A 288,358-nucleotide genomic window follows, 5' to 3' on the forward strand; every position below is an offset into this window, starting at 1 on the left:
GTTTTGAAGATGTGAGCTATCAACAAACAGATAATTTGATAGCAAAAATGAGTATTCATTGATCCCCAGTATATCTCAGTCTAATTCATATGCTTCACCTGACATGATTAGAGTCCAGTAGATCTTGGTCAAGATCCTCCTTTTACTGAGACTTAAGTCTGAGTTCCTATCTTCTTCTTATTTTTTTTTTTTTCTTACAGTGCTGGGGATTGAACCCAGGGACTTGTTCATGCGAGGCAAGCACTCTGCCAACTAAGCTATACCCCCAGCCTCCCAGTTCCCATCTTCTGCAGTTGTGTAATAAAGAGCTGGGCACTTATTCTCTATGAACCTCTGTTTCCTCATTTGAAAAGTGAGGATTATAATGCCAGCCTATCTCTCAGAGGTTAGTTTAGGTCTAATTAGAAACAATAAACAAAAGTACTTGTATGTTACAGGAAGTTATGGAGATGTTGATTTTTTTTTTTTTTTTTTTTTTTTTTTTGCGATTTCTTTGAAGGTAGTGCCTTTCCTGGATATTATTAGGAGAATCAACAATAGTTGTGTGTAATGTTAGCTGAAACTACAGACGGAAGAAATTGGAAATCTGACTTATAATTTTGTCACACAGCTGCCTTTGATAACTGATATTTGAAGGTTACTCAAAGATTCTCTAACTTTTATTTCAAGTTAAATTCTTTAAAAACTGCATACGTGAACCATGAATACTTAACTCCCAGTAAAATGTCTTCTTTGAATTATTTAATAATGCGAGGCTATTATTGTTAAGGATTAATTTAAGAATGGCCATGTGAAAAGCATGTTCTGCTTCATTTATAAAGTTCCCATTGAAAACATTTATCCTTTCTTCTGCTCAGCATTTCTCAGAATCTATATAACAAATACCAAATAACAAAACAAAAGGAAACAAAAAACTTCTTAATATTGGAACTAAATTCATTTCCTCCTCACATACCATTATGATTTTACCTATGATGCAATGTGCATTATGTAACATATTTCTCACTTTCTTAATTTCTACCTGGGTTTATTAAAAGGATTACCTGTGGTCTGGAACTGGCCAGCTTATAGGATATAGTTCAGCTGGGAACCAGCTACTCATTTTCCATTCTTATAACATGGGAGTATCTTGGCTCTGCACACCTCTCTGGCCCTCCGCTTGCTCATGATTTCTACTTACAACTTACATGGCCCAGGTGCTGCTTCATGACCTTGTTTCAGCCTCAACTCCCATCAAATTATGTCTTTCCTGCACTTCAAATTCCTGAGGGAAGCGATGTGATTGCCAGAGCTGAGCACTTGCACATCTGTTTGTGCAGAGCCGTCATGTCAGGCCCGTTGTGTCTGCTGGAAAAGTCCAGATGGACCATCTGGGATTTGGGGGCCAGTCTCAGATCAGCCAGGACAGGATGGAGCTGTTGATCTAGAACATGCTGTCAGGGCACTTTCCCCTTTCTCCAGTTTGCTCTTTTACTTTCCCTTGAATTTTCATTTTGCTTTCTTTGTTTGCCTTTTTATGATACATAGGTGTTGGGGTAAATGCTAGTCAGTGCCTAGGAAAGTTTTTTGTGCCTGGTGGTTAGATAAGAAGGACTCTAAAGAATGTGATAAGGAAGGAAATGGAGAGGGGAAATTGGCTACTTCCATTGTCTCCACTCTTTAGTGGGAATCAAAGCAGAGTAACCTTGGCTATAAAATAAAAGAATGTACTCATAAAACATCTGAAGAAATCATCTGCCCAGTGGGCATGCAACCTGGTCTATATGTGCCCTCTGCTTGTAGGCAAGGTGTAGCCCCCCATTGCATCCCAACCTGGCACCACTGAAGAGCCGGTGATTAATGTCCAAACCTCTCCATTGAATCTTGCAAGTTCTTTCTATGGAATCAGAAAACAGTACACTAAGGCTTTTTTAGTCCTGGGGTTGAACAGTAGGAAATTCATAATGTTTATCTTTAAACATTTTTTTAGTATAAAGATTTTTTTAAAAAATGAATATATCAACTTAAAAATCTCTGTGTATAAACAAAATCAACTTTAGAAACAAGTCACTCCTTCTATTAAAAAAAAAAAAAAAAAACCTCTAGGTAGCTGAGTTTTTGTTTCAATAATTCTAATTAAGGTTTTACTATATAACAAAAGGCCACTCCAACATAATCCACAAGTGGTGGAGTTTCTGGATTTGTTAGTATTAGAGCCACAAAGGTGCATGATATATGATGCATGTCTAACTTTGTTTCCAAAGTGGAATCTTACCTGTCCTGAGATTGAGCATTATTCAGTGCTGTGCTAGAGTCAGCTCAAACCAGCTCTGAAAGTTGTTAAACTTGCAGGAACTTCGTAGGTTGCTTGTTAAACATGGTCATTATTAAAGCTAAATTATATCAGCTCATAATTGAACAAACTATATTAGCAACAAAGGTAATAAATAAGACCCATCACTTTATTATTAGTCTACAACATTTTACTCTTATCTCTGCTTTCAAGATTACTTAATCTACTGTAGTTGTATGGTTTAAATACTATATAATAGTTTGCTACTGTGCATTTAGTCCCAATTCCATTGTGCAATGACAGCAAGCTTCATGTGTTAATAACTTCAAATTCCAGATGATAGGAGTATTTACACCATGGAAATGGGCAAATGCTACACTTCAGATCTTCTCTCTTCCCCCTCTTCCCAGTTGCTAATCAGTTACAACACACCCCTAGGTACATGTTATACAACTTGAAAGTTTTAAATTTACTCATTTTAAATTTGATCATATTGGAACCAACATAGATGCCCTTCAACAGATGAATGGATAAAGAAACTGAGGTATTTGTACACAATGGAATATTATTCAGTCATAAAGAAGAATAAAATTATGGCATTTGAAGGTAAATGGATGGAATTGAAGAACACCATGCTAAGTGAAATAAGCCAATCCCAAAAAATCAAAGACTGAATGTTTTTTCTGATAAGTGGATGATGATACATAATGGGGTTGGGGGTGGGGGAAAGAGAAGAATGGAGGAACTTTGGATTACATAGAGGAAAATGAGAGGGGGTAGAAGGGAGAGGTATGAAAGATGGTGGAATGAGACATGTATGTACATGTATGATAACACAAATGGTGTGAATCTACATCATGTACAACCATAGAAATGAAAAGTTGTACCCATTTGTGTACAATGAATCAAAATGAAGACTGTGAAAATAAAAAAATAAAAATAAATTGATCAAATTTGTAACAATTTAGGGTTTGGATAAAGGAAGCTTTTTTAATTTTATTTTTTTTTAGTTGTAGGTGGACATAATACCTTTATTTTATTTTTATGTGGTGCTGAGGATCGAACCCAAGGCCTCACACATGCTAGATGAGTGCTCTACCACTGAACTCCAGCCCCAGCTCAAGGATGCTTTTTAAAACAAGTTGGGAATCATTGCTTTAGCACTGAGATACCTTCATCAAGCCACTAAATTTGCTCACCAACAGGACCAGCATTGAAATCTTTGTATCTCACCTTCTTTCTTTAAAGTCTTACCAACAACTTCTAGAAAATCTCAGAATGCATATTTGGAAGCAGAGTTTACACACATAAAATCCCATATATGCACCTGTATGGAGTGCCCAACCAAGAACAGTGGCACATTCTCCTAATGATGGAGTTTAAGATTCTTGAATCCATTTAAATTCATGTGTTTTACTCTCTCATCAACTATACATATTCTTGAATACAAATGAGGATGTGTACTAACTTTTCCCTCCACATTTTTGATTCATGATGACCTCATTAACCACCAAACAAATTAATCCAAGTCATAACCTTTTGAAACATTACTGCATTAATAGGGTGTAGAAGAGAATTACTGACTGAATCTCTCATTAATGCGTTTTGTCACTTAAGACATTGCCGAAGCAGTTGAATATTTCAAATTCTTTTATACAACAACTGGACAGAGTGATAGCAAGTAGAAAAAAGTGATGACCTAATCACTCTTGCAAAGTTCGTATAGGGGATGGGGGAGGTGAAACTTCATGAATCTGGCCAACTGGCAAGATGGGTCTGCAGTAGGTCTATTTGTATCATGAGCTAAGGAGTTTCCTGGGCAGATATCATCCTAATGGAAAGGAGAACCAAGCACAAGCTCAGTCAGGAACAGAGCCAGGGAGAGGGGTGATTATTAATACATCAGAGCATCTGTCACTTGGATTAGCTCCTAGCCTAGTCCCTGACCCGACATCTGAGTCCTGAGGAGAGTTGGGTTCTGCAAGTAAAAATTGATATGCCTGCTCAGGAGGTCCATTCTCTGATTTCAGAGCACATGCAATATTACTTTAGGAACCCTCTAGTATAATAAAAGGTTGAAGAGAAGAAAAGCCTGTTCACCGTTTCACAATGGGAGTATGAACCACCATGGCATCTCACGGGTGCTTGGGCATTGGTGGCACAGGAGCTCTGAGGGTAGAAGCCTGCCAAAGCAGCAGCTGAGTCCATCAGAGGTTGTGGCCTCCCTGGGAAGGCAATTGGGCTGATGTGTCATTATCTAGTAGGAGAGGGAGAAGTGGGTATCAGACATGGTTCCAGACACCAAACCCAGGGACCCATATAAGAACAAAGGCAAAGACCATGCATGGTTATGGATCTGAATTATTTCTGAATTCACTGGCTTTTCTACCTAACTCTGAGAAATTTGGGGAAAATGGAATAACTTAAAGAGGACTAGAATGTTTTATTAGTACAAGGTGAAAAGAGCATATTAAAAAGGGTTGATTTTTTTTTTCTCCTATTGGAAAATTCCTAATGCAGATACCAGAAAAAAAGCAAAGAGCATGTTTTCACCCCAACTGCCAAACTCCTTGTCAACTGAAGGCATGGAAGCCCCATTGATGCTCAAGAGTTGTGCTGGACTTGGGTTACTTCTGCAAAGAGGCAAGCCATTTTACAACTTCAGTGGGATCTCAGGAATCCTGTTAAGATGGTCACCACTCTGACTGTGGTGCCAAGACCGAGCCTAGTTTGGGGGTTGAGGTACCAGTATGAAGATCCCTTTCATTGGAGGATTTTTAGCAACACCTGGGTAGTTTTATTAGCCACTATGGCCAACAAGCTTAATTAAGAGAACTAAGTGGGGGGAAAAAAAGAGAGAGACATGAATATGGTCTGTCCTCTCCCTTTGAATTAGTGAGACTGTTGGGAAGACAAAGAAAATGAAGACTCTAGGCGAGATCCTAGAGGATAATCAGAATGGAGAAATAAACCATTCCGACTAACACCTGTCAGGGCAGCACAAACTGTCATTATGCAAATTACAAAACACGTACCCCCCTCTGGATGACCAAGTTGCAAGGAAAACTTATCTTTCTCAGGCTGATGACCCCTTACTAAGGATACAGTTTGGCAAGCGAGGAAAGACCCTCAATCCCTTAGTGCTTTCGTGCAATGCACAAAATGCAAAGCTCTGTGGGTTGGTTACCATGCTTTAGCATGCTACAAAAGTGGTAGTTCATCAAATGTATGCATGTTATGAATCGGTGATAAACCAGGGAGAATGTGCTCTTGGAGGTATGAACCAGAGGCTTGGCTTCAACTGCAATATTAAGAATGTGAGGCTGGATCAGCAGCCTGGGGAATTAACCCTTCCATCTGTCCAGACAGTGTATGCAGAGCATTGCTTTGCAAATCCTAACAACTGCCAGTCGTCAAGGAGCAAAAATCTCAGGGAAAAAAAGAAAAACAACTTTTAGAAACAGAGCATGTCATATTCTGAAAAAAAAAAAAAAAAAAATCATTTGAGGCCTGAACAAGATCCTGGCATTGGTGAAGGTCAACTTCTCATGGGGGAGACTAAGAAATCCTCTGGTGTTTAGCTGCCAAAACTGCTCAGGGACAAAAGCCAGGGCAGCCTCATTCATTGCTGGGCTCCACATGTCAACAACAGTGACCCTGGCAGGTGAACATAGAAGGAGATGGAGAGTTTCAGAGGTGGACGTAAGATCCCCATGGAGTTGTAAATCAAGAGTAAGCTATGTCCACTCCTGGAGATCGGCCATGTATGGGCATAGGGAGGAACTGTAAAGAATACTCTTGCCAAATTTATATTTGCATGATTCCCAAGACAGAGATCTGTTTAGAACAAAGAGCTGGACACTGAGCACTATACATGTTAGAGAAAATGAATGGGTCTGAGAGCAGGGTCGCCATAGCATTTTGGATCCTGGCTAGAATTTCACACACTCTTGTGCATCCTAACGACTGGATGGCAGGAGGCCAGGAAGGCCTCAGTCAATTAGGACTGTCACTGGATGCTAGAAGAGTGGTCACAAGTAGCCACATGTTTGAGCCCTTCCATAAGACAGTGTCACAAAAGGGTTATCCTCTACTTTAGAGAAATCCCTGCAGTTTAGGCACTTCAGGGACTTTTGGAAGTACAAGTCTTTGGTGGAGTTTTAAGGCTTTAGTGCTATTCTGGGAGACAATATAAGGAGCTATACCCAGAAGAGGTGGCCCCAGTTTCCATGGTGGGGACTCAGTGGGATCAAGAGATGGGGCAGTTCCCATAGAACAACCTGGGTTTGAAGGAGAAGAGGGATGACAAAACCACAGGGCAAGGGATGTATTTTTGTGAACATATGGGAACTACCCCTGGGGCCTCCAGAGATGACTGGGGTAGAGCAGGGACTCTGAGGAGGACTAGGGTCCAACATTTGCATGCCATGACAAGAACAAGCAAAAAATGAGTAATGATAGTCTTACTTTTGATAAAACATGTTTTCTCTGATAGCTGGAACAATAGGTAAAAACTAAAATTATATCCATATCAGATACGGTTTGCAATATAATCAAAGTGCTTACATTTTTTTTTCTTTTTTTTTTTCTTTTTTATTTTTTTTTTATTGTAAACAAATGGGATACATGTTGTTTCTCCGTTTGTACATGGCATAAAGGCATACCATTTGTGTAATCATAAATTTACATACAGTAATGTTGTTTGATTCATTCTGTTATTTTTTCCCTTCCCCCACCCCTCCCACCCCTCTTTACCCTCTATACAGTACTTCATTCCTCCATACTTGCCCCCCTCCCTAACCCTAACTCTAACCCTAACACTAACCCTTCCCTCCCCCCCATTATGTGTCATCCTCCACTTATTAGCGATATCATTCGTCCTTTGGCTTTTTGAGATTGGCTTATCTCACTTAGCATGATATTCTCCAATTTCATCCATTTGCCTGCAAATGCCATAATTTTATCATTCTTTATGGCTGAGTAATATTCCATTGTATATATATACCACAGTTTCTTTATCCACTCATCAATTGAAGGGCATCTAGGTTGGTTCCACAGTCTGGCTATTGTGAATTGAGCAGCTATGAACATTGATGGGGCTGTATCTCTGTAGTATGCTGATTTTAAGTCCTTTGGGTATAGGCCAAGGAGTGGGATAGCTGGGTCAAACAGAGGATCCATTCCAAGTTTTCTAAGGAATCTCCACACTGCTTTCCAGAGTGGCTGCACTAATTTGCAGCCCCACCAGCAATGTATGAGTGTACCTTTCTCCCCACATCCTCGCCAACACCTGTTGTTGCTCGTATTCTTGATAATCGCCATTCTAATTGGGGTGAGATGGAATCTTAGGGTGGTTTTGATTTGCATTTCTCTTATTACTAGAGATGTTGAACATTTTTCCATATGTTTGTTGATTGCTTGTAGATCTTCTTCTGTGAAGTGTCTATTCATTTCCTTAGCCCATTTGTTGACTGGATTATTTGAATTCTTGGAGTAGAGTTTTTTGAGTTCTTTATAGATTCTGGAGATTAGTGCTCTATCTGAAGTATGATTGGCAAAGATATTCTCCCATTCTGTAGGCTCTTTCTTCGCATTGCTGATAGTTTCCTTTGCTGAGAGAAAGCTTTTTAGTTTGAATCTATCCCAGTGGTTGATTCTAGCTTTTATTTCTTGTGCTATGGGAGTCCTGTTAAGGAAGTCTGATCCTAGACCAACAAGGTGAAGATTTGGACCTACTTTTTCTTCTATAATCTGCAGGGTCTCGGGTCTGATTCCGAGGTCCTTAATCCATTTTGAGTTTAGTTTCGTGCATGGTGAAAGATATGGGTTTAGTTTCATTCTGTTGCATATGGATTTCCAATTCTCCCAGCACCATTTGTTGAAGAGGCTATCTTTTTTTCATTGCATATTTTTGGCACCTTTGTCTAGTATGAGAAAATTGTATTTATTTGGGTTTGTGTCCGTGTCTTCTATTCTGTACCATTGATCTACCTTTCTATTTTGGTACCAATACCATGCCGTTTTTGTTACTATTGCTTTGTAGTAGAGTTGAAGATCTGGTATTGCAATACCCCCTGTTTCACTCTTCCTGCTAAGGATTGCTTTAGCTATTCTGGGTTTCTTATTCTTCCAGATGAATTTCATGATTGCTTGCTCTATTTCAGTAAGGTACGTCATTGGGATTTTAATTGGAATTGCATTGAATTTGTATAGCACTTTAGGTAGTATGGCCATTTTGACAATATTAATTCTGCCTATCCAAGAACATGGAAGATCTTTCCATCTTCTAAGGTTTTCTTTAATTTCTTTCTTTAGTGTTGTATAGTTCTCATTGTAGAGGTCTTTCACCTCTTTTGTGAGATTGATTCCCAAGTATTTTATTTTTTTCGAGGCTATTGTGAATGGGGTAGTTTTCCTAATTTCTCTTTCTGAAGATTCATCACTTATGTATAAAAATGCGTTGGATTTGTGGGCATTGATCTTGTAACCTGCTACTTTACTGAATTCACTTATGAGTTCTAAGAGTTTTCTGGTATTTCCAGGTTCCTCTAAATATATAATCATGCCATCAGCGAACAGGGATAGTTTGAGTTCTTCTTTTCCAATTCGTATCCCTTTAATTTCTTTGGTTTGTCTAATTGCTCTGGCCAGAGTCTCAAGAACGATGTTGAATAGAAGTGGTGAAAGAGGGCATCCCTGCCTTGTTCCAGTTTTTAGGGGGAATGCTTTCAGTTTTTCACCATTTAGATTGATATTAGCCATGGGCTTAGCATAAATGACCTTTACAATGTTAAGGAATGTTCCCACTATCCCTATTTTTTCTAGTGTTTTGAGCATGAAGGGGTGCTGTATTTTATCAAATGCTTTTTCTGCGTCTATTGAAATAATCATGTGATTCTTGACTTTAAGTCTATTAATATGGTGAATTACGTTTATTGATTTCCTGATGTTGAACCAACCTTGCATCCCTGGGATAAAACCCACTTGATCATGGTGCACTATCTTTTTAATATGTTTTTGTATGCGATTTGCTAAAATTTTGTTGAGAATTTTTGCATCGATGTTCATTAAGGATATTGGTCTGAAATTTTCTTTCCTTGATGAGTCTCTGTCTGGTTTAGGTATCAGTGTGATATTGGCTTCAGAGAATGAGTTTGGGAGGGTTCCCTCCTCTTCTATTTTATGGAATACTTTGAGAAGTATTGGAATGAGCTCTTCTTTAAAGGTTTTGTAGAACTCGGCTGAGAACCCATCTGGTCCCGGACTTTTCTTTGTTGGTAGGCTTTTGATGACTTCTTCTATTTCAGTACTTGAAATTGGTCTATTTAAATTATTTATGTCCTCCTCATTCAGTTTAGGCAATTCATATGTCTCTAGAAACCTGTTGATGTCTTCGAAATTTTCTATTTTGTTGGAGTATAGATTTTCAAAATAGCTTCTAATTATGTTTTGTATTTCAGTCCTGTCTGTTGTGATATTTCCTTGTTCATTCCGAATTTTAGTGATTTGGGTTTTCTCTCGTCTTCTCTTTGTTAGTGTGGCTAAAGGTTTATCAATTTTGTTTATTTTTTCGAAGAACCAACTATTTATTTTGTCAATTTTTTGTATTGTTTCTTTTGTTTCAATTTCATTGATTTCAGCTCTGAGTTTAACTATTTCCTGTCTTCTACTACTTTTGGTGCTGTTCTGTTCTTCTTTTTCTAGGGCTTTGAGCTGTAGTGTTAGGTCGTTTATTTGTTGAGTTTTACTTCTTTTATTAAATGCGCTCCACGAAATAAATTTCCCTCTAAGTACTGCTTTCATAGTGTCCCAGAGATTTTGATATGATGTTTCTTTGTTCTCATTTACCTCTAAGAATTTTTTAATTTCCTTCCTAATATCTTCTGTTATCCATTCATCATATAATAGCATATTGTTTAATCTCCAGATGTTGGAATAGTTTCTGTGTTTTACGCTTTCATTTATTTCTTACTTCAATCCATTATGATCTGATAGAATACATGGTAGTGTCTCTATCTTCTTGTATTTGCTAACATTAGCTTTGTGGCATAATATATGGTCTATTTTAGAGAAGGATCCATGTGCTGCTGAGAAGAAAGTGTATTCACTCTTGGTTGGATGGTATATTCTATAAATGTCCGTTAAGTCTAAATTATTGATTGTGTTATTGAGATCTATGGTTTCTTTGTTCAATTTTTGTCTGGAAGATCTGTCCAGTGGTGAGAGAGGCGTGTTAAAATCACCTAGTATTATTGTGTTATGGTCTATTTGGTTTCTGAAATTGAGAAGGATTTGTTTGACATACATGGATGAGCCACTGTTTGGGGCATAGATGTTTATGATTGTTATATCTTGCTGATTTATGCTTCCCTTAAGCAGTATGAAATGTCCTTCTTTATCCCTTCTGACTAACTTTGGCTTGAAGTCCACATTATCGGAAATGAGGATGGATACTCCAGCTTTTTTGCTGAGTCCATGTTCATGGTATGTTTTTCCCCATCCTTTCACCTTTAGTCTATGGGTATCTTTTTCTATGAGGTGAGTCTCTCGCAGGCAACATATTGTTGGATCTTTCTTTTTAATCCAGTCTGCCAGTCTATGTCTTTTGATGGATGAATTCAGGCCATTAACATTCAGGGTTATTATAGAGAAATGATTTGGTTTCCCGGTCATTTGGTTCATTTTTTAAGTTTTGTTTATTTATTTGTTTGACACAACTTGTTTCCTCCTTTATTTGACAATTCCTTTAGGATAATTCCTCCCTTTGCTGATTTGCGTCTTTGTTTTTCATCTCTTCCTCATGGAATATTTTGCTGAGAATGTTCTGTAGTGCTGGCTTTCTTTTTGTAAATTCTTTTAGCTTTTGTTTATCATGGAAGGATTTTATTTCATCGTCAAATTTGAAGGTAAGTTTTGCTGGGTATAAGATTCTTGGTTGGCATCCATTTTCTTTCAGGGCTTGAAAAATGTTGTTCCAGGCCCTTCTAGCTTTTAGGGTCTGGATTGAAAAATCTGCTGATATCCGTATTGGTTTCCCCCTGAATGTAATTTGGTTCTTTTCTCTCACAGCCTTTAAAATTCTGTCTTTATTTTGTATGTTAGGTATTTTCATTATAATGTGCCTTGGTGTGGGTCTGTTGCAATTTTGTGTATTTGGCGTCCTATAAGCCTCTTGAACTTGATTTTCCATTTCATTCTTCAGATTTGGGAAATTTTCTGATATTATTTCATTGAATAAATTGTTCATTCCTTTGGCTTGTTTCTCTAGGCCTTCCTCAATCCCAATAATTCTTAAATTTGGCCTTTTTATGATATCCCATAGTTCTTGTAGATTCTGTTCATGATTTCTTACCATCTTCTCTGTTTGTTCAACTTTGTTTTCAAGGTTAAATATTTTGTCTTCAATGTCTGAGGTTCTGTCTTCCAGGTGTTCTATCCTATTGGATATGCTTTCTATGGAGTTCTTAATTTGGTTTATTGTTTCCTTCATGTCAAGGATTTCTGTTTGGTTTTTTTTCAATATCTCTAACTCTTTATTGAAATGATCTTTTGCTTCCTGTATTTGCTCTTTTAACTGTCGATTGGTGCGATCATTCAATGCTTGCATTTGCTCTTTCATCTCATCGTTTGCTTCTCTGATCATTTTAATTATGTACATTCTGAACTCCTTTTCTGTCATTTCTTCTGCCATGCTGTCATTGGGTTTTATTGATGTAACACCTAGATTTGTTTGCAGCATTTTCTTTCCTTGTTTTCTCATATTGTTCAGGTATTAGTGGACCGCTGAGATATTGCAGATTTCCTCTTTTGACTTACAATGTCCCTGAAGATTTCTATATATATCCCCCCTTAGCCTTCAGTAGGCTGAAGTCTTGGAGGAAGTTGATAGTGCGGTGCTCCACAAGGAAGATGCCTCTCTAGGAGTGGTGTCCTTCAGGTGGGGTATAATCCCTGCTAGTGGGCAGAGGTGCCTCCACTTCTTGACCAATGGCCATCCAAAGGGGACCTAGGCTACGGGCTGAGGCAAGGCCTGTTTGGGCCTGAGTCTCTGGTTTTACCGTCCTTGTGGGAAACCTCACCCGGCAGGGAAGACTCACCCGGTGGGGAGGTCTCGCTGGTCAGTTCCCTCCTAGAGGTTCCCCTCAATTTACAGCTACCGCCTGGGCTGGGCTGCCTTCCTCTGCAAAGTTCCCAGGGGCCCGGCCCTACCTCCTGGGCCTGGGAGCCTCACCCTTCGCAGATGAATCTCCTTAGGCTGCCCCTTCTCAGAGAATCTGCCCGCAGGCCTGGAACCTTCGCTCCGCCCTAAGCCTGTCTCTGTGCGGCTCTTCCACCCAGAAGCCTCCTAGATCCTGGGACCCTGCTCTGCACCTAATTGCCTGGCTATGCGGCCCCTCCTCTGAGCAGCCACCTGGGGCCCCGAACAATCGCTCTGAGTCCCAGAGACCCGCCACACGCCTCTTCCTCCAGACAGCCGCCCAGTATTCTGGTGCGGTCACTAGGAGTCCAAGAAACTCACTTCGTGCCTCCTCCTCCCACCAACCACCCATAGCCCTGGGCAATCAATCACTCCGAGTCGAAGTGACCCTCCCCATTCCTCCTCCTTCTCCAGATAACCCCCCGGGTGTTCCGGAACGGTCGCTCTGAGTGGCTCTGAATCCACGTGACCCGCTGCACAGGTCCTCTGGGCAACTGCCCGGAGCTCTGGTGCGGCCACTCAAGACCAAGCAACCCACCACGCTCCTCCTCCTGGCAGCCCCCCTGTGTTCAGGCGCTGTCACTTTAAGTCCAAACAACTCACCACTCGCCTTCTCCTCTGAGCAGCCGCCTGGAGCGCTAATGCAGTCACTGTGAGTCCAAAGGACCCACCGCGCTCCTCCTCCTCCTCCTCCTACTCCTCCGGGCAGGTCTCGGTGTTCCGAAGTGGTCTGAGTCCAAACAGCTCGCCACACAGCCCCTCCTCTGGCAACCGCCTGTAGCTCTGGTGTAGTCACCCCGAATCCAAGCGGCCGCGCTCCTCTTCCTCCTCCTCATCCTCAGGGCAGGCCTCGGTGTTCAGAAGCAGTCGTTCTGAGTCCAAACAGCTCGCCGCGCAGCTTCTCCTCTGGCAACCGCCTGCAGCTCTGGTGCAGTCACTCCGAATCCAAGTGACCACGCTCCTCCTCCTCCTCCTCAGGGCAGGCCCCGGTGTCCTGAGTCCACACAGCTCTCCTCGCCACTCCTCCCCTGGGCAGCCGCCGGAGCCCCAGTGGTTGCTCCGAGTCCCAGCGCTATGCCGAGCGGCCTCCTTTACGGCGCTCCCAGCTGTCCGAGTTCACTGCTCCAGCGGGGGGAGGGGCGTCTCACCGGCAGCTCTACTTCACAAGTTCCCTGCGTTCCAGGACCACCGTCCCATCCGGGACGCCTCCCCAATGGGTGAGAGTCACCCGGCTGCTTTGAGTTGGTCCCAAGTGTCTCAATATCTCCTCTTTTGAATCCTGAGTCCTGGAGCAACATGAAATGCAGCCTCCCTCTAGGCCGCCATCTTGAAACCTCCGCTTACATTTTTTTAACCCAAAGTCTAGATTCTAAAAATATGCAAAATTGCTTAAATAAAAAATGCAGCGGGCCTTTCTTTTTATGCTCAGGTCTGATTGACCTGTTTGGTCCCTGAACATGCCAAGTCACTCTTACCTAGGAATGTTCTCCCTCAAAACTTTGCAAAGGTGCTTCCTTCCTGTCATTTGGCCCTCAACTTAAAGGCTTCTTTGGCTGATGGTGCAGATTTTTTCTCCCATCACTTCGCCCACAGTTGCTCTCTCACATAGGCAGTTGCATGTTCTCAATGACACTTATCATTAGTTCTAATAATCTTGGATTCTTTTTAGTTGCTTGTCTGTGGCCTATGTACATCCAGCAATATAAGAGCACCAAAGAAACCAGGGCATTTTGCTGTCTTATCCCCAGCCATGTTCCCTAGCATATTACTGTCTGGCACATAGGGAGTGCACCTAAGAATTGGTGAATCGAATAGTTTAAGCATTCCTGGTCAATTTCTCTGCAAGTGGGAGAATTACTTACCATAGGTCAACATAAAAAAATTTTTAAAAAAAAGTCTTTTACCATTTTTCCTATTCATTTTCCAGGTAAACAAGAACCAAGAGAACTTGTGCCTTAAAGTTAGTAACCTTGATTTGTTTACATGTGTTGACAGATCATTTTCAAATTCATGTCTCTATCACCTTTGTACACTAACACCTTTCACATATCAATACTTTACCATACATTTTGTTGGAATATCATATGTCTTGACAGTTCTGAATTGGCCTTTTCTAACCCAGTACTGTTAAAACAGCACATCACTAATGAGAATTTGTGACCTATCAGCAATACAGATGATCAGTTTTCACTGCATTAGCAACACTAAAATCATCTCTGTACTGCATGGAAACTCTGGTCCTCAAAATTGTGCCGGCTTAAGAAATGTGTGTAACAAGAGACTGTTTCAGACAGAGTTCAAATACCTCTTGTGTATTTCAGAGACTTGGCATACCCACTGGGATTGGGGCTGATGTTTTCCAAATCCTTTTAGGTGGCTAGTTTGACACCAATTGAGCTTCTAGGACGCACTGCTGAATCATCTTCATTGGAAAGTTTTAAGAATAGAACAGGTACTGTCTGTGCCAGATGAGGTGTCACTGCCCTTAAAAGCTGGGACGTAAACCAACTCGCCCCTTGAGATTCGCACTAGGTAGGTGATTTCGCTCTTTGGATTGTAATTAGTCCTCCGAAACTGTCAAGTTCTGCTCTTAGCAAACAAAATTATCTTGAGGGGAAAAAAGAAAACCATGTTAATCAATATTGAAGGGTTTCTTTTTTTCTTTTTCTTTTTTTTTTTTTTCCTTCAGAATACAGCAGAGTAACGTTAATATCAAAGGGACATTTAAGGCCCCAAAAGGTCAGTGACTTTTGGAGGTATTTACTGATATGTTTGGCACTCTTAGAATTTCTGCTGGTTTTCCTTTTTTATGTAAATCCTCTCCTAGTAACCAGCATGGGGTATTTCTGAAGTTCATTTACTGCCATTTTGCTGTATTGTCCAACAGATTGTTTCTAGTACCTTCTGATGTGTGGCAGCTGTGTTTTAACAATTCCAAGTGTACCATATGAAAGTAATCAAAGACATTAACACACTAGTGTCTGCAGCTCTGGAGGTATTTCCTGCATGTGGTACTGCTAGACCATGAAAAGTTGTACGTAAATTACTTTGTTTTATTTTTTGGTTTGAGATTTGGGTTTGGTTTGGTTTGGTTTCAGCTTGCTGAAGGGTTCTCTACATGTATGTGAACTCATCACATGTTTGTGCTCAGGGATCTACGTTTGTATGGACATAGGTATCTTCAAAAGGCAGCACACTAAAATCTGCATCTGAGTGCCACTTTTACAGAGCATAGAATATATCACACATTAATCTGTGCAAAGTGATTTCTCAGATCCCAAAGGAGGAGGAAACAGTTAAAGTTTAGTGTTTTCTCTGATATAGTGTACCCTAGATAGAGTAGTAATGGCTAACTACATAACATCCTAATGTAAGCAGTTATTGGGAAATGTTTCGCATACAGTATTTTATTATAGTGAGATTGCACTGTACTTAAAGTAAATATCCCTGGATCCCCTCCAAAACTGAAAGAATGTAGTTGGGTTACTGAATCTGCTCATTCAGCACTTGTGTCTTACAATAAATTAGGGTTTTGAAAAGAGGGTTGGTTTGTTTATCACAAAATGTGGGAGAGGTAAAGAGTAACCTGAAGAAAATAGATTATCAAAGTACTTTCAAAGTTTGCCAAAAAGCAATGTGTTGTGCCATCTTGAAAGAAGGTATAATCATATGCACATTTTATTACCTCACTGATTGCAAAATCACATATATCATACAGGCAAGGTATCTGAGGATGCAGCTTAAAAGTCAAGATTTCCAATGTACAGATGCTGTCATATGTCATATTTTGAAATTTCAGTTCAGTTTGTGTATTCACACACTTTTGCAGTGTTTATAAAATGCAAATTCTTTAATTGTTTTACTCTGTATTCTAGAATTTCAGTGAACATAAGTGGTGTAAGTTTAGGTATAGGTAAAAATACAGATTTAAAGAAAAACAACTAATATTCCATTTTAGTATTTCAGCTTCTCTTTAATTCTAGTTGAGGTTTTTCCTTCAAAATATGCTTTAAATAAGGGGTCCCCATGGTAAGAAGCTAAGAGCCCACATTTATTTGACATTCCATTTCTCCCCAGTGACCACTACTGACAGAGTCTCAGCATGTCTGGCCCATGTAGAACTTTCACTCTTAATTAAAATAGTGACACCAAAAGCCTTTAATGACTCCCCAGATACTATTAAAAGGTACAGGGTAAACGTTAGAGCTTGGGCCCATCTTTGGGGAATAACTCCGAAATTTGGAAGCAACATTTTCCATTCTGCTTCATTCACTGCCTCCTCTTGGCCTCCCCTGAGACCTCCCTAGGCACCAGGCCACATCCAACCTTAACTCCTTGCTGAAGGACTTTCTTTGAAAGATCAAACATGAGAAAAGTAGATTTTTTACAATCTGGAAAAAAAATTGCTTTAAGTTTTAACTCTGCATCCCCAATATTTGTTTTTTTCTTGGATCCATGCATCCTTTTTTTTTTTTTTTTTTAAACTCAGATAAATAGAGGAGAAACTATGAAAGATAGTGTCTCTTCCAAAACACCCAAAAACTTTACACATTTTCAATCCTTGATGGAGTCTGGATTTATGTAGAACTTTTTTCCTGCAAATGGCAATACTGAATATTTCTTTTTAATCTAGATTGCATCCATATTCTTATAATCATGCTGAATGTGCTCTAATAGAGAGATAGATGGATTGATAGACAAACAGATGTTACTTTGAAATGAAAGAGTTAAGGATTAGGGTACTATGGAATCCTTGTGGTCTACCTCTCTTATTTCTGAGTCAACTTTGTCTCTTTTTTTCTCAAGCAAAGAAAATTAGAAACAGTTCCTGAAAAGTTGCCATTTGGATCAGCTACTTTAATTTACTTCACAAATTCTTTCGGGAATACTTAGAATATGCAAGGTACTGTTCTATGCTGGAGGGATACAAAAAAAGAAGAAAGGAAGTATCTTTTCCTCCAGGAGCTCGCCACCCAGTGGCAGGTAAAGGGAGGAATTATAGCTGGCAGGAAGGCTGTGCCAAGGCCCTGAGGTGGGAAATTGTACACATGGTTAGAAATCAAGAAACTGATTGATTCAGCTGAAGATTAAGCTGCATAGAGAAATAATGTAAAGGGAGTGAGCAAAGGGCTAGAAATAACAGTGAGGCTGAAAAATAAGACTTGATCTAAGATAAGGGATCTTGAATGGCAGCCTAAGGTCTGAACACCTCTTCCTAAGCGGCAGAAGGCCTGGAAGCACACAGTGCAATCCAACATTACTCTTTACTTCTGAGGATATCTTTGGTTTAAAAGCTCAGGAATTATTTAGAAGACATTTAAGAGCATTACCAACTTGATCCCAATTTTGTGAGACTCCAGTGGTTCTAAAACTAACAAAAATTCCTATAGACAAGGCAGAAATTACATTGAAAGTCTGTTGTTGTTGTTGTTGTTTCCCTTTCACTGCAAGAAGTGATGTGTACAGTCATGATTAGTCTTAGCACAATCTTGAAGTAAGAAAGGTTCATCTGTGGTGGGTCCTCTCCTCCCCTTGATCTTCCTCCTCCCTCCTGTGCCAATCCTACCAGAGGGAGGGCAACTAGCTCTCCACCCTCAACTCACCATTAACTGCATGACTGACACATTCATAAAGGTGCAGGGTATTATATTAAATTGATGTTAGGATAAGTGAACAACTCCCTTTGGGTGTGATTCATGAGGGACAGGTTTTCGTCTCCTTGACTTTTCCTCCCTGACCAATGCAAACTATACCTGATTATTTATCCATGAGATTCCTGGGGACCAAAATTTTTTTATTGCCACAGTTGAAGTCAAAATTTTAAAGAGCCCAGGAAGAAGAAAGCTTTGAGCTGAATTTATATTGAGATGTAAAGAACCACTCACGTAAATACTGTATCAGTCAGGTTCCCAGCAGGAAATAGTTGGCCTTTTTAAATTAGGATCCATCCTGAAGAATTTAATAAAGAGACTATTTACAGAGTTGTAGGGAAGCCACAGGGTTAATGCAGCATCCTGGGCTAATAAAAACACAGTGTTACCAGTCCTAGGACCAAGAGAGGAGGGATGGAAGCAGTTACTGGAACCCAAAATGTGAGTCATACGGAGAGTTGCCATGAGAGGAGCTGAACCCTCTGGATGCCACTGACCCAAGGTGACCCTGCAGGGACACAGCCAGGGGAGCACATAGCCTGCTCTCAATTTTGACCCTCCCTAAGTCTTTCTCCAGGGATCCCCACTGGCAAAACTCAACCAGAGTTGGAGGGCAAGGGAACCTGTGTTAGTTAGCTTTTTGTCACTATGAACAAAATACCTGACAAGAACAACTTAGAGGAGGAAAAGTTTCATTTGGCTGAGCTCATGGCTCAGAGGTTTAGTCCATGGTGAACCAACTCCATTGCTCTGGGCCTGAAGTGAGGTAGAACATCATGGCAGAAGGGCGTGGAAGAGGAATGCTAGTCCATTCATGGCAGCCAAGGAAGCAGATAGAAAGAGGAAAGAGCACCAAAGAAGATTCCTTCCAGAGCATGCCCCCAGTGACCCACCTCCTCCAGCCACACCCCACCTGCCTATAGTGACTAGCCAGTTAATCCATTCAAACTAGAAGGGATTGTTTATGTTATAATTCTCATAACATAAACACACACACACACACACACACACACACACACACACACACACACCTTTCAAAGCTGAAGCAACATAATGGTGAGACATCTATTCTCCCTCTAAAGTTGAAGGAAGATATTCAGGCATCCCTTATTGTACAAGACGGCCAACCTCTTTTCTGTGAAGAAAACCAGCCGGTTTTGAAATTCAGACATTAATGAGACCTTAAAGCCTGGTGAGATGCATAATCTTGTTCTGTTAGCCAGTTGAGTACACCTGAGGAACAGCAGATGGAGCAAAGCATTTCTTCCTTCTTCCCATCATACTGCCCTCAAGCCATGCAAAATTAGCCTCAAAGGGAAATCCATGAGTGTCTGGAGTCTCCCCAACACTTTTCTTCTCTTTTTTACTTTTATCCTTCCCCCAACCCAGGCTGCACATCTCTAGGTCAAAACCTTGGGAACCTTCTATTTGGATATAAGGTAGCTCATGAAAAGCTTACATGTTTAGCAATACAGGAATATTCAGAGGTGAAATGATTAGATAATGAGAATTGTAGCTCCATCAGTGGATTAATCCATTTGACTGATTCATAATTTAAATGGAATACCTGGTGGTAATTGTAGGCAGGTAGGCAATCTCTGGAGAAATAAGGTCACTGTGCACATGGCCTTGGTCTATATCTATCCTGGTACCTTACCCCACTCTCTGCTTCCTGGCTGCCATGAGCTCAGCAGCTTTCCCCTGCCATGCCATCCACCACAATTCTCTGCTTCACCTTGGGCCCAGAGCAATGAAATTGACCATGAACTGAAACTTTGAAAAGGTGAGCCTGAAATAAACTCTCTAAATTAGTCTTGTCAGGTGTTTTGGTCACAGTAAAAAAAACCTGACTAATACACCTTCATTCATGACTCTATTTTGAGGAATTGTTTCAAATTTTCCTTTCTATTCAATTTTTGTTTTCCCATGAGTAAGATAGATTTTTTTTTTTTTTTACAGACTGCATTTTGATTCATTGTACACAAATGGGGTACAACTTTTCATTGTACACAATGCAGATTCACACCATTCATGTCATCATACATGTACATAGGAAGGAAAGATAGTAGACTGAGACAGAAGATAGGATTCTTATGCCTAAAGCAACTGCATGAGGAAACTTCCTCTTACTAACAATGAACATAACTTTGAGACACTGTTATACTAAAAAACAAAAACAAACTTTCCTCCTCCTCTCTACATCCCACCCCTCATTCATACTTCAACCCACACCCATTCCTGGTGAAAGGAGTAGAGGAGGTAAAAGAGCATGAAATCTTATTTAGCCACACTAGCCTTAGGGAGATCTGTTTTGTGACTGGACAGTGGTTTCCTTAATTGGTCAAACTGGTTTCATAAAGTATGTTCATTCTTCTTATCTATAACTAAATTATTTTTAATTACTAGATTTTATTTGGTTGTCTTTAGATGAATACATTTCTGTCAAAATGTTGTGGCTTGAAACAAAGTCTTAACTTTCATAGTTTTATGGGTTATCTGGATGCTTCTTCCTGTGCTTTCTCCATCAACAGAGGCTCCATTGGACTGGCCATCCAAGATGGCACTCTTATGCATCTGGACTTGGATGCTGGCTGTTGGCTAGGTGATAAACTAAGACAGATGACTAGAGCAACTGCCTGTGGCCTCTCTCTCTGCAGCTTTTGTTTCCCGTAACATGGCAGGGAAGTTCTGAGAGGGAATGTCTCAGGGTAAGTCTTCCAAGGAACCCAGGTAGAAGCTGCCAGCTTTTTATTATTCGTCTCAGAAGTTTCAGATGACATTTACACCTATCTCTAACATCAGTTAGTTTCAAGGAGAAAGGAGATAGACTCTCCCAACCACTTGATACAAGGAGCAGCATGTACCTACAGAGAGGGGAGGAACTGAGGATGTGGAAGCCAACCCAATTTCCCCGCTCTTCTTTTGTCTTTTGCTAATGAAATCATAAGCATCGACTTGTGCTATCATTTTTCAAGAGTCTGCCTAATACAGTGGAAAGATCACTGAATTCAGAGTGAGAAGACCACAGTGACAGTCCCAACCAAGGGCAAAGTCAAGTCAAAGCAGCAGCGGGGCACTGAGGTGCCCACATATCTGTGCCTAGTTATTCCCATACCTTCCCATCCTGCCCCAGATGAGTACACCATTAAGAAGAACTAACCTACAGGTATTTCATCTCCATTTTAGCATCTCCTAGCTCTTGCAAGATTAGTGGCGGCAAAAATACCCTAAGAATTCAAGAGTGAACAGAATAGGCCCACCATTGTAGGACCAATCTGACAATGTAGGAAGAGCCAAAGAGTTGTGGGCAAAAATGACCCCTCCTAAAATACATGAGCGGGCAAGTTTACTTGTAGGTCTCTCCTCTTTCAAATGAAGGCCAGCTTTCCTCTCCTCTCAAAGGACATCATCTGAAACAGACATAAAACTTTACTAATCCTGACTCTGTCACTTATTGCCTTTGCAATCTTGGGCTAGTCACTTTCAAATGTTCTCATATGTAAAATGAAGAGAATGGATATTTCAAAGTGCTGAGGGATCAAGATAAGCCAGGTATGTGGAAATGTTGTGAACAAGCCCTATGCACAAGTATTTTCGAGAGGGTTCTGAAATCTGGGGTTGGTAAACTTAACTTTGTAAAGGATCAGATCATAAATATCTTCAGCTTTGTGAGCCATATGGTCTCTGTCAAAACTACTCAATCCCACAATTGAGTAGGGAGAGCGAAGGAGTCACAGACAAAATGTTGTCGAAAGGGTAGATTTGGCTCTCAGGCCATTCGCTCACCCTCATGTAAAGTTGATTTCATTGGGGAAAAGAAGAAGGAAGACAAGTAAACTCTTTTTTTCCTTTTTTTAAATTTATTATTTTAATTTTCTTTTCCTGTAGTGCTGGGGATCCAACCCAGGGCCTTGTGCATGCTAGGCAAGTGTGAAGTCACTGAGGTACACCCCCAATCCTCAAGTAAACCCTGAACAATACTTTTTATTTTTACTTTGCTGTGGTTCAAACACCAGACTGGGTGAATGACAGATGCAAAGAAGTGGAAATATACTGACTGATGCTAACAGTTGACACCAGATTGCTTCAAAGACGAGAGTATTGTTGAGAGAAGATGCACTGCATGGTGCCTGGGGGCAGAGAGCAAGTATGAGAGGCCTTGGGCTCAGGAGATGTGTTGTACTTGAGAGAGAAGGACTAATATTTATCCATTTAGTCCATTTCAATTCCATTTAGGAATTGAAAGACACAGGTAGCCTCCATGATTCTTAGTGTGCCCTGCCTATGAACCTCCCGATTCTCCTCAGTGTGGTTAATTAACTCATGAAATGTATGCAGGGAGTTTTGGGGGGTTCTTGTTTTGTTTTGTTTTGTTATTGTTTTTTGTTTGTTTGTTTTTGCTTTTGAGGGTTCTTTTTTTTTTTTTTTTTTTTTTTTTTGGTATGTTTTATAGAAACTAATGAAGAGACTGGGGCCTCATCCCTGACTTGGAGCAGACTTTATAAGTTTCATGTCAGGATTCTAAATACAGAGGCAAAGAAGATCAAGACATAAGCTCTAACAACCCATAGAAACTGCAGGGAGGCCCCTGGACTGTCACAAATGGAAATGGGGTGTAGAAACATTTAACCAGATGTCCCGAGGGCAGGGGCCCTGGCTGGAGCTTCTTGTAGAAACACTGAACTTATCATGATAAATAATGCTGATTGTAGCAATCTTATAAAACACACCAAATACTGTTTCTCAAACTGTTAACTAAAGTTTTTAAAAGGTCACTATTTTGTTGACTATGTAGATATTTTAACATGGTTTTCATGAAGATTTATCCAAATGTTACTTTTCTAGGATGAAACTGTTTTCTTAAGTGATCAGTTCTTTTTTGTGAACAAGTTTTTCATATAGCATATTTTCTGCAATTACATTTCCAAAAACCTATTGCCACCTTTGGCTAAGAACAAAAATTAGAAATTAGCAGTTGGGTACTTGAAGAGATAATGTTCACAATACTCAAAGTCTTCCAAATAACCCTTCCCTGAAACATTGACATGAAAATGCATGTGTTCCCTTCCCTGAGACTGACCAGAGCTAAGTGCCAGGGTCAGCTGAGTGTATACACTCAACATGCTGTATTTCAATCTTGGACATGGGATGAAGTTATCTGATGCTGATGATGACTGACTGAAGCAAACATTTCGGGATGCTTTTATTTTATGTGAAAGGCACTATGATGTGCATACACAACTTTTCTCCAGGAATTGGGTAATTTGGATCGGATTTTTAATTCAACCACTTTTTCCAGGGTTCTGAATAGATTCGAAAAGCCTCCATTTCATCATCTGCTCCATGATAACAATGTCTGTCCTTATATCACCAGCTTGCTGTGAGAATTGAGTGAGAAAAGGTAGGCAGAAAAAGTTTTGCAAGTTGACAGAGAAATGGAAAAGCTTTTAAAGCACCATTTGAAATGATGTTGTAACTAATTGTGAGGTATTTTAACTGTTTTCATGTTTCACTTAATAGAATCCAAGCAAGAATTGCTGAGGACAGGTACGTTATTGGCATGTCAATAGCACATGTGAAGCACAGTATTTTTTGTGTCAAGTTTCTTCTCAGCATTACTCTGCAAACTGATAATGAACCAAATGAAAGCAAATAGCAACTTGCACACTGTGTGACACTGTTGGTCACCTTCCCAAGACTGCCTGTTCTTCTCCCTCCCCTGTTAACAGTGCCCACTTTTATTCATATATCTATACACAGACCTACTTCTCTATACCCCATTTCAATGATGAAAGTTGGTTCTTCATAGCCAATCAGAGTGACTCCATTCTGTTTTTCAGTGACTAATTAAGAGGTGCATGTGTAACACAATTAGAACTATTAACATCGCAGTGGTAATGAAGACTTCCTGAGCACTCAATGTATGTGTCAGGCATGTTTCCAATGCTTGCATGTATTAATGCTAATTCTGACAACAATTCTCAGAGGCAGGTCCTACAACTAAGTTATAGCTGAGGAAATTGAGAACTAAGAGTTGAAAATACTCGCGGAACCAGGGTCTCACTCTTTTCCAGGCTGGCCTTGAACTTCTTTCCCCTACCTCCAGAGTAGCAGGAAAAGAAGTGGAGTCAGACTACAAACCCAGCCAGTAGAGCTTTAAGGCCCATGCTCATCACCAGAATTCAACACAGAGGAAATCTCCTGAGGGTTTCTGGAAAAAGGCTTTCCACTGACAAAAGGGGAAAAAAAGTCATATAGGATACATCCTGTTTCCTTTTGCTGGACATCTAGAATGTGTGTGATGACTGGAATAATGGCAGCCATCTAGTAACATGATGGAAGCTCAGCTCATACACTGGGGGTAGGTGAGTGAAAACATGGAAAATCCTGGGTCTTTGATATTGTGTTAAAGCACTGATTTTACAAATTTTGCCTACCTCTGCACTTCTTAGATGAGCTAATATATTGTAGATGAGATAATGTATTTTCATCTTTATTTAAACAGTTTTGAATTCAGGTCTTCTATTACATGTACCTAAACACAGCCCAGAGAGCTAACATAGACATGGTTTTAGGAATGATATGTCCCACAAATAATTGATCTCCCTCTGAAGTACAATTTACTATGGCTAAAATATGTCAGGAATGCCATAAAAAGGATTGGGGGGAGTAGGATAGACAAATTGATCCAAGGTGACTTTTAATTCTAGGTTGCTAACTTCAGTGAAATTCTGTTTGTTTCCTGTCAAGTACGATCATTAAGCTAAAAAGTATTAAAATACAATTTAACAACCTTCTGGAGGAAAATGTAAATATATAGAATATGAAGGAAGAATAATTTGCAGAATTTTAGACATATCCTATGGCTCAGTCAAGGCTAAAAATAACTTGAGACTTCAAGAAGAGCCAACTTAATTTGGGGGCTTGCTTTCTGGGTTCCATCCTTAAAGATCAAGCAAACAAAATTCCCAGCCTCTCTGTTAACCACCCACCTATTTCTGTTTTTCCTTTACCTCCAGCTTGTAGAAGAAAATAAAAATGACTGCTTCCTGATTCCTCTCAAAATCATTGTCCCTTAACTTCTATTCCCCAACCCTAGTGGGACTCCTTAAGCAGAAGCTTTCAGACTCCCTACATTGCAAATCTACAGCTTGTTATCCATCTTTGACTTATTCATTCTTCATGGCATTTGGTCTCAACATCCACTTTTTGTACTGTTTTTCACTTTCTCTCTTTTCTCTCCATCCCCCTAACTGATTAATCCCCCTCCCTCATGTATGCACATCAGTTTTATTTTGCCAGCCTGGAGTTCTCTCCTAACCTCCAGACTCCCATTTCCAACTCCCTTCTAGACAGCTTCCTGTGTATATTCCATAGTCACCCAATCTCTCAAACTGAATGTGCCCTAAAAATCTACTTCCCTGGCTGTTCCTTTTTCAGTTTCGCACACTGAAAGAATGATGCTCATCTTGGTTCCCCCCTCTCATTCCACCTCCAGATCTGCTACATCTCCTGTCAGTACAGCCTCAAAGTCTGTCTTCATTTGTTGCCACACCATGTCCACTGCCCAACTCCAGATCTTCATTCTTATCTAGGCTTCCAAAAGGATCACCCTCAGATTCCTTGGAGCACACCCACAGAAGTCTGACGGTCCTTTTGCATGTTCACTTGGATGGCTTCCCATTGGTTTGGGTGGTTATTGCCTTCAGAATGACATTGATGTTCCTTCAGTGTTCCTTCCTTATGATGTGGCATGGTCTGGTCCCATCCTACTGCCACCTCCATCTCCAGCTGTTCCCTCCAAAAGCACCCTGTGGTTCACCTTTGAAAAACTGCACGCTTTCCCTTCTCTTTGTTGTGTATCCATGCTGTTTCTTACAGTGAATGGTCCCATCTGTCATTCCTTGACCTGGCAACCTCTTCATGCCTCAAGGCACAGTTTAGACTGTACCGTCTCTTCCGCTGAACTTCCCCACCACCATGCAGACTTTCAGCTCCCTGTCTGTCTCTATCAGCATGTCTCCATCAACGCAGACATGGGAAAGGCAGAAGCTGCATGGGTAATGCAGTGCATCCCAGCCACAACTCTGCAGGGACGCCCTAGTCCCAAGGGCCTCCCCACAGCTGAGCTGATGTGTCCCTGTGGGACCAGAGAGAGCTGGTACTGAATCTCCTCAGTACTCGCTTCTGGCTGGGAACAGGTGTGGAAAAATCCAGCCCCATCTGAATTAGAAAGGGCAGAAGTCAATGGAGCAAATGTTTAAAGATTTTTTAAGGACAAGTTGTGACCTAGTAATTTCATACCTAAACCCTGTTTTCAAAAAAATGTGTAAGAACCTTAGAAAGGTGAAAACTAAAATTAAAATGCTATGTTAGTCCTGGAAAAAATCAAGACAGGAGAAAACCAGAAAAACATAAGATTTGTGAAGAACTAAAGGTAATCCAGAATTATCAGCCGGTATCAGAATTAAACACAAAAATCAATTTTTATACAGAAGATATATAAAATAGTGATTTAATAACATGGATCATGATGTAAAACCACAGAAAACAAAACAAGACAAAGATACTCATTTTCAATCTTGTTATTAAACTTTTTTAAAGTTTGTGCCAATTCAGTAAAATGAAAGAAGTAATGAGGTTCAAATGAGATGATTTCTGTTATTTTGAGGTGATCTGAATATTTGTGTGAAAAAAAGAATCCATCGAAACTTTGAAACTAATGAAGTTCAATAAGCTTATTATAAGTGAAATGAATGTATACATAAGTATGTAAACTTCAGGAGTTTCTCCTATGTATTAGCAATAACAACGCTTAAGTTTTAAGATTGATTTGAAAATATAAAGGGGAAATAGAGTTCAGTAGTTATGATACTTTGGGTATAAGGTAGGAAAAAGATAATTTCTCAAAAAGGGATATTTTTCCCAAAAGCAAAGATAAAAAGTAGGACCCACTGAAAAAGCACTAGTGAAAATGCACACACACACACACACACACACACACACACACACACACACATGCACATGTGTAATAGCAAGGATAGGAGAAAAACCACACCAAAGAGAAAATTTTTTCCAGAAAACTGTAAACTTTTACTGAGAAGCACAGTGACTCTGATAAATGAAGAGACACAGTGACAGGAAGACTTTACATTAGAGAAATCTCAATGTTTCTTCAAATGATCCTTACACTTAATGAAATCTAATCAGGTTCAACATATCTTTTCCCTTAAAACTTATTGTTCCCAATGGTGTGGGAGGCTGAGGCAGGAGGATGGAGAATTCAAAGCCAGCCTCAGCAACTTATAAAGACCCTGTCTCTAAATAAAATTTAAAAATAAAAAATACGGAGGCTGGCTCAGTGGTTGAGCACCCCTGGGTTCAATCTTCAGTCCTAAAATAAAATAAAATAAAACTTATTGTTGAACAAAGTTTCCATGAAATCAAAACGAAACCAAACAAAAAGCAAAGAATCACAAAAAGTGTGAGATACCAGAGTAATAAGAGGACCTTTGCAATAAGATTTCAAAATGTGTCACAAATCCGTAGCAATCAGAACAATGTGACACTGACACTGTCTCCTAAGCTTGAGTTATTTCCCTCCTCTACTTCTTCTATTCTAATCTGCTCACAATTAATTCTTTTTCATGGCACTTTCTGAGGTCACCAAGTCTGGAAGTCACATGCATATGTTGGTTCTTGGGCTGTTGACTCCATGTTTTTGTCATATAACAGAATGGTTACATGTCTTTCCTTCCATAGAGTTTAAGTTCCTAAGATTTAACATGTCTATGAATATGAGACAAAAATGGCTGTGTTTTCATACTAATCAGTGGCAGAAGGCCAGAGGAGATTTAATAACATAAGGATGTCAAAGCATCAAAGTTGGTCCAAGACCAGCAGCAGCCCCACCTGAGAGTTTAGAAATTCAGACTCGATATTGATTTACTCTATCCCAGATATATCAAATCAGAAGATATTCCGAATCAGAAGCTGCATTTCAACATGATTCTTGCATGATTTATATGCACATTCAATTCTGAGAAGCACTGCCCTACAGACTTTCATAAAATGGAAATATTTCATAACTCACCTGATGCAATCAGACATAGTTGGATATCTTCCTGTGAGACAAACAAATAGAATTATTCAAATGCTATGTTTCCTTGATAGACAAAAATTTAGCAACACCAAAATGGGTACTGAAATGTGCACACCAGAAATGTGTGCTCGGGCACTGGGATGAGTGGAATGGGCAAGGCCAGGGTGCACAGGCTGCCGTCCATAACTTGGAATCACTTGATACCTAGTTTACTTCTTCCATCAAGAGAAGAAACTGCTAATTTCTCTTCCCAACCCTGATCCCTACTAAGATATCATTCTTTGCCATCACCTACCTAACCTATGTTTGAACCTGAGCTACTCTAATCTCTCCTCCAATTTCTTATCTTCTGGGAAAATCCAGTTCTTCTCATGACATCCTCATTCCTGTCAATCTGAGCCCGGTTCCCAGATCACACACAGGAGTGAAAACTCCCTATCATCACAGAGTGAGCTGCCTGGGCTACTCACTCTTTCTTCAGGGAACACAGCAACTCCAGTTCTAAGCAGGTGTTAAATAATTGAACCTCCAATTAGTTAATCTAGGCATAAAAATTCGATCAGGTTTTGTTATATCAGGTCCTTCCACCAATTCACAAGCAAGTGCCACATCTTTTGAGAATAGTGCTTCTTTCCCTGGATGTTCCTAAAATCTATTTTCATTTTGTCACCAACACCACCATAACCACCTCTTGCCTGGACTATCATAGTAAAACCTGAGATACTCTCCCTGTCTCCTTTAGCTGCTTCTCTAATTCATTACTAAGTAATCTGTCACAGTCCACCACTGCCCAAAGTATTAATCTGGACCCTTTACTCTGGCATTCAGTTCTTAGAGTCCAAACCCAAGCTTCCTGTGGGAAGTGTTTCATGACTTCTTAAAAGGAATCTTTGTTTTTAGCCAGGATGATCTACTCATGCTTATTTACCATGCACCCCTGCCAGAATCTATTTCCCCAAAGTAAAATGTCCACTCCTACTTTATCTACCCACCACATCCTCAAGACTTGGTACATCCCACTTTTCCAATGAAATGTGGTACTTGACCATCCTAATCTGACATGATGTACCCTTGGCTCATTCCCTGAGACATTATATCCTTGGAACTCTCATGGCAGGCATTTTCTATAATGCCCAAACTTTACATTCCTTTGAACCTGCATCCTTCAGCATATCTGTTACACATACGGACAAATGAAGTGCTCAAGTCAGACAAACCTAGAATTAAAGTCTTTCTGTATGACAGAGTAATGATGTAATGTTGGGCAACGTCCCTGCCCTTTCTGGGTGTCAATTTCTTTATCTATAAAAATGTACTGTGTTAGTTACATTTTTGTCACTGTAACCAAAATACCCCACAAAGACAACTTAGAGAGAAAAAGGTTCTTTTGGCCCATGGTTTCATAGATTTAGTCCGTGGTGGAATCCATCGTGGATTCCATTGCTCTGGGCCCAAGTGAAGCAGAACATCATGGTGGAAAGGCACAGTAGAAGAGCTGTGCTCCATTCATGGCAGTCAGGAAGCAAAGAGAGAGAAAAGGAAAGGGGAAGGAACGTCAGGAAAGATGAACCCTTCCAGGGCACTCCCCCAGTGACCTACCTCCTCTAGCCACACCCCACCTGCCTTCAGTTACCACCCAGTCACAGTTAGTCCATTCGAAGTAGGATGAAGTGATGAATGGACACCTCTCACTCTCATTGTTTCACCTCTGAACGTTCCTGCATTAATGCAAAAGTTTTTGAGGGACACCTCATATCCAACCCATAACAAGTACCTACTTTATGGGATTGAGATAATTAAATCACATACTATTAAAATTTTCACAGCAGCCAAGCATGGCACACACCTGTAATGCCAGCGACTCAGGAGGCTGAGGCAGGAAGATTGCAAGTTCAAAATCAACCTCAGCAACTTAACAAGACACTGTCTCTAAATAAAATATAAAATAGGCTGGGGATGTGGCTCAGGTGTTAAGAGCCCCTGGGTTCTTCACAGCAGGGCTCTGGAACATAGAGAATGCTCAGTAACATAGACATCTTTTTCCTAGAGCCCCTTTATTATGATTGAAGCCAGCTTATAATCTTACATATTTCAGTGTATCAAAATATCCATTTATTCATTGGTGAATAGATGAAGGTTAATGTTGGATAGCAATATAGACTTTTTGTTGAAGAATTTTAGAGGAGAATTTCCTGCTGCTTTGGACCAGAGAGAAGACACTCTTCCCTAAAAGAGAGGTGTTGAGGGGAGTACATAAAAGAGAAAGTGCTATCTCAGGTACTATATCTTTAATAATGCATATTGTCAGGGAGTGCAATTTTATCATTAAAACTGTACTGAGAAATGGAATATTTTCTAAAGAAACCTCACAGTGTAATCTTGGACAAGTGGCTTGGCCTCTCTGAATCTGTCTCCCCATTAACTATGAGATAAGACCAGAAGATCTCTGTTATACCCTGGAAGACTACAGGGACATAGTAACTTTGTAGTGGAACTCCAAGATTGCATTAGTTCATTTGTCTTTCTCCTGTGTAGCAGCCCTAAGATATACCCTTCCTCTAATAAACAAATAAGTACCAGAGTTATTTCAGACTAATTCTACCAATTATAAGATATCAAGTTGTAATTCAGTTATTACTAAATCCAAAAAATTTCACATTAAGTCTGAAAAATGCATACTGTCCTATAGTATAATAGTAAGTGGAAACAATGCTTGTATTACTTTGAAAAAAAAATCAAATTACCATATACAGACTGAACAATTTACCCAAAATTAACTGTTGGCTTGCTGACCAAAATAAAGATAGCCCATGAGTTTCCTGATTTCTACTTCTCAATTTTACTCAACACAACACAAGCCTTTTGAAGCATTAAAATTAGAATTATTTTTTTAGTATGACAATTGTCAAGTATGACAAAGTTCAAATAGGATACTATCACTTTTTAGTCAGTAATACAAAAATTATTTGCTATTGGATCACATGCATGCCCTAACTTGACAGGTGATGTGGTGCTTAAAACACACACACACACACACACACACACACACACACAGAGCAAATCAATAGCCATGCTCGAGGTGATACAAGATGCAAAGACATGTCGGCACTTGTCTTTTGACATAGATTGTTGGTGTGTGTGTGTGTGTGTGTGTGTGTGTGTGTGTGTGTGTGTGTGTGACTAAAGTGACATTTTTTCCCATCGACCTTATTTCAGTGTTCTCTTTAGAAATTTGTGAAAGGCCAGCTTGAGGTCACTCTGTGATTGTGACTGTGTCTACCATTCAGAGTCCCATGGAGTGGGAGCTGCAGACCAACTTTGTTCACACCTGAATCCCAGGGCTTCAGTAAGAAACTTGCTGAACAATAGCACATGAGTCTGCAGTCCTAAGCTTGGTAGCAAGGAATTCAGGAACTGAATAGTCATTTCCCCAACACCCTGATCACTGTCTCCACAGAGGTTGAATCTTTCCTTCTCATGTCTTCTGTATTTCTGCAGAAGAGTTCAGGTATAGATTCCCACAGAAGTTCATGGGAAATAAACTCTGCTCATAGAGGACTGCCTGGGCTAGTCCTTCCCAACCTCAAATCCTCTGGTGGCCTCCTTACTGTTGCATAAGACTGAAGTGTTTTTGTTTTTTGTTTTGTTTTGTTTTGTTTTGTTTTGTTGGTACCAGGGATTGAATCCATTGGTGCTTAACCACTGAATTCATCCCCAGCCCAGTCCTTATTTACATTTTATTTAGAGAGAGAGTATTGCTGAGTTGCCAAATGCTTTGCTAATCTCCTGAGGCTGGCTTTGAACTTGTGACCCTCCTGCCTCAGCCTCCCAAGTTGCTGGGATTACAGGCATGTGTCACTGTGCCTGACTCTGTAGTGTACTTATAACACAGGAACAAAGAGGAATATCTATACCACTAGGCCACAGGTCCACCTAAAGTGCCCTGGTCAGCCCTGGGATTGATATCCACCCAAAATGATGTTCTCTGAGAGCTACTTGAACCTGGTGAGCAAGGTTGCAGGATTCAACTGCTCAGCCGTAGGTGAGACCCTCATGGTAAAAGCAACCCTCAAAACTGCACATTGGCTGACATTTCTGGAGAACAAATCAGGACATCAACTCTGTTTTCAGTGGCAGCAAAGGCCCAAGCTGCCCTCAGAAGCATCTCCCAGCTTCTTGGAGAAGTGTGAGGTTTCCTTTAATATGTATACTACTCCATCTAAAATACTACTCCATCTAAAACCAAACCCAGAGCCACCCAAGTGGGTACTGCAATCAAAGGTAGTTAGGGACACCCTTCTCCTGTATCCTGCACGAAGGCTCTGGACATTGGGAAGGTTTCCCTTTAGGTTCTTTCAGGAATCAAGGACCACACCACACAAACCCCTCTGGGCAGGGTAAAAAGGCTTTGATTTGTTTTTATTCACTTGACTCCCAGCATTTGAGTGATCAGCAGCTGTTACTCAAGTGGAGGACCAGACAAAGTGATTTGACCCTGGACCAGGAGCCCTCAGACTTAGTGGTAGAAACTGTTTGGTTTCTGGAGGCTAGAAGGACCCCTGCATTCCTGAACCCCTTAACAATTAGGATGCACAGCTATCTTATAATCAACCAGAATAATTTTTGAATAGGTAGACTACCTCATCTCTCCATAGAGATTCCTGGATCAGACTACAGAAAGGGAGGGGCTGTCCTCATTTGATTTTCCTCTGCAGAGGATCAGATCATCTATTTGCCTGGGGGAAACAGTGATTTGGCAAACTCCTCTCTCCACTCCCTCCCTGTGCTGGGCACTGGGGCAAGTAATGGAATAGGAGTGGGGCTGACTGCAGCTCCACGGCAGATGTTGGCCTACCGCAGGTCTGCCCTCTCTCCCTCGCTGCTCCTTCCTTCTGCCAAAGTTAGCATGTGGGATCAGTAGTGCACAAAGCTGTGCGTGACCCTTCCTTGGGCTGGACACTGTCATCTGGCCAGATAAACTAACAGGCTAGCAAATCCAGCTGGGGCTGGTTGTACTTTGCCCACGTCTGTTACAGCATATGGTGCCTTTGCTTGAAGTGACTGACAGGACTCTTTCACTTTGCAGTACGTTTGTCTGATGCCCCCACCCAAATACCAAACATACTGTCACGCATTGGTGAGCAGTCTCCACTTGGTTACAATTCATAGATTTCATAAGGGGGATTACTTTAAAATTGGATTTGAACTCCACCAGTCTCAGGATGGCAGAGCTGACTGGAAACATTTGGAGACATACCCCTTAATTGGTCCCATAATTTTATAGAGGAAGAAATTGAAACAGAAAAATTAAGCGACTCCCTTGAGGACTCACACAGCGAGTTAGGGTTTGGACTAGGTCTAGAACCCTTGACCCTGATTTCCAGCCCACTGCTTTTCCAGCTCAGCCTGTCTCCACATGTTCAGTGTCATTTCATCTTCAAAATTTGCCCCCTTGGAACCTTTCCTGGAATTGGACTTCTGAGCCTAAAGTAGCTTAATGCACACTTTTGGGAAGGGAGATCACGAGGTCTCTAAGTGGTTTTGATCAAGTTTGCCAATATTTACACCCTAGGATAATCTGCATAAACTTCATAAATAATGTAAATTCCTACAAAGTGAGTTAACTGTGAGCTACATGGTCTTTTGAAAAATCCATGTTATGCAATCACCCTGGCAAAGTTAACAACGCAATAGAGTACCGAAGGTAACCACTGATTGCAGTCACTGCTATTGACCATTTTAAGTGTGACTATTTTTAAAATACTGTATGCCTCATTAAGCTGTGCTCTGAAAATGAGAAATTTGCTTTAACTGCATTGTTTTGAATTGCTGAGAGAAGAATCTATCAACCACAAGGTGCCCTGCTGCTGAACTCAGCCAAAAAGCTGTTAATAACTCCAGCAGATGTTTCAGCTTTTTAGGCCAATAGACTCCCTCCCTCCCTGCCCTCCCTCTTCCAGAATCTGATGCCAATATGACTGAACTCCAGTTTTTGTGGTTGCCGCCACCAGGGCCGCCACTGCTGGGGACAGTGGTACTAATGCTGCTGAGAAATGATTCTTTAAACAACCACCGGCAACAGAACCTCTGGCCTTTAAGGTCAGAACATTATTGCTTTTACTGTCAGAAGTTTAAATCTTCAGGGGGGAAACGAAGGCAAGGGCTCAGAATCAGTATTTCCGTTTTGTTGTCTGCCTCTGTTGCTAGTCGTTTGGTTTGGCTTTTAGTGATTTCTCCCAATGCTGAAAGTTCATTTCTCAGACTCATCAGAGTGCTGTGCTTGCTGAGGTCAGGGGTCATTTATACACTAGGGGCCCTATGGGTCCAGGAGAAAGGTTGTTGGGTTAGCAGCTTTACCAAGGGGGCCTCTGCATGGTGCAGTTTTGTATGGTTGTTTTGCTTGATACCATGTGGCTCAGAATGCCTTGACCTTAACAGTTCTGCAATATTAGATGTGTGTTTTATAAATATAGCTACATCCCTGTGAGATAGGTAGAGTAGGAGGGCATACAGGTCCACTGTGGTCCCATATTGGAATTTTTCAACATCTTCGGACGGGATGAACCTGACATCTTCACCTGAAATTAAATCTATGTTCTGTGGCTTTCCAAATGAGGAGAAATTAAAGAAAAAAAATGAAGAGGGAAGGGAGTGGGGAGATCCTGCCCTTTCCTCCACAGCCCTACTCATTTATTTCAGAGAGAGTGTTTTTAAGGCACCCCAGTGACAGCAGGGTGACCAAGAAAACACAGGTGCACCACGTTTATGGAATACTGCCTTGGCTAGGAATGCGTCTGAACTGCTCATCTAGATGTATCAGCATGCAGAGAATTGCCATTTCAAAGGAGAAACAAATTGAGAGGCAGAATTAAGTTCATAAATATTTTGTTTCCTTATTTTGATGCAACACAAAGCCAGAATATCCAAGACTCTGTGGACCTCTGTTGTCAACTTAATTTGCCAACCACAGAATTTCAACCCCCAAACCTCCACTCTACTGCCACAGTGGCTATAAAAAGTGAGTTTTCTCCAGAACCACTACCACCATGCTGTCGACATGCTGTCTCAGCACTGTGTACTTTTAATTCTCAGGAGAAGCTCAAGCCCCACCTTTTTTTTTTTTTTAAACTGGATAGAGTAATAGATTCCATTGTGACTTGGTTCACATTCACCTCAACACATGGGCAGAACACTCATTAATGCTAATGGAATTTGCACATATGTATTGAAGGGAAAATATAGTTGCCCATGCCTGTGTATTCTTTATTTCTTACTAGACCAAGAACAATACTATACACTAGGGAGTTCAATGGCATCAATATCTCTTAATTCTGAAACATGAGAAACTTGAATTAAAAATTTTGCCATTCATTCTGAAATATAGTGTTCCCACTAGCCAGTGAGATGGGCATTTCTGCTTAGATTACTATAATCCCAAGCAGTGACTATCAAATGATGACTCTTTAGTAAAATAAGCCTCAATGTTGTAACAATAAAATAGACAGAAAAACAACAAAAACTCCCTACTGAATCAGTAGAGAATATATTCTCATTATTAAAAAATTCCATATTAAATTACCCACATGCATCTCCAGAGGGGTGAGTACATGAGATAAAGAAAGCAGAACTGAAAATAATCATGGGTAAGATGAGATTCCAGACCTGCCAGCACTGAATATTAGAACTAGACATTAATAAACTATGTGGAGATGGTTGAAGCCCATGTAAATCCAGACCATATCCTTCATTAGGTCTTGAACTTTACCTGGAATCTTATTCTGCAAGTGATGATTTCCAAGCTATTTTGTTCTTGATTATTTCCAGTCCAAGTAAAATGGACAATAAAGAAAAGATGCTTCCATACTATTTCCATGATGGATGTTCACGACCAAAATAACTTCACCATCTGATGTATTTCACAGTTTTAAGTTAAAACAGACATACTATAATATGCTTGTACATCTGGCTCAGGTGCTTCATTTGCCATATGTTTGTGAAATAATCCAAGGAGATGTTACAATTGTATATTCCCCTTGGGACCTGAACAAAACGTGCCCACAAAGAGTTACCTAATTATTCATTCCTGCCAACAACATCCTCACCTAATAATAAGGTGGTGCTTAAAATGAGACAATAGTGCTTTCAGTCTTGAGAGATGTCAGTGCCACTTATTATTTCAAAAACAGAAAGTCTTTTGCATTTTTAAAATGAGAAAAAGATCCTTGGCCTTTAAAGCAAATAAAATCTCTGCAGGTGGTATATTTGGTATACTTATGGGGGCAAATTCTGCAGTACAGATCAAGGCTTAATGCTTCCTGAAACTTATTGGATGATAGACCATGAAGCCACAATGGAAATTAGTGACCAAAAAGCCAATTGCCTGTAAGAAATGGTTGCTCTGGCGATGCTACATGTTTATGGAGAGCTTTATAATTGGCAAGTTGCCTTCCTATATGTTACCAATTTTAACTCTTCTAACAACCTTGTGAAGCAGAGACAAAAGGCATACCTTATTTAGTACTGCCACTTGTAGTACTGACTCTTTATAGCACTAATTAGCCAGAAGGATGAGCATTTAAAAAAAAAAAAAAAACTTTAAAAAAATTTTTTTGGACTTGACCAATGAGTACCACTTGCAAGAATGCACATTTCTCATTTCAAAAGTCAAAATATCTCTTTTCCCCTTCTTTTCTTGCTATTTGCATACATTTATTCTATGACTCTCATTTTTATATGATTCTCATTTGGTTCAAAAAGAATAATTTGGTTTTCTTTCAAGGGTTAAAAAGAGGAGAGTGAATTAGATTAGTTTAATGGGTGAATTCAGGTTGACCATTAAATTCAAATTCTGTCAAAAGTCCAACGAATGAAGCATGCTCCAGGTTTGGCTTTATTGACCATTACATCATTTAAAAGAATGTGGCAAAGATGAAGATGTCAGCCAGTAAAACTCTAACAGTGTTAGTTGTTGCATGTTGGCTAAAGAAACACATGGCATTGGGGCTTAAATGTTCGTAAAGACTAGACCAAAAGACCTCAAATAGCCAGGTTAAGTTAGAGGCTCATTTTGCCTGGAATACAAATCTCAGAGCCAAACAGAAAACAAAGGATGAGAGAGAAAGGGTAAGAGACTTACCTCTGGTCACCCAATGTGTAAATGACTGTTTATGGCAAGTCACCTGCTTCTGAGGTGTGGTAAACAATGGGGACTACTAGTTATCTCTTAGCTCTGATTTTCCAGTAAATCTTAACATTTTTATTAAGCAATGTATAATGTTTAAAATCTGTATCTAATACTTCCCTAGAGAGGGAGGGAGAGTTTCTATGAGCAAGCAATTGAACATTGGTCTCTTGTTTGGCCAACAGAAATTAAAGAAAAACAAGAAATACACAAAGTTACATTGAAAATAGAACTCCACAGGTCTCCCCGACCCTCTCTGCACACCAAGACTAGGTGGAGATACATGCAATAGTTTAGAGGACCCCTGTATCCTTGGCCTTGGCATGTGATGGTCTGATGAATGTCTGAAACTTACCCAATGGGAGCTGAGGGGCTGTTGTTAGAAATACTGAAATCTGCAAGCCTGATAAGGATGTTTCAACAGAGTATGTACATAGACCTCACTCATTCCTTCCCAACATCTTCTTCAGTCACTCAATGGTTAGTTAATGGTCAAGGACATTAAGCACTATTACCAGCATGATCTAGAACTCTTAAAAATGCCTGCATATTCCAGTAGTGTTTCAAAAAAAACACATTCTTAGACCAGTATAAATTATGATTGGAATATATCCCTAAGTGTGTCTGAAGGATTATGTATGTAATCAAGTAGGTGTCCTTGAGTTTAATTTTGGCAATGCAAGCATCTAGATTTCCCATGTAAATGTTTTCCCACTCATTGCATACTCATAAACATGCGGGCTTGCACACACACACATGCGCACACACACAAATACACACATTTAATTCATTCACTAAATGTTTATTGAGCATCTATTAGTATACTGCATGCTAACGGATACAAAGTTGAGGGGGCAAGGACCTGTTCTTAAAGCATCTAAACAAGTAAAGAATGAGACTTGGAAACATGTGAATACAATTACTAAATTGGATGATCCACAAAACTGAGTGGCAGATGAGGATAAAACATCTAAATCTGTCCTGGAAAAGTTCCCAGAAGAGATGAAATATGAATAGGTGTTTTCTGGTCAGACAAAGGATTTTAAAATATATGTTGTGAGTCATGAGATGCCAATGATCAATTGTAAGCAAGGGGGTAACAAATTTATATTTGAATTCTAGAACTACAGTGAGAGAGAGATTAGAGATAGGAATTCCTGGTGGCCAGGCAAATGTCAAGGATTACATCGTGGTAGTTAAGGGAGTGGATGGGCCTATTCAAGTGTGCTAATGGCTCTGTTTAATATGGGGACATGCAAGGAGAAGAAAGAGAGCAAAATATGTTGACTAGAATGTGAGGAAGTGTTTTAGTCAGCCGTGACTAAAGACCCAGACCAGAACAATTGTAAAGGAAAAAGGTTTTATTTAGGGGCTCACAGTTTCTGAGGTCTTAGGCCATAGACGGCCCATTCCATTCTTCAGGGCTCAGGGTGAGGCAAAACATCATGGCGGAAGGGTGGCAGAGGGAAACAGCAAGGTGATCAGGAAGCAGAGACAGAATCTCCACTCACCAGATGCAAATAAAAACCCCAAAGCCATGCCCAATTCCCACCTCCTCCAGTCACATCCTACCACTTCAGTTACCACTCAGTTAATCCCTATCAGGGGATTAATTCACTGATTAGTACCCAACCATTTCTCCTCTGAACTTTCTTGCACTCACACGTGAACTTTTGGGGGACACTTCACATCCAAACCATAACAGGAATTGAAAGATCCCAAACTGTGACTTGGGAAACTGGATGAAGGGTCTAAACATTCACTAACATAAAGACTATTAGAGGAAGAACAGGTTTTGCGGACTAGCCGAGGATGGGCTCCAAAGCAGAGATGAATGCACTAGATTCTGGACATGGTGAGTTGGCAGTGCCTGGAGGACATCAAGTGGCATTACTTAGAAAACATCCAGAGATATGGAACTAGAGCTCAGGATAGATAATTAGATGCAAAACATCAGCAGAGGCAAGTGGGGGGAAAAGACACTGACATTTAGGGGAGGGTAGAGGAACAGATGCCCATACATGTACTGGAGAAGGAGCAGTTATACAGAAGGAGGTAAGCCAGGGAGAGAGAAGAGAGATGTCATGGAAGTCAAGCCCAGAGCTCAGAGAATGAAAGAAAGGTCAGAATACAGACCACGCTTCTTCTGTTGAGTTAGGAGGTGAAACAAAGCAGTCAGTGCAGTGATATGGGTAGAGCCAGGTTAGAATGAATCAAAGAAGAATGGGGAATGTGAAATTATAGATGGTAAATGTGGGCTGCACTTTCTAAAAGAACAGCTATCAAAGAGAGAAACATGAAGGTCTTTTGTTTGCTTTTTTTTTTTTTTTTTAAGGAAAGTGATAAACAGATTCTCAAACTGAAAAAAAAAAAAAAAAAAAAAACACAACATGTTCTTTAAACTGAAGTTTAGGGCAATGCTAAAAGAAATTCCCTAAGGAAACAAGGTGGGGAAATGTTCATAGTCCCTGAGCTTGGGGTTGCCTTGACAGGAAAATTGTCTTTTGCTAGAGATGAGGATGAGGATGAAGCAGATGCCAATAGAGGTGGGCTTATGGGCGAAGGGGTGGCGAAATAAAAGAAGCCACTGCTGATTGCTGCTAGTCTGTAAATTAGAAGAAAGGTCATCCCAAAGAGAGAAGATTGAATGTTTTGAAGAGCAGTGAAGGTTTGGAATAGTAGCTGAGGGAGAAGGGAGAAGCACATGTAATAGGACTGCCGAGTAACATTAAAGGCACAACTGAGATTAGTTTCGCTCCAGATTTATGGTCTCCATTCTGTATGGTCGTGATTTTTCTTCTTCCTCCAGCACAGCAGTGCTCAAGGAATGTTTACAGCTAAGGAGGCTCCATAGAGGATTGCCTGAAGGACACGAAGTCCATCCATCTCTTCAGATAGTTTAGATTACATCTCAGAATCAAGGTAAACCATCCAAGCTAAATACTTGAGCCATATTGTTTTGGCCCTTTTTACTATTACTCACTTTTACTGAATTGCATTTTGGCATTGGGCCTTGGCTTGCACTGAGGGTCCCAAGAAGAAACAGCCATGGGCCTCTCGGCATTGCTTACATTGTAGAGGATGTTGAGCAAGAGAGGCACTAGCCTCTGTTTCCATTCCTGTTCCTCTCATGAGGGAACTAAGAGCCTTTTCCCTTAGACCCCAGTGCCAGGAGACAATGTGTTTATGTGTTTACCTGGTGCAGAGTCAGACAAGGTAAAAGTCATAGTCTGAAGCTAGAATGCTTGGGTTCAAATCCAGCATCCTTCACCTATTAGGTGGTTGACATTAGGCCCGTTAACTTCTCTGTGTCTCAATTCCTCACCTATAACAGAGCAAAAATAATAGCCATTATTTCATAGGGCCTCGGTGAGCATTCAATGAGACGATCGATGTAAACGTGTTTAGTAATGTTTCTGGCCAATCGTAAGCCCTCAGTATGGATCAGCTGTTGTTTTTATTGTTATCTTACAACTGATCTTTTTGGTTTTGTGTTTCACTCTCATCCCCGGCATGGCCTGCCTTTGCATGTGCTGATCTTCCTCTGCTCTCCACTTAATATTGTTCTGCCATTTGTTCTTTATCCACACTTCGTTTATTTTTTTCACCAATGTAATATCCACCTAGCTTCATTTTGGAATGAGGCAGAATATAAGAAAGTACACTAAAGGAAATCTTTTATCAGTTGATAACAATAAAGACTGCTCTATTTTTGTCCTGCTTTAGGAAAAGTTTCAAAGATGGTAGAAAGACGGTGGAACTTTCTTACCCCACATATGTATCTAGAAACACAAGTTTCCTTGAGATCCTTTCCACCTTCCACTGACTTTTCTTATAATCTTTCTTAATGGGCCCCTACTGGGACTTAGCCTTGAGTCAGTATTTGCTTATGTAGTTCTCTTCGTAAATAAATAATACGTTACTTTAATTGCAGAGAGAGAATTATTGCACCTTGAGAAGCAGCTGAAGCTTTGCAGTGGAACGAGGGCTGGTTTGTGTAGTCATAGGGTCTGGGTTTAGACACCAGCTCTGCCACTTTCTAGCTCTGCTACTGGAACTCTGGCCTCAGTTCTCTTATCTTCTATGCAGGGTTAACAATATTGACCTCACAGTGAGAAATAAAGTAGGACTTCAGTAAAAATTAAGTTGAACCTGCATCCAGTGAAGAAGGTAGCATTCAAGTAGTCACTCCAACTTGTACTAAGAAAAAAAGAAAAAAGAAAAAAACTGGGCCAAATAATTGAATCTTCTTAAATATGTTTAAAGGCAACCCTCCCAAATATACTTATCTTATCAAGCTTAGTTATTAGAGACATATATATAAGCCACTTAGGAATATTTAGTCAGAAGTTAAATCAAAAAGATTTAATTCCCTTTTAAGAATACCACACTTAAGAAATTTCATCTCCATTTCACAATATCAACTTGGATTTCAGTGTCACAGGAGGAACATGAAAAATATTCCTGATTGTATTCTCTGATTTTAACAAAATAAATGATCTGAAAAATCCCCCATATACAAATAAGCCTGCTTTATCTCCTGACAGACAATAGCTTTGTTTTTGTTTTGTTTTGTTTTTCTTCTTGTTTCTGCTGCTTTTGTTGCTAAGTTGGCCAGTAAAAGCACACATTGATGAAAGGCAGGTTTTGTTTTGTTTTAGCCGGAGCTGTGTGGGCATGGAATGGTGTATCTCAGGTGTTGATATCAAAAAACATAGCAAAGGGTTTCGGCCCACTTCTTTGAAGAAAAGGGAAGACTCACTTTCCTATGCCCCTCCCAACTCTGGAGACCAAAGTTGAAAACCAGAGGGTGTTGTGTTGGTGGGCCACTCCCATTCCACCGAATACCCCTGAGAAATCAGTGTCAAATCGCACAAAAAGAGCCCAGCTACAATGGTTGGTCTTCAAAGGGGCTCATTTATTATATTGCTCAGTGCCCCACAGAGTTGCTCCAAGCTCATAACTGCCACTGATTTCAAAGAGAGCTCTGAACTTGCATACGCTCCACAAGGCACAGCACAGGATGAGAAATAGGCTGAGTGGCTTTAAGCCATGTTCAGACATTTTTTAATGTTCATAAATGTCTTTGGCACCATCACTTTCACATAGAAACCCACTTACCTCCTGCCGCAAAGTGTGAAATAAAGCCATTTTCAAGCCTGGGTAGGGGATGGTCTGGAAATTGGGCTAAATCTTAAAACTGCATGAAGACTGAAAATAGGATTCACAAGCTGGAGCTCAGATCTCACCCAATCATTTCCAAGGTCAGGTCACTGTGACACTCTGCTTTATTAGGACAATACCACTCTTAAAGGGTTAAGACGATAAACCATGGTAATCCCAGGAGCTTCCAAATTACCCTGGAGTTAAACTGAAGGCCACGGAATCCAAAAATTTGTGATCTACTGAAGAAGAGAAGTACTGTTCCACCTGGGGCTTGACTGGACATCAATTGGTCCACTCTTGGGAAACCTCCAGTTAGGGCCTGGCATTTCTGACCACTGTGTCTACCTAAGGAGATGTTGTAGGCTCCCCCTAGATCAGGGATATTTGTGAGAGATATACTAGGACCCTTCAGAGGCTTTATCCTCAACAGCCTACAGAAATATTAGCCATTTTCCCCAATTCTGCTCCTGTGGTTCCTTTGTCACTAAGACAAAGAGGAAAAGATTCTTCAGCCCTCATGCATTACTTCTTATTCACCAGGACTTCTCAGAGAGTTGATTTTCCAAGGAACCCCCTCCATGGCTTCATTGGTACCTTGCTTTTGGAAGGGTACAGAAAAATAGGCATTCTGTTCATGTACTGCTCAACAAACACTCATGAATTCTTGGGCAATAGGTTATATTGGGTACTATCTTTAGTAGGAAACAGAAAGCTATCTATTGAAGAGAAAAGGAGTTGAATTATGAGAAATCAGATGTGATTTGTATAAATCCAGGAATATCTTCTGCAAGTATGAAACTACATAGCCCCTTCTCATCGTCCCTTCACTATTGATGAAAACATTGCTAAACATTTATCTGCTATAAATCTTATTATAGTTACTTATTCCTTCAACAAATACTTACTGAGCACCTGCTATGTGCAGATGCAATTCCAGTTGCTGGGATACGGCAGTGGACAAAGCAACCAAAATCCCTGTATCTGAGTTGGGGAGACAGATTATAACAAAAGAAGAAGGAAAAAGAAAAAAAAAAAAAAAAAACCTCTAGTATGCCTGATTATGTTGAGCAGGAGTGAGGACGAGGGAGTGACAGGGTAGAAGGGGATACAATCTGAGACTGGATGATAGTCCCAGGTGGCATTTGAATAAAGAATCCTGAGGGGCCTTTACCTTTAAGTCCTTGTCTTTTTGTTGTTAGTCTAAATGTTGGTAGAAAGCAACTAACTCAAAATTGTCTCTGAAGTCTTTTCAAAACTCTGAAGGAATGTCTGACTTGCGAAAAATGATGAGGAGGCAAAGTAGCCCTGGCCACGGGTGCTTGCATCAGTTTGGCTGTGCCATGGGGCCACCACAAAGCCCAGGAAGAGGGAATTGCATCTGGCATCATGTTGTGTACACAGCAAATGCTCAATAAGCGCTGTTCACTTATAGATAAAATCCGTGGTCTTGGATTGGATCTAAAAAATGTTTTTGACAAAAGTAACTTCTCTGTGTTTTTGTCTCACTTCCAGAAGGCCTGTGAGTAGATACAACCATACAGACAGATGAAACATGATAAAGAGTTTCTGGAAATTTATCAAGCATATCTTTTCACAGTAGCATCCCTAATTTGGCCATCCACATAGATACTTTTAACTAGTCCGTCTCCACTTACTATTAACCTCAGATACTCAGTAGAATATGCCAATGGACCACCTGCCTTCTTTCTATCACATCTTCTTATCTCTGAAAGGAGACACTTATTTCTCTCCCAAAACCTGAGTGTATTTCCCTCCTTTCTTCTTTCCATTTTTTATATCATATAAGTCAGGGCTCATTCCATAGACTTCATATTAACCACACTAAAAAAATATTATTGATATGGGTACTATTAAAAGCACTGAAAAGAACAATTTAAAATGAAAGGATGCAAAAATCAGTAGTGTTTTGTATTAGAGAGAATGTCCAGGTAGAATATACCCATACTGTTGAAACAGAGGGCAGAAACTGCTACCTGTTTATCCAGGAGTTTGCAAATTCTTTTCACATGAATATCATCACATGCAATCCTCCATATTATTACTTCTTAAAATGCAGTCCCCAAACCAGCAATTGGTATTTTCTGAATCTGGCAAGAAATGCAGATCTCAGGCCCCACCCCAAGTTCACTAATCTTCATTTTAACAAAATCTTCAGATACTTCATACACATGTTGAAGTTTGAGACTCTGCTTTAAGTGGTTCTGTATGGTAATTAGAAATTGTCATTTAATGGTCAGAAAATATATGAAAAAAATGTTCAACATCTCTAGAAATTAGAGAAATGCAAATTAAAAAAACAATGAGATTCCATCTCTTTCCAGTCAGAATGACAATTATCAATAATACAAGTAACAATAAATATTGGCATGGATGTGGGGGGAAAAGCTCACTTATAGATTGCTGGTGGGACTGCAAATTGGTGCAACCACTATGGAAAGCTGTATGGAGATTCCTCAGAAAACTTGGAATGGAACCACCATTTGACCCAGTTATCCTATTCCTTGGCTTATACCAAAGGACTTAAAATCAGTGTAGTACAGTGACACAGCCACAAAAATGTTTATAGCAACTCAATTCACAATAGCCAAGCTATGGAACCCCAAGATACCCTTCAACAGATGGATGGATAAAAGAAATATGGCATATATACACAATGGAATATTATTCAGCCATAAAGAAGAATGAAATTATGACATTTGTTGGTAAATGAATGGAACTGGAGAATATCATACTAAGTGAAATGAGCCAGTCCCAAAAAACCAAAAGGCAAATGTTCTCTCTGATATGTGAATGCTAACCCATAACAAGGTAGGGTAGGGAGAAGTACAGATGTATACTGGATCAGACTAAGGAGAATGAAGGGAAGGGAAGGAGATGGTAATAAGAAAGAATGAGACATGTCTTTCCTATGTTCATATTTGAATACATGACCAGTGTAACTCCACATAATGTTTAACCACAAGAATGAGATCGAAATTGTAATGGGTTGCACCCATATATGTATAATATAACGAAATACACCCCACTCTCACATATATCTAAAACCAACCAATAAAATATTAAAGTTAAAATTTAAAAAAAGAAATTGTCATTTACAAAAACCAAACTGAATTTCAGAAATGTTCAGTCTGCTAATAGGTAATGAGAATTGAACTCACAGACCAGTATTCTCTCTACTAAGAACAGGGTGCTCTTGGAAGAGACTGACACCTCTTTTTAAATCTAATGTAAGACAACTCATTATGCCTTTCCCTTCCTCTTTTGGTCTCTCTCTCTCTCTCTCTCTCTCTCTCTCTCTCTCTCTCTCTCTCTCTCTCTCTCTCTCTCTCTCTCTCTCTTCAGTGCTGGGAGTCAAACTGAGGACTTCATCCAGCTCAGAATCTCTTAAAGAGCATCTGCATAGTAATTGTAACCTAATATTGCCCCATGGTGTTAAATAAGCAAATGGTAATCACCTGCTTGATCATGTATTCCTCATGGAGATCATTGTTGCTGCCTCTTTCCTGAAAGGTCTAACGTCACATGAAACATGTTCATATTTAGAATTCTCTACAGTCTTTCTCAGTTGCTTACCAATGGAGGTGCTCAGTTATGTTAACAATTTTTAAAGTTTCTATTGCAAATTTTCTTTCCTTAGCAGGATCTTCAGTGATCTGTTTATTTTGAAAGGAAAGGGAAAGGCAACTAAGAGTAGCAACCACTTCCTGGCACCAAGCTCAGGGCTGTGTATGTATTACCTCAGGCTCTTTAGATTAAGGGGTTGGTTCTAACACCCCATTTTACAGGTGTGGAAGTTGAAACTCAAAGGTGGTACATGTGACAATGCTGGGCATCAAGCCAGTGCCCATTAGACTATGTTGGTGCCTTCCTAGAGGAGAATCTTGCCTGAATTTGTACAGAAGGTGACCCCAGGTAGAGGAGGAGATATTACCTTTTGGCTTATATCACCATTGACATTATGGTAGGTACTATTTATCATATTTCCCAAAGAAGAAAGTGGTTACCAAAATCCTCCTTGTTTTAAGAGTAAAGTTAAACTGGGCACAATGATGCACTCCTATAAACCCAGCAGCTCAAGAGACTGAGAGAGGAGAATCCCAAGTTCAAGAACAGCATTAGCAATTTAGTGAGGCCCTAAGTAACTTAATGAAAGCCTGTTGCAAAGTGTAAAAATAAAAAAGGCCTGGGGATATGATTCAGTGGTTAAGAACCCCTGGGTTCCATCCCTGGTACCAAAAAAATTTTTAAAAGAGTAAAGTTAAGTAATTGAAATGAAGTCAAAACAGAGAAGTACAAGTTGAATATGCAGAATCTCCCAAAAAGGATTCAAAAGTCAGCAGAGTAGTGTTGCTAGGTAATATATTTTGAAAAATCCACATCAACACCATATAAACTGGCTAAAATCCAGACACATGATCTAAGCAAGGCCCTCTAAACTGGTGAGTTTTAAATTCTTCAAGTTTAAAAAAAAAAAAAAAAAAAAAAACAGGAAAGGGATGAATGGATATCTCAAGTTGGCGGAGCTGAGAAAGACATCTCCTTAGGTGCTCCACATGATTTGTGTTGATATACAAGTTCTGGAAACCACAGCTTCCTAGGTTCAGCCACATCTCCTAATCCCTGGGCTGGAATGTCCTCCTATGTTACTCTCTGAGGACAGTTCATGTCAAAGTCTCTCTTTACTTGGCAAAGAAGTAAGTAAATACTATAATTACTCAAAGTTTAAAATATGCTACAACTGTTTTTCTGGCTTGACATTTGAGGGTACACACTTCCCAATCTCCTTCAGAAACTTTTATTGTAAGAGGGACTACAATAATTAGAATTAAAACTGTACAATCCTGCCAGACGCAGGGGCATACAACTGAAATCCCAGTGACACAAGAGGCCGAGAAAGAAGGATTGCAAGTTTGAGGCCAGCCTCAACAAGTCAGCAAGACTCTGTCTCAAAAGAAAAAACACAAGAGGCTGAGAAAGAAGGATTGCAAGTTTGAGGCCAGCCTCAACAAGTCAGCAAGACTCTGTCTCAAAAGAAAAAAAGGAGGTGGGTGGGCGTGAGTGGGATGTATCTCAGTGGTAAAGTGCCCCTGAATTCCCAGTACCAGAAAAACAAAACAAAACAAAAACCCTGTGTGGTCCTCATTAATGAGAAAAGCAGTTTCTAAACCCAGGAAGACTCTACTTTTATTCCAAGAAAAGTCAGGAAGATGGAACCACAAGAGCCCAATAAAGATATGGGTCAACCTGTGCTCACTGGAATTGACTGGGGTCACTGTGCAATGGCTTTAAAATCCAAGGAACAACAAATAGTTCTAATAGAAGAGATCTAAGTGAAGAAAAGGCTTAAGAATCATGTCAAGAAAATCTTGGTTAAAGTTTCACTATTATTTGCATCTTGATTGCCCAAATTCACCGAGGCTTACTGCAAGGTGGTAATGCCTGTCCTATCAGCAAGGACGTCATGGTAGCTGGTTGTGAGGCTTCTGAGTTCCTGCCTACAATGTGTGACCAGAAGAATGCTTTCTAAATTGAAGCCGAGAATGATTAAGTCCCCAGTGATTCAAAATAGCTGAGGAGTGTGTATAAAACCAGGCGCAAGCTAGTCTCAACAATGATGGCAGGCTTTACTTTGATTCTTTAATCTCCACATCCATTTCTGTCCTGCCAGAACCATCTATGCTGGGGCCTCATGTGGAATTAGTCGTGGCAAGAGCCAAACTTGTAAGTCTGTGCCTTTTTATACCTGTCCAAGGGGATTTGGTCACTCAAATCACAAATGAGCCATGTTACCAGGTGTTAAAATGTGAACAGGGTCACACGCAGGAGGAAGACAAGACAGCATCCTGGAGGCATTGGATTTGCTTATGCTTTCTGCTTAGGAACTGGTGATGTACCTCCTGGAAAAGCCATACTGACAGACTGCAGAGAGTGAATATCTAGTCCTTGTTCCCTCTGCAGCTGAAACTTCTTAGCTCCCAAGTTTCAAAACCTGATTAAGCTTTGCTTCATTTACAGCAAAATACACTGAACAGGAACTGGACCCCCTTCTCTTCTTTACCACTAGCCAACTTTGTGGCTCCAAGCAAACTAGCTCTCCTCTGGTGTTCCCTGGTGTCATAACAAGAGCTCTATTTGTTAAAATACACTCTACAGGAGGAGCTGTGCCAAGCATTTAATTAGTTTATCTCATCTAAACTACAAACTACAAATGGAAGCTCAATCATAACTTCCATTCAGATGGAGAAACTGAGGCATACAAAGGCTGAGAGCTTGTCCAAAGTGACACAACTTAGACATGAAAGAGCCAGGTCAAGTTTCCTGAGCCTGTGCTCCAAATCTAGGTTGCACAGTTCTCTACTTGTTCAGTTATCTCACCCAGGGAGGTCCTCCTGCTCTATTAATGTATGATTGTACTTGAAGATGATTTGACTGAACTCAGGTAGCATGTCTATGCTGTTGTGTGGGTTTCAATGTTTTAATTTTTTAATCTTATTTCCCCAACATGAGTAAAATGTTTGAATGAGTTAATAGAAATGTCACTTCCTACAGGGTAATAAGTGAAGCTTTTGCCCTTTATAAATTCCTCCCTTTCACCAGGCACAGGGGCACACATGTGTGATCCCAGCAGCTTGGGAGGCAGAGGCAGGAGGATTGTAAGTTCAAAACCAGCCTCAGCAATTTAGTGAGACTAAGCAACTCAGCAATACCCTGTCTCAAAATAAAATACAGAAACGGTCTTAGGATGTGGCTCAGTGGTTAAACACCCCTGGTTCAATCCCTGGTACCAGAACAAAAAAAAAAATTCTCTCTTTATAAATGGAGAGAATTTATAAATGATGCCTGGCTTAGAACATTTTGATGCTCCTGATGCAAAATGGCCATAAAGTAGATAACATCATATGAATAAGATTTGTGTACTAATATTTTAAAATATCAGTTCTCTCAAGGAAGACTCTTTCTTATATAATGTATTTATCATGCCATGTGAGATATGAGATACTAAAGTGAATGTATTGATCATTACTTCATATTTTTTTAATTTCAAAAAAAAATTCTTAGATGTGTTCTTGTTTGCTTTTGCACCATAAATGGATGTAGCAGGAAGAATAGCTTAGAGGTAAATGTGAAGCATGTATTGAGTACCTACATTTGTCCTGGATGTTTTACATTGAATTCCTGCCATTCCACTGTGAAAAAAAAAAAAAAGTGAGAAACCAAGACAAGCATATTGGGTCATTTCCCTGTAACACAGCTTTTCCATAAAAGCCAGGAACGAAGAGAGGTTTACCTGTCTCCGGAAACCAGTGTATCCACCATGTCATACTAAGGACGGTTTTCTTTAAGATTTTTATGCTTAAAAGTCTGGGTTTTAAACTGTTTGTGTATCATTTTATGAGAAGACCCAACCTAATAGCCATTATTTTTACAATAAATACCATGGTGATGGAACATGAAAGCAAAAAGCTTAGAATCCTTAAAGTAGACATTGCAAAAGACCTTAAAATCAACATACTCTGTGACCTATCCTTGCTTTTCCAGCTTGAATACCTCCTGTGATACAGAACTCACTGCCTTATGAGGCAAACAACTTCATCTTGGAACAGTTGGAACACATTATCCCTAGGTTAACCCTCAGGCACCTCAAATTTTACATGTTCAAAACTTAACTTATAAAGTAATTTCATAATTTTGTTTATAGTTAATTGGGGAGCTGGGTTACCAGAGCAAGAATGAGCACTAATGAAGGTAACATTACCCCATCAATAATTAAACACAGATTACAGTTTAAGCATCCAATTTTTCATTACAGTCGAAGAAAGAGGTCAGTAAAAGTCACTGTCCTGTCTCCTGGGGATTTTTCCCAGGTCACTTTGTCCAAGCTTAGTGCTCCATTTCTATTAGAAGACTGCGCTATCAGTCAGGGTTCTGAGAAAAAGCGGATGAGACGTTCAAAAGGGATGAGAGTCATGCTAATGCAGAGACTTTTACAAAGGTATGGGCCAGCCTCAGGGAAGTCACCTGAGTGTGGGGAAGCATCCCAAGGACAGCAAGAATAAAGAATTGTTGGTGCCTGTAGGGTGACAGGAAGTAGACGAATCTTGGCTCTTTCATGTCTATGTTGTGTCACTTTGGACAACTTGCTACTTTCCCAGGGGAAGTAGTCACAGAAGAGGAGCCCCCTCTCACTCCAGTAAAAGTATGGCCTGAGGCGAAGGTGTGCTTCCAACGGGAGGTTCAATCATGAGTACAATTTCCTCACTGTCCCACCAGAGTTCCTGAAGGCGGCTAAGTTCTCATTGGTACCAATGAGAAGAAAGAAGATAAAGTTGCTTACTAATGCAGCCCAAGAGGGTCAGGTTCCTTCAGACACAGAGCAAGGCACCAAAGACTAGAGAGTAGATCTGAAAATGTAGGAGGAGAATTCCAACTGCACAACATTCCATGCCACCATAACTTGACCTGAGCGTTGTTTCTTCCTTATTACACCCTTCTTGCTACTTATCCCTACCATACTCTCCCATTTCCACCAACTAAATCAGCAACTGGAAGACCAACTAGTTTCAAAGTAGCCTCTGGTCATAGAGAGAAATGATGATCCTATAGCTGCACCAGATTTTTTCATGAAAAAAAGTTAGTATTATCTCTTGAACTGTACAAATTAACTCTTTTTTTTTTTTAAGTGACCTTTCTTCCATATTTTTGCATCGCAATTAGCAGACCAAGCCTGCCAAGAAGTGTTTGCATAAATTTTACACACAGACATACATACAGGCACACTCATATTTAGAGTCTATTTAGAGTTCCAATATTAAATACGTTTCTTTTTCTCTGATTCCTTTCTGAGACTTTAACTATTCTTTGTTAAGCTCTAAACATATAAGTTCTCATTTTTTAATTTTGAAGCCTTGCCTCTTAGAAATTGTGTCCTTGACACTGTTTATGTTATTGAACATAAGATTTCTGATGAACAGAAATCATTTTAGACAAGCTACATACATTAGGAGAAAACAATGATTTTTTTTAAAGTATGGGAATTGAACCCACAAATGCTTTGAATGCTTTTCCATTGAATGACATCCCCAATCTTTTTCATATTTTTTTTTTTTGAGACAGAAATCTCACTAAGTTTCTGAGGATATTGCTAAATTGCTAAGGCTGACCTCAAACTCACAATCCTCCTGACTCTTCAGCCTCCCAAGTCTCTGGGGTTACTGAGGTGCACCACCATGTTTGGGCGAGAAAAGGAAATTATTAATTTTATTATGAAAGCCTTGAGATGGAGTTGACACACCTTGAAACACAAGTTCAAGGAAATGTTTGTACCCATTTTACTTGGATGTTGGTATGATAGTCTCTTCAATGGAATTTTTGAACCTGAGATAGTTTTTTTTTTTTAACTCATATAAATCACATATTAGTTTACCCACTGTACACATACAACAAGTCTGAGAGTAGAACACCAATCAAAACCAGAATACATTGGTGATAAAGATGACATATTCTTACACAGCATGAGCAGAGTAAGGGCAACATTCTGTCTTAAAAGGGAGCTCAGACATCAGCAAGTTTGGCAGTGAGGTCTTTGGAGTTCCATAATTCTCTAATGCATGTATATTTTTCTCCTTAATGTTGGTAGTGTGGCAGGTACATTGAAAAATAGGCCTTTTTAATATATGCATTCATTTATTCGAGTATTTATTAAGCCCCTTTTTTGAGGCATTAGGGTGGCACATGAAATAGTTTATATGGGTGACAACGTCAAATCAAAATGCGGGGAGGGAACTTCTGAAAGCAAAATGTTAAAGATTCTGTTCCAGTGGCATCTTTTCATTTGCTAAGTGTGAAGCCATTAAACCAAGACCCACTAGGCAGTAGGGGAGAAGATATCCAAGTTGTGCATGTGCCATAGAATCAACAAATGACTATTGTGACTCCCCATCTTCATGATGCAAGTGGCCCAAATCCTTACTAGCTCTCATGTTGAGCAGTTGTCTGCCTCCTTGCCATTTCCCTTGTTTATATTCAAGAATGTCTTCCCTTTATTGTCCCTAAATCAGTTCTCAGCTGCCCTTGGAATGGTTCTTGCACCACCTGAAAGGAATAGTCATATTTCCTTTCTTAAATCACTTGACAGTTTTCCATATCCACTTTGGTAAGATCCAAACTCACCAATGAGCTCCATGGTGATCTGATTCATGCAGACCTCTCCAGGACCATCCCACAGCCACAGTGACCCAACAGCACACCATACCAGCTTCCGCTTCGTGCTTTAATGCCTCCACACCATGTGCTCAGCATCAGTCTGCCTGAGCCAGTCTTCCCCTTTCCTTTCCCAACTCCACTCTTGTTAGCTAGGTCTTGTTCCATTCTTTCTCTCTCTCACCACCTCTCAAGCATCATTATCTATTCCCTGGATCTCTGCAATAGCTTCCAGGTTAATGTCCACTCTGCTCCACACCCACTCTTCCCCCCTCCAATCCATTCTTCACTACCAGATGAATATAACCATCAGCCATCCCTACTCTACCTGCTGCTTGTCTCCCATCAAATGAAGAACTGTATAAGAGGACAGATGTGCCCCACTTGTCTCTCCAGCCTTACCTCCTCTTTATTAAGCTTGTTCAAACCACAATTGCCTTCTTTCATGTCCTTGAAAGTCATATTTCCTCCTACCATAGATTTTACACATACTGGTCTCTCTTCTTGGACTGTTTGCCTACTTTTTCTACCCATTTTATAGATTTCAACTCCAGCATTTCTCTCAGAAGAAAGCTGATCTGGGTCAAGTTTCTTTATTTTGACTTCCATACAAGAGTGTTGCTTTTCCTCATGTCATTCTCCAAGTCTGTGGGTGGTTGATAATTAATGGGTTTACATCCCAGAAGCGAACTTAAAGAGTTAATGGCATCTATTTTTATCTGCCAATGAATCCCTGTACTTGCCCAGTACCTTTCACAAGAGGAACACTCAAAAAAATGTTGAATTAACCAACCAATCAGCCCATCTCCCAAGACTCTTGGGACCCTTGTACAGTTGCTTGTCTTACTTGGAAAGCCTAATGCCATAATCACCAGTGTCACCCCAGGTAGGGTTTGTCCCCTAGCAGCCTGTGTGTATGTTAGAGAACACACCTTCATTCTGTATTATTTCACTTGTCTGTCTCTTGAGGACCTCAAATTCCAGAGAGAAAAGCAATATCTTTTTTTTTTTTTTTTTGGTACCAGGTATTCAATCCAAGGGAGCTTAGCCACTGAGCCACATCCTCAGCCCCCTACCTTTTAAAAAAAAATTTTAAGACAGAGTCTCACTAAGCTGATTAGAGTGTCCTTGAACTTGTGATCCTCCTGCCTCAGTCTCTGAGTTTCTGGGATTACAGGCAGGCACCACCATGCCCAATGAGAAGCTATATCTCAATGGACTTCACATCCACTCTGTCTAACACATAGTGAGTAATATATTTATCCATAAGTTTTTAAAACCGGAGTAAAAGTCAAGTAACATAGACTTCACCATTTTAACTGTTTTGAGGTTTATAATTCAACAGCAGTTAGCACATTCACAATGTTGTACAACCATCGCTGCTGTCTAGTTTCAGACAACTTTCATCAACCCAAAAGGAACCTCATACTCAGTACTGTCACTCCCACTCTTCCATCTAGCAGCCACGAATTTGTTTTTGGTATTCATAGATTTCCCTATACTAGATATTTCACATAAATGGAATCATACAATATGTGACCTTTGGTGTCTGGCTTCTTTTGGTTTTTCCTAAGTTTGTTTGTTTTTTCAGTGCTAGAATTTGATCCCAAGGTTTCAACATGCTACCACTTCGACGCATCTCCAGCCCTCACCGTAACATTTTTAAAGACTCTCCATGTGGAAGCACATTTCTGTTCTTCATGATTACAGCTGAATGGTTTACCATTATATGGATATATCACATTCTGTTTACCAGTTCATCTGTTGGATATTAAAGTTGCATCTACTTTTTGGCTACTGTGAATATTGCATCCATGAACACTCATGTACAAATTTTTGTTTGAACCCCTGTTTTCAATTCTCTTAGATATATACCTAGAAATGGAATTGCTGAATCATATGGTAACTCTATTCTTAGCTGATTGAGAAACCACCACAAACTGTTTTCCACAGTGATTGCACCATTTTACATTCTCACCAGCAATGTGTGAGAGTTCTGATTGTTTCTTCACATCTTCACCAACATTTATTCTTCATTAAGAATATATATATATATATATTATATTCTATATTATTGGGCTGGGACTGTAGCTCAGTGCTAGAGTACTTACCTAGCAAGCACAAGACCCTGGGTTCTATCCCCCATACCACACACACACACACACGAAAATGACTAATGAGGTTAAACATCCTTTCATGAGCTTATTGGTCATTTATATATCTTTTTGGAGAAATGTCTATTCAGTTCCTTTGCTCATTTTAAATTGAGTTGTCTGTATTTTTGTTGTTGAGTTGGAAGAGTTTTATATGTTTATGTCATTGCCAGATATATGGTTTGCAAATATTTTCTCCCGTTCTATGAACTGTCTTTTCATATTCTTGAAAGTGTTCTTTGAAGCATAAGAGTTTTTAATTGTAATGAAGTTCAACTTTATTCTTTCTTTTATTGCATGCATGCTTTTTTGAGTTCTAAAATTCTAAAATTTTAAATATTATTGGGCAACTATTAGATGCAAAGAGCTATTGAGATTTCAGGGAATCTGGGTACTTACTAGAATGGACTTTACATAAGGCATCCTCTTAGTGTTAGAATCTATTTCCAACATTGAAGCTTCAGAATTCCCAAGATGGAATTAAGAAAGAGATAGGACAGAAGTCTTTAAACATATATTTCGAGGTACCTAAAAAGGATGTCTAATTAAAGCAGCTAAAGAAATATTAAAAAACAAATGAAGGCTAATAATATGCTCCCAGAAAAACTGGAAAAAAAAATCTGACAAATACCAAACAGTACTTGAACTGCAAAACACATTGGTATTGGTGTAGAGGCAAAATGTTAACAAATGCTACATATAGTTGTGGAATGGCCATAAAAAAAACCATCCTAGGTAGTGCAGGAAAAGAAAACACTTGGTTTCTAGTTGAATTCTAAACAAGGTAAAATGAAAACTTGCCCTATACCTAATAAATGTGCAGTATGGGTTAGTTGGATATGAAACAAAATTCCTGGAAGAACAATGAGTACCCTGGACAGAGTAAGTACTCAATAATATGTTTGTTAACTGTAAAACAGGACTTTCAGAAAATAAGTAAATTTACACAACCAATATAAATGTTATCTCTACTGAGAAAGGACATTTCGAAGTTGATGATTAATCAGGAAGAAATAAGTAACCTTATTTTAGAGAGTACCACCTTTAAGAAGAAACAGAAGAAAAGGAAAGGAAAGGAAGTTAACCCACTTGTAAATTTGTAGGCACAATAAGGCAGGGAAAAGGGTCCAATGAAAGATGGATTATTCAGATCACAGGAATATCACCATTCACTCTAGATGGAGGAAACCCCCCAAAACTTATGGTAATAGACCAGTATTACTTGTATTTAAATATGTTAATTTGGCATAAACATACTCTTTCCTCCTCTCTCCTCTCCCCTCCTCTCAGCTTTTCTCCATAGCTTTCCCATCTCTCCTTTGTAGTCAAAGGAATCTTCCAGCAAAAAAAAAAAAAAAAGAAAGACCGAGAAGGAATTGTCAGCAAGGCTATACATACAGGAGTGGTGTTGCTTATAACCTATGAACAAGTAGTTTATGCTACTGCTTTTTATATTTTCATTTGCCTGGTTTTTGTTTTGCTTTGTTTTTTGACATGGAGTTTTACTGTGTTATCCAGACTGGTCTCAAACTTGTGAATTCAAGTGATCTTTCCACTTCAGACTCCTGAGTAGTTGGAACTACAGGTGTGCACCATCACGCCCAGCTGTGCTCCTATTAACAGTAGCGTATGAATGCTGCAGTTTTGTTCTGTTGATTTAAGACTGAAGTCACATAGCAATCTCTTAAAATGTTCTACATCATGATTGTGTTGGTGATTTCAGTACCACACAGATTTGTCAAAAATGCATTAAATTTTATACTCAAGTATAAACTATGTTTAGTAAAGGTGACCAAGAGGAAGCAGACAGGCAAGTCACAAAGCAGGTTAATTGTAGTGCAGGGAGAAGTGGCTTACTGCCCTCCAGCTAGAAAGAGATGTTTACCAAATCTGGATGGTCCTGCAGGGTGGCTTTTGCCCTGGAAAAAGTGAAGAGAGAGACCTCATTAGCAAGTGTTTTAGTTAGCTTTTTTGCCACTGTGACCAAAAGACCTGACAAGAACAATTTTCAAATAGTTAAAGTTTATTTGGTGCTCACAGTTTCAGAGGTCTCAGTCTATATATTATCAGTTCCATGGCTCTGGGCCCAAGGTGAGGCAGAACATCATGGAGTAAGAATGTGGTAAAGGAAAGCAGTTCAGGACATGGGCATGAGGAAGCATGGTGAGCACCCTGTTCCTGGTACTCCGCCCACCAGGAACAAAATATAAACCCCAAAGGCATGTTTCCAGTGACGTGCCGCCTCCAGTCACACCTTACCTGCCCTTAGTCACCACCCAGTTAATCCATTCCAGTCAACTAATGCATTGATTATGTTAAGGTGTTTATAACCCAGTCATTTCACCTCTAAACTTTCTTGCATTGTCTCACACATGAACTTCTGGTGGATATCTCACATCTAAACCATAACAACAAGTATGTTGTAGAATTTAAATAGATTCTGCATTCTGTGGTCTGGTCTTAGAAACAAAGTACTGTACTTTGGCACAAAAATCGGAGCAGTGGTAATCCAGCATTCAAGGGATTTTAAAAATAAGAACGCGGAATTGTGTTGATGGATGATAGAAATATTTTTTGTTTAAAAGAACACGTTTAAACAAAAATCAGTAGTATACAAATGGTAATATCATCTCATTACTATTAGGATGGTTACAAAAAGAAAGAAATAAAAGGAAGAAAAGAAGGGATGGTAAGGATTAGAACCCTTGTGGACTGCTGCTGAGAATGTAAAATGGTGCAGCCATCAGGGAAAATATTAGGAGGGACTCCTTGAAAGATTAAAAGTAGAGTTTCCATGGAAGTCAGCGATTCCGCTTCTTGGTATGTACCCAAAAGAAAGCAGGGACTAGACCAAAGATTTGTATGTCCATGTCCATAGCAGCATTGTTCATAATAACCAAAAGGTGGAAGCAACCCTAGTGTCCATTGACAAATAAATGGATTAGCCTAACTGTGATATATGCATCTTGTGCAATATTATTCAGCCATAAAAGGGAAAGAAATACTGTCATGTGCTACAACGTGCAAGAAAACTTGAAAGAATATGCCAAACAAAATAAGCTAGTCATAAAAAGGACAAACATTCTATGATTCTACTTACATGACATATCTAGAGAAGTCAAATTCACAAACAGAAAATAGACAGGTGTTTGCCAGGAGCTGGGAACGATGGGAAGAAATGGTAGAAACAAGTTGGGAGGGACCACACTCTTCCATGCATAGGGCAATCTCAAGCATGCACTTGCATGGGATGCCTCAGCTTTTCACCGTCTCCTGCATTCCTCTCACAGCAATCTTTATAACCTGAAGATGCCCTAATATTTGAACATGACCATTAGGCATGGTATTCAGGAAAGAAGGAAGAAGGTACATAATAGCAAGAGGAGAAAAGGAGCAATCTGGAAATTGAGAAGTGAATGAAATTCACAAAACAAAATTAGAAACCATTTCATGAGTGGAAGAAACAAATGATAAATTCAGAAACTGTAAAAGAAAGGAAGGATAAAAAGCTACCCCAAAAAGAGCAAAATATTCTACAGAAAAATGACAGGATCAGGGGTTCCTACTGATGAATAGAACTGTCAGCTGGCTGTCTATTGGCTTAAATATTTTAAAATGCCATGTTTCCTATAGGCAGCAAATATTTATTGCATAAGTGTTAGTTCCAAGGAAGCTCTCTGCAAATTATAATATTCTTAAGCAGATATTTTACAAGTAGAAGTCATGAAAATATCCATAGAAATAAAAAAGTGGAAAGTCACACTGTTTACAGGGATATATTTTGAGATTCTTTTTAATAAAAATTCTTATTTATTTTGTGTCAGGAAGAATACTGGGGAATAAAATTATTTTGAAAGGAGGATAGGTGGAGCAAAACTCATATTCTCCCCCAAAGTGGGCAATAAGTAATCATCTCCAAACAAACTTTCATATCTAGTTGAGTTAGTACTTAAGCCTTTCTTAAAATGATTATTCAGGGAAAGTTATTCAATGGGGATTATCCTCACTTTTTATAACCCCTTTTCTTTCCTGGTATGTGGCTTTAAGTCAGTCCTCTGATTCTTAGAATGCTCCAAAAAAGATGAATCAAGGAAAAGTAAAGGAAATTCAAATAAGTCAATGGGGCTGCTTGACTGTAGCAAACATAAAACATGTGATTAAGAAGAGGTTGAAACGAACTAAAGTCAAGACAACTGCTTTCTTCAATATATTTCTAGTCTCCATTTCTACAGAAGAAGTCAAACTAAAATGATTTAATAAAAATAACTAATATCCACCAAACTAAGCTTATGAAGTGCCAGGGCCAATTCTAAGTGCTTTGCATGTATTAACTCATTTCATCTTCACAATAACCCTGTAAGAAAAGTACCCTGTGGGAAACGATTGCCCGATTTTCAGGTATTTTGTAGGCCTGTTGGTCGTTTAAAGTCAGTAACTGTGGGAATACTTGTGGAAATCAACACATGGTCCAAAGCAGGGGTCTTGTGGAGGAGAGCACATTGTTAAACATGTTCTAGAACACCAGCAGTAGCCTCTCTTTCCACAGGTCGGTAAACCGAGGCAGAGAGAAGTTGAGTCACTTGACCGCGTTTGAGGAAGCTGACAAGCAGAGTGCAGTTTCAGCCTCGGCAACACCACTTGGGAGCCCAAGGTTTTGGTCATCATGCTCTACTGCTTACGGTACAACTATAAGATATTGGTTGTACTTACAAAGCCTGGCATCCTCATTCAGACTCTTCCATTTCTGTTTAAGCTAGACTTCGAGACATTTTGTAATAGCGATGTTATAATCTAAGAATGCCTTTCATTTATCTGTTATGTCATAAGTGAAATAAATTATGTGAAAATGCAAAATGAGTCTGGTTCCTTTTCTTCTTTCTTTTTCTCCCTCTTCCCTCAGTTCAATGCTTCTTTTCTCCCCACCCTCCTCCCTTCATCCATCCTTCCAACACTGATTATGTTTATGCTATTGGAGGAGAATATATGGAAATCTCTTGGACTTTGGGGGCACATTTAAAGAGGACTCTAGTGAATTTTCTCCAAAATGTTCCCATACTGCTTTCATCATTATCACAGAAATCAGAACAGCTGTGCTGACTGTGGGCATCATCATCATCATTAATAAATATTTATTGAGCATGCCCTTTGTACTGAGCTCAGAGGACATAGTGACTTAGGAGATATGGTCCTAGAGTTTGTCAGGTAAGTGGCTCAGGTAACAACTGGATATTGTTAAAAAGAGCAGAGTAACCACAATATGTGGTATAGCCCAGGAAACTTCAGGGGGATTGAAAATGACCTAAAGGACATATCAGGGGAAGTGGGCATCACAGGCAGGCAGAATGGCTTGAAGAAGTCCCTGGGGTAATTATCATTTGGGATGTGAAATAATCAGAGGTACAATTTGGTTTAAGATAAGGTTCTGAAACTGGAGACAAGACTGGAAAGGATGGACTCGTTTGAGGAGGGTCTTCAGTGCTTGACAAGAAACCTGAACTTTATTTTCCGAGCAGTGATGAATCACTCAAGATGTAAGATGCATAGAACAGTGTTGTGAATGAGATTGAAGTTAGCCAACCATGGTGACTGAACTAGAGAACAGAGTTACTGGAAACAGAGAGAACAGGAAAACAATAATCTATTATGAAGGTTTTTCAATGTAGAAAATCCTTATGGAATACTTGGAATTATAAGTAAGATGCAATTAGAATTGTAAACTGTGATTACCATGGTACAAAACATGTAATGAGAATGAATGGAAAGAACTGCAAATAAATTATCGCAGTGTTTGAGTCAGGCTGGTAGTATGCTAGGTGACTCTTCTTTAATCAAGTCTTGATAATGTGGTTAGTAGAGCAGTACAAAAATTTGTGCAAATAAAAAAAAATTGACAGCAAATGGGATGCTTGGAAGGCTAATTTTAGGTAAAATGGTGAATTATGTTCACCTGGTAAAGTGAAGAAAAGCCATCCAAATATGGATGGCATTGGAGCAGATGGCGACAGAAGTAAAATTTTGGAGAGCAGTAAAGATTTGTGAGTCACAGAATTGGTCAAGAATTCTGAAAGCATATCATTACCTATGTACATGTATGATTACACAAATGGTATGAATCTACATCACATACAACCATAGAAACGAAAAGTTGTACCCCATTTGTGTACAACGAATCAAAATGCAATCTGTAAAAATAAAAAATAAAATAAAATAAAAAAGAGCTCAATAGGAAGGCCTGAAGAGGAGTTGTCCAAGAGGAGTAAACAGTAAAGTCCATGGAAGAGACAGAATATAATTTACCTTAGAAAAAAGAAGGTGTTAGAACCTGTTAGGACAAATAGACCAGTGCAAGTCAGTAGTTTGTAAAGTAGCTGACTTCTGAAAAGTAGGAAAAAAATTAAAACTGAGGAAAAAGTCATTCTTTCTAACTTCTTGGTCTGATGTAACTGAAAAACAAAAACAAAACCCCAAAACTAACACTAGCCTCATTTGTCAAGTGTTTCCTCTGTGTTAGCACCATGATATGTGCATTCCATCTACTTCCTTTTCTAATTCTCATAATGCCTTGTGTTGGGTACCATTATAATAATATTGTCACCAATCTACAGATAAGGAAACAGAGTTTAACATGATAGGAACCTTCAAGATTATCTGGCCTAAGTCCTCTTATTTGACAAGTGAAGATAAGAGGGCTCACAGGTGATTTGACTTGTCCAAGGTTACTTGTCCAGAGAAAAACTTCATTTGAATAAGAGTAGGTCCTATTGGAGTTATACATCCAAGTTCTCCCTTAGTGATGGCAATCACATCTCACTGTCTTGCTGAACCCTGCCTTCAGCAGGGCTGTTATAGATGGTTATGGATTTTCAAAATGGATATGGAATGGAGGTTAGTGTCATTTCCTCACAGTTACTTTCCACATTTTCTCAATAGGTAAATTGACTAAACGTGCAAATATTGATGCCCAAGTCATTCAGTATTATTTGGCTTTTCCAAGAAGTTTTCCCATTTCATTCTTGGCAGTATTACATCAGTTTTCATATACAGCAAAGCTTGTTATGCCTGGCAATGCATCTTTCACTAAAGTGGATTTTTTTTACTGGAGGAGGGGCATGGGGGATGTTGTCCAGGAAAGAAGAAAAATTGTGATGATCCAAAAGAACACTGATTAAAAGTTTAACCAAAGCCTAGATAATGCAATCAGAAAAAAAATATAACATGTATATGGATTGGGAAGGAAGAAAGAAAATTGTCTTTATTTGCAGATGTCATGATCATCTATCCATGTAGAATATCTGAAAGAATGAACAAAAACACTCCTGGAACTAACAAGCAATTAAAGCAAGGTTGTAGGATACAAGGTTAATATAAAAAAGTTGATCTGTTTCCTGTGCCAGCAAAGAATAAGTGGAATTTGAAATTAAAAACACAATATAATTTACATTAGGACTCCAAAAGATGGAATTAGATATAAATCCAACAAAATGTATACAAAGTTTACATGAGGAAAATTTGTAAGCTTTTATAGAGAAATTAAAGAATAATTAAATAAATGGAGAAGTAGTCTACGTTCATTAGGTAGGAAGTCTCAATGTTTTCAAGATGTCAGTTGTTCCCAACTTGATCTACAGATTCAGTGAAATTCCAGTCAAGTTCTTACAAAGTTATTTTATAGATAATGATAAGCTGATACTGAAGTTTATATAGAGAGGCAAATGACCCAGAATAACCAATACAATTTGGAAGAAGGAGAACAAAGTTGGAAGGTTGACATCATCTGACCTCAAGAGTTAGTATAAAGCAATAATAATCAACACAGTGTGGTATTGGCAAAATAATAGGCAAATAGATCAAAGAAAGAGGATAGAAAGCCCAGAAATGGACTTGCACAAATATAATTAACTGACCTTTGACAAAAGGAGCAAAGGCAACATAATGAATTAAAGATGGTCAACAAATGGTGCTGAGCAACTGGACAGTTGCATGAAAAAAAAAAAAAAGGAACTCTAGAGACAGACTGTATGACCTTTACAAAACTTAACTCAAAATGGAAAATACAAAACTGCATAGACTCAAATGTAAAATATAAAATTATAAAACTCCTGAAAGATAACAGAGGAGAAAATCTAGATGACCTTGGGTTTGATGATGACTTTTTAGATACAGCCACCAAAAGCACAATTCATGAAAGAAATAATTGATAGGCTGTATTTCATTAAAATTAAAAAAGTTTGGCCTGCAAAAGACATTGTCTGTCAGGAGAATAAGAGGACAAGTCACAAATGGGGAGAAAATATTTGCAAAGGACACATCTTATAAAGGACTGTTTTTCAAAATATACAAAGAACTCAAAATTCAATAATAAGCATGACAATCAACCTTCATTACTCCATATTTCACTGCTATAATTAAATACCTGAGGTAGACAAACTTATAAAGAAAAGAGGTTTATTTAGCTCACATTTTTGGAGGTTAAACAGCACAGTACAGGCATCAACTCAGTTCTAGTGAGTGTCCTCTTATCTGCATCACATCATAATGGATGTTAATGGTGTGAAGTAATCATGTTGACAGGAAGCAAGAGAGAGGCTCAGGGGTCAGGCATAGGCATTAATGACAACTTACTCTCCGAGAGAACTCTCAACTCTCAACACAGTCACTCAACTCACTCAAGGAGATCAGTATTCCCTTCCAAAGGCAGTGCCCCTCACTGACCCAAGGAACTCCAACTGGCCCCACCTCTTAAAGATCCCACCTCCTGACTTCACTACAATGAGGACCAACCCTCCAACACAGGGACTCTTGAGGGACAAACCACATCTAAACTAGAGCACAACTTAATTGAAAATAGGTAGACCTTAAGAGACATCTCCCCAAAGAAGATGTATTGGTGACAAACATATGAAAACATTCTCTACATCGTGTTATTAGTAAAATGAAAACGGAAAAAACAATGAAGTATTATTAAGTAACTATTAAAATGGCCAAAATCCAGAACACTGAAAATCGCAAATGCTGTTCAGAATGTGGAGTAACAGGAACTATTGTTCATTGCTGGTATACACTCAAAATGGTACCGTCACTTTGAAAGATAATTTGATGGTTTCTCACAAATCTAAACATATTTTTACACATGTGTTCTAGAATATTGTGATTATTTTGTGCATGGAAACAGTGGTCCTGAGATTGCTGTGTCCTTGTTTTAGTCAGCTTTTCCCTGATAAGAACCATTAGAGGAGGAAAATTCATTTTGGGGCTCATAGTTTTGGAGGTCTCAGTCCATAGATGGCTGACTCCATTCGTTGGTGATCAGATCCATATGAGGCAGAAAATCATGATAGAAGGGTGTGGTAGAGGAAAGCAGTTCAGGACGTGACACCAGGAAGCAGAGAGAAAGCTCTGCCCAACAAGGACAAAATATATACCCTGAAGGCACATCCCTAGGAACCTTCCTTCTCCAGCCACACCCTACCTGCCTATAGTTAATACCTACCCGGTTAAGTTTCTCATTACCCAATCATTTCACCTCTAACCTTTCTTGTATTACCTCACACATGAGTTTTGGGGGGACACCTAATATCTAAACTAGAACGGTACTTATTCAGAGGAGTTGAAAACATATGTCCATACAAAGGCCTGCACACAGATGTTTATAGTAGCTTTATTCATAACTGCCACAACTTGGAAGCAACCAAGTTGTCCTTCAATACATAAACTGTGGTTCATCCTGACAATGGAATATTATTTGGTGTGAAAAAGAAATGAGCTATCATGCTGTGAAAAGACATGGAGGAGACTTCCATACATACTACTAAGTATAAGAAGCCAATCTGAAAAGGTTGCATACTGTATGATTCCAATTATGTGACATTCTAGGGAAGATAAAACTATGGAGACAGTAAAAAGATCGGTGGTTGCCAGCAGATGGGGGCAGAGGGGGGGAAGAATAGGCAGAATACAGAGAATTATTAAAGCAGTGAAAATACTCTGTATGATAATGTAATGGTCACTACGTGTTATGATACATTTGTCCAAGTCCTTGGAATGTAAAACACCAAGAGTGTAAACACCCTAGCTTAAACCCAGGACTTTGAGTATTAGGATGTGTCTGTGTCAGTTCATCAGTTGTTACAAATATACCACTCTGGATGTGGAAGAATGCAGGAGGCCAGATGTGTGCCACCACAGGGAGTATATGAGAAATTTCTACAACTTATCTTCAATTCTGCTCTGAATCTAAAACTGCCCTAAAAAACATCTTTTAAAAAAGGCAAGTTAATGTTTTATGTGGACATCTCAATTCTGCGAAAGAAGGTATTTAGGATATAAGTTACCCAGTGCTTTAAGTTTCAATGTTTATGTTATGGATGGACTCCGATGGAGACTTTTGCTGAGTATTTTCATCCAGTTTTCAAAAGTGTCCTGAATATCACATATTAGTAGAGACCTGATGCTGTATTTTTGACAATGGCCAGCAATCAACAAAACCACCACGATCCTACTAAAACATTGGTGCTGGAAGTGTTACTAGCAAATTTAATAGTTTATCACCAAGGTGGGGGATATTATAGATTTTTCCATTAATATACTATGTGACATCATGCTTACACATGATTACATGCTTATAATCATGAGCTAACATTTTCTTGTTAAACAGTTTGAATAAAGATGTGTCCATTTTACTAGACTTCCAAAAGTATAAAACTTTGCATATGCTATTATAGGTATATTTATATGCTATTAGTTTTAAATTTTAGTTAAATTTTCTATTTAATACCTTTTCACAATTGTTGGGGTGTGCTCACATATTCTCATACTTGTTTGAGAATTACCAGTGTCTTTGTAAAACTGTCTTGCAAAGAATGATTCTTTTATAGTTATAACTACTATTGCTTGATTATGAAGTCTATGCAGAAAAATTGAAAATGTGATAAATATAATACCTGCCTATTGGCTGATTGTGAAAAAGAACTGAGATTGGTTTGTGTACTTCATCATCATCCATCACTATTTATCTGATATCCATTTATCTGAAAAGATAGTCTAATTATGGGAGCCGAGTAAAAATTTTTATTTAAGGTTCATATAATAGAATCCATAAACGCCTGATCATGAGACCTATGTTTTAATAACCTGTCCTAAAGAATATTTAGATGAGGGCAACGAATTCATGAAATGTATTCCCTGTTGATCCAAAGAAGGTCTTTTCTCTCACTACAAATTATGAGTCATGATAAAGGTGTGTCTATGTTAAATGAAAAAGAAATAGGAATAGAAAATATTAACTTAAGAGGCATTGTACTTTGGGTAAATCCTGTTTTAGGAAACTTCGTTTCAGATGCGGGGTCTGTTGGTTCTCAAATCCACTCTTCACCTTGTGCTCAGCTCTCTGAGGCAAGTGGAGAGTGACCCTGGCAGGCTGCCCGACCTGGGCTCTTGTGTCAGTTCTAGTCAGCCCATAGGAACCTGATGGGTAAGAGATTCAAGCAAGAGACTGGCCTGCAGGGGGAGAGGGGGAAGACAAGGTATCGATCCCCTGCACGATCTCATTCAAATGTGGAATCCAATCTCATATAAGCCGACAATAGAATAGTACCAGAGACTGGGGAGGGTAGAGGGAAGGAGTCGAGGAAAGTTTCTGGTTGACCATTACTGAGTTAGTTAGATGGGGGAATTCCGTTCTGGTGTGTTATGACACAATAGGGTGATCACAGATAATGATAGTGGACCATGGATTTCAACAAAGCCAGGAGAAAGGATTCTGAATGTTTTAACCCGAAGAAATGTTTTAACCAGATAAATGTTTGAGACAATAAATATGCTTACCCTGATATTAATACTATACAATGTGCACATGTTATCAAAACATCATGTGTTACCTCATAAATATGTACAATTTTATGTGTCAATTTTAAAAATTAAGTAAAGAAATGACAAAGTATTTCCCTTCTCTCTTTCTTCCACTCCAGCAACAATTGTACCTCCATCATCACTCTGAGAATCACATGGTTTTAAATTTAATAGGAGACCCTGGGCTCTGGACTTTGTTAGTTCTTCCTTGTCCCTTGATTTCCCCAGCCTAGGGGATATAATGACTTCTCACTGTTGCGACTCAGGTCCCAGTTTGATTTCTAAGCGCTTCTATTATCAGTGTAACCAATTCCCTGAATTAAATTCCTTCTGTTTTCCTGGTTGAACCCTAACTGATACAATTCACTATCTAAGTAAGTATGTGTATCCTGGATCATGATATACAGTACATTTCTTACTGTGAATAGTTGTTAAAATAGTTGGAAAACCACAGTCTATTAAACTACACTTGATAGCATGCAGTGGGTGGTCCTCGGCCCATTCATCAGTTAGTCAATGATGACTGTGACTGAGCTGCAGAACATGATCCCAGAGACTTGTTTTTTCTTCTTTTAAGAGAAATAGTGTGGGATAGTAGAGGGTATACCGACTGGAACTGAGAAGACAGAGATTCTAATCCTGGTGGGTGGCTGTGGGCATATTCAACCATGTGTTCTAATATATTGTGCTTATTTTGTGCACAGAACCAGAAGTCCTGAGATTGGTGTTTGGTTTTTAAAGCAGTGACTATTGTAAGAAGTTACAGCATTACTACTCAAAGTAAGAGATTGATAGATGGTCTGTGATAGCTCATATGTCAGCAATATTAGCACTTGAAGGCTGTTTGAAGGCATAATCTAGATCATTAGATTTATCTAAATCATTATTCTTTCACTGCTTAATTATTTCCCCAAATTTATCAGATGCTGCTGCTGCTAGCATTACCAAGTAAGTTCTTGGGAAAATAATAAATATTGCTATAAACCATGTGAATTGTGGAATATCAAGCAATGGTGCATACAGTTAGTAATATCAATTGATAAATCACACTACAAACTTGAGATATCGAAAGAGATAAATGCCTCTGGTAGGTGGATATATTTTTAACATATTTTAATAAAATGTAGATAAAGTGTGAAGTGTTAACTCCCTAAAGATTCAAACATACCCCTAAATCTTAAGTCCTGAGTATTAAACAACAATGACAAAGTGTATGTTATGATGTTCTTTTATCAGCAAGTCTTGTTTTTCCCTGTTTTTAAAGAAAGTCTATTACCAAAGACCCCAAATAGTCTTCAGAATAGCAAAATTCCAAAAGATATCACAATGTTTGTGGCAAGATAAACAATTGAATATGCAGAATTCCAGACCAAATCTGAACGTTTGCTTTATGCCCAACACTCATTGAAGTTGGTAACTGTTCAGTTGAGTTTATCTGAAAGGGAGATAAAAGCTTCCTGCCCAGCATTAAAACTTGCCCCATGCAGAATCCAGATGCTTTCAGTTCTTCCCCAAACTTCTTATACCGTTTTATATATTCATCTCTTTCTGACTGGTAACACCATTGAAAATTAAAATAAACCTTATTGTTGTGTAGTATTTTTTATCCCTACCTATGTAAAGGCTAACTTTATTTTTTCACCCAAAGCAGATTATTTATCTCAATTTCTTTAAAGAGTCATGTAAGGTATTTTCAACAGTTGCTTCTGTTTTTATATATTACTGGCGTATTTTCTATTTCTTTCTTGAACTTACAGAGAATTTCAAGTATAGAAAAAGGATTGAAATATGATAATGGTGGTACACTTTTGTGTACTGAACTTAAAGTAATAATCAGGTGAGTGACATAACACAAGCCAGGCTGGAAAAGGGTCACACACAAATAAATGTCAATAAATAGTAACTGAAAATATAAATCCAGTGATATCTATGATTACAAAATTAAACACTGCAAAATAATTTTACATAACAGCATGGGAGAAGTATATACATATTCGGTTGAGGTGCTCAGAGGTCAACCACAGTGTCACATTGGTACAGAAGCACATTACCATTCAGAGAAACACAAAGCAAGTCAAAGGGTAGTAGTTACAATGACCTGACAAACAAAAGTTAACATATTTGAACAATTTATGACAAAAATTAAAGTCAAGTTCTGATCCTTTTTAAAAAAAATTTTTTAAGTTGATGGACATTTATTTATTTATTTATTTATACGTGGTTCTGAGAATCAAACCCAGTGCCTTAAACATGCTAGGCAAGTGCTCTACCACTAAGCCACAACCTCAGCCCCAGTGTTCTGATTCTTAATGTAAAACTGCCCCAAGATATGTCAAAGCCTCCAAGACATGTTGATGATAGCATTTACCCAATCCTTTCTTGTTTAGTCAACAGTGTATAATGGAGTATACTGAGAAGTACTTCAGAATCAAATCATTCAAGGCCTCTCTGGAGGCAAATGAAGACTTCCTTTGTGCAGTTAGAATGCATTTGAACTTCAGACGTAGTGACACATGCCTGTAGTTCCAGTAACTTGGGAGGCTGAGGCAGGAGGATTGCAATTTCAAAATCAGACTCAGCACCTGAATGAGGCCTAAGCAATTTAGCAAGACCTTGTTTCAAGATAAAAGTAATAACAATAATAATAATAACAACAATTTTTAAAAAGGATTGGGGTTGTAACTCCATGGTAAAGTGTCTCTGTACTCAATCCTCTGAACCAAAAAAAAAAAAAAAAAAAAAAAAGTTAAAAAAATTTAAAAATGCATTGAACTATCTAGAGAAATATTGAGTTCTATAGGGTTTTTTTTGTTATAGTTTTTTAAATCATAGAGAGAGCTGATTTCTTATCAGAAAAGTATCCTAGGTCATTGACATTACTGATATCTCTTTGTTAGTATTTCTTGCCCTTTAGGGGAAGAACCTTTTGAGAGTCTGGTGAAATGTGTGGAATCACTGCAGCAAGTGCATTTTAACATGATCATGGAATTCTGAACAGTTTCAGGGAATTCTCAAATGCCCTGAAGATCTTTTATATTCCACCCCCACAGACTCTCTATCATGGATTAAAAACTTTGCACCCATGACAAATTATTGAGCCATTTTTACATGAGCAACACATACCACCCTGAGTTCTACTGGAATTAAAAATTCTGACTTCATCGTTTAGTCCCATCTCTGAGTTGTTTGATCATATTCCCCTTGCACATGAAAAGCAAAATAAAAACAAAAAATAATAAAACAAAAACAGCATGATTTATGTTATTTGTTCAGAATACACATATTCAGTATTAATATAGCAAGGCATTATAAAACATAAAATACAAGTAATGAAAAGTGAGATGAAGATGATAGAAAAATTTGTATTATCTTGTTAATCATGATGATATCATATTATCAATAGTGAATATCTCAAGGCAAATATATGCTTAGGTCAGAATTCATCATTCATGGAAATTAATATAAATCCATACATCAAGTAGGCTTGCATAATTGTGGGTATTTTCTTACTTATTTTTTAGCTCTAATTAGACTGTCGTTTTATTTCTTTATATGGCTGGCAAAGAATTCTTAGAGGTTAAAGAGGTAATTTTGATCTGATTTTCACCTGTATTTGCATTATCAGTATTATCTTAATCTTTGATTTCTTTTCAAAAGTCTTTTAAAACCACTTGCTTTACAAATAAGAGCATTGATTAGTTAAAACTAGATATGATAATATAATCTTTTGAATCTATTTAAGGTGGGACCTGTAAACCTGAGGCATCATCAATGCCTAAAGACATGTTAATGTCCATGAAAGAACAGAGAGGAATAAGAGTTTCCTTTATGGAACTCCTTCTTCTCTCTCATTCTTCAGATACAATACATAGCACATGACCAGTTTACTTAGGGATCGTATAAAGACACTAGGATGGATGAGTGTAATAAACATTATTATAAATGCTCATTGTTTTTGGTCATTGCATTATTACATTTTTAGACATTAAGGAAAAAATAAATAAAATTTCTAATCTTCTTCACACATCACAATGAATTGCTTGCTCACTTCACTTTGGAGACCCCTGCTTAGGTGAATTGCTTACTGACTCTAGGTTTCCTCGTCTGTAAAATAGGGATGATGTCACATATCTCATCAGGTTAAATAGATGAAATGACATGTATACAGGTCTTTGCACAACTTCTGGCATGTAATTTAAAATAGAAAAAAAAAGGACTTACAATTATAATGGCAACTACTCTATTACACATTTGCCATGTATACACTCTTCTTACTCCCAGCCTGATTTAAAAATACACAAACAAAACCTCTTGTCAATGCTTTTTATATGACCAGAAGAGCTATATAGCTTCTCCCCACCTTTTCCCCTCCAAAGTAAAATAAACCCCCAAAACATTTTCCCATCCTTTCAGTTTACAAAATAACAAAGATTCTGAACATTTAGGAATCTGTTCATTAACATGATAATTATCAATATTGAAGACCTGCTAAATTCTCCATGTCAGATATTTTTATTATCTATCTCATCTTTTCATTCAACAAAGTGGTTTTTTTTAAAACCACATACAATGTGCTAAGTATCAAGCTAATTGCTGAGGTTTCAAAGATGAATTGAACTTGTTCTACACCCTACAGGCACTAACCATCTAGTGGAGGACACCAAACAAATAATTGCATCAAAGTGATAAGTGCTCTAATGGAGGTACACATTGGTTGCTATGGGAGCAGAGTAGGACAAGCTTCCTCTGCTGGGGGAGGGCAAGGAGGACCAGTAGAAGGATGCTGATTCATAGGTGAGTCTTGGAAGATGTGCATTTTAGTCAGAGGAAAATGTGACCAATACAACTTCTCAGTAGCTACAAGGCTAACTGAGTTTTCCAGAGTGCAGGCGTTTTGGGATCATCAACAAGGCTGGTAGAGACCTGTCCATGCACAGCCTTAGGTGATGTGCTAAGAAGTTTGAAATTTCTCACAACATGGATTGGCAATTTAAAACTGGAGAGTGATATGATCACAATGAAAACTATGGTGCTATTTTGGAGGAATGATTGTGGAGAGACAAAGTCTATTGAGATTGCTCATTGGGGGAAAAAAAGAGATGAGTGCTTGTTTCTGTAATAAATTTACTTACTAATCTAAACTCTTCACTAAATTAAACATCAACTGATTCAATTTGTCAAAGTTTAGTTTGCATTACTAAAGATGAAGTACTGGTTCCCTAAAAGGTCTTACTTGCTCCTGTTTGAAGTCAGGCAAAATTTCATCACATTAACAGTTTGTCTATTAGGACTAGAAGCTTCCAAACTTTATGCATGGAATTTTTCTTCATGAGGGTGTTGTAACACATATAAATTTTCAAACCCAGTGTCTACTCTATACAGTATGCTAAACAATGAAGATGTATGTAAAAATTGAATGTGGCCATGCAGGCCTGAAAAAGCAGCTTCTATCCCTTGATACCATTATGACTCATTGAAGTCCAAAAAGGAAAGCTTCACATGAATATAACATCCTATGCAGTCTCCTGGAGTCCTTTTAGCCTCCAATCAAATTTGCTTTTGTGTGATTCTTTGTAAAACAAAAACCAAATGCGCCCCCCCCCCATAAAAAAACCCCATCATTTTCTCCTTAGCATCAATTGTTAAATTTTGCTTGACCTCAGAGATGAAGATCATACTGTATGTTTTACACTCTTCTTTTCAGATTGAGCAAATGGTTCTGCTTTTTCATTTCTCCTAAGTTTAGGCCTTATTTCTAAAAATTACTATTTGCAGCAGTGCAAGCTACAAAGATTAGTCTTCAGAAGGAAGACCTGAAGGGAGAAGGTGAAGCATTCTTAGACCAATGTGAGGGAAAAAGGAGTTGCAGTATATTTCATCTCTGCTCCCAATGGTAGGTGGTATTTTTCCATTCCCATAATTGTACATATATGTGGACACCAACCCCTCCAAGCACTGCATCAAAATTTTACAGGAGCTGAAGAATATATAATAAAGGGGGTATTTTATTCTTCACTTTTCCTCTGATGAAAAACCAAAAGGAATGCCTAGTCTCTTCCTCAGTGTCTTACAAAAATGGTTGCTCCTTCTGTAATTTGGCATGGCAGGTGAAGGTAGAATCATAAGGGGATAAAGGACACTTACAAGGAACTAGAGGTGAAGTCTTGACTTTCTAAAACTCACCCTGTGAGGTTGGCATGCTGGAGAAACAAATTAGACCCCCAAAAGTTAAAACCTAAGACGTCTTAATGAAATAAGGATTGTCATCAAGTTAAATCTCTTTACTGTAGATGACTAAGTTTCTAGCTATATTATTAATTGCAACTTATTAGGCAGTTAAAAGTTAGTATGTATGATATACATTTACAACACTACCTATCTTGTTTAAAATTTCTCACTATATGTTTTCCAGTTAAAGTTATACCAGTATACCCTCAGGCAGAAAAACAAGTTCTTACACGGATTCTTTAGGGCATACTATATTCTATTTCCTTAGATGTGTTATCTTTTGTAGTCTTGAGGTTCACTTTGGGATAGACAGAAAATGTAGAAGCTAAAGTTAACAAGCAAGTAGGAAGACCTGAGAAAACTATGGGGTGGGTGATCACTAACTTTCCCAGCCACACTGAAAATGGTGCCCTTGAAAGCCCTACTTCTTCTAGCTGTGGACCAGGGATGTAAACAATTCTTGCACTTAATGACCACATGCAGTATTTGGCAGTACTTTCCATTGCTTCTTGTGTTCAACATATCCAGCATCCTAGAACTGCATTTCAGACCAGGTTGCTCAAATAGAGTCAATTTTGCAACAGTATAAATGGTCTTAAAACAGGATTTTCCTGGGGGGGGTGGGGAATCCTCAACCAACTAGTCACAGCCGCACTTTGAATGACTAATTTAAGCCATTACATTACAAAATAAGGGATAAATCATACTTTTCATAATGCTACTGCATAGGAACAGTTTTAATTTTAAGAGTCAAGCACCTACATTAATCTGAGTCTAAAATAATAGGCCCCTGATTTAAAATCTCCTAACATTCTTTCACACTTCATAAAACTAAAAATAAAATTGTCTCACCAAACACTGACCTATAGGTCTGGCCAACGTACTGCATTTCAAGGAAAATTGAAGCAAGAAGTCTCAAAACCACGACGTGCCGGCAGATTACAGTTTGTAGCCTTAATTGGTCTTAAATGTAGGGTGGGAGAGAAGAGACTATGGTCTGTAGAGAATAAGAGATTTATTCCCCTTCTTAAATCAAAAACAGATCCCATGCTTCAATGGCCCCCTAATCTGCCCGCCCCGCCCCCATGGGGTTGTTTTCCCATATTTTTGTCTATGTTTCACACGAAGATGACAGGTGAGGGAAGGTTAAAGGGCTGCTTCTAGTTCACGAAGTAAACAGAGGGGTTAGGGCGGGTTTATTTATTTATAAGGCATTCGGCCTCTCAGCTGTTTCTCCTTCGTTGGCATTTGGAAGCTTGCAGTCCTTTAGAGAAGAGACAGATTTGGCAGGAATGTTCTTTGTGCCCGCCTCCCGTTTTACTGGGTAGGGGGAAGGAGGCAGATTTATAATGACAGCCTTGAGGGGAGGGAGACAGAAAAAGTTTCAGCTGGCATGATAATGCCCGTTTTTTCCACAGCCAACACTGTGCCACAAACAGCTTTGGTGTCACTCGGAGCCCTCCCCCGTCCCCTCCCTTTCTCTATGCAGGCTCGCACTGGCAGGCGGAGGCACGGTTAAATTCCAGCACCTTCTCCACATACCCCCAAACTACTACGCGCTATTACTACGATTACCCTCCCTTTCGCTTGGCGTTCTCCTCCTCCCCAGCCTCCCTACAGGAGCCCCGCAGCGCCACTGGAAGAGGACTGCCAGGAAAGAGATAAGGGGCGCCCAAGTCCAGCAGGTCTAGGGTCTCTGGCGTCCTGCGCAGTTTTCCTGCTCCAGGCACAAACACTGCCCGAGAGCCGGCGCCTTGCAGACACACACTGATCCACGCATACAGTAGAGCTGTCTCGATCCACATTCTTGCACACCCCCCTCCTCCCCCCGCGCTCCCGGAGTCGCTGAGCGGGGCGAGTGACAGGCTCGTCCCGCCAACCCGCGCCCGGGCGGGCAGGGAGGAGCGGCGCGCGGGGCCAACTGCGGCGCGTCTTCCGGCGCCCGTGGAGGCGGCGAGGGTGGGACGCGGGGCGGAGCCGGAGTTTAGGAAGAGGAGGGGATGGCTGTCATCAATGAAGTCATATTCATAATCTAGTCCTCTCTCCCTCTGTTTCTGTACTCTGGGTGACTCAGAGAGGGAAGAGATTCAGCCAGCACACTCCTCGCGAGCAAGGTAAATATAACTTACAACTCCTTTCTCCTCTTTTCCCTCCCTCCGGCCTCTCCACTGCAGCCACCGGGCAAACCCCTCCGGCACTGCGCCGCCTTCGCCTGGGATTATTCATTATTATCCTAATTATTATTTATTGTGCATGCACGGAGACCAAAACAAACAGGCGGGCCAACCGCCACAACAAAAAAAAGCCCGCCTCCTCCCCGCGGGCCTCAGGTGGAATGCTCTAACGACAGCTCCCGGGCGTCGGTGGAAGAAACGAGAAAGTTTCAACCGAACCTCGCTGTTCTAATAATAACAGTAATAATTACTACTTCAGGGGGGCAAGAGGGGAGAAATCCCAACAAACCACAGCCCGGACTCCGGGTAGGCAGTGATGCGATGCCAACTCAACGTTGCAATACACGCTCGGCCAGGTTGCAATCCCCCCATCCCCTGAAAAGCTGAGATGGAGAGGGCGGGCGGCAGGAGAAGGGCTGGGGGACCGAGGAGGAGAATGGAAACGCGACAGTTCATCCCAAGCAACCCTCCCCGGAAGAGTTGGAACGGGAAAGGAGGGCGAGGAGCCCGGGCTGGCGGCAGGTTGCCAATGAACGCGGCTGCCACCCGCTTCCCGGGGACTTGTTTAAAGGGCTCCGGCTGCGGATACGCGAGCAGATCGCCGCGGGAGAGCCGGAGCCGGTGCGCCGAGGAGGCGGCGGCCACTATCGCAGGGTCGGTGCATGCCGGATCGGAGGTGTCAGCCTCCACTCTCTGCGTTCCTTTGGGCGGGCATGGGGGCTCTGACTGATAGGCCTTTAGGAAAGAGGGCTGCCCCGGGATCTGTGCCCGGGGCGCTGCGGAGTCCCTGTTTCTGGTACTGGCGGCAGTGTGGGTTTGGGTATTGAAGTTCGGGTGTCCGGCCCCGGCCGCACTGCTCAGGGCCGGGGGTGTGTGTGGAGCGAGGAGGCCCCAAAGAAGGAGGTCGGAGGTGCCAGCCGGACTCCGTTACCCTGCCCTCCCCTTTCCCGGGTTTGTTTTCTTTTGCTTCGTGTCTTCCCCTGGCTATCGCTGCGGGCACACGGGGCGCCTGCGATCGTCTGGGTGCTGGGGGAGCTCTGGGACCCGGGAGAGCCACCGCGGCTGCGGGCGGGGAAGGCCATGATCCGGATAATCCTCTCTGCCTGACTGTCACAAACAGGACCCGCGCGCACCCGGGCAGCTGCGGTGGCGTTCTCCCGGGAAGGGGAAGGGCTGCGGTGGGGAGAGAATGAGCGGTGGCGAGGGCGAGAGGCGGGGAGTCTGGGTGGAAGCCTCCTCCCAACGATGACACGCACCCCTTCCTTCTCGCCCCCTGCTTGCTAGTTTGCTTTATTCCCATCCCAACCTGGATTACCCCTTCCTCTGCTCTCCCGGCTCATCCGGCCGTCTTGCCCCCTCCCGTTTGCGTTGCAAAACACGGCCATGCCATCTGCAAAGGTGTCGCGATGCACTTCCCCAAATAACCGGTCCAGCGCGCCACCCCCTAGGCGCCCTCCGGCCACAGGGCGCACTCGGAACACAGTGCCACAGGGTGCCCCGCACAAGGCCTCGCAGCCTGCAAGCAGTTGCACCGCGCGGGGCGGGGCGCAGCGGTGCGGACTCGAGCGGACACCCGCGCCCTGGCCAGGGCACTCGGGCCGGTTTCCGGTACACGCGGGGAAATCGCCTCCTGCCAGTGTCTGCGCGCTCGCCCCCGCCTCCGCCGCCTGGATTGCATTATTTTTATCCGGGTTGCAGTTTGCAGGGGATGGTGGTGAGCACGGGGCTGGTCGTGCTGCGTGGGGGGTGGGGTGGGGTGGAGGGAAGTTGGACGTGGATCAGGCAGGAAAAAAAAGTTTGGCAGGGCAGCTAAATAGGGTGGAGGGGTGGGAGGGGGCGGTAAGCTCCCGCGGCTCGGGTCTCCGCGCCCTCGGGGCAGGCGCGAGTGTGTCTGCGCGTGAGTGTGAGTGTGTGTTGTGCGCGCCGGGGCCAGTGCGTCGGGAGCAGCGCGCTGGTAGCGGCTCCCGCCCGCGCCCTCCCTGGGAGCCCCGGGGGGACAAGGCGAGGTTCGGTGGCAAGGGCTGGTGGGGGTGGCGTGTACGTGTGGCTGTGTGAGTGCGTGTGTGTGTGCGCGCGCGAGCGGCGGAGAATCAGGAAGTCACAGCAGCGAAGCGCACACAGACATGTTTGATCGCCGTGACATGACGCGCGCGAGGGAGGAAGCGGCGGCCGCGGGGGCCGGGCCGCGGGCGCCGGCCTAGGGCTGCGGCGTTGAGACCCGCCGCCTCCTGCTGCCTGCGCTGCCGCCCAGGCTCCGCGAGCCCCGCGCCCCTTTTTGTTCCGCGTCCCTCAGGTAAGGAGCCTGCGCCGCCGCCGCCCGCTGCGTGCGGAGCTTTCTAGCTCTTTCCCTACCGGCCCCCTCCGGTCTCTCGGCTCGCCTTTCCTGCAAAGTCAGGCAGGCGGGGGAAACGGGCTCCTTGTCCTTCGATCGATTGCGTGGAAAACTTTCCAGCGGGAGGCACCGTGAGGGAGAAGGAGGCCTTGCCGGCTGCTGTCGCTTGTCAGTTCTTTCTCCTCCAGGTCCGGAGAGTGTGAGTCGCGGCTCCCTGCGGCTGTTGCACATTCAAACTTCGGGCCTAAACGTGCCTCCAACTCTCGCAGGATTTACTCTAGCAATAAAATAAATATTCCAAGTTGTCCACTCGCTCTTGCCAGGCATTTGGATGTTTTAAGGCAAGGACGAGGGGTTGAAGTCGAGGGAGTGGGGGTGTTGTGCAGAATCCATTCCTTATTCAGTGTCTGCACTGAGTGTTATGTAATTTTAGTAGCACATGGGTGCAAAGCCCACACTGGGCTTCTCCCTCCTTTGTTTATATAACTTTTGGGAGAGTTTTGCTAGGCTGTCTCATTTTCTTCTTCCCTAACGTGATGGAGGTTGGTGCTTTTGATAAAGCAAAGCTTCCCGGGTTCGAGATTTTTTTTTTTGGAGAGGTGTCATCATTGTCTCCTTTTTGGTCATTATGTAGACATGTATTCCTTTGTATGTGTAACGTTGGAGGATAAGGAAGATGTTAAGAATACACGTTTGTTTACTGCATTGTGTGGTTATTTTTAAGGTCCCTTCGTTTCCACTAGCAGAGTTAAATTTCAAACTTAGATTTCAAAGGACTTTTTGAATTTACACCTGGTTGTGTGCCTTACTTGTATGAACAGAACGTTTGTATGAAGGGTGAGATTGCTTGGGATGTTGCTTGGGGGTTGAGTAGCAGAAAATCCCTGACCAGTCACCCAGGCAGGATTCAGAAACCCCTTACGACTCTTCAAAAAAACCATGCCCGATGCTATGTGTGTGTTTATGTATTTGTATATACACATGCAGATGTCTTCAGTAGTATTTTCTACCAGTTACTTGGGGGGTCACTACCTGAAGCCTGTTGGACTCACTAGAGTTATTAGGCTTCAGAACTACTGGTAACACACTGGTGAAGTGTTCAGAGGTGTGGTAGGTTTGAATCCTAGTTGGTGCATTGTTATGCAAATTGGGGCACACTTTTTCTTTTAGGACTCTTAATTGCCCTTTTATTCCGCCAGATTTTCTTTCTGTCTTTTGTAATGCCCCTTTTCAACTCAGATGTTTACTAGTGGCAAAAAGGGATTTAGAGACACCTGTTAGGCTCACAAGATATTTATTAAAGTAGACTGAGGAAAAAAAAATTCTCTGTAGATCAGAGGTCCATGTACCTTGTTGAGGGCATTAAAGAGAGATATCATATTGGTATAGAACATTTTAAAATAAATTAGGGATTTGGGGTATCAGAACCCTCCAGGGCAAGGTGAGGGAGGGCTTCCTTCAATGCCGCCTTTCTCTTATGAGTTATATCAGTTACATCCCAGCATTGGCACTAGCTGCACTGTGGTGTTTCACAGAAAATATTCACCGCAAGAGCATGTTCAAAGCAGCCTTAGATCTTTTCTTTTGTTCGTTTTTAAAGTGGTTTTTGAGCATTTCTCATCAAGTTTCTTGAAAAGTGCTTTGACCAACACCTGAGGCTTAGAATTGACCAAAAAAAAAAAAAAAAAGTGCCTCAGCTTGTATTATATTGGTAATGCTTGGATTCTGTTTCAAGTATTCCTAACAGCATACAAGTAGAAAGTAACCCTTTGTAGATAATTATTTAAGACTGCTTTTCTTTGATTAAGTTTAAGATAAGTCATTCTATAGGTCAATGTAAAAGCTCATGTCATTCTTTTCTAGAAGGTAATTGTGATACCGCTTATAATACTGTAATATTTTGACACTTTATTCAAAGGACTTATTATGTATTAGAGCAAGACCATAAACAGAAAACTTTCATAAATTATAAAAGTGGCACTGTCCTCCAGTGTTGTCTTTTTTTTTTTTTAATTCTTTAGAAGTCTTACTTCGTAAACAAGGCCTTTGTCAAATTCTCCTAGGTCAGCAGCTTTTTGATACCCCAGAGAAATAATAAATCACTATTTATGACATCTTGACATTCTTCCATGAGGACAACTGAATTATCACAAATAAAATGCTAAGGACTATTCCCCAGCTTTAGCAAGTTGAGGGACTGCTAGTAAGGCCTAATTTTAACTACTAGAAGTTTTGACTGTTTCTGGTTAAGATGATTTTAAGGGAAGAAAAGGACAGTTAGTTGCTTAACATGAGTGGCCTTAGAAAAATCTATACATGAGTCATATTTCCCTTCTACAGGATTTCTGGTGAACAGATAAGAAAATTTCTCTAATATGAAAAGCTACATTTGGGAGCTACTTTTGATTTCTTGTCACTTTTGTTTAATATTTTAAAAATTACCTTATAAATAATTCATTTTCCTTAAATGTTGTATTTCAGAGATTGTATTTGGCCTGTAGAGGGATGCTGAATTTTCTGTCACCTTTGAAAGAGGTCTTATTGTGAAACTTTAATATCTATCCAGTTAAAAAGTCATGGGTCGTTCCATAAGTAGTTAGGAATAGAAACTACAGATTGTGGTGATTTATTTGGTAGAGTAGTTAGGAAGGCCTAAGGTGTTTATGCTTTTCTTAAACAAAGTTTTGACTTTTAATACTTGGAAAGGAATATAGGATTCTAAAACTACATTCTGCCAGACTCATTATGCAAGACAGCATATTTATTTGCGTAAGATATTTATCAGCATAATCTGCAACCTGAGTTTGGAAAACTTTAAAGCTCTATTACTGTTTATTATGATTGTATTATTTCTCATGTTAATGTAGTGCTTTTCCTTGCAAGTATTCAGAATATAACTTAAGTAATAAAAGTTTTAAAGGTATAGTTAAAGATACTTGAATAATTATGCCTTAGCAAAACATACAGTAGAGCTGATGAAAGCCAGTAGCTAAATGGCTGGATCTTTTGAATGTTGAATATAAACATTTTTTTTTTAATTCACTCAGAATGATGCTTTTGATATGGAGTACAAGGTGTTTGATTTTTGACATAAGGGGTAACTTCTGGACTTCTGGGTTCAAAAAATATTATGAAATGGAAACCTAGTATGGAAGTGATATTTTACTAGATATATAAGATTTGCAGGACATTTAGACAGTTATAATCAGGCTATGTGCCCTTAAAGGACTTAAGAACATAAAATATTCAATTGTATTTTTAGATGGACAAGCATCAATATAAGCCTCAATCCTTCACCAATATGTGATTTACATCTGTGCGAGCATTGGTATCTTAGAAACTTTTTACAAACTGACTTAATTTAAATAGGGACTGGTCATTTTGTAAATTGATGCATAGAATCCACACAGGTTGAAATAAATTTAAAGTTTCAAACCATTAAATATAATTATAATCTCCCCCCTTTTAAAAACTGAACTCAGAATTTGAGTTAAAATTATTTAAAAATGAAAAACAATTTCTTATCAACAACAAAAAAAGGATTGTAATACAGATTCTCTAAGGGAGATCCTCTGTCAGTTTGAAACATGAATTGTGGTGGTTTTTTTTTTTTTTTTTTGGAATGGTTTTATATTTCTTTACCTACTTGATGTGGTGTATTCCAGTTTTTGCCAATCCACTGGGAGATGAGTCATTACCCTAGAAACTGAATGTCTGTGAGGAAAACCCTCTCCCATCTTCACCCAGTGCTTTGTAGAACAGGGCATGTAATAACTTTGCAAATATTGTGGGTTACTGTTGTGCTGTACTGAAATGCCATTAAACAAAATCCAAAATTCTGTTAAAAAAATCAATGGTCTGTAATTGAGAATTTATGTATTTTACAGAATGTACCTGAACATTTAAAAATAGGACTAGAAATGTAAACTGCTCAGGCTTTGTGGTACAGAGAGATCAGGGCAAGCTCTCTTGAGTTGATAGGGCAGATAAGGTCTTGGAGATGGTGTATGGTTGTGGAAGGAGGAGTGCAGGGGTAGGGTGGTAGGTGCTGATCATCCCAGATCAGAAGAAAACCCTGATATGACAGGCATCAAGCCCAAACAAGCTGTGGGAGGACCAATGTAACTGTTTTGACCTGGCTGCCTGGGGTAAGAGGTTCCAGTTGGGAAGAATTTTCAGAAGATAAAGTCAGAGATTGTAGAAAGACTTGACTTCTAGGCTATAGCATGAATATTTTATCCAATGTGTGTTGAAGGCTTGTCTTTAAGAAGTTTTGAGTCAAGGGGATTCATGAGTGAAGTAATACTTTAGATTAATCTGGCAAGTTGTGGATTCAAGTTCAGGATGGGAATTGGAGCCTTTAGAAGAATTCTGGCAATAATGCACATTTGTATACAATAGCTTACAAAACATCTTCATATTTAATATTGCATTTGGTTCATCTTGAAGCTGAGCTTATTAGCTGATTTCTATTATGTCTATTTTGTAGATAAAGAATTTGAAACCTGAAGAAGTTCATAAATGGCAATTGTCCATTTTAATTGCAGTGGACTTGAAGGGTTCTTTGTTGAAATTTTGTTGTTTCTGTGAAAGTCAGGGCAAGTTGGGCATATTAAAGATCATCCTTCGTATATATATATAACCTAGGTTTATTCAGCATACAATGGTTGAGTTTCACTGCTAAGTAAAAGTGTGCCATCTCAATTAGGAGTTTTAAATTCTGCATTTCACATTCTTCTTTTGTATGTTTGATGTATAAATAAAACTGTCTTAGCCAACAGAAAAGGAAGTGGCTATTGTTGATTCTTCTCAGCATCCAAAATGAGGTTGCTTTGCAAAGGGCCTAACATTACCTGGGAAGAGCAGGCATACATGTAAATGGATAGGAATGCTCATATTCAGGGTGTCATGCTTTGAAACTAGCTTTCAATGGTTTGGTTTGTTGGCTTTTGTTGTGATCAGTTGTCTAGCAGTTTGGGTTCACTTGAATTTTTGGAGTGATAAGTTACTTGTGATAACGCTGTAGCTACCAGTGCACACGAGTCCTAGATGAGAGGGATGTCTTGCTGCAGTGCTTCTTTGTTGAGGGGTCTCCAGCACTTTGGGTTGTCTGGTAATCACACTTTTTAAAACAATTTTTCCTTCATGGGAACATCATCAGTACTCACTAGGGAGGCCACTGAATTTCATCACAGGTAGACTCTTGTACAATGGTAACTCAGGGTATCTGTGGGGATGATAACGTGAAGAGCCAGAATCCTGTGCAGGCAATGCCTGAGGCTCATGGGGGACTAATTAGCGCTGCAGTTTGTTGTTATCTTCTGTTGTGCAGAGCTTCCTCCCGCCTTTGCCAGGTCTAACTCTGGGCAAGGGTGGTCCCAAGGCAGTTTATTTAAAGTGAAGGCAGCAGCTCACGCATGCCCGTCCTAATTTGTTTCCCTGATTGAAAGATGAAGGAGAGTTCACAGAAGCCCAACAAACAGAACAAAGTTTTAAGCCAACAACTTTTAAAAACATATTTGACTTTGAAACAAATGGCAAACTGACAAGAATAACCATGAGGATGTGTGTTCAGTGCTTTTCTATGGTTTCGATGAAGCGATTTATAACCTTAGCTTTAATAACTGTGTGATTTTTTTTTAATCTATGGCACAAATCATATTGTACACTGTTTAATGTTGTACGTTTCGGACCAAGAAGCAGCGTGGGCCTTGGTAATGTTTCACCATCTATGCAGACAACCTTGGCCTCTAAACAAGACTCCTGGTAGATTTATTTCTTTTATCTTCGTTGCCGTTCTCTTTACCCACTGCCCGCTCCCCCATCAGGAATAACAGTGCTGTGTCCCAGTTCTAGAGATGTTGCTACTTCTTGTGGAGAAATTAGCAATTCATTTATAGCGAAAGCTACATAGAAAACAAGAATCAGCGCATCAGGTCAGAGATGTTCTGAATCAGCAAACAGACATAAAAAGAACTCTTATCTTAACTATCTCCAGAGCCTTATCATTCTCCAGTAGCAACCAGAAAACTTTAGACTGAGTTATTGTTAGGGATGTGAACTGGGCTCAATTTTTTTTTTTTTTTTTTTCCCTGATATTTTACCTTTAGCCTGGCTTTCAAAGTCTGTCTGTAAAGCAAGCAGTGGAAAAAGATATTCTGGAGATGCAAACTTTCCTGTGCTTCCTTATGAGCTTTGGTAAAGAGCAATTTAAGAGGTGTTGTCAAGGTTGGTGACCTTCCCTCAACTGTTTCAGAAACTTACATTTTCTTTAACTGAAGATCTAACCTCTCCCTGATTCCCTTCCTTCCTCCACCTTCCAAGCTGAAAGCCGTCCCTCCCACCCTGTCACTGTGTGGACATTCTAACTGTACCCCTCCTTTTCTTGGAGGGTCTTCCATCTTGTTGCCATTTTTGCGTTAGTCTTGCTTCCCTAATAGACTTTCAGAGTCCTGGGGGAAGCACTCTGATTGTATTTGGGTGTACTACATGCCTTGTGCTTGGTGGACACTCAGTAGAGTGAGGGATAGATGCAGAAAACAGATCCTTTGGGTGTTTGATTCAACATCACCAACCTCTTCAGATTGTGACATGGCCTTCACCTCATTTTCTCTCTAGAGCTTTCCTTTACTTCTCTCTCCCTTAATAATTTAATGCATTATCACAGCCAAGTCCTGGTCTTTGCACAATACCTCCTTCATTGTTTCTTTGTCCTCCATTTCCCACCCCTGCGCATTGTTCTGGCCCTAGTGAAAACTGTCCGTCCTGGCAGATGGCTGGCCTGGTCTTTGCAACAGCTCAGCGTTGGGCTGGGAGTCAAACCATAAAAAAGTTTGACTTGGGATTTCACTCCTATTACAGATGTGACTGCTGTCTCTCCCTGCCTTCATCTTTTTAATGGGGCCATGACAATCTATCTCCTCAACTTGGGTCACTAAAATTATTATGAAGCACATGTAGGTTTGACTATTACGAGGTGTGTGAGGGTCTTAGATATTTCTGTGGGTTGCGGTTAGACGGTGAGGCCTAAGTTTGGTCAGGGTTGTCATAGTTGGAGTGGTGACCCTTAAAATTCTGTGAGGTTGAACTCCTTTTAATATGCAGATGGATGTGCGGAGCCTGAAGGAGGGGAAGGAGGGTTGGGCTGAGGACGACTGTGGTGTTTGGCGTGGTGTGAGGCACCAGGGCCTTTTATTTTCTCAAAACACACACTCCCCAGTTGTAAAGGCAGGAATGTCAGACCCAAAAGAAGACAGGGTGTACTGCTGGAAAATTCTTGCCTAGGAACACAGTGGCCTAGCCCTCAGGGAGTCCTGGTCTGGGAGAGAGGGAAGCATGATGGGGAAGGGGAGGGGACCCACAGTGCATGCCTATGGGAGGGAACTGTACCCTCCCTGAGGCACATTTTCTTCATTGTATTAGTCACATAATGTGGAACAGGTCCTTCTTTTTGTGACAATGTAAACCTTCTCTCTGAGCACACATGAAAATAGACTGTGTGGGTTTTATCAAGTGGACAGACCTGCCTCCACCCTATCTTGGTCATCTGAGCCCCTTCTTCTCCCCTTGCCCTCCTGTGCCCATTCCCACCATGACCACCCCATCTCCATATTCTCTTTAGAGCTTTGGGGGAGGAAAAAAAGGGGTTAGAATTCCTAGGGATCCCCGAGGGAGAAGTTGAGCTGGCCAATACTAGACTTCAAACCTCAACCATACTAACTTATAACCATGTGTGCCTCTGCTTGAGACTTAAGACTTGCACCTCTTTGCAATTTATACCCCCAGGTTTCTTTATTTTGCAGGAAAGTTGCCACCAGAAATGTAGAAATGTAGAGGAAGAATAAGAGGCCAGTACTACCAGCCTCATCTTTGTAAGGTCCTCCTCTTCTTGGGTACCCTTGGGTGACAGGAGCCAGGAATAGATCCTGGGATAGCCCTGATTTTGGCTTGGAGGATCATTAGTGAACTCAACCACACACAGGGTTGAATTAGTCTTTGAGATGCTTCTGGGACAGCAGACATAGAGTCATGGATACATGGGGTAGGGACCTTTGAGATAATCCTATGGGAGCCTACGGAAGCCAGAGGAAACACAAGCACCTTTCCCAAGGCTCTGGTATGGTGACCTTGAGACTCGAACCCGGGTCTCTCTACTTCTGGTTGGCTTGGAAGTCATTGAATACTACACTCAAGTTCTGTGGGAGTTCAGATTCCTACCATTCACTACCTGTTTGGCATAGGATTAAACTATACTCTTTCTTTGAACCATACCTGTTCATTACGTCCATGAGTCTGAGGGTTCTCTCCTTATTAAATGGTTTTCCTATGTAACACGTTCCTATATTAACATTCCATTTACCTGCCTGTAATTTTCCATTTCCCTTCCAGTATGCTTTTCCTTCTAAGAAGTTTTTAATAGTTTCCTGTAACAAAAAACAAGGAGCATTTTTATGAGACTGTGTGAACAATTATAACACACACTAAGATTCCTAGATGAAAGTGGTAATGGTATATATTAAAATATAAAACTTGAGAAGTTGGACTATCAGGCTATCTTTAGTATTTTGTATCTTCATTGTTTAAAACTCAGGGTATATTATCAGAATACCTCTTGAAGCTGATTTCAAGGTAAACCATAACAGGAACTAAGCAATTTCCTTTTATTCACTAAAAAATAAAAGGGTGTATTAGTTTGCTGATATACATGAAAGAACATTATAACTTGTAGTACCACTGGATTGACGTCAGCTTCCTAAATTTAAAGTGCTGACCAAACGTGTGTGTTTGTGTGAGAGTGGGGGTGGAAGGCAAAAAAAATAAAAAATAAAAATAAAATAATAATAATAATTGGCTCTCTGGTGAATTTAAGATTATAATTCACCCTTGACACTCCCCTGTTTTTAAAACCACTTGTGCTAAGTTCTCTTAGGTCCATCTTTTAGCCCCTGCTTTTATAGTCATTATGAAGTAGTCTTTTACTAACTTCCCATTTTAGCCCTAATTTACTTACTGGAAGGGCCTAAATTTTTGCCTACCCTTTAAAGATTTCTTATATTCAGGTACACCTCAAACACTGATAACTCTCTAGTTTACAATTATGAAATTAGTTGACTCCATTAAGTTTGCCCTTGATATTTCACCTGCAGTTTATTTATCAGCTGTCTTTTGAGTACTTGGTGTGTGCTGGTGGGAGGTGCTGGGAATATAGCAGTGGAGAAGAGCCAGACTCTGCCTTCATGGCCCTCACATTCTAGACACACAGAGAGAAATGACAGTGGGTATGGAGGAATGATCTAATGTTTTTGTTTTGTGCTTCCTCTCACCCCTGGTTTCACTATGGAAAGAGCCCTGCTGTGGGTGACTAGGCCGCTACAGTCTAATTCCATCTCTGCCACTAAGTGGTAGGTTAAGCAAATTACCTAAGGTTTCTCATTTTGTATTTTGTGGGGTTAACAGTAAAAAAAAAAAAAAAATTTCACGTGTACAAATGTGTGCCTCTAAGGTGACATTAGAATATAGAACAATTATTAGTATATTCAGCTCTTGCTGGGGTTGTTGATCTCTTAGAATTTGGAAGACATCTTGTTTCCTCATTTCAGCTCATATCCAGGGTGCAGTTGTTGAAGGTGCGTGAGGCAGGTCCCAATAAGGATGTCCAGAAGCCTTGGAGCATGAGTGATGGAATCTTGCTCTGCCAAAATTGGAGAACCAGAATATCTGCTCTTATGCCCTGGTCCAGTCATGGGCAATTTCTCCCAGGGATGCTTGACCAGAGCAAGGCGTGGGAGAAATCACTGGCCTTCACTGTCCAAGTGTCTCTGTTTCAATTAGTTCTACGGCAAGAGGACCACATCATACACTGTCTTTTCTGATTTAAGGTCCAGTGGAAATAGTGGAGAAAATAAGCCTGAAAAAGTGTGGCCATTTGTTGTGCCAGGCAGCTATGTTTTTTACACATACCATTGCATTTAAATCTCAGGAGAAAGGTTGCATAACTTAGCTAGTAATCACAGATGTGGGTATTTGAATATCTCTTTGATTTTCATAGCTTCTGATTTTTCCATGATTTTTGACTTCTCTTTCATTCTCAATATTAAATTCTATTTTTTCTCCTTTTAACTATCTGGAATTCTCCGAAGTTTTGACTGTGTGTTGACTTATGGAACTGGGTCTTGAGTGGATACTTTTAAAGGGGTTTCTATTCTAATGGCTTTGGAGGGCACGGTTAATGACTTAAAAGATGTCCAACCTGGTATTTAATGGAGAGCATTGGTTGACTTCAGTAATAAATTTCAAACTTGTTTAGATTCTGCTTATGTCGTGTTAAATTTCAGTTTCTCCAGTGAGTCTTTTTGTATTTTGGATGATTTATATCTTTCTGGGGAATCATTTAGAGTGTGTTTTTTTAAACAAGTGGTCTTCATAAAGACTGGGGTAGGGGTAGGCAGATATATGTCACACTCACTCAAACATCTGGACGAGACAGGGCAGTTCTGTTTGATGTTTGTTACAGAAATGGCACCATCAAATGCTAACGACTGTTTTATTCTGATCTTAACATCATGTTTAAAACATTCTTTTTTTCTGCTTTCCAACTTAGTGTCACTCTACTGCCTGACAGAGACAGGAGAAGTAAATGTCCACACCCACAGACCCTGCTGCGATGCCCCACCCGGGGCCCTCGCCAGGGCCGGGGCCCTCTCCTGGACCAATCCTCGGACCTAGTCCAGGCCCAGGACCATCCCCGGGTTCTGTCCACAGTATGATGGGGCCAAGTCCTGGACCCCCCAGCGTCTCACATCCTATGCCAACCATGGGCTCTTCTGATTTCCCACAGGAAGGCGTGCATCAGCTGCATAAGGTTAGAGTTTACTCTCCTCTTTGATCTGTCTTCTGAGTTGTGGATGGCTAATATCCCTGATAACCTGCATCTTTTTTTTCCTACTATGGTTAATGGGAGAATCAAGCCAGATCTTCGACTTATCTTGTGAATTATTAAAAACACACATTTTGAGGCACTTTTATTGCTACAGATGTACCAGTCATGAAGATCAGATGTTGGCTTTTCAAAATACTAAGTTAGACTGTGCAGTTCTGACAGATTCTGTGACTTGTGGGTTGAAGGTATTTTGGCTTGGCAATGAGTATATCAGTGAATAAGTCTTGTCTTTTCCTAAATATCTGTGTTAAGTAACTTATATCATGTACAAACGAATATACTGAAGATTAGTCTTCCCTAAAAATTCTGACACTTAACTTTTTAAAAGTTAGATCACTTAAAGTCTCTGGGCAGGGTGGTGTATGCCTGTAATCCCAGCAACTCAAAAGGCTGAGGCAAGAGGATTGAAAGTTCGAGACCAACCTCAGCAACTTAGCGAACCCCTCAGCAGTTTAGTGAGACCCTGTCTCAAAATAAAAAATAAAAGGACTTGGGTACAGAGCTCAGTGGTAAAGTGCCCTTGGGTTCAATTCCTAGTACCAAAAACAAAACAAAACAAAACAAACAAAAAAACCCAAAAAAACAAAACACAAAAATAAAAAAAAACAAAAACCAGAAAATAAAATAGATCTCTAAGAGTAAAAGGAAGGAGTCCTTTTCTCTTTTTCTACAGATTTTTAAAAAGATTTTCTTGAAATTAAATAGTTTTTAGAGAATCCTTAAAATGCACATTGCTGTCTCTCTATGAAGTAGTCTTATTCTGGCTTTGGAAGAAGACTGATTTTGCAGCTCTCAGGTCCAGCTGTTTGTTTCTGGACTAAGAATATAATGATCCTGTATGAGACTCAGATTTTTGATGTGAAGATTATTGTAATTAGTACAGATTAGCATTATGCTGTCATAGGAGATATGAAGAAGAGAGAAAAGATGTATATATATATATATATATATTTTTTTTTTTTTTTTTCTATAATGGGGACTGAACTCAGAGGTGCTCAACCACTGAGCTACATCTCCAGCCCTTGTTATTTTTTATTTTGAGATGAGGGTCTTGTTAAGTTGCTGTGTCTGACCTTGAATCACAAGGTCCTCCTAACTTGGCCTCTGTACATCACCATATCAGTAAGAGAACAGACTTTTGAGACTCAACAAGATCCCCTGCAACAATTGGCTTTGAGTTAGTAGTACCCAAAGAAAATCTGTGAGGACATTGTACATTACCTGAAGGTTTTGCCTTGTGAGACATGTAGAAGTTTTATATCCCCTTGCATGACATCACAAATGAGGCTGCTGCTTAATATTCAGCAGGTATATAGGGCTTTCCAGAGAAACAAAGCCAATGGAAGATTTAAAGAGATTTGTGAAAAGGCATTGACTCATGCAACTATGGAAACTGAGAAGTCCCACATCTGTACTGAGCAAACTGGAAATCCAGATGAGCTGGTGGCATACCTCCAGTAGAAGTCCATAGGCCTGAGAACCAGAAGAGTCAAAGGTGTAAGTCCTAGTCTGAGGGCAGGAAGGGTAGTGTCCCAGTTTTAGCAGTCAGAGAGAGAGCAAATTCTCCTCCTGTCTACCTTTTGTCCCTCCATGGGTTGATTGATGCCTGCCCATTGGGGAGGGCAGCCTGCTTTCTTCAGTTCAGTTCAGAGGCTAATCTCATCCACAAACACCTTCACAGACACATTTCAAAAGAATGTTTAACCAAATATCTAGGCGCCCCATGGCCCAGTCAGGCTGACACAGAAAGTTAACCATCATAGTGAACAAGCAGTGGATGTTGACTTAACACAAAAAGATCACCACAGAAAAAGATGACCTCTAACTGTGTAGGACTTTAGGTCTGTTTTAAGGGAGGATATGGAAGCCCCAAATGGAAGAACCTTTTTTTAAAAAAAATGTTATTTGATGATTTTCAAATCAGAAAAGTAATGCATGCTTATTTTGAAAAGAGAAACAATACTGAAATAAAGAAAATGGTTATCCTAGTTTTCATCCCAACTAACAGCTTATTATAGGACATTTCTGACCTTATCTTCCTCCATGTTCAGTAAAAACCTCATATTAGCACGGGTATGCATATATTAGTGTGAGGGTTTTTATTTGTTTGTTTGCTTTTCTTTTGCCATAATAGAATCATATAATCTCTAATCATATTGTCATTATTCATTACTTCCTCTTTTGATTGAATAATAAGTCATGGATATTTCTGCAGTGTCCCCAAGTTCCCTCTCTCCTTTTTTTTCCCCTTTAAATCCATTTTTATTTTGTCAGATATCCAGATAAATAACACTGCTTTTTTTCCATGTCATATTTTGTGGGAACATATTGATATACTACAGTCATTAAATTATCTTGTGTTTAGGTTAATTTGGGAGCTATAGTCTAGATCTGATCTGTCACTTGTAAACACTCTGAAGTGAGTTACAGAATTTTAGAAAGACTTGGGGATGGATATCTCACCTTCAAAATGAAAGAGAAAATGAGAAGGAAATATTTAGCTAACCTTTATTTATTATTTAGTCATTTAAAAATTAAGCATGTGAGTGAGGGTTGGGGCCATGTTCTGTTTTTGTACTCGGTTGTTTTATTGATTATTTTCTCTTCTGTTCCCTCTGTTTGAGTTACCTATCATCTTTCTCACACTCTCTCACATTCTCACTCTCTCATGCTCTTCTCTGTTTCATGTGACTCTGATGCTGTGATTCTCGTGGTCTTTGCTGTCCTGATCTAGCTCCCCACAACCTTGGATGGTTCCCAAGGAGGACTGGACAGAGGGGCAGCATGGGGCTCACACCTGCTGGCCAGATGCCTCACTTTCTTATGTGCTTTTTATAGGCTGCTTTCTTCCTTGTCTTACCCCTCCTTCTCCCTCTGAGCTTCAGCTTTTTGCTTTTCAACATAACTGGAAATAAATAAACAAGTGGCCTAAATACATCTGCTGTGTTGCTTTGATTTCCTCCCTATTATTACTATTTAACAGCCTTAGTGACACTCTTTATACCAGATTTTCCCCATTTTTCTTCTGAACATCCTCTTTATGGTAAATTTTTCCTCTTTTCAAGTGCATGCTTTTGACTCTGCAGAAATTAACTTTCTTTTTCTCCAAAACTGCAAACACTCATACTTTCTTGCTTGAAGTCATTTGGTTTCTATAAACTCCTGGAAATATTTCTTTCAGGCTGTTTTGAAAATTGCCATTACAGTTTGGGGAGGACTAGACTTTTCCTTTTTCAAACACAGGCTCCGTTGCCCAATTCTGGATTGGATTAATGTCAGTTCAATAGCTATTTATTGTGTGTCTGTCATGTACTAGGCCTCAAGTCCAGGGTTCGACCCCCATAGTCATATTTATTTCCAAACTGTGTCTTTAACTTCTTCCAGTCCTCCTTCCTCTGGAGCTTAGCTGTCTGTGTTTCACACTCCTGCCTTTTCAGTATTCACCCCCGTTCCCTTCTCTGCCTTGTCTGTTCCTCTCTTCCCAACTGCCATGGAACCTTCTGGTTTCCAGCTTTTTAACTTTCCATAGTTCCTTCCTCTCCAATTAAAAAAAAAATTACAACAACAACAAAAAATAGATCACCGAAGATCCTTCAGATAGTCTTCCTTCAGATTTCAGACTAACTTCATCTTAACAAAAGTCCTCAAGACGTCTTAAAAAGGGTATGGAAAAATAACTTGTTTGTGTACTTGTGAACAGGACTTCATTTTTATTGACATGACTGAATAAAAAAGTTCAATGTTATTTTTTAAAGCCTTAACTTTTGACTTACAGATGGTTTCGCTTGTCTTATTGGTATAAATTTTTTTACCTCTTACCTGTGAGGTGAAAAATATGTGACTATAGAGTGGGTAATAAATAACTGTGTCACGCTTTTGGAGGCTTTGGGGAGAGTTCTTAAAACTACAGTTAGAGATATTGTACCTTAAAGAATTGTCTAACTAATGCCTTTTAAATGTTTCAGCCCATCGATGGGATGCATGACAAGGGCATTGTAGAAGATATCCATTGTGGATCCATGAAAGGCACAGGGATGCGACCACCTCACCCAGGAATGGGCCCTCCCCAGAGTCCGATGGATCAACACAGCCAAGGTTTGTGTGTGCCGTACACCTGATGGTGGTTCTATGCCATATATGACTTCCAAAGAATGTGTCTAAGGAAGGTTGAATCCAAAGATTTCTTTTCCCTGTAGAAATCTACCCCTATCCTTGCCAACACAACTTTATGATTTATTTGGACAATTTTATTTCCAAAATCCTAGTCATTTTACTAGTCACCATGTGTCCAAGTGTGCTACAAAGCTCTTTATGTATTTTATTCTGGGTTTTTACCATGACGTGGTAAGGTAAATAATGTTATCACTGATTCATAGATAGGAAAGCTATAGCTCAGAGAATTTACTTTGTTTTCCTAAGTTTATACATCTAGTAAGTGACAGGACCAGAAAGAGAATCCAGATCTGCCTGCCAACAATAGTATAGATATGAAGGTCATGTGAGCCACCTGTGTCCATGGAGTGGTACCCTCAGATATTGTGTGTAAGGTGGTGTTTTCTGGGGGCAAAATTAATTGCTGTCCCTGGTGGGTAGCTGTATTAGTTTCCTACGGCTGCCATAACAGATGACCACAAACTGAGATACTTGAAACAACACAGTCTTATTCTCTCACAGTCTGGAGGCCCGAATTTCAGAATCAAGGTGGCACTAGGGTCATGCTATCTCTGAAGGCTTTAGGGAAGAAGGCGTCCTTGCTTCCTCCTAGCTTCTGGTGGCTGCTAATAATCCTTGTTATTCCTTGTCCTGTGAATGAATCACTCAGTTCTCTCCCTCTTTCTTCACTTGATATTTTCTCTATATCTGTGTCTGTATTCAGATTTCCCTCTTTTTATAAGGATGTTAGTCATTGGATTAGGGCCTCCCCTAATCCAGTACAACCTCATTTTAACTTGATTACATCTGTATAAACCTTACTTCCAGGTAAAGTCACAGTCACAGGTACAAGGGGTTGGGATATCCACATATGTTTTGGCATACAGAGGGATACAGCTAAACTCACAACAGTGACTAGATGGATATATGATAGATTTCTTTTCTCCTTTATGCCTTACATGCTTACATGATCCCCTTTCCTTCTGTCACTATGAAGACATATTAAAATACTTCAAAGCCTTTTTATTTTATTTATTTATTTTTTCCTTTTTGGTACTGGGGATTGAACCTAGGGGCACTTTACCACTGAGCTATATTCCCAATGGTTTTTATTTTTTATTTTGAGACAGGGTCTCACTGAATTGTGGAGGCGTATCTTGGACTTGAGATCCTCTTGCCTCAGCCTCCCAAGTCACTGGGATTATGGGCATGTACGATAGCTTTCAAAGGCTGATTTTAGAATGATAGTGTGGTCATTTCAGCATGCAAAGGTTATGCATTGTTGTAGCACTAATTAGCATTGATATATGTAGATATTTCTATTCAAGACTGTGGCCTACACATTGCTATATATACTCCTGTGCAGTTGAGTGTGCTTGAGTTTTTCCTTCATTCATGACCAAATATCCATCCACTGAAAGAAATATGTTTGGCTTTGAGGATTTACAGAAGTATATTTTTGGTTCTAATAGTAATTCTAAAATAGAACTACTAAATAGAATTACTATTTTTTTTTTTTAAATCAAAATAGGCAAGTTATGGTGACATCAGGGTGCTTCTCCACTAAACAGGCGTTTTGAACATCCCCAACTCTGATCTCCATCTTGGTGGCAGGCTGGTATAACTGTTGCACCTCACTCATAGAATCTTGACCATTGTCAGAATGGCAATCTGAAGCATTCTGGCTTTTTACAGTACAAGAAGAAAAAAAAAAAATGACCCATTTGGTGCTAAGAATGGATTAAAACAACGCTTCTAGGTTTTATAATTTAAATTCTAAAAGTCCAGGTGTGTTCATAGAGCTAATGTAGACCACATTTTTAATTCCTGAAAGGTATAGATAAGTTATATGCAGTGTTTCTTAAATCCAAGCACTGGCTTTCTCTGCTCCTGAAATTCCAGTATACTCTAGTAGTGAAGCCATAGGAAAGCCTCAAAACAAAAACCACTGGGAATGCACAACTCAGAATTAAGGTCAGTTTTGCTTTTATTTCTCTGAAAATTTCTCCAGTGGCTTGGCTCCCCTCTTCAACTTAAAAATTATCTTCTTATTTATCTTGGAGACTCCAACACTAGGCAAGATGTCCCGCCTGCAACCGGATAGGCATTTTCTAAGTTTTGTTCAGTTAAGGTATAGAAAGAAACTCATGCATTCAAAAGTCAACAATTATAAATAGATCTCAATTTTTATATAAGTTCCGTAAGTTAAAATCGCTTTGAAATGCAGAAGTCTGCAGTCAGTGGAATCAGAATTAACCTGTAATATTATTCTGTAAAATAGTAAAGTGCATTGTGGGCTGGGGAATAAGTTAGTTAAAGGTATATTTTTGAATAAAGCAGTGTTGGTATAATGTAGTCCTATTCATTATAAAGACCTAAAAAGAATTTAGACTTGCTAATAGCATGTATCTTTAAAAACCCCATTGTAGAAAACCATTTATAAACACACAGGTACAGAGAGGTGTGGTATTGATCAAAAGACTGCTAGCTTTAACTACCTAGCAACCTATTAGGTTATTTTAAGGTATTGGTTGGGAAGCAAAGCCATTTCCTTCAATAAATAGTGGATGGTGTACCTTATGGTCCCAATGATAACATTGTTTATTTTTAGTGCAGTGGACAGAAAAAGCCATCATAGGCAGTATACAATATTTAATGGGCATGTGTGTGTAGAGAAACTTCATATAAATTTGGGACTTAACAAATTCAGGATTATGAATAGTAGAGAGGTTAGTGCTTCTCTGTCAGGCAAGGTGAAACTGGGGAGATAATGGCCCTTGAAGACCAGGGAGGGGGAACTGCCACTTTCTAACTACTTTTGAATGAGAAAATCAAATGAGATTTCAGAATAAACAGAATCTGCATCAACATTGTCATCCTCAGACAAATGTATATTCACTCTTAGGCAATTTCTTCACTTTGTTTTCTCAACTAAGGATAATTACCAAAATATGTTATGTTGTTGCATCATTTATATTCTGTTTTTCCTCAAGTTTTATGGAATGCTACTCATGTAGGGGAAAAAAATCTCTCCGTAGCTGGGACACTGTCACATTGTTAATGTCACACTGTGGCAGAATGATTCTATTAACATCCTCTATGAATTCTGGGATATAATTCTTCCCACCCCCAGTTGCTTCTTATCAAATTGGAGGTAAAATTTCCTGTCATTAATTTTCTAGTGATCATGTTCTCAGAGTCTGCATTCTTGCGCTTAATGGAACCATCTCACTATTTCAATAGTGCTTTGCCACAATCTCACCCTCGTAATGTGGCAAAGATGATGTCTTGCTCGTAGTTTAAGGATAGACTTGATAAGCATTGCTAGGTAGTTGAGTAAAAATTTCATTACCTAGTATTTTGGCCATTGTATCAGTCATCCTATGACTTGTCAACCTTAGGAAATGGGAATGGCCAGAAAGCAGAACACACATGACCCATTTTACCCTAGTAGATTTAGGGTTGTCTAGAAAGATGTCATAATGAACAAACTATCATTTTATATCAGCATTACACTTAAGGGGCGAATGTAAGCCTCATTGTATTAGTTAGCATTTCATTGCTGTGACAGAATTCCTGAGAAAAATAACTTAATGAAGGAAAGACTTATTTTGGCTCAATGTTTCAGAGGTTTTTAGTTCAGGGTCAGCTGTCTCATTTTTTTTTTCTGGTCCTATGATAAGGCAGTACATTGTGGTGGAAGGGTATGGAAAAGCAAAGCTGCTCACCTTGTGGTGGCTAGGAAGCAAAAAGAGAGTGAAGAGGGGGTCTGGGACTAGATGTAGTTCTCAAGGGTACTTCCCCAAGGACTCACTCCCTTCAGCTAGGTCCCATCTCCTATGGTTTCTACCACCTACCAATAATGCCATCAAATTATGACTCCGTTAGTAGATTATTCCATTGATGAGATGAAAGCCTTCATCATCCAATCATTTCCTATAAGCCCCACCTCGGTTCATTACTTCATTGGAGCCCAACCCTTCAATTATTTGAGCCTTTGGGGCTCACTCCAGATTCAAACCATAATGCTCATCAAGAAGGAAGAATATTAATGACAGAGGTTAAGAATATGTTACTGATTGTCCTCTAAGTGTTTATTATAAATACCAACATATTAGGACTTGAATTTCTGCTAGTCTTTCAGGCGGATTGGAGGGAAATCTTGGCTTTGTTATATAACCCACTAACTAGAACCCTAGTTAGTGCTGATTGGTTTTTGTCCTCCCTCATTGAGTAGGGATTTGGGCAACGAGACTTAGCAGTTCTTCCTTTTCTCTTCAGAGTAGGAGTTCCCCTGAATCGACTTTCCCTTCTTACCAATCCATAGATCAGAACTCCTTTTTGCCCCAGGGGATTATACTAAATTTGCTTCCTTCTCCAAATGGCAGTTAGAAAGAAAAGAAACTGCATCCTTTATTTTCTCTGGTCTTGTGAGCGTAGTGGAGGATCCCCATTCAGGGGTGGTCACATCTTCATGGGCCTCTGTGATTGTGCATGGGCGCACAGAGCTTTTTCAGTTCAAACTTGACACAGATTTACATATACAGTCCTCACTTAATGAATACCCATGTGATGATCTGTATTATAATTGTGACACACTTAATAGGACAAAGACTTTTCCTCGATGTATATTATTGTGCTTTGTGACACTTTTGATCTAATTAGTACTTTGAATGTAAGAGAGCCTTTTGGATTACTGTAGGTCACTTTGTTTCCTCCTCCATATTGGATCTCCCTCCAGTAGCCCTCAGTCATAATGGAAATTTTTGACCTGGCTACGCAGGTTATCTCCTAAACTAAGTGCCTGGAAATTTTTGTCCATTTTTATTTTCCTTCCTCAAGTAAAATGTTCTTTAATTTCCCACTAAGATCTCTTATAACCCAAACAGGTTTTTCTCATTTTTATATTATATCCTAAATGGTACTAAGAGACTTTTGGAAACTTTTTAAATCGTTAGCTTATTTTCACATAACAAAACATATTAGACCATGAAATGAGAGCATATACATTAGAACCAGACAGACATTGGTTCAAATCTTGGGGCTGCTAGGATTTATTCTCTGAACCTACTTATTCTCAGCCTCAGTTTCCTTACTTTAAAAAAATGAGATAATAGCACACCTCTTCTGGGATTGTTGTGAGGACTGATGTAACAGTGCATACTCTCCCTTATACCCTTGGGTGGTCCTTATTTTTCCTGTATCCCCACCTGCATGATTGCCACTGACTAGAATCACCACTTTGGTTTACTTCCACCAACACCCACCTTACCCATAACAGAGCAGTCCAAGGATACTGGTGATTCCCTGAGCATGAGTAGAAACTAGTATTATAACCAATGACTAATGATTGTAAGTGTCTAAATGCCCCAGCTTCTTTACCCCTTCTCTGGGATAATTGGAAGCAATTTATGTATCTCCTATCCTAGAGCTTTGCACTGGATTAATCTTCAGGATCTACTGTAGCAGCTGCTTGATAATATACTTCTTATTGGCTGCCTTCCCTCCCTTGCTTGTATCACCTTCCTACATCCTGACCAGTGTGACCAGTGTCCCTGCATGTCCCAAATAAATCACCTGCACTTGGTCCTTGGATCACCCTCTGCTTCTGGGTGTAACTCAGCTGAGACAGTGTGTAGAATCCCTTGCATGGTGCTCCCAACACTGTAAGTCCTCCATAACTGGAAATCAGTGGTAACTGGCAGAATAATAAACCAGATGATATTTGCTCTCCCTGTAAGACGCTCTTCATTCCTCATTGAGATACGTTAGGTGCCTTGGGATTGCCTTTCCTTGGTTGGAGCTAATTTTAATGTATGGACTATCCCCTGGTGCCTTTGCTTTAGGTGTACAACAGCCATTAACAGTTCCTTGTAGGATACAAGTGGCTATTGATCACTTGAAATGTGGCTAGTTGAAACTGAGATATGCTATAAGTGTAAAATACTTAACTGAATTTCAAAGATTTAGCCTGAAAAAAAAGAATACAAAATACCTGACTGATAATTTTTGTATCATGAAATATGAATATTTTGGATTTGTTAATTTAAATAAACTATATCATTAAAATGAACTCTGGGGCTGGGGGGGGAAATAGCTCAGTTGGTAGAGTGCTTGCCTTACAAGCACAAGGCCCTGGGTTCGATCCCCAGCACGGCAAAAAAAAAAAAAAAAAGAATTCTGCTGGGAGGTAGGGATGGAGAAAGTGCTGGGGAGTGATATTGGTGAAATTATATTGTTATAGTGTATGCATGTACAAATATGTAGAAACAAATCCCATCATTTTGTACAACTAATGCACCACTAAAAAATGTGGAAAAAAATGAACTTTACCTGTTTTCTTTTTTTAATGTGGTTACTAGAAAAATTTTAATGGCGTACATAAAGTATATACTACATGTTAACATTTGAACTATATGTAATTGATAAATTAGAGTTAGTTTTCGTATTTGCCATATAGTGTTATTCTTGAGTATTATTAGTGTATTCAGGAATACCTCTCTTTCAGGATCATGATCTCCTTGTGTTTTATTTTAGGATACATGTCACCGCACCCATCTCCATTGGGAGCCCCAGAGCACGTCTCCAGCCCTATATCTGGAGGAGGCCCAACACCACCCCAGATGCCACCGAGCCAGCCAGGGCCCCTCATCCCAGGCGATCCACAGGCCATAAATCAGCCCAACAGAGGACCCTCACCTTTCAGTCCTGTCCAGCTGCATCAGCTTAGAGCTCAGATTTTGGCTTACAAAATGCTGGCCCGGGGCCAACCCCTCCCTGAAACACTGCAGCTTGCAGTCCAGGGGAAAAGGACCTTGCCTGGCATGCAGCAGCAACAGCAGCAGCAACAGCAGCAGCAGCAACAACAACAGCAGCAGCAGCAGCAGGCGCCACCGCAGCAGCAGCAGCAGCAGCAGCAGCAGCAGCAGCAGCAACAACCCACCCTTGTTAACTACAACAGACCATCTGGTAGGTTAATACGCAACCAAACGGATAATGCCGTGGTCCAGCTCGGATAAGAAAGACTGATCACACGCTCAGTGCTGGGTTGGAATAAGCCCAGGGCTGACTCAGTCCTTTGTTATACCTCACCGGCTCCCTTTTCTTGCTCCACTTAGATTGGCCAAAATTCTTGGTCTCCCACTGTTATGGAGTCCTAGAGCAGTGTTTCTTAACCTTTGGCGACTCATGTGAACTGCTGACCTAGAAAGAAAGCATAATCACCCATCATTTTTCATTCTATTCCGAAATGGTCATGTTCTTCTGGAAGCCTGTCCACATGCCTCAGGTTAGGAACGCTTGTACCCACTGTGGCACATCAACACAACTCCCTCCTCGAGTGGGGCCCACCTGATCCATTTTATGCTTGTCATTTTTTTTTTCTCTTTTTTGTTGGAAAAGCATTTGAGGAGGCCTACCAGAAGTATACCTGTAGTGAAATAATTATCAAATAGAAAATCAGAAACAAGGAAATATATTTAAAAGAAGTAAGAAATTGAGGTTAGGGATGTGGGGACTACAAGAGCCCTCATAGCTGCTGGGGTCAAGCTTCAAAGGCTGCTTGAGTTTCATGACAACTGGAAGAAGAAGAGAGAGGGTCACACACCTAGCAGTTCTCACCATTTGGAAGGAAGTAGCTTACCAATTTCTCAGAGCCTACAAAGCCACTTATTGATTGAAAATATAGATTTCTCTGTTGGGATTTTTTGTTGGGATTTAATTGTTTAAATTACAGTTGTTCCTTAGTATCTGAGGGTGATTGGCTGTAGGACTCCTAAGAGATACCAAAATCCATGGTGCTCCTGTCCCTTTATATAAAATGCTATAGTATTTGTATATAACCTGTGTATCTCCTCCCTTACACTTTAAATCATCTCCAGATCATTTGAAGTACCTAATATGATTGAATGTTATGGAATAGCTGTTATACCATATTGTTTAGGGAATAATGACAAGAAAAAGAACTCTGTACATGTTCAGCACATATGCAATTTTTTTCTGAATATTTTCTATCTCTGGTTGGTTAAATTCACAGATATACTGGTAGATATGGAGGTCTGACTGTACCTCATCTTTATTATTATTGAAAGAGGCTTTTGCATGATAAAAACATCAGTAATATTTATTCATAATAGAGTAACAGATTCCACATGCCCAGTGTTTTAATCTCCCTGGTATAAAATTAGAAGTTATGATATTATGTAATAGGTAGAGATGATGATGTCCTTTGCATGCCTTCTTGTGGTCTGACTTGATCCTGGTGATAGAATACAGAGGTACAAGGACTGGACAATGGTCTTTGAAGGTTGTTTCATCTGGGGTGGTGGTTGTTAAGAAATGGATAAGCAGAGTTTATAGTTCAGCTCTGATGAGAGCTTGGGATTGTGGGGAATGGATGGTCCCTGGACGCTGATAACATTTCTTGTGAATGATTGTTACTCATTTGAGCAAGTCCTGACATGCTGGTCATTAAGGAATAATTAGTTTGGGATGTTAGTGTTCCTCCTAAGTTTTGGGACTTATACAGTGGGAAAGAATTCAGATCAGAATTTTTTTTTTTTTTTTTAAGTATCCTACCTTTTGAGTTTGCAATACTTTTTTTTTTTTTTTTTCTGTGACAGGCAGCTCCAAGAGTTACCTTGCCTGAAAGATAAACTCGTCTTGTTGACCGTAGATGTGGCATTAAGAATGGATATCTCAGGGCTTGTGGGTGTGAAGCTCAGTGGCAGAGTACTTGCCTAGCATGCACGAGGTCTTGGGCTTGATCCCCAGCACTGCAGAAACAAAAAAGCGAATGTGTTAGCCTGTTTAGGCTGCTATAACGATATGTGGTAAGCTAGGTGGCTTACGAAGAACAGAAATGTATTTTTCACTGTTCTGAAGGCTGGGAAGTCCAGCATCAAGATGATGGCAGATTTGGCACCTACTTGTAGTGTCCTCATATGGTGGAAGAGGTGAGGGAACTCTGTTTAAGGATACTAATCCCATTCATGAGATCTCTGGCCCCATGGCTTAATTACCTCCCAGAGGCCCCACCTTCTAATACTTTCTCCTTGAGGATTAGGATTTCAACATAGAAATTGGGTGGGAGGATGACATACATTCAGATCATGGCAATTTGAAAAAAAAAAAATTTCTTCATTCTTTTAAATTTCTTAGTATGTTATAATTCTATATAATAGTGGGGTTCCTTTTGACTTGTTTATAAACTACTCTCCTCCCTCCCCTCATCTCATTCTTCTACTCTGCTGGTCTTCCTTCTGTTTCTTAATTTTTAAATTGATGCATTATAGTTACATATAAAATTGGAATGCACTGTCAACAAATGTATGAGAAAATGTTCAATGTCCTTAGCAATCAGAGAGATACAAATCAAAACTACACTGAGATTTTATATCACCCCAGTTAGAATGGCAATCATCCAGAATTCAAATAATGATAATTGCTGGTGAGAATATAGGGGGAAGAGGTACTCTTTTACATTGTTGGTAGGAATGCAAATTAGTACACACATTTCAGAAAGCAGTGTGGAGATTCTTCAAAGACTAGGAATGGAACCACCATATAACCCAGCTGTCCCTCTTCTTGGTATTTATTCAAATAAATAAATATCACTACAGTGATATATACTTACCAATGTTAATAGCAGCACAGTTCGTAATAGTCAAGTTATAGAATTAGTTTAGGCACCCATCAATAGATGAATGGTTAGAGAAATTGTTGAATATCTATGCAATGGAATTCCACTCAACCATGAAGAAGAATGAAATTATGGCATTTGCTGGTGAATGGATGGAAGTGGACAACATCATGCTAAGTGAAATAAGTCAGAAAGTCAAGGGTCAATTTTTTTTTTTTTTTAAGTACCAGAAACTAGAGAGAAAAAGGAATGAAAAAGGAGATCTTGCAAAAATTGAAGGGAGATCAGTACAGTAGAAGCAGAGGACCAAGCAGGAGGGGGAAGGGAAGGGAAAGGGAAAGAACTGAGGAATGAAGATGACCAAATGATGCTAGATGCGTGTATAAATATTCAAGGCAGCTGACTTTTAAAGAGCAAAGATGTATTGCTTTTTATCGAGATTTCTGTGTGGCTACCATGGAGCCATTTGGTAGGTAGAGGATTATATAAGACTTAACAGTAGGGACTAGATAGGTTGTGCAAGCAAATCATGCAGAAAAAAGCGGTTTAAACCCTCAACAGGTCTTAAAACTGTGAAACCTCAGCTCTCAAGCATGTGGCCAGATGTATAGGAGGAAAATAATATGTATGTGTGTGCGTAGCTTGTACCCACCATGTGCCTGCTAGCTTACCCGTGCCTCATTCTAGGTAAGGGACACTTTGCAGTGTTAACTCCCTGTGGAGGGAGAGTTGGGATCCAGATTCCAGCAGTCTGACTTGAGAACTCTTCTTGCCCCTTTCCTCTCCAGGCTCCTCCCTGGCAAACATTATCATCTCAAGGGAAAGAATCTCTAACTGAGTGTGAGTACCAGATTGCAAGCGTTTTGCTCCTGTGTGTAAAGAGCGGAGCATCTCAGTTTCTTTACAGAGCCTTTTTACTCTTGCTCCAGTGTCGACAAAATTGGTCATCTTTAACTTCCGCACCTTGGTATATGACAGTCTTAACTAACAGGTTTCAAGCAGAGGCCAGCTGGTCTCAACCAGATGGCTGATGACTTGAAGGAAAGAAGGGAGCAAAGCACGAATTTCCCCAAAGGTGGTGACCTGGGACTTTTTCTCATGGGCATAATGTGTGCAGCTTGTCCTGGGGTGTCACCTTGTCAGAGGCCTCCACAAGCACTGGTGGTTTAAAAATGACCTAGACTTAGTAAGAAGACATGCCAAAGTGTTAAGAATGTAGGAAGCTGAATTACTCACTTGAGAAACATTTTCATCCAAGGTTAAAATAATGGGACTGAATGAAGTAGTAAAATTTAAAGGATGAAGTTTTCAGTTATCTGGGCACATGTATTTAATCAATACTTCATGTTCTAATAAACCCAACTATGCTTGCATTTTCTGGATCATTTTCAGAAATGAGGGATTTTTTTTTTTTTTAAATACCCACTTCCAGTACCTGCGTCTTCCCTTATCAGATCTCTGTCATTACAGGAACTTCATTTTATTACTCACTGTACATATCTTTTGTATTTTCCGAAGTCAGGGTTCATTAGAAATGAACATATTTGGGAAGATAGGGTTTTATGGCAGAGGGGACAAGGAAGCCATGGGTGAAAGAAGAAAAGAAGATCCTGCCACTCTTAGGAGCTTCCATCCGACACCTTTGCAGAACTTGCCCACAAATCTGATTACACAAGGAGACCTTACTATCTTACTTTCATAGTAAAATAAACTTTCTTGACAAAGGCATTGTTTTAGATTGGGGATTAGGGTAAGTCAAAATAAGGCCCGATTTCTAAAAGTTAACATTATTCTATGTATTGTCTATCTCCCTTTTTAAAATAAAGTAAGTATAATTGCTTATAAATATCCCAGTTAATATTTCAGGAAAAAATAAAGTATAATATGTCCACTCATCAGGAGGCAGTTATGTTTCCATTTTCTTTCCTTCCATTTCCCAGCCTTACTTGTGGGTGAAGAGGATGCTTTGGGCTGGGATGTTCTGCCTCAAACCTGTTCCAAAGTTAGAATTTACCAAAAGTGGCATCACACTGGCCACCCCCAGGGAATTATGGCTCACCGGAAGGCACTGCACACCGAAGGCCTAACTCCCTGGTGGTTTCCCTGGGAGGCCTGGGCCACAGTTTCACTGGAATGCGTCCTTCCTGCTGTGGGCACCATGCAAGTCTGACCCAGCCTTTTCATTTTGATTCACTCTTCATTTTAGAGATTAAAGCAAATAAAAAAGGGAACTGAAAAAGTTCTGGTTTGGGGAAGATGAAGGGAGGGAACTTATGCTAGAAAATGAAAGTTTTTTGTTCAGTTTTTTTTTTCAGTGTTTGTCCCCACGTACTTTTTTTTTTTTTTTTTAATGTGAAATATTTCTTGGCATGATCCACTTAAATACTCTTCATTTCATTTGTTTTTCCAACCTGTGGAAACCACTCGAATGTCTATGTAAGGCAGAGAATGGTTATTCATATCAATATCCTATGTGCCAAGTGGGAGCTCAGAATGCACAGAAATTCTGTGCATTTGAGACATGGGTATTTTACCACATTTGTTGCCCTGTTAAAATCAGGTATGAGGAGATGGCATGTGTCTACTCAGGACCCCCCTTAGCAGTTCTGGGACCCCCTTTTGGACACTCAGGGCATGTCTCTACTTTGACTCCTAAGGCGAGGACTGAAGGAGAAGTAGATAGCATTTTGTACCTCTGACAATTAAGCTTAAATTGTTTATATTGAAGAGGCTAAGAGATAAGCTAAAGAATGTAATTTGTCTTCCATTGGAAGATGTCAGGGAAAGTTCCTATGTATGTATGGGGTAGCCCACCAGTGTGTGGTGAAGAGGTAATTTCTGTAGATAGAAAGCAGACCCTCCATCAGGCAAATGAACTCTAAGCCACCTGAGGGACAGTCACCAAACCTAATGAATAGAAGTTACATTCTGGGAAGCAAACAGCATCTGGGTCCCTAGCCACTGTAAATGGAAGTATTTATACAATCTGAGGGAGGAGAAAATAGACACACACAGTAAATGAACTTGAGGTGTTGAGTTAGGAAATGGAGTTTGCTTATAAGTGGCGCTGATGGTAGATTAGCAGGAAGCACATATAAAGCTGACTTGTCCAAGTTTTTGTACTAAGTTGTATTAAACTGTAGAAATATTCTGAAATGTGCTATGGAAAAGAGTTGTCCAAAAGTTCCCTAAAGTCTTTCTTTTGCCAGGGAGTTTTTTGCCTTCTGTTTTTTTTTTTTTTTTTTTTTTTGTAAAGCAGAGTACAGTAACTAAATTAGGCTCCTTTTTCTCCCTTTCCTGGGGGGTAATAAAGATGAGGGCTGAGTGTGTGGAAACATGGCTCACACCACTGCCCTGTAAGGGGCACATTATCATTTTCCCCATTCTGTAGATGAAGAAATTGAGGCACAGAGTGGTTAAGTAACTTGCTCAGGCTTACACAACCAGTTGGTGATGGAGCTCAGACAAAACTTAATCATTTCTTCTAGGGAGAAGAAAAGCATGTTTTAAATGTGCCCTGCTTAGTGCATAGCAAGTTGTAGCACTTTTAAATTAGAGATTTGAGTTTGTAAGTTTATGTTTGAATTTCTCTGTTTCTCAATGTTAAGGGAGAGCCGAACAGACTAGAATGTCTTTATATTTAGCAATTGAGGAAGGCTAACCATATATTTGTCAGATTTAGTTTGGAGACACAGACTAAAAATAACTGGATACCTTTCTTTGATTAAGTACAGTTTTAAAAATAGTGACTTGAAAATACCTCAAGAAGTCCTATGGGCTTCTGCATCAGTCTGTACAGACAGCAATGCAAGAGATGGGTGGCCAGAGTTAGTGAAGTGTGTAACCCTATTGTACTTTTAGGACTTCTTGAATTATTTGAACTTTAAAAGAAGAGGAAAAAAAAAAAAAACAACACTTTGAAAACTTAATTTAAAGTAATTATTGTGATATTATTAGTAAAACCCAAAGTTTCTTCATATTGAAGGCAATGATTTTTAAAGGATTTAAATATATTAAATTCACTGTTTAGTGTACTTAAACTATGGCTTCCAATATGTTTAAATGTATTAGCTTCTTGAGCTTATTAAAGAGATTCATAGGGTCACAGGGAATTAAAATAAATGTTAGAAATCTATTTCTCCTGTCATTTGACCAAATCCTACCTAAAGCAACCCAAATGAAAAATGTATCCCACTTTAAAGACCTCTAGGGGAAAAAATATTTTAAAATTCTTCTCTATAACTTATTCCAGTACTTTAACAACCCTGAGATTTAATGTTTAGAATTTGGTTTCTAATATATGGATGAAAGGAAATCTAAATAAGAAATTAGGAAGAGCTATGCATTATGTAAAAGACCTTCTTTTCAGAAAAAAGAAAATACTTAGCTGGGGGTGGGAGCCTTCATTATGATAGTATATAGTGGAAATTTAAAATACTTGAAATAAAAAAAATAAAATAAAAAATGTATCCTCCCACCCAAGAATTTTTTCTTCTGTCCCTAGAACCAGGGCTACAAATTACTTTGAAATGAAAGGTTATCTGGCTTTCTATCTTTTGACAAGTTTTGCCTGATTTCAGAAGGAGGGGAAAGAAAGACTAATAACACACACTCACATGCACAGGAGCACAGATGAACGCAGATGACACAGACTGTAGTTTCCTAAGCAGTTTGTTGTAATTCTTCACATTCCTCCTGTCAAAATGTTTGCTTATAGCTTTCTTTGCATTGTCATTGAAGCCCATTTCTAAATGGTGTTTGTTGGAAATTGAATAAATGTGTTCCATTTTTCATAATGTATGTCTTTGTATGGTTAATTATTAAGCCATTCTGAAGTCTATAGACTATTTTTTTGTTACCACTTAATAACTTCTTTTTTTCTTAGAAGGGATATAAGCTTGGAAGAATGCCTATTCGTAACTTTAACGTCTGCTTACTAAATTTTTTTTTGTATTTACTAACTTATCTGGTAGCATCACTAATCTTATTTATATATATTATCTTATAATTTTAAGTTCACTAAAATTTCTAGGAGGAGAGATGGAGCACTTCTTATTTAGATCTGTACCTAGCAGTTAATTTAAAGTTATGAAATTTAATGTGGAAAATTTAGCTTCTTAAATGCATTTTGATAAGCTTAAAGATTGTATGTCATTTTCTTGTGATAACATGAGAAAAATGCCCTCATGAATCTTAATTATTTGCAAATTTTTATCAGGTGAAATAAACAGATCCCCCCCAACTTGGAATGTTTTTAGAAATATTTTCTAATATACAGAAAAAAAATTAAGTTCCTGAGATTTACTGATGAAGCCTGAAATATGCTTTAAAGGCCACTAAGGAAAAATGTGAGACTCTTTTAGATCACATCAGAAGACCCACAAGCTCCTTGCTTGGCCCTTAGGTTGGGTCTGAGGCCTGTAATAAAAGGGGCTGCAGTGGATCACATCCAAATTGTATCTCCTTGTTGTGTACCTCTCTTACATCTCTGAAATTTGAATGCATCTGTAATTCCTTTTTAAAAGCCCATTGTAGGGGCTGAGGCTGTAGCTCAGTGGAAGAATGCTTGCCTAGCACATGTGAGGCACTGGGTCTGATCTTCAGCAGGACATTAAAATAAATAAAATAAAGGTATGCTGTCTATCTACAACTACAAACAAAAAATTTAAAGAAAAAGCCTAGTGTAGCACTGCATTAAAAGCTAGCCTGTTATATTCTTAATTTATTACCTAAGAATCATTTTTGGACCTTTTTCACCAGTGTTAGTGAATACCAATTTCTTACTGGGATAGATGCCAGATTCTTTTTTTTCTTCTCCCTTTTTCCCCTTCCCTTTCCTCCTGTCCCCTTCCTCTTTCCTACCCTCCTTTTGTCTTCTTGCCCTTTAAGTGTTTTAAGATACTTGATGGTCTCATCTCAGGTCCCCAGGGACAGGCGTGTGGCCGGTGGGCAGTGCCCTGCCCGCCCTGCCCATGTCCCTCTTGTCCCTGCAGGCCCGGGGCCCGAGCTGCTGAGTGGCCCCAGCACCCCACAGAAGCTGCCGGTGCCCGCGCCCAGCGGCCGGCCCTCGCCTGCACCCCCTGCAGCCGCACAGCAACCCGCGGCCGCAGTGCCCGGGCCCTCCGTGCCACAGCCCGCCCCAGGGCAGCCCTCGCCCATCCTGCAGCTACAGCAGAAGCAGAGCCGCATCAGCCCCATCCAGAAACCGCAAGGCCTGGACCCCGTGGAGATCCTGCAAGAACGGGAATACAGGTACTCCCCTGCCTGGGAGGGATCGAGCTATAGGACTGGCAAGCACACCACCATGCCCAAGGGTTGAGGTGCCTCCTAAGGCTGTGGTCATTCTCTTATGGGACAGGGGAAGAGCCAAAAGGAAACTTTGGAGGCAGAAACTCATGCCATGAAAATGGTTTCAGAACAAAGTTGTGGAGAAGAGTTCTTTGCCATTGCCCAGACTCTATGGTGGCTCTGGGTTGGCTGGACTGTGGTTTTGCTTATGCAGTCAGAAAACTTTTATCCACCCCTATGCATGACAGGTGCTGGGGTGTAAAGATCAAAAGCCCAAGGATATGGTCATCTCATCCTTGGGTTATTCAGTGCGTCCTCCTTGTTTGTCAGTTTGTGCCCTTGAATGTCTATGAGATGATCAGATGTTGAGTATGCTGTGTTGGGGTTACCTTCAGATTAGTGGCACCTTCTTGTGATACTAAAGTATACTTTGGTAGCTTGGTATAATATATTCTTTGTTTTAAATCACACATGTTTTGGTCTATTGCTTGGTAAACCCGATGTAAGTATCTTCAGGTGGGGTCCTTATTTAAAATGTTACTCCAGAAACTTGATTTTCACTTGATTTGGCACTTTTATCCAAAATTGGGTGTTGCCAAACTTTTTCTATAAAAGGACCAGACAGAAAATAATTTATGCTTTGCAGAGCCTTACCTCTAAGACACAAATTCTTAGCTCTGCCCTTTTTGCACAAAACACCCATGCAGTAATTGGCTTTGTCTCAATAAAACTTTATTTTAAGAACACACTGTGAACAGGATTTTACCTGCAGGGTATATTGCAGACCCCTCATGTAAATGGTTAATGTCAACCATTTAGTACTGATTCAAGATAAAACCAGGCTAAGACTGTGGATCCTGGAGTTTTACAGAAAGTACTCTATTGTCAACTAGCTATATAACCTCGGCTACATCCCTTTTCTATGACTCAGTGTCTTCATACGTTAAAAGAAGGTATTATGGTATTTCCCATAGAGTTGGGAAGATAGAATGGCATAGAAGCATATCTAATAATATGTAAATCATAGCTATTATTATTTCCCCAATATTATTTAATTTTAAAGAAAATAGGCATTTAAATTTTTAGATAATGTTACTATACAATTTTTAGATTCCCCTTTAAAACATTACCTTAACCTTTATTAACAAGCACATGACTTTACTTGTTATTAGACTAAAATATAGTAAGTATTGAGGGTTATTTTGAAATAATCACAGTAACTGGCATTAGATGTGTATAGCTTTTGGGCAGAGAAGTATAACTTTAGTCTCTCATTACTCTCATCAGCTAAGAGCCTTTAAGTTGCAGTTTTCAATATTGCACACATACCTAGAGTGCTAGATACTCACCATCAAACAATATTTCAAAGTTGCTATGTGGATTCAATTGGGTGAATAGTTGTTTTGTGGTACAGGTCATATACTAGCCCATCCAATGCAGGAGAACTGTCTTCATGTGTAGTACTTTCTTTATGTTAAGTACTAAAGTATTGAAAAGTTAGTATACGGTAAAGAGGCATTGTGAAGTTACTCTAAATTTTGGATTCCCTAAGAACTAACGTTCTTTTTTCTACCCTGAAGGTACAAAACTGCTGGTACCTTTGTTAAATCATGAGTTGCCCTCATAAGACACTTTCTACCTAGAAATTTTGTGTAATATCTGGCCTTCCCTCTTAGCCTATTCTCGTGTGTGTGTGTGTGCATGTGCGTGTGTGTTGTTACTATTTGTTTTGCTGATTCCTAAATTTTCTATATTATTTTCATTATTTAATTGCAGGGCTATCTTATAATGAACTCATTTCAGTGCCTTTCTTTTGAAATATGATCTTAATGAATGATCTTCCAATGTGCAGTATTAAGTAGTACTGTTTTAGTGTAATTCTAATATGAAGAGCTTTTAATCCTCCAACCCCATATTAATAAAAAAATTGTATCTATCAGTTCCTTTTAAATTATACACGTTGTAGAATGTTGGTAGAATGGCTATTTTTCATGTTATCATTATTATTTAATATCTCCTCTTTTGTAAAAAATGTGTGGCTTTAGAAATCATTCATCTCAACAACCCTTGGCTGTAAAAACCTGGTGGGCCTGAATTTTCCGTGGCCTTCTGGAGAAGCAGCATAGGTTTATAGTGGTGGTATTGCAGGCCTACATCTTATCTTTGTTTGTTATAGACAGTAGTTGCTTTTTGCCTATATGAAGATAAATTGTTCAGCTGCAGAGATAATCTATTAAAAAGGGTTATATTAAGACCACTTAGATACTTATTTAAGACAGTCAAAAAACCTCTTCTCTTTTGATCCTCTATAATAGAATGACTTACTAGCCTTCAGCCAGATTACGGGAAGGATCCAGTGCATCTTTATCATCTGACGAAAGATTTGAACAATGTCTTGAAAAATGTCTTTACACTTTGATAACTTTGATGCGTGAAAATAGTCGTCTGTCAGAGTTCTTTAACAGATGTTAAGTTCTTTGGCCCTTATAATATCACTTACCTTGTCTGTGAAAACTGCAAGGATATTACGAGAACTTACTCTTTTTTTTTTTTTTTTTAACTTTTAAGTCAGTTGACTGGCTTTTCCTTGTTCATCATAAAATCAGAATTTGACAAATTGACCCTTTTTTATTCAATCGTAGCATAAATAAGTTTCTGCATGTGAACCACTTGCCTCAGATCTGTACAAGCTCTCTAGTTAAGACATTTTCTCCCCATTTAAATTGGATCCTTTTCTTTTTTGATGGAACTTTATTGCTTCTCTCTGTAGTTAGTGTCAGGGAGAGATTTCTACCACGCGGCTCCCACCCCTCTTTGGCACACTTCCTTGCCATCCATTACACCCAGGTTCATTTCCTTCCTTTAGCATGAGATGTCTGAACAAAAGTACTTCAGGAGTTGTCGCGTTGGCATGTAACTAATTCCACAAATGTTTGCATGGGAAATGTATTTCACAGTTGAAGGGGGTTTATTTGGGAAGGTTCTTATCTTTGAATATATCAGCCCTGTGTGGAATGGAGTCAGAATTCAGTGTGGAAACAGCCTGCTTGTTCGGGAGCAGGCATGGACTTCCTACCTGTGGTATTTTTGGTCTTGCCCTTGTCTCCATTGCAACCTGAAAATTCCTTCTCAAACAAATTACCACAGCGCTTTACCGCAGAGTTACAAAAGTCCTAACACATGCTCTCTCTCTCTCTTTTTAAAGTGTCACTCAGCTCCTTGAAGGAACAAAATGTACCAGTGTCATTTTCTGTTCAAATAACTCTCCTACAGGAATCATAAACTTCTCCTCTGGACCTGAACAAATATCTGTTGCCTTTAATGGAACTCTTTTTCTTGCCAGAACAGTAACCCCTCTTGATTTACTGTTCATCTGTATGAAAAACCTGAGTGACCTAATTCTGCTTCAATTTTCTGTACTCGTGAGGACACTAAATGAGTCTCCCGCAGTCATGCAGTATTACATCTTGCTGTTGTTTCGGGAAGTTCAGAATCCTGAATCTCTTTATCAGACTACCTGCCGAATCCTACTGATGGGAAGATGAAATTGTCTGGAGAGGAGCATTATTTAAAATGAACATTTCTATTAAGCATAACAACAACAAGATAATAATTTTCTATGTTAAAGAAGCCCCTCCAGTACCTTTGCTACCTACCCCCCGACAGTGCTGAATCGCATGCATATCATTTCGCTGGGAAGGCTTCCTTGCCTTTTCCAGAGTTTGTACTTTGTACATCTTGCTTCTCTTTCATAAAAGAGAGGTGTTTCTGTGCTGGGGATTGAGATTCACTAACAAATCCCTAAACCCTTCAGAGAAGCAGTCATCACAGGGAGAAGGAAGTGTACCTCCAGGTCCCACCTGCTCCAGTGCCTCAGGCACCCACACCCATTGCTGCAAACTCCCACTCCCATCTCCTCCTTTCCCCTCCCCCTCCTCACTGCCAGCTGCAGGTCAGTGTGGTTTAAGCTCAGCACCGTCAGCCAGTTGTCCTGTGATGAGGTTATTTGTTTAGTCCTAGTTTCATAGTCTTTCGGAAGAGTAAGGAAAAGGCAGCTATTTCCTCCAATTTAGCACCTGCCTCACTTTGTACAAAAGAATGAAGCAGAATGTAAGGGGGTAGTTTGAGTTCTAGGTTATTCAAGTACAGAAGGCCTACCATGAATCTAGAACCAAGAAAGCAGGATAGCCAGATTGTTGGCAGTCATCTCACCCTACCACAATATCTGATTTTCTTTTCTTATGGGCATAATCATAAGACCATAAAGTTGTTTCAAAGGTAAAATTATATCTTACATTTTTCCCCTAATGGATTTTCCTCCTAATGATCTGAGTATGAAGATATATCATCTGCTGCTGTATTTGGAGAATTGGGGCTATGTGTATGGTTAATAAAATGAATTTGATAAATGAATTTGATGTTTGTTTCATATAGTAAAAATAAAAAAAAAAACATAATAATAACCCCATGACCATCACTGTTGGGATATGGGGAAAATTTGAGAGTTTGAATAATTTTTCCAAAAACGTAAAATGGTAAAATCTTCTTATTGTTGTTTGAACTAACAAATTTTTAGTCTGCTGGATGTTTAGACCATTTAAAAGTGCTATTATTTGCATTGGTGTTCTTAGGTAAATTAACAGCTAGTTAACAATGATAATATTAACATGATGGTGATAAATTCTTCAAATCAGAATCAGTGGTGAGTGTACCAAATAAAATAGAAATCTGTCATCTATGTTATTTGTAGTGAAGTCAGTGGAAAATGAATCATTTCTCTTTTAATCACTCTTAAATGTTTGAAAAGGATGGCATTTTAACAGAATCCTTAGTTTCCAACTTTTATAGTGGAGTTCCAGGAAAGTTCTCAGAAAGTGTATTTTAATGATTTATTTTATTTATTATCGCATGGTTTTTGTACCAGGTAAATGAGGGTTTCAATTTTGGTTCCTGCATTTACTAGCTCTATGATGTCTACATTGTCATCATCAGCAAAATGTGACCATTATAGTATTCACATTATGGGATGAGAGTGTGTGTGTGTGTGTGTGTGCTTTCGCTCGCTCGTGTGTGTGTGTGTGTGTGTGTGTGTGTGTGTGTGCATGTGCACATGTGCATACACATGTGCTTGTGGGTGTGTGTGTATGTATGTACATGTGCTTGTGTTGGTGCATGTGAGAGAGATAATTAAATAAAATCATCCATTAAATGCAGTTAGTAGAGTTAATATTTATTTGGTTAACTCACTTCCTCTTTTATTACTATTTTTGTAGAAATCTAATCCAACACAGTTTTGCCCCCAATTTAGGGGTCAAATACATTTAAATGGTACATAATTATGTATAAGAATAGAATTTAAAACCAGTATGTGTGTGTGTGTGTGTGTATGTGTGTGTAACAATAATGGTATTCCAAAGGAATGAAGAGAGATGTCTTATATTTCTCTTCTGCCTTTATTGTGAGCAAGTACCTGCAGTTATATTTTTGATGGTGTCTAAAATGAGACTCTCCAGCATCCTTTTCTAGAAACTCTTAGATTTTAACTGCTATTTACTGATGCCCCTGAGTTTTGAAAAATGCCTAATTTGTCTTCTTTTCTCAAGCAAGCACTGTGCACGGAGGAAGTGGTTGTGACTGGCAAGGCTCTCTGAATGTTTGGGGTTGGCTGGTTTCTGTGGCCTCAGTTCCTACTGCTCTTGCCCGCTCTGCTTTAGCTGCTGTTGTCTTCAGCGTCTTGGCAAGGAGTGCAAATGGCCTGGTTGCCTTAGGACCGAACTGGAGGTTAGAAAGAAAACTCTGGTCTCAGCTGTGTACTCTGTCTGGCTAGGAATTAGGGAACAAGTCAGATTTTTCTGCCTCTGATTTTCTGTCTGTTAAGAGTGAGCAAGAACATTTGATTTTTTTTCCCCCCTAGATGAAGCATGAGCCTTCTTTCTGTGTGTTAGAGAGAAGTTATGTAGAGAGTCAGAGTGTTAGGTAACATATTGCACCTGTCTGTATTAATTCAAAGGTAGCTCTTCTCAGCTTAACATCAAAAAATGTAGTTGGGTGTCAGAAATTGACTGTCGGTAACTGGAATGTTTTGCCATGAACTTGAACTGAGGTTATTGTCGATCATTGAAGACTAAATCGTAATGTATGTTTCCATCTCCCTCCTCCCCCCATTTTATTATTTCCTTTCAGACTTCAGGCTCGCATAGCTCATAGGATACAAGAACTGGAAAATCTGCCTGGCTCTTTGCCACCTGATTTACGAACCAAAGCAACCGTGGAACTGAAAGCACTTCGGTTGCTCAATTTTCAGCGTCAGGTAATACCTTTTCCCCAGTGAATCTGAAACATAGGAAATAAATGTAATTGTTCCTAAAGGGTGATCCGAGTGTTTCCTTTAGTCTCTTCAATGTTGTTATAAAGACATAAGCTTAGCAAATTAGCGTATCTTTTAGACCAACTGAGTATAGCTAAAAGTAATGAAGACGAACTGCTTATTACGCTTTTTCTCTTCTGCACATCAGAAACATTTTTCCCCTGGACTCTGGTTCACAAAATCAGAGTTTTGGAATTTTGTTACTGTGGATGAAAAACTTGGAGAACAATTAGGGTTAGCTGATGTTTGCCTTCTTGGTGTCAAGGAAAAATGAGGAGGTGGTAGATCAGAGCTTCTTGGTAAGCACAAAAGTAAAACACTACCATGACTGAGAAAATAATTTTTAAAAATATGATAGTCTTTCTACTACATAACTTATTACTCATAGAAGTACATGAAACAGTGTCCTGTAACTTGATTGCACATTCAAAATCTAACTTTGGGGCACTTGAACCCACATTGACTTATCAACAAGCTGTTATCTGGTCTTGTTATGATTCTTAGTAGTTGCTTATTAAAACCTAGCATAATGATCTGTTTTCTGATTTCCAGATGAGTAGAAAACTTGTGAAATGAGGTGGAACTAATTTTTACTTTGATGAGTTTTGCCATGTTGACCCAAAAGGTGCAGGTCTCCCTGTCTACAGATTTGCCTGATGTAGTCAAAGGGGATAAAAAGCTTTTCATTATCAGTCAGATGCATTTGTTTTATTGAAGTCCAGGACATGCAAAATGAAATATTAATAAATAAATGTAGTTTGGAAGTAGTGAATTGCATGATTTGGTCTGTTGGAGGATGTGACTAAAATCCTAAGGCAACTTCAGGGGCTATTGTCATGTGAACTTGGGTATACATTTGACTTATAGGTTGTCATATCACAGAAAGGCATCAGTGGCTAGGTGCTACTTGGCTATAGATTTGATTTCAGTTTAAATTAAAGAAGAAAAATTTCCAATATCCTTTTACTTCTTTATTATAGGTGACTTCATAATATGAATTAATAAAAGTGATAAAATTTTATTAAACAAATATTAGCTAAATATATTTTCAGGAACAAGCTTAGATTCAAATTAGCCTCACTTTGCTGGACTCTTACTGGTATCTGAGTTTTGTTTGATAAGTATTGAAAAATCTGTCATCTATAAAGTTTCCCAATTACTTTAACTGTAATTGATGCTAATTTCAGATTCAATTGAATGATTATTGTAACGTGTGCTCCCACGTCCCCTTTCCCTGCTGCCATATAACATGCAATATGATCACCTACAGTAAGTTCATAATATAACATAAAATTTAAATATTTTGCAAAGAATGTTATTTTTGAGTGGAGGAATGCAAGACCAATATTTTGCATCATTTATCTGAGGTTATGAATTCACATTGTGTGAATACCTACTGCTTCCTTATGACATGAATAGAAAGCACCTCTTTTATTCTTTTTTGCAAATCATGATTAAAGGTAATCTTTAAACACATGAGAGTGTTAGTATGACATTTAAAACAAAGTAGAAATTTTAAAGCTTATTAACTAATTAACATCCTTAGAATAATTAAAGAGAATGAATTAATTTACTTTAAAGTCAGGACAACATCCATATTTTTTTCTTTTTACTGTGATACTACTATAATTGCTTTTTATCTGAACTATTGGAGAGAAAATTTATACCATCTTTGAAAATACCATGTAAATCTGACATGCTTTTAGTTCCTTCATTTAGTTTAAGCCAACTGTGACTGAGAAACTAAGTAGTTGTGTTCCATTAAATAGAAATGAGAGAAGGTCAGGGCTCAGGAATCCAGCTTCTATTCAGGAGACTGTCTAACTGCTCTCCTCTTGACAGCTGAGACAGGAGGTGGTGGCCTGCATGCGCAGGGACACCACCCTGGAGACGGCTCTCAACTCCAAAGCATACAAAAGGAGCAAGCGCCAGACTCTGCGAGAAGCCCGTATGACTGAGAAGTTAGAGAAGCAGCAGAAGATCGAGCAGGAGAGGAAGCGCCGGCAGAAACACCAGGTCCTTAGAACTGGGCTTTGCTTGAATGGAGGTGTCTGATGGGGTCATTGGGCAGGGTCAGAGTGACTGCAACTATGTCCCTTTCAGGTGGTGGGGGAATTATAAAACAGAATGACCTCTTAGAATTTTACATAGTTCAACTGCATCATTTTTATAGACCAGAACACTTAGGCCCAGAGAGATATATGAGTGGCCTGCCTGAGATCACACAATAGGTTAGCAGCAGAATGAGGTTTAGGACCTAGCTTTTTTGAATTGCTGTCAAATATTGTCAGTTGAGGCTGCTGTAACAAAATACCAGAAACTGACTGGATTATTAACAACAGACATTCACTTCTCACAGTTCTGGATGCAAGGTCAGCATGCCAGCATGGTTAGGTTCTGGTGAGTACCCTCTTCTGATTTGCAAAGTACAGACTTCACATGGTAGGAAGAAAGCAAGAAAGCTCCCTGGGATTCCTTTGTAAGGGCATTAATTCCATTCACAAAGGCCCCACTTCCTAATACCATCACATTGCAGGATTTCCACATATGAGTTGGGGGATGGGGACACAAGCACAAACATTTAGTCCATAACAGGTGTCATAGTCATAGTCGTGGTCTCATGAAAGCTGCCTAACAGGTGGGCATAGGTGGGATTCCCAAAACAAAATCCTGGGAAAAAACAACTTGGAAAATAAAGAAGAGGGCAAAAAGTTATTTTTATTAGAAGTATAAATATAGGATCCTAGGCTCTTTGAGGGCCCAGTAGGAGGTTTCTCAGGGGCAGATATTCAAAAACATTCCTTTGTAGGGGTTTGGAAATAGTTTGATACAGGATTTAATTTTGTTTTATAATCTTTTAATTTTGTTTATTTTCTTGTGCTTAATTTAGTGCCTTAGTATCCTTTTGAGAAAAATATTGAATTTTAGTATAAATAGGGTATATCTTTTCCCTCCTTTATTTAAAAAAATGAATAGAAATTATATGTGGCATTTTCATTTCCTATAAACTTATTTTGCATCACAGTTCTAAGTTCTTAAGTTAGAGCAGAGGAAACATTACTTTTGTAACTTGATTTTTCACTGGAAGTACCAGGTCCCTCAGGTTTATTTTAGAGTGCTTGAGCAACATGCTTTAAATTTTGTCATCACCAGTCTCCTCTGTCCTGGGTCTTCCCATGTTGAAGCAGCCACACCCCAGAGATGGAGTTGGCTTCTCTTCCACAGGTATGCAAAACACAGTCCCGGAGAGGTGCTTTTTCCCACTGGCCCATAGACTGCCCCTCACCTGCAGAGGCTAGGGCACCTGCCCCAAAATAGATTCTAGTCTGAACTGTGTTATGTGTACACCAAGAGTCTTGGACTAAGTCGATACCTTGAGGTTGGGAAGTGGATCTCAGGCATCCTTTTCTCCCCCTTGTGAATCCTTTAGGAATACCTAAACAGTATTTTGCAACATGCAAAAGATTTTAAGGAATATCATCGTTCTGTGGCCGGGAAGATCCAGAAGCTTTCCAAAGCAGTGGCAACTTGGCATGCTAACACTGAAAGGGAGCAGAAGAAGGAGACAGAGCGGATCGAAAAGGAGAGGATGCGGAGACTGATGGTAAGGGGGCCCCTGCAGGAGCCCAGCAGGATGCTGGGCTCACACCCCTCGGCACTGAGAATATGAAATAAGGCAGGAGAAATGAAAGCTGCTTATCAAACATGTTAAAAAGTTTCTCTGGAGGATGGACTATGAGTGTCTTCTCTTTCCTATACATGCCATAGATCCAGGGCCATACCTGATGAGTGTGGTGTTGTAACATTGCTGTAGAGACTGTAGCTTCTCATTCACATAAAGGCAGGGACTGTGTTTTGCTGGAGTTTGATAACGACATCTGGAAGAATGGTAAATGCATTTCTTCCAAAAACATGACTTCTATGAGATGAATGGCTAAGTCCCTTTGTCCTTGTGTGTGTGTGTGTGTTTACCATTGGAGGATCAAACCCAGGACCTTGTACATGTTAAACAAGCTCTACCACTGAGTTACAACCCTAGCCTGTACAAATGACCAAATTTTTTTGAATGAATAGTTTATTAAGTCATATCTTTGAATCTTAGAAGGTCCTGTTTTTGAAGCCTCTTGGTGTTTATCAGAAATTATTCTTTAACAGTGTAAAATGTGATTTTTAAGTTAATTTTGAGATGTTGCATTTTTGTGGCAGCTGCGTTACTCTCAAGGGCTATTCATGGATCATTACATGTACACTGTTAGTTTTTAGTGGATCTATAAACACAGAAGGGATAGCTTTATATCGTTGGAGTATTTGGTTTTATTGGCTATTTATTTCTGAAATTGGACAAAGCACACTGTGGATTTTAGAAAAGTGTGAGCAGTCTGTGCTGATGATAGGAGACCTGCAGATCTCTCTAGGACATAATGCCTGAGTGGGTGAAGATAAACCCTCAACCCATGGTTATGTACCTGGGAAATTCTAAGTGACACTGTCTTCCTGGCTGGCGTTACAGTCTGCATTTTATTTTTGTTAATTGTTCTTGGATTCCGTAAAGTAAACACTATGTTTTAAAAGGGTTCCAGGTGTTCCTAAATCCTACAGTCATATCCTGCCTGCCTCTCCATTTTGGAGAGGGAGGGGACTGTCCAAGAGATTTCTCACTAGCTAGGGAGTCCATTTTATAGTAATTGGAGCAGTCAACAGTCAAATTTGTCTGATTCAACTGAAGTGAAACTATATTAGAACTTCAGTAACAGATTGGTTTGACACTAATGATTAGGCATTTGCAAATCATTAATTTTTGCAATTAAATGATGGAATATACAGATAATAGAGAAACTGAAGTTTTTTATCACTCTTTCTTCAAGTGAGATCAACCATAACCAAAAGCAATTAGAGTTATAATAGCATTTGAGGTTCACGCTCATTCATGGGGCAGACAGCCGCCAGACTGAGTGATGAAGCTGCTGTCACTCGGGCAAATGCTGGAGTGACATCCTCGCACTGAAGATTCTAGTTTTTCTGTGATGCGGTTACCTCTTAAAAATTTTGTAGCCTGCTTCTTTTGTCTAGGCATCACGTGAGAAAAATATTTTAGAGTGTCCTTTAATTGGGATGTATAAAAAAGATTTCTCTCTAAATGGCTCAGAGTACATCAGAGTTTTATTCTGTTTAACCTCATAATGTTGCTTAATGGGAGGTGGAAGTGGAAATGATTGTATCTGTTTTATCGCTCAGCAGTACCAGACTTCAGGTGCTAAATGACTTGTCTCCAGTCACCTAGGCCCATAATACAGTGCAGATCTCTGACAAAAAATTCTCAAAATTTGATCTTTCCTATTATCTGCAATGTTTCTAATGCCAGAAAAAAAGTTGTTTCTAAGTATAAGAAATTATTTGTTAAAAGCCTACTTGATTCCTTATCTTACTGAAAAATTTATGAATGAAAGGATCTTATATCTGAATTTGCTTCAAAACAATCCAGTTTGGGATAAAGGGAAGGAGTTGGGGAAGGGTAGCAGAGGAACAGGAGTCACCATGAATTAATTTTTGTTGCTCGGTGTTAATTATGTAAGAGATTGTACGATGCTATCCAGCTTTTATTATACTTAAAATTTTCTGAAATATGAAGTTAAAAATAGACTTCAGAGGGGAATTGTGAAATTTTAATTATTTTTGTATGGTTAAAGAAACAGAATAAAGAGCTGACTTCAACTGCGGATAGCACCACATACACAGTGGGGCTTTGTACCCTGACTCTGCCGTGGACCCCACAGTCCCTGGACACAGGTGTTGCATGTCTGTGCATTTGTCTGGCCCCAGACTCTGTGTGATGGCTTGTGCAACCTGGCTCATCTAGTTTGTTCCACTCACCACCAGAGTTCAGTGTCAGTAGGCGAGAAGGGCATAAAATGGAGTTTTCAGCAAACGTGTACCATGAGTCATCACTCTCTCCTTTGCGTGATAGGCTGAAGATGAAGAGGGCTATAGGAAACTGATTGATCAGAAGAAAGACCGGCGCTTAGCTTACCTTTTGCAGCAGACAGATGAATATGTGGCCAATCTGACCAACCTAGTTTGGGAGCATAAACAAGCACAAGCAGCCAAAGAGAAGAAGAAGAGGAGGAGGAAGAAGAAGGTGAGTGTCCTAGTGTTGATTGCTGAGCCCCTGCTCTGCAGGCAGGTACTAGGTTGAGTATTGCTCTTTATGAAGCACCACTTCCTATACTACTGGAAGGTTTGGATTATTGAATGTCAACAATTGCATAAATTGGCATGGCAGTAGACAAGGTATTGAAGATAAGGGTATGATGGACAGGAGGTACTCTGCCAAACTAATAGTCTCTATTTCCATTGTTTAATACAGTATAATATTTTAAATTAAGCACATACAACTGATAGGAGGAATAAAAATAGAGATAAGTGTTTGCTTAACTTTAATGCCTGTGTGGTAGGAGACTACTGAGTTAAGAAACTGGAATGAAAATTAAGAAGAAAATGAAATATACAGATTGAAATAAGCCAAAGGAAGATGTATGAGATAGCTTTTAGGATACTTTTGGAACAAATTTCAGCCTATTTGGACCGATGATGATGACAAAATTGCTCATTCAGTTCTGCTGCCCTGGTGCTGCAGTAAGGTAAGTGTGCAGATAAGGGTTTTAGGTAGTTAGAGGGGAAAAAAATAGTCCTATGTAAAATATAACCTAATTATGATGAAAAATGATGGGTAACATTTAGTATCTCTGTTCTTCAGCTATTACATCTCAATTCAGGAGTGACTTGCTGAGTATACACCTGTAAATTCAGCTTTCTTTAAAATTCAAATAGTCCAGTAACCTAGCTAGTTCTTGGTTGATGATCAACTCTCTATATCTGTGGATACAGCATCCACAAACTTAACCAACTTAGGATCAAAAATATTTTTAAAAATTCTTTTTCTTCTTGTTACTATTTTGTAAACAATACAGTATAACAACTACTTACATAACACATTGGACAGGCATCTATGTAATCTAGAGACGATTTAAAGTATGTAGGAGGATATGTGTTGGTTACATGCATAATGCTCTGTCATTTTATACAAGGAACTTGAGCATCCTCAGAGGTTGGTGTCCACGGGAGTTCTGGAACAGATCACCCATGGATGCTGAGGGATGACTGTATTTTGTTTTCATGATAAATTCTGATGAGGCCAGGGACAAACATCACCAGAAAGTCTTCGTCAGAATTGTGAAAATTGAGGGTTGGTAGCACTTAATCATTTATTCTCTACACTGAATAATTGAACAAAATGTTTTTCAAAAAATAATTAATTTCATGGCTCCTGAATTCGCATACCTGTTTCATAATTAAGGAGGAGGAATAAATGATTGAGAAGGTGCCTTCTCAACCCTGATTTCTTTAATGTAAAATAGCTTACCTTATTTTGAAGATGAACGAGGGATGACTCAGGGTTTGGATTTAGACATTTTGTTGGTGAGGAATACCTCATTTTCTTGTCAATGCAGCCTCAGAGACTTTGCAAAATTCCAGCTCCCAAATTTCTGACTTAAAAAGACAATGTCAGAGTTAGTGAAGGGAACACAGGCAAACAAGATACAAGTCTATAATATTTCATGAGTGGACCTTGTTTTAGTTTTTCCTAATGTAAGGGCATATTTCTCAGAGATTGTCACTGTCAGGAGTGTTTTTGGTATTCAAGTTCACTTCCTATATTTCTTTGTGAAGTAGTAAAAGCTAATGGTCCAGATTCGGGCTCCTAGTTTATAAATAATAGTTTCTTGCCCATGGTATTAGGTAGTCTTATCATCATGGGCAAAGAAAGATGGATAATTGAGTGTCATTGATTATGCCTATGTTTTTGTGTTGATCTATGCAGAGTGGGGACTTGTTACAATACTTCTCATAGCACAGCCTAGAGAATCTGTCTCTTGGCACTCTCTCCTTCCAAATTCTTGCCCTCAAGTTTATTAGTATCACTTGTTCTTTCCATTGTATGCTTTCACTCGACAGCTATTAACTGAATACTTGCTATGAGCTTAGGTAATGTGCTAAAGAGAAAAGCAGAGCAGATAGATAACTAATGAAGCTCTCACCCAAATATATGATTATAAACTGTGGTGAATGCTGTGAAGGGAAACTGGGAGTCCAATTAGAGGTGGGACCTGCTTTCTGGGCAGAGAGATACAGTCTACCTTGTGGAGATCTCTGCGTTCTCCTGTTAGTCACTTCACGTGGTCAACAGGGAGAAATTTTACTTTGTCATCATCCTCTTCCCCATCATGTTGCTCAGGACACCTACCACATCAGCCCTAGGCCCTTAGCAAGACTACAATGGAGGAGAGGCTGTATTTCCCTCCTGGACTATCTTACCAGAAATGGGATAAAGAAGGAAAAAAGAAGGAAGGAAGGAACCAAGATTATTCCTAGCCTTTCCCATTTCCTGTCTCTTTGATGGGGCTTTAAGACTTAGTTCAAAACGAGTTACCCGGTTCCAGATGCACCTTTATTCAAATGCAAAAACAGGAAAAGGATGCTTTCAAAATCAAATTATTTAACTTTGGATTACCTGTAGTTCTTCTCCCTTCCAATAGGGGGAGTGATTGAGAGCTGCTTGTTCCAGCTCCTCTGGTGGAGGAAACAAGCTTAGGAATTCCATGCTGTCCCCTTTGGCATTTTCCCACAACATTTAATATTATGCTCCGCTGATCCATGTTTTTAAAAATTAAACAAGGCATCAGTACACCTTTGTTTTGAGAAAATCTGCATTACTCAGTGAAGTAATAGCCCTGCACTGGCCACAACACTTGAAGGACAACTAAGATAGACAACTGTAAGAACTGTACCATTGAAGATGAATACGGTCAACCTTAACATTTCAGTGGTAAACTAGTATATGGTTTTTCTTAAAAAAAAAAATAAATAAATAAATAAAGCCCTACATAACAGAGGAAGCCTTTGTCTTTCTTGGGGAATATATTCTGTTTACTGTCACTCTTGAATAAAAGGATGGATTTCCTTTAACCTGTCATGACCTTGTTTAATTTTCTCTTCTCACCATTAGGAGCCTTTATGTATAGTATATATTTATAAATCATTTTTGAAACTTCTTATTCTCAGCCTGGTCTTTCATTATTGCTCTTGAAATGGAAGAAAAAGAAGTAAGCTAAATATATGTATCTACTTAAGGGTCAGAAGAGGAATAATTTTTAAAGTATTGAAATACAAAATTTTGTGGAACCAGTCTCTGCAGTGTTTTGGGATGAACATGCTGTTATGTGCCAGTAGCATGACCTCATCGAGGTCTCTGTTCTCTGCTGTGGTTGTTCTCTAACATCCAGAGAGTGATGACAGGATAAGAGAGGAGGAGCTAGGTAAAGCTACCAGGTCTGTGAAAATAGGATTGAACATGATCTTATGAGTAAATTGGATGAATGTTCCCATTATGTTAGCCAGAATCATTTAAATTCATAACTGCATAAGAAAAATATGCATATTAATTTTCTATTTTCCCTTATAAGATATTTTATTAAAAGATGCATTACACAGTACTTCAGACTCTTGATCTGTTAAGAGGGTGATAGGAACAGTTATCTACCCAACAGATTTGTTGTGAGAATTACATGGGAAAGTTTATCTAAAGCATTTAGAATACTTCCTGGTACACAATAAATGCTCAGTAAATATTAGACGTCGTACCAAGAATTCTGTGATATAAAGTAGGATCACGTAGTTAAAATGTGATTGTAGTTTTTGAAAATGAAATACTTTTTGGTTCAGCGACTGCATATTTTTTGTAATATGTAAATGATTTACATATTTTTGAATATACAAATGGTCATCATTTGTTCCTAAATGAGGAGCAATTGGAGATTAATGTAAAGATGTCTTTTAGGACAATGACAGAGTCTGTGACTCTTGGTACATGAGAAGAAAAATGAGGATTTGTTATTTGTGGTGGACTCTGCTTACAACCAGGCTCCCCAATTCCTACAAAGAGAATTTGCTAATTACATGGCCTCTAATTTAGAATCACTCTTGGTGGTAATGAGGTATTTCTCACAGTGCTTTAGGATATATTTTTGCCTAACCTGGTCAAAAGCTTATGCTAGAGGGCACCCCTGTCTACTGCTTAGAAGTCTAGCCATTTCAGGGGTTTTGCTTCCAGAGCTATTTAACATCAAGCCAAAAATAAATATGTAATTCTCCCTTCCGCAACTTTCATTTCATGTTTTTGTTATTTATTTGTAACATTTCTTGAAAATCCATGATACTAATGGGCATGTGCTCAGAGAACCCATGGGATTACAGTGTGCCAGAGATCTCTTACATTGTGATGTTTTCTCTAAGTTCTTTTGTTCTCTCTTTCTCTTTCATTGATTGCTATTTTAAGTAAAGCTCAGGACCATTGTCTTGGAGGGAGAACCCTCTTGACATGCTGTATTGGTCAATATAGTGATAGGAAATGTCTTTTTCAACCTTTGTAGATATGTAAAAAAATCAGAAAAGCCAATTGGCATACTTTATGGTGAAAAGAGCATCAAATACAAAATTAGTAATGTTGGTGAGACCTTTGTTTTCAATTAGTTATTTTCTGATTCTTCTGAATTCTGAAATTTCTTCCATCTTCCCCAAAGATTGTATGGTTTATTGCAGCTTTTACCTGTAAGATTTTCCTAAGTGAAAGAAAGGCTGTAAGCAGTTCTGCCCATTTGGGTATAAGGCATATTATAAGAGTAGGTGGACACAGTGCCACAATGATTAGATTTATATGATTAGTTTAATGTCAAATGGGTGAAACCAGAAGTTTGGATCAAAGTCCTATGTAACTGGATCGACCAGTTAGTGGAGTCAAAATGTCCCAATTGGTTTTTTTCTTTAAGATACAACCCAAGTGATGTGCAAATGCCTGTTAATTTGATATTCCTGGGCATTTTTTTATTGCCTGATCACCTATCTTAATGCTCACAGCTCCACTTAAATGACAGTAAAAATAACCCAAGTGGTTCCTGAAAGCTTAGGTTTCCAGCGAAGCAGAATGAGTCCTTAAGATGCCAGCACGTCTGAGTGTTGTTTCAGCATATTGTAACAATACCTGCTGGGGGATAAAATGCATTCGCTTTATAATGCATTGTAAAATATTCGACATAAAACTGTTTCTTTACAAAATGAGACTCTTTGTAGCCCCTGTGCTGTGGTAAAACTAAATAAAGTGCCCCACCAAAGTCCTCTTCTTGAGTTCAGCTTACACAGGATTTTCATAGTTAGGGATTTCTTTCTCTCTGCAGCCCTGTTGCTCATTATTTTATACACCTTCTGTGTGGAAGATGAGTAGCCTGACCATAGCTTTGTTCGTAAACATTCCTAAGTGGAGGATGGGAATTGACACCGACCTTGGAAATTGGGAACTCAAGTCTTTAGTTTGAGTGACTTTTAGTAACGAGTTATCTTTAGTTACGAGTATTTTGTATCATACTATCTCTTCACGTGACTAGGTTAATTAGACTCTTCCCTCCCTACAGAAGCATAATTAGTTCTAGACTTTCTGTAGACAGGAAGAAGCCAGTGCAGGCTTGATTAATGAATGAAGTGCAGTGTTTTATTTTGGTAGTTTTAGTCAATGAATGTAAGCCTAGGCATCAGCCAGCAATATTAAGAGCCTGTGTTTGTGATTTCATGCTGCAGATAACTTTGAAAATCCGTCAGGTGGCAGGGGATACAGTAGCTGCTGCCATCTCATGTTAGGCCACTTCACCAGGGGCTTGGAGAGTGTCCAAAGTTAGCTCATATCGTAGCACCCGTCACAATCTCTTGGATAGAAATTTAAATAGGGGAGGGTTTTGGCTTAGTTTTGCTTTGCTTTTCATTTTGGAATGAAGCATCCGTTTAATGTGAGAACATGGATTTATGAAAGTACACCAACCAGAGAGCCTCACCAAGCTGAAAAGAGCCCATCGAGGGAGAAGGGACATCGCGGAGTAGAGCACCACCTGGCTTCTGCCTCTTATAACAATGTGGCAAAAGTAGTCTAAGGACAGGGCATGCAGGAGAGAGGTCACACAGAGCCCCCATTCAGTGACAAATTGTGTGTATGTGTGTGTGTGTGTGTGTGTGTGTTAACTATTTTATGACTTAAAAATCTATTGGTGGCTGATTTAAATGATAGTAATCGAGGGAGTATGAGGTAAATGGAAGGTGCTGTTCTTGGTGCTTTTGTTAATTTCTGCATTCCCTCACTATTTATTTTGTGACTTTTAAGTGTTAAGCACAGCTCTTTAAGGTGTGAGAATGCCTCAGTAAGCAAAACAAATAGAAGTCCCAAACCTGTAGTCTTGTGAGGCACTTTTTAGACAACGCTAGAGACACTGTTAATTATGGACATGAAAGAATCGCCTTGCACTGCTCTTGGCTTGGTTATATTGTAGAGATGGACACTTTGAGCATATTTTAGGTAGAACTTTGAATTGTACATATTGAAACAGTGATCTGGCCCTGCAGCAGCCCTGGATCTCTTACCATCCCTATTTCACACAAGAGGGAACCAGACACAAAGAGAAGCAGATTTACTTAGGATCACACAACAAAGGTTTTTTGCACTTAGTCCAGGGCTGGGATTCACACTTAGGTTGCCTAATTCCAGAACCAGGAGGTTTGAATCTAATAGTGCTTTGCCTTTGCATCTGATATCTAATTGAAATTTTAAAAATAGTTTAGGGGACTCTATGTACTGAAAGGGTGTGATTATGAAGGAGTTTTTAGATAACACTGGCTAGTCCATAGTATAGTCATAGGAAAGTATCTTCAGAATAGTTTTGCTCCTATTCATTTACAGTTTCAAGCTTTTAAATGTACTATTCATTGAAATGGTGAGCCAATTCTACTTGCTAGATATTTGAAATTGACTTTTTCATTGTCTCATTAGATTTTCTTTGTTGGCCAAATTTGCAGCTTATTTCTGGTTTGTATGGAAAGAATGGTGGGATTAATTGACTTTCTCCCATTAATTAAAATCATCCCCTGAGTGCAGTGCCTGAGAATTCCAAAAAGCGGTCCTTCAGTGGCTGGAGGCAGGATGGTTTCTTTGCTAAGGGTGGGGGGGCTCTGCCATTGTTCGCTGCATCTCTAGCCTTAGACACAGGACCTGGTGCTCTTCAAAGCCCATCATTCCTTTTGAAACTGAAAAATATTTTTGCTTCAGGGCGGCATAGAGAGAAAACTAAGTTCTTGGACTGTCATAACCAAACACTTGGGTAGAAGCTACATTGTTGGATGCCTATGCCTTGGATATTTGGCAAGGGAACTATTTTATAAAAGAACTTCAGAAATTTTAAACATTTATGAAACTGTCCTTTTTCAGTATGGACAAAAGGCTAGATTTTAAACATTGAACAATTTCATAAAAGTTGTTTTGTCAGGATACTATTGAATTATTTTCATGGGAGGCAGAGATGTATTAATAGAATCAATGTCTTAAGTAAGTGAAGTTGAGTTAATATTGATTCCATATCATTGTATATATTTTTAATTAACTAAAGAGCCCAAGGGAGGAAAACTCATTTTCTTCAATATCTTGACAAAGGAAATGACTGAAGTTTTTTTTCCCCCTCTCATTGTATAACATAGAAATAATATCGCTTTTCAGTAATAACTATAAAGATTCTGTAAAGGTGACATAAAATATTTTCACTTGTCAGAGAGGTTATTATAATGGAAGAAGTTTCGGACTGTTTTGTATATATTTCAGATGAGCTTTCTTGGGTCTGTACAAAAGGTGACATAATCTTAGCTACTCATTTAGTTGTCTTTGAGGCACAAGAGGTTAATGGACTAAGATGTTGGAATATTCAAGAAATGGTAGATGACAGAATTTTTCATGAGTGCACAGTATCTGTATCCAGTTTCCTTATATATACACTGTGGAAATGCTATGTATTATGAAAGCCAATTAGGTAAAATGAAAAACACCCAGGAAACTCATGGAAATTTGTTTTATTTTATATTTTTATGACCCAGGAGTAGTCCATCAATGACTTGATGGACATTTTTAGAATGCTGTTCTTCTTGGCTGATGAAAACTTGCTTAGGGAGTAGGAAAGCGGGGCTAATGATGTTAGGATTTGTCTCCACAGTGCCAAACACAAGAAGGAAGTTTCTTGTCCTTACTGCTGTCTTAGTGCTGCCATGCCTTACACTCTTTGGGTCTCTAAAGATGCAATCCACAAATCTCTAGTGTGCTGGCCTTGAATCACATCTGGCTTTAAATGACTCTCTGCCAGTTGCTAGTACAATGCCTGCTTTGTGCTTTGTCTGTGATAGCAAAGAGAAATAAAAAGACATTCACACATAAGCTTTGTTGGATGATGATGGGCCATAATGAAATACTGATATGTACCAAAGAATTGTCTTGAAGTCCTGTCCTGTCCTCTTGATTTACACATAACATTTGACGTTGTTGTTTTGCAGAAGGCTGAAGAGAATGCAGAGGGTGGGGAGTCTGCCCTGGGACCAGATGGAGAGGTAAGGGAAATTGCCCCCATTGCAACCAAGCTCTGCTGAATGTAGTCCCTCTTATACAGTGCAGCACCATTCTGTGTGTATACGAATTTTATTTTTACTCAGCTAATTGTTTTTAAGTAAAAACAGTACTATGTAGTAGAAAATCAGAATGCTGTAAAAGGGATACAGTGAAAAGTAATCTGCTTCCATCTCAGACTGCCCATCAACTGATAACCAGGTTTCTTGTGGACCATTCCAAAATTTTCTGTATACAGATAGTCATATTTATGAATGTGCAGAATGATATGACCATACATGCTTCTGTAATTGCATTTGCTCAGTAGGTAATTCAGAAGCATAAAATAGGACCCAGTTTCCCTAGTTTATGACTAATTTGAAATTATAAATATATATAAATTGAACAGTTCATGTATTTGTTTAGCTTATTTTTTTTGACAATTCTGAAGGCTTAGAGTAGAGCTCATGTGTGTAAATACATGAACATGGTCTTCAATTTTATTTCCTAGTATTTCCAATATTCTCTTGGATCAGAAGGATATAGTTATTTATTTATTGTTTTTTTTTTGTTTGTTTGTTTGTTTGTTTTTCCTGAAAAACTCAAGGATCTGTTGCCAGTGTTTCACAACAAGGAAGCACATCCCCTGGGCAGAGCATGAAGGAAGTTTGTTTCAAACCACCTTCTTCCCTCTCACACCTTGATCAGCCTGTTTGGAGGGCTGGGCTTGGGAAACCCCTCCCCATTCTAGACTCACGGTGCACATGAGTCCTGTTGAGAGCTCACACAGCCTAGGTGCAGGAAAAAGGTTCTTCTTTGCAGAAATCTTGAAAATAAATGTTGCCTAACCACTATAATCCATCACAAGGGAAGAAAGGATCAGGATAAATGTCTAAGGTGTAAGAAACTCTCAGTGGGCTGCTAAGAGGGAAGAATACTATATATCAGAGCACTTAGGTTCGACTCCAGCTTGCCTTACCTGAGCATGCTGCATGTCTGTAATTAATAAGCACACGAGAAATTTCATATGTAGTGTCATTGTGCTCTTTCTTTTGTTATCTCTTGGAAATATTACCTACTGATCTTTGATCTGTGACATATACCTTTTCCCCCTGCTTTTATTTTTTAACACATGTGAGTTCTGTTTGCTGAAGTTTGCAAAGTGGACATCTCGCTCAGTTTGTTGCGAAGTAATGCTCTCATTACTCTTCTGCGCTCCTTCAGTGCTTTTTGCCAAAGTTCTAATTCCAGCCGCAGTGATTTCCAATTTTCTTTGAGGCATGACATTAGCAATAAAGCCAACTCTATTAAAATAGTTACAGATATGATTTTTTTTCCCAAGGGAAATGATAGCAAGTGGTAGATTTCCTTCTTTATCTTGTGAGGGTATGGATGACCTTATACATTAATGAGGAAAAAGCATCATGTTGCCATGCAAAGTAATGGTGCCCTAACCACCCTGTTAGCCCATGTGAAAGGGAAAATAACAATCTGCAATAAGCTTTTACTTCTTTTAAGGTTGTTTTTGTGGACAGTTGCTAATTTTTTTTATTCTGACAGTGCTTTGTTGAGGGAGTAGGGGGAAGAACTATTGTTTTTTTTTTTTTTTTCTTCTTCTTCTTTTTGGCCATAGCCTATAAGATGTAGTAGGTAACCTTCAGCATGCTATTTTTCCTATCATTTTTGCTTAATTGGAATAGTAAATTATACAGTAATCCTAATTACAGCTGATAGTGTTTCCTTTATTTCTTTGACCACAAAACCAATTAAAAATACCTTCAGAAAAATTCTTTGAAATAATGACTTGCCTAATTCATTTTATTGCTCTTGAGGAAGAAGGTAACTTGAAGCACTCACAAATCAAGTATTTCCAAGCATCTTACCTGGGAATCTGCTCCTGGAAGTTGGTCACCCATTAGTAGCATTAATTTGTATAGGATTGCTCCATTTTGGGGTCTTTTAAGACAGTTTGTTCTTGAGTAGGTTAAATACAACTTCTGCAGTTTAATTTATTCTTTTAATATTCTGAGTAAGCCATTTTTCAGAGCTTAATAATGAACTTCAGCTTAGCCTTCATCAGTTCACCAGGTTGTAAATAATCAGGCCTTTTTCTTTATCACACAGTGGTTGAGTTAGACACCTGTTGTTTTGGTTTTGGATAAAGAACACTGGTTCTGCAGAAGCCAGTCCAGCTACTAATGAGACAGTACGGATTATAGTACCTTCTTTCCTGAGTCTTTGAAACCAAGACTTTGCTATAGTTACATGGGTACTGTTGGTTGCAGTGGTGTTAGTTCCAGATCAATTCTGCCTACTTTAGGTTAAAAGGGAATGTAATATAGGTTGAGTATCCCTTATCCTAAATGCTTAAGACCAGAAATGTTTCAGATTTTGGATTTTTTTGGGGGCTTTGGAATAATTTGTATATACACAATGAGATTATCTTCGGGATAGGACCCAATGCTAAACATGCATTTCATTTATGTTCCATATAAAGCTTACACACATAGCCCAAAGGTAATTTTGCATGATATTTTTAGTCCATCTGTGTTTTGACTGTGACCCATTCCATGAGATGACTCGTGGAATTTTCTACTTGTGTGTGTCATGTCATGTCAGACTCAAAAAGCTTTGGATTTTGATTTTTGGATTAGGGATTCTCACCCTATAGGAGGATATTGGTAACTAATCAGATCTCCAGAAATACTGGAGAGTCAGACCCAGAACTCCACCCAGTACGGTACTGTACAACTAGTCTGCTGAAGACATGGATGCTGTTGGGAGCAGGAGCTTATCTCAGCCCATGCGACTTCACTGACATTGCTGCCACTACCACCTTCTTCTGGTGCACCTGTTGGTCCCCACTCCCTTGAACTGTTAGCTTCTAACTCAGAGCATCGCTAAGTGCCTATTTGCACCTTAGCCGGCATTTTCAGTTTCTTTAGTGGGCAGTGACCTCTCACTTCCCATCCAGGTAGCAAAATTTCAAAACACCAGAAAAGGTTTCATATGCTGGGCAGCCAAATGGCTGAGAAATGTCCAGCACAGAACTGAGAGGGTGTCTTAACATCCAGCGGTGACATGATTTTTTCCCCCCTTTCTAGCCCATAGATGAGAGCAGTCAGATGAGCGACCTGCCTGTCAAAGTGACTCACACAGAAACTGGCAAAGTTCTTTTTGGACCAGAAGCACCCAAAGCAAGTCAGCTAGATGCCTGGTTGGAAATGAATCCTGGGTACGGCATGAAAACAGCATGACTGGTGTTCTTTGGACTTCTGAGATTTTAATGTTCCTCGTAAAGTCCTAAAACTAAAACAATGTGGCCTTGCTGACACAGCGGAAGTCGTTTTCTGCATTTATCACCTGTACATAGAACATGCTCCTTAAGTCGTGTGTGTCTGTTGTTTCGCATTTTGAAGAACTAAGTCCCATCCTCTTCTCTACTCCTTTCCTTAGTTACGAAGTTGCCCCTAGATCGGACAGTGAAGAGAGCGATTCTGACTATGAAGAGGAGGTATGTGTGTATCTGTGTTTGGGGTTTACTGTCAATAAGGGAGGAAAGTTTTTCCTTAATGGAGGCCCAGACCCTAAGTGCTTCTGTCCCTTCTTCCTCTAGGGTTGACTTTCAGGTGAAGGTTGTAGCTACACACGTGCAAAGCTCTGATGGTACATGCCTAGAGGCACACTGATCTCCTGGAGCTCCTGGCTGATGGGGAAGCTCAGTTATTTCTAAACTCATTTGGGACCAAGAAAAGAGAAGTGGGCATTAAACTGGAGATGGTAGAAAGCTCTTTAGGGGAGAATTGACAATGGATTACACTGGGAAGGACAGTCCCATGCTTCTGAGTGGTTCACACTGAGAGTTAATTGCCTAAAAATTTCTAAGTTCATGAGCCTTAGAGTCCATTTGAAGGTGTAAATCTGAAAACTTAGATAAAAAGAGCAACACGGGCTTGGCTTAATGAGTTTATTGATCCTCTGTATTTCTCTCTAAATGTGATTTTTGTTTGAATCCTTGGATATACTTGTTAGCTAAAGAGAAGCACATTTCTCAGTCTATTGGAAGGAATTCTTAATATGTGTAGTATATAAAATGGGAATCTTGGGTACTTTGAATAGAAATTAAGAAATAATAAAGGTATTTGTTAGGTCAGTTATGAAATTTTAATAATTGCAAGTAGAAGGATTAAAAGAAGTTTGAATACTCAGAAATGTGTGATGTGAAGCAGCAACAGAAAGCAGTGTTTCTCTACACTGAGCACTTGGGGGACCTGCAGGCATTTTCAGAGGGAGCATTTGTAGGAGAAGGAAGATATTAAGATGTCTGAAGCCTGCCTTTGGAGAGAGGGGTGTAGCAGATATGGTGCACAGGGCTCTCTGATAACCAAATGACAGATATGCAAATTCCTGGCATGATTTTTACATGTTTAATCTTGGGAGCAAGGGTCTAGTGTCCCCAGGGGCTCCTCATTTTCTCATCCAGTGCTCTAAACAGCAATGGACTGGTGAGTTGCCTGGTAAGTAGCTGTTAAATTTACATCCTCTCTTCGCTGTCTTTACTGGGTTCATTTGTGAAGTTGGATGCTATATCTCTTCAGAAAATGCCAATCATAAAATGTAGTTTTCCCTCATATCTTCATTCCTTTCCCAGGATGAGGAAGAAGAGTCCAGTAGGCAGGAAACTGAAGAGAAAATCCTTCTAGATCCAAACAGTGAAGAAGTTTCGGAGAAGGATGCTAAGCAGATCATTGAGTATGTGTGTCTGTTTTCTCCCTTGGAGATGCATTGCAGGAGGATCGTGCTGTGTAATTTTTCTTGTAAAAACTATTCTTTAAGGGAGGGAGCCAACTTTATTCCCTGGAGTTCACTTGGCACTGTCCCCTCAGCCTCTCAGAGGTCCCCAAGCTCTGGGCCCCCAGGTCCACAGGCTTCATGTTGCTCTTCTCCTCTCTTTGTTCCTCTTTCCTTCCTTGCCTCCTTCTCCCCACCCTCCCTTCCTCTTCTCCTTCCTTATCCTCTCCTTTGTCTTGGACTCATGCCCCTCCATGCCTGTCATTTGCACTTCTGTCCCGGGTTGCACTAGCCAGATTTACCCCCTATCTGGTAAAGCCGCTTCCCTGCTTTTTGTGCCTCCCTTAATGGGACCCTTACCCAGAAGTCCGAGTTTGCCGTGCCCTTCCTCTTACCCTGGCTGCCACAGGTGAGTCAGCCCTGGGCTCCACCCTGCCCCTGAACCCCCATCCCACCTTTCTAAACATCAGGTCTCACCATCCTATCAGTGGTCTGTACATCTCTTTGCTTGAATAGCTCAATTACTATGAGGAAAGTTCTATTATTATAAGAAAACTGTCATGAAACAGTGTGCAAAAGAGAAAATTTTTAAAGTTGAATTTTTTTCTGAAAGAAACATCCTAACATCCTCCCTGTTTTTCTGTAGCTAGCTGCCCCATTTTCAGCAACTGTGTTTTTCCAATGCACTCCTGTTCCTTCACTGAAGGCTTTAAGAACACCTCAGTGGCTCTTCATTGCCCATAGAGTAAAATATGACCTCATTAACAAGGCATAGATGATCAGAGACTACCTTCCTTCTTAACCCTGGAATGTCCTCTTTGATCCTCTCCCATTTGTCCTCCAGTCTTTAGCCAGTGTTCAGTGAAAGGAACAAATTCATTGTCAGAATATTAATCTGCAGCTGTAGGGTTCAAGCCCCTCTCAGTCTTCGGAGATCAAGGGTACCTGTTGTGGCCTGGGCAAAGGAAGTAGCCTCTGTGAACCTCCAGTTCCTCACATGCCTAGAATGGGGATAATGCTTACCTTGTTTCATTTTTTGTGAAGATTACAGAAAATGTATTTTAGGTACAAGGCATGTAGTAGTTGCTAAACTCTGTATTGCAGCTGCTTTAGACTCTTGATTCATTCTGGGGGTGAAAGAGCACACACACTCAAGTGACCGTGTTTCCTCAGGACCGCGAAGCAAGATGTGGATGATGAATACAGCATGCAGTACAGTGCCAGGGGGTCCCAGTCCTACTACACTGTCGCTCATGCCATCTCAGAAAGGGTGGAGAAGCAGTCAGCCCTCCTCATCAATGGGACCCTGAAGCATTACCAGGTGATCATCCGTCCGTGTGTCCTTGGGGCAAGCTGTTGTCTATTACCTGAGGTCAATTGGAGCATGTCGTGCAGCTCTTGATTGTTCCAACACAGTGACACATTTTAGGTCATGTCACTTCTATTGAGAGTCTCTCCATCATGCCTGTGATTCTTCTTTCAGTGTACTTCCACATGCATTGTCTTCTTTTCCAGGACACACCATACTGGTTTTCTCTTTTACAGTTTTTGGGATGAATTTTGTTATAAGGAATACTGACTTAACATTTGGAAAGTTTCTCTGTCGAGCTCTTGAAAATGGAAAAGCCAGCCACATTCTGTTAGTGTAGAAAACCTCCATAACAGGTTTTCATTTGATCTGCCTGGATTGAGGTCTGTTCTTCCACCTCTTACTACCTTAAAGTGTTTCCCAAAGTGTGTTTGTTGAAGCATTTGTTCCGTGAGTTGTTAGTAAAAAATTAACAACAACAACAACAACAACAATAATAATAATAATAATAATAATGATAATAAAAGATTTGAAGTAAGTACTGTCAACTGTAACTAGGACCATCATATAATTTACTATTCTAAATTTGGATACTTGGGGTTTTGGAGGGGCTCTTAACTGTTGGTAATAGGTATAACTCCAGACTATTCCAAGCAACCAGACATGCTCGTCTTGGCAGTTGCCTCTCTTGGTAATCCGTGATGCACATCAGCATCCTGCAGTAAAGTATCTTTATTCATATTGCTTAAGTTTGTATTTATCAAGCTTCTTTGATTACCAAAGCCATATTCTTTTATATCAGTTTTACATGTCCTATAAAACTACTATCTTCTAGAATATACATGAGGAAGTACATGCTTTAGGTCAGTGGTTCTCAAACTTCTTGGCTGCCATCACATGAGAGGGAGGAGTACCTCGACTGGTGGTACTGTGCTGCCTGGATTCGTGCTAAAGGGCCAGCAGCTGCTGCCCACAATTTGTACTTGCCCACCATTAGTGCTGATGGCAATGCAGTAAAAATGACAAGTAATGCCTTGATATTATTATGGAAGTTGTTTTGACCTGAGGATGTTCTGAAAAGGTCTTGCAGTAGGGTCCCAGGAGTCCTTGGAGCACGCTTTGAGGACCACACTCTATCTCTAAGATATAGATATTAATTCATAGTCTATTCCTGTGAACTCTTGTATACCTGTGTAAGAGATCCATTTTTGGATTATTCATCAATAACTTTTGTAATGCCATCTTGATTTCCTCCTGCTCACCAGCACCTCTTTTTAAACCTAGCTCCTCTGCCTTCCATTTGTTTTGCTCCTTGTCAGGCTTTTGTACTTTTACTACTTATTTAACCTTGATCTAGCTGTGGCCTTTCTGATGCTTCCTGGAGGGAGAGCCATGTAAGTTTGGTTCAATAACCGACACCTCCCCCTACCCCAGTTCCACGGCCTAGGAAAGTGCAGATCACTTTGCATGGTTGTTGTGAATTTCCTAGTCCTTTCTACTGCTAGTTTCTGCTTTTGTTTTAACCAGAATTAACACAGATACAAAATTCAGTCCCTTTTCCAGTTTCATTAAAAAAAAATTGTTCTCACTAAGTATTCAATGCTCCTGGCATTTAGCTGACTTTCCTAAAAGTCTGGTGGCATCAGGGTTACGTTGCAGACAACCTCTCTTGCCCAGTGCCTTGTGGTTTCCATTTATTTCTTCTTTTCCCCTCTCTTTTTTTGCCCATTCTCTTTGAGGCTCTTCCTGTTTCTCTCCTTATCTTTTGGTATTGCTCTAGTTCTGCAGAAACCTTTAGGATGATTTGGATTTTTCACAAGGTACCCCAAGCACTCTATGAAAATATTTTTTCAAACCATTGTAGAACCTCCCTAAGAAAAATTCTGGCCAATACAAGTTTTAGCACTGTCACTTGCTTCTCAGTACATGGGTGTAGGTGGTTATTGTTTCCTCTTTGACTGCTGGTTTCTGAAGGGAGACTTGTATCTTATACACCTTGGTATCTATCTACGATGGTTCCTTGGTGATCCTTTGCAAAGAATGGTCACTTAATAAATATTTTAAATATATATATGGATTACTCACTTTGTTTAACATACAGTGAATTGATATTAACATTTCCCTCAGCATAACTTCATTGGTGAGCTGAATTGACTGTAGCATGTGTGTGTTATATGTTGTATGTGTGGGCATGTGTATGTAGTTGATTCTGCCATTTTTTAAAGTATTTTTTTAGTTGTCAATGGATCTTTTATTTAATTTATTTATATGTGGTGCTGAGTATTGAACCCAGGGTCTCAGACATGCCAGTCAAGCGCTTTACAACTGAGCCACAACCCCAGCCCGATTCTGCCGTTTTAAAACCAGCATCTTTGGTATCATGGTGCAAGGGAATTGGGTATTGGAGGAGGAGGTTTAACAACTTTGTATTCTTACCTTCCTTTTGTACTTAACATGAAGAATCCAAAGCACAGGGCTTCTGTGCTTTAAAAATATGCCGAACGTGCTTCCAGGCGATCAGCTCCCAGGATGCTGCCTTTGGGGAGAAACCACATGGCAGAGTTTCCATGTGCTGCCTGGGAACATTCTCTCTGCCAGGAAAAGAAATGCCCTCCCATGGGCCCTGTGGAGTGGCCCTGGCTCCCTTGTCAGAGCCTCCTCACTGAGGGGACGCTCCCTGAGGCAGGCTGTTCATCACCAAGAAGCCTCTTTCTAATGATTAATGGTCTGTGTGCCAAACCTGCCTTCTGGTTTGTTCCTCTTTAATCCTCTCGTTGGCTTTTTGTTCTTGGAGTGTTTGGAATAGATTTCGGTTTGGGTTTTCTTCATTTGTAATAATTCTAGAATGTCATATACTGTGAAATGCTAAGTAGAACTGCTTAAAATCCCACCAGTATGCTGCAGCCCATCATTTCTAAATCTGATTAACACTCAACACCTGCCAAGCAGCAGGGACGATTACAGGCTCATATTTTAAATTCTTTTTGCGTTGGTGCTTCCCGCACTTTGCTACTGTGGGAAACCCAGCATACAGCGTGGGGAAGGTAAGAAGTCACAGCCTCACTTGAGTTGTATTAGTATTAATTACCTGTGCAGATCTTGGATAATTGAAGCAATTACTCTTCATTTCAGCTCCAGGGCCTGGAATGGATGGTTTCCCTGTATAATAACAATTTGAACGGAATCTTAGCTGATGAAATGGGCCTAGGCAAGACCATACAGACCATTGCACTCATCACTTATCTGATGGAGCACAAAAGACTCAATGGCCCCTATCTCATCATTGTTCCCCTTTCGTAAGTAAAGTCATTTATTCCCCAGTCACCGTTCTGTACGTTGTAGATTGCCCTATTAGTAGCTTGTCCTTGTTTCTCACGGAAGACAGAATTGTATTATGTAGTAGGATTACCAAGTGCATGTAATCTGAATTTAGGTTTTAATTTCCCACCCCCAAGCCTTTTTGATTGGCTAATTAAGTATGGGACCAAGTGAGTTTATCAGCAATTAGCATTGCTGTCTATACAGCCTGCTACACTGTTTCGCTGTATTAGTGGGTCTTGTGGATCATCTCTCAAGTGGCTCACAAAGGGAAAGGTATGGGTGTTTCTTTTTTGAAGATTTAAAAAAATTTTCCTTGACACACACACAAAAGATTATCTATGTAAGTTTTCCCTTTTTTTTTTTTTAAAGCAGAGTGGAAATCAAAATTAAAACTATGAATTTTGCATTAAACTAACCTCAGTATGTGCACTTGGTGTTTCAGTGACTTTGCTGCTTCAGAAAGACTAATCTTTGCTATAACTGTCACATTCCCAAGTGCCCCATCCACTCGGTGGTTCCTCCTGGGTCTTCACTGGAGGCTCCTGGGGAAGGAATAATTGTTCACAGCCCCTCTCCCTGGGAGTGCAGTAGATCTGGCAAGGGCGTGAGGCAGCAGCTTTATTCACTGAGAAAGACCTTGTCATAGATCTCAGTGCTTATACAATCTTGGGCCTTGGATTATATTTTTGTTTTTTCTTCAGATTTTGTCTAAATGAGGATTGTTTGCAGATTCTTCTTTGTGAATTGTCTATTCCCATTGTATGTCAGCATCCTTTGCATTTTATCTGTTTTGCATGTTCTGACTTATTTATTATGGTGACATTTTCAAGGATTTTTAAAGAGTCCTATAGTATTTCTTCCCCTGATCTGTCATTTATTTATTTATTTTCTTCCCCATGAAAATATTGTCGTATGGTTTTATGATTTTTTTCCTGAATCAAGTTTTCTCTGAACTTATATGACTAGTTCTAAAGATTCCCCACATCACTCTGGCAGTTGCTGTTTCTCGATACCCGATTAAAATTTAGTCTTTCTGTGTTTATGTACTTTTACATTTTTTCTGAAGTTTTTTTTTTGTTTTTTTTTTTTAATGAAACACAAAGTTATCACCCTTTGTGGCAACTTATTTCCATCTTATCTCTTATTTCCACTTGTTTAAAAATCCATATATAGGGGCTGGGGTTGTAGCTCAGTGGTAGAGCACTTGCCTCGCACATGTGAGGCACTGGGTTTGATTCTCAGCACCACATAAAAATAAATAAAACAAAAGGTATTGTGTCCATCTACAACTAAAAAAAATTTTTAAAGTTAAAAAAAATCAATATGTAACTACTTCATATTCTCCAGCCCCTTTTAAGGCAAGGCCTGAAAATAAATAAGAATGTATTTTTAGACATTGACTTTTATACAAATGTCTTTTTTACTGTATTTTTTTTTTTTTTTTGTCTTTGTTGTTCTATAGGACTCTTTCTAACTGGACATATGAATTTGACAAATGGGCTCCTTCTGTGGTGAAAATTTCTTACAAGGTTTGGAATGCTGTATTTATATATAAATGTGGAAAAGCAAAAAATAGACCCTATTTTCTTCATTCCATATGCACATCTGTGAACTGTATTTGGTTGTAAAGTTTTGTCATGTACATCATGTACTAAACAGTGAGAGTTAATCATCCCAAGAAGATTACTGTAATAAACCATAATTACTTTCAGATAGTGAAATGCAGAAGAAAATTGTTAATTATCATATTGCGAGGTTTCTGATGAGAGTAATACAAATGACAAATATCGCACATTCTGCGTGCTGCTGACTGGCTCACTGTGGGCTGCTACAGTGCCGAATGTTCCTGCAAAGTCAGGCAATTACCGGGGCGCCGGGGCTGCCTGCTGCATGCTCCCACAGAAATGAAGCCTTTCAGCCGATCAGCGGGTTCCCTACTACTGCAAGCTTGCTGCAATTTCCTCTTCTCTTTCCCTCCCTCAGTCTTAAGTGGGAAAACCTTCCTATAAGGGTCTGGAAAGTGTCAAGATGTGTGTGATTTAGCCAAGACTTCCTTCATGGATAATGGATCAGGATATGATAATGCATATATGTGGGAATGTCACATCTAGGCTCCATTAGGCTATGAATAGTGAGAAATAGCACCCACGTCCTTTCCATCGAGTAATCTATATATTTTTCTTTCCATTCAGGGTACCCCTGCCATGCGCCGCTCCCTTGTCCCCCAGCTACGGAGTGGCAAATTCAATGTCCTCTTGACTACTTATGAGTACATTATAAAAGACAAGCACATTCTTGCAAAGGTATGTTTTTAAAGAAATTCTTTTATCTCTAATTATGGACCATCTCTGCAGAGTGTAAAGTGTTCCTCAAATTATACTCAATGGTATAATTTGATCATTGGATGACTGGTCTTTCTCTCTCGCTCTCTCTTTTAATGAGTATGATATATTTTGGCCATGGGTTTTTATCTTTCTTTCTTCCTTTCTTGTTTTTCTGGGGAGGGGGAGGTGAGTGTGATTGATGTTGGGATTTTCCCCATCCTCTCACAGATAATGAGTTGACATCTTTTAAGAAAATTCACCTGGGTTTCTTTGGTTCCTTTGGCAGCTTCTCTCTTCAATAGCCCTGAATGTGCTTGGGAAGAAATAATTGTTTTTGTCGCCCTGGGTTATTGTCAGCGTAACTTCATTCCTCTGGTGCCTCTCTCTCTCTCCAAAGATGACTAGGTACCTCTCCATATGGTCCCTTCATATGAGCACTTACTCAAGCTGAGTCTCATGTGCTGTACCTGTTTCTGGTTTCTCCTGGTAAAATGATGGGCGGTCATTGCTCAAATTACTCAGGGCTGTTCTGTGACTATTTATCTGAAGCTGAAAAAGAGTTGTTTCTGTGACCTGTGTGTTTCCTCATTTGTATGTCCTTTAGCACAACATAGAAGTGTTTTTCTTTTCTATTTATATCATCTTATCTCCTAATATGTTCATGTAGAAAGATGGAAGAACCGTCTTTCATGGAACAAATCATGAAAAGTTATTTTTTATTTTTTTCTATTTTTTGCCTTTGTTAATTTCTTTTACCCTGTGGTGTTTCAAAAACCACTATAATCTGAAATTAAGTTATGGCCAGAATTGAACAGAATTCCTGTTTCTGGGATTTGTTCTATCTCTGCATTAAACTTTGCTCTGGGAACTGAGAGTTCCCTTCCTGGCATCATAGGAAATAGCATAAAGGAAACGTGTTCCCAGGGGAGGTTGAATAATTGAGATGGCACTGACAACAGTGTGTGTTCCCATTCCTCACAGTCAGAGATGAATTTGACAATGTCAGAAATGACGTGTTTCCATTATTACTATGGGAATGTGGTTGTACGTTTGAGATCCTTTTAAAAAATTTCATATCATATCTTCTGCATATGTATTTCAAAATTCATTGGAGACGCCTGGTAATGAGATACATTGCTTTTATTTGTTGCTGGAGAGTTGGAGCTCCAGAAAAGGGTAGTAATTTTTTTCCAAGTGGAAGACCTAATTAGCAGTAGACCCAATAGCAAAATCAAAGACCTCTGCTTCCTTGTTTATTATTTCATAAGCTAAATTAGGCAGGAAACTAGATTTAAAATATTTATTTTAGTACATTTTTGTCTGCAGGCCTCTTTTCATGCTTTTGGTTAAGTCTGGGACAGTTGACCATACAACTTTAATCATTCTTAAACACTTTTCTTGGAGGCAGTAGAGGAAGTGAAAAAAATTGCGATGCTTTCTTTTACCTTTATTTCCCAACCAGACGGATCGTTTTATTCCTTTTTCTCAGTGTAGTGATGCTTCTAATGAGGAAGGTGAGGACTGTATAATACGTTGCTTGTCAGCTTCCTCTCTTTAAGAGCTTTGCAGCAGAGTCCAGGGACATGTGAGCAGCAGATGCTTTTCTTGGCCACTGCCACTGTTGTGCAGGGAATGGATGGGCTTAGTGGAACATCCCTCATCATCATTCTAGAAGAGGGCTGAGGTATGGTACAAGAGATGAAAGGAACTGTAGACAGAGGAAAGAGGATCGTGCCATGGCCGTTGTTGAGTTCGTAAGTGACAGTCATGTGGGGGAGTTTGTCCTGTTGAATTCTGCAGTTTTGGCATAAGCAGAGGAATGGGGGTTTTGCATTGCCTTTTCGTCAGTGAGTATATTTTTGTTTTCAATAAAACAGGTTCTGGATCTAGCTGGTAGGGAATATGCATGAACTGAGGGAACCCAGTAGCTTGATCTAATTTGTTTAGAAGAAGGTGAATGTTCAGCTTTTGATGTGAAATAGTCCAACTTTTCAATGTTTGCTGCCAACTCAAACAAAAGAAAATAAACAAAGCTGTACAACACAAAAACCAACGCTGCAAGTCCTAAGGGTAGTGTCTAGTCAATGCAAGAGAGAAGAAGGTGTAAGCCAGGTGTGGTGGCACACACCTGTAATCCCAGCTTCTTGGGAGACTGATGCAGGAGGATGACGAGTTCAAAGCCAGCCTTAGTAACTTAGCAAGGCCCTAAACAACTCAGTAAGACCATGTCTCGAAATGAAAACATAAAAAGAGCTGGGGATGTGGCTCTGTGGTTAAGTGCCCCTGAGTTTAATCCCTGATACCAAAAAAAAAAAAAAAAGAAGGTACAAAGCTAAGATTATCTGTCTCAGCCATAGATACCTGCTGGTACTATCGTGGGAAAATCAGACATGAATTTTGGCTTCCAGTGGGTACCTATATTCTGTGCTGTGTGAGCAGGGCAATGGCCATGAAGTCTGGAATAGCTGTCAACACCATGTGGGTGAAAGAAGCACTGGAGGGGGAGATGCAGGATCGACATGCAAGATGAGCTTTTTCATTTTGAGCCCAAGTTTCCTTCCTTACAAAGGGTGACTTGGAGTCATGTGTCCCCTGCCGAACAGTGTTGCTTTAACATGTCATGATCACATGATATTTTATATGCTCAATCAGACATGGGAAATTTTTTCTTCAGACTATTATGCCACATTACGTACCAAGTATGGATTCTTTGGTTTTCCACACCCCTTTGCCTGTTGGAAGTTGTATTTTCTCTTGCTCAGTGTACGTTGGCGCTTCCTCTTGTGTTGCAGATTCGGTGGAAATACATGATAGTGGATGAAGGCCACCGAATGAAGAATCACCACTGCAAGCTGACTCAGGTCCTGAACACTCACTACGTGGCCCCCAGGAGAATCCTCTTGACTGGGACCCCGCTGCAAAATAAGCTTCCTGAACTCTGGGCCCTCCTGAACTTCCTTCTCCCCACAATTTTCAAGAGCTGCAGCACATTCGAACAATGGTTTAATGCTCCATTTGCCATGACTGGTGAAAGGGTACTGGTTGAATTTTGTTTTTTTCCAGTGTATGATGATGATATGAAACCAAGGGACCTAAAATTGATAAGAGTAGAGCCACAGATCTCCCACAGGGGTGGCTTAACATATGACTTGCTGCATGAGTCCAATCAATGGGTAGATGTTGTCTCATTCTAGGATTATTTTCCCCTCCAAATCCAGAGGTGTAGGGGAATCCTGACCCCTTTGCCTTTTGCCAGCATGTTTCCCAGGCCACTAGAGAATGGCTTGACTGCTCTAGCCACGGGGATGGCGAACCTGGAGATATTTTCCAAATTAATTTAACCAGGTCAATTCAATCAACTACATACAAAACCTACAACAGATTGTCTCGTGTTATATAAACATAGGTTTCTCTTTGAAGTATTTCCATGTAGAGTTGTGTTTAAAACTAAACTAGTTTACATTAATTTCCTGCACCATGTTTTTTTTAGGTTTTAATGTGAGCCTCCATTTTGTATGTATCTAAATACTCATCAAACCTCAGAGTAGACTATTTCCAATTCATTCTTATTATTCCCTCAGCTATCTTCTCTTAGAACTCACTTATGAAAGGAAGAAATGAAATGGGTACATGCCATTTCGATTAGTGGTTCCTTAACTACAGGAATGAAAAGCCACTAAGAGTGTTTTAGGAAAATTTATGTTTGAACTCTGGCCCTTTAATCTTGAAGTTCCTTATAGGCACAGTTGCCATTTGTCAACTGGTTGGTAATTGGTCCATTTGTGTGAAGTACTTTTGATCTCCTCTGCCCCCTAGAGGTTAACAGAGGAAGGTGAATGAAATAATAGGGATTTTATAAAATAGAACTTGAATATCAGAGCAGAGAGAAGGACAGGTAGAGGGGCTTAGAGACCCACAGCATAAGCTGGATCTACTCGTGTTCTTCCTCTTTTTGTGTCCCTGTCCCCCAGTGTGTTTCTGCATCTGAGAAAGTTATTCAGGATAACTGAAGGCTGCAGCTTGAAGTAGGAACACACTTCCTATTTCTCTTTTTCTCCTGTTCTGTCTCAATCTGTAGTCAGTCTTTGTTCCCTGTCACATTCCAGAAAATGTTGGACTGTTAACACCCTGATCTAAAACGGGTATTCTGGGTCTTTTTCCACAGAACTAAGCATTTAGACAAAAACCATGTATCTAGAGGTCACTTTGTTCCCACCAGATGGGAAGGTGAAAGAATTTAGAGGCAAATGTGACCAGCATAACCTGGTTTTAGTGCATGTAAAATTTCAATCATGTATTGACACCTGTAATAAATGTAACATAAAGCTTAATTATATGAAACATCCTTTTTTTAAAAAATTCAAATTCATCTAAGATTCCCTTATAGGTGGATTTAAATGAAGAAGAAACTATATTGATCATCAGGCGTCTACATAAGGTGTTGAGGCCATTTTTACTGAGGAGACTGAAGAAAGAAGTTGAATCTCAACTTCCAGAAAAAGTATGTTGCAAAATTAAAAGTTGTGAGTTTTTTACCCCCTGAAAATATGTTTGAAATACCTGCCCCTGGAATTGTGTTTCTAAAATAACAGGTTTATGTTTTAGTTACAGGCCTCTTGAAAATATTCTGAAGTGCTGCTGCCATTTGATAGAATACGAGAAAGAAAGGAAATTATAGCATTCTTAGCCTGGTTTTTAAAAGCTTTGGGGCAGATTTTACAACATTATCAAATTCACTGAGTCTCAACACATCTTAACTTGAATTGTTTTGTTTGTTTATTTTAAGTAACTGACCTTGTCAAGTTCACTTTTGCAGACACTATCTAGTTGTTCTGCTTGTAAGCCAATAAGAATGTAAGAATCTGGGTTTGGGACTTATGTCCTTATTGAAGGGCATAGGAAGCATCTGACAAGTTTCCTGGAAATTGATTTCTTATTTTATATTTGTGATGTCACCATCCTGCAAATTACAGACATGTCATCTAATTATTCTGAGACCTGGTTTTTGTCCTGCACCATGAAATTTAAGATTGGAAAACTGAATTTTCAGTGTTTTAGAATGTGTTTTTAAGCTCTTGGCTCCACGGTTTTGGCTTGAATTTGAGTATTAGTTTAATATCTCTGTGATCTTATTTGGGAACCCTACACATTAGAAATCTAAGTTTTATCTCTTAAAGATAGATTATTTAGCATTGCATATTATATGTTGCTTGAGGTATTTTTATTTGCATTTCTTTAGATCAGCCAATTCTGAAATGTCTTATTTTTATGGTTGTGGTCTTTCTGGGTAACAACTATTTTTGGACAGATTGATTCATCCTCTTCATTTTAAAGTGGGAGTTGGCAAGATGCTGTACAAAAGTGATCATTTTGCCAAGAGACACATTTATTCCCTAAAATACCCCCTTTTCATTAATAGAAAACATTTTTAAACAATTATGTCATGCTTATCCTAGTAAAAGTCTTTGAGTATTGAAGTATCTTATTTTGCTGGTGCGTGCATCTTGGGGATTGAGTGCTATTGACACTCACTGTGACTTCCTGTGGTCTTGGCCTCTTTGGGTTTCTGATCAAGATGGAGCTGAGTTACTGAGCAGATAAGCTGGTGAGTGTGTGCTGTGGTCAAGTGGCTGCCTTGCTCTACTTCCTAGTGTGCTGTTACTGTGGTCCTGCAGGTTACAGATGGAATATTAATGATTTAAGTATGTCCTGGACTTCCTTTTTTTTTTTTTTTTCTTTAGAAGAGGTATATAATAAAAGGTAGTTAACCGAAGCTCTTTATTTATTCATTCCATAAAACTTCTTAATCTTGTTTATTTACTTCCAGGACTCACTAATATAGGGAGATCTTTAGACCACATTACAAATTAAAAGCATATGTCCTATTTTAAGAAAATCCAGTGCAGAAAAATTCAGACATTTGTAGCATAAAGATTACAAAGTAATCAGGTATATCACAAAGGAATTCTTTGCTTTACTAAAGTATTTACTTTGTAGTTCTTTATACAAGAGATTTTCCTGAGTACCCTTGAAGGATGATGAACTTAAAAAAAAAAAAAAAAAAAAAAAAAAGTATTTCAGATTGTCAAGAGTAAGTCTCCTGCATAAATATACTATACTATCCTGTAACTGGAGCATAGTATTGAAGGTGTGTTAAATATTCTGTGGGTGATTTTGTCTGTGGATGCCTTGATAGGTATACATAATTTAAAATTAACCATGTTACTTTTTCCCTGGAGGCAGTTAGGTGGAGTGGGAATCATGGACTCTGCCCCTCAGTAGGCACAAGTTCCCACTGCCTTCTCTGGCCCTTATTAACTGTGTGAACTTAGGCAAGTCATTTTACCCAAAGGGGTCTTAGTGTTCTCCTCAGTGAACTGGAACATATAAATATCTGCTTGCAGGATTGTCCTGAGGATTAAATGGACATAGTAGTACACACCCAACTAGTGACAGCGGCTGGTACTATGGTCCTTGTCTTCCATTAATGTTGCTGCCTCTGTCACTAGGGGAGTTCCATTTTCTTGCCCACTTCAAGTTCTTTCTCACTGTTATCTTGTCTTTGCTGGGCTTTCAATGGCCCTTCCACATCTCTGTCCCCATAACTATTCAAAGTGTGTGGAGACCAGTCACATTGTGTGTGACTGTGGTTGTCATGACCGACATTCAGTCTCTACACTTTGTGCCTTGTTAGGATTATTTTTTAACCAGGGAAAAATCAGAAATTTAAGTGTTGTTCTTGAAAGTGAGGGGCTTCTTCTGCTACCACCTGCTTATAATCACAAATGACATACGTCTCTTCCTTGGCCCATGTTAGAACCTATGGAGGAATCATGGCTGATGGCAGGAAAAAGCTAAATACTAGCAGTCATACTCAAAGGTTTTTATGAAAAAGAATGAGGAAAGTGTTTTTAATTTTGTTTTTTAATTTACATATAGTAAAAGTCACTCCTTTCGATGTATATAGTTCAGTGAGTTTTGACAGATGCGTAGTTACATTAAGCGTGTCCACACCCAAACTACAGAACAGTTCCATCACCCGCCTCTCCAGAAAAAGATCCCTGGTGCCATCCTTTTAATCAGCCCCTCCCTTTACTCTTAGCCTCAGGTGACCCCTAATCTGCTGTCTTTCCACAATGAGTAGAATTAACCTGTAAATAACCTTTTGTATCTGCTTTCTTGCAGTCAACCTAATGTGTTTTGAGTCATCCAAGCAGTTGCACATAACAACAGCTGGTTTATTTGTTTACCATTGATGACATTTTGTATCATTACACTATATGGACACACCAGTTTTTTTAACCATTTAGTGGAGGAGACATATGGGTTGTTCCTAGCTTTGGACAATTAAAGATAAAGCTGCTATACACATTCCTGTCTAGGGTTTTGTGTGAACATGGGTGTTCATTGCACTTGGGTCAACACCTCGGAGTGGGACTGCTCAATGGTAGGGTCATTGAACATGTGAGTCTGTCAGAAGCTTTTGCATTGTTTTCTACTCTTGTCTGAACCACATTGTAGTCCCACTCTCGAGGTGTGCACCTTCCAGTTCCTCCACATTCTCATCAGTACTTGGAATTGTCAGTTTTCAAAAACATATTTAGCTCATTTTAATAGGTTGTAGCGGTTACATCTTGACTTGCATTTCTCTAACGCTTAACCATGTTGAGAATGTTTACATGTACTTCCTTGGGTCAAACTAAAGCAGGTGTAGAAGGGTCACCATTTGATGACTGCAACTCTGCTGAGCACGAAAGTTAGTTTTACTCTAAGGCTAGTGAAACCCCCAATGAACAAGGGAATAAATGCACTGTGCCATACCACTAGCACCAATCTGCCCGCAGATCTCCTACTGTCAGGGAAGAGGCCAGTTCATAGAAAAAAGGACTACATAAAACAACTTAAGCTAAATAAAAATTGATTTTTTGATTTAGCTCTCATTGAGGTTGTCTGTGCTGACTCTCTCCTTTGTTAATTCATATCATCAAGAACCAGCTACACAGCTGGCTGTGTATATATTGATGTCTAAATATATTAAAATATGTATATGATGTCTGAGGTTCATCAGAGAGAGGTTGGCCTACCTGAAATCAATCCTGACTTTGATATAATTTGTGTCAAACACTTGAAAAAGCTTTGTTTAGATAGACAACTTGTACATTCATCATATGAAAGCTTAAAATGCTTAATGTAGTTAATCATTACTATCATTCCTCTCATGAAATGGATTCTAGAACCCTGAGCTTTCATAAATTGAATTGTATTGTTTAGAAATTTCAGTTCAGCCAAGCATGGTGACACATGCTTATAACTGAAAGGCTGAGGTAGGGGGATCACAAGTTCAAGGCTACCTCAGCAACTTAGAGAAACTCTGTCTCAAAATTAAAAAAAAAAAAAAAAAAAAAAAGTTTACAAAGGACCGTTGATATAGTTCATTGATGAAGCACCCCTGAGTTCAATGCCCACTACCAAAAAACAAACAAAAATCCCCTCAGTTCACAAAGTCCTAATATATCACACATGGTCATCTAGGTTCATTTTTCTAATAATCTATATTTTTGGAATGGAAATTGTAAATGAAGGACAGGATGCAGGCATAAATGAAGGACAGGATGAATAAAACTAAATTCTTCTACAGGGTTATTTGGAAAGAGATTCTTCATTCATATAATCAACAGATCTGCCTATTTGTAGGACCAATTTGATCATTTGTTAACATAGAATCCTTGGGATATAATTATCACATACATGAGATCAGCATCTTAATTTTACATACAGTTTGAACACAAATAGCCCCTGTGGCTCTCACAGGCTAACTGATGGGGGGAATTAGCCCCCAGAAATCACAAATTTCACTTCTCATAGCACAGTATGTTTAGAGGGACTTTCCCATTCATGCTCTGGTCAGGTGTCATTGCTTTTGTGGAGGGTAAACTCAGACCCCACCAAGTTGAAGTTGGCACCACTGTAATAGCAACCTGTTTTGCCTTTTCCCTGTCGGTCTGTGTGTCTACATTATGATCACTTTTTTCCCTTTTCCGAACCCATAGCTGTCAGATGCTTATTCTGTGCATTGTCCTGCACTCGGGCCGCATGGCAGGCATAGAGGTTACCCCAGAAATGGGACGCCTGGGATGAGGGGTCTACAAACTTGGCCTTGGAAGATGAGATCTACTTACACCAGATACTAGAGTGGCAAGGGAAGGCAACAGCATTCAACCCAGCAGGGTGAATGGCCCAGGCATTCAGATGCTTTAGGTCAGGAGTTTCCTGTAGGGGGGAGGTGTGAGGGAGGGTACACACTAGTGAGCCCTTCAGATGCAGAATGATATTACAAAATCCACACATTAATCTTTTTTCTTAAAAATAAAAACATTAAACTTTATTGGTATTTAATGTTCAGACTGACACCATACCATGTGTGAATATCAGAGGGTCCGTCATGCCTGAGATAGCCTACCTAGGTTATCCCAGAGGAAGCATGAGCAGGAACCTCCACCGGTATAGCACCTGACTACCCATTCATCCTTACTGCCTGGCTCAGTCCTTTTCTACCTATTGTGAGACCAGGTGGTGTTATTTTGTACCCAGATAAGCAGAGGTGATATAATCTGAATTTTTTTTTCTTGGAGTACTGGTCATTGAACCCAGGGCCTTGCCCAGTCTAGGCAAGTGTTGTACCACTGAGCTGTACATTAACCCCTTATCTGATTTTTTCACTAAACTGAAAATCTTAGTCCCCAGAGGATTTGAAAAGATTCTACAAAGGAGTAAAGGTTGAAATCAAATAATGTAAATAGAGGTGGACAATGGAAAGATCATCCCATCTCTTCTGCCATTCTTTTTATTTTTTTTTTATTTGTTGTTTTTAGGGACAGCAGGGTGTATTTTGATATATTATACATGCATAGGGTACAACCCATTACAATTTCGATCCCGTTATTATGGTTGAACATGATGTAGAGTTACACTGGTCATGTGTTCATATATGAATATAGGAAAGCTATAGGAAAGCTATGTCTGATTCTTTCTACTGTCTTTTCCTATTCCCATCCCCGCTCCCTACCTTTCATTCTCCTTTGTCTAATCCAATGTACTTCTGTACTTCCCTTCCTTACCCTCCCTTGTTATGCATTAGCATCTACATATCAGAGAAAATGTTCGACCTTTGGTTTGTTGGGGACAGGCTTATTTCACGTAGCCTGATATTCTTCAGTTCTGTTCATTTACTGGCAAATGCTATAATTTTAGTTTTCTTTATGGCTGAGTAATATTCCATTGTGTATATATACCACACTTTTTTTAATCCATTCATCTATTGAAGGGCATCTAAGTTGGTTCTGTAGCTTGGCTATTGTGATTTGAACTGCTTTAAACATTTATGTGGCTTCATCACTGTAGTATGCTGATTTTAAGTCCTTTGGGTATAAGCTGAGGAGTGGGATAACTGGGTCCAATGGTGGTTCCATTCCAGGTTTTCTAAGGAATCTCCACACTGCTTTCCAGAGTGGTTATACCAATTTGCAGTCACCCAGCAATGTGTGAGTGAACCTTTAACCCCATATCCTCACCAACATTTATTGTTAATGTATTATGGATAATTGCCGTTCTGACCAGAGTGAGATGAAATCTCAGTGTAGTTTTAATTTGCATTTCTCTAATTGCTAGAGATATTGAACATTTTTTCATATATGTTTTGACCATTCATTATTCTCTATGAAGGCCTATTCAGTTCCTTTGCCCATTTATTGATTGGATTATTTGGTTTTTTGGTTTTAAACTTTTTGGGCTCTTTGTATATCCTGGAGTGGATTTTTATCAACTGCATTGCAGGGTATGCAGGCAGGAATTGACCAAGAATATTATGTATTATCAAATTGGTGTCTTGAAATATGAATATAAATCCACTATCTCCAACATTGTCCCATGCCTGAAAACTAAATCTTCATATTAATATTAGTGCATGCATGTAATTTATAAATAAGTATATGAAACATATAGGGAAGATGGGCTTCATGATGAGAAAAGCCATCAGACAAATTTATGACTGTCTTCTTTGAGGGAAATGAAGAGGAAAATCAGTTTTGGCGATAGACTGATAGGGTGATTGGGGAGAATCTCAAAAAGAGCCCTCAAGGTGCAATAGAATTTAGAAAGAATCTTTAAGACCAAGGACGTTCTGCGGTTAGAGAAAAGTATAAAAGAAAAAAAAAAAAAAAAAGAAGTTAAGAGCTGTTTGGGACGATTCCAGAAGCAAATGTAAAATATAGTTGTGAAACTTATGAAAATGATTATGATCTTTTGATCACATGTATCAAAACCATTACCCTCTAATTATGTGGGGGAGGAGGCTTGGGTGCCTTCCCCTTTCAAGAGCAGCCGTCAGATCACAGACAGGACTACTCACAGGACACCTGGATCCTGTCTCCGTGGTGTGATCACACAAACCCGCTGCTTTCCAAACTCTTACACCTCCAGCCCTTCACAGTGGCTGACTGATGGGTAGGAGGTTCAGGGTTCTTCCCCTAGTTCTGGATATGCCACCCGCCCCATGCACCTTGAAACAAGATTTGGCCATCTCCCCACATTCAGGAGCATATGAACAAGCCAGCAGAATAGCCTAGGGGAAAGTGAACATCAGGCAGAGCTAGGAAGTCTGGAAATCTCCTTGGTCTTCCATAGTGTAGATATAAAGAATGGTTTCTATGTCAAATCCTCATTGTACATTGAATAGCTGAATCATTTGGGACCAGTAGCTTAACCTCTGTGATGCTGATATTTCCTGCCTATTAAAGAAGACATTAAAAAGTGACTATACCATAGAGCTCTTGTGTTTTTTTTTTTAATTGTAAATAAATGGGATGCATTTTGATTCTCTGTACATGGAGTAAAGGCATACCATTCGTGTAATCATAAATTTACACAGGGCAATGTTGTTTGATTCATTCTGCCATTTTTCCACCTTCCCCCCTACCCCACCCACCCCTCTTTTCCCTCTATACAGTCATTCCTTCCTCCATTCTTGTCCCCCTCCCTAACCCTAAACCTAACCCTAACCCTAACGCTAACCCCTCCCACCCCCCATTATATGTCATCATCCGCTTATCAGTGAGATCATTCGTCCTTTGGTTTTTTGAGATTGGCTTATCTCACTTAGCATGATATTCTCCAATTTCATCCATTTGCCTGCAAATGCCATAATTTTATCATTCTTTATGGTGGAGTAATATTCCATTGTATATATATATATACCACAGTTTCTTTATCCATTCATCAGTTGAAGAACATCTAGGTTGGTTCCACAATCTGGCTGTGGTGAATTGAGCAGCAATGAACATTGATGTGGCTGTATCTCTGTAGTATGCTGATTTTAAGTCCTTTGGGTATAGGCCAAGGAGTGTTTTTGTTTTTTGTTTTTTGGGGTACTGGGGATTGGACCCAGGGGTACTTAATCACTGAGCCACATCCCCAGCCCTTTTTATATTTTATTTTGAGACAAGGTCTCCCTAAGTTGCTTAGGGACTTGCTAAGTTGCTGAGGCTGCCTTTGAACTTGTGGTCCTCCTGCCTCAGCCTCTCAAGCCATGGGGATTACAGGTGTGCACCATTGCTCCCAGCTCTTGTTATGATTTCAGTGAGAAAAGGCACATGCAGCATTTTGTACAGGACCTGGTACTTGGAAAGAGCTCCATCATATCGGCCCTTCATATTACTTATATCTTTGTACTTGTTAAAGTCTGAAGTTGTTTAACGGTTTTTTTCACCATGATCAAATTTCATGGTGAGTCAAGAACTCTGGAAAAAGTAGGTTAATGGTAATCATTTCACAATGTATATGTATATCAAAACATCACATAGCACACCTTAAATATAGACAGTTTTTGTTAGTTATAACTCAACAAGGCTGCACAAAAATAAGAATTTTTTTAGAAAGGAGAAGGAGAAATAATGAGATACTTTAAGCATATAGAGTGATCAAGTACGTAAAACACAAAGCATGTATTAGGTTCATACTTGTTTATTAAACTTGGGGGTTTGTTTTTCTTTCCTGACCAAGAAGGTCATTGAAAACTAAAGCATGTTTAGGGGGTAAAACTAAATCTTAACTTGCTCTTCTTAACTGTTTTATGAAATAGCAAACCTTTCTCTAACCTGACTTGATGCATGAAAGTGAGAGACACAGGTTCCCCCAGTTGGACAGGTTCCTTCTGAAGCAATGATGGAATGAATATATCCCACTTTTCTTCATCTGTGACCTCTTCTTTCTGGCCCTCAAAGCTGAAAATAACCTGATTTTTTTTAATCAGTTTATTAAACATCAGGCAGCTTGCTGATTACTCTTAATCACATTCCGTAGATTTCTAGGCATTAATCTGACTTTCATTGTGAAAATTGCACATTTGTATTCTTGGGATTTTTTTTAATAAAGAAAAACAATAATAGGAAATAATCAAGGCAGATTTGATGCATTCGGAGCATGATAAAGTAATACAGGTGTTGATAAACCACGGGCACATGAATTTCCTTTAACTGTTTTAAGTTGGATTTCATCCTGTTTCAACAGGAAATGGCTTTTAGGTGACCAAGAGTTGTGTTCAGTTGTGGATCAATTCTCTTCCTCCACCTGTTGTCCTCACTCCATTGTGTCCTCTCATTTCTTGAGAGTAGTGGTTAGTGATAATCAGCCTGGGCCTGCTGTAAAATCCCAGCTTATTCAAGGCTAGCATTAGGCATAGTCATACATGATCAAATAAAAAATGTTTTAAAAAGAAAATCCTAGGCTGTTGGTCAGCCACTGTTTTCCTAAACTGTTTATATGAAAGGAGGTATCATTGGGAGGCAGAAGAAATGCCAGAAATACCATATATTGAACAATTTTGAGTATGAGCAACTGGCAAGCCATTCCCTCCCTCAGATATGAAACCAAGTCCAGACATGTTTGAAAACATGAGTCTAGCTTCAGCTACACACATCCTGTCGAAGTTCTGACTATCATAGTGGTAACTTTAACAGTGAGGACCATGGTCTCCTCCAGGATCCCATCCCAGTCCTACTCTGTGAATCCAAGAAGGGGAAAAAAGTGCCCTGGTACTTCCAGGAGTGGCACCAGACCTGGGTCTCAACCGTTGTCTTAGAATGTACCTTCTCTCTCCTACTCTTACCTGCTCGCTCTTCTTTCCCCAGGTTGAATATGTGATCAAGTGTGACATGTCAGCTCTGCAGAAGATTCTGTATCGCCACATGCAAGCCAAGGGAATCCTTCTCACAGATGGTTCTGAGAAAGATAAGAAGGTACATCGAGGAAGGAAGTTAGAGTAGCTTGAGGTGCTGAGGGGTGTCTTTCTCAACACTGTTGAGTATTTCTGAGAAGCATCCCTACTCCGGCTGATTTATTAAAAAGTCTCTGGGCCTTTTTTGTAGCTATTGTTGCTGCCCAGGGAAATCTCTTAACCTCTTAACTACATTGGGACAGGAAGAAAGGAATATGTTCCTGTTACCAAAAGAGTTATCTCTGCTCATGTTAATTTTGCAGAAATCACCTTCTGCCTAAGTGTCGGGTGGCATCTGAGAAGGTTTTGAAATCCAGTTTCACTCCCTGGGCATCTGTTCTGTGTCCTGACTTCCAAAATCCTACAGAGTACACAGTCATATCAGCCATTAACTTGATGTAATGCTTTAAGATTTACTTTGTCTGTAGGATAAGCTAATCATAAGGAAGATGTTATATCTAACTCAGAAGCAGTCATGTAACAACAGGAACTTTGGACCACAAGGTGTGTGTGTTATTGAGAAGACCTGTGGTCTTTTGTTCTTTCTATAAGAAGCCTAGCTTTTATTGTTTTGTGTTACCTCTGTGTGTGTGTGGGGGGGGGGGGGATCTAACTTGGGACTTTGCACATGCTAAGCAAGTGCTCTACCACTGAACTACACTCCCAACCCTAACTTCTAAATATTGGAAATATCTGATCAATGAATAGTTAGTTCTATTCTTCTCTTTGCATTTGTTCTCAGGGGAAAGGAGGTGCAAAGACACTTATGAACACTATCATGCAGTTGAGAAAAATCTGCAATCACCCATATATGTTTCAGCACATTGAGGTAAGTTTGTGTCCTGTGTTTTGATCCAGGTTGTGCTAATCCTACTAGTGCTAGTGGAAAAAAAAAATCAAGCCAGATATAGAGGTGCATGCCTGTAATCCCAGCTACTGAGGAGCCTGAGGCAGGAGGATGACTAGTTGGAGGCTAGCCTGGGTAACAGCAAGACCCTGTCTCAAAGTAAAATTTTAAAAAGAGCTGAGGATATTGGTCAGTGGTAGAGTGCTTGCCTAGCTTGTATTAGGGCCAGGGTTTAATCCCCAGTACCACAAAAAATAAGAAGAAAGAAAAAGAAAAGAAAGAAAAATAGATCTAAAGAATATATGTCTAGAATTCAAAAGGGCATGATCTAATAGTTCTTCAGGCAGAATTAATAACATGAATTTCCTGGTTATGGATTCTCATTGGCACCTGAGCATCTGGAATTTTATAACCAAAGGTTTAAAGTAGCGGGGAATGTTGTAAGCAATGGCTTATGTGGGTTTGGGTAGGCACTGTGAATCGCTATGTTACAGTGGGAGCTCTGAAATTAATGACAGACATGTCCAGTATCCTCCAAAGGATGCTGTCAAAGATATCAAAATGATGCATTTGTAAATACTGAAGAGAAAGGTGTTCTTTAAATATTTTCTTTGTGGAAGACACTGCCTGTAGTCTGTTACTTAGATGGGTATTTTTTCTGTCTTCTTTCTACTGTGATGACGATGTGAATTGGTGCTTTTATTCTGATGCTCAGGTCTCTGCACGGCTGTGTGTAGGGGAGAGGACACTGTCTGGCCTGTTCACTACATGTGAACATGCTTCCTACGTTGACAGTGTCTCGCTCTGGTAGGGACAATTGGCTCCAACAGAAGAGGAGCTGCCGTCGCCGTCTCCATTTTTCAGTGTTGCTGAGGGAGCACATGGTCCTGGGGGCATTGTTTGCCAGTCTAGGGTCTTCCCACTGCAAATTGAGCTAGAGACAGAGAGGAAAATCACTTCACGACTCCAGAGTCTACACCAGTTCATTTAAAAACAATAAATAGAAGCTTCTGGAAAATTAAAACATAATCATAGGATTTAAAAAAAAAAAAAGAGAGAGAGAGAGAGAGTTGAAATACTTGCAATTTTGAACATCCTTCTTCCCTCCTTTATTTTTGGCAATAACACTTGTTAGGTCAGAGTATTCATTCCATGCCCCTCCCTGTGCTAGAGTCCTTTCTCAACTGTGCAGGGAAACTAGAAGAACTTCTCACCCTGCTGTGGCCTTCAAGTCCTTAGGAGAGACTATCCAAGATGTACAAATGAGGATCCATGGACATGGGGAAGAGGACCCAGACATAGAGGAGAGCGTCCTTGGACAGGGAGGGCATCCATGGACACGGGGGAAGAAGGATTCTCCTGGAGTTCTCAGATTCATAGAGGGTTACCCAGCACAATTGAGACCAGACCCTGATACAGGGAGAGGGCATATTCATAGATCTAAGTGAAATGACAATGGCAACAACAGTTTTAAAAACAATCCTACTGCCCAGCCATGGTTATTTAGGTCTACAGATGAAGGAGAATTCAGTGGGCATTAATGAGTTCATATCCCAGGCCACTCTGTCTCTGTGACTTGATAGAGAAAGTCACTCAAGCCCGCTTGATTTGAAATGAGAGGGGAAGCAGGAGACTGTGGAACCAGCAGGTGGATGAACTTCTAAATGAGAACACCAGCAGCATCTTGGAAACTAACATGTTAATCAGGCATAAGATGTCAGTGAATCAGTGCTGGGTCGATACGGGGTTGGGGGTGTGGGGAAAGTCTTAATGATGAAAATGATGGGGGTCGTGTCAGGTTGCCCTGTCACCTACTGTCCCACTTTTCCTGAGAACAATTTTAAGGCATTTACTCTGATCTATAGAGGGCTTTGGGGACTTAGAAATTATGAAAATTAAGTGCCTTACTTCATTTCAGTTACCATAAAAAAAAAAATTAACTTTCAGAATGTGCTGGGCCATATGGGGAAGGAAAGCAGGTGATGTCTTCTCTCTTCAGCTTCTGTCTGGAGTGTTGGGAAGGACGAAGTGTCATATAGGAGACAGCTTGGAGCAATGAGCCCCGGTGCCTGCCTATTTATAAGTAGCCAGCAGTAAACAGACAGATTGATTTGCAGTGTTTTTTAAATTTTTATTTATTCTGATTGGTTATACATAACAGTAGAATGCATTTTGACACACTGTACACAAATGGAGCACAACTGCTCATTCCTCTGGCTGTACATGGTGCAGAGTCACACCAGTAGTGTAATCATACATGTATAGAGGGTAATGATGTCTCCTACCATCCTCCCCACCCCCCACCTGTCCCCTCACTCCCCTCTGCACATCCAGAGTTCCTTCATTCTTCCCTACCACCCCCCCCACTATGAATCAGCATCATCAGAGAAAACATTTGGCCTTTGGTTTTTTGAGATTGGCTAATTTCACTTTGCATGATATTCTCTTGTTCCATTGATTTGTAGTAACATGAAAAAAAAAATCTTTGAGGAGACTATTCCTAGAAATAAGAGACACACAGTCACTGGCTGATCTATTGGAGTTATGGGTTGAGGTGCTATATGCATTTGCCTTTGTTTTGTTTTTTTGCCACACAGTCCTTTGTTGATGCCAAATTATTTCAGAAGCCCAGTCTTGATATTGGTCTCAGTGCCTCCCTGGGAAACTTTGAAATGGAGATAATATGAAAGCAGTATTTTTAAAAATGATCCTGATACCTAATCTTATCAGGGTCCAGTGACACATACCATTGCTTTGGTTTTTCCAGCCTCTTAGGAGACAGGGTTGGAACCTACGAATCTAGAAAGGAGTGGCCAGAGGTAGAAGTGGAAGTGTAGATCTAGAAGGTGGGGAGGGATTTTGTCATTGTCATCTGCGTCGGCTTTGCCACAGGGCAGTGCTCTGAGTGGCTGGAGCCTGCCAGGAATGATGAGCATATTTGAGAATAGAGACCAAAGGGAAAGATTGGTCTCCTTGGAGGAAAAGCTGGTGGCTAATGTTGAGATGTGACTTGTTTACCCCTAGATGGTCTCTGTTTCCATAAAGCAGGAATGGGGAGAGTCCAGAGTAGTCAAATATTTCTTCCTCTGAATCAGGAGGGAGTTAAGTAACTAAGTTATGTCTTTTAAAAGTAGAAGCCAAACATTGAGTGTAGAGTACATGTAGGGCCTTGTATTTTTTTTTTTTTTAATAAAAGAAAGCACAATATGGGAGAGGTGTTAGGATTTCACTCAATTAAGAATTGCATTATGAAATAGTCATTATTTTTATTGGTAACTGTTTTCACCTTACATTTATGTTTCCGTATTAATTCTGACTTGTTTGTGTTGCATTCATCCTCCAACCTAGACTCTGAGCTCCTTGTGGGTAGGGCCCCAGAAACAACTGCCTGCTCAGTGCTGGGCCAGTCGATACTCAGTCCCTGTTGCCTTAGTGAGCTCACACTCTCATCTGGGAGTCCCAAGACAAACCCACATGACCCACTTCCAGCAGAACAAAAATCTGACCTCAAAGACATCGAGTTTCCTGTTCACTCTACATTGAATATTTGCTTGTTCATTTATTATTTTGTTGGTTTTAACTATAGGAATACATAGGGTATACTCACTAAAAGAGAAACCATTAGGCCAATAATAGTAGTTCCATGGTACAGCACTTGCCTAGCACATGTGAAGCCCTGGGTTTGATCCCTAGCACTGCAAAGTAATTAATAATAATAATAATAATAATAATAAGCCCTGGGTTTCATCCCTAGCACTGCAAAATAACAATAACAACAACAGTGTAATTAAATTTTAATGTCATTTTCTTCTTTTCTCTCTTTTAAAGGAATCCTTTGCTGAGCACCTGGGCTATTCAAATGGGGTCATCAATGGGTAAATCTTTTATTTTTTTTTCCTTTGAAAATATGGTGTTATTGGTCCTACCTTAACTACTGTTTTTCTATAGTGTTTTTTCCTGTTATGCAAATACATACCACCAGTGTCCTTGGCCCTCCTTGCTCCTCAGTGAAGGGGCAGAAGTTGTTAACCAAAATGATATCAGCATTCTCTTTTACTTTGTTGGCATAAATTACTACTTGCCTTGAGCAAGTGGCTATTCAAAGGACATAGATCTCATTTAATAGACTTAATAGTATCCTAGTGTTCTAAAATGTAGCTGAAGCCTCTGAGGGTTGTCACTTCAAACTGAGAGTGTGGCTTGGGCTTGAAGAAAATTTATCTTACTAAATTTTATGTTGGATAATTTAACATTCATGTGCATGAGAGGAAATGTCTCATCTGCTACAAGTGTGTACAGTTTTGCAGTCTTTCATTCCAGAATGATCTGCATAAGAGAGATTTTTTTCAATAGCAGCGGACATTGAAGAGAATTATCCTTGCAGCCACAGAAAGATGAAGACCGCACTAACAGAAAGTTTCATTGGCTTTGCTCCAGAGATGATGTATTAGGATAGAGGGGTCATTGCTGGATCCCAGGAGTAGACAGGGCCACTGGGAGAAATTGGTACTGGAACCCAGGCAGAGTGACACCACTGGGCTCTCCTCCCTCTCCTCACCACTTTTCCCTGGACCCGGGGGCCACTTCTGCTCCTGCAGCGTGGCCAGGGTTGCAGGGTGGAAACATGGCTCACGGTGGAAGCTCTGAGGGACAGTGCTCTGTGAGGGAAGGAAGATATAGGTTTGAAAATATGACTATTAAAAGTACCATAACCACAAGACTGGGGATCCTAATTAGAATAATATGTACTCCATGTTTGTTTAAATATGTCAGCTTATACTCTACTGTCCTATAGAACTGAAAAGAACAAAAAATAGATAAAATTAATTTAAAAAAAAAAAAAAGGTAGCATACCCAATGATAGTATTGTAGACTGTGCCCTGGTGAGCTTTCTAAGCAATATTAACCCTAAAATTGTTTTAATAGCATGTAATATAGCCCTGTTGATAAAAAGAAAATAGTTGTTTATTGTGGAGGAGAAAGACCCTCCTCTTTAGCCTTTCTCTGTTCATGTCATCATCTCTGTCACTGTCCCTTCATATTTTTGACTTGCTCTGCAGCAATGAGCCAGTGCTCTTGTCCCCTCCCTAGGCCACTCTTATACCATGTTCATGGTGGCCTTGCAAAAAGATAGACCAGCTTTCACCTCTCCCCAGTTTAAAGCACAGCAGTGCAGTGGACGGTTCCCAAGCCCATCTCCCTTCTTTGTCCTGCCACAGCGCTCTCCCTTCTCTTAGGTTTAAGCCATTATTTCTTTTACTCACCATTACTTTTTCCAATTTCTCAGGCTTCTTTACTCCTCGGGGCCTTTACATGTGTCTCACCTCTTCCTGGAATTTCCTCCTCCAAACCCCCTACCCCCATTTGTCACCTGCATGCCTTTTTACCTATTTACACAATGGGTAAAATGTCTCTCTTCAGGGAGGTCACTTTTCTGTAAAAGGATCAGATCAGAAATATTTTCAGCTGTGTGGGCCATGAAGTGTCTGTCCCCCTCACTCTACTCAGCCAGTACAGCATGAAAGCAGACGGACAAAGCAAATGAGTGAGTGTGGCTGTGTTCTGATAAAACTTTATAAAAAGAGGTGGCAGGCCAGGGCCCACCCAGGACTGCCAAACTCCTCTCCAATCTGAAGAAGGTAATGAGCCCTCTTACCACAACTTGCTACATTTCTTCAATGAACTAATCACAGTTGGTCATTACCCATTTTGTTTATCTCTGTACACATGCCCAGCATTGTGCATGGTACATACTAGGTGCTCAGTAATTATTTTGAATTGATCACTGAGTGACCTTAATTAACCTTTTTATGCTTGTAATACATAAGGACTTAGAACTGAGAAAGTGAGAAGGCTTAGGAACATCAAAGGGTTTCCTTTTCTTTCTAGAATCTGCTGTATTACCTAGCAGGTACAATACACCCTTTATGGGTTTTGTATGAATATACTTTATAAATACTTTGTTTTAGAGCTGGTATTCACTCATTCATTCCACGTTTATTTACTGAATGTTTATTGCATACAAGGCACTATGAGAACAGCAAAAAGCTACTGGATCCTTCAAGAAGACAGCAGTAATACTGTCTTCTTGTTTTGCATTTTTGGGTTCAGGGCTGAGCTGTATCGGGCCTCAGGAAAGTTTGAGCTACTTGATCGTATTCTGCCCAAATTGAGAGCGACTAATCACCGCGTGCTGCTTTTCTGCCAGATGACGTCCCTCATGACCATCATGGAGGATTACTTTGCTTTTCGGAACTTCCTTTACCTGCGTCTTGATGGTGAGTGCATGAGGCATTAGGCTCAGCAGCCCTGCTGCTGAAAACGAAGGCAGCAGGCACTTAGGTCTAGCCTCAGCCAAAACACAGGAGGAGAATCAGAGTTTGTCCTTTTTTGTTTTATTTTTGTGGTACTGGGATTGAACCCATGTCCTCATACATGGTAGGCAAGTGCTCTACCACAGAGTAGCCCAGGTACAGCTTTTTATATCCTCTGCCATTCAATAAGCTGACATCATTGGGCAGTTGTTCTACATTCAGGCCAACACAAATGAATTCAGAGTCACTTAAGAGTATTACAATTAAACAGAACCAAAATTTTTAAATCCTCCTTGCTCTTAGGATCAACTGTTGCTTATGCATCATGTTGAACATATAGAGGATCCTTTACCTTTTTCTGGGAAGACATATTTTAAGGAAATAAAGGCTATGTCTCCTTTTTGCAGTATAGCAGTGTAATCATTCACCTCCAGTTATATCTGTCATTAAAGCCTCTTTTTCTCAGTAGGACATGCCTATGTGTCACATTGTTAGGAGATGTGATTTCATTGTTCCCTGGATTTTGCAGACTAAAGTCTGATTTCAAAAGTTAAATTGAAATGCCACATCATAAACATTAGTAAGCAAATATGAATGGAAGAAAATGTGAAATTAGTGATGTTCCCTAAGTTACTTTTATGAAATTAATACTGGCTGTAATATTTCAGAGATTAAAGATATTACAGTTTTCATACTGTGGCAAGTGAGAATGTGTTCAAAGAGTGGTGAGGAGGAAACGGAGCTAATTTACAGCCAGGATGTGTTTAATCCCTGGGTACAAAGATCACAGAACTGCTAATACCTGTTTTTTTTAATCTAATGCAGTATTAATGTTATTGTTAAATGAACAGGAAATTTAAAGTTTCTATTCCATTAGAAGGTTTTGTTTTATTTTCAATCCAATATTCTGTCTCCCTTTTGCCATTAATTAAATATAATTGGAAATACACCAAACTGCGACTTCTCATACATTTTCTTATTTGAGTTTTTAGGTGGATTCTCTGTCTGGCCTACCTTTTAGGGTATTAATCTAATCATCTGGCAGACTTGATGATTTAAAAGCTCTTTTACCTCTCCCCTCCGAAGTCACTGAAAGCTGACGAATGGTTAAGTAAACATTAATTTTGAATTTATAGATACAGACATATTATCCACAGTCTGTCTCTTTTGGCAAGTCTCCTGATTGTTTTCTCTTGGGCTGGTAGTTCCCCACCAGCCTCTCTCCCTGTGTGGCAAAGTGTGGCACTCTTCATTCCACCTTTTGCTCTGCACTGGGGAGGGCTTGATTTCCCCCTGGATTTATAGCCCTCCTCAGGTGTCCTGTATAAATACATTTGCTACTTTGTGGCCCTTCATTCCAGTCTCACCTCTCTTAAGGACTGCAACCTGGGAATATTTGAATCAATCAAACTGGTAAGAAGTGATTTCCTTCAAACAAATAGTTCTAACATTCTCTCGACAGCCTGAAAAAATTGAATAGTCTGTTGGTTTGTAGTCCTTGCTGTTGTTAGTAATTAATAGTCCTGACCACAAATGTTTATGGAGCACCGATGACGCTCGGGTAATCGGCAGAGTGCTTGGTGTGCGTTATTGATTTTCTCAACAAATCAGGTAGTGGATCCCCATTTAACAGATGAGAAAACAAAGGTCAGTGGTGAAACCAGGGTCTAACCTGTATTTTTTCCAATTCCAAATGAGCTCAGTTTTGGTACTTCCAGTGAGGTAAACCCCATCTCGGAAATAAATTTCCTTATCGAAGTGACAGCATTTTAAGAATGATTATGAACTTGTTTAAAATTATTGATTTGACTAATTGAAAAGTACTAGAAATTGGAGACACAAGATGAATGAGCCACTTACTATTCGGCCATCAGAGCTCTTAACACTGAGTTGAAAGAGACAAGTAAGTTGTGTAGCGCTGCAGATGGATGGATGGAGACTGGTGCACAGGCTTCTTTCCACTAGAAACAGCAGCCATTCATTTGAGGAGCAGAGGGTTGTTGGAGAATCAATCAATACACACATTAATTATTATACACCCTTCCAACTGCACACACCCACACACACTCCCTCACCAATTAGTAAAATGTCTTCAGATTTTCTTTGCTGAATTTGGTATCTCAGATTGTGACTTCAGGAAAAAAAATTACTTGTTGACAGCTTAAGCAAGTACTTTCTGCAAAGATTATGGTTGCAAGAATAGGCTTAGCTACTATTTCATTACTGTTTTTGTTTTCATTGGAAGTGATTTTTGAGTGAGAGGTAGTGGTGAGGTTTTATCCCAGAAGATGAAATTTTCCAAGAGCAGCTGAAACTCAGTTAAAATTAGGAATTGTGAAAGACTGTTAGTGTGTTCCTTCTGGCAAATTCTGTAATTTTCTAAACAGTTGCCCTTACTATTAATCATATTCTTATAATTGGATATGTTCTACATCAGTCTAAAAGACAGTGAAACTGATGCTAGTGCTGACCAGGGTAAAGTCTATGCACCTGCAAGGAGCATTTGCTTTTGAATCTTCCTGAACAATATTGAAAAGATTGCTGATGATCAATAAAGATCTTGACTTGGGGATCTTTAATAGAAATGATAATCCAGCAGGGCACAGTGGTACACACCTGTGTTCCCAGCTACTTGAAAGGTTGAGGCAGGAGGATCACAAGTTTGAGGCCATCCTCAGCAATTTAGTGAGACCCTGTCTCAAAAAAAAAAAAAAAAAAAAAGAACAGGGAATGTGACTCAGTGATAAAGCACCCCTGATTCTGAGCCTTGTAATAAGAAATGCTATAGCATTGCTTGAAAAGTATTTGAATCTTTTTTTTTGTTTGTTTATATAACTTGTCAAGTTTCCAGCTATTTACACAGTTTAAATACACACCAGATATATAGGGAATCTGTTTGCCTGAGGTATCTGGCATAGAGCCTGAGAACTCTAGTGACTAAGTAATTTTGACATTCTTTTTGTTTTTCAGAGCTTTGTTTTGCATTTAAAAAGTTATTTCATCCCAAGTAGCCCTATTTCCCAATTAGATTTATTTATATCTTCTTAACCTTCCAGATCCCACGTTTAAAGTCTGTAAATATTTCAATGAGATTGACACAGCTGCATTAAAGTAGATTAGAAATCATAATCTAGAACTTGTTATAATTTTATAAATAATATATCATTAATATTAATGAACATTATCACTAGTCATTCACTTAATACTTTTCTCAAAAGACTAGCATTCTAAAAACAAATATTCAATTTCAAAATTAACACAAGTGATATTTGTTGCTCAATTTAAGTTTTTTAGGTGTTCCATAAATAGGAAAATGGAACATAATGGGTTAATACATGTGATCATTAATAGATTATTTTTCAGTCAATTAAAACTGTTGAACTTATTCCCTCAGAGTAGATAGATGCACAGTTTTTATACCTTGCTGTCAGAAAACAGATGTCATTACCTCTGGGAGCCCCATTCTTTCCTCATTTTTAATTTTTGGTTTCTTTGGCTTTTGCTTCAGTTTAAGGCAGAGAATAAATATGGGAACCATTAATCCATGTAATTAAAAAAATTCTTGTAACTGGAAAGGCTATAGAGAAAAGGTTTCATAGCAAAACAGAACATGTCTTCCTCTAGCATCGTGAGCAAATGGTTCCTGTGGTCTCAGAAAGCCAATTCTGAAAATAAAGGATTTCCACATGTTGGAAACCTCACTCAACAAAGCAGGTTAATGCTCCTCCCCCAAATCTAAATTCCTACCATTCATCCTGGCAGGATTTGACCAGCTCACCAAACAAAAGATCTAATTTAGGAAGTAAACCAAGTCTAAAGACCTTTGCTTCATTAAATGGGGAGTGACCCCAAACTCCTCCTTTCTAATCCCCATTTGCCATGTGTGGGGAATTGATTTTCTTCCCTTCTCAGGAGGATACTTGTTATTTTTATGGAATGTGAAAAACAGATCCCCCATGTTTGGGAACTTAACCTTCGTAAGTAACTTGATTCCTTTAGCTAGTCACTTAAATGTTTTAAACCTCTGAAATAAATTGCTGGTATGTTTTCACCCTTAAAAAAAGAACAACATGTAGAAATAATATTTGTCTAGCAGCCAGTCAGTGAGTATCATATAACATGCATATGTATTTCCCATCAGCCTAAAGCCCTTTTCAGAACGCAGCCTCTGCACTCCCTGGTGAAATACATACAGATGGAGTGCTGGTTGGTTGGTGTTTTTATTTTCATTTTCCTTTCCACTGTGCATTTCATGAAAGGTCTGGATAAATGATTACAAGTGGATAGTATGTGAATGACCAGTTTGGAACACAAGTGTGCCCTGAAGTGAGCTCCATACCCTGAGATTGGGGTTCTCTGCTGAATAACTAGTTTGACCTCTCCACACTCCATGGTGTGAACAACCCCAAGAGTCTACCATGTTTGACTGGTTTTAGTGTGGCATCCATTGAACCCAATAGAGCAGAATATTAACCTGAGATACAGACTAGGGATCATTTTTTCTTTCTAAATATAAATATTATTTTGGCTTCAGGTCTTGCCAACAAAGGATAAAAATATTTCATTCATATTTTATGTATTTACCATAGCATACTTAATAACAACCCAAACAGCAAAGTAGTTAAAATCAACTTTCCTTTTGTTTTCATTCTCTTGGCATAAGTCCTTGCTTTAATGCCTATGAGCAGAGTTGCTTTAAGCCATTGTAATAACCATTTTAGGCACATGTGTGTACGTGGGTGGTTTTTCTTTTAATTATTTGGTATTTTACAGCACAGAAATAAATCCAGGAAATGTTTCCATGAAGTCTTAGATTAGAGTAAGAATGTTGTAGAATTTGTTAAGTCGCAGAGGTGCCCAGTCAGAAATGTTTAAACAGTCTTTCTTTTTTTATTTTATTTTTTTAATTGCAAAATGTTCAGAGTTCCTTTCAAAAGTACGAAAGCCCTGGTGATTACCTCACCGACTTGAAGAAGTCTGGATGGATGTCTCAAGGAAGCAGGACTTTTTGTCTCATTCTCCGCCATTTTCAGACAGGAGTTAATTGGCAAATTTATTTTTCTTATCCCCTCAGGCACCACCAAGTCTGAAGATCGTGCTGCTTTGCTGAAGAAATTCAATGAACCTGGGTCCCAGTATTTCATTTTCTTGCTGAGCACACGAGCTGGAGGCCTGGGCTTAAATCTTCAGGCAGCTGATACAGTGGTCATCTTTGACAGCGACTGGAATCCTCATCAGGTGGGCAGATATGACTCAGGAGCCCAGGCCTCCCTCTGGAGAGAAGCTGAAAGATTATCAGTTTCATCATTCACATTTATGGGACAGAGCAAATTTCTAAACGACTAGGCCATTTCTCTAAGGGAGAAATAGCCCAGCCAATTATTATGGCTCTTTCCTTATCTCCCCGAGAGCATAGATATTGGGTTGTCATACACAGGCCTTTGAAGAGCTCAAGATTGGGTTGGAAAAGTGAGTTTCTTCTAAGTTTTAATCCCATCTCCTGGGATTGCCATTTGAGCAAATTACATCTGGTGAAGGATAAATCAAAAATGTTCCACTGTACTCAGTAGTAGAGTGTGAGCTTAGCATGCAAGGGGTCCTGATTTTGATTTCTAGCACCAAAAAAAAAAAAAAAAAAAAATCCAAAATAATAAAAATCATAGCAACTGGCACTGAACTTACTCTCTGCCAACCCCTTCATGTTCATTGCCTTGCTCGGTTTTCTAAACTACCCAACAAAATAGTTAATATTAGTATTTTCATTTTTACAGTCAAGGAAGCTGAGTCCTAGGCAAGTTAAGTAAATTCTTCAAGTCCAATTGGTATCTGATAGTTAATCTTCTATTTTGCGTGTTTTGTTTAAAATATTGTCATGAAAAAATATCCTATGAGCCAGGTGTGGTACGCCTGTAATGCCAGTGACTCAGGAGACTGAGGCAGAAAGATGACAAGTTCAAATCCAGCCGGGCAACTTATACCCTGTCTCAAAATAAAAGACAAAAAGGACTGGAGGATGTGGTTAAGCACCCCTGAGTTCAATACCTAGTACCAAATATCTATATATTTGATGTATAGTGTGTGTGTATGTATGTATACATATATACATGTATATATGTATAGTTTATATTTGTGTGTGTATGTATGTTCTGTGTGGAGCATCTTTTATTGTGAATTCCTTTTACCAGGTGAGTTTGGAGTTATCCTTCTAAAGAAGTACTTAGATCGATTTAAAAAAATACATGTTGAATGCATCCTTTATCACCCTGGATTCCTGCATTGCTGTGGGAGAGGATGCACCTGTCTATAAGATTATGGGTATAATGAGACTCGGGATATGATCATATTGGAATGTAAGAAGGAAAATACAGCTCTCACATAGGAATTCTACAAATTCTACATCAACCTCACCCAGATTCCTCACTGAACTGGGTCTCCTCTTCCGTAACACTAACCATCTCAAGGTTGAGCAAAAAGCCTTATAGCAGTTGTTTTTGGCAGGAAGTAGAATCCAGGGGTGCATTAGAAATTTTAAGAATATGCACACCTACTTCCTACTGCCCCACCCCCTAGTTTCCTATTCAGGGCTCTAGGTGCTTCCTTCTAAAGCTCCTGGAGATTCTGCGAGAGGTTCTCACACCTCTTTGACTTGAGCACTGCACATGTTCCCCAGTCATTTTCTGTAGATGAAAAAATTAAAGAAGAATTACTACTGAAAGGTTCTGACCTTGAAAAGCACAGGGAGCCACCAGCACAGTCTTGTTAGTTCCAAGTCTTCAGAAAACATATTGTGTATGTTTTGATATTCTACGTTGCATCACAAAGCTCGTGTAGAATTCATATTCATGGGAAAGATCTGCAGTTTCCCTCTTTACTATTTTGCATTCAGTATTTGTTCTGCAAGCACGTGTGCAGTGCCTGTCATGTGGCAGGCACAGAGCTGGCAGGGTCCCTGGGGAGAAGGAATATGTGGTCCCTCTGCTACAGGAGCTTCACTCTGCTTGGACATTTAGATTACCCCACCTGCTGGTGCCTATGCCTTTATTGCCGACCATCTGAAGATGAATGGAGAGTTTGCTGTTTTTTGTCTTTGATCAGATATTCTCAGAGGTTCATCTTCACTGGCACAGTGTCAAATATAAGGACTGAAGGAAATCTTTCTGGAAATGCTGATTTACCATGGAAAAGGTTGCTGAGACATTTGTGCCCTCTGCTCTCTCCCTCCCTGAATCTTTCCCTGTCTGTTGCACACTTTAAGGGCACAACTTTTTTGACCAGTAGCTAAAGGAAGACCTCCAGAATCAAAGTTAAATTGCAGGGGGATATGAATATTTCTCTCCTAAGTACATGTGAACTAAAATTTTGGCAGTAAAACAAAAGATCCCAAATTTCCTCTGCCCTAATTTACCATGATTTCCTCGCATTGAGTTATGTGCCTCTGCCAGCTTTTGCATGTGCTGTAGGTGGGTTCACTTCCATCTGATTCAGTAAACAAGGCCAACCTGATTTTGTCTGTTTATCATTCAAACATGACCATTAGATTGGGCAGACTTTCGCTTTGAGAAATGAGTGATCTGGATGAGTACTGAGTTTTCACTGAAAGTGTAAGGGAACTAACTTTTTCTTAAGCCACAACTCTTTCAGAAACTGCTAGGCACTCTGCACACCTTCCTCCAGGTAATATTTTGCACCTGAAGAGACAAGTTTGCTGAAGAGCACAAAGCCACCGAGCACCCCCACTGCATCTGTGCTGATACATGTTGCACAGCCCCCAAATGAACCCTGGGAGTCTTTTTTTTTTTTTTTTTAACCATCCTGGTTTCAGCATGCCTGACATTTCTGTAAGTATTCCTTCTCACACTGAATCAAAATTAAGGCAAAGAGAGGAAATGGGATTTGACAAATAGAAGATAGAAAGGCCTACCTAGAAGCAAAGGTAGAACTCATGAATGTGGCATTAGCAATAAAATCATTCAGAGTTACTAAGAGGCTCGTTTCTGAACTGTTGATTAGAAGCATAGGTTGATTTTTAACCCATGGAGCTAGAGTAATGTGGCTGCTGCAGAAGAGTCAGCCACTGAGCTTCCTTGAGGCCCTCTCCTAAACTGGGCTCTCATGTTCAAGTATCCTCATCCTGCATCAGGGTGCTGAAGTTTCAGATCACTGATTCAGACTCTGAAGTACTGAACAATCCATTCAATAATTACAGCACTTAATACTTTGTCACAATATCCCCACCCCCTGCTTTTGACCAAGGAACTCACAGCTCACATTTCCTTAAACTTCACCTACATGTGAGTCCTTTGGCAGGTTTCATCAACATCTTTTAGGTCAGGGATCAGCAAATTACCACTCAGGGTCCAAGTCTGGCCTGCCACCTGTTTTTGTACAACCTAAATGTGGAGAATGATTTTCACATTCTTAGGTATCAATATAAAATGGTTGGGCAAGGATATTAGCCTTTGGCAAGAACAGTTGCTCCATTTTTGCTCTTGGCTCAGAGAGCCTAGAATCTTTAGTCTGGGGCTCATTACAAAAACAGTTTGCTGACCGTTCTCGGCATGGGTGAAAGGGTTGATGACACAGAGCTTGTCATTTACCTGCTTCTTAACTGTTGAAGATGTGTTGAGAGGGGGTTGACTGGACCAAGGGCTTGGCAAGGGTGTCAGGGTCCCCCCCCCCACCTTTGGATTTTAATTATCTACCTGGTTCTCCTCTTCAGAAAATAATTTGAATAGGTCTCAGTTATGTTCATGGTTCAGCACTATGATAGTTACATTAACTTAAGGCAAAAGTTTGTCCTCAGAAGATATTTGTCTATTAGTTATTTCATTTCAAAGGTCCCTGCAGCAAAAATGAATCTCCTGGGCAGACTTTAGTCTGCTGTTTCCTTATGCTGCACAGATGACCAAGAAGTTCAGCTGGTCAAGTGGACAGGCTTACAGCTATTAGAGTCAGCTCTGTGCAAAGCACAGTCCTGGAAAGTGGAAAACTGGGAACAGCCTTTGCCCTAAACACACACACACACACACACACACACACACACACACACATATACACAATCTGATAGGGGACAAGCATCAGCCTAGATACCATCACCTGGACAACAGTGAATAAATAGGACATGTCAAGAAGTTTTTATTGAGTAGCTGTAAAATTAGATAACACTTCATAGACGTATAAGGGTTTTTATTTAAAGATTTCACTAATGCCTTTTTTACATGCTTCAAGTAAATAAAGGAACACTATGTGTAAGCAAAATGAACAAGATTAAATAACAGCTATGATTTTATTTCCTGGTGATAGGAACATTGTTGGCATGTTGGTTTTTGTCCTTCCTACCTTTTTCATGGTTTAGATAAATGGGTATCTATGAGACCATAATGTACATGCTCACTTATAACTTACAATTTTCTCTTATAGCTTTGTGTAGTTCAATTTTCTACAGGATGATTTTTTATGTTACTATATTGGTATATACACATAGTAGACTACCATAATTTCTTTAACCGATACGTTATTATAGGATGTTTACTTCTACTTTTTAAAAGCATAATAAATAAAAACTAATGCTGAGAAGGTACTACATTCTAATTATAAATATTTTTTTGGTGGGGGGGGTTACTGTGGGTTGAACTCAAGGGCACTCAGCCACTGAGCCTCATTCCCAGCCCTATTTTGCATTTTGTTTAGAGACAGGGTCTCACTGAGTTGCTTAACTCCTCACTGTTGCTGAGACTGGCTTTGAACTAGCGATCTGCCTGTCTCAGCCTCTTTAGCAGATGGGATTACAGGTGTGTACCACTGTGCCCATCTTCTTGTTTATAAATCTTTATGCATATTCATGATTATTTCCTCTAGGACACATTTCCAGGAATATGAATCTACGTCATGTACAACCATAGAAACGAAATGATGTACCCAATTTGTGAATCAAAATGCAGTCTGTATAAAATTAAAAGATAAATAAAAAAAAGAAACATTAAAAAAATTTATGAATCAGAGTCATACTCAATATTAACATCTTGGTACATTGTGTGAAATTTCTATCCCCAAAAGTTCATCAGTTTACTAAGCCCCCAGCAGTCCTTTTCATTGTCCAAACTAAAATCTGAGTCTTTACAGGGCTGGGGAGATAGTTCAGTAGGTAGAGTGCTTGCCTAGCAAGCACAGAACCCTGGGTTCAATCCCCAGCACCGCAAAAAAAAAAAAAAAAAAAAAAAACAACTGAGTCTTTAATAAAGTTAGGTCCCAGGAAGTTGGCTAGCTGAGCAATCACTATGTATAAAGTACATGTGCATGCATATAAATAATAAAGGGCAAATAAAAATATTCTGAGACCTGGATTTCAAAACCTGAGATGTTACTTCTGTTGGGTTGATTGGTTTAAACCAAGCTTCCTCAACTAGGAATGACCTCAAATTTTTCTGAAGAAAGTAGTTTGTGTATTTTAAAAATGTAAGCAAAACTTACCTCAGTAAAGGTGGATGAAATAGTGCTCACTTATTTCCCTCTTGGGAAGAGGCTTGTTGGCAAGGGTAATCCAGGCACCTCTGTCCTCACAATTTATTGTTCTTGCAAACAGGATCTGCAAGCTCAAGACCGAGCTCATCGCATCGGTCAACAAAATGAGGTCCGAGTGCTGAGACTCTGCACCGTGAACAGTGTGGAGGAGAAGATTCTTGCGGCTGCAAAATATAAACTGAATGTGGATCAGAAAGTTATCCAGGCGGGCATGTTTGATCAAAAGTCTTCCAGCCATGAGCGAAGGGCGTTCCTGCAGGCCATATTGGAGCATGAAGAGGAAAATGAGGTATTAGAAGAAGCCAAGTTTATGAAATCAAACGGTGACCTTTTGTCTCTGAAGGATTAAGAATAACCCCTTTGTTCTTTAAAGAATTTCTCAAGCTGGCCTTAATTAAAATGAATAAATTAGCTGCTATCTTATATCCCAAGCACAGAAAACCTATGAAAGTTATCCAAATGAGTGTCTTGAAAGCAATTGCCACAGGGCCCACACCACAAGGCCAGCACCAAGCATATTGTCTTGTGTTGTAAATGCTGCCTCCCGTAGGGCAAATGCCAAACTGCAGGGAGGACCTGGCAGGGACAAAATCAGCTAGATGAGCTTTGGAAGGGTCCCACCTTGCATTTTTTGTTTTGTTTTGTTTTTCTGTCCTACAGAGCCTTCTGTCTCTGTGGCCTTTTGGGCAAAGATGACACACTTCAACGTGTTTGTAGAATAAGCCTTCACAGACGTCTAGTCTAGCTCACTTAGCTCTACTTGCACTAGGAGAGAATGACCTTAACCTCCACTTAAAATTTTTCCTAAGAGCCAACCCAAGGCTGAGAAAAATACCAGTTTAAAAAAAAAAAAACTCTCTTTATTTGCTAAGATTGCACAAAGAATATGATGATTTTTAGGGGATCTTTTGGTTGTCATTTGTATTTTTTTTTTTTTTTTTAGGTTACCAATTTTAGTCATTTTATACTGAATATTCATTCTGGTGCTGGGGATATGGCTCAGCAGTACAGTGTTTGCCTACCATTTACAAGGCCTTGGGTTCAAGTCCCAGCACCACAAAAAGGAAAAAAAAAATTCTAAAATGAATTTGAAATAGATTTAGTCTAGAAAACTACAAAATACCACTACCATACCTAAAATTGGCTGGGGATGGACAATTCGGTTTTGTGTGCCCATACTTTATAAACAGAAGCATAAGTTTACCTTATATATTCACACAGAATACCATCTTCAATACATATATTTAGATAAAATCTCATTTTGCCTTAAGTAGGATATGTATTTTTGAAGTCTTCTATAAATTAAAAACCAAATTCTTTTAAAAGTCTCACATACTTTTTTGTTTTTGAAATGAATTCAAATGTGAAGTAGAGCTTTATATTCCAAGGAATCCTGAAATGAATCCTCTGCAAATTGAAGAGCACTTTAGTATTATGCCTCCTAATTTGTTGGCCTTATGTATTTGATTAGTTATCTATTGAGTTTCATAAAAATGATGTAAAATACATATATGCATGCTCTTACAGGTCCACACATGTTTCAGGACTTTTATCTCAAATAATTCACCATTTCTGATTCTTGAATTTGAATATTCGAGGCAGACTTGGAGTCAGTTTGTCAGGTGAATTTTTGTTGTTGTTTATACATTTGGCCTTTAAAAAATCCACAATGATGAGTGATATATCCTTTTAGAGAGCCCCTGTGGGCAGAGATAGTTCTCAGCCAGAGATCTCCACTGCATTTTTGCTCATTTCTTTTTTTGTAGGCCTTCGGAAAGTAGCCTCTGACCTGGGTGGAGTGGTGTGCAAGAAAACCTGGAGTTTTCCAGCCTTCCTGAGCCAGAGGGAGATGTAGATCTCTCCAAGGCAGTAGGATGGCTGGGTGGGGCCTGCAGTGGAATCCCTGACAGCTGCTTCTAGCTGTGAGCAGCCCTGCTGGGCTCCACATCCCTTCCAGGCCAGCAGTGTGTCAGACAAATGTTATCACATTCAGGGTAGCCTGTGTCCTGATGTTAAGTCAATTGGGGACACAAGATAGACCACCGTCAAAGTCTCTGATCCTGATTATCCAAGGCAGCATGGACTGGCACCACTTCAGTTGGTGCACCAGGAAGTACAAGGACACAGAGAGCCCAGGAAGATTCATTACCAATTTCCTAGCCCTTGAGTTCTCCAGGAACTCAGGTCACTGGGGGCAGGTTCCTTCCAGTTGACAAGAGAATCTTTTCATCTGTGGCCTGGGGACAACTAAGGCCTCATTGTGTAGCTTATGAGAGGGTAACATGTCGTTCTAGGAGACAGTTGGCAAAGGAGGACTTCTGCTTTTGGAGAAAGAATTCACCAGATACTTTGTACTGAGAGTTCTGAGCCCACTCTCCACCTAATCTGTGTCTTCATCAGATGAAATGTAATATTTAGACAGATTGACTTTAATCAATCTGGAGGTGAACTAGAATAGCAGAGTTTTTTTTTTTTTCAGCAGTAATTATTATTTCGAATCATAGGTTTTTCATTATTGAATTGCACTCATTTCTAACACTTATTAGGTTCCTACAGTGCATAAGATGTTATCTTGGGAACTGACGTCGTCATCTGATTTAAGCTGCTAGTTCACTCACATTCTTTTTGTGAAACAGTTGCCTCATTTTAAACATATGATTTGTGTAATTGGATGTTTGAAGTTCTGTGTTTTCCTCTTTCTTCCCTCTGCTGATATACTGAAATTCCCCATTTGATTTTTAACAAGCCCACTCAGCATATGATGGAAATAATTTTGGAAAATAAGTCCTATAGTATCTGCCCAGTTTTTAGAATCATTTGTTAAAAGTGTGGAAGTCATAGCATAACATTTCTGGAAAACTTGAGAACTGTTGGTTTCTGAGGAATTAGCAGAGAGATAATGGGCCCCTGTTTAACATAATATAAAGTGAAAATCTTTAGCCCGTATGTAATTGCTTTCTGTACTTCATGTAAATTATTTTAATTGTCTTATTTTGAGGGTTTTGTTAATGATAGCTTTTGAATTGTTCCAACCACAGCTGTAACCATGATCAATAATACTGCCTACTTAAATACATTGGTTGAACATATATTAAAAGTTTTATATTTGGCATATATCTGTTATTTCTTTGGCCTTACCATGTGCTCAGTCACAGAGTTTCATATACTCATGTTTTCTTGTAAGGCTTTGAAAAGAAGCATTAATATTTGAGATCTTTAAGACCCATGTAATTAAAAGAATTAATGTCTTAACATTTTACATGTGTGGATTTCCTTCTTTAAATCTTACAAGTCCCTGTGAAGTAGATGTCACGCCCATCTTATAGATGAGGTCATTGAGGCGGGGAGACATTAAGTAACTTGTTTTAAAAGTAACAGAATCAAGATACACACCCAGGAGAAGCAGTGTTCTTAGAGTGCAGCACACTTCCTCCCTAGACAGATTTTTCTCTGGGAAGATGATATGAATAGCTTACAAAATACGAATGGCAAGTACTACATGCAGGGGCCCTTCTCTTTTCTTTCTGGCTTCAGAAACAGGCCCCCCTGGTGTGGAAGAGAGATTCCCCTTACTTGTTTGTACCTCACCCCAGCTGTCCAGCTTTCTCCTAAAGCCTGTTCAATCATTCTGTTTTTAACCCCAGGAAGAAGATGAAGTACCGGACGATGAGACTCTGAACCAAATGATTGCTCGGCGAGAAGAAGAATTTGACCTTTTTATGGTAATGTTGCAGAAAATCATGACAACCAATGCCTTCCTCCTCTGCCCCTTTTTCTGTAAGCCAAGCTGCCTGGAGCCTGTGTGCCCTGGCAGAACTTCATCTGTGAAGCCTGTGCCTTTCCTTCAGTTCAGAGTCTGCAAACTGGCTGGATTTAGCCTGCAGACGTATTTTGTTTGGCCCACGCAGCCTTTTTTAAAAATTTCGCATTTGTTGCCAACATAAAAAGAATCCTGATTTCTGGCTTCTCTTGAAAAATGAGATTGGGCAGTTATCAGGCCCACAGCTCTGTGTGGAAATGGTTGGCCAGAGCTGAGTAGCAGCTGTACCCTCTGGACAGGCCATGTGGTCTACAGCTTACCGTAGACCCCCACACCTAGATTGCTTCTAATCTCAGGCCAGCGTCATTCAGGAAACCTGCCCGGCTCCTGTAGGCATTTGAGTTTACAACTGTGCCCTAGCTGTTTCCCTACTGGAACAAAGCAAAACAAGCTCCCTGTCAGAGCAGGAAACAGCCACTATAACGACACAGGTACGCATCTTCTCACTGTTGCAGAAAGCCTGCTTAAGCACATAGGAACCTTGCAGGTGTGTATGAAGGGAGGCCTAGCCTTCATTTAATGAACAAAACCACCTGGATGTCACTGGTACAAAGTAGGTATAAAAGAACCTTGGCATCTGAGAATTTAATGTCCGTGGTTTTAACTATTCCATTATATGTAGCCTCTGTCATTTTCCTGAGATCTGAATTTGGTTTTCATGTCAGGCCTAGTACAAGCTGTGTTTGTGGGGAGCAGGCCCCTTGGCTGATGGGGGAACCTGTGCAGTGTGACTCATAGGGTGGTGATTTCTTAAGACTTTTGCTGTAGCTGTTTTGTTTACCCTCTGTATTTAATGACCACAGTGGCCCTTGGTGCATAGTAGTTGCTTCAGATATTTATTGAATGAATGGTGATACTTGCAAAGTTTTAGGCTTTGTGAAGACAAGATGGACCTGGATATGTAAAGTTGAGAGGTTTCCTCCAGTACTTCATTTTTATTTTCATCAAAGACATTTAGCCTGATTGTGGAGGGAGTGAATAAATGTTAACCGTAGCTTTGATAGTCTATTGCTGCAGAATCTTGGAATCCAAGGTCCCAAACTGGAATACCCTCAGGACTTAGATAAGCTAGAACTGCTAGAGTATGAGGAAGCAACTGGAGGGAGTAGGTTTATTGGAGATGCTGTGTCTGAGGATAGAAGGACAAGGGAGAAATGTGAGACCCGTGTAGCCAGAAATTACAGATTTTCCAGAGAAGCTGGAAATTGACGTTTTTAATATGCAATGTCTAGATTTCAGAATGTTTGCTACTAAATTCAGAGCTTTTATTATTGTTATTGTGTAACAGTGCAGGCCAAACAAAACACAACTGCAGGCCAAATATGACCCAGAGGGTTTGTAATCTCTGCCATTTTAACCTGGACAGTCTTTGAGAATGGAGCTCCAACTGTGTAGATGCTTATGTTATTTTTGTGGGGAGTGGGTGTGTGATTTTTTTTGTCTAGGGAGCACTGATTGTGTCCACACATAATAATTTATAATAATCAACCATTAACTCTTTTCAGGAAAATTCAGGTATCTGTAGCAATAACTCCTAAACTGGGGTATGTGCTTCCTCTGCTCTCCCCCAAATGAGCCACCCTACACAGGTATAGCCATTATGGAGACAAAGAGCAGTAAGAATACTTAATGACCAAATGGGACATTGGTAAAAACTTCATAAAACCTGAAGTTCTTCATTCCTTTTGTTCACCACATGTATGGATTATTCTGTATTTTGGGAGATTAGGGATACATGTCAGAAAGAGATATCCCCTCTCTCTTTAAGGAACTTACTAAAATGTAGATGGCTGGGGAACCCTGAGATGGCTGGGGACCCTTGCGTGCCCAGCTGATCACTGATTGGCAATACTTTAGCACGACTGTGGGTCCAAGTTCTCTTGTGATATGGAGAGGATAAGCTGCCTGCCAGTATACAAGTTAGATTAGGCCCAGAAATGGAGAGTTCATCAGAGGCCCTGAAATAAGGGAAAAAGAAACCTCTCCTTTCTTACTTTTGGGCTGGTTATTTGTAGAAATTGAAGGCCTCAGAGCTGGGCACAGTGGCCTGTTATCCCAAGGACTTGGGAGGCTGCGGCAGGAGGATCACAAGTTTGAGGCAGGCCTCAATTTAGCAAGGCCCTACACAACTTAGCGATACCCTGTCTTAAAATAAAATGGGCTGGGGATGTGGCTCAGTGGTTAAGCACCTCTGGGTTCAATCCTCAGCACCAAAGGAAAAAAAGAAAAGAAAAGAAAAAGAAGAAAAAAAAAAAAAAAAAACCCTGAAAATCTCAGGAAAAAAATGTGTATATTTGCCCCAAGGCACGGTCTTCTTTTAACTTGGGAATATGGTACATGAAGAACAGTTTTATAACAGGTGAGACTGGTAGGAAACACACTTTTGTAGGCACATTAAATTTGTGAATTTTCATACCTGTTTCCTAAAGGTTGACTTCTATTTGGGGGATTGTGCAGATTTGGTTTTTTAAAATCTAATCTGCTGGCTACCTTTGTCCGATTCACTATTCATTAGCACCTCCACCAGGGGGCAGGAAATAAAATTTGAATCCTTACCAGCTACTCTTGATTAAAAAGTTCAGCAAGAAACAAGAGTGGAATGTGAGCTGGAACAAGTCTCCAAGTTTCAAATATTAAAACACTGTAGCCATTATTATAAAGAAGTAAGTTCTTTCTAAAATTAATATAAACTTATCATTTGGTTTTATATCATGGACAGTAAACAACATATGGTAAGCAGTTTCTTTAAAAGCTTTCTTTTGAACATTTGTATCACTTCTAAAAGTTGATTTCAGAAAGTTACCTGTTATTCTGTGATTTTACCTTTAAAAAAGTTACCTGTTATTCTGTGATTTTACCTTAAAAAGTTCTTTGACCCAGGCTCAGGGATACACATCTATAATCCCAGTTATTTTGTAGGATGAGGCAGGAGGATTTTTAAGTTCAAGGCCAGTCAGCCTCATCAATTTAGTGAAACCCAGTCTCAGATTTAGAAAAGAGCGGGGGTGGGGGAAAGCTAGGGATGTACCTGGTAGAATGCTCCTGGATTCAATCCCCAATCCCTCCCCCACAAAAAAAGTGATTGACAATCTAAGATACATACCTGAAACATTTTACATACAAACATTCTGCCTTCAGAAGCTATGTTCTCTACAATGGCAAGAAATATTTTTAAAAATAATCATACTGGTAAATATAAGGTTTACCATCAGGTCTAACTAAATAAAAAGTCTTTTTCTTAAATGTCAGCTTAAGATTTTGTATTGTGTTCTCCAAGTAGAATCTCTAATTGTGTATCTACCTTTCCTAAAAATAAAAGCAAGTGCATAATCTACTTGTGTGTGTGTGTGTGTGTGCATGTGTGTGAGTGTAGGTGCTGGGAATAGAGCCTAGGTCCTTATGCATGCTAGACAAGCACTTTACATAATTTGCTTTTAAAACAGAAAATATATACTCTCACTTGTAGAAAAACACATAGTATAAGCCATTTTACAGGTTTTGGTGTAGGTAATAGTAGCAGTATGACCAAAAACTGGAGTGGCCATATTTGGTCTCCTCAATGTAGGATATTAACAAAAGATTTATTACTATTATTATTATTATCTAATAATGGTTAGGAGATTGCCCCGTGCGACCCCTCTTTAGATCATTCTATAAATGAAGCATCCATGAGCTAATTTTGAAGGTTTGGTGGCTCCATCTCTGATACCAAAGTATTAGAAGGCAGGATTAAGCAGAGCATTGCAAGCTAAGTATAGCACATGACAGAACAGGATGGCCACTTTTATCTACCAATGGGACCTCACCATGTCCCAAGCCTACCCCATCCTGGAAATATAATGATTTCCAAAAATGATGAAGCATAGTTTAAGGAGCTTTGACCTTTAATTATAAATAGGTTCCACAGGTCACTTTTGGGTTTGAGTAGTAGATAATTCATTTACATTTTATTAGTTTTAGTTTTTAAGGAAAAATTGTATCGAATCCCCGTTTCAGTACGATAGAACCGAAGAAAGGGAAAGGTAAATAATTTAATGATTAATAGTCTCTTTGATTGTGGAAATGATATATGATATATCTAGCCAGTGATATATAAATATAACTAATGTAAGTAGAAACTTGGCAATGGTTTTATTTGCTCTTTTTTTTATCAGATTGTTTAGTTCAAAGCCAAGTATGTGACAGTTTATTTAAAAGTGAACTGAATTTTTTCAAAAGAGCAAGAGGTGGGGACACTGACATTTTGAAAACTATAAAGGAAGTCATTTCACATATAACATGGAGATGAGATTATCTCTGAGGTCTGTCTCTCTCTCTGCTATAATTTTATACAAGCTAAAGTGTTAAAAAGTAATAATTGAAGAGTATTCCTCTTATACTGCCCATGGTGTAATGAAAATCTAGTGCATTCATGACAACTGACTAATCAAACTTTTTATATCCCCTCCACACGTCCAATTATGAGTGGCTATTCTGCAGTGATACCGTGGGTCACTTTTTCTCTCCTGATTGTTTAATTAAAAGCATAAGCCCTCTTGAATAAAAGGAAATGTTCGTAATGAACTTACTCTTTCATGTGCTCTAAGAATTCTTTCAGGAAAGCAATTATAATTGTATAGCCAGGGCTCATATTTTTAAGATGCGTTCCCCCCACCTTGAATTTTCTCACAATTACTTAACGGGAAGCTCTGCACACGTGAAGACTAAGAAAAGGAGTTATTAAAGAGTTTTTTTTTAATGCATAAATCAATTCAAAAGATGGATACAGAGGAAGGGAAGGGATTTGACTTGGTGAAAATTCTCCCTAGACACTGTGCTCTAGGGATGAGCAGAGCAAGTCAATCAGGATAAGAGAGACTGAAAGGGACCCTGCAGCCATATACAACCCCTTATGAAAGTTGTAGGTCCTATGAAGTCTATACTACCATACAAAATCTCCCAGAAGTCTCTTCTCTTTGGTGACTCTTTTATTCTTATCTCCAGCGTATGGACATGGACCGGCGGAGGGAAGATGCCCGGAATCCAAAACGCAAGCCTCGATTAATGGAGGAAGATGAGTTGCCCTCCTGGATTATTAAGGACGATGCCGAAGTAGAAAGGCTGACATGTGAAGAAGAGGAGGAGAAAATATTTGGTAGGGGGTCTCGCCAGCGTCGTGACGTGGACTACAGTGACGCCCTCACAGAGAAGCAGTGGCTCAGGGTAGGTGTGGCTTTTTTAACCTGTCTTTGGTGCTCAGAGTGTCTGTGGTGACTTGGCGAGATCAGGAGCTCAGAACTGGCATTCTCTGAGCAGGCGAGTTGCTGGTAAAATGAGGAACTCTTGAACATAGACGATGAACTCGCTCTGTGGTGTAGTGGACTCATTCTACATTTTTGGGCAGTGCTTGGAAAAACATGTAAAGATGCATTTTTTGCTAGAGCAGAATTGATCATTGGATGTACAGAATTATTAGAGCTATGATACCCACTGATATTTTATGACCAATTGCCTGGTCACGCCCCTCTGCCTCAAACTGAGAATCAGAATGGGGCAGGGGGCCTTAGAGATCTTTTTAATTGTTCCCCTTCATTTCATGGTCTCGATTGCAGGTTTTACTTTGGCAAGGCCTACAGAGACAGTTTAGGGACAGCATTGTTTTCTGTATTATTTGGCAGGCCCAAAGCATGTTTATATCTGGAAGTTACCTTTATATACTCTTGGTTTGACAGCAAAGTTGAAGCCCAGAGAGGTCAGGACACAGAACTGGAAATAACAGAATCAGTGGGTACTGATGCATTGCATGCTCAATTTTGGCTTGATCTCATCTATCTATTGCGAGCACAGACTGGAGCCTGGGATTTGGCTCACTAATGGTCGAAAATGTTACTTAGTGTTTGTATTTTTCCCTTTTGAAAAAATGGTGCTTTCTTATTTTGACTGGGGAGTAAAAATCCCACAATATTCCTTGGGGAGCACAGAAATATCAAAATGCTCATAGGAGCCATGTGTGTGAATGTAATTTGAAGTGGTTGTCTCCTTTGAAAGTTTAGCTCTACTTTTCATGACTGAGAGCAGACTCAGTACCTTGACAGGGAGAGCAACCTCGGGCATGTATTCCAGACAGGGCCAATAAATGCATGCTGGAAATAGTAAGCACAGTTGGGTAAAAACCAAACCAAACAGAAGCAGCTATTGGGAGTTGATTCATTTTCTCAAAGGGGAATACAGTTCCCAAGCTTTGCAAGATGAGGATTTTAGGACCCAGGGCATGAGTTGGTAGGTAAATAAGTAGAAAGGCAAGGAGAAGAATCTTGAGACTGGATATCAGAGGCAGACAGGGCTTGGTAGCCTCTGAGAAGTGATTTGCTCAGGGTGTTGTATGATGAGAGGGATGTGACCTGGATTCTGAAAAGATTGGAGTCTGCGGGATTCTGAAGAGACTAACAAAGGCATCACTCATGTTTATGACCGAACAATTGCATATAAAATGTAACTCTTGTGTGATTATTTCACTGTCATAGACCTTTCAATAGTCCAGTGGCCTCGGAATATGGTTCTGTGAATTTCCTTTGTTTCACCGTTGGGGTTGTAGTTGTATGATTAAGATTCATTCTATAATGTGAGACTTTCTTTTAAAAAATAATACCCATTTCTGAGCTTAGGAAAATTCTATTTTCTTTCTATTATTTAAGCAATAACTGAAGTACCTGGAATGTTGTTACAGATGAAACAACTATAATCTAGGCCAATGTTTTAAAATCAAATTTTGATATGAATAATTTCCAGACATTACAAGCAAAATAGCCCTGTTTATTGGGCAAAAATGCAGCCCAACTTACTTCTTTTAAAAAAAACAAAAATTCTGGACAGTTGCTCTTAAGAAAGATAGCATTATGAATCTTAGGAAGTTTTCAGGTTTAAGACACCTTATTTTTTTTTCTTTTTCATACAGCTTACATTACCTATGGTTGTGTACCTAGCACTGTACCTAACTTGTCTTAGAGACTCAATGAGTACTTGTGAAAATGAAAGTATGATCTCAGAAAAATGGAAAGTCACTAACTTACCAGTAATGTTGGGGTAGCATTTCTCTTTTTAATGTCTAGTAAACTCCCTTTTTATCCATAGCAGGCACATCTAAAAATGAAAAACTAGTTTTTTTTTTTTTTCATAAAACTATGCTATGGAATTTGACATTTATAATTTTAACCTTAGGTGCCTTGCTACATACCAAGTCATCCAAGAACCCGAAGCTTTTCCCAGTAGAGCTTTATTGGAAGTATCTTTTTGTAAAGGAATCATTTGAAAACTCTGTCTATATTTTGTGTGAGCTGGCAACTTGCTGTTAAGCAGGATTATACAATTAATACAGCAATCAGCACAAATGCCTAGTATGATTGGTTTTCTTGTTCACCGGTAGCAATCCTGTTTATTATCAGCCTATTAAGTTTTTGTTCTAATGAATTGAAATTCCAGAGGTTCTCAAGGGCCTGGATGTAAAGAGATGTTCTCTACTGGCCGATGATTGAACACATTGTGCAAAGCCGGCCAACATTGCCTTGAAAGGGAGATTGGCAAGGACTGTCGTATAAGAAATGCTCTAACAGGGCTAAAATAATTCTTCTGTTTTCCTGGCAATGTTGCACAAAGGCTGCTTGGCTGAGGCATCAGAGCTACATAGAATCCCAGAGTTGGAAGACAGCTGAATGGTGCAGCTACCATCCCGTGCTTAAATTGCAGCCTGTGCAGTGCCCATGCCAAGAGGCTGGCCAGCCCTCAAAGGAAGGACACTACCTTTTTGTCTGCATAGCCCCTGTGGTTCAAGGTCAACCCAGATTATTAGTTCTTCCTCCCTTTGGATAGAAGCTTCTCTCCCTGTAGCTGCTTCTCACTGGCCTTGATTCTATTCCCCGGAATGAACAGAACAATATGTTGTCTGTCTTTAGCATCACAGCCCCATGGATAAAATGTTTCAGGACTTATGTTCATTCTGGAATGATCTTCCCTACCCTCCTCTTCCTTTTGATCTTTCCTTATCCTTCAAGGCCCAACTCAGTGGCTGCCTCTGATGTGGTGCCTTTGCAGGTAAATTCTAACTGCCCTTCCCACTCTGCATGCACACGTCCTTTGCTTATTCTTCTGTCATGGTTAAGTTCCAGTTTCCTTGTATTCCTGTCATTGCCAACCTGCCTGATTTCTTTACTACTTGGTAAGCTGGATCTAAATTTTGTTAGAATTTGGGGCTTCCCTGTGCAAATTACTATTTGCATCATTGATCACTAAGTAAGTGACCATTGATCACTACATTGAAATAGCACTAGATTGATGTATAAGAATGTAGATGAGGGTGATGTTCAGTACTTGGCTACAATAGATACACTTAAATATGCCCTATACATGGACATATCAAAAAAAAAAAAAAATCAAAGTTTATTTCTTACTCATATAAAAGTTCTTAGTAGGTATTCCTGATTGGTTAAGGCACTTTTTCTCCAGGGGGTCATTCAGGGATCCAGTCTGACAGAGCTTCTGCCAGCTTGGTCATTCCATCCTCAGGAACTGGAAATGGGGAAAACAATATGGAGCCCTAGATGTGGAGTTCTAATGGGTCGTGCCTGAATGGTTACACATCACTTCTGCTTTTATTCCGCTGTGAACTCAGTCATGTGGCCATTCCAGCTGCACAAGAGACTTGGAAATGTGGTCTCACTCTAAGTCCAGGAAAGCAAGACCTTGGTCTTGCCTCAGTCTTTGCCTTAGCACACATAGGTCAAATTTAAGTGATCCTTCAATTTACTTTTAAAATGTGTTATAATTTCATTATAAACAGGTTTTATTCTGTAATCGTGTATGCTAAAAATGCCTACAGTATCCTTGAAAAAATCTATTTAAGTGGAGGAATTTAAAGAATATTTTTTCTGCATTCATAATGTTTTAAACAGTTCAGTTTTTTAAAAGAATATTTTAAGTGCTTTGAAATCCATGTTTCCTTTGGAACTTTAATGTCTTTGGTGGTAGCCAGTCTCACTTCATCTTTTTTTGAGTGGACAGTTCAATACTCACTTACCCAGTGGGCTGTTTCTTGGGGGCTCCTATCCCATTTTCCTTCCTCAAATGGCATCTGGGTAGAGGTGGAACCTGGGTTGCGGCATGGCCTTGGGGATGGCGATCTGGTTCTCTTCCCATCCTGTGGGTTCCAGCAGGTCTCTGTACAGGGCTGCTAGTCTACTCCTGTCCCAGTGCAGTCCCAGGAGGGCTTGGCCACAGTCTCCACCCAGAAACTGTCCCACATTCTGACATCTCATTAAGACCCCTGGCCTCTTTGATCATGTAGTACTCTCAGCTCTTTTGCGTCCTATTTGGGAGTCTGCAAACTCTTGACTGTTTCCTCCACATTATCCTAGAACATGTAGGATGCAATTGAACTGGCCTTTTCCTTAACTGTGGCTAAGTCACTACCAGGGATTATCAAGCCCCAAGCTTTTAGAATCTGATGGTTGGGCTGCTCTGGGATCTTTTTAAAACAACATGTATTATGTTTATAGATTTTTGTAAAAGTTTGAGACCATATGAACATATTCGAGGGATCATTCTAGAGCCTTGGAAGGAGCTTGTGAGAGTCCTGAAACTCATTTAGCTTCCCGCCAAATCTACCTGTGAGCAATTGCAGTGCCTCATTCTTGAGCTCCTCACTCCAGCCTCCCCAACATCTCAGGTTGGACCCTAAGGTACAGTTTTCCATTCAACCTCAACTGTGATTCAATGCTAGCACTCACTACTCAGCACAGACCCCGTAAGATAAAGGGCACTGACCCCAAAAAGAGACACCAGCCACAGTTTGTGGATTCCTTGGCCCCCCATACATCTGACAGGCTTTAAGTGCAGGAGATTCCGTAATTTGCTGAAATGATTCATAAAACTTAGGAAAATGCTTCTCACATTCACAGTTTCACTATAAAGCATATAAATCGAGCAAATTAGTCAAATGGCAGAGTGTGAGGAAATCTCAGCTCCCCTGGCCTCTGTGCTTGGAATCTGGGCACATCACTCTCCTAGTGTGTTCTCTAACCAGAAGTCCACTGAGCTTCAGGGTCCAGAGTTTTTATTGGGGCTTCATTATGTAGGCAAACTTGATTGAATCATTGGTCACACGGGTGAACTTGATCTCCAGCTTCTTTGCCCTCCCTGGAGATCATGTTGGTGGAAAGTTCCAAACCTCTAATCACTGAGTTGATCTTTCTGGTGACCAGTCCCCATGGGAAACCATCTAGGGGCCCACCAGGAGTCACTTCATTCACTTAACAGAGATATCCCTGCCACTTAGGAATACCAAGGCTGTAGACATTCCATGCCGGCAACCCTGGAAAAGACCAGACAAATTCTTTATCATGCAGTAGGAGGAGTTTTCAGGATTGCCTTTGAACCTGTCTGCCTCTTTGCTCCTTTACCTTCCATGGAAGAAGACTGTCTCCCTTGCTTTCCTGTCACACAGCACTTTCCTGCACACTGTGTGTCCTGGTTATAGTGTTCTGCATTGTGGCTTCTAGTGCCTTTCTGAAGATCCCCATCCACCAGGCCTGGCTCTTGATTGCCAAGGGCCTGTGGAACTGAGGGGAACGCTTTGTGATAGAATATAATACCTACGCTTTTTGGTGTGTGCAAAGCTAAGAGGCCCAGCCAGGAGATGACCAAGTGTGAAGAGGCTTTTTACTTGCAGCAAGTAAGGCGAGCACTGGAGTTAATTTGCAAATTAATGTTCTCCTTGAACAAAGAAGGCAGGACTTTTATTGGAGAAACTTGGTCATATGGGAAAGACTCATCATCCCATGTAGAGGTGGGTGCATTCCTTAGCATGTTCGATTCTAGGTCATAACCACGTTTTTCTTCAAAAAGAAAGATGGCAGGCACATTCCTTAGCATACTCAGCTTTGGTCACAATCTCATGATTAAAAGAGAAGATGGTGGGCTCAGGTATCTCTGGGCAGAGAATTTAGCATTTTAACTAGCCAAGTTTTCTCCCCCTAAAAACAATGAGTCAGAGTGACTTGGTAATTTGGAGGTGGTTTGTTATAAGTTTCTTCAAAGAGCCTTAACTGAAATAAGAACAACTTTGAAGGTACCTTCCCAGTATCTTAAAGGGGCAGCAGTTTTTCTCCTTGTAAGTAAGCCTGACCCTGAAAGTGCCTGCCTTACAGCCTAGCACCTAACATCTTCTCTGGGCGAAGCCTGGTTGAGATTGCTGTGTGATTGTGGGCTCTGGATACTGTTTTGGAAATCAGAGGTGTTACATGTCTTTGCATCCCTACTTCGTCTAAATCCTTTTCAAAGCAGTAGGTCTCTTCCTGAGCAGGGCATGGCCCACCCATCTGGAAAGTGTGGAATATTCATGATTTTAAATTACTCTACTCATTTCTGTTTATAACTTTCCCATAGTGTGCCCACGGTGGTAACAGTGCTGTGCTACATACTACACCGCTGTGTGTGTATTTGAGGACACATGATAATTGGCTTGTCTTGATAATTTCTAGGAAGGGCTTCACTGTGTCTTTCTGTGTGAGAGCAGGCATCCAGCTACCAAAATGTCAGGCCTCTGATGAACCTTTTTGATTTAACTTCAGCCACATGTACACTGACTGTAATGTTTCTGGCATTTTAAGGTGGCCCTCATTCTTTGTAAAATTGGAGTGACTGAAAATCTAAAAGGTGGGCTAAATGGTAATTTCTGGAATACCTTGCTTTACAATCTTTCCTGCTCCTTTGGTCCTTCTGCCAACTTCAGAATCCTTCCCTTCCTTACAACACTCAGCAATAACCCTGAATTTATTTAATTGCTGAGTGAGTGATTTTTGCCCCACAGCACTTGAAGATAATTGGAATGCAATCTAGATTTTGTGCTCTGTATAATTTGCAATTGCCAGCCGGGTGGCAAGAACGGATTTTGGAGAGTATGCCTTTGTAAAACACAGTGAATCTGATGTCTTGAAACTGATTTTTTTTTTTTTTTTTTAAACAGTCCCTCTTATTTGCTGGTGTAACTTTTAAAAAAAGATTTTTTTTTTTTTGTAATTGTGAATGGACAGCATGTCTTCTTTATTTTGTTTATTTTTTTACGTGGTGCAAAGGATAGAACCCAGTGTCTCACACGTGCTAGGCAAATGCTCTGCCACTGAGATACCATTGCTGGTGTATCTTGCTACCTTTTTGAGGGCATCACGTGTCTTCTGTGGGTGTGAATGTATGGATGCTGCTTTTAGTATACTGCATAGATGCTTGTTTTGAAACGCCTTGTACATTTGGGCCCCAGTAACTATTTTATAAATCATGGTGCTAGGGCCCACTTCCCTAGATCTTTAAATCCGGCGATAGATATAGTTAGTTCTAGAAGTCATAGAGGAACCTTGAGGAAAGAGGAGACAGAACACCCTTTTCCTTGATTGATCTGTCACCAGATGTGAGCTTGAGTTTTCTGTGACTTATGTGCCTGAGTGAGCTCCCCATAATCATATCTGCTGCCAAATGAAAGGATTTTGGGGTTTTCCTCTTCCCAAAGCTTGAAGTAGAGAAAATAAAATAAAATAGTATTGAAATATATAGTACCAGGGCATAATCAATAATAAACTATGACTCCTTTCTGTTTACTTTGGTGTCTTAAAAAGTTAGATAGTACTTGGATGCACATATAGTGTAAGCCCCTTTAGTTGACCTGTCATAGGCAACCAAAGTGCTAAATTGACATAGGAAAAGGCAGACAAGTTCTTGGAGACTTCAGTCATAAAGAACAGGAAAAAGTATGAGGAGAGGTTAAAGAACTTGGGGTTTCAAACAAAATATTTGAAATTCTGTTGGAACACACCATGAGAAATAAAAAATTTCCCCACATGTATGAACAAGTAGGCTGTGGATTTTTCTCTGTCTAGGAATCTTCGAAGTCATATCTCTACTATTTGAGCTGGATTAAGTGTGATCCAGCCTGAAATCAGAGATGGGCTGAAGTCTCTCCTCTGGGCTTCAACTTGAAGCATTATTCTGGAGATAAGCTTTTCTCTAAAAATACTTTATTATACCCTTTCAAGGTTTTTTGGCTCCTTTATCTAAAACATAATGCATGTCATACTTTTAATATTTTCCTGCTTTTGTTTTGTTACTTTAAATAATATGTCCTTGAATTTCATTATAAGGCGTAAGACTTGCCGAAATAGACCTTTTTTTCTTTTTTCTTTCTTTTTTTTTTTTTTTTTTTAAATCAAGTGACATTTTAGCTTTTAAAATTGGGTCATCAGATTTACTGGGGCAAAATTTTCTTGAAAGCTGCATTTCCGTCTTTATACACAAGGGAGAGCTAAGGTCCTAGAAAATAGATTTGGGTTTTGCCAAATTCCAGGTTCTTCAGTACATCAGGATGGAATAGGGAACTAAATGATCGTGGTAAGAGTTGCAAATTATTTGGGGAAATATTTGACAGTAGTTTAAAAAAATTAATAACTTTCTACAGTTTTTATTTTATTCTCATATCATTGACTAGATTGCTATAACAGCAGTTGAACCTTAGCATGTTCCCTTTTGTCAGAGATCAGTAGGGTAAATTCAACAGAAGAAATAGTCTTCAGAGGGCCAACTAAAATAAATATTAAAGGTTGAGAAGTAAGACTTATTTTTATCGATTTTTTTTTTTTTAAAACCTAATGCCTGGAATTTCTGGTCTTGATTTTTGTCCTTTGAAATCAGGATTCACCTCAGAAATCAAACTCAGTCATTGAAATCACCATAGAAAATTGAATCTGGTTCACAGATACAAAGGAGGCTCAACAAGTTCACATTTTCTTTAGATTGAGCAAAGTTTCTTTATTTATGCAGAGAAAAAAATAATTTTAGGAATATGTCTGCTTTTCTAAATCAAGATTTGGTTTTCTGCACTTTTTCACCTTTTGGGGGGGGATAAGGTGAATCAATAAGGTGACATGAAGTCTTCATTCACGGGTGGGGTACACTATAGGAAGGTAGAGCAGGTGACTTCACTGTGCCTGTCTAGGTGAGTATCAGAAAAAGAACTGTCTCTTCTGATGGCTGTGTATCTCCAGAGCTGAGGGTATTAGATTGAGAGCATATAGCCTTGGAATCTGATGAACTAAGGAAGAATGGAAGTTCCAGCTGACCTCATTAGCTCTGGACTCCAAGTGCCCTGGGCCCTTCTCCTAGCTTTGTTGTCCTCTTCTGTAACATGGGGGAAATTTTAGCACCTGCTCGAGAGGTCGTTCTGAGGTTCAAATGTGAGTACCATAGAATCTGGCATATAAAAATATCCCAAAATACATATATTAGCTATTAAGAAAAATGTTCTTTCAAAGAAAAACCTAATGGGTAATAGGAGAAGAAGAAAAAAACTCTATTGTGTCTTGAAGGCAAGGTTTGGGGTGACAGGATACAGGTTAAAATGGGGGATAAAGAAACCCCTTTCCCTACTCACTACTGGAATTAAAAGTAGATGCTATGAACTGGGTGCTGTGGTACACACCGGTAATCCCCATAACTCAGGAGGCAGAGGCAGGAGAATGGTAAGTTCAAGGCCCACCTCACAACTTGGCGAGATCCTGTCTCAAAAATATGAAAGTAAAAATGCCTGGGGATGTAATTCAGTGGTAAAGTGATCCTGAGTTTAATCCCCAGTACCTCCTTACACACACACACACATACACATACACACACGCGCACGCACAAAGATGGTATGTCTGTTTGCTGAATATGTTGTGGGACTTGGCCACAGGCTTATCGACCTTAAATAAACTATATACACTTAGCTGTTAACCATCTTTACTCCAACTGCATGCCAACCTATACTCCCTCAGCCATTAATCATCTTTTCTCTGGTTTTCTACCTGAGCCTCCATGCCTGTAGAAAGAACATGGGGGCTAGCAGCCAGGCACCTGGAGTGTGGGTCTTAGACAGGTTTTTTGGTTATTGTAGACTGAATGTATGTATCGCTCCCTACCCCAAATTCATATGTTGAAATCCTAAGCCCAATGTGATGGTTTTAGAAGGTGGTGCCTTTGGGAGGTTTTTTATAGGTCACAGGAGGTAAGCCCAAATGAGTAGGACTAGTGCCATTACAAAAGGGACAGAGATCTCTTTAGCTATCTTTTGCCACGTAAGGATACAAGAAGTCAGCCACGTACAAGACAGAAGTGGGTCCTCACTAGAACTGGATCATCCTGCACCCTGTTCTCTGACTTCTAGCCTCCAGAACTGGGAAAATCAAATTTATATTTATAAGCTCTGTTTGAGTTCTCCAGAGAAACAGAATCAATAGGCTATGTAGAGATATAGAAGAGAAGATTGGGGCTAATGAGAGCGCACTCACCTAGAGTGTGTGAGACCCCAGGTTTGCTTCTGTTCTGGGTTAGGTATGAGATGTCCCCAAAAGCTCATATTTGAGACAATGTAAGAAGGGGCAGAACTAAAATAACTAGATTATGAGAGTTGTAACCCAGTCAGTGGATTAATCCACTGGGATTAACTGGGTGGTAACTGAAGGCAGGTAGAGTGTAGCTGGAGGACATCGGTCACTGGGGGTATGCATTTGTAGTTTATATTTTGTCCTTGGTGAACAAAGCTCTCTGTTTCCTTTGCACCCATGTCCTGAGCTGTTTTCCTCTGTCCTGCCCTCCTGCCATAATGTTCTATCTCACTTGGGCCCAGAGCCATGGGTTTGGCTGTTCATGGACGAGAGCTCATGAGCCCCAAATAAACTTTTATTTCACTAATTGTCCTCCCCACCCCGTACTAATTGTTCTTGTCAGGTCTTTTGCTTACAGCAATGAAAAAAACTGACTAAAACGGATCCCCAGTACTGGGGGGGAAAATTGATTACTGGAATCAGCCCATGCAATTATGGAGGTTTAGGAAGTTCCACAAGATGCCGTCTGAAAGCTGGAGACCCAGGAAATCCAGTGGTGTCAGTTAGTCCAAACCTGAAGTGCTGAGAACCAGGATAGGGGGCACTGGTTGTATAAGTGCCTGATTCCAAAAGCCTGAGAACCAGGAGCTGTGGTATCCAAGGACAGAAGAAGATGGATGTCATAGATCATGAAGAGAGAAAGAATGCACCCTTCCTCAGCCTTTTTGTTCTGTGCTGGCTCAATGGATTGGATGATGTCTGCCCACAGTGGTGAGGGCAGACCTTTTCTACTCAGTCCACTGATTTAAATACTCATCTCTTCTAGAAATGCCCTCACAGACACCCAAAAATAATGTTGTGAGCTATGTGGGCATCCCTTAGCCAAATCAAGTTGACACATAAAATAATCATCCTATCAATCCTTTTTTATAGCAGCCCAAACTATCTAAGACATGGGTAATTTGCATTATCTGATTTGTGGAGGACCTTCCATCTACCTAAAGAAACCTCTAAAATGTGTAAGCTGTTTTTTCTTTTACTTTTCACTGTGGATTTATTTTTTTAAATTTTTTTATTATTATAATTTTTTTTGTTATTGGGAATTGAACCCAGAGGTGCTTTACCACTGAGCCACATCCCCAGCCATTTTTATTTCTTATATTGAGACAGAGTCTCACTAAGTTTCTGAGGCTGCCCTTGAACTTGCAATCCTCTTGCCTCAACCTCCTGAGTTGCTGGGATTATAGGCATGCACTGCTGTGCCAGGCTTTCTGTGATTTTAATAAAGTGGTCATCTCCTGCTTTTTTACATATAAAGGCATACATGGAAACTGAGTCAAAGCAAATTCAATTCAGTATCTATGTACTGAATATTGATTATGTTGAGCCATACATTGTGCTTAGACAGGGGAAGGTGGTGGTATCAAGGCGTCATTCCTCATAGTTATGGCTGCTTGCCTTATTAATGCAATTAAGAGTCAGACTTGAGAGGTGCTATTAGAGATAATATTGCACAGTTAGCCACCTTGAAGAGCTTGTCAAGAGCAGGTCTCCGAGTATACACAGGTGGGAATTAAGAGATGGAAACAGATTGTGAAATGCTGTAACTCATAGGGATTTTCACTGTTCAAGAAATTAGAGTTTAAACAGCATGTATTCTACTTAGTGCTAGGCTTTCCATGACAAGTGTCCCTTCCCATCCTCAGGCTCCCAGAGGAGAAAGGGACTGCTGCCTCCTTGGCCAAATAGTATGGCCTGTGGGCACTGAAGGCAGGGGTTCATCATCTTGCTGCTGCCAGGACAGTTGAGCTGTCCACCAGCAACACCTGTGTTGGTGTGGTTTCTAATAACCCAGCAAGGCCCCCAGGGAAAGAGAAGTACAGCTTGGCACATTCATTCATTGACAAAGGAAAAAGAGATGCAAAGTTAGATGCCAAGATAATAGGGATCTGGAGCATGCAATGTTTGCAGATTCCTAGTGTTGTACAGGGGAGTTTTCCTCTTTGTTCCCAACAACTCAGGTAGCTTTCAGGGAGGTCAGAAGGAACTTTCTAGAACAAATATCAGTTCTGATCACCACCCCTGTATAAACCCTCCAGTGGCCTCTCATTGTAAGCTTAGTGAAATACAAACCCTTTAACAGAATTTTAAGACTATAGTCATCTCCTCCCCTTGCTCTCTGGGCAGCTGCGCCCTGGGACTGTGTCTCTGGTCCTTTGCACTCTGGAGGCCTGTCTCTCAGATCTTCATATCTCCTCCTTGTTCAGATGAGCTTTTTCCAAGAGATACTTCCTGACCACCTTGCTGAACTACCCAGCCCCTGCCAGTGACTGTCCATACCATGCATTACTTTTCCCTGCAATGATTGCCACTGTCCACAGGGTATCTCATTGTCCTTTTCCACTAGCATTAAGCTCCAGGAAGGCCAAGGTCTTCCCCATCCTCTCCACTGCTGTGTCCCAGTACCTGGAGCAGTAGTGTCCTCAAAGTAAGCACCCACCAAACACATGTGAATAAGCAATGTACTGGGCAGAAAGGAGGGCTGCAGAAGATTTGGTTGCAGTCCATATCTTTTTGGCAAAGTCAGTAAAATCACGTTTTCAGTAATATGGGTCAAGGAAGAAGTTGTTGGCATTCTCCCTATTAGATTCCAGTGATCCTTGTCTTCACGTAAAGATTTCTTAAGAGAATTCAGAAGGCAGGCTGTTTTGACATGAAAGTGCTTTTGAGCTTTTCAGGAATGTGAAGGTTCTGTTCTAATTTCAGAACACATTGATGAAGATTATTTAAATTTGAATAAAAAAGCACAACCATTGCTTCAACCCAGCTATTCCTCAGAAATCCTCATGGATTTTATAACAACTGTCTTCTAGTTGTTTTTTTTTTTTTTTTTTCTTTCAGCAAAAACTAGATTAATATAGCTCATCTAACTCAAAAGGCACAAAGTACTAAATTTATTGGGTTTTCGTTTTTTAGTTTTATATAGAATCCCCCATATAAGCATGCTGATTTAAAGTGTAATGTCATATGGCCTTTTAGATCTTTTCTTATTTTTTATTAAAGAATGAATTATCCGAATCATGAAAAATTGTGGATGGGACCATGACATTTTGCTTTAGGCAAAACTGGATTCTTGGGTGGCCACTCCTCCTGAAATATAGTATTGAAGGTCACTGCTCTTAGTCCATTAAAGAAAGCACATTTCTTACATGCATTATGCTGTTTTGTTTTTTTTCCTAAAGAATATCTTTGCCTTGGACCTTGTGGAATCTTTTCGCAGGAACTATTTTAAATTATATTGTCTTCAAAAATGGAGCCTTATGAAGACTGCGGGTGGTTCTGCTCTGCTTTTCCACCACTTCTTTGATAATTTAGTGGAAGGGAAGTGGATCAGGTGTCAAGATATAAGGGCTCTGGTTGCAGATCCGCCACAGCTTTGCTGTGACCTCTTGGATAAGTCATTATGCCTCCAGGGGCCTCAGTTTCTATGTCTGTAGATTAAAGTATAAAACGAGGAGTGCAAGCCCTTCTCTCCTGCCCTGTCATTCTTTAGCTTTGCTTTTGGTGATACTAGAAAGAATAGTGTAGGTTTGCCTTGGTCCAGCTCCACTTTTGAAAGACTTAGTTCTCAGAAAGTAGAGCTCAGACTCTCTGTTCTCAGACTTTCTCTTAATAACAGTCTTGGCAAAGGGTCTTCTAGCAGGTCGGTGGACTTGGTACCTGATCCAGTGTGCAGATTTCAGGGTCTTTCCTGGTTGTCTATAGCATTTGAAGAGTAAAGTTCAAGAGTCAAGACTGATGGGACATGATGGGCAGGTTGCCAACGTGCTGGAGAGATGGAGCTAGTAGATGGGTAGTTGCCTGCCACAGGGGGCTGCCTTCCTTACAAGGTGGTTGGGGGCTTCAGCTGTTCTGCACAGACCAAGACCAAGAACTGCCTAGTACCCTTTCATCAAGAAACATCCCAGTTGGTCCTTTTTTTTAATCCTTTGCACACTACCTAGCAGAGTACATAACAGCTGCAAAATGGATCCAGGTGGTTCATTGAAAGAATGAGGTTTTCCCAAAATTATCAAAACTAAATCTGTTTGCATTCACTTTAACGTAAAAAAAAAAAATCAGCACACTAATGTCAAGGTAAAGTCATCCCTTTGCATCTGTGGGTTCCACATCCACACTTTCAGTCAACTGCAGATGGAAAATACTGGGGAAAAAATTGTGCAGACAGTAGTAAACATGTTCACTAATATAGTATAATATTCATTTAAATAGCATATACATTGTATTAGGTATTATAAGTAATCCAAAGATGATTTAAAGAATATGGGAGGATTGTGTAGGTTACATGCATATACTATGCTGTTTTATATATGGGAGTGAGCTCCTCTGGGTTTTGGTATCTACAGGGGATCCTGGGCCCAATACCCCATAATGCCAAGTGTACATCCCACTATATGTGTTTGGAAGGCATGGAGAAGGATATTTTTGAAATTCAACAGACCATACTGTCAACATTCATAGGGAATCACTGACATAATAAATAAACCCAGTTTCAGGGTCCACTGATAAATATTTTGTCACCATCTTATCTGGTTACATGAATCTGTGACTACTATGTCGCTCTGCATTTTTAAAGTCATTATCCAAAACACTTAAGAGTTTCTATCTTTTTTAAAATACAAAGTTTAAAGGTTTTCTGAGGCATTTCCCTGTCATAAAAACCTAATGAAAAATGCAGGAGAGTGAAGGAAATGAAATATAATCACCTGTAATCTTATTTTTCTTCCTATGACCAGATTGGAGAAGGAGCCAAAAATCACTGACAGAGGTTATTTTGGTGCCATTACATTGCCAGGTATTTTTAACCTGTCGAGAAGCTCAGCTCGCTGGTAGTAGTTTCAGTAGATCCCACCCTCTGATGCCCATCAAGCCTCAGCCTGTCTGTGTCATCGCTGGTGGTATTTGCGTGTCCTTCGAAGGCCATGGAAGGATATGTGGGGGCATGCCCTGCCACACTGGCATAGCGATTTTCTTTTTCTCCCTTAAGAGAACTTAGGTGTTTCACAGACTGTTTGTGCTTCTCTTTTAAACATGACTTTTTGCCTCTCTTGTTTTATCGAGTTGCTGCTTTTTTACTTCCAGAAAATTGGCAAACAGCATCCCTCTCCCATCTCCGGGGTAAATTCCTAGCCAAAATTCCATACTTAGCAAGCACTCTACCACTGAGCTACATATGCCACTAGCCCCTTTTCTTGGGTCTAATCAGACCCTTCCTGTCAGTACAGTGTTTTCTCCTCCTTTCTCTGTATTAGACTGGACTAGGATGGATGCTATACATTAATGATTCTGTTAAGGACTCGGAATAGATATTATTTTTCCCATTTTACAGATGAGGGAATTAAGCCTGGCAGGCATGGAATATGGTTTTGGGATTTAGCATTTAGTTCACAACAGGTGCATTTGTGTAGCAAAAGTCAAATGTCCAGTTTATTGCCTTTTACATTTTGATAATGCATGTGCAAGTCTGTGGGACCATGGGAGTCTGGTAAAAGATAAGTAAATCCCATCCCAGTTTACAGCTCCTTTGCCCACCAAGCCAAGGGGCTCCTGGTTTGTCAATCCCATCTGCTTCTTGAACAGGTGGGGGAGCTGCAGCCAGATTGGGAACAGGTGGTCTTGATGACCTGGGCGGTCTATTGCTAGAGAGCTTCAAGACAGGCACCTGGAGGGGATATAAGACCTAACCCTGAGGTCCGTTCAGCCTGCCCCTCCTGCAGAGGGGCTCCTTTGTGAATTTTCTTCTGCTGAGCAGCATTTTGTGAGCTTTTACGGCTGCAGGTCAGTTTCTCCACCCTGGTTTGGAGGGAAGGTGGGCCCTTACCTGCCCTCCTTTTACCTGGCTCTGTCGCAGAGGCTGCTCTGCCTTTGAACTCAGGGGTGTTGATCTCCCTTCAGGGCTTAGGGGTGACATTAGATTCTCCTTTTTTGTCTGTAGGATTGAACATCTTTTTTAAGCCATTTAACTCTCAAAACTAAAGCAAGGCAGAAGATTGTGTAGTTACCAGTTAAAATAAAGGCGGTTTTAAAGAGGTAAGCTGGAGCAGGATAAGCTAAAAACAGGCCTTCATCTTGCTCCGTTTATCTGGCTTATTTTAATTCACAGTATAATTGTGGAGCCTGCCTTTGAATAGTAATCACTTAAGCCAGGTGTTAGGATGTGCTTCCTTGGTAAGCCCTGTCATTTTGATAAAGCAGAGGAGTAAACAATGAAGACTTGATTTTTACTTCAGCAAGATTTTTGGGTCCCACCAGTGAACAAGGTATCAATCTCAGTGCCATTGGAGGCTTTTTAAAAATGACTCCTCTGAAAATTTCCAAAAGAGATTTCAGGTTGACAGAGTCAGACACATTTTCAAACAAAACAAACTTACAACAAGCAGAATTAAACCAACTGAAAGTGTTCACATTGTGAAAGGACAGGGGAAGGACAGACTAGGTAGGATATTAAAATAAATGATATTTTAGCCCTTTCTTAAAAGATGAACGTGATTTGGATAAGCAGTAGGAATTAAGAGAATTCTGGGCTAAAGGAAGCACACAGAGGCTTGGAACTGTGTGACTGACTCCTCTGTGCTGTGACTCTGTGTGGGACACGTAGTTAGTGTATGAATAGAAATGGGGAGGAAATACTAGGGTGGGGCCAGACCCTGGAGGCTTCTTGGGACCGAGGAATTTCGACTTTGTTCAGGTCTGTAGAAAAAAATTCAGAGCCTGAACATATTTAAAATGGGAGAATGAATGGATGTGTCTATCCTTCTAAACAAAAGGTGACCTTTTGCATTGTAAAGGATGAATTGAAAACCCACAAGGGATGCCATAACATTTACGTGGTGGGAGAGACCTGTCCCAGAGCAAGGAGATCTGGAGGGAAAAGATTGTGAACTATTTTTGAGGTAAACCACAGGGTAGTTGATAGGACTGTGGGATGTAATAAGGGAAATTGATGATTTTTAAGGGTCTCCAGTCTGGAAAATTGGGAAGAAATGATGCTACTCTTAGATGAGACAAAAGGATCCATGATAAAAAATATTTTCTTGGGTGAAGGAAAAATGATAACCTTGATTTGGAGTATTCAGCAGGATAGGGAGAATCCCAGTTGTTGACTCCAGAGAAGTACAGGCTGGAAAAAGAGTGTTTGAAGCTGGGGATCTCCATGGGAGACTTCACCCTCAGATGAGGGATTGGGGTCATCCCGGGTACCTCCCATCAGTTGTTTGGGGCTGTTAAGAAGGTGCTCATCAGAGACCGTGGATCTGTGTCCAGATATAGAAATAGCCAAGTGTGCTCAGAGGAGTCCCACTCCAGGAGTGCCAAGATTGACAGCCTTCCCAGGATTGCCGTACAGACAGACCTTCTGGAAGGGCAGTTGTGAAGTGCTCTAGCAGTAAGTCCTCTGAGGGTACATCAGAGGCTCCTTGTTCCTGCTAAGAGCATCAGTCTCATCAGCATGTCTGCTAAGGACCCAGAAGGGGCCTTTGCCTGCTTGTTTGCCATGCATGAGAATGAAAAATGGGGAGGAGGAATGGAAAAGTTGGGGGATGTGCAGTTAAGGAGAGAAAAATATGGTTAGATGAGGCAGGAAAACACAATGGTAGCATTATAAGAAAGAGATTTTTAAGGGCAACAGGAGAAAGTAAATAAAACAGGGTTTAGACGGGACTACGATACAGGAATCTGGAGGCTTTTTGTAACTTGCAAAACTGAGTGCCCTCATCGGTGCTCAGGAATTGTACTGTGTGGTCAGAAAGTGGAATCATCGGTGGAGGTGATGGCTGGACAACAGAGGGAAGGCAAGAAAGGGTGATGCAGGGAAAAAACAGTTTGATTAATCGCATAGAAGTGTCTCGAACCAGTACATTTGAATCCATTATCAGTGTTCAGTCAATAGGTATACACCTAAGTTAAGGGCAGTTTTCCCAGGGAACCTTGTCTAAAAGTTGAATTTATTTTCACCTGTAGAGGACCTAACCTCCTGTCCCCTTGGCTCTGCTGTGTGCAAATAGGGGAGCTGAGAAAAAGGAAAGCATAGCCTCTGTCAGAAAAATGTCAAAATAATCTGGTCCCTCTGGGTGAGATTCCAAGGTGGGGGGCAGGAGCCTGTGTAGGATGTGCACAGGTACGGAGGTTGGGAAGGACCTTCCAGATGGGAAGGGAGGGTGAGCACAAAAGCGGCAATGAACTTGGCTTAGGGTGGGGCATTGCCCTTGCCTTCCTGTTCCTTGCAGGGTATTCACATAGCCAGTGTCTTAGCCGGGGCTGCTGTGACAATATACCTTTTGCTGGGTAACTTGTAAACAGTAGAAATGTATTTCCCGTAGTTCTGGGGATTGGAGTCCTGAATCAAACCTGGTAAGGCTGCCTCTGGTAGGGGCGAGGGAGCCCTCTGGATCTTATTTTATAAAGACACTGATCCCACTCACGAAATCTCTGCCCTCGGGACCTAATCACCTCCCACATGCCCCGTCTCCTAAAACGCGGCCATCTTAGAGTTAGGGTTTCAACATGGGATTCTGAGGTCTGACACTTCAACCGTAGCAGTGGGCTAATGGCAGATCACACTGAGTAAGACCAGGTCCTGGCACTTTCTAGTTTTCAGACAACAGACTTGGAATCAAAGTATGGGGAAAAACAGGAACCTGGGTAGGGCAATAACCTGGGAGAGGACGTAGTTAAGATCTGACCAATGGAACATTAGAAAAATACAGAATCAAGGTAATATAAAGGGGGAAAATGGACCAGGTGACAAAGAACAAAGCTGACCTTCCTTGTGATCCTCACCATTCCAAAAACAACTGAAGCCTTAACTGTCACTTAGGATCTCCAGTTTGGGTGTTTTTAGAGTCCATGAGAATCTGATACTAACAAAGCATGCCGAGTACAGACTCTTCCCAAATTATAACAGCTCAGCTCTTGCCAGACTCAACAGTGCTGTTGGAGTTTTTAAAGAAACGTACCTGTTTGGAAATTTTTTTTTTTTTTTTTTTTGTAGTAGATATTGAACCTAGGAACTCATACATGCTGGACAAGCACTCTATGCCCTGAGCTATAGCCCCAGTCCTTTTACTTTCCTATTTTAAGTCAGGATCTTGCTAAATTACTGAGGCTGTCCTCAAACTTGGAATCCTCGTGCCTCAGCCTCCTGAGTGGTTGGGATTAGAGGTGTGTGCCACCATGTCTGGCCCTTTTAGCCTTGGTACTCACTGTAAAATGAGAGCCCTCTTTCTTTTTCATAATTATATTTCATTGTGATTATCTGATTGAAATATGTAGTTCCAGCATCACCCACTTGGGAACAAAAGGACCAGTTGGTATTTGATCCAAGCAATAAGACCACAAAGGCCCAGACAAGGCAGGTATTTTTCAGGGGTAGGGTCCTCAGTGGAGATCAATGATGAAGCTCCTGACTTCCTTTGGATTTAGTAATAGTATGCACTCTATACAATTCTTTCTAGATATTCCTTTTCTGCAATGCATTTTAGGACCTGTTTTTGTTTTTTTGTTTTTTTTTTTTTTAATATATGTTTGCAACTGGCAGTTAGAGCCAGTCCCTATGCTTACCTATCTGTGCAAATCATTGGCTATGCTTCAGTTAACTCTGGTGTCAGTTCTCTGCCACTCCACTCTTCTCAGCTTAACTTTAGCTGTGGATTTCCAGCAAAATTACTAGTCCTGACTTAAGATACCAAAAAGCTATGGAAGCCATGCCAAGCCAGAATAGAACTGTGTGTTTATTAGTAAAACCAGGTCATGTTTATCTCTGCTGTTATTTCTTGGTTCTTTAAAGATTCACTTTAAAATTTATTGCATAGTAAGTTTTGTTTGTGATGTGCATATAGCTCTTAGCTAAGTAGGACTCGATTTTGTTTTGAATTTTTAGCTTTGTTAAGTAAAGTAGGACAGTCATATTTGACAACCTTAAATATATTTAGAACAGCATGCAGACTAGACATGAAATTTATTGTACATTTTCAAGTTTCATCTTCAACTAGAACTAGCACTTTTTTACTGACACCTTAGTGATATAGGAGTATGCGTGAATGGACGTACATGCATATATATGTATCTATGTGTGTATGCTTGTGTCTACACATAGGTGAGCCAAATGTGTATTTGGATGCAGAGTTTCAGCTTTCTTGGGACCAGGTACTCTCTTATTCCTTCATGTAGTGTATCTGTTGTCTGTTCCCTGTCACCCTGTTTATTCGTGCATTCTACCCATGACATCTTTGGCCTAGGTGCTCATGACCTTGATTGTGTGTGCTTCAACTCCCACACCAGTTGGGCATATTTTTTCACATCTGTAGTTCAGATTCCTAAACGAAGTGAACCGACTGGCTTAGCCATTCACTCTCTCTTTTTGCAGTGATCTCCTGCTAGGCCCCACACAAGCCTAGAGTTAGAGAGCAGGCGGACATTCTCACAGAACAGGGAGAAGTCTCCTGATTTAGAACATGGCTGCCCAGGTAGCAGGTGCTACGAGTAGGGCAGTTTCCCCTGCATTATAGGATGGCATGAAAAACAAAGACTATTCTCACTTATTCATACCTGCAGCTAGGCAGCTTGCTTTGCACCATTCCAGTACCACAGATGTCCATTACTGTGACATAAACACCAGTCCTCCAACAGGTTTTAATTACCACGTGTATTATTAGTTAGAGCTGCCATAACAGAATGCCACAGACGGGTGGCTTAGGCAACAGAAATTTATTTTCCAACAGATCTAGATGCTGGAAGTCTGGGATCATGGTGTCAGCAGAATTGGTTTCCTCTGGGGCTTATCTCCTTTGCTTTCAGTATAGCTTCTTTACATATGGTCAGTCTTCCATGTGCGCTTGAGTTATATTCTTCTTTTCTTAGAAGATCATCAGTTATGGAGACTCATTTTGTAGCTTAATTACCTTTGTAAATGCCCCTGTTGGAAATACAGTCACATTCTGAGGTGTTCAAGGGGTTGGGACCTCAACAGAGGAATTTTTGAGGGGGACATTGAGCCTATAACAATGTGGTATAGCAATTATGAGTCATTGTACATAAAGTCTAGACTTTACTGCTGGTTCTTCAGTCCACAGATCACTGTAAAACAGGTGCATGTTATGGGTAGTCATCAGTCAACTTATCTCTTTCAAAGTGTGATTAGTCTGAGCTTACAGATGTTAGTCCAGCCACAGACAGCAAAGCATGTAGTTGTGTTGCTTCCTTGTCTTCCAGTGACAAACCTAAGTGACATCTTAAAAAATAGCTCATCAGGAGAGGGAATTGGCCACCAAAGATAAAAGTGCATCAATGAAACAAGAAGCAATAATGCAGGACATGCAGTTGGTTGGATTATGAGATTTGAAAATGGCCACAGCAAGTGAAGATAGCACAAGACCTGGGCCTGAGTGGAGCTTCAATACGCGAAGCACCTGGAAAAAGTCTGCTGAATGTAAAATCAGCTCAGGGTATTTTAGTTTACATTTCACTAGGAACAGAAAGCCACTTATGGTTGAAATTGAGTATTTCTACTTTAGATTGAAGACCATAATAATAACCCCAGTGAATTTCGGTAGAATTCAGACCAAAGTGATGAAGTTAGTTGCCTTCTTGAAAGAAAATGATATTTATATGGAGAATGTAGAAGAAATTTTTACTACAAGTAAAGACCATTATTATTTCAGAGTCAACATGAATGGGTTAATATTAAACTGGCGACACCACTAGTTCAAGCAAGGATGCTTCTGTGAAATCTGTGTCCAAGGTCTGAGGATTAGTGCAGTATTTAATGCTGATGAGGTAGATCTTTTGAAAAGACAGCCTGTCTATAACTTATGTGAAGGAAGATGTAGGATCACAAAGTGCCCATAAAGGAGAGACGAGATATTTAGCCAGGGAATTTGGTGGAAAAAGTTTAAGATGTCCCAAAGGAAGTGGCACTGGCCAAAAGTCCCTTCACATTAGAGCTGTGAGATATTTCATAGCATGGAAAGGGCAAAGGATGAAATATTGGAAACTGATCCAAACTGGGAAGTATGGCAGTTCGCCAAGGCATAGAAAAGATGCTGCTCCACGTCATAAATTATTTGAAGAGGACCAGGCAAGCGCTATCCAAAATGCTCTTGATGATTTTTTTACAGAGATGTAAAACATTTTAATGTTCAGCGTTTGATACGTTAAATTAGCGTCCTAAGTAAATGTTCATTTTCCCTATGCAGGTGTAAACTGACAATAAGTCAGTTTTTAATGTTTTGACATAGGCCACAAACAAAGATTATGAAACAATCAATTTCCTCATTGATTATTAAAATGACTTTGGACAGTAACAACTTGCTTGGTTGTTTTTGTGGTGCTACACTCCATGCAAAGTAAGGATTGTGCGTGGGTGTGCACGTGTGTGATCTTTGCCAGGAGTCTTTCTGGGTTGGACCATGTTGTGTTTTTACTTGCAGTTGTCACCTGAACCTAGCAAAAATGTACCTTAGCCTTTGACTGATGGTTTGATCATCATGAAAAACAACACTGTTGTGTGCTGTAAAGTGCTTAACAGCCTCCTAGTTAAGGGTGTGGCTTGTGCAGCCCAACTTCCAGATTTCAAATGCTAAGTCTGCCACTTTGATCTGTAGCAAGATGGTGCATTGCTGTATGCCTCAGTTTCTTTAGGCTCAATGAGTAAACATGCTTAAAGCCCTGCGTACCTGGCAAGCTAGCAAACAATACGTTTTAACCACTGGTGCTGGTGGTGATGGTGGTTGCAGTCACAGCAGTAGTAGCAGAAGTATTAATGATAAGTATCTTCAGATTTATTGAGGGCCCTGGGGATGTAACTTGGTGGTAGAACACTTGACTGTCATGTGAAGGCCCTGGGTTCAATCCCAGTCTTATTGTGGTTGAAGTTGCGTCAGAGTCTCAAACTAGTCTGCTTTTGATTTCTCGTGTTTCTTCAATTATGTGTGTGTGTTGCCCACCCCCCTCATTTTGGGCCCTATCCATAGGCACTCTTTGCATCTGTCTCAAGCACAGAGGGCCCAGTTCTTTACCACCCTGACATCAATTTAATGCTCTTAATCGTAATGGGTACATAGACCAGAGAATTTGTGTTGTGATAGCATATTCCACAACAGGAATCAGTACCTCTTGTATGGCCTAAGAGAGGGAAGCCTAGAAGAGAACCATTTTTTGACTCAAGCTTCACTATGCCTTTGGACATGATCTCCAAATGAAGTCATTGTGTTTTATTTTACCTGCCTGTCTTAAGAAACATTAAGTTGTTAATAGTAAACATTAAAATTATGCCAGAATGTGTTAACCCTCTCTTGGTGTTTCTCCTTTGTTTTAATGTACTGAGAACCTAGAGGTACAGAACTGGCCCTGCTCAAGAGCCAAGTGGGCGGAGTCCTGGGTCTGTTGTGAATTGAGAGTAACTGGACAAGTGGTCTCGGGTAGAGAAAGCTGAAACGTGTTTCTTGCAATTCTCTGTTGTTTCTCTAAGCCTCCTGCAGGCTTGCAGATTCTCTCAGGTTCTTTTGTTCCACCCAAGGGAGCTGGATAGAACATGTGCCTAACTGGTAAGAACAGTGTCAATCCTTTATTTATGTTTGTATTTGGTAGGGTCTTCAAGGCCAGATGTTTTGGGGACTACCCTCTACTAAATCTAAAAGCAATTCCCTGAATAGAATATTGAGCTATGTACCAATCGAAAGGTACATAAAAATGGGTTCTTAATCACATTGCATATAATAATTTTTATGCTCCCTTAACTCATTGTCTTCTTCTGAACTCCAAATTGCTTTTCTTGAAATACTGTACTAATTTACCGTGTTTGAGATATATAAGCTATGAATCTTCTTGATCCCCTCAACCCCCCCACCCCAATTGCCAGTTTCTTTGTGTAACTTCCATAGGGACAAAAAGAGAAGCTTTCTTCATTTTCTTTTTTCTTTCTTCCTTCTTTCCTTCCTTCCTTCCTTTTTTTTAAATTAAAATGACCTGAGGTTATTGAACAAAAAAAAAAAAAAACCTGAAAAACTTACTGTACCAGAAATTCACTAAACCGAGGCTCAGTTTGCTTCTTGTCTATGTCCAGCATCGTACATTTCAGTCCAACTGAGAGTGAGCTAGCAGTACAGTTGGTGTTCGACTTGAGTGACAAAGGAGTGAAATAAGAAGTGAATAAGGGTCTGATTGAATGGTATCTCATCAGATTCTTTGCAGGGCAGTGTGGGGAAGTCATATGTTAAAACATGCTTAGCCTTCAGATCAACTCATCTGAATATTTGAGACATATTAGTTAAACGTATAAAATTTGTGAATAGGTATATTCTGTATTTTCTTACATCATTAAGTGGAGATTTTGTCCTGCTAGTCATTAACCAGGACAAGATTGAACGTGTCACCTGCTGAAATGCTGAAAGTTTTGAGTTCCTAAGGAAAGCTACCCAGATGTCACTAGTGTTATGTGTGAGCTTGTGAGGTTGAAGGAACATGTACAAGCCTGTGGTTGGGTTTTTTCCCCCTTAATATTTGGAAAATTTGATTGATTTAGGGATTTTTTTTTTCCTTTCTGGTAAGATATATATAAAATGTACTGTTTTAGCCATTTTTATGTGTACATTTCAGTAACGTTAAGCACATTCATATTGTTGTACAGTCCATTTCAAGGACTTTTTCATTGTCCCAAACTGAAGCTCTACTCATTAAAAGTTAACTCCTCATCCCTCACTCCCCCACAACCCCTGTCCTCCACATTTCTCTTATGAGTGGGATCATGCAGTATTTTTCCTTTTGGCTCTGCCTTATTTCATTTTAGGGAATTCGATTTTGTGCATACATTTTTGTTGTTGTTGTTGTTGTGGGGTGCTAGGTATCAACTCAGGGCTTCCTGCGTGTTAGGCAAGCATTGTACCACTGAACTATCTCTCTAGCCCTTTATTCATTCCTAACTGGCTACTTTCAAAGATGGTAATAACTAAAAAACAAACTTCAAAAACAAACAAACTTCTATCATTATCCAAAATCCTAAGTCTGAAATTCTGCATTCAAAAACTCTATAGTTAGGGCTGGGGTATAGCTCAGTTGGTAGAGTGCTTGCCTCGCAAGCACAAACCCCTGGGTTCCAATCCCCAGCACGGCAAAAAAACAACAACCAAAAACAAAAAACAAAAACAAAAACTACTTTACAGTTGTTTTTACCCTAAGACCCTAAGTGACTAAGATGGTAGGGCATCTTTGAGGAAGAGCTTCGTGTCCAGTGTTGTTCAATATTCCTATTATGAGAACATTCCTCATACATGAAAGTTTAAATTTTCTTTAAAGTTCCACCTTTTTTGTTATGCCTTCTCTTCAGGTTTGGAGGGTCATTACCTTTTTACTGTCTTCCAAGTTCTCGGCAGGGCTTGAGGGAGGTGGGAGGTTCAGCCCCTCTAAATATTGGAGTTGGTTTTGGTGATCAGTGCTTGTCCTCAGAAAGCTCTCCTAGAAAACCAGTTTCCTTGGTTTCCTGAATCTGCTCCCACCCCTGCAGCATCCTGGGATCCTCAGTAGAATTCCTAAGAGAGGAGGACCCCCCCTCCCCCCCCCCCCCCCCCCCGCCCTGGAGAGGGAGAAATGTCCCTGGGCAGTGACAATGTGATATTTAAATATCAGTATTAGTATTGGAACACTGATCTTCCCATTAAACACAGGAGGAATTTCCTGTGCATTGTCTAAACATCTTTAGAATGGCTCCTTTGGATGTTTTTTAAGGTGGTTTGTTCTGCTCCGAGAGCTGTGCCTCGCTGCTGCTGAGTGGACCTGGAGATGCAGAGGTGGAAACAATGCACCGGAGTTGGCTTGTGGCTTTTTGTATGCTTGTCCCTGTTTACCTATTCATAATCAGGATCCCTTCTGCCCTGATATTGTGAAGTCACATAGAATAGCACCCCATTACCCCAGCGTGCTGAGAACAAACACAATGCCCACTTTCTGGACCTTCCATCATTTAATAAAAGATGTAGTTGGTGTGTGTCATGCTGACAGAGGTCCACGACTGGAACCACGTGTGGCCGATTCCCGGGTCTGCCATGTGCTTTGCAAGCTGCAAAGCAGCTAATCCTGCCTGCCTGTCTCCTGCATGTCAGAACCCACATGCTGCTTTCTTAAGAAGGCATTGAAGAGGGAGCCCGTCCGTATCTTGCTCTTGCACATCCTGTGTCGTGAAAATGTATTTTTCTTTGAAGCAAAATTGAAAGAAAGAAAAGAGAAAGAGAGAGAGAGAGAGAGAGAGAGAGAGAGAGAGACAGAGAGAGAGAAGGGGGGGGGGGCGGAATAAAGGTTGCCATCCAGTGGAGGAAGGAGTAATTTCCAGCTTCATTCAGGAAAAACGCTGGCTGAAATATGCTTAACTCTTTTAACTTGGCTGGGGATTTTTATCACCATATGGGGCTTTTTTTCGTGACATCCGGAGCCAAATGGGTGCAGTGTGCCTTTAAGGAAAGAGGTGCCTCACCAAACTTCGCTATAGTTGTAGCTCACCGTTTAGGTAGGGAAGGAAAGTGTTAATTTCTTATTTGTACACTTTTTTTCCCCGACTTCCTTCCTATTCACTTCATTAAATCTAGAGGCAGTTCGGCATGGGAGCCTTCTGTATGTTGAATTAGGGCTCGTACTCTTGCGCAACACGTCACCAGTCGGAAACTGGGGGTTTGCTTCTGTGATTTATTTCATTATTGTGCTGGTAAAAGGTTTGGAAGGGAATTCTTTTATGGGGTAGTACTTTTAGCATTGTGTAGCAAGTTTTTTGTTTTGTTTTGCTTTTTTTTTTTTTTCCTTATGCCCCCCCCCCCAGCGCTGAGTTGAGTTTTAGTTTGAGCTAGTTTAATAAATAATCTCTTAAAACAAAAGAACAGTTTATCTCCATGAATAATTTTCCTGACATGCAGGAGAAATCTTACTCTACCCTTTAAGTGCGAAAAGCATTGGGAAATATGTAGTGAATTGATTTCCATTAGAAAGAGACCCTCAGCCATCAGAGCCTGACGCACTGCATATGGATGTGGTTGGGGTCTTTGGGGAGGGAGGAGGGAAGGTGTTTTGTAGCTCTCTGCATTCCTGCATAAAGCCTTAATTTAAGGGGAAGAATGGTCAGTACTTTGTGTGTTTCCTTGTCATTCCAGGACCTAGATTTAATAACAATCTGCACGTATTAGCAATTGTAATAAACATCTCTCACTAGTTCTGTTTGCAATTTAATTTGTTTTAGCTTCTTAGCTACTCACAGATTTAGAGATTTAAAAGTCCAAATATCACAAGCTTATGCTTTTGTTCCCTTTTTTCACAATTAAAGGGGGTGAGAGTAAAATAGTCTTTTCACAACTTCCCCCTCTTCATTTATCCCACTGAAAAGAAAAACAATGAAAAATTTTACAGCATGAAACTGAAAGTGAAGTATCATAGTTGTTCGGGATTTTCTTTAAAGAGAAGAATAACATTGTTTTAAAATATTTGATCCTGAGAACATGCACATTGCTTTTACTTACATGCATCTAAGGGGAAAAAAAATTGTCTTCTGTTTTAAAAATTGTTGGAGACTGCTCCCAAACCATGCAGCATTTTTTTTTTTTTTAAAGCACAAGAATGAGGCATAAAATACAAAAAGAAAGCATACCTTGTTTTTATTTTTTAAAATAAAATTTGAATATTAATTTGTTTTCTTATTGGCTTAATTGTTAAAATCCTGGCGAGAATCAGAAACCACCTGAGCTAAAATCTCTAATTCTGCTGCCTGGAATAATAAGGGGGAAAAAAATATGATAAGTAGTTGTCAATATTAAAACAGGCTGAAGGAGGAAGGCTTCGGGCCTTGTAGTAGGTAGAATGAAACAGCAGATTTGAGTATCCACAATCCTTTCAGTATTAAATTTTCAGTAAAATAAAATTACTTGTATATGAAAACATAGCCTTTCCCAGCTCTCTTTTTTTTCCTGATCAGCTGATGAAGAGACTAGCAGCTCGCTGCTTTGCTGGCTTGTTAATTTTATCCCCACTAACTGTGATTTCCGATAGCCGGCCTGCTGATAGTGGTAAGGTAAATATCCTTTTTCGTTGCCGTCTTGAAGATTCAGTAGAAGTACATCGCAGGCATGTGTAGGTGTGTAACACATCAGAAGCCGGTGTTCTCCGTATTTCTGTGTGCGACTGGGTGCTTGAGGAGAGCAATACCATTAACTGTTGACAGCCTTGCATGCTGTATTTATTATTAGCATGTTCAGCCTCCAAGATATGCGGGACAATTTCCTTTTCTCAGTCTTTGCTTAGCTGCAGTGTGTTTAGCTGTATAGTGGGTGTCCTGCTTTTAGGCAAATGAATATTAATGAAATAATGTGCAGCTTTTTTTTTTTTTTTTCCTTTCTTTCTTTTTCCTCATAACTCATCAGCTCTCGCCTCCTTTATAGTGGTTATCTGAACACTGTAGGATCGTGATGGAAATTGTCTTTTGATTATTAAGGCCTAGGCTCAGGCTGTCCCTGAGGATTCTGTCTGTGTGCATGTTGCTTCTATGGATTTGCACATTTGGAGGATGCATAGGAAACATTTTTTTTAATCCCAGTGGCATTTTTAACATGCCAGGTTGTTTTGTGTTCTGTACCAGGTTTTCTTCACAAAACCTTTCTTTTTGCAGGAGGCATTGTACATAAGTGAAAGAAATTATGTCTGAGCTGTAATCACTCTTTATATTGATTGTTATACTCACATGATCATAAATATTAGCCATGTTTGGTGCTGTGGAGAAATGAAGGTAATTGCCTTATGATTAGAGCTCTTTCAGCTACGAGAAAGGATTGATTAGCATTTGCATACTGGAGGCAATATTGAGAGGCAGGAGGAACAAATAACAACATCAGTTATTTTGTATGAGAAAGCAATCTCAAAATGTAATTTGAAGAATTTTTTAGAAAATTTCTTTTCCATGATCAGATTTTCTTTTATCTCTGTGTGTGGTTTTGTGTTCTTTTTCTTCCCCCCATTTTTTCCCCTTTATTTTTCTTCTTAAGTTTTGAGACTTACCAGAGGGAGAAAAAAAAAAAAAAAAGTTTAAACTTCTGGGTCTGTCACATGGATCTTTTAGCCCTTTATGAACAGGTTTCTTTTATACCTGGTTGTTTTTATAGCTATTTTATTATCTCTCTGCATTAGTGCTGCTGGCTCTGGTTTAAAGCAAGCGTTTGCAGGTAATTGGAAAAAAGTGTGTGTTGTTTGTGAGTGTGTGTGTTCTTTCTTTATCGGGTGATTTAAGTGTGTTTACCAAGGAATGTGGCTTTGCACTTCCCCGTTTCCTTGTTTACTAATTGCTACGTTAGAACAAACTCTGGGTAGAATTTTGATTTTATGTTGTGAATCATGACTAAATTGATGTAAAACCTTACAGAAGAAAAGGTCAAAGCTTGTCTGATTGTATGGGTGTATTCTTAGGGGATTTTTTTTTCCTCGCCTACCCCTCCTTGTTTGTTTACCTTCCCTCCTTACTATAATGAGACAACGAGAGTCTTTTTCTCATATCGAGCTAAAATTTCATGTGGCTTCAGTGATCTTCAGGCACTTGAATGTATAGATGTTTTAATTTTTGTCATATCTTTACCATGAATATCTCGGGCCTTCAACTTATTTTGCTTATGAAACCAACTTGGTTTAAAGATGCCTTTATCCAATATGGTGGTGGTAGTTTTTTTTTTCTTCCTTCATTGATTACTGTAAACTTCTGTTTTTACTTTTTTGTTAGTTTCATCTTATTCTGTTTATTCAAGATATATACACACGTGTGTGTGTGTATATTATATATAGATATGTACACATGTGTATGTGTATATCTTGAATAAATGTATGTAACTTGTATTGATTATTTTCCTGTCTTGAATATTTCTCCTTTGTTTATGACTAATAGGCCATCGAAGACGGAAATTTGGAAGAAATGGAAGAGGAAGTACGGCTTAAGAAGAGAAAAAGACGAAGAAATGTGGAAAAAGATCCGGCAAAGGAAGATGTAGAAAAAGCTAAGAAGAGAAGAGGCCGCCCTCCAGCTGAGAAACTATCACCAAACCCCCCCAAACTGACAAAGCAGATGAACGCCATCATTGATACTGTGATAAACTACAAAGATAGGTGAGTGCTTCGCTCCTTCAGCCCCATCACCACCCACCAAGGGCATGGGCGATACTGCCTACACCAGATTCATGCAACTGCATACTTGGGTTTAAAGGTCTGTCTCTGTGTTTCATGGCTTTCTCTCCAAAGGTGTGAGTTACTTTGTGCCATGTCAAGTGGCCACTACTGCTATTTGGTTACCATGTTTCACCGTGTATTATAAAAAGACAGGAAATGAGTTTAGATGACAAAATTTTAAATCCAAACTGGAAGAGGATCCCTTAAAGTCCTCTGACATAATACCATTGCTGTCAAGAGGGGTCAGGATGAGAGAGTGGAATTATTTTTGGAGGTTGACTTGTCAGAGAAAGGAGAATCCTCATGTATTTAAGGTAAAGATGTCAAGTTAAGGCTCTGTTGAAAACCATGCCAATGCTTTCTTAAGAGCACCGTTCCCTCTTTCTGTCTTACCCTTGGGTTTCTGAGCACTTGTTTGAGTCATCTTCTTCATAATTCTACAGAGTCAGCCTGACAGTTCAGCACACTTGTCTCTTTTTCATGGAACTTGGGGATGTGCGCTATGAGAATCCGCAGGGGACACTTCCCAGGCCATTTTAAACAATGAATAATTATTTGGAAACCAAAACAGACATTACAAGGTGTCCATCAGTTCTATATAGTAGGCAAACTAGTTAGACTGCATTTTGGTTAATTGATGTTGGTTAATTGATTTGGTTTCCACTTGACAATCATGTAACAGTGTTTTCATTTGAAGATCTCATCTCATTTCCATTGAAACGTAGGAAACCAAACAGATGTTTTGGTTTCTAAATTGAGTGGTGGTATTATTCGGTTTTTAGTTACCAGAGATTTTTTTTATATTAATTGGGTGTTGCTCTGTACACCTGGATGTGTTTAACACAAGTAAGTTGCGATTTTGATTTTTCACTGTGGCTTTGGTATATGTATTATACTAAGAAGGGAGAACTTGTTATAAAAATTCAGTAACAAAAACGCAAGAAACTTCCTACCTTGAGGTTTTGTTGTTCAGATGTTCTTGGCTGTAAGGAGTTCTCAGAAATGGTGAAGGGGTCTGTAAAAGGGTCAGAATTTCTTGCCCTCTTCCCCTGCCAGGTCTCTTAGATTTCATGCTCTGTTCCTGGTATTTTCCTAAAATTAAAAAAAAAAAAAGCATCCCCTTTTAAGAATTCTGAAGTGGCCACCAAGGACAGCCCCATGGTAGTGAGTTTGGATCTGCTGTCCACTGACAGGGGAGTGATGGTAATCCTAGAAGGAAGGCTTTACCACAAGGCCAGTCTTTGCCCAGAGTGAATGTGAAGACTTTCCTCTTGTAAACCAAGGATCAGTAACTCTCTGCCAAGTTTCTGCTCACCCCCAGCTCTGTTTCTAGATTTCCCATAGACAGGAAACTCGGATTATTACACCTTATTTTATCAGCCCCTGGTGTAAGGAAATTATTACTAAGGAGAGAGTATCACTCTGCACATTCTTCTAGCTTTTTTTTGCCTTTGTCTCAGGAGAGTGTAACATCTGTTTCTCTGACCAGATGTGCCTTGGTATTTGACAGGCATTTCGTTCATTGCTCGCACAATAAGTCTAGGGCTCTTGTAACTCTGAGAAGGTCTAGGAAGTCTTTGGAGACTTATAGCTGGGCCTCTGATTCCAGGGTGATGGCTCTGTCTTCCTTTAATGATGCTTCAGAGGTCAGTCACTGGTGGGCCAATGCTGCCAACTGACTGTTTTATTTGGTTTTGATGTGGGGATAGGGGAGCAAATGCATTTAAAAGCCAGTACATAAAATTTGTACACTTCTTGTCTCCCCTGGCCCACCTTTATGAAAAACTTAAAAATCTGGCAGCATTCTGCTGGACTTTCCCTAAGGCTGCAGTCAGTGGGAATGAAGGAGTGCCACCCCTGTATTTGAGGCATGAACCTTTCAGTTGCCACCATCCTCATTACTCCCCATCGTTTCCCCTGTGTAGAGCCTGAGTTGCCATCATCACCATCCTTTTCATACCTCGTTCATGTCAACTCCAGCTCCATAGCCCTCAAGTTTGTGACTTGCTGGCATCCATGGCTGTGAGCTCACTACTTTCCTAGAAACCCTCCCCAAATGCAGGGTGGTGTGAGGTGCATCCTTTTAGCCTCCCCGAAGCATGATGGCACCCTGGCTCAGAGCTCAGCTCCTATCTTCATGTATCTGCCTGATTTTGAATCCTGACTTTGGCTTTCACCAGCAATGGGACACTGGGTAACTGACTTGCCTGAGTCTCAATTCCCCTCTGGAATTGTAGTCATGCATGAGTTAAAATAACCCAGGTCCCTTGAACAGTTTAATTATTACTAATCAGCCTTTGAGACTGAGTGGTTAATCAGGTAGGTGAAGAGACCTCTGAGCACTGTGAAGAAAATGTCCTTGCTGATACTGGTTTCCATGGTTTTATTTCCAGAAAGAGAAAATGCAGTTTCCCTGGGCTGTTGAACATGTCTTTTAGATATATTGTAGGTGAAGGATATTTAATTCTTTTAGCATGCAGGTATTGAGTAGTTTTCCCTTCCCCTTTTCCTGGCTTTATTTACTCTTTTGTTTATTTACTTTTTTCTTAAGTCCCCAGGACTCTTTCTGTTAGTGCCCACATTCAGGTACTTTAGACTATGTACTAAATTTCCCACTACTGAATGTTTCATGTATATTTTATATTAGTGATCCTCTAGAAAAAGCACTTACTCTATTTATATTTTGTATTTCTCTTACCAAACTTGGTTCTCAAGTAGGAGGCACTCGAATTGGGAGGGCCTTAATTAGATACAGTGTCATATTTTTGGTTCATTTTAGAAAACGCTACTGGGAAATGTACATCTCGCTGTGTTGAGATTTTTTTTTGGTGCCATTAAAGTTAGTTACTAATATAGTAAGTCAACATATCTGGAAAAGAAATACCCCACCACATTAACCTCCCTCCTGTCACCTCTGTCCTCTGTCAGGGCCCTGATGGGCCCCTACGGTGGTATGGATTAGCAGTGTATTAAATAGGAATTGCCATCTATATTTAACAGATACATAAGAATTAATTAGCTCTCATGAGGCCGTTGTTCAAAAGTTCTTGCATGATTCTGGGACAGATGTATCTTGATATTTTTATAAAGACCTAAGATAATTTAAGTTGTCTATTTTTTGCTTTGTATTCAGTCTTGGGTCTTTTTTTTTTTTTTTTTTAAGAAGGGTGCTCTTTTAAAAATGTGACCCTGAAAAACCAGTGATTCTGTGTGATTCATAAATGAGTTGTTACTGGAGGTAGTGCTTGTTTGCTGCTACTGGTTCCCATCATTTAATTTCTTCAAATAGAAAACTATATCCAGTAGTACTGGAAGGCTTTGTTTTGACTTGTTTTACCATGCTTTGTTTTCTGCTTAGTTAGAGGACTTTAAAAAAAATCATATTCTCAGTTCATCTAATACTTAACTTGTGACTCTCTATTTCTTCAAAAAGGGATTCATCCCAATATGCATTTGTACCCTTTAAAATTTCCCCTGGGGTGAGATATAGAATAAGATGGTGCAGAGTAGGGCTGGGGTTGTGGCTAAGTGGTAGAGTGCTTGCCTAGCTTGTGTGAGGCACTGAGTTCTATCCTTAGTACCACACAAAAAAATAAACAAAGATTAAAAAAAAAGAAGAAGAAGAAGAAGATGGTGCAGAGTAGGATCCAGGGGAGCTATTCCAAACCCAGAGGCATGGCTTATTGCTAGTTGGCCAAAGGAGAAAAAGAGGCCTAGAGGCATTATTAAAATTTAAGGGACTCCCACAACCCAGATGGGTCCCCCCACACCCTCTTACAGTCAGTCATCCATCCCCCTATGGACACTCACTGTTCTAGGGGGCAGTTCATGACACTGAAGAACATCTCTGAACACAATAGTTATTTCCTACATTAAAATAGATCAGCCCTCTGACTTCTTAACTGTTTGTTCTACTTGAACCTTCAGAGAATGAATCCAGTCTCACCCAAGAAATGTCATTTAAAATATTTATAAGTGGACATCTGGTGCATAGGACCCTTTTCAGATTGAAACACCTTCCTTTGCTCTCTAAGTGAGACTTTGACCCTACTAGTCCACCTCCTCAGGCACATTCTTTTCTTAGTGTCCCATTTGAAACATGGCACCCAGTACTCCAGGGGTACTTTGGCAGCTTATTCTGGACACCACAATTCTGTTAACGTAACGCAGTAGTGTTTTTATTTTTTTCAGCAGCTTTGACATAGAGCTAATTTACATCTAACATAGGACTTGAAAATCCCACTCCCGCACAGAACACACACAGGGGTCTTTTCTCAAACAAAAGTTGCCAAGGTTAACCATGAACTGAGCATTAAGTTTTTTGACCTACTTATTTTATATTTATTTGTGTGTTGTTTCTCCTTACTGCATTTTGTCTCCTTATTCTTGCCTATGGGTGTAGCTCTGAATTTATATATATTTTTAAATTATGTATTCTTGCCTTCCTAACTTTTTGTCCTATGAAGATTTAATATTAATTAATGTTGAGGTACTTCTAAAGGTCAAAGGACAGGGCTCTATGACATGCCCCTGGAAATACTGCAGGCTGATGTGAATTTACATACTAGTAGTTCTGAAAGTTGATGAACCGTCAGTCGACTCACAAGGTCATGCCACCTTATCACCTACATTTATCTAACCTTTCTCAAGGTTATCAGGAGAGGCTAAAACCAAGATACAACATGTTTGTAGCCTCCGCAATCTATCAACCCAGAAACCCTGCCGAAAAAGTGAAATGAGGTTAGCCTGCCCCAGCTTTTTCTTAGGACCTCCTACTGGTACCTAATGATGTTATTTATCTTTTCTAAATAGCCCCATGGCATCTGAATAATTTCTTATAAGTTTATACCAAGGGTCAATATCAAGCATTACAGTCTCAGGTTTCCTTTCTCATTTTGAAACTGGGACATTTGCTTTTCTCCAGTCTTCTGATTCCATTTCCATTCTCTATGATTTCCTACACATTATTAGCAGAATCCATCTACACACTCTTTCAGGATGTAATTAGTTTGCAACTGGACACTTGAACTCATTTGAAGCACCTTGATATGCTCTTTTTATCAACTCTTCTATCAGGAGCTATTGTTCTGCATTTATTAAGCCTTGCTTTTCAAACGCAAGCTTTGTTCTCATTACTGAAGACTTTGGAAGCAGAGTGTGAGTTGAGTGGCCTCATCTCCTCACTCTCCCAATTTTTTAAGATGAGTTATTTGCAGGCGTATTCCTCCCGGTTGGCACAGAGTGTGGATGTCAAGTCCAGCTTTGAAGAGGGATGCAGGGATCACTGCTGGTACACAGTGGGGCCGCAGGGATGGCAGCCACCTGGTTCCTGCCTCCCTCTCACTCTTGAGACTCTACTCTTTCTCAGGCCGGGCCTGCGTTTCTCCTGCCTCTGATTGTAAAAAGGCTGATGGTATTTCTAAGAATGGTAGTAGGCCTCGGCTTATTCTGAATTTAGCTCTTTGCATTGGGGGAAATCGTTCACTCATCCTGGAAGTGTTTCCCACGCTGTTAATTTCCAGCACTGTACTGTTGAATCCAGCCATAAAGTCAAGACTCCAGGCACTTGCCCCTGCCAGTTCACCACACAGTGGAGGGCAACACTCTTGTCCTGATATCCTGGAATGACCCTGGGGGACAAGGAAGGCAAGGTCATGTGAGCCCCATTATATGAGGATACAATGGCCATATGTGGAATTTATGGTCATTTGGTGGGGGGCCAGGGAATATTAGGCCATCATAATGACCTTCTGATAAAGGCAACAATTTCATTCCATTCTAGTACCTTTTCTAGGATTTGGTGTTTGATACATCTAATTGTACTAATAGTACTCATTTAACTCCTGTACACACTGAATAATAATTTGAACTATTTCCCTTATTGTAAGGCTAGGCTACTACTTCTAATCAACCCATTTGCCAGAAAGGCTGGACTCTGATTAAAAAGTATTAACTTGCTCCAAGGTTTTCTCTCCAAAGTACTCCACTTGAAGTGCATTTAGGTTTCTCCTGGGTTGAAGACTTTCTCACATTGGCTATTATCATAAAACTTCAATCCAGTGAACTATTCATACCAGTGCTCACTCTCTTTCTGAAAACAGACTTACAGTAACACCCATGTGAGAAGCAAATCTGTCATTACTTAGCTTTCTTTGTTGTTTTTGTTTGGCTTAGGAAAAAAAATGGAAGTACAATCGGATTTCTGACCTTACATGTACTCATTATCATAATGATTTGAAATTATTCTGTTAGAATTTCCTTTCTTCAGAACCTGGTATCCCCATTGAGTTGTAATCTTTGTTAGTCTTGGATCCTAGAATCAGGTCTGTCTGTCTCCAAATTGTTTAAGCATATCCTATAAAATACCTGGGATAGTGTTAGTCATTCCCTGGTTTGTCTTCCTTCACTATTACATGTTCTAGATGACATGGTCTGCTTCAGCTTACAGATCCTTTCAGTCAATACCATCACTGAGGTCCAAAATGTGAAACTAAAAGTTTTCCCAGTTCTGTGCCTTATTTCTGACACACACATGGACACAAGTCCCTTGGATGTACCCACAAGCTTCTCCAAGGAGCTCCTCCCTCTGACTCCTCACAGGCTGTCTTCATTAGGCCCTTCCCATCCTTGGCCTGGCCCCAGACAGCCACTGGCTGTCTACGTGTCCTGTCTCCAGTCCATTCCTCATCCTGCCTTCTTTCTGAGGCACATGATCTGATCATGTCATCCTCTTCCTTAAGAACTTTCAACTGTGTGTGGTGTCTGTAATCCCAGCTATTTGGGAAACTGAGGCAGGAGGATCACAAGTTTGAGGCCAGCCTGGGTAAGTTAGAAAGCCCCTGTTTCAAAATAAGAAATTAAAAAAAGGCAGGGAATATAGCCCAGTGGTAGAATGCCCCTGGGTTCAATCCCCAGTACCGTACACACACAAAAAAAATATGAATAATAGTAATAGAATTTTTAATAGCTTCCCATTTCCTGTCCAGTGATGATCAGACTTCTTGATGTAGGAAAAACACTTTCACCTTCTGAACCTTACCTTCCCAACTTTGCTTTCCAGCGTGTCCCTGCTCTTCTGTATACCTCCAACCCTCCAATTAATTCTGTATATTTGGAATAGAGCATGCACTTTTCACGCCTCCACTCCACTGTTCTTGCTGGTCCCTGTCTGAATGCCTTGGGCTCAAAGGCAGAGAGGCGGCAGATCTGTGAAGGGCAGGTGTAGGCCATGTCTACCACAGGGGGCCGTCTTTGCCTAGAGTAAGATCTAGATGGGACAGAGGGTTTTTCTAGGATGCGTCCAACCTGACAGCTGCCCCCTGCCACCACACAAAGGGACACCCACATCAGAGTGTCAAAAATCCTCATCTGAAGAGACTTTCCTAGAGGCCTGCAGAAGGGCGAAGCCCTCAGGTGGCAGCTTATTTTCATTTCCAGTTGAAGATCACTCATTCAGTGATCTCTTCAAAAGGAACAGAGTTCTAGGAAACAGAGCTGCCTGCTTAGTTGGTGTTCAGAGGCTGAATTGGCTGTTGCTTGGAACACCCTCCATATGCTGGCTGCTGTACCAAAGCTGCTTTATCCTACTTAGTGTCACCAGCAACTCTCTGAGGTAAGTATCATCCCCATCATAAAAATGAGGTGCCAGATGCAGATGGGCTGACATCACCTTCGCAGGATCTCACACATCTCTAGCAAGTGACCACCAGTCTTCTCTAACCGTGGATGGGATATGTGTGGAGGGAAATGGAGCTAAGGGAACAGGACGAAGCGGGAAAAGTCCAGAGAGGTTAGGAAATACATTTCCTCTCAGTTTTGGAGAAGCGTGTACTTCTTCAGATTGAGGTTCCAAACGTCACCTTGTGTGATCTTCCCAACCACACAGGTTGGGGAGAAGACAGGCTTGGAAAGTGAGGTGAACTCCTCAGGTGGCCCAGCCTGGGAGGAAGGAGCCAGGCGGGGAGAAGGACCCAGGTCTTCTGACTCTAGTGTTCTTTCTACTCTACCACAGGTGTAACGTGGAGAAGGTGCCCAGTAATTCTCAGTTGGAAATAGAAGGAAACAGGTCAGGATCTGTCTTGTATTCCCCATGCCTCTGAATACAGGTATCCCCTGGTACAAGAATGAACCAATTCAAAGAATCAGCCTTTGGAAGCAACTTGCTCTGGTTGCCCCTCAATTGTCCCTACATGGAGTGGGGTGGGGGTGGGGATGCTGGCACAGATATTCATAGACATCTGTCATGCTTTTGAAGTTGTTTGTGCTGTGTTTTAATCTGGAAGTGTCCATGTAGTACGTGCATGCCTCTCAAAGGTGGTAGGAACCATCTGAAAGTCAGCCCACCTCGCAGCAGCTCAGAGATGTGGCTTTCCCTGCCTCCCCTCCCACTGCAGCCTCCGATGTATGTTCCCTGGGTTTCCCAGCTCTGTGCTTTGTGTAGAAGCTTAATGCAGAGCACCTGTGCCTGTGGTGGCTTGATCTGCGTGATAGGAAGAGGCGTGCCCGGTCATGCCATTCCGCATTCTGGAGTGGATCTGGCCAGTGTGCAGCCCCACTGCTGAGTCGCCTCCTTTGTGTGCACTGGCTTGGCTTTGAGTGTGACTGCTGGGCCTGCCTGTTGTGCAGGGTGCTGAGCGTCCTAGGCCAGTCTGTCTAACCTTTGTGCTCCTTCGCTTCAATTGAGCGGGAAGCAGGAATGCTTTCCCTTTAGAAAGGCTATGAGGACTGGGTGATGTTGGTTGAGTGGGAAAGACGGGCGTGCCTGATGCACCAGGTGAGAAGTTGTTATTCACCTTTGAAATGAGATTTTCTTTGCCCTTTACAACCAACCTGTACTTTTTGGAAATATTGGTATGTTGTTTTACCATCCATATTCCAGCTTTGTCAACTGATCCCATGGCATCCTGTAGACCACTTTGGTTTTATTCCCTAGTAGTGCAAGAAGCTAAGCTAAGGCCAGAAGGAAAGAATGAGGCTGTATCCTGTATTTCAGGACGAATATCATCCACCAGTTATGGCATCCCTCTTTATATGAGGAGTTAGGAACCATGGGTGATTTGTACCTACCCGGGCAGGTGTGGAGATGAAACTGATGATCAATGATTGTCAAATTTTGATATTTTTATTACTGTTCAGTAAACTGACCATAGTATCTACTGAGAAAATGGCCCCATTTTTGCCATTATGAGGGGAGAAAAGAAATCGGTGTAGATTTGCATTTGGGAATTGAAATAGCAAACATTTGACTTTGCAAGTTTGGGCGGTTCAAATAAGGAACCGATTGGTGGGCACATCCACTCCCACTGCCTAGAAAGGAACCTGACGGCCTTAGAACCATGACACAAGCTAAACACCCATCCCTGTGAGCAAGGACCGCCCCAGATCCTTTTTCACTTGCCCCTTTTCCTCTCTTCCATCACAGTGGTCATGTGACCATGAAAAGTGGATTAATAACTTTAAAGGGTATTGCAAGTTCCCAATGTCATGCCTGGGCTTTTTGAGGGCAGATGATTTAACTGTATGTACTTAGGACCTAGATAAATCCATTTTCACTAAGTACATTCAAACTGTCATTTCCAGAGGCAGAGCAGGGGGCTTGGTGCCTGCTTCCTCTGGGCTCTTTGGAACCTGTCTTGTCCCTTATTGTCACACATGCTTCCTTCCCCCATAAGTCTGAGCTGACAACGTGATGTTCAGAGGCTCTGTTATGATGAATTAACCCTTCCTTCAGAGCAGTTTTTTTTTTTTAAATCCTTCATGTTTTCCAAAGCACTAAGCATTTTCTGTGTCAGTCTCTATATAAGTTTTGAAAATGGAAAAAAAAAAAAAAGTGAATAAAATGGAGTGTCCTAAAGCACAGATGGAAAAAGCTGGGTCATGCAGGCTGGGGATATAGCTCAGTGGTAAAGTGCTTGCCTGGCATGCACCAGGCCCTGGGTTCAAATTCCAGCACAGCAAAAGAAAATAACAAGAATGGAGACCTAGTATGAATAAGATTTGTACATGGAGAGGAGCAGTGGGGTAGGATGGGGCAGGAATAGGAAAAAGTTCAAGTCCATTTGTGGGTGGAACAGGAATTGCCCAACTAGATGAGGGTGAGGAGGTGGAGGATAAGAGATGGTGTGCTCAGCCACATGGGTGTGGGCAACCATGGGAGTGTGGAAAGCAGGCTGCCTCTAGAGACCACAGGTAGCCCAGTGTGACTAGGTGGCTGGTTTAAGAAAGGAGGGGGACAGCAGGGGCGAGACTGGAGAGGCAGCAGAGCAGACCAGAGGAATGCTGGCATTATCTTCCAGGACTGGGGTCTCTGCACACCTGTAGTGACTGTCAAGAGCTCTGTTTTGAGGAGACAGGCGAGGGACATGAGTGCATTCATGTTTGGAAATAGCACTTTGATAGTGGAAGATGGAGTGAAAGAGGCATCAGTTAGGGGCATGTCAGGTGGGAGAGGATACTTCAAATAAAGAAGTGGCAGTGGATAGGAAGACAAGGGAAGACATACTCCAGGTATGAGTGATAGATTTGGGGCACACTGGATATGAGAGGAGGATTTAGATAACTTGGCTTTCTGCTCTTGAGTGATAAGTGAATAGTGGTAGTGTCTGTAGGAGAGCAGATGAAAGGAGGGTTAATGTGTGTGAGACATGGTATATGCATGTGTGCACACATGTTACCCAACCCCACATATTCCACAACAGGAAACCTAAATTCTCTCCATGGCTGGCTGTTAACAGCCCTTGCCATTGTGATTATGTTGTTAGTATTGACCTCTCCTTCAGGATCAGCCAACGAGGTTGTTTAGACAAAATTTATTTTCAGCATCTTTGGCACCAAACATTCTGTATTTCTTTAAAGGGGGGAGGGAGACTGTTATGCCGGTCTTTCATGCCCAAGCACCTTTGCCTTTAGTAATTCTAATTAGATTACAGAGAAATTGCAGTGAAATAGCATTGCGATCAAGTGAATTTTTAGGAAATTCCAGCTTTAGGTGAAGAGCTGTTCTTCATTCATTTTGTGTATGAGACACTGTGGACTCAGCATAGGTTTGACAGTTTGCCTTGTAAAGTAGCAGCCTAGTGAGGTCATGAGCTTGGTCCCTTGTCTGGGACGATGCCTCTCAGAGTGTGGTCTTCCAACGCTACTCCTCCATCTCCCTCTTGGAAAGTCCCAGTCCAGTCAGAAACTGGGGAGTCTTGCTGGGAAGTAAGCTGCATAACTCTGTTTAACCCAGTGTTTCCCAAACTCATCTGACCAGTGAACCTTCTTTTCAGGGTCCACCATTAGTCATCTCTTAGGCAGGTGTGCTGCGGAGCACACTTTGAGAAGTACTGAATTAGAGCTCAGATATGACATTTAATTGAGAGAGAATCTACTCGGGGAAATGTGGGTTCCAGTGCTTTATTTTGCCATTACAAATACTGATACTTTAAATGTTTACTGGAGCAGGCTGCTGTGACTCCTAGTGACTTGACACTTATTTATGGTGCTCAGCCAATTATACCCACAGACAGCAGGTGGGTAACCCACAAATACCCTTAGTCTGCTTTCAGAGGCATAGAAAGCCTCCCCTAGATTCTAACATTAGCCTAGCCCTGAAGGCCCTCTCTCCAGGGTCTCTGCCTCTCCTGCTCCAGGCCAGCATCCACACTAATGATCCTTTCTTTGGAGGGGAAAGAGTCCTGGTTGGAAATACCATTTTTTTTTTTAAACAGGGTATATAAACTGTATTCAAAACCATTCCATAAATATTTTGATACAAAAAACGGATTGCTCTGAAAGATAGCAGTTATTTGGGTATACCTATCCTTGTATGTCCACCCGAAGAATCTTTTTCCTTACTTTAAATTCACGACTCATGATGTCTGTCTTAAGAGTTTACTAAATTGGCCATTGTAGAAAAAGCAGTACTCTGGTACCTGCCACGATCCACCCTTGGAACAAAGCAGCCTTTTGGAGGTGGGCACAGATGGAGAGGCATTTGATTCTGTTTATCTGCAAAAGCTTTGTGCTTTTGAGTTTGGTCACACAATTCAGTCAAAAGCTTTGAAGCATTTTTACTATTAAGAAGTGGAGACACCGCACAGACGAAAGGACAGACTATTCCGTAGAAGGGAAGCTCAGTCCTGACGCTTTGGAAGGAAAGAACGAGATGAGGTGGTGAAAGTGAGCACTTGAGCCCGGGGAGACAGCAGTCCATTCAGCCATCCTGCTTAGAGGGATGGCGGGATGCCATGCCTCCTCCTGCTATTAGGAAATGTCAAGTGAGGGGGAAAAAGAGCGTAGAAAACTAGACGTCCTCAGTCAATATCTCTAAAAGTCAAGGTGATAGCTGGTAAATCTCAAAAATGTCTCCTCAAAATGCTTGTCAAACAAACAAACAAACAAAAAATAACTTTTTCTGAAGCTCATGTCCTTTTGCAAGCACCCATGACTGGTAAATGCAGTAAGAGAATTCTGAAGAAAAAGCTAAGAACTTTGTTTCATAAGTTCTTATGTTTGCACTATCTTAGGTGAAATGTTAATGTAGTTATTTTGTTTATTTGGCTTGACTGGTAGCACTAAATGATGCCAAGTAGGTAAAATGTGCTCGTCTTGCTGATACAAATAAAATTTGGTCACAAATAAAATTTGGTCATATGACCCTTAGATATTTATTTGAGAAAAGTGAAACTGGATTTTTTACTTTGAGCAGGCTTTCAAAGAAGATGACCTAATATGTCTGAGACCGACACTATGGATAGTATGGTTCTAATTTACATTTGATTATAAATCTTCATCTGTTGAATTAGAGTCCATTATTAATGTTTGTTTATGCTTTGGCACATCTCCTCTGGTCCTTTTTAATGTCTGTTTAAAATCATGAAGTCGTCCTACACTTACCATTTTATAACCTGTGGGTGTTTTCTTGTTTTTTTAAATGTCATAACAAGCATTTTTTCCATTCTTTCAAAGCACACAACTGTAGAATCCCTAGCATTCCATTTCTCTTGTCCTTTCCCTGATTGTTAAACATTCCAGCTGCTTTGAATCATTTAATTAATTTAAACAGTCCTCTGATGGACACCCTCGTGTCTGCATCTTTTATCTGTTTCAGCCTAGAGTAAATGACAGAAGTAAAAGCATGCCTCAGAGTGTGCCTGTTGAGATGTGGGTGAAGTCCTGGTGCTTTTCTTGCCAAGACCAGTGGGGCTTTTGCATCTCCAGACAGGGCAGTTCTGCCTCGTATTAGCCAGATGGATCCTTTTTTCTTGATAACTGAGGAACATAATGTATCAAGTCGGTCTTGATCCTTAGGGGGATTTTAAATACCAATTCCACAACCAAAAACAGATCTACCCCCATCCTGCTGTTTTGCTGTTGCTTCTCCTGTGCTTCAAGAACCTTGGAGGTCAGGTCCCAAGTTTGTTATGAATGCTCAATCAGAGGAGATGTCTGTAGTGAATACTGAGTGTTTGCAACACCTATTTTGGAACCAACTCAGGTTTCCGAGTGTTCTCTGGATAAGGGGGTACCACTGTGGTCTCCAGGAAATTCTTCAGCAGTCTGTATTCAGCTCCACAGGAGTTTGTCCCTGGAATGCCACGGTTTTCATCTCCTGCCCTGAAATGTTGACCCAGCTTTAAAACTTTTCTTCCCACATGATTTTCTGTGTATGATTCCTTCAGGACTGTAACTTTTCTGTAAAATCCTTTCAACCCCAAGTGAGTGTTCTAAATCATGACATCATTTTCTTATAGAGTTAAGATAGTTACGTTTTTGCCTTCACTAGTTATTGTAGACAAAATTTATTTCGGCTTTGGTTGAAATCACTTTTTCAGAATTATCTATTTGGAATAGTCAATCAGCTTGGGCAGGTGAAAAAAATAAATAAATGGGAGAAAAAAAATAAAAGACCCTCACCCAATATTGATCTTGCTTTGTTCTTTTGGAAAAAAGTAATCAAAAGACATTAACAGCCAGTATATTAAAGGAATAGGTTTTCTTAGCTCGTCTTTAGCATGGCTGTACTATACTAAAATGTCATCAGTGGTAAAGCTGATAATTATGTAAAGTGTATAATGTATTCAGTCTCCATTTTTACAATCATTTTAGGAGAGATATGAAAATACTGCCTTTTGGTTTGTGGAGGTAATGGGAAAAAAATTGGTTTCCAGATGAAGCATAACAAATTAAATCTCAGTAGGGTGTGTGGGTGAGCTATGCATGCGTGGCTTGCAAACCACCATTTATAAGTGGTCTGTAAAGCTTTTCCATCTCACACATGTGACATTGTGGCATGTCCCTGTACCCGTTCTCCTTGGTGGAGAGATAAGGTGCTTGCCCACCAATACCTGTAAACTCTTAAGTCCTTTAAATTTGTACTGTAGTCCCCCTCCTGCCCCCCATATCTTAGCATACTTCATAGTCTGGAATGGGTCATTGTACAAAATGAGTATGAAATCCAAACCTTCCATGGACTCACCATAGGTAGCAGTGTACTTCAAGATAGCAATTTATTTAGGCCTTAAATTGTGTAAAATAACATAATGGAAAATACCTTGGGGAGGATAAGTATTTCAACAAAATCAGATCACCTTCTGTAAACCATTGCACAAATAGTCCATTGTTCTATAGTTTTAAAAAAATTGTTTTAAAGCTTTCTGGCACTGAAAAACAGCTTGAAAAGCCTTTGCTCGGCCCCAGTTTGAGAAGGAAATCCCAGGAAATTCAAAACTCTATCTGGCTGCTTTACTTCCCTCTTTTTTTTTTTTTTTTTTTTTTTAAATTTAACCTGTAATTTTGGGAAAAAAGCAAGTTACTGTTGCAATCCCTTAGCAAGTGTTTCTGCCACCTTAGTGCATTCTGTTGGTTATGTGAAAGCTATGTGTTGCCCGGACTCTAGACTCTTGCTGCCTGAGCTACCAGGAAAACCACTGCTCTGGCAGGGATGGGGAAGGATTTGAGGACATGTGACATATTTGCACCCAGTTGGAAGGAGTAAAAAAATACATAGAAGAATGAAGTTCTGAGCAGTGAGGTACCAAGAATTAAAAGTAACTGGGAGATTCTCCATTTTTATAGAGAATGGCTTCTTGATCCTGGATGGATCATGAAGTATTTGAAGAAGGAAAAATCATAAAGAACTTTCCAGCCATGGAGTGAGAGATAGGTTCATGCTGGTGACCTGGCATGGGTCATAAAAGGGGGATTGGTCATAGTACCATAGCAGAAAAGGTGGCCAGTAAAGCAAACTGGGGAGTCATGTCCTGGAGGGCACTTAGGTATTTGAATGATCAAGGAAGAAATGTAGTCAAGGCAGCTTCCTTGGGTAGTGTCTGGGTTGTCCTTTTGCCTATGTCCTCTGTTCTTAGGAGAGAAAAAAACAGAATAGGAGGACCAAGTCCAGTGGGACTTTATTTTTGAAACAGAATAAATTTGTTTATTTCTCATTTTACAGTATTGGCACTCAGTCTGAGAACATTCAGCTCTCCTCTTTATGAGCATGGATAGCTCCAGACTTGTCTCCTTATAGGGTCTGGGAGTTCCAGGGCCCAAGGACAGAGACAGCAGCCCAAGATTGCTGTTGCCACTGCGCCTCTCTGAGTTTTATTGCACTCTTGATCTATACCACTTATTTTTATTTCACCAGTAGCACAGTTGAAATTAAGGGTATGTCCATCACAGGTGTACAAAGCAAAGAAGTGCTTCTCATCTGTCAATAGAAAAATGACACCATCTGTTGGCAATGTAGAAAATGACACTAAAGATGCCACAGAAGGTCAGGTACTAAACCCATGATTACAAAGAGGACTGACTCTTGGGTTGGTGCTAGGTTATGAAGAATGCTAATTATAAAGAAGCTATTCAGAAAAATTACTACCTATAAATTCTTCCCCGTTACCTTTCCTATGTTTACCTATGTGAAACAGGGAAAATGTTGATGTGTATAAATCTCAGAATGGTAGAAAAATATGCCAGGAATCGTGGCCCTGTGTAGAAGGTGATAGTAAATAAAACTGTTTGGGCCGTATACTACGTGGCATAAATTACAGAGATCCAAATGCATTTCTCAACCTGCAGCCAGTGGGGAGCAGGGGGAGTTGGGAGGGTGAACACCTTGGTTCTTGCCACAAGCATCTAAAAATCCAGTTCCCTAGTCTCCTTTTTACAAACCTCCTGCTTGTCCCCGATTTTAGTATTCATGAGACCCATATATGCATTAAGAAACAAAACAAAAAACAGTGACCCAGTATAGCAGAAAAACTGGCCCATCCCTTTGACAGAGGATTTTCGGTTAATTTATGCAGGTCCCTTTTGCACTTCAGCTTTTCCCCCACTGGTTGCTAGGCAACCATTTGAGTTACTGCGCATGCCTCTTTTATGATAACTGTCATTATGATTATTTTTTAATTGTGCAACTGGGACTGTGGGTTAAAACAGCGTATTGTCACTCATGCTTTGTCACTGCCTTCCCGCATTCCCGCACACTCCTGGAATCACCTGAAATTTACATATCAGTGATTATGATTCTTTTTGTTGTTGTTGTTGTTTCCGGCTTCACAAAGGAACTAGAGATGGCATCATAAGGTGGAGTGAGAGTTTTGTGAAAAATGACTGTACCATGTATCACAAGCTGTTATTGATCTGGATAGGCCAAATCAGCTATTAGGATCTTTGAACCTCAATTACATATCTTTGTTCCTTTAACCATGACGCTTTCCAATATTAAGGGATGTGAAGCAGGCTTGTGTTGCTTTGCAGGCTGTTTTTCAAAAAATTGCAGCATGCTAGGAATGTGTCACTTTGAAACCTGCTTTTAAATAAACTCACCACAAATTTGGGGAAGGGTCCAGCAGTGATTCCACAAACAGGAGGCATCCACATTTGCCAAGTACGTTTGTTCTTTTTTGCACAAATTGTTCCACCCAGATAAGTGCCATTAGGCAAGATGAAGGGTTTCCTGGGGCAAGCGATAAAGGTATGCACAGCTCAGTGTGTACAATACTCTAGAAGGAACACAACCAAAAAGATAGTCACGGGTGCATGCAAAAGCTTTTCATCCAGCTTTCCACAGGATATTCTAACATACTGAGTTACTTTCTAAATATAAAGTGAATTTTGAAGACAAAGGAGTATAGAAATAACGCTTATGCATTTTTTAACCAACTCTGTTATTTATTTTAAAATGAGAATTTTGGGTTGAATAGGTTATTTAAAATATTTCCCTCATAATGAGAGAAATTCAGTCTGAAAGTAATCCCTAGTGCACTTCCCATATCTTGTGTGTTACAGAAGTGGGAATCTTATTGTGTCCTAATGTGATTTGAAGTTGGCACAAGGGGCACTAATCTCCAGAATAGTTGTGGGATTTTCCTCAACTTAAAAAGACCCCGTGTCTATAGGCATGGGATGTAATTTGCTTTGTTGACGTTTTTCTGAAAATAAAACCTTCACTGAGGAGTGCTTGATCTGCTTTGTTTCTGTTTGTCTCACCCATCCTGCAGTTCAGGGCGACAGCTCAGTGAAGTCTTCATTCAGTTACCTTCCAGGAAAGAGTTACCAGAATACTATGAATTAATTAGGAAGCCCGTGGATTTCAAAAAAATAAAGGTAGATATTTTGTCTGCTAATTTTATTCTTCAACTAAATAAAGCAGTCGTGTGCATGTATTGAACTGTAGAGTTGGGGCTCAGCAGTGGTATCCTGTCTGACCACCTGAGACCTACAAAGGGCGTGCCACCAGGAAAGAGGGGATGTCCTTGTGCATGTTACTTACTCATGTATGTAAGAAGTATGTAACTCATGTTGGGAGCCTGTGTTATGTTAGGTTGCCTTTTATTGAAGACCTTTCAGACTCTCCCCTCCCATGGTAGCTCTTGTCCCCATCCTATGCTTCTTCCTCCCCAAGGAACACTGGTGGGAGGGTGATCTCAGTGAACCATGCCCCCAGGGCTGTGCAGTCCCCCACTTCTGGCAGGGCCCCATGCTGTGAATTCAGAGGGAGTCTCTGGCTTTCTTAACCAACTAATAATCGTTGCATTTGTCCTCTTCTTGCCTCGGATTTCCCCCAAAATTTCCATCAGGAAAGAATCCGTAATCATAAGTACCGGAGCCTGGGAGACCTGGAGAAAGATGTCATGCTTCTGTGTCACAATGCTCAGACCTTCAACTTGGAGGGATCCCAGGTAAGTCTCTACTTGGAGAAGTTTTTAACCTACGCATGCCTGCTTTCCTTGAAGTGGATCCTTCCACTTTTACCCTATGAATCACTGCCATCCTCTCCCAGAAGGAGAGTGAAAAACTACAAAGCTGTAGCCTGTGCTCCCCGTGTACGTCAGAGGAGGCTTTGGCATTTTTAAATTACCTTTGTGCCATAGCTGTGCCGTCTCCTCCCATTTCCCTTCAAGGTTTGTCTTCCAAGTAGAGGAGGAATTCAAGTCAGTCATTTAAGGTAACGCCGAAAGCCTGCAGTACTGTGTTTGCTTTTATGGACACTAGCTATTTGATCATATTTACCTACATTTTATCATAACCTTGCACCAGGAGTTGAATATACCATGATTGAAAACACAGGGGCATAGAGTGCCTCTTAATTTCTTTCTTTCTTTCTTTCTTTTTTTTTAAGAACCTTTTTGTCAGTCCAATTGCAATTCTCTTTGCATTCACTTCTCCATAGTTAGTAAGTCTAAGAGTATACAGGTGACACTGAATTTATCAAAATAACAAGGAGGAGGACACCTCGACTTTAATTACACCTCCGTCACTCTCGCCCTAAGAACTCTGTCTCTGTATTTCTGTCCTTGTGCCCAATGAAGAAGAAAGAACACCATGACAGGTCAAGGTGGCTGCCAGTCAACGCAGCCAGCGTCATACCACCACTGCATTCCTTCAGCCACTCTCCTGACCTTCCTCTTTTGCCTTTACGTCAGTTCCATTCATCAGATTAGACTGTGCCTTGAGCAGACTCTGCATTTCCAGGTTAATGGTAGTATTACCTTAACCATGGCATGAAGATTTGAGACCCTCTGAGAAAGTTAAGATGAAAGCCAAGACAGAGGAAGGAGGAGCCTTTTGGGAAAAATTTATTTTCTGTAGATAGATCTTTGGATTGTTTATGTTAGTATGGCCTTATTTATTGTGATATGCGGATCCAGTTCACCATCTGCCCACTCTCTCACCATCTCACACCTGAAATGGGGTGACAAGTGACTCTTGCTTGGTTTTCCTTCTAGTCTGCCCTGGATACTAGTTTCTTTCTCAACCACCTTCTTATCCTGCCCCTTTGCTGCCCCGGGCTTCAAGGTTCCCCACACCCTTTCTAGACTGAACTTAACCTCAGTGGAGGGCTTTTTACAGTCAACACCTAACCTCAGTCTCTAGCTTCATTTCCTGCCACCGATATTCCAATCAGATGGGTCCCCTAGACATCTACTTTCTTACATGCACCTCTTTTAGCAATTTTTAAGATCACTCTAGATTCTCATGCTGTTGCAAATTATACAGAGATCCTGTGCATGGTTTACATCTTTACAAGATGGTAGGATCCTGCGCAGAGCGTAGTGTAACAGCAGAGCCAGAGAACTGACTTTGATCCAGTACAAGCTGCTTCTTTTTTATTCTTAACTCCCCAACCTTTCTCATTTGTTCTCTGTTCCCACCTTGATGGTATCCTCCTTACCCTTAGGATCCATCGACACTGATGTCTCTGGCAAATTATGTTCCCAGCGGCCCCCTCCCACAGTGTTCTGTTTACCCCTGGTTCTCCATTTTCCTCTTGTACTTGCTACTGCTTACCACATGTTACCTGGCCACTTTCTTAAGGAATATATTTCTTTTTTCATACATTAAAAGTTTTTTTTTTTTTAATTCACATGGTTGTTCAACTGATCCATAGGACTTTTTCATCTTGCAGAACTGACATTCTATGTCTCTTAACAACTCTCCTCCTTCCCTACCTTGATCCTTGCTGACTACTGTTCTACTTTGCTTCTGTGCATTGTTAAAAGTGGAATCATTTCAGTATTTGTCTTTTGATGATTGTCTTATTTCACTTAGCATAATGTCCTCGAGGTTCATACATGTTTTAGCATGTGACAGGATTTCCTTGTATTTCACAGTGGAATAATAATCCATTGTATGAATATATATTTTGTTTAGCCGTTCATCTGTCTATAGATATTTGGGTTGCTTCTAGCTCTTGGCTATTTTAAATATCGCCCTTAAGCACATGGGTATGCAGATATTTTTAAAAGACCCTGCTATTAAGTTATTTAGGATAAATAACCAGAAATGGAATTGCTGGATCACAGAGTAGTTTTGTTTTTAATTATTTTTAAACTTTCTCTCTCTCAACACCTACACAGGGCTGTGCTAAAGGTATATGCATACACTAAAAAAGTGTTGATTGAATGAGTATTGGCTAGCACTGATAAGCTCAGTAACAGGAAATAGCATTTAAAGAAGGTAGCTTTGCCATGGTATTATTATTGTGTTTAATAGAATAATTCCAATACAAAATTTGGTCTTATAAATAGCCACCTGTCTCCCCCAAGCACACACACAAATTTGAGATTATTTTAACTGCATTTGGACTTGGTCCTATGAGAATGTGTGTGCCTATATTTTGGTCTGTGCTTAACTGTTGGGTTTTCATGTGGGCATAACAACTGATGGTGTTTCCACTGCCATTCATGAAACACAAAGCTGGTGCGTTGCCTAAGATCACGCTGAGATTGTGTATCTTGGGTCCTCAGCTAACAGACTCCACTTTGACCCCCTCAGATCTATGAAGATTCTATCGTCTTACAGTCAGTGTTTAAGAGTGCTCGGCAGAAAATTGCCAAAGAGGAAGAGAGTGAGGAGGAAAGCAATGAAGAGGAGGAAGAGGAAGAGGAGGAAGAGTCCGAGTCCGAGGGTAAGCCTAAGCACTGGTCCCTGTACTTCCTTGCCAGACAGCCTCAGGCCATGTACTGCTCAGGTTTCTTCATCTGTAAAATTGAGGTAAATAAAGAGCTGAGCACTCTGGGAGTGGTGCCTTTGAACGTTAGTACGAACTTGGTCTGAGTACCACCTACTACTTACTACTTCTGAAACCTAGAGGGTGTACATTGCTGGGCTCCACCCAAGTTTCTGATTCAGTAACCTGTAGTGGGGCTCACACATCTCCTTTTCTAACAAGTTCCCATGGGAAACTGATGCTCACAAGCCACACTTTGAAGAAACTGTGATCCGTTTTATTCATCAGAATTTGTTTTGTGTGAGAGAGGCTATTGTTCTTGCCTTGAAAATTTGGCTCATCATGGATTTTTGCATGAGTTGTTTTTAAAATATTGCATTAGAATATTATTTGGTACCCTCTGAATTTTATGCCCAAGGCTGTAACCTTAACATTTCAAAGGTGAAGGCTGCCTTCAAAGGTCTAAAATTTCTTCTTACCTAAATGTTTTCACCCCATACCTGCCCTCAATACATCCAGTGAGTTATGTCTGTATTGTTTGCACATGTGGGGCCATACTTGAAAAAAATTACTAGGCTTATTTCTAATTATATACTTAGCACTGCTGTTTTAAAATATTTTTTAAAAATTTCTACAATTCCATTAACCAATATCTAATTCAACATTTTGAGGAATTTCCTTCCAGTATTTTGAACATATTTGTTCATAGCAGTGAGTGTTGCTCTGCATCAAGATATGTTAATGTGGATAATAAAATCCATTAATGAATGTACCAAAATACATTAATTTTACTACTGGAACCAGGCCATTTCCTTTATTTCAAATAATGTGGGTTTTGTTTTTTTGTTTGCTGTACTGGGGATTAGAACCCAGGGTCTCTTGCATGCTAGTCAAGTGTTTCACCACTGAGCAATACTCCCAGCCATGAAAACTTTTTAAAAAATTCTGATGCATACGTATTACCACAGTGTTGTTTACCTTCTCACCAGCACAGTACCTAAATGCCTCTCTCCACACCCTCCAGCAGATGCTCTATTATTTTTATTGATTTTTGCCTTTTGTCCTGAATTTAACCTTTCTCAGTTTCACATGGTTATTTCCCAGTATGTGATGAGTAAATCTGCATGAGCTCCCTTATTTCATTGTCTTAGGGCCAAATTGCTAATGTATTTTCAAATAGCTGCCCATCTATCAATTTCAATTTTTATCTCCCACTGTATCTCTTGAGACTTGTTAATTTTCTGTTGATGCCATAACCAAGTACCACCCACAGTGGCTTAACACAACACAAATTTATCATCTCACAGTATTGTAGGTCACAAGTTCAGCTTGGGTCTCTCTGGACTAAAATCAAGATGGCAGCATCCTTGATTTTCCTTGCTCATCTTGGTTGTTGGCAGAACTCAGTTGCTTGTGGTGGTAGGAGCAGGGTTTGTTTTCTTGCCGGCTAGTGCTCCATCTTTAAACATAGCAGTGGCAAGGTGGAGCCCTTCTTGGGTTGCATCGCTTTGAGCCTCTCTTTTAAAGTGGAAGTCCTTAAGAAACTTAGGTGGTTACAATGACCCACCTGGGTAAATCCTGAATAGTCTCCCCACCTTGGAGTCAGCTGATGAGGACCTTACTCCATTTTGCCATGGCTGGTAACAGGTTCTGGGATTGGGATGTGGACATCTCTTGGGGAGAAGAGAAACTGATCCTCTGCCTACCAAGCTCAGTACTGAGAACTTTTCAGGTGTGCATACGCTGGCATAAGAAAACCTCAGGAAGCTGTTGGTAGGACTCACCTGATGGTTTGGTTTATTAACTTGCTTGTCCACAGCAGCTTGTCAGGTAGGTTTTTCAGAGGTACAAATTCACTAGCACACAGGATGATAACTTTAGAGTGTCCCTTGGTTCATCTGGATTATGTTCTTAAAGATGTGTTTTCTTGCCTTTACTGCCAGTCCTTTGCTCTTTTATACCCTGCATGGGTTTCTATACTCCCAGGTCCAGAATATGTACCCTGTATAGATGAAGACACTTCACTTTTCCTCTCCAAATTACTTAAAAATGCCCCATACGACTGGCTGATGGCATCGATTTTTTTTAAATGACTCCCCATATCTTTATACATTTCCATTAATCTTTTTGTCTCCAATCTTGTGCTAAATTACTACACCCAAGGTTCACCATCTTATAGCAAATTAAACAGCAGATGTCTGGGTATAGAAGGAGTAGAACCTTGCCTGGGAATTGTTTTGTGTACTAGGATTTGCAGCCTTTGACCCTGTCGATATAGAAGAAGGGCCTAGGCAGCCACAACATCAGTCCTCTCATCTCTTTCGATAACTTACATTTCCCCAGGAGATTTGTGTACATGTTTCATGGATCTGTTCACCTCACAAAAGAAGTTTGAAGATTTCTTATTCTAAGATTCCTTCCACAGCTTTGAGTCCCTCCTGTACAATATCTATATCCAATTGCCTTGAAACCCACCAAACGTGATATTCTAGCAAAACTGGTTTGAAGGAGAGCCCCATGTTCCCAGTGACCTCACGGTCAAATACTGAATGTGTTGTCAGTGGGTGGCTGTCCCACGAAGCCAGGGAGCAGATTCGCTTGTCACTTGGGATACACACCTATGTCCTTACCACAGCGCTTTGAACTCTCCTCTCATGGCATTTTTAGTCCTGTGAGGATGGAAATGAGTGCAGTCATTCTGAGGGCTAATTTGACAGGGATACTAATAGAATTGTACCGTGTGACTGTGTCTGTCATGCCTCCCCCAAATTCTGCTAAGCTAGGTTAATAACTAGATTTACAGCTGCTCTGTTTGTCCTGGCAGTAAAGCTTAAGCACCCATCACTGTGGGACTGGTTAAATAACAGTGTCTCATAAGATGGAAACTTTTTAAGTGCTAGACAAGGAAATGCCCCACATGTGAGTAACAAGCAAGGTATGGACTATGAAAATTCAAGTGTATGAAAAATTATGCACACAGAGAAATGGATGTAGGACTATACTTTCCCCACCACCAAAATAATTGCCAAAAAGTAGAAGTAACTGTAGGGAGAGAGACAAGAGTTGAGGAAAAGGAATTCTCAAGAGCATGTCTTGATTTTACTTTCCATTTTATGCCTGCGTCATTCAAACTGCTATTCAACTCTAGCTCACTATTTTTAAATCAACTAGAGTTATCTACACTGTAAAAGTATTGGCTTCCTTAATTATGCTTTACACTTATTTTTTAATACAAAATTTCTATTAAATAACTGCGCACACACCTCATTGTCCCTGTTTAGCCACTAGGAGAAAGGAAAAGGACCTAGTCACCTGAGACATCTGCCTCTCTGTCACTGCTTCATGTGACTGTAATTTCCCACACAGGCATGTCCACCTGTCAACACGGGGGGCAACTAGACCAGAAAACAGGGTGTTGGGGGGTTCTGGGCATTCTGGAACATTTGGTTTGTTATTCCAGTGAGATCATTTTACTCTCTGTAGAAAGACTTTCCTGCAAATCTTCCTTGGTGTCCGTTTTGTTTTTTGTTGTAGCAAAATCTGTTAAGGTGAAAATCAAGCTCAATAAAAAAGATGAGAAAGGCCGGGACAAAGGAAAGGGCAAGAAAAGGCCAAATCGAGGAAAAGCCAAACCCGTAGTGAGCGATTTTGACAGCGATGAAGAACAGGATGAAAACGTAAGTGTGCTGGCCACGTCCTACTCGCCACTTCTCGCCCTGAGAGGTTCTGTGAGGACCGATGTGAACAGAGCTGCATGATTAAAACAAGCGATACACTAGCCCCAAACTCTTTGATCTTATAGTATCAACAAATGAAATGCTTCTAAATCAGTTGCCCTTCCCCCCGCTTACTTTTGTCTTCCCATGTACATACTTACAGTTTTCTTCATGGCCTATTAATATTTTATATTCATCACACCCGGCATGGTGCCTAGTGTATAGCAGATTAGATGAACTGATGATTAAAGAAAGAGCAAATGTGTGATGTCAATTTTGTGTTGCTACCTAAGGTGCCATACAGTTAAATACTTAACTTGTTTTTTGTTGTTGTTGTTTGTTTTTTGCAGTGCTGGGGATCAAACCCAGGGCCCTGAGCTTATAAGACAAGCACTTTACCAACTGAGCTATCTCCCCAGCCCTTAGACTTGTTATTTTTAATATTTAGAAAATTCAGGCAGCATTTATGAGCTAAGCCCTGACATAGATGCATATTTATTGCTTGTGTTAGCATCATGTGAAAGATATCACTGTTAAGATTTCGCATGTTACAGAAACCAGTTCTTAGCTTATGTATGTTTTGCTCCAGGTCATGGAGCTGGATTTAGTCCTGGGTAATGTAACTCTGTCTAGTGCATGCAGCTCACCTGTTCCATAGAACAGCAGCAGACACTCCTAAACTGCCTTCCACCTTGTTCACTTGCCTGAGGAGCTTGGGTCTGCTGTCCTCCATCCCTTCTCTTTCTTTCTTTCTAGGAAGGTGGTTTTCCATTTTAGTACATATGGTAGCGCAATTTTCCTTGGATACATTGCCACTCTGGTCTGATTGGCAAGTTTCAGAACTTATCATCCCACCCTTATCCTAAAAACCTGACCCAAGTGTTTTCAAGTGTACTTAAAATACTGTTTTCTTTAGATGACTTACCAAAGGGCAGGTTTCAAATGCCTGCTACTCCTCTTCTCCCATGAGTTTTCGGAAACAGAGCTAAAAACAAATCACCCCAAAACTTTTGAAGCTCTAGGGAAAGACAGCAGAGAGCAGCATAGCTTGTAGGTGTTGTGTGCGATTTTCTAGGAACTCCCCTGCTTGACCTAGAGTCTGACCTTGCTGTTTAGGTGTAGAAAAGAGAGCCTGAGGATTAAAGGTCATCTCTTTCCTACTTTGCCTCTTGTTTGTTTATTTTCCTTCAACGTGGGATTTTGTTTCGTTTTGTTTTTACTTACAGGAGCAGTCAGAAGCAAGTGGGACTGATGACGAGTGATCCTATGGACCTTTTTCCATGGTAGAACTGAACATTTTCCTTCCCCTTCTCTCTCATTTCTACCCAGTGAGTTCATTGTCATTTGGGTGCTGGGTTGTTTCTATGTCTTCATCATCATCTATAAACTAGCTTTAGGATAGTGCCCGACAAACATATGATATCATGGTGTAAAAAAAACTCACACAAATATTTGTAACATATTGTGACCAAATGGGCCTCAAAGATTCAAAGATTAAAACAAGCTTTTGATGGAAAATACGTGGGTGGATAGTATATTTCTATGGGTGGGTCTAATTTGGTAACAGTTTGATTGTGCCTGGTTTTATCACCTGTTCAGATGAGATTTTTGTCTTTTGTAGCACTGATAACCAGGAGAAGCCATTAAAAGCCACTGGTTATTTTATTTTTCATCAGGCAATTTTCAAGATTTTTATTTGTTCGGTATTGTTTTTTTTTACACTGTGGTACATATAAGCAACTTTAATAGGTGATAAATGTACAGTAGTTAGATTTCACCTGCATATACATTTTTCCATTTTATGCTCTATGATCTGAAAAACAAATGCTTTTTGAATTGTATAAGATTTATGTCTACTGTAAACATTGCTTAAATTTTTTTTCTCTTGGTTTAAAAAGTTTTTGAAAACGCTATTGAATATTGCAATCTATATAGTGTACTGGATGGCTTCTTTTGTCCACCTGATCTCCTCTGTTACCAATGTGTATTGTCTCCTTCTCCCTAAAGTGTACTTAATCTTTGCTTTCTTTGCACAATGTCTTTGGTTGCAAGTCATAAGCCTGAGGCAAATAAAATTCCAGTAATTTCGAAGAATGTGGTGTTGGTGCTTTCCTAATAAAGAGATAATTTAGCTCAACAAATGTTGCCTCTTTTTTTTTAATCCTAGGGGATTAAGTGTGGCAGTTTCCTGCAGAGAACTGGGCAGGTTCTTTGGGGAGAAAGGATCCACAGGACCTGCCTCCTGGAATGATCGAGGTGTATTACAAAGGACAGGAGACTATTGCTTCCCTGACTGTAGGTAGCGAGATGGTGCCACGGACCAAGACACACTAAGTCCCATTCAGCCTTGTCTCATGGCTTAGTTCTATATATTAGCCAGAAAAAAAATCTCTAAAGCTACTTATATTTTGGAAGACCGGCTCAGAACACATCTTTATACCCTTCTACTAAGGTCCAATGATCCATTTTATCCTCCCTCTCCCCTTTTCAGTAAACCATTGAAATATAAAATTCATTCATCACAACATTTCACCCCATATTTCAGCATGAATTTAATAGGCCAGCCACAGTCCCATGACTCCCAAAAGAAATTAGCAATAGTTGCTAATACCCAAGGTACAAGCCATAGTCCCATTTTCACAGTTGTCCTAAAATTGCCTCATATGTGTTTTTGACTACAATCTTATCAAGGTACATACTTTGCATTTAGTTGTTATGTTTATCTTTTTATTAAAGTTCTCAAGAAGCCAGCCCAAAGATGGGCGCATTCCTTCCCTAAAACTGATGATTGGATCACAATGTATGCGTTTCCCTTCCTCACTAGTGGGGTGGGTGGAAACTTCCTTTAGAATTGTCAAGAACTCAGGTAGAACTGCTAATGTTGTGTCCTATTTTGAGTCCCAAAGGAAATTTGACCCACACCAAGCTCTCCTGAGAAACTCCTCTCCCTAAATATCAACTCTCATGTATGAATTCCAGTTGTGGGATTTGCCAACTCCAAGAGGATTGGAGAAGTCTGTGAAAGAATAAGCCGTATGAGGTTTTTCTTACTGAGACGATTTAGTTTCAGTTCAAAGAAAATAGTCTTTCCCTGCTTCCATCTCTGTATTTTCTAAATTTTATGTGCTTTTTGCAGTCTCTTGACTTCAGAGGTATTGCTGTTCTAAAGCTATCAAAACCATTGTCTTTATGGTTCAAGATCTCTTGTGCCAAGTGTTTTCTAATCCTGCTGCTGCGTTGCTCTATAATGGAAGTGAGAGCCACCCCGCTCTCCTACCCATCGTATGAATCCTCCCTTGGTCTGGTGTATGCATGCTATATGTACAGCACACCTGTTATCACTGAGGGCTGTCTCAACTCTGCATCACAGTGTCTGTCATTCACCTTTATCTCATCATGTAAGCATTACATCATAACAAGGAAAACAAATGCACACTAAGATATGCTCTCTGGTGCCTGGACAAATGTGAATGTGGTGACCATCTTTTTTCATGGCTGACCCCCACCTGACGGGTGGGGTCAGTCATGGCAGCCATGATCTTGGATACCACAGTGGTGAGGCGGCAGCAGAGCAGTGGGCCACCCTGAGCATGCACATCAATCTGTGTACCACATCATGGCAGCCATGTAGTTCAGCAGTTGCTGAACCTTGGAAGGCCTAGTTATTTGCAGGCTCTATGGTTTATTAGGAACAAAGGGAGGAAGCTCAGAGAATCAGGCCATGCACTGGGTCCTTGACTTGCATCATTATATTCAGCTGCGAGAACCTTGTAAAGAATGTATAGTTCTTGTTCCCATTTTACAAATAAGGATAATGCAAACCAGATTGAATAGTGTGGCCTGTGCACCAAAGCCACCTTTGGAAGGTGAACTGATTTGACTTCAGAGCACACATTCCTTGCTGCCCCACCTCTCTAGTGATGAATCTGAGAATTGATCTTGTTGATAAGCCCCAGGCACCCGTATGCCTGATACATTGACACAACTGGGCCTGCTACAAAGACAAGTCCTGCCTTAGTCTTCTACTTCCTGTGGCTAAGAATGGAGTTGACCACTGAAACAGTTTTCTTGTCTGAGCACTACTACCATGGCTCTTTCGCCACAGGATGTTCCCTTAGGCCCAAGCTATAGGCAGATGTTAAAACACTAGTGGGGGCCAGCTATGACTACAGAAATCAAGTTCATATTTGTCTCACCCAGTGACAGCACCAAGTTTCCAGAGGCACCTGACAGGGTATGCTTAACATGCAATCACAGTGGCCCCTCTCCCATCCCCCATCTGCTCTTTTACACTCCATGGTTTCAGTTGCCCTGAGTCAAATGTAGTTTGAAAATATTAAATGGAAAATTCCAGAAATAAGTTTTAAATGGTGTTCTGTAGTGGTGTGACAAGACCTCACACCACCCTACTCTGTCCTACCCAGCACACGAATCCTCACTTTGTTCTTTGTCCTCATGCTGTATACACTCCTTACCCCTCAGTCTCTTGAGTTGCCAGATCGACCGTGGCAGTATTGCAGAACTCATGTTGAAGTAAGAAGATCAATGATAGGGTAGCTATATACCACAAGTCTACTTCATTTCACTTTATCTTAGGCATTGTGTCATCTCACGTTATCACAAAAGGGTGAGTACAGTACAATAAGATACTTTTGAGAAGGACTCCATATTCACACAACTTATTGCAGTATTGAGTTAGCTTTCCATTGCTATAGCAAATACCTGAGGTAATAAACTCAAAAAGAAAAGGGTTGTTTTGGATCACAATTTTAGAGGTTCCAGCTCATGATCAGTTGGCCCTGTTGCATTGGGTGAGGCAGCATGGATGGCAGGAGTGTGAGACAGAGTAAACCATTGGCTTCTTGATTAGAAAGCAGGAAAGGAAGAGAATGGGGCTGGATTCCCAGAATTCCCATCAGGGGAATGTTCCCTGTGCTCTAAAGACCTCCTATGAGGCCCCACCTCCTGAAGGTTCAACCACTCCCAACAGCACCACCTGGAATAATAAGCCTGGCCTCTTGACTAAATAAGTCCCTCAGCCTTAGAATGGGATGTTCTAAGTATAAACCTCTTGATTTCTAATTAAAGAGGTTATACAGCCCAAATGTATGGGAACTGGATACCATCACATATCATTTAACAATGGGATATATCCTGAGAAGCGTGTTGTCAGGTTGTGTCAACATCTTGTCATTACTTATATAAAACTAAGATGGCCACAGTGTCACAATATAATCTTAGGAGAACACCACTATATGTGCAGTCAAAAACATGTGGGGCATGACTGTACAGTGTAGCAAGAATGTAATAGTTTTTAACAACCTCCTTTCTTAAGTTACTTATTTATCTTTATAATTTTTTTCAGGTGAAAGACAGTTGTGGCCCTGGCCTAGAAATCAAATATGTGGGTTATTCTGGGCTTTGCCTGACTTGTTTGAATTTCAGTTTCCTCTACAAAATGTAAAAAGTGAGCTGTTCAATAATTCTAAGCCTTGTAGTGGACATATGCTTTTACATTGCCAAAGGTTTCCATTATGTTAGAAAAAAGTGACTTGGAAATGTCATAAAACATCCAGAAAGATTCACAAGATTAAGGACTAGCCTGGAGGTGACTTTTAAGGGCCCTTCAAGCATTGATGGTTTGGAAATCAGTGTTTCTCAAAGTGTGGTCCCTGGACTTGCAGTACAAGTGTCACTTGGAAACATTGTAAATGCAAATTCTCATGTCATCTGAAACCCTCTGAATCAGAAACTGAGGGAGGGGCAGAGCAGTCTCTCTAACAAGCCCCAGGCGCTTCGGATGCATGCTCAGGTTTGAGAACCACTGCTCTAAATCCATCTGATTCTTACCTCTAATCATTTCATTCCTGGGAACAAATGAGGCCACATTGGTCTTGAATGAGATCACTGGTACAGGCATGAATACCCAGCACACAATTGCCATTCGAAAAAGTTAGTCAACATAAACGGGAATAACTGATAAGGCTGAGTATATTTCTCTGTTCTGTCAGCTCTTCTGTCGTACATGTTACAAGGCAGCAATCTTCATTTATGCCTGACTTAGACCTCATTCAGATTGATTTTAACAGTTGGGGGAAATATCTTTGGCTTGCTTAGCAGAAACATAAAGACATTCTCCCCTTATGAATAAATGTCATTCCCACTGGAATTTTATGTTAACAATCAATCTCACGACACAGATATCTAGGAGGAATGGGCAAGTCTAACCATTTAGCATTCTGCATTGAACTAGATGAAATGCCATTTCTATCCTTGTTTATATAGTGAATGAATCTGAGGATCTGACTGTTTTGCCTGGGAGGTGGGGGTAATGACAAATGATGGGGACCTGGGGGAGCTATCATGACTGACAGGGGTAGAATGGCTTGACTTTGATCCAGGTGAGCTGTGTGTGTCCCTGGTGTTGTTTAGGACACTGGGCTTAATGGAGGGCAGCAGTGACATGTTCCAGATGACTGAATCCCTTTATGCAAGAGGTGTTTGTGTTCTGCATCACATTCTGTAAGGATTTTCCGACAGGGTTTTCCTAGTTGAATCAAGTAAGGCCACCAAGTCTGGAGACTACAGAGAAGCCAGTTTCCTGTTTATAAACTTTGCTTTTTGTTATGTACAAGAAAGAGGCCTCATCCTCTGCAAACCAAGAGCAGCTGTGAAGCAAGGCTCACTGTGGGATTATAAACCTCAAAGAGAACAGACTCATAGTCCCTCAAGCAAATACATGTATTTTTTAATTCTCTTGTAAAAGTTTTAATTAAATTCCTTCTCTAGGATTATAAAACGGACATGTGTCCACCACAACCAGTGAAATAGTACAAAGAACATTAATTTAGAATTTGCCTCCCACCAGGCAATCGGCTTTAAAGGCCTGATGTGGTCACCTTTCTTCTTGGTCACGTAAACACATACAAGCAGGTATGCTGGAAAATGTCAACTCTCCAGCTATCACCAGTACAACCTGTTCACAAGAGGAAGCTGAATTCTGTAAGAAGCCTGCCATCTTGATAGTATCTTTAAGGGAGATCAAGATCAGATTTTATTAAAATTTGATTTCATGTGTGTCTTTCCATATTGGATATGATTAGGATTCAGTATAGGTCGTGACATAATTTATGACTGGTGGAAAGAGCAAGGGGAGAATTTTGAAGGAGGGTCAAATAATCTTAGGGCATGACTCTCAATTAAAGCTTCCTACTGAAGAGTTTGTGTGTCTTTGAGGAAGTGCCTGTATAAGCAGCCTGGGCAAGAGTCTCCTGGACTCTGTGCTAAGGAAGACAAAGGATTCTAAAGTCATAGCCTGAAACTCTGTGGGGATAAATGGCATTAGTTCTCAACTCTATTTTAAGGATGTTTCAGGCTTTCAGTTTGGGTTTAAAAACAAAAAATACTATCGTCTGCAACTTGTCTTTCCCACTTAAGAATAAATTGAGTATTTTCTTCCAAGTCAAGAAACAAAGACTGAACTTCTTTTCCTCTATTATAAAGAATATTAGTTATACTCTTTTCCATTATAAAAGGAATACATGCACATTGTAGAGAAGGTGGAAGTGCATGCTATGGTTTGTGTGTGATCTGAGGGTCCTCCAAAGGCTACGGGTAAAGGGTTGGTCCTCAGGGAGGAGCGGCTCCTGGGAGGAGGGGTCTTACGGGAGGTCTTTAGGTCACTGAGGATGCACTTCCAAAGAGGACTGTGGGACCCCAGGTGAATCTCTATTTTTCTGGCTCAACATAACTACTTTTTCCTGAGAAAGGGTAGCACCGGCTCCTGCCATTACCATCCACTGCCCTCATCAGAGGTCAGATCAATGAGGCCCACTGACCTGGGACCATGAACCTCTAAAAATGTGAGTTAAATAAACCTCTTTTCTTCAGGAGTAGGCTGCCTCAGGTAGTTCACTATAATAACACAAAGCTGTCTAATCCAATAGGAAAATTTTTTTAAATTCACTTGTAATATTATCCCTCAGAGAGATGCACTAGAGACCTGCAGCCTCTGTGCAGCACATAAGGACTTTAATATCTCTTTACCATTCACACGACAAGAGAAAAATAGAACAAACTGAGAGTCAACAACTCTTCTTAGCTTCATCCTAGAATGGTGATCACAGGGCAGAAGACAGTCCCTGAAAGTAAACAGGCAGATGTGGAGTCATAATCTGAGCAACCACCCAGGGGCTGAAAACTCACAGGAAGCAGTACCAAGGCAGGAAAACGAATCTGACATTAAGGAATTGCTGAAGGCTCTGCTACACAGATTGAGAACTAAAAGCTCCAGGAAGTGAGTTTTACCTTCAGGAGCCCCATCAGGTTCTCACAGTGAAGATCTGGAACATAGCATCTTGTGCTTCTGGAAGGGGAAGGGACAAAATAGACATTTTAAATACATTCAAGGTATTTTGTTCTTTTTCACGTGGCCTGTCAGCAAGACGAAGTCTTCCGTCAGAGTCTAACCTACAGGGGCTTTTCCAGAATGTGACCAACCTGGTAGGAGGGAAATACCCAACTGCAGTAACCTCTAGCCTTCCTGTTTCTCCTGGTGCCAAGGACAAAATGAAACTGAGAGGCACTTGTACACTTGTGAAGGTCATAGCCCAGGGGCACAGTCTCACTAATAGACTGAGACCCAATCAAAACTCTAGGAATCTTCTCCTCCCTGACACCCCATTAGTATTGGGTCCCTGTATAAAAACAGGGCAGTACAGTGAAAAGAGCTGGGCAGGTAAGGTGGTATTTTACAACTCTCTAGGGAAATACAAGACAACAGGGAAGATGAAAACAAGGATCCCAGAGGAAAGTGTAGTCTAGACCCATAGCAAGTAGTTAGCACATCCTAACCCAGTCAGATAAATATACAACAGCCACACACCAAGACTAGTTATCTCAGTTCTTTTGACTCAGTATATCAGGTCCTGTTTGGAGCAAAAAAATGACAAGGTACACTAAGAAACAAAAACTGCATTTTGAAACGAGAGAGTAAGCATCAGAGTCAGACATATGACAGAGATACTAGAATCACAGTGATCAGACACAGAGTGTAAAACAACTAAGATTAATATGCTAAGACGTCTAATGGATAAAGTAGACTACATGTAAGAAGGGATAGGTAGTCCTGTGTGGTGGCGTACACCTGTAATCCCAGGGCCTCAGGAGGCTGAGCAAAGAGGACCACAAGTTTAAGGCCAGCATCAGCAACTTCGTGAGAAGTGACTCTGAGACTGAGGCAGGAGGATCACAAGTTGAAAGCCAGTCTCAGCAACTTAGTGAGACCCCCCCTCAAATTAAAAAAAAAAAAAAAAATTTTTATTGCCCTAAAAGATTTTCTCACACCCCTTTGCCATCAGCCTTTTCCCCTGACCCCAGTCTCAATCAGCTTCCTTACACCATAGTTTCGCCTTTTCTAAAATCTCATAGAAGTAGAATTATACCTTATTATAGTCTTCTGTATCTGATTTTTTTTCAATTAACAAAATGTTTTTGAGATTCACTCATGATACATTATTTTTGTGCCTTTTTCCTGTTGAGTAGCGTTCATTCCATAGTTTTAATATTACACAATTTGATTATCCACTCACCTTCACGGACAATGGTGATAGATGTCTGGGTTATTCCCAGTTTTTGGTTATTACCAATAAGGCTGCTCTAAAAACTGACAATACAGATCTTCTTGTAGACATTTTTGATCTTCACAGGTTACTGAGGTATGAGATTACTAGGTTATGTGGTAAGGCTTTTTTTATGGTAAGGGTTTAACTATATAAAATAATAGCAATTAGATATCTGTTAGGAAAAAAAAATAAGTGAACATCATTCATTACTTCATGCCATACATAAAATGAACTTAACATGAGTCAAAATAGCTCTTAAATCTAATGATAAAATATTACATTCTGTTATGGTTTGGATGTGAGGTATCCCCCAAAAGCTCACATGTGAGAATGCAGGAAGGTTCAGAGGAGAAACGATTGGGTTATAAGAGTCTTAATCCAATCAGTGAATTAATCGCTGATGGGATTAATTGAAGGGATAGGATGTGACTGGAGAAGATTGGATTTGGGACGTGGCTCTGGGGTATATATTTTGTATCTGGAGAGTGGAGACACTCCTCCCTCTTCCTCCCTCCCTTCTTCCCTCCCTCTCTCCCTCTGTTTGTTGATGATGGAAGCTGCTTCCCTCTGCCATGCTCTTCTGCCATGATGTTCTGCCTCACCTCGAGACCTGAGGAATGGAACCGGCCTTCTATGGACTAAGACCTCTGAAACGGTGAGCCCTCAAATAAACCTTTCCTCCTCTATAATTATGCTGGTCAGATCATTTAGTCACAGCAGCGAGAAAGCTGACTAAAACACAATTATAGGAGAAAACAAAATATTTGTGATGTTGTATTATAAAGATATTTTGTAAACAGGACACAAAAATCAAGAAACAAAAATATTGACAAAATGGACTTCGTCAAAATTAAAAACCTTTGCTCTTTGAAGGACACAGCTCTGAAAACAAGGCAAACCACAGACTAGAAAAAAATATTTGCAGTCATATATCTACTAAAACACTCCTGCCTAGAATATGCGTGCGTGTGTGTGTGTGTGTGTGTGTGTGTGTGTGTGTGTTACAATTCAATAAAAAGACAAACTACCCAGTAAGAAAGGGGCAAAAGATGTGAATAGAGGCTTCAAAAAAGATAAATGAAGAGTTTAATTGTGATGGGCTGACAGATCTGACTCCATGAGAATGTTATAGGCCAGACTCTAAGGGAAATGACTAAACAGACTCCATTTTGCTCTGAGACTCCATGTTATGTAGGAAATAAGTTTCTCCCATGGGAACACCCCACCTCTGTGCCCATCATCAGTTACTTGGTGTGACATGTTTAATAATATATAATGGCAACTCCTATGTAGTAAAGAATTGCTCTCTTTTGATTCCTATTGCTCCTACACAATGTACCATGTGAACAGTGATTGTGTGGATGTTAGCAACCATTCTTTAGTTTGTACCTAGGTGAGGGTCATTTTGACCCACTTCCCCCTCAGTCAATGATCTCATGATGTTAGTTTGTAATTTCGAATCATAGCAACAGACACTTACGATTAATGTGATTTTTGGTATAAGAACCCCTACAATCCTGTGGTTGGGGCTGTTCTCCCAATAGCCATTTTTTGGGGCATTGTGTGAGACAGTCAGCTGGCCAGCTTAATAAAGACTCTCAAATTTGGAGTTCTCAGTGGTGATCGGTCTGTTCTTAAGTTGCACCCCATAACATAATAAATGCATAAAAAGATGCTCAACACTCCTCATCATTTGAAGCAAACTAAAGCTACAACAAAATACCACTACACACCACTCCAATGGCTAAAGCAAAAAAGATGGACAACAAGACATGGGCAACTAGAATTCATGCACTGATGCTGGGCACACAATGGTTTGCACATGTTGAGAGTCATTCTTTTCAGTAGTTGTATGACATTCCAGTGCCATAGGTATGTCATAATTTAGATAATACTTGCTCTTCTAACACATATTTGAATTGATAGCATTCGGGATTTTTTTCCCCCTGCTGTAAGTAATTCTAGCAAATAAATTAAACCCACTTTGACTATAATTTTGAATGATTTTTAAAAACAATAAACCAAATTACCTTTAAGTCATTACTGAAAATATTTTCTTTTCAATGGGTTTAAAATAAAACACCTCAAATTAATTGCTTTTTCTCTCATTCATGTTTATTTTTGGTCAGTTAAAACTTCTAGACACTTCTTATTTGCATAACACTCCAATTTTCTCTTATTTTAATGAGGCTCTGCAAAATTACTTCCTTGTCTTTTTACCCTCAAGCCCCTAATTTTTATTATTTTTTAAATTTTTACAGACTGCATTTTGACTCATTGTACACAAATGGGGTACATCTTTTTGTTTCTATGGTTGTACACAAAGTAGATTCACACAATTCGTGTAAACATACGTGTACATAGGTGATGTCTGTCTCATTCTACCATCTTTCGTACCCCCGCCTCATCCCCCTCTCATTTCCTTCTATGTAATCCAAAGTTCCTCCATTCTTCTCTTGCCTGCCCCAGTCCCTAATTTTTAAAGAGAGATTCTAAATTTCACCTGTTTTCAGCTTGCCAGTAGCTTACGTTCCACAACTTAGTTGCATGTAGAAAGGACTTCCTCAGAAGGCAAAATGCCTATATTTTCCCTGCCATTGTACTTTGTAATAGGGTTAGGGCTGCTCCGAGGGTCCCAGAAAGGTAAAGTTTGAAAACGGCAGGGGCTTGCAGCCTCTTTTGGCAGTCTCTGAGCTGGTGGGACTCTTAGCACAAGCTTAGACACCACCCCTGGACTTCCACAGATGGATAGCTCTTGGGGAAGCTGACCCATAAAGGTGCTACAAGCTTAAATTACCTGGTGAGGTTATGAGATTGTTCTTTGCTGAGGTTTAATAGAAACACCATGATTTCTCTTTTGGGAAGTTTTAACTTGTGGAATATTTGGAGTGAATGTGACCTCAAGGATCAAGCCTACTTAAGGACAGATAGTTCAATGGTGGTAATTTCCATTTAAATATTTCCAGAGAATTCATACTCATTATAGTATTCTTTAGGCTGGTCCATTTGGAGAAATAAAACTTTTTTTTTAAGAGTGTTCAGTATTACACAGATTCAAGTATGGATCCCATGTATAAATAAATGAAAACTTCCAGAACATTCTGCCCAAGTAGAAAACCATAAGGGACGATGTTCTTTCTTTTCCTTATTACCGTTTTAGGATGGCATCATAATTGCAGGGCAAAACGTGCCTGAGGTGTCTAATTCCCAGCATACTTTCCATCAGTGGGATTCAAATCAGCCCATGTGACCTCACAGTTTCTACACACTTCCTGGGAATCCAAATCCTTAATAAACAGCCTAAAAAGGGAGCGTTTCCCTAGAGTCATATGACAGTTTCCATCCATTAAAGTTTAGTCCCAGTTTTCAGCCTGTTTCTCACCTTTGAAGGTCTTCCTTTAAAAAACAACCTATGCTCATTGCTGCCGAAAATACCAAAGGGAATCAACTCCAGAAACTGTTAGCATCTCCTATGTTAGGAGGTCCTCCTCCTTGTGCATCACGCTACACCTCCACCTCCTCCAAGGTCAAAGACTTTTCTGAAAGGACAATCTGAACAGGCAACTACCTAGTTTAAGACTGACATAGTCATGTCTCATCACCCAAGGTGTGCCAAACTGTCTTGCCTGCTTTTGAAAGCAGGGCAGATACAAAGTACAGCATGTGGTTTTGGTTCCAGAATGGATGAGAATCACAACTTGGGTTTGGTTCAAAGTTGTTTCATTTATATTGACTTCCAAACCAGCAAGCAGGCAGTGTAAAAGCTGGTTATCAGAGAAGAGCACTAGTATACCAACATACCACATAAAGATTATGCATCGGTATATGAATATACCACTACGTTCCTTCCTTTAGCAGCTTTCAGAGATGAACCCAAAGTTCCGTAGCCAACACAGCCCACCCAGAGTGAGGAGCCTACTGAGTCAGAGGGGCTCTGCCATATCAAATGTGATAATTGGAGATATCCCATGCACACACAAGCAAATGCAAATATACTAAACCCGCATCTTTTTTTACATCTTTAATTAATAAAGACATTAATGTCTTTCAATTAATGATGTCATAATTTTAAAAGGCAACAGCGTGTTTCTTTGTTAGTAATTAAATAACAGTTACAAAAGATGGTACCTTAAAGTTAATAAAATACTGTTTTTTTTTTCCTTCAATGCCCACCGTATGTAGCATAGAATGCACATCCTCTTGCACCTTACTTTTTTCACTGAATTTATCTTGGAGAGCATTCAGATTAGTGAGGAAAGAGTAACCTCAGTCTTTCTAATCACAGTCTTCCAGTGCATTATCATATCTATACAGTTCTATGTTGATGGAATATTCTGGTTACTTCTAGACTGTGTTTTATTACCATTACTAAAAGTGATGAATGCTATTAGTAGGGTGACTGTCAAGTGCCCTGGGGATAAATGGATGGGACAGATTATCTCTAGATTTGGGAAGGAGATACTAGAAGGTTTTATGAAGGGTGCAAAGTTGGATTTGAGACCTGGGGGAAAGGGGAGGCATGAGACAGATTAAACTGTGGAATTTTAATCTGGTCAGGCCATGAGAAAGCCCTCACCAAAAGTCATTGTATGGAGGACCTTAGAAAGTTAATATTTCAAACAGTTCGCAAGAAATGTCCAAACCAGAGCTCTTACACCTTAGCTGCATCAGAATTGCTAGAAAGGCTTGTGAAATCACAGATGACTGGGCTCCACCCACCAGAGCTTGTCATTTCTTTCATCTGGGGTGACCTCTGAGAGTTCCCATTGTGAACACATTCAGCAGTGATGCTAAGGCTGGCCTCTGAGCCACACTTCGAGAATGACTGCTCTAGATAAAAGATTATGAACAAATTACTGTTGGTTGGATTCAGCTGGCAGACCATTTTTACTGGACCAATGTTTTAATTTAGTTTTTTTTTTTTTTTTTTTTTTGCATTAATTACCAACATTTAAAAATAGGCAGATTTCTCATAAAAATCTAGACTCCAAACTTCTGTTGGAAGATCTGTAAGTAATAATATAGGGCTCTATTTCTGCCTGGCAATAACACGCACAAGCAAATCACAGGTGCTGCTTCTTGAAAGGTTACATAGGCCCATCTCCATTTATTTGCATGAGCACTGTTTGAAGACTCTGGCAAGCAGGACTTTAGAACCAACTTTGCCAGATGCTAGTTTGTGACCTTCAGAGAAGTTTCTTAATCCTCCTGGACCTGAGTTTTGTCATCTGTAAACTGAGCTGATAATAAATGATCTCTAAAGTCCTTTCTGGCACCACTGAATGCACTATTCAAATGAGTGTATATATTCTAATTTTTTACACTGATTAGACTTTTGTGGCTAAATGCAATTAGTTTTGCTAGGTGCTTCACAATAAATTCAGGCTTTGGAATCCTTTATTATGCGCAGAGGTAGTCATGTCTTATTGCTTAGGAGACAAATGAATTGTCAACTTTATTCTGAGGAAAATGATTAGAGATTATGTGTCTCAAGGGGAAGAGTAAATCTTATTTAAAAGTGAAATAATAACTTCAGAAAGTCTTGAAAAGACTATTGAAATGTTCTTTGGAGTTAGATAATTAAAGAAAGGAGACTGCATGACTAGGTTCTTAGATACAATGGAAATAGGCAATGCATATGTCATTAAATAAATGGCATTTTATTAGTCCTGACTAGGTAAAGGGTGGGGAATGGGGAGGAGAACATTCTGTTATATGTTGCCCAATTTATTAGTTCCTGAGGAGTGGCATTTAATATATTGTAAGACAAGCTTTTGCTAATGAGCATCACCAGAATTTGCATACTTCCTTGTTTACTTCATACCTTCTCATTATTAGTGAGGATATTTGCCTTGTAAACCATGCACAAATAAATGACATTAAATAGAAAGGAGAAGGTAGGTTATAAAAACCCATGAGAATGCCCTGTGCAACTTCACTTAGTGATATTTTGCTTAACCTGGTTATTTTGCTAGGTAGTGCTCAGTGACCTTCATGGACAAAGATCGAGTCACACCCTGGACTTACATCAAAATAACTTCCCTAAAAACAAGCCTGCAAATGGAAGAAACCCCCAGTCAATCTGCTTTTTTAAAAATGTCAGTTGCTTCATTGAAATTTGAGAACAGAGGAAGGATTTCCAGACAATGGGACGCCCAAAGCAGCCGTGACACCTCAGTGTCCTTCCTTTGGAGCTCCTGCAAAAATACAGTCTTCTTTCTGATTCCAGGAAAGGCAAGAAAAAAAAATGTATAAAATTCAGGGAACACCCAGAGGCTCAGATCCTGCTCATCCAAGTGCTGGCTCAGTTGCTTGACATCGGGTTTGCAGGTTTAGCAACTGTAGCCAAGACAGTAGAGCCCCAATAGCAAACAGGGCCCAGGGATATATGTGGAGAAACATAATCAGAGCACTGAGAGACTTGAGTGGACTGGAAATTGATCTTGGGTGAGTTTGTTCATATGGATAGAAAAGAAAATGTGAAAAAAGAAGGAGAAAGAGGATCAGAGAGGTCACCCAATATCACAGTGACTGACGGTACATTCAAACCCATGGTCCTGCCTTATCAGCTAGCTCGCTGGATAAAGATGAGCAGGTATTTTATTTCAGAGGGATGAACAGGCATTTTATTTTGTTTTGGAACCACACAGATCTGGATCGAATCCCAATAAACTGTGAGTAAATGAGGTCAAGTACATAAAGTCTCTGGCATGTAGCTGACACTCAATGAATGTTAGTTTTCTTCTTTCAAACCCCTATCCCGACTGTCTAATGGTAAACCTGATAAATACTTTCCATTTTCCACAAAGTTTCAGAATTATCTTTCTTAATAATGTGCAAACATGTGGAAAGACAGTCTATTGTACTAGATAGTTATATGCTAATTTTAGGCTTTTTACCTCCTTTTTACTAAATAATAATTCTTGTTAGCTTTATTGTGACTTACTAGGTACTAAACACAAGTCCAAGTATTATTCTAGAAATCATCCTCAAAATGAGCCTATAAGACAGAGCATTTCGGTTCTCACTTCACTGGTGAGGATGACGGGCATGGAAGTTTAAACAACTTGTCCAAGGTTGCCCAGTAAGGAGTAGTGCCAAGATTCAAGTAGACAGTGTGGTGCCAAAGCCCATCCTTGTTTTTAATCCTTCTGCAAAGCTGCCTCCCAACATGCACATGTTATTTTATTAAGTGCACAGAATCTATATCTAAGACATTAATCAGGCTAACATCAACAGACACACACAAAATCTTTTAAGCTAATTTATTATCAACCATAGAGACAAACCTTAACCCTGGCAGAGAGTATTCCAAAGTGATTGCAAATCCTTAACAATACAATTAATTGGCCTGTAGTTGTTAGCATCTCCCCCTTCCTGCCCATGTGCTTAAGTTTCTACAATGGATCCTTAAAGGAAGCCACAACTTACTCACATGTTATGAAACATATCATTATTATTTTTTCCCACAAAAGTTATTTAGTTCTAATGAGAAAAGAGCATTGTTTAAGGTATGCTGACACATTGTTAAATAAACGGGAGACCATTGCCTGAGGCTATTAATGTACTTTGAGTTCCTATGTAATGAACTGCAACCTAACTTAGTACATAAACAAATCAGAACCTAACTTAACAGTGTATTTTTTGTAACATCAAGATGGCAGCCAAACAGCTGAACTTCATCCAATCAGAGGCAACCAACTCATCACATCATGCCCAATAAGGGGAAGGCCTCATCATGCATGTCCCAGTATTGACAGATGCCTAGCTGTAGATAATCTGGTGATTCCTCTACTTTGCTTCCATGTGTGACCTCTGAAAGATCATTGCTCACAATGCTGGGCTGAGCTCTCTGAACATCTTCTGTTGGTTTGTTTTTCACTGTAAGGTTTAAAAATTATCTTTCTTGACAATATGCAAGCACATGAAGAGGATAGTCTATGTTTACTTGGTAGTACTAGGGTTTTTTTAGGCTTTTCATTTACTTTTTACTAAATGATGTTAATATTACTAACTTCATTGTAGCTTGTGTGAATGCCAATTTATGAATCATTCTTTGGTCAAATATATTTAATAATATATTGTGTGTATACTTTTTCTTTTAACGTGTAGGGAATGAAAACAAGTAGAAAATATGACTGTTGGGAAAAAGGAGACACACTTGAAAATGATTACAGCTAATGTGATATATGAAGTAAAATTAAATATTGCTAATTATTTTTGTTTGGCATAAATTTACCAATGCAGAGTTTAAAGGGGAAGATAATTCTGTTTAAGAAAATAATCTTCAAATAACCTCAAGCACTTTAGAATTATTGTTTACGCATAGCAATACACATTCAGATTAATAGAAATTTGAGGTTAATATTGCAATTTCTATATCATGTACTTACTGGTCCATCTCTCTTCACTTGGAACTGACGTCTTACCCAACACTCCTCACTGAAAGGGTGAGCATGAGTGGCCATCCCTCTAGTCCCAACCACTTGGATCATCACAAGCTCAGTTGAGACAATCAAATTCTCCTTTCCTTATGAATTCAAAGACACTGAAACTATAGACATTACCAGACTTGGGCCAAGAGCAGAACACGATAAAATAATAAGAAAAAAGCAGGGAATACAAAATAAGAGCAAGGTGCAAATAAATGCCCACCAGAGGTTCAAGGACAGATTCAGGACAGACTCAAGAATTAGTTTAAGAAAATTCTTGACTTCATAGTTTGAGTTCTTATGTGACTTGTTTGAGGAAAAAAAGAACTCAGACTCATAATTTAAAAATAACACTAGATTGTGTATATGATGGGCATTGGCCAAAGGAAGCAGAGAATTCTTCTCAGATCACCATATGATCAGAGGGACAGAGATCCTGGAGATGTTCAGGTAGAAGAAAGAAGAACTGTGTTCCTCTGCTCAGGTAGGGAAGGGTGGCCTAAAGTCATACATCACACATTTAAGTGTGTTTAGAAAATATTACAATGTTTCTTATTAAACATTATAACCTATCATTGTATTGGGAATTATTTTTCACTAACTACTAACATAGTGTGCCATTTGGTTGATCTCCTTATCTACTTGACTATACCTAGTTAGTAGTGCCTAGATGTTCATTGAGATTATTTCTTGAAGTCTTTCATTAATTTCCTTAGAGACTTAGCAGGGTTCCCCTAGGTGGGGAGCTGAAACAAGGACTTGAGTGCAAGGAGTTTGGGAGGTGATCCCAAGAGGCACTGGCGAGACACGGGAAACGGAAATCAGGAAGGAAAGGAAGCCAAAGTAATGTGTATGGTGTGAGAAGGTTGCTGCTGCGGGTCACTGGAGTACAATTCCACAGGGCATCTGTAGGAGACTTTGTAGATCATGACCAGCGTGGTCTTACTGAGAGTGGTATTTATCCACTAACTCCTGTCTTCCACCATCTGAGGCTCCTCTCAGGAGGGTTAACTTCCAACACTTCTGTTCTGCCCAGTGAGGGCTTCACGTGATTTAGAGCCAGAGACAGATCCCTCAGCATGTAAGAATCAGTGTGTGCTGGGGAGATGGAGTAGCCACTGAGAGCATCTGCTATGCCCCCACTTCGGTCCCTTTACTGAAGCTTAAGTGAGTGCCTGTTGGTAACCAGTCTCTTAATAGAACAGTTATTCTAGAAAAGTCTTGGGTAACAATTCATGGATGTTTCTTTAAAGGAATCAATCTTCACTTCAAAAAACATATTTTTCATTCATTCTAACTGGCCTCCCTACTCCCAAGCACCCCACTGTCTGAATTAGTGTCATTTTATTGCATTACCAAAAGTTGATTTTACACTGTAAAAATTTCAATAAAAAGTTACAGGAAGGGAACTAAAATAGGACTTAAATCTGATGGCCTTGACAGATTCCTTCACTAGAAAAGTCCCCTTTCATTAATTATTTATAGGCTAGTGACAGTCCTGTATCATGAATTAGGAGAGCTACACAGCCATCCATCTCCCAAACAAAGAATTAATGACAAAGCAAGACCAGACGGAGATGACTAGATAGGCAATACATAAAGTCTCTTAACATTCGCTATAAAAAATGGCAAGCAGGATCAAAGTCAATGAAAAAAAAAAAAGTTTATTTTCCTATGCTGAAAAATGGAACTGACTAAAAAGGCCAAAGCTTAAGCATCAATATTTTATACTTTATCGTGTTGCTCTTGCCATTAGAATGCCAGTCACCATTTAACACTGCCATGTGTTATTAAAGTATGTTAACCCAACTACTGAATCAAGGGATAGACTCTGTAAACTATAGAACAATGACATTCAGGAGGTAGGCTGAGAATTATCAGTGAGGAGGAGAAACAGCTGATCATTTATCTCTTCCAACTCAGGGTTGTTCTCTCTATTCTGTTTCATGACTGGGTTTGAGCTAGTATACCTTTGTGTGACCCTGGAAGAAATACCAACCACATTCTGTCAAGGGTCACAAAGGAAATGCCCCAGTCTCCCCTTCCATGTTAGGTTTTAGAACATTACATTCACTAGGCTCTAAGCTTAGTAGACCCTGTTTTGTTGCTCGTCATTCAGTCCCAAAGTCTGGTCCAATGTTTGGAACTGAGGGCACAAAGATGAGTTCGTTGACTGAATAACAGGTGTTCACCTTCCAATCTATAGGAATTACAGTTGTAGCAAAGATAAAAAATGCTAAAATCAGAGTCTTCTGCAACATCTTTTGGAAATCAATCATTACACTATTTTAATTCCCTTATACATTCCTTAAGCATCTGGGAATTGAAAAGCAGTTCAATTGCAGTAGGCTTGGTGGTTAAACTGCTAGGCAGAATTCAGGGGATTGGGGTTCTAGAATAAACCTCTACATATATGAGTAATTTTGGATGCATCACTTTCTCTATTGTGCTAATTGAGCCCTTACAGATTTACTCTGCTAAGCAATGGGTCATTCAATCCAGCCCTCCTCACCATTCTAGGTGAGAAGAATCAGACATCATGAGTTACAGCAATGACCAAGATATGGAAAGCCACAGGGCTTGAAAGTTTAGCATTGACTATGAAACTATGGAGCTAAAGGATGTTCCTCTGATTTTTGCTTTATTCCATGAAATGATCTGTAGTGAGGTTCCTGAGAAAGAAGAAGCATGAGAAGCCATCTGGATGACCTTTTTTCTTCAGAAAGAATTCTTGCAGCAAGAAGCTTCTGAGAGCTGGATGCGGTGGCACACACCTGTAATCCCAGCAGCTCAGGAGGCTGAGGCAGGAGGCTCACGAGTTCAAAGCCAGCCTCAGCAACTCAGCGAGGCCCTAAGCAACTCAGTGAGATCCTGTCTCTAATAAAATAAAAAAGGACTGGGTATGTGGCTCAGTGGTTAAGTGTCCTTGAGCTCAATCCCCAGTACTAAAAAAAAAAAGAAGCTTCTGGGGTTCCCTTTAATCTCAGGGCTTCTAATCACTGCTCAAAAAATGGAGAAAGGGATATTTTAGCAAAGTCAGTAAACAATAATGTAATAGTTTGGAGGCTAGAAATAGGCAAGAAATGACCATTTTCAAACTTTTAAGTAGGTTCTCTCTTGAGAAGATGTGTTTGAGGTTCTCCTCTGGGGATCTGTGGTGAGTTTGGTGGGGTGGCAATGGAAGGGGTGGGGCAGGCAGATGTTTTGGACCTCTCAGTTTCAAAAATGTAAAAACTTATCATGGCACAGTGTGGGACTAGGAGGGAATAATTGTCCTCTTTGCATCACAATGGAAAATCCTGCCAGTGGGCTGAGCTGCAACTCTGAAATAGCTTCCTTTACTGTACTTTTTTGACTTTTTTAGAGCAGTTTAGGTTGACTGCAAAGTTGAAAAGAAGAGACAGAGATGCTGCATGATCTGTTGCCCCCACACATGATCACCTCCCTCATTATCAACACCATCTCCCAGAGTGGCATATTTATTGCATAAATAAACCTACATCAGCATAACATTATCCATCCAAATCTATAGTTTATGTTAGGTTTTCTCTTGATGTGCATGATATGGGTTTTGATAAATATATAATGACATATATCTATCATCACAGTAATATACAGAATAATTTTTCTGTCTTAGAAGTACTCCATGCATCAACTGTTTGACTTCTTTCCCCGCTAACCCTGGATGACTACTATTACTCTCTCCTTCCTTTTGCCTTTTCCAGAATGTCATCTACTTGGAATCAAACAGAATGTAGCCTTTTCAGATTAGCTTCTTCCACTTAATAATAATGTGTTAAGATTCCTTCATGTCTTTTCATAGCTAATAGTTCATTTGTTTTTAGCAATGAATAGTATTCCAGAGTTTATTTATCCATTTACCCACTGAAGGACATCTTCGTTGCTTCCAACTTTGGGCAATTACAAAGCTGCTGGGCAAACATCCATGTGCAGGTTTTCTTTGGTGGACATGTTTTCACTGCCTTTGGGTAAATACCAAGGAACCTGACTGCTGGAATGCATAGGATATAGGAGTATGTGTAGTTAGTTGTGTTAGAACTGCAAACTGTCTTACAAAGTTGCTGTGCCACCTTACATTTCCACAAGCAATGAATGACATTTCGTTGCTCCATATCCTCACCAGCATTTGGTGGTGTTAGTGTTCTGGATTTTGGCTGTTCTGATAGGTGTGTGCTGGGATCTCACTAACACAGGATGTAGAGCATCTCTTTCTTTGCTTCTGTATACCCTCTTTGATAAGGTATCTGTTAAGGTTTCTGGCTCATTTTTTAACTGGACTGGTTTCTTATTGTTAAGCTTTAAGAGTTCTTTGTATATTTTAGAGAAGTTCTTTATCAGTCTTTTGCAAATAGTTGCCCCTACTCAGTGGCTTGTCATCTTATTCTCTTGACACTGTCCATCACAGTCAAAGTTTTTAATTTTAAAAAGGCTACCTCATCAATTATTTCATAGATTATACCTTTGATGTCATATCTAAAAAGTCATCTCTAAACCTAAGGTCATGTAGATTTTCTCCTATGTTATCTTCTAAGATATTATGGTATTGTACTTTACACTTTGACCCACAATCTCTTCTGACGTGATTTTTGTGAAAGGTCTAAAGTATGTTTCTAGTTTCTTGCTTTTGCATGTGGCTGTCCAGTTGTTTCAGCATTATTCATTGAAAAGCCTCTTCTCCATTGTACTGCCTTTACTCCTTTGTCAAAGATCAGATGACAATATTTACCAGGTCCATTTCTGAACTTTCTGTTCTATTCCATTGACCCATTTGTTTCTACTTTTGTCTACAACACACTGTGTAATTACCATAATTGTATAGTAAGTCTTGAAATCAGGTAATGTCAGTTTTCTAACTTTGTTCTGTGTCAATGTTGTGTTGGTTATTCTGGACCTTTGTTTACCTCTCCTTATAAACTTTAGAATTCATTTGTTGGTACTCATGAAATAATTTGCCTGGATTTTGATTGAGACCACATTGAATGTATATACGCCAACTTGGGAAGAACTGATCTCTTGACAATATTGGGTCTTATCCATGAATATGGAATTCTGTTTATTATTTATTTCATGAGAGTTTTATAGTTTTCTTCATATAGAACTTGTAACATATTACAAGTTATGTTAATGTTAGATTAACTTCTAAATATTTTACTTTTAGGAGTGCCAATGTAAATAGTGTTCTGCTCCAAAGTTCAAATTATATGTTTTAATTTTCTTTATATATGAAAGTGAGTGCCTTTCACATATTAATCTTATATCCCTCAAACTTGCCAATAATCACTAGTGCCAGGAATAATTTCATTGATTCTTTCAAATTTTCTACATAGATTATCATGCTATCTGTGAACAAAGACTTTGTTTTCTTTTTTCCTTTTTATTTCCTTTTCTGTTCTTACAGTATAACTTAGGACTTCCATTACAATTTGAAAAGCAGTGGTGACAGGGGACATCTTTGCCTTATTCATGTTCTTAGTGAGAAAGCTTGGGTTTCTCACCATTAGTGTGATGTTGGTATAACTTTTTTTTTGCAGGCATATTTTTTTTCAAGTTGAGAAAGTTCCTTCTTCTATTCCTAGTTTACTGAGAGTTTATTTATTTATTTTTTGTGATAAATAGGTGTCCTGTCAGTTTTTCCTGCATCTGTTAATCATGTGATTTTTCTTCTTCTTCTTTTTTAATTAAAAAATCATAAATTTACACAGGGCAATGTTGTTTGATTCATTCTGTTATTTTTTTCCCTTCCCCCCCACCCCTCCCACCCCTCTTTTCCCTCTATAAAGTCCTTCCTTCCTCCATTCTTACCACCCTCCTTATCCCTAACCCTAAACCTAACCCTAACCCTAACGCTAACCCCTCCTACCCCCCATCATATGTCCTCATCCGCTTATCAGCGAGATCATTCGTCCTTTAGTTTTTTGAGATTGGCTTATCTCACTTAGCATGATATTCTCCAGTTTCATCCATTTGCCTGCAAATGCCATAATTTTATCATTCTTCATGGTGGAGTAATATTCCATTGTATATATATGCCACAGTTTCTTTATCCATTCGTCAACTGAAGGGCATCTAGGTTGGTTCCACAATCTGGCTATGGTATATTGAGCTGCTATGAACATTGATGTGGCTGTATCTCTGTAGTATGCTGATTTTAAGTCCTTTGGGTATAGGCCACGGAGTGGGATAGCTGGGTCAAATGGTGGTTCCATTCCAAGCTTTCTGAGGAATCTCCATACTGCATTCCAGAGTGGCTGCACTAATTTGCAACCCCACCAGCAACGTATGAGTGTACCTTTTTCCCCACATCCTCGCCAACACCTATTGTTGCTTGTGTTCTTGATAATTGCCATTCTAATTGGGGTGAGATGAAATTTTAGGGTAGTTTTGATTTGCATTTCTCTTATTACTAGAGATGTTGAACATTTTTTCATATATCTGTTGATTGCTTGTACATCTTCTTCTGTGAAGTATCTGTTCATTTCCTTAGCCCATTTGTTGATTGGATTATTTGTATTCTTGGTGTAGAGTATTTTGAGTTCTTTGTAGATTCTGGAAATTAGTGCTCTATCTGAAGTATGAGTGGCAAAGATATTCAACATCCGGAAATCAATAAATGTCATTCACCATATCAACAGACTAAAAGTTAAGAATCACATGATTATTTCAATAGATGCAGAAAAAGCATTCGATAAAATACAGCACCCCTTCATGCTCAAAACACTAGAAAAAATTGGGGTAGTGGGAACATTCCTTAACATTGTAAAGGCCATCTACGCTAAGCCCATGGCCAATATCATTCTAAATGGTGAAAAACTGAAAGCATTCCCCCTAAAAACTGGAACAAGGCAGGGATGCCCTCTTTCACCACTTCTATTCAACATTGTTCTTGAGACTCTAGCCAGAGCAATTAGACAAACCAAAGAAATTAAAGGGATACGAATTGGAAAAGAAGAACTCAAACTATCCCTGTTTGCTGATGACATGATTTTTCTTCTTTAGCATATGATTTGATGGATTACTTTAGTTTTTAATAATGAATTCTTGTATACCTGGAATAAATCCCACTTAGTCATGATGTACGATATATATATATTTTTTACATTGCTGGATTTGCTAATATTTTGTTGGGGCCTTTTGCATCTGTGTTCCTGAGACATCTTGGCCTGTTACTTCCTTTTGTAATGTAGGTGGGGTATTCCTTATCTGAAATACTTGAGATCAAAATTTCAGATTTAAGACTTTTACAGGTTTTGGAATATTTGCATGGACATTACCAATTAAACATCCTTAATCTGAAAATTCCAAATCCAATATGTTCCAGAATCCAACACTTTTTTGAGCGTCAAAGCTTCTGATTTCAGAATATTTTGGGTTAGGGAGATTCGACCCAAACCTATCTATGTCTAGTTTTGGTGTCAGGGTTATGCCAGCTCATAGAATGACTTAGGAAGTATTCCTTTTGCTTCTATCTCCTGAAAGAGATTACAAAGAATCTGCATAATACCTTCCTTGAATGTTTGATAGAGTTCACCAGTGAACCATGACGGAACTGATGTTTTTTGTTTTGGAAGTTTAATTACTGATTAAATTTCTTCACTAGATAGGAGTATCCAAATGATCTCCATCTTCCTGTGTGAGTTTTGGCACAGTATCCCTTTGGAGGACTTGGTCATCCTCCTCTAGTTTATTGCATTTATACGTAGTCTTCCTCGAGCAGCCTTTTAATGGTGATGGCATCTGCAGTCCTGTCCTCTCTTTCATTCCTGATATTAATCATTTTTATCACCTTCTCTTCTCAGTTGACTCAGCGAGAGTCTTATTGATTTTATTAATCTTTTCAAATAACCAGTTTTTAGTTTTGTTGACTTTTCTCTGTTGACTTCTTAGCTTGGCTACAGGCTTAATGATTTTATTGATCTTTTCAAACAACCAGCTTTTGGTTTTGTTGATTTTCTCTATAGACTTCCTATTTTTAATTTCATTGATTCCTACTCAAGTTATTATTATTTCTTTTCTTCTGCTTATTTGAGATTTAATTTGTTCTCTTTCTAGTGGTCTAAGGTAGAAACTTTGATATTGATTTTGTATCTTTCTTTTCTAATAAAAGCATTCGACACTATAAAATTTCCCTTAAACATTGCTTTCATTGCATCCTCCCAGTTTTGATAAACTGTATTTTCATTTTCCTTTAGTTCTGAACATATTTAAACTTCCCTGAATTTATTCTTTGGCCCATGTATTACTAAGAAGTGTGTTGTTTAATCTCTAAGTATTATGAAAATTTTCAGTTATCTTTCTGTTATTTTCCAGGTTTAATTTCACTGTGGTCTGAGGGAAAACATTGTATGAGTTCTGTTTCTTTAAAATTGTTAAGATGTGTTTTATGACCCAGAATATGGTCTATTCTTGTGATTGTTCCATATGAACCTGCAGTGAATGTGTATTCTGTCGATGTTGATAAAGTGGTCAATAAATGTCAATTATGTCTATTTGATTGATAATATTTTTAAGTTCAACAAGGTTCTTACTGATTTTCTGTCTGCTGGATCTGTCCATTTCTGATAGGGGGATGGTGAAGTTTACAACTATAATAGTGGATTCATCTATTTCTTCTTGTAGTTCTATTAGTTTTTGCCTCATATAATTTGACACTCTCTTGTTAAAGATTATTTTTATGTATTACGTCTTTATTCTTTTTGGTACTGGGGATTGAATTCAGGGACACTCAACCACTAAGCCACATTCCCAGCCCTATTTTGTTTTACTTAGAGACCAGGTCTCACTGAGTTGCTTAGCCCCTCACTTTTGCTGAGCCTGGCCTTGAACTTGTGATCCTCCTGCCTCAGCCTCCTGAGCTGCTGGGATTACAGGCGAGTACCACTGGCCCTGGCGATTATTATGTCTTCTTAGAAAATAAATTCTTTTATCATTATGTAATGTCCATTTTTGTCCCTCATAAATTTCTTGCCCTAAAGACTGCTTTGTCTGAAATAATATAGATAATCCCACTATTTTTAAATTAGTGTTACCATGGCATTTCTATCTCCAATCATTTAGTTTTAATTTATATATATCTTCATATTTAAAGTAGATTTCTTATACACAACATATAGTTGGATCTTGTGTTTTGATCCATTCTAACAATCTGTCCTTTAATTGGTGAATTTAGATCACTGTCTTCTAAGGTTTATTGATATAGTTGGCTGATTATCTATCATATCTGCTAATTTTTTTTCTCTTCACTTTCTCCTTTATTCCTATTTTTGCCTTCAATTTTTTTCTGCTTTTTCTGGTTTTCATTGAGCATTTTAAATGATTCTATTATTTTCTCCTTTGTTCATATATCATTTATACTCCTTTGTCTAATTTTTGTAGTGGTGGCCCTAGAGTGTGCAGTATACATTTCCATACAATCTGATGTCACATTCAAATAACACTTCAGTACTTCATGGGTAGTATAAGCATCTTATAATAACAAAATTATCCTAATTTTTACCTTTTGTCCCTGTATCATTGCTGTCATTTATACATGAGCATATTAAAGCATGTATATGTGAATTCATATGCATAAATATATATAAGCATGCATAATAAAATATATTACTATTTTGATTTTGCCAAAGTGTTTTCTATCAGGTGAAATAAGAAAAATAAGTTTTAATTTTACTTAGTCATTTCTTCTCCAGTGTTTCCTTTTTTTCATGTAGACCTAAGTTTCTGGCATATATAATTTTCCTTCTCCCTAAAGAAATTATTTTAACATTTCTTGTAAGGCAGGTCTACTGACATCAAACTCTTAATTTTGATTTGTTTGACAAAGTCTTTATTTCTTCATTACTTTGCAAGGGATATTTCAGGGGTGTATTAGACTATTCTCTATTACTATAATGAAATCCCTGAGGCTGGCTCCTTTATAAAGAAAAGGGTTTTGTTTCATAGTCTGGAGCTTCAGGGACATAGTACTGGCATTGGCTTGGCTTTGTTAAGAACCTCACAGTGAATGGCTTCATGAGCAAGAGTGCATGTTGGAGGGAGAGATCACACGGTGAGACAGGAAAGTTGAAGAGGCTGGAGGATGCCCAGGCTTGCTCTTTTATAACAATGTCTCTTGAGAAGCAGCTTGGGAGTCTCACAAGCACTATCTAATCCCTTCTGAGCATCCCCAGTGACCTTAGAACTTTTCAATTGTCCCCACCTGTTAAAGGTCTACCATCTCTTAACATTGTTACTGAGGACCAAGTCTCCAACACATAGACCCTTAGAGGACACACCCAAACCATATCCTAACCATAGCGACAGGGCATAAAATCTAAACTGATGTCTTTCCCCTGCTCCTGGTGCTTTTTTAAAATCAAAGATTTCATTCTGCTCTCTTCTGACTTACATGGTTTCTGAGGAGAACTTAGATGCAATTCTTTTTCCTCTGTAGGAACTCTTTCTCCTCCGGTTTTTTTCAAGATTTGTTTTTCTTTAACTTTCTGCAATTTGAATATAATATACCTAAGGGAAGTTTTGTTGTGGTTTGTTTTTTGGCTTTTGGGTACTTATACTGCTTGGTGTTCTCTTACACCTCTCAGAGTTGTTTAACAGTTCTTAGGTATTCAGTCTTTTTTCTATAAGTTTTGGAACTTTCTATTGAAATATCAAGTTAAGAGATTTTTTTTCCTTCAGTCATGTCCTGTCTCCATTTTTCATTTCTATTGGTATTTCTTATCTCTAGTATTTCTTTTTTTTCTTAGCACTTCCACTTCTCTGCTTACATTGTCCATCTGTTCTTACATGTGTCTACTTTCACTCATTAGAATGATTTACATATTAATCACCATTGTTGTAAGTTCAAGTCTGATAATACCAACATCCCTGCCAATCTAACTCCAGTTTCAATGCTTTCTGTCTCTTAAAACTGTTTTTCGTCTTTTAGTTTGCCTTGTAGATTCCCCCCTGGGGAAACTGGATATGATGCACTAGATAAAGGAACTGTGGCAAGTAGGACTTTAGTGATGAGGTGGTGAGGTGTGGTAGTGGTGCGTCTATGGCATTGGACAGTCCTGTGATGGGGTCTCAGGCTTCTAATGATCCTGTGTCTTTGGACTCAACTTCACCAGTGCTTCTCGGTGTCAATCCTCTTAGGAGGGGTGGGATGGCTACAGTGGGCTATCATTGCTCCCTCTCACTTTTGCTCGTTTGCTAACTCCTAAAGATGTTATTGTTTAATACCTCTTGAATTTCTGCCCTTGAAATCACTTCTCCTTCTCACCTACCATCAACAACCTGGTCTACTATGCATTAGCCTCTTTTTTAAAAAAAAACACGATCTCTATTTTATTTATTTATTTTTTGCGGTACTAGGGATCGAACCCCGGGCCTTGTGCTTGCAAGGCAAGCAATCTACCGACTGAGCTATCTCCCCAGCCCTGCATTAGCCTCTTAATGGTTCTTCCCCCATTCACCTGCTCTCTGAATCCATCTTCCAGACAGAAGCAAAAAAGGTCCTTTTGAAAATCAGATCCCATCACAACAGTACCTGCTGAAAGCACTGCCATGGCTAATCATGGTTCTTAGGATCAACACCCAAAGTCTTAAGTGGAACAACAGGGTCGTGAATGACTTGGCCCCACCTGCTTCTCCAGGTCTTCACTCATCTTCTATTTCTCTAATTTTTTATTTTTATTTTTTTAGTTGTAGATGGACATAATAGCTTTATTTTATTTACTTATTTCATCCATTCTGAGGATGGAACCCAGTGCTTCACATGTGCTAAGAGAACACTCTACCACTGAGCCCTAGCCCCAGCCCTTGCTGTTTCTTTTAGATTCTACTTTCCTGTCTGATCCACATTGTTTCAATTCCTCACTTAGGCCATGTCTCCTCCTACCACCTGACACTCACACATGCCGCTCCCTCTCCACACAACACCTCCTCAATCCTTGAGTTCTCAGTTCAAAACTCACAATCTCAGAAAGCTTGCCTTGATTCCCCTGACAAGATGAGACTCCACTGCCAGCCCATGACAGAGGCTGCTAGTTCTGTGAAACTGTTTTGGAGCACTTTATGCTGCCGACATTTTTCAAACTTTCATTATTATTACATAAATGCAATTTGGGCAAACTCTTCATGGAAACGTAACACATACAGAAACTTCATTCGTGAAAATTTAGCCCCATGAATTTTCATAAACGTGCACCTTATAACCAGCACTCAGATCAAGAAATAGATAAGGCCAGCCTCTCAAAATCATGCCTTTCCAGTTTCCACACCTCCCTAAAGGGTAGTGGCCACCGTTTTGGTTTCTGATACATAAGTGCATTTTTATTTCTAAAGCCTCCTACAGTTAAAGCATGAGCCCAGAGGCCCTTCCCACAGTGAATGTAGCATGTTGCCTCATCTTTTCTTCATCACATGTACACACATACATGTGAACATTTTTATTTTTTCTTCATGTTGTAATTTTACATTTGGTCATGTGAGTATTTGATTTTCTGTCTTTGTCACCAATGTCTGGCAATTTGGCAATGTCTGTTCCACATTTTCTTCCTACTACCTGGCACAGGCTTGGTAGGTCCACCATGTACCTTCCATTAATGTGGAACTTCCTGCATGGGTATGCCAGGCACCAGGGCCACAGGGGTGAATGAGACCCCTATGCTCACTGCTGTGCTTTTTCTGGTTTTTAGAGTGACTGGTTAGAAATTTGTCATGAAGCCTCTGAGAATTTATGTGTCAAAGTCACAGTGTTTCTCCTTCCTCCAGAGATGCCCCATACCTTGAAGATCTCCACCCTGCTGACTGGAACATCTACCCTGCTCAAGTCTCCCACATTTCTCATCAGTTCTGCTCATTCAGCCTGTCTGTGTGGATGTCTCTGGGTATATAAACATGGTGGGGTCATCTGTCTTCCTTCTTCCTACATAGTTAAGCACATCTAGCAGAATTAGCTAATGAGACAAAAGGCTTTGTGTTTGGGGTTCAAATCCTAATGCTTTCATTTTCTGGGTGATCCTGGGAAAATCACTCATCTGTCTGGGTCTGAGTTTCAACATCTATCATGTGAAGGGGCTGGACTAACAAAACCTCTAGGACTCCCTTTAGCTCTGGTAGTCTGTGATATTTCTGATGGAAGGCACCAATGCCTAAAAGCAGATAGTTAATCTTTCTACAGATGGCCTAAGTCCCAGTGATGACTCAATTCCTCCAAGGGAGCCTTAGCACTCTGAAACTCTGTTTGGTTTCTTCATTACACAGGTCAGTCTTACCTGACCCTCTACATCAGTAAGACATACTGCAAATAGCAATAGCGGAAGGTAGACAAACAGAGTTTAGGAGAGCTGACACAGATGATCAATAATATCTTTGTGAAAATGCCAGAAAGTTTAGGTATTTTCTCTTACAACATCACTTTCTTTAGAAAATTGTCTTTTGAAACACCGTGACCTGATTTTTAGGGATGGACCAATTTCAGTGCCAGGGGTTTCTTGCCAAGGCAGAGTTTCTGACTCCTACCTGATGATTAAAGACTAATAGAAAAGCAAAGCGACAAGAGCCTCAATATCGTCCCCTGATTGGATCATGCAGGGTTGGGATCCATAGGAACCAACTGGCTGTCTGAAGACTAGGTCAGTCAATCAGCATCCATGGGGGATCAGCAGACCCTAGGATCCCACAGTTTATACCTAGGCTACTTGGCACCTGTACCCCATGGCTCCCTTGTTCTGTGTTTCTGGGGCTGCTCCAGTTCTCAGGATGAGAAACGACTCCCTAGAAATGGAAATGACTTGGTCTCTCCTCACTCTCTTCACTCCCTGAGATACCCAGGACCCCTCTAGACTTTGAGGGCCAAGAATATAATTATTATGATCTTCTCTGGTCCATTTCAAAACTAATCTCTAAATTGTTGTCTCATTTAATTCTAATAGAAGTGCTCAAATTATAAATTATTGGACCCCGTATTACAGATTAAGAAACTTAAGGGCTGGGGTTGTAGCTCAGCAGTAGAGTGCTTGCCTAGCATGTGTGAAGCACTGGGTTTAATTCTCAGCACCACATATAACTAAGTAAAATAAAGGTCTTTTGACAACTAAAAAAATATTTAAAAAAAAAAAGGGATAAACTTAATTTTTGGATGCAACATCACAGGACTAGGGCAGAGCATAGTTAGGTTCCAATTTGTGCCTTAGGACTCTAAGTCTCATGTTGTCAGTCACACCAAAGAGAATTTTCAGGGGCTGTACCTTCCCTTTCCCAGACCCCTGATTTTGAGAAAAGTTCAGGGCACATCATAAAGTCTGTTATTCAGGAGGACCAGAGTAATTGCCAGTTTTACTCTGCCCTTCAGTTCTCCTTATCCATCACTGAGCAGGAATGGGGCACACTGGGTGCCCCTGGGGGGCGCCAAATCACCAGGCTCCTGTGGGCTTTTCCCAAGGCAGGAACAGTGTTGCAAAAACACCTCCAGGGACCCTTCTTAAAACAAAGAAATTGATAGAGTTGGAAAGACCTGGTCTGAGTGAAGGTAAACATGAGCAATGCATATGAAAGTGAGTTCAGGGAAGTAAGGAGCTCAGGGAAGAAGGGAGATATGTTAGTCAGTTTTTTGCTGCTATGACCAAAATACCTAGAAACAACTTAAAGAAGAAAGTATTATTTGGGCCCATGGTTTCAGAGGTTTCAGTCCATTGTCAGCTGGCTCCATTGCTTTGGGCCTGAGGTGGGATGCAACACCACAGCCAAAGGGTGTGGCAGAAGAAAGCTACTCCACTGATACAGCCAGGAAGTAGAGAGAGAGAGGGGATGGGGAGGCAATACCCTTCCAGACCATGACCCCAGTGACCTACTTCCTCCACCTACAGCCTCACCTTCTGTAGTATCTACTGTCTCCCAATAATGCCATCAAATCATTAATCCATCAATGGGTGAATTCACAGATGAGGTCAGAACTCTCATGATTCAATCATTTTCCCAGAGTCCCACCTCTGAACACTGCTGCACTGGGGACCAAGCCTTCAACCTGAGGCTTTGGGTGACATTCCAGATCGAAAACAAAACAGAAGCGTAGAGAATGGATTTCAGTGTGTTTTTGTTTTCTTGAAGGGCATTATTTTGTTCCAGAGACTAGCACCAAGCCTAATGCAGTATGAGTTAAACCAACAATTCAATGTGCAAACACCAGAACAAACCTGATGAGAAGCACCTGAAAGACATCATCAGATTTCTCCCATCCTCAGTACAGCTCTATCATCAACCACTATGGTCAGACCTCCTTCCTCACACACACACCAACACTGCCATCACCTTGAGTTATTCCTCCCTTTATAATCAAACTTTTAAAAGAGTCATCTTCTTCCTCTTTAACTATATGAATTATGACTTACTTAATGACAGCAAAACTAAATATTTTTACTCTTTTATTCCCAGCATACATCTGATGACAAGGAAAACTCCTGCTTCTGGGACAGTCCCTACGTTCTCTAAATGTGCTCCTCCTAACCCACACAGGAGCTTCACATCTGGGCCTAAAGTTTCCTCTATATAAATCCCTTTGAAAAGGCCTAGAAAACACATTCTATTTCATGCGAAGCCAACTCTCTCCCTGCCCCATGCCCCACCTGAAGTAATTTGTTTGCACCTGAAGTGGGCAACTAAGCCCAGGTCAAGTTGTGTGCAGCCTAGACAACGGCTACGAGGTGACCCGAGTTAAAAAGTTCTGCTCACCTAGGAACCAGGTAAACAATTATTCTCTGTAATGAACTTGAAATTAAAAATATGAAAAGAAGGAAGAAGCAAAGGTCTAAGCTGAAACATACAAAAGAGAAAGTGTAGGCCTGGGGATGTGGCTCAATGGTAGAGGGCTTGTATAGCTCTTGCAAGGCCCTGAGTCTGATCCCTAGTCAAAGAAAAAGGGGGGGATCATGAATAAGCTAAAGTTCTGAATAAGCCAATGTTCTGAAGAATGAGAAACATTAATTACTAGAAGCACTAACAGAAATAGAGGAAGGTAAGCAACAATGAAAGCAGAATTGAGAAGTCATGGTCAGAGAAGCAGAGAATGAGATAAGGGCTGATTGATTATACTGATGTTAGAATGCTAGGATGAAGAACTGTGGATTCTATGCACAAAGACCTTAGTGCTAGTAGACCTGGATCTAGAATATACTGTTGCCAGTCAGTTTTGGGGGGGTCCAGCCACAGAATGGTCCCTTATAGATTACCAGCAAGACTCTATCTTCCCTTTGGGTGAGTCCTTGCAACCTGAACTTTCTAGGGAGACTCTATTATGTGCAAACATACCAACAGAACTCAAACGGCCATGCAGAAGTAAATGATGATACAGCCTTTTTATAGTACTCTAAAGGACATATTAATAGCTCAGAATGTTCAAGACATTGTAACTGGTCCATCTAATATCTCTCTACAAGACATAGGGCAAGTCAAATTTCCCATTTTACAGAAACATGGGAAAGTCAAAAGACTCAGTGATAGCAGGTGTCATGACCATTCAGGCCAACGTTCTCTTTGCTAAACTTTGCAAATTGTATTGATCTCAATGATAGCTGCATTTCTTTCTCAGTTCTTCCTTTGTCTTCCTGTGTCTGGAAAAGTTCACAGTTTCAAAGATGAGCTCAAGGAAACTACATCAAACTAAGAAGCTCATACACAGCAATGGAAACAAAACAAATAAAAAAAGTGTAAAGAGACAACCTATGGATTGGAAGAAAACATTTGTGATCCATACATCTGATAAAAGGTTAATATCCAAAATATAAAATGAACTTGAAAAAACCTAATGAGAAAAAACTCAAATAACCCAACTAAGAAACTTGAAAAGACATTTCTTAAAAGGTGACATACAAATGGCTAACAGGCATGTGAAAAAAAAGCTCAACATCACTAATTAAAATCAAAAGGTAAATCCAAACCACAATGAAATGTCACTCATATCTGTTACAGTAATCAATAAAACAAAAACAAACAAGAGATAACAAGTGTCAGTGAGGATGTAAAAGAAGGGAAAACCTTGAATATTGTTGAAAGGAATGTAGATTAGTAAAACAATTATGGAGAATTTTTTAAGGTTGCTCAAAAAATTAAAAACGGAACTATGGTATGATACAGCAATAACACTACTGGTATAATCCGAGGGAAATGATGTCAATATGTCATAGAGATATTGGCATTTCCATGTTCACTGCAGCTTTATTCACAACAACCAAGCTATGGAATCAACCAAAGTGTCCATCAATGCTGAATGGACAAATAACATGTGGTACACACACATACTGGATTACTATTCAGCCTTTAAAAAACCCAAAGGATATTATGCTAAGTGAAATAGGCAGGCCCAGAAAGACAAATACCACAAGATTTCACTTATATTTGAAATCTTAATAAAGGCTATGGAATAACAAGGACGGATTGGGAAGATGTTGGCCACAATTGAGGAAGGGTAGAAATCCTCAGACCAAACCCAAAGCAGGTTTTTTGACAGTTCTTTCCCTTCTCATTCAAGGGGCTCATATCTGGAGCTGCCAAGAAGCAGCTTTGGGGAATCGAGGACATTATGATAACTTATCAGCCTCCTGCCTTTAAAACCTATTCTGATTAATCACACAAAAAATAGAATAGAACATGATGCTTTTATAATTGGAATTTCAAGTTCCCTGATTTCATATCCCAAACAGGTTGCCATTTCTGAAACCCTCTTACATAAAAATTTCAGGGCTCTCACTACTTTGGGGGTAGTGAAAAAAACATATTTAAAAAATTCATAGTGTTGGACTGGAGATAAGGCCCAGTTGGTAGAGTGCTTGTCTTACACGCATAAGGCCCTGAGTTCAATCCCCAGCACCACCACCAAAAAAACAAAAAACAAAACAAAACAAAACAAAAAAAAAAAAAACATAGTGTTTTAGAATAAAGGTGAAAATAACTTCAGCTATCAATGATTTTTGCTTCCATTTTCACTGATGAGGGTTCTAACCTGGGATATATTTTATATTTTTTTCACCAAACTGAAGAGGGCATAAAAAAGAGGTTGATCATTTATCTTTCCTCCAGATAGTTTAATTTGCTTGTACCAGCACCTCATAAGTAGTAACATATGGTGGTTAAGAGAATAATCTGTGTTAGATGTCTAGGATTTGAAGTGCTTCCCTGCTGTTAACTAATCATGCACCCTTATAGTAAAATGGGAGAATAAAATGAGTTAAAATGTTTATGCACATTATTGAGTACTTGAAATGATGCCTGGTAGATAAAGAGAGCTCATAGGATGCTAATGTGATTGGTCTCTCAAAATGATGCTTCAAGAATGAGATGATATCTACCAAATTTTTACCACAGTGCTTAGCACATTGTGCTCAGTGAATGTGTTCTTACCATTTAATAGCAAGGGTTGGAGATGGTTTTCTCAAGTTCAGACTATTAACCAATCTGGGAGGAAATAGAACCCAAATTTTTATTTCAAAGTAAAGATATTTTGGTACTTAGAAGTATTTTGATAAATTACATAATGTTGAACACAGAAGTCTTGAACTACTTGCCTCCTTTCTATAGTGTGTCTAAGATAATCCATACTTCTCTTTAGTTGGGTATCTAGACCAGAATACTTTTGGCCAGATTGGTTAAGATTATCACTACTTAAGAAAGATGTAATGAATCCCATCACAGTCACATTTGGGCTTTTAGTACTTCATGATTATCACCCTGTTTAGTAAACTCCATGAGAGTCTCAAGCCAGAGTGATAGGCCACTTTATCTAGAACTGTGTCATCTGAAATAAAGATTTGTATCTTCTCAGGTGTCACTTAAATAGGTGTCTGAACTAGTGGGACTGAGCTGACTGCATAAACCAAGGTTTTGGAGTTTAGAGTAAGGCAAATCCTGAGGGATGGAATTTCTCTTTGGGTGGGTTTCAGGACGCACAGCTATTTAAATCCTTATTAGTTATCAATCTCCATGGAAAACAAACTCCTCTTTCCCAGGATTTCAATATAGTTCCCACAACCAGTGTCACTGACTTGACTTAGTTATTTGTCCATGCCTGCTGGTGGCCAGGTTGGTTTGGAGTGGGATAATAAACCTGTATGGTCAGATCAGCTCATGTCCCCACCCTTGAGTCTGGAAACAACGGGTTAGCCCCATCCAAACCACATGAAGGCAGAGAGGAGGGAAATTTTCCAAGGAAAATCTGGGTACTATTATCAAAACTGGGTATTTTACCTACCCAGTTTGGATACTGGGTAGGTAAAACCAACAGCAATCCAATTCATTGGTCTCTACTCCTACTCACTCTAGGATCAGGAGTAAATCACTTGACCTAAGATAAAGTTTTCTCATTCATAAAATGAGAGATTTAAGTTAACCAGATCAGGGATTTTCGAATTTTAGAATATCTAAGAATCCTTTAAAGGGCTTGATAAAAATGGACCCCTACCCCACAGATGCTTATTCAGTAGGTTTGGATGGGGCCCAAGAATTTGGGCTTCTGTCAAATACTCAGAGATGCTAATATTGCTGATCTGGGGGCCACACTTGGAGTAACCTTGAAGTAGAGGATGGTTCAGTACCATGGCATACATCAAGGCTCTGAGCAATTAAAAATGTCTTCAATCTGAGACTCAGGATAGAGATTTTGCTTCTGCAGAGTAAGAAGGGTAATATAAAGCCATGAAAGACCACAAGAGGAACAGCTCAGGCCTTGTCACTGGAGATACTGGCCAAGGTGTAGCCATCACTTTGGTAGTTACTCATCTTAAGTAGGTCACAGTAAGTGGGGTAGGTGGGGCAGGAGTAGGAAAGGCCTCTGCCCTCTCCATGCTAGAGCTGCCCATCTTTCTGATCTGTACTAGTCCTCATTTAAATCTCTGTGGAGGCAACTTTGAGGATACAGAAGTGCTATTGAGCAGAAGTGCTATTGGTTAAGGACACAGAACAATGACAAGGCAGACCTGGACTTCGATATTCATTCTTCTATTCCTTAAGGACTGTGACACCATGCTGGTTGATCTCTCTGTTGTGTGGTTATAAAACTGGGTGTGTGCAGGACCTACCTTGTGAAGTTGTTATAAGGGTTAACACAAAGGAGTTATGCATAGGTAAAGGGTTTAGCATGGTGCCTGACACATCAAAATTCAATAAATACTAGCAATGTCAGGGCCAGAGCACTTCTCACATTTCACAGCTGAACTTCATTTAACAGGGTGTACTTACATCCATCCCCAGTCAGCAGCATCTTCTTAATTAGGGATATCTTATTCCCATATCCCCATAGTTATGTTTCTGGAGTGTCTTAAGAAAAGCTATTCTGGGGTCAAATCTATTTAGAAAATTCTGAGTAAAAGGAAATATGCTGTACTGTGGGATTTCTTAAGGTTTTTAACTATGATATTTTTCATTGAGAATTTCCATAAGGGACCTTTGATAATCAGTGGTTTCCAAACCTATTGGACCATGGGTTCCTTTCATAATGAAGTCATGTTAACATTTTCTGACAGTACAGAATGCAGGCTGGGAAATTGCTCTGGAGCTAAACTCTACCCAAAAGGCTCTAGTCAGTTGATGTATAGGAGTGTTCAGAGAGGCCCTACAGTTCCTATGAACCCAAACTGTGCATGTCAGAATAAGTAATATATCATGATTAGGCAGGTAGCTGTTGTACATTTGTATGAGGACTGAGGATAAAGGTTATAAAGGATAAGGTTATGTTTTAGCAACAATTCAGAAAATTGCCTTCTTAGAAGAGGGTACAGTTTGAAACTGAGGTGTAATATTCTAGTTTCTGTTCTGTTAGGATTTGACGTAGCAGGTAGGAGCTGGGCAAGAGGTATGAGAATTGCCTCATTCTCAATAGAAGGAGGGGTGGAAGACCAATTCTGAGAACTTAGAAGGAAGTTAGAACAGGTCTCACTTTGTCTAAGAGTAGGCTTGGGCTTAAGTGACAGTTATTGCTGATAACCTGCCATGGGTACTTGCAACCTCACCAGGAGGCTGTTAGTTAATAGAGTGTTCCACTTTCAAGAGCCAACCTTAAATGCAGTGCAGATTATACCAGATTTATCTATATTATAAAAATGTAATATTGATGATTAAGTCAGGACAGGAAGTAGCTGTTCTTTTTAGAATAGTGCCTAATGCAACTGGGATGTCTGAGAAATAAAATGTAGAGGATACTTGGGCCAGTTTGAAGATTCTTTGAGCTCAGTGAAATTGCTATGTCAGCACACTTTCCTGGGATTCTGTGCGACTTGCTGAATGCTCTGAAGAAAATAAAATACATTAAACAACTGCATACGGCCACCAGTCTTCTTGTTCCATATTACGTAGGTCTGGCTAATTTAATGGAACTGAACTTTAGGGAGCCTCTGAGTGTCAAAACAGGCTGCTTATGTTGAAGTGCTTATCATTAAAAAATAAACACATTGGTCTTACTTCCATCAGCATGGCTGAGGCTCCCCCACCTCTCTGGCTCCAACTGCAACCAGCTGGCCTGTGTCATCTCTCCATTAGTGCAGGGTTTGAAAAACTCCACCACAGATGGACTTGAGATTGGGGGTCCTGTCAGTTCTATTTGCTGAAATACATTGCTTGCATTTTTAGGAGTGTGGCACACAAGTATGTGGCTTTTAATTGCAAGAAGAGGAAAGTGTTTTTAAGGCAGCTGGCAGGCCTCAGGGGAACTCCTGCCAAGGGAGCTTCCTACAACAAACTTCATTTACCCCAAGACTGAGGTGACTCATGTGGGTCCTTAGTAAGCCACTCTTTCAGTCAATGCCTTCCCTGCATCTGGCTTTCCTTTCTTGGGCTCCCAGAGGTACTCTAAAGCCTGTGACTGCTGAACCCAGGAGGGCTTTGATTGACTTCCCACGCTCTGCAGTAGGGGCTGTTGGTAACTGGATCATTGTGACAGATTGTCCTAAGCAGCCAGGGAAGTCTTGAACCCGATCAGGCCCCATGTGCTCTGACAACAGGTTTAGCTCAGAGTACCCTCATTTCATTTTTGTGGGTTGCTAAGTGAGTCCTAAAAGCTGCTGCCATAGGGATTCTGAGAGAATGAGAAAGGGGAGCAAAGAAATATCGGGATGCTAGGAAAGACCCAGCACCCTGCTCCTCTGGATTATGACAGGACTTTCCAGGGACAAACCAGAGGGAAAGTAGAAAGTGGTCATTTCAGAGGAGGACTTGAGATGACATCATTAATAAAGAAGGACCCTGGCATTAATAAGACGCTGGCCCTGCTGATTCTTCCACCTCATGATTTAACAAGTACCTCTTGTTTAGTTCCTCTTTCCACCAATCAGCACATAATTCGCATCAACCATCTAGGGACTTGGAGGCCCATTGTGGAGTCCCTCAGTGCCTGACTTCTAGGGGCCTCCCCTCTAATGAAGGACCCAGCATTGGTGTTAGGCGGCACATGCAAGGAGCCCAGCAGTGATGACATCAGGACGAGGAGGAAACTCTGAGTATCTATCACAGCACGAAGGGCAAGCCAGAGATGCAAGCACCATAACCAGTTCTGTAACCCCTGACATCACGCACAACACCTAGAGGGCCTAAGCACTGCTCCCTTGGCTGCCATCTGAATGGCCTGCCCACCTCTTCTCTTTTGGGGGGACAAGAATCCACATGTCATGAAAACCAGCAAGACTTATGGGCAGAAGGCTGTCAGTGGGACACAGGTGCCTTGTCTGTCATAGGCACTGTATGTTAAGGTAGGACTGGAACACAGGTGACTGAGAGGTGCTTGTTCAGTGGCATCAGGTCACTATTTCTTTCCATCTGGGCAGCACTTTCTGCTTTTACAAAACAGCTTTGCATGTTTGTTCTCACCAGAAGCCTTTGAGGTACTGAAGATAGTTTTCAGTTCTGTAAACAGAAGGTGAAACCAAGGCACAGGGGAGTGACTTTCCCAAGGTGACAGGGTGTCAGGGGTGGCCATGGAGCTAGCTGCCCCTGTGTTGGGGAGGAGACACTGGAGGTCATGGAAGAGAGTAACGAAAACTTCCAAGTCCTGCATTTCTGCCCCTTAGGTTATTTACAAGTCTGTACATTTGTATTTAGTTGAAGTATCTTATGAAATATTAAGGGCTTTTTTCAGTTGTAAGTAAAAGTGAAAATAGAAAATGATAATGACCACTGCGTGTTGTGGATGAATAAATGCCCCACTCTGGGTTAAAACTCACGCTAAGACTTTTGTTAAACTGATGGGTAATAATTAAGTGATCAGATACCACCAAAGGGCACACAATTTCATCAGGAAATACAAACGATATCAATTTTGTAAATAGGAAAAAGGAATAATGACCGAATAATTGAGAATTATTTACCATAAAAGCTGTTTCTTCTTTCTAGGAAAGTAAACATTTCCACTTCTCCTTGGTACTAATCTAGCAGCAGGGGATCATCACATCTGATAGCAATATGTTCAATTAACATTATCCCTTAAGTATTTCTACAAACTATTAACAACATAACCAAGTGGATCTGTGACCACACTGTAATTTTGTACCTACACTGTTATGCCTACAGTGACATTTTCCTTCAGTGTAAATGATTAACACTCCTGAATCTCAAATAGTACCCAGTATTATTTTCATCATTATAAACCACTTTCCAAAGCTATTTTTATTCTCTAGATTGTACATTCTCAACAGGGCCCCCAAGGTGGTGAAAAGGGTTTGAGGACAGGAAGAAAGTGATAAAAGCTTACCCTTCCTAATTGTATAAATCACAGGCACACATGCCAATCACAAATGCACATCAAATGTCTATTTGTATCAGTGAAAGATTGGTTCCAGGACCCCTCAAATATATCAAAATCTGAGGTGCTCAAGTCCCTTCTATGAAACGGCATCATATTTGCAAAGAAACTACACACTTATTCCTGTATAATTTAAATATAAAACTTGAATAAAATATATGCTATGTAAGTGGCTATTATACTATATTGTTTAGGGAATAATGTTGAGAGAAGAGTCTGCACATATTCACTACAAATGTGATTTTTTTCCCCATGTACTTTCAATCCACAGTTGGTTGAACTGAATATGGAAGCTACAGAGGGCTGACAGTATAGTATGTCTGTGGAATGAAAATTTCATGGAGTATAATTAGAAAAAAAATATCTTAAAGGGCTCCTGGGAAGCTGGCAGAGGAGTTAATAATGAAAACAGGCTTTTTTAAGTAACACTGCCCAACATGTCACCTGTGCTTCCCAAACCTGGCTGCATGACAGAAACTTCTGGGGAGTTTTAAAAAGCAGTGATGCCTGAGGCAGAGTAAGATGGTGACTAGATTCTCTGGTCATCTCACCCACAGACTTGCCAAGTTAACAACTATTCACACACCAAACTACCAGCACCAGAGATAAGGAAATCAGGCAAGAGACCACAGTGTCTGCTTAGGATAACAGAATGAAAAGATACATTGAAGAAGACAGGAAAGAAAGAATGTCTGCCTCACCCCACCTCTCCCAACTCTGTCCACCCTGGAGTGAGACATCTCCAACTTGAGGGAAGGAAAGAAAATTAAGTTTGGGCCCTAGACTTGAAACACAGTACCAGCCCTGCCACAGTGAAACCCAGTGCTGGGTAAAGCCCCATGACCCCTCCTGCCAGTCTGCAGACTGAGCTGCTGGAACTGTGTTGCCAAGCCAAGTGGCAAAAAGCCTGCCTACCACCAACCCTCCCTTGACCTTGCGCAGCAGGACAGGTAGCAAGACTCCATCCACTGGAGAACAGTGCACGAAAGTAGCACAGGCTTTGTCTTAGAACCCAGGGTCAGGCCTGCTGTGATGAGACCATGCACCTAACAGAAATTGAAGAACCTATTCCAGCTAGCATCATGCCTGGCTGGTAGCAGTGGTCTTGGGCCACAAATCCACCTCAGTAATAGGCAACTAATAGAAATATGGGCTACGGTCCTAACCCAGTGTTTTTCTGGTTTGGTGGGCTATGACATGAGGGTTTGACACAGTTTGGTAACTTTGGTGGCCACAGGAGGGGCCTTGGATGGGGTTTGTCTATCCATGGTGACTCTGCCCAGGGCTGGGTAGAATCCTGTAATGTCAGAACAAAGATTAGTAACTGTGAATGAGGCATCTGGGCATATCCTGGCCTCAGGAAGAGACTTATGGAAACAGACTACTCTCTCTGATACTCTATTTCTTAATGAATAATACACCAAAAGAGTATTGGGGACAAAACTAGGTGTGGATTGCCCTCTCTTACTAAAACAGTGACAAAATACCAATAGCAGACTCCTGACAAAGCTGGACCTAGGCATCATCTAGTGCTGAAATACTAGAAGTGACTATAGACTCAGAGGAAAAAAAGAAAATTGCTTAGAATTTTTGGAAACATAGGTACAAACAAAGCCAGATTAGGAAGACTGTAATAAAAATCTGATCCTTCGATGTTGAGATATTGTTACAGGTCAAAAAGCATCAAGAGCTTTTAGGAAGCCATGATCTGACCTAGCACTCAAAATAAGATACAGAAAGTGACCAAGAAGTAATTAATAAAGAACTCCTAGAGAATTTAAGACAGTTGTTTTAAGGAAACTCAGGGATCTTAAGGAAAGCACAAGGAAATGTTTCAATGCTCTAAGAGAGAAATTTAACCAAGAGATGGAAGTAATTTAAAAAAATAGAAATTCTTGAGCTGGAAAATAGACTTGACAAAACTAAAAACGGGAAAGAAGGCATTAATAGTAGGATAGACCAAATGGAAAAAAGAATTAGTGAGCTCAAAAATAGGGTATTTAAAATTACAGTTGAAGGGGAAAAAAAGAAAAGAGCACGAAGAAGGATGAAGAAAGTTCCATTACCTTTGGGGTAGTATTAGAAAAGGAAATACTTGAGATTTTGAGGGTTCAAGGTGAACTTGATAATTTCAAAGAGATATACATCTTATTCAAAGAAGTAATAACAGAAAACTTCTGAAGCCTGGAGAAGGATACAAATATCCAGGAATAGGAAGGTCAAAGGTCACCAGTCAGATTTAACTCAGTGAACTCTACCCGAAGGCATGTAACAATCAAGTCCTAATGGGTGAAAGATAGAGAAGACCCTCAAGGCTGCAAGAGAAAAGAGAATATGTAGGGCTGCCTCAGTTTACTTGATAACAGTCTTCTCAGTAGAAAGTTTTTAGGCCAGGAGAAAGTTTTAGGCATGACGCTTTCACAGTACCGAAGGAAAAATAAAACAGAAGAAAAACTATGAACCAAGAATACTTTACCTAGCAAAACTACCATTTACAAGTGAAGGAGGAATAAAGACTTTCCAAGACAATCAAAAGTTGAGAGAATATATCTCTAACAGATATCTTGTACAAGCAATGCCACAAGAAGTTCCTCAAATTGAAAGAAAAGACATTAGTGAGTAAGAAGAAAACATAGGAAGGGGTGAAACTTACTGGTAAGAGTAATTATACAAATTAAGAATACTCTAATATTATAAGCATGATGTAAAAACCATTCATATCTTTAGTATGAAGACTACAAAACAAAACAAATAATAACTACATGAATGCTAAATGATAGGCAATATAGAAAAATGCAAAATAGAGTATCAAAATTCAAAATGTGGGAAGAAATGGAAAACTGGAGTTTTCTTATGATCATGGTTTCCTTTGTTCTTTTGTTCATCTGTTTCTGTTCTCATCTTTATGATCCTGTTAAGAAGCTATCACTTCAAAATATCTCATTACAACTAAAAGATTTCATATAAGCCTTGTAGTAACCACAAAGCAAAAATCTATAAAAGAAAAACCAAAAACAGTGAATAAGAAATCAAAGTTCACTAATAGAGTAATTCACTTATCCACCAAGTAGGACTATAAAAGATGGAGGAAAAAAAAAAAAAAAGAACTACAACAATACCAGAAAACAAGTCACAAAATGGCTGTAGTAAGAACTTACCTATGGATAATATAAATTGAATGAATTCTCAAATTAAAAGAGAGAGTGACTGAATGGATAGAAGCAATTATACATTGCTTACAAAAAAAAAAAAAAAAAAAAAAAAAAAAAAAAAAAAAACCCACCCCTAAGGACACATATGAACTGAAAGTGAAGGGAAAGGAAGTGAAGATATTCCATGCAAATAGAAGACAAAGTAGAAGTAGCCATAAATCAAAGGTAGTGAAGAGAGACAGAAAGGTCATTATATGATAAGAGGGTCAAGTCAGCAAAAGGAAATACCACTTCTAAATACATATACATCCAATACTGAAGCACTCAAAAACAAAGCAAATAACAATAGACCTAAAAGGACAGAGACTCCAATATCATAATAGTTTGGGACTTTAACATCCCACTTTCAGCAAAAAAAGAGATCATCAGGACAGAGTATCATTTAAGAAATAGAGTTAATTGTACACTATACCAAAAGGATCCAACAGACACCCCTAGAACATTCTATCCAATAGCTGCTAAATACATATTTTTCCAGAGTAGATCATAAGAGAGTCCACAAAACAATCTCAACAAAGTTTTAAAAATTGAATTCATATCAAGTATCTTCTGACCACAGTGCAATAAAGCTAGAAATCAATAACAAGAAAAACTTTGAAAACTATACAAAAACAAAGAAATAGCTCAAGAAAGAATTTTTAAAATTTCTTGAAACTCATCCAAGAGAGTGGATTAGAGGAAGGCTACATTTCCAGTTGACGTGTGGCTCAGGATTCAAATGGCAGGAGTGCTGCTTCTCAGTGAGGTGGGTCTAAGAGGGAATTAACTGAAATTCAATATCCACCAGCCAGAGTCTTGTAGAGACTCAGAACTTTGGGTTCATTGAACAAAGAACAAGAAAGAGTACTTTGGACCCAAACTGGTAACAGCAGCAGCAGTGTGCTAGTTAACCATAGAGGGAGGGAAAACAGAAAGAAACACAATAGACAAATTTGACATGAAAAACCATTAGATGAGAAAAATAGCGTGAACATAGCTGATTCAAAGGCAGCACAGCAAACTGGTGTTTGAAGAGTGCTTTGTGTTTCTCAATTGGTAGAGAGCGGACACAGGAGCCATCTTGAGGAAGACCTGCTGGAGCTTGCCGCTGTAGTAGCCTAGGAGATCTTAGCAAACATTGGCCATACTGTCCTGACAAGCGCCTACTGTATGACCTAGGGAGCACTCAGCAGAATGTGAGTGGAACAGGCATAAGAAGATTGTACTCCGTCAGAAAAGTGGTGGGGAGTGCAATTCACTATCCCTTTGAGTCTGGAAGTTCATGTGACCATCTTAAGGTCAAGAAACTGAATAGCAAGTGTGAATACACTAAGCCCAGGAAGGCCATATGTGTGAGAAGTAGAGTGTATCGAGTGTTGCTTCCCTACCCTGCAAGAATTCTCAGAAGGTTCCTGAGATCCTGACTCCTAGGAGAGACTGGCTTCTGCCTGTTCCTAGGGATGTGTTGACTTAATCTCTGCAGAGCAGCAAAGTTCCTAAGGCCAGGTTAGAGCTAAGCCCCAGCCACTGGAACTCCCCTCATAGAGCTCAGCAGCAGCCCCAATTTCGAAGTTCATTCATCTGGTCTGTCTAGGCAAAACTCTAAAACTCACAGTACTTCCCATTCTATCTTACCTTACACTGGTGAGACACAAGCTGAGAGCTATTCCAAACAGCTTCAGTTTTAAGTCACTTCAGGCAGCTCAGTGAACAACACAAAAGGAAAAAGGGGTTAATAACCCCCAGTCCTTGCTCACTTCCTTGCATATGTGGTCTCTTTTTCTCTCCACAGCAAAAGAAGAAATAAAACATGGAATCCAGGCCAGGAGTGGTGGTGTACACCTGTAATCCCAGTGACTTGGGAGTTGGAGGCAGGAGGATTCCTAGTTCAAAGCCAGCTTCAGCAACTTAACAAAGACCTAAACAACTTAGTGAGACCTTGTGTCAAAATAAAAAATAAAAAGGGCTGGGGATCTGGCTCAGTGGTTGAATGCCCCAGGGTTCAACCCATGATACCTTAAAAAAAAAATAGTCCAGAATTGACAGTGACCATCCACTTTCAATGACTGTTTTGACCACCTCTGTTGAGACATTCTTTCATTTTTCATTAAGGTTTTCTGTTTGTTTTTTGCGTGTGTGTTCTTGCTGTACTGATTGACTTGTATGTGAGTACTTATAGTCTATATATGTATTTCTTTTCCCCCTCACTTTTCAGGTTTTTAGTTTAGTTTTTTTTTTAAACAATAGCTGCTTCTTCCTTGAGTGTTGTGTTAGGAGTTTTTTGTTTTTGTTTTTGTTTTTTTTTGGTTTGTTTTCCTTTGCTTCTCTTATTTCGCCTTCTCCTGTCAAATTCTCTATTCTCTCTCTCCCTTGACTTCGTTTCTGTATTTTTCTTCTCTTTTATAACCATCGCTTACTACATCTCTTCTGCATTCTCTGTTCACATTTTAAATATTGTAACCTTTATTCTACCTTTCTATCATATTTTTGTTTCTCTTAATGAACTGTATTTTTAACCATCATTTAAACCTATTTGGTTTGTATAACTCCTACACCCATCATTCATATTCTTGCAGTTATTAGTACTATGACATAGTTGATACCTGCTATTTACTTTAATATCAGATCTATATCACAGTTATTTATTGTTTTTGCTCTTGGCAATTTCTGACCCCAATATTCCTGCTTTTGTTGTAATTCGTGTTTTAGATGTCATAGTAGACACTGGGTATCTATTTTAATGCTGTATGTTGTTTGCTTCAGTTGTTGCTGTATGTTGTTTGCTTCAGTTGTTGCTATAGTTTATTTCCCCCTTTTCTGTGAGGTGCTGGGAATCTACAGAGGCACTAAAAGTTCACAGGGTGGAGACTTTTCTGCTGAACTAAACCCAGCCAAAAGATAGTACACCTTGCTTCACACACAAATTAACCCGCTCAAACTTCAGCCATAATTTAATACAAAGAATAGAAGAGACATCCCCTGCAAACAACCAGGCTCCAAGTACAAATGACTGCGGTGGGGATTCTCAGGTCCCACTAATGGACATTCACTCCTACAGAAAACAAAAACAAAATAAAACAAAACAAAAAACAAAGCAATACAACAACAACAAAAAAACAGAACTAATACCAAAGTTATGGATAACACACCTATAGGGGTCTCAATCTAGGTCACTCTAGGACATTGTGGCAAGAGAAAGTTATTCCCTAAAAAGGCCCACACATAAGAGTGGAAGAGGAATCCATCTCAACAGATGTATAAAACCCAATACATGAATATAAGGAATATGAAAAAACAAAGTAACATTATACCTCATAAAGTTCATAATTCACCAGCAACTGACTACAAAGATATTGAAGTGGATGAAATATCAGATAAAGAATTCAAGAGAATGATTATGAAAATGATCAATGAATTCCAAGAGAACACAGAAGAACAAATGAATGGATTAAAAAACTCAATGCAGGATATAAATGAGAAATTCAATAAGGAGATTCAGAAATCAAAAAAGAACAAAACAGAAATCATGGAAATGAAAGACCCAATGAATCAAATAAAATGTTCAATTGAAAGTCTCTCTAATAGAGTAGACCATGCTGAGGAAAGAATCTCAGAGCTGGAAGACAAAGTGGGCAGCCTTGAACATTCAGACATTCTTAAAGAGAAGAAAATAAGTAACCATGACCAGAACATAAAAGAACTCTGGGATAATATTAAGAGATCAAATTTCAGAATCTTTGGAATTGAAGAGGGTTATAAGATGCAGGCTATGAAATGGAAAACATCTTCAAGGAAATATAAGAGAAAAAATTTCCAAATCTTGAGAATGAAATAGCCATTCAGATTCAAGGTACCTTCAGAGTCCTGAATAGAAAAGGTCAAAACAGAACCTTTCCATGACACATAATTGACATGCCTAACATACAGAACAAGTATAGAATTTTAAAAGCCTCAAGAGAAAAAACATCAGGTCACATTTAGAGGTGAGTCAATCAAAATTACTTCTGATTTCTTAGCACAAACTCTAAAATCCAGGAAAGCTTGAAATGATATATTCCAAGCCCTGAAAGAAAATAACTGGCAACCAAGATTACTGCGTCTAGTATCAAAGCTATCTTTCAGAATCAAAGAAGAAATCAAAACCTTCCAAGATAAGAAGAAACTAAAAGAATTCATGACTACTAAGTTAGTACTACAGAAAGTACTTAAATATTTCACACAGAAGGAATGAGAAAAAAAAAATCATAGAGCTCACAAATGGACAAATCTCGTTTGAAGAGTAGCTATGCAAGTGAGAAACAGGACCAATTTAAACATAAATAAATCAAAATGGCAGAAATTAATAAACATCTCTCTATAATAACATTGACTCTAAATGGACTCAACTCTCCAATTAAAATACTGGCAGAAGTGATGAAAACATAAAGACCCAACTAAGGTTGCATGCTGAGAGATTCACCTTATAGGCAAAGACAGTCACAGAATTAAAATGGAAAGGTACAAATTGATATACCATGTAAATGGAACCCCAAAACAAAGGGGATTAGCTACTCCTATATCTGACAAAGCAGATTTCAAGTCAAAATCAATCAGAGAAAACAAAGAAGGCCATTCCATACTAATAAAGGGAACAATTAACAAGAAAATATAATAATAATAAATATGCTCCCAAAGTTGGTACAACTGATTACATAAAACACACAGTGCTTGAATTAAAGATTTAGACCCCAGTACAGTAATATTTTGACACACCTCTCTTACCAACAGATAGGTCATACAGACATAAACTCAGTAAAGATTCTTTGAACCTGAAAAATATTTCAAATCAAATGGACTTAAGAGACAGCTATAGAATATTTTACCCAATAACAGCTGAATACACTTTCTTCTCAGCAGCTCATAGAAACTTCTTCAAAGTAAATCATATTTTAGGCCATAAAGCAACTTTTAGACAATAAAAGAAATTGATATAATTTTTGTATCTTATCAGACCATAATCAAATAAAATCAGAAATTGACACCAAAAATTCTACAGAAACTATATGAACATATGGAAATTAAACAATATGCTTTTGAATTATGAATAGGTGATAGAAAAAAAAATACTTAGAGTCAAATAAGAATAGTGATAAAACATACCCAAATCTCTGGGACGCTAAGAAGGTGATTTTAAGAGGAAAGTTTATAAATATGAGTGCTTACATAGCTATTAAAAAATCAGAAATATCTGTACATCTTTAGCCAACTGATTTTCAACAAAGGTGCTAAGAACATGCAATTCTTCAATAAGTGGTGTTGGGACATTTGGTTATATGCATGCAGAAGAATGAATCTCCACCAGTTACAAAACTCAACTCACAGTGAATTAAAGACTTCAGTGAAAGTCCTGAAACTATACAACAGCTAGAAGAAAATACAGGGAAATGCTGACTTTGTTTGGGTATAAACCGGGGAGTGGGATAGCTGGGTCAAATGGTGGTTTCATTCCAAGTTTTCAGAGGAATCTCCATACTGCTTTCCAGAGTGGCTGCACCAATCTGCAGTACCAATAGCAATGTATGAGGGTACCTTTTTCCCCACATTCACCAACACTTATTATTCCTTGTATCCTTGATAACTGCCATTCAGACTAGAGTGAGATGAAATTTTAGAGTAGTTTTGATTTGCATTTCTCTAATTACAAGAAATGATGAACATTTTTTCAGATGTTTGTTGATCAATTGTATTTCTTCTGTGAAATGTCTGTTCAGTTCCTTAATTCATTTATTGATTGGGTTATTTGTATTTTTGGTGTTTTTTGAGTTCTTCATATATATCCTGGAGATTAGTACTCCAAGGCCGAATGTCTTCTCTGATAAGTGGATGCTGATTCATAGTGGGGGAGGGGGGGTAGGGTAGAATGAAGGAACTTTCGATGTGCAAAGGGGAGTGAGGGGAAAGATGGGATGGTGGGGATGGGGAGGACAGTAGAATGAGACAGACATCATTACCCTATATACATGTATGATTACACTACTGGTGTGTCTCAGCACCATGTACAGCCAGAGGAATGAGAAGTTATGTTCCATTTATGTACAGTGTGTCAAAATGCATTCTACTGTCATGAAAAACCAATTAGAATTAAAAAAATTTAAAAAATATAGGGA

The 288,358-nt window shown here is 39.8% G+C and overlaps 1 protein-coding gene across 6 annotated transcripts; it reads left to right on the forward strand.

Annotated features, from left to right (window-relative positions):
* The first annotated feature begins 74,990 nt into the window (after nt 1-74,990).
* Nucleotides 74,991-239,287, forward strand: SMARCA2 (SWI/SNF related BAF chromatin remodeling complex subunit ATPase 2). Of its 6 annotated transcripts, none has more exons than XM_079112997.1 (34): nt 74,991-75,133; nt 88,126-88,386; nt 92,430-92,559; nt 99,154-99,585; nt 108,250-108,508; nt 114,728-114,854; nt 116,754-116,927; nt 118,342-118,515; nt 120,877-121,047; nt 129,375-129,428; nt 132,528-132,658; nt 132,880-132,937; nt 134,075-134,175; nt 135,388-135,535; nt 138,656-138,819; nt 140,307-140,373; nt 141,037-141,147; nt 143,961-144,203; nt 145,556-145,669; nt 155,352-155,459; nt 156,180-156,266; nt 160,113-160,159; nt 162,396-162,562; nt 167,673-167,836; nt 173,181-173,408; nt 176,764-176,841; nt 181,923-182,141; nt 212,265-212,482; nt 220,554-220,607; nt 230,026-230,131; nt 230,605-230,706; nt 233,303-233,435; nt 237,012-237,154; nt 238,420-239,287. In XM_079112997.1, exons 2-34 carry the CDS (start codon nt 88,162-88,164, stop codon nt 238,453-238,455), a joined length of 4,773 nt encoding a protein of 1,590 aa, XP_078969123.1. In that variant the 5' UTR covers nt 74,991-75,133; nt 88,126-88,161; the 3' UTR covers nt 238,456-239,287. The 6 variants fall into 6 exon arrangements, with proteins under 6 accessions (XP_078969123.1, XP_078969127.1, XP_078969126.1 ...); XM_079113000.1 differs by lacking the exon at nt 74,991-75,133 and adding an exon at nt 75,689-75,847; XM_079112999.1 differs by lacking the exon at nt 74,991-75,133 and adding an exon at nt 76,767-76,907.
* Nucleotides 239,288-288,358: the final 49,071 nt, after the last annotated feature.

This window comes from Sciurus vulgaris (assembly GCF_902686455.1).
Source record: "Sciurus vulgaris genome assembly, chromosome: 15".
NCBI classification, from domain to species: domain Eukaryota; kingdom Metazoa; phylum Chordata; class Mammalia; order Rodentia; family Sciuridae; genus Sciurus; species Sciurus vulgaris.

What these genes read in the sequence shown, in the direction of transcription:
- SMARCA2 (XM_079112997.1), top strand. Translation starts at nt 88,162, where the DNA reads ATGTCCACACCCACAGACCCTGCTGCGATGCCCCACCCGGGGCCCTCG. An exon ending in AATCTCAACTTCCAGAAAAA is followed by an intron (nt 145,670 to 155,351) that starts GTATGTTGCAAA and finishes TTCTTTCCCCAG; the next exon opens with GTTGAATATGTGATCAAGTG. An exon ending in TGGATTTCAAAAAAATAAAG is followed by an intron (nt 230,132 to 230,604) that starts GTAGATATTTTG and finishes AATTTCCATCAG; the next exon opens with GAAAGAATCCGTAATCATAA.